Genomic DNA, 284,133 nt, shown 5'->3' with positions numbered 1-284,133 from the left:
TGAGCTCTTTCATTTGTGTCTTACAGCTGAGCTGCAAAACCAGCGCTGATTTATTTTACTGCATTTTCCCCTTTTGCTTTCCATTTGAGCAGCTTTTTCTAGCCAAAGGTGCATTTCAAGAATATGTGCCATTCACAGAGGAGAACTAAGTGGACATGGCAGAACTTCTCTTCATATATACATCACACACATATCCCTCAGAGTAATGCAGACAGACGGCGTGGATCAACAAAATACTGCGGTTACACCAAAAGATGGATTAGAAAGTGCATTACCTAATTTAACTTCCCAATCCCACTTACTCCATCCAAACACGGGCTCTAATGAATCAGACGCCATTACCCATCTACATTACACTGCTACTATGACGGGCTGGCAACTTGTGGAAGTTGTACCCCACCTCTCGCCCGCTGTCAGCTGGGATAGGCTCCAGCACCCTCGCAACCCTGAACCAAATAAGTGGTTTAAAAAAATGATGGAAGCATGCAGTGGATTACACTGCAATTTAAGCTCCCAAACCAGGAGAATCAAAATGATCCCTTCAGCTGCGGGCACGCCAGTGAGAAAGGATAACATCATCGGATGTGTCATAAGAGATGAGCTGTAAACTTTTAAAAAATGTTTCAGTGACAGACTGTGATGACTGTGATACTTTTACACCCACACAAAAACATACACAACTTGCTAAGCTGAGATTCCTGTCTGGACAAACTTAGAGCCGTAATTAAAGCAGGCTGCCATTTATACATTCAGCGCTGTGATATGTGAGAAAGACAATCTGGAAAACTTTTACTAACAGCAGCAATTAATCTTCCAGTCTTGCATACAGAATGCAAGAGTGCGTCTATAAAAAAGCTATTTGCTAAATGAATGAATTGCCATGAAGTACTGCTGATGTTTATTTAAGTGGAACGCAATGTAGGCAATACAATTAAAAACAGCAGTCATTATTAATTATTTGAATTGATATTTTTTTTAAAATAAACCTGCAGTGACAGACAATAATAAGCATTTATACACCTGCACACATACATATACACATAAGCTGTGAAGATCTTCATTAGCAGCTGAGAATTGTGGGTAATGACATTTCGTGAGGTGTGTTAACAGCGAGGAATTATATAAGTGGCAATATTAAAGTAAATGTAGATTATTTGTTTAGTGTTGGTTTACGAGATGTAAATGTTAATTCAGGGGATATTGAAATGCATCAGTATGTGTGACCTGCATTATTTTTTTCTGAGGAAATTATTTATTCTATGCTGTGAAAATATTCACATTTTCACTTGTAGGACTGCTGACAGTATGTGTGGTTATGGTTCACAGCCTGCATCAGAACTCTAACTTTAAGAAAAATCCTGTAAATTTTACAGCAAAATACTGGCAGCAGGGTTGGCAGCACTTTATTGTAAAATTTAAAGTGACCATACTGTAATTCTTTTTACATTTTTACTGCATTTCTGAAATACAGCCTGCTTACTCTAAAATTGTGTATTTCTTTTTTACAGCAATCCATTGCAGTGCAGCTCTCTCCTCTAAGTCTCTTCCTTGCTAACATACACATTTTGTAGAAACAAGAGGAGGAAAGTGGAGGGAGGAGGAATAAGAGCAGAGAGATCTCTCAGAGTGGGAGGCCAGTTGTGACATCTTTGTTACAATAAGTGCTTTAAAAGAGGCTTCCAGATCGCACCGACTATTCAGCACATGGGTTATTCCTAATAGCTTAACCCTTTCAGACAGAGAGTCACCTAAGCCAGCAGTCCTGGGAGCCCCTTGCACCCTGAGCCTGTCCTGGGCAAGTCGCGGCACCAGATATAACAGAAAGACTAAATGCCCCTGAGCACAACAGGCACTTAAACAGCAAATGCATGTCAAGATGTGAATGTGCCCATTGTGCCTGACCCACCAGTGGGCTCGCAGCAGCCACCAGGGAACGCTGCCAAGCTACAAGCCCCATTTACCGCCTGTCATGGAAAGGCACTTGCATGTAATTGCATGAAAAATATTTTTTATGAAATCATTTTGCAGACCCACATTGAGTAATTTAGTCATCAAACAGGGAGAAGAGGGTGAGAGCAGCCACATGAAGGAGTGGTACAGATTCCTGTCATTCGTGTATATGACAAAATAGATGAATTTAATGATTTATGCCAATAATTTTCTTGCATTACTCAGTTTTGTTATCATATTTATGTCCCTCAAGGCCTAGCGTGGGGAGTGTGCTCCTGCATCTGATATGTTGAACCGCTTATTATAGAGTGTACTGCATTGTGCTTGGGTTACCATGCAGGGCCAAGCAGTTAGGCTTTGTGGTTTGTGGTGTGTGTGTGTGTCTGTGTGCGTGCGCGCAGATTTATATGTACTAGTGTGTGACCTATCAGATTTATTTATATGGAAAGTGTGTATGTTTAACTCGATGGGTATGTGTGTGTGTGTGCGCGCATAAGTGGTCCAAAAACTACTAGTCTAAAATTAAAATCTGGGTTTTTTAAATGTCTCTAATTAGAGAGGGGAGGACTGGAGCCTATTTTGAGAGATGTGGCCATGCACGCCCTTCCCATATGTGTGCGCACAGGCTAACACACACACACACACACACACAATACACGATTTGGAGAGGAAGGTCTCCACTTCAAGTTGGTCTTATTAGACAATTCATCGAGTTCTGCTATCAGGAACTGTCTACCAAAAGCGCTTCAATATACAATTTATTAAAGCTGAGAAACCAGTGAACTCCAAAGACATAAACAAGTAGCTGCCACAAATATTAACAATCAGGGAACACAAGCTGAAATAAAACCGCCTTACTGTGAGGCTGCAATAAATTAGTGCAATATTTATAGTCAAAGACTCGTCAAGACAAACCAAACTGGAAAGTTTATGGCTGGAGTGCAGGAACACAATAGTCCGTTTAATCACTGTCTAAAGTGTTTTTACACTTTTAATGAGGCAATTTAGTGAATTTAGCCATTTGAGACAGTGAGTGGAATGTGGTGTATGCCTGTTAACATTGTCTCATTGTTCTGTTTCATAACCAGCCTCTGTTTTCTGATTCCCAGCAAAGACTGCTGGGAAATCAGGCCGCGTTTACAAAGGCTTGGCTAAAATCTTTTTGCCCCAGATACTGAGTGCCTTTAGAGGAATCTGTGAGAAGGTTGTTTTTTCTTTTTTCATTTCTGTGCAGCAGTAATGCTTTCTCGAATGACAGTCAGGGCTCAATTCAGATTTACCAACGTTTCAACACCAGAGGCTACCACAGTGTATTAAATAATCAAAAGGCATCTGTAATAAAAACTGGTAGACCACCATTCTTTCCGAAGGAACACACATTCATACTGTATCTTTAAACAGCGGTTAAGCCATCAAGAAGATTTTAATCAAGGGTTATTGCTTTATGTCACAACTTGTTCAGTCACTTTAAATGCAGCTCTAAACCAGCTCTTATTCATAGACAGTGTAAAGGATAAAACAATCCAAGCAACAGATGTTTAGTTTGTTGTGGCTCCATGCACTCAATAATACAATGGTTTTGAGTAACGATGAAGATGAGCTGCTGGTTAGTTTTATATACTTGAGTACCGTTGATAAAGATACAAAAACACACTATCAGTATCTCTTTTTTATTTAACAATTTGTTTCTTAGGAAAAAACAATGTGGTCACATGACGTTACCTCGGGGACGAAGCTGGGGTTGTTATTTGTAATACTACTTGCAGTATTTATCTTTCCATCTAAAGCCCCTTCCACATATAAAGCAATTTATTTGTTTTCCATCCCTGTGCTGCTGATAGGGGAGTGCAAGTGAACAATATAAGCTCTGGTTGTATGGGTGATCATAGTTTGTGCGTGCAACACCCTCAACTGGGTAATCCACTTCTACCACATGGCGATTGCACAGGTCGCCAAGGCAAGCTGTCTCCCAACAATCGCCATACAACTCAGATCGACTGCAATCACTCTAGGACAGATTGGCAAAGGTTTACACCTATACTTGCCATGCAATTTATAAATTTACAATCTGTTATCTATCATCATGCAGTCTGGTGAACTCCAACATCTGTCGACAGCAGTCTTTACTCTGCTATGGAGATCTGCTGCAAGCTAATGAGAGCCTCCAACCTGATGAACTTTGAAATTCAGTTTAATTCAATTTCATTGTATTTATATAGCACCAAATCACAACAACAGGCGCTTATAAAAGCATATACAATAATCCAGAGGAAGGATTACCATATGCAGTTCATTCATAGTAAGAGAGCGGTGGATAAGCTGCTGATTGAACTGCTTATTTGTTTGTGACAATGTGGCATTTAAAAACATTTTCAGAGGAGCAACCTATCTGCATGTGTTTTCATTCAAGCACACTGACATGACTGACAAAAGGAAACCCAAAAGCTTTCCTTGACTTTAAATTCTGCCATATGTTCATTTAGTGTTAGTACACAGACTAATGCAGACTTTTAGCTCTTAATTGTTGTGCTTAAATCCAAATTGGTGATAAAATGGCACTAGCCATGTCCAAAGCCATGAAGCACTAAGTTCAGCCTCTTTGCTCGGCACGTTACTGTTCTTGCACGTTCGATACCTTCTGTAGTTGCTGTAAAATTGTCCAGGTCAACCCACCCTCTAAAACTGAAAGTGTAAGCACATTATTCATGCTGATGGATACAGTTACTTAGTATACTCTAAGTAATATAAAAGTATCAAAAATTCAGAAGATGATTGCACTGCATTGCCATAGATTAGTTCAAAGACACACACACGCAAGCCACAGGCATTCCCACTACAGACACCCATTATCTCCGTCCCATGTGTTGTCGACCCGGAGCAGGAACTTTGGGGGCCGCTGTGGTCAGACACAGGGAGCGGGAAGTTAGCGCTGGCAAAGAAAAGCCAAAGTCAGGCATTTTTGGAGTAAGATAAGAAGAGAGCAGCGAGAAAGGAAAAACTAAAATAACAAAAAGCCACTTGGGGGTATGAGATTACTATGACAACACACCGCTGTTTTTGCCAAGTTTTGGAACACCGCGGCCATTTAATCAACAAACACAACAAGGTGATAAGTGAAATGCACATTCATCAAGCAAACGGGCGGGCAGCTGCAGTACACACAGTATGACGGCAAAGACTCCCTCTCTGCTTATGTTACCTTGAACTGCAAGGACTTAATAAAATACAAGGCTTGTGTGGCACTGGCAGGTGCTGCAGCTGCAGTAGAAAACTCGGAGTATCCAGTGTCAGGCCGTTGTTTGCTTTTTTGATTTATTGCTGACCACGGCCACACCTAACATGTGTGGAGGGGAGTCTGCTCCCCCTCGTCTCAACACCTTTCCCCACATAAATAAACTCTTCAGGAATGCCCAGCCAGCACGCTCTCTCTTTCCCTCTCTCTCTCTCTCTGTGAACTTTCCCTGATGATAAGATGTCATTCGGGATGTCTCGTAGTCACGCTCCTATCTGACAAACACTGACTCACAGACCAATCATAAACCACTGACACATCTGCTGGCCCTTGGGTATCCAGCCTCCCATTTGCCACAAGTGAGAGGCTGATGATGTGACTCAGAAGATAGCACAGCGATTAAAGGCACATAGATTAATACTGTAGGCAGCCAATTATACTACTGAGGTGAGCTGGCTTTGAAAAAATAGACACTCAGAGGGCGTAGCAGATGTAGCAAATGATATCGGGCTTCGTGATGGGCAGATAAACAGAGCCAAAAATGAAAAGACTCAAACCAGATGAATGTGGGGTTAACAAAAAGGCTTTTCCATCACTCCTTTTTAGAGGCAGACTGCTTAGATGCTGGTGTAGCATATTCTTGTAGGTGTAGATTTTGCAGGATTAGTTCAGCCACTGCTAACACTAGTAATATTATAGAAAAGTTTTTAATATATAAATCCTGTAAAATTCTAATAATTATGCTGGTTCAAATGGCTATGGAGAAGGAGCAACCACAACAGTGTAACAGGGCGTGTGCCGTACATTTTGCTAGCAGCTGTGAACAAACTAAGAGACTGCTCATGAGGACATTTGATAGAGAAACTATACGTAAGTTAGTTAAATAAACATGGTGAAAAGAACACACAGACAGCAGTGGTGTGTTTGCTGGCAGTGCCACTCAAGCACATCATCTACATGAGATGAAGATGAAGACAAAATGTGGTTGTAGGAATAGCTCAAAAATCAAGCTTTTATCTGCTTTCTTGCTAAGAGTTGAACTGATAAAAGTTGGAAGGGATAGCCAGCTGTTTTATGCCGATGTGTTGTCTGTTAGCTGTGCAACAATGACCTAACGTAAGTTTGTGCAGGACACTGGACAAAAAAAAAAGTCAAAGTGACCTAGGTCACACAAAAAAATGTGACACTAAAGAGCAAAAACTAGTTTATCTCTGTATATGTAAACATAAAGTTTGCATCTCAAGTGATGCTGGTTTTAATGCAGAAATCATGCAAAAACATACTGTCTGAAGGAAGTAAATGGGCAGACATTCACTTCCATGATCCTCACTGATAAAAATATTGTTGCTGAAATACTTTCATCTGAAACCCTTGACTGCCATTTAGCCACACTGACATACTGGGCTCAAGTTCAAGCATGCAGAGAGAGCAACTGCAGCTGTCTTGGATGGGGAGGGAGGAGGGGGGCGATCACGCCAAGGATGGGCATGCTGCTGACCCTCACTCTGAGCATCTGAGCCCACTCGCTCAGGCTGGCATCCACTGAGCCACAGCCATCAGTCACTGACAATGATGACAAGAAAGTACGCCAAACGAGGAGCACAGCTTTGACTTGGGTACAAACCACAAGTTATGAAGCACCAGCACATTTGCACATGAGCTGCCACTGTACGTTCTCTTCATTTATCTGTTATTCATTAAAGCGCTAAAACAAACACAGCTGCCCCCACGCTGCACTCGTTTTTCTTTGGGTGTTTCAGGACTATAGCATGAATCTGCAGGATACGTATACCAGTTAGCTAATGATACATATATATTGCTTGCTTCAACACAGATACTCCAAACTGGCATATTTGCATATGTCTGCCAGCTGATTGTCTGTGAAACATCCTTTTTCAGATGAAAGATTGAATGAACTCTTCCTTCTGCTAAGCTGTGCCCCACAGCCTCCCACATTTTCATTATTATTAAATCCATTTTGTCCTGTTCCCTAATGCAGTAGTAGAACCTACAGTATGAAATCTTCTGAAACAGCCTTCACTTCATACAACAAGAATTCTGTGATCAGTTTACGAAGAAAGTCTGAAGATGCTGAAAACACTGAAATAGCCGATACCGAAAGATTACAGCTTCTTTAGTCAGCAGAGCTAAACTTTCAATAACAATTTCAACATAATAAACAACATTTGGCTTTGGGACACAGGGGTTGATGAAATTATGCGTATGTGGATATTCCATTAAAATTATAATAACTTGTTAGTAATGAGCCCATCAATCATTGTGATTAATGGGCTCATTTTGCAACAGTTGGCATCCACACTTTTCAGGTCAAATTACATTATTATTGGAATACCAACCTGGATGTTTTGTTTTTTTGGGGGGTGGGGGGGGTTAACAAAAATGCCCGATTTGTCATTCCAATCGCATACATAAACAGTTAGCTAACTGGAATTTCGAACTCTACAGCTGGACCAATTTATCAACGGGCCAAAATTTTAGGCCAATATTAAATATTTTCTGATCTATTGATATTGCCATTTATAACAGCAAATGACTGAAAATGAAACAAGTAAAGAAGAGTCAACGGAAACACCCTTCAGCCAGGAAGTTGCATAGTTTGCCCACCAGGGGGCACTCTGCAACATCCCTTTTGCCAACAAGTGTTTGGAACTACAAACAAAACAGAGTCAGGCAGAATCACTAAATACCTACACATAACAAATGATTTTTTATTTTTTTTTGCGTTTCAGGTGTCTGAAAGAAAAAAAAAATCTGACAATATTATTGGATTTTTAAATCATCAAATATCGACATCAGTCTTTAAAAACATACTATAGCTGTCAGGCTGAAGTCTGACAGAAACAGTTCTGTGAAGTCTCTGGTATTGACAGGTATGTAAGAAAAGTGTATTTACACTCCAAACCAGTTGAGAGAATGGAAACTATGAACTTTTGCTATAGAGGCATAAGAGACAGCTTCTGTTAGAGATGTAAGCTGTTTAGAGGAGTTACAGATGTTCCTCCCTCTGTCAATAGCCTCAGTGTAGTCTTCTTAGCTTTACTGGGAGCATCCTGTAGTCACTGAGCCTTTCTCCTGCCAATTCGCTCATTTTCTTTTAGGCTATTTGGGATGCATAAAACTGGGGAAAACAGCTTTTCTGACTTTTACCAGTACTAGTAAGGCCTGTACCATTCTGACTGGCCAGGTGTTAAGCATAACTAAATAACCTAAGCTTGGGGCATGGAGAAGCTGGTGCCTTCAGTGTCTAAGCTGTAGAGATCTGCAGTCTTTTTTGACACAGATGAGTTCTCTCAGTTCATCCAGCTGAATTATTATGACAGAAACATCCAATCTGCTCTTGATAAAAAAACAATATGCCAGTTGCATTAGAAAATGTCTCAGATTTGAACCTCCCTTGGCATTATCACAGAGGAGAATTATTTCTTTTAAGTAACCAAAAGTTATTCGATTTTGCAGCAAATGAAGAAAGACTGTTTGCACTTCGTCAAAACAAAGTCCCGCGTCCATGTATGTCCTTGAACGCGTTGCCAAGATATGAGCTAACTTCCTTTTCAACAGCTTCATTGCCATGATGAATAAAAGCTTTTGAAAATTAGAAATCCATATAATATCTTGGTATGAAGACGATCTGGTCCAGTTCTGATGAAGATTGGAAACAACGGAGCCTGTGAAATTTTAGCAAACTTAAAACACAAACCAAAAAATTGATATCATATGGATTTATCATAGATCTTATGAATATTGGGCATATTGCTTAAAAATTAACTCCAGCTCCAACCAGCTGCTTCAGCGGCAGTGGTGTTACCCAAAATTGTAGTTTTGCATAATTCTGCTAACAGGCAAAGACAAATGTAACGTCCAAAATATTAGAGACACGAAGTAATGTATTAAAAGTGAAGCTATGCTGATGCATTTAGGAGCCCTGCCTCCTCCTCTTGTGTCTCAACTCGGAGCTAAAGATCTGTTAGTCAGGGGATGGGGAGTTTTCAGTCTCCAGGGGCACATCCCTCTGAACTGCCTGCCAAACTTCTCCTCTCTCCATCATTTTTCTTGCTCAGCTTTCTTTCTTTCTTTCCCCTTTGATTCCCTCGTCCCACTTCTTCTACTCCTCGTATTCGACCTTCTTCCCTCGCTCCGGCCTCTTTTTAACCTACACCGTCTTTTCCCACTTTCTCCTCAACAGAACTTTTCACTTTCACACCCTTATCAGTTTTACCCTCTCTTCCCTTTCCACTCCTCTTCCTCTCTCAGCGATCCACCTCCTCTGCAGCCGTGCATAATTAGGCCTAAACACAAGCCTGCTCAAGCTCACATCTGGAAGGAGTTTGGACATGGCAGTTTCCTACCAAGACGACTAAATATTTAGGTTGAGAGTTACTGCATGTGGATGAACTCATGATAGAGAGCGGGGGGAGGGGGGATGTAGATAAAGAGAGAAACGAATGAAAGTGGGACAAACGACTGGAGCTCGAGGGAGAAGGCTGAGAATAAATTTATACACCATTAAACTACTGATAAGCATAAGTTTAAAGAAATGGCGATGTGTAAACGTGACACACACAGCAGTGTAAACAAACTCCAAACAGAGACACTGACGAGCGATAGGAGGAGGTGATAATATTGGGGGGGTCAGGCGGGTGGACTGTTTGCTGCTCCTTTATGGATGGCAGGAGCAACAAACAGCCAGCTAATAGTTTTAATAAACAAATCGCCGTCGGGTTTTCCCATGAGGCTCAGGGGCCTCAGCTGGAATGTTCACAGGGGCCAGCTGTTGTGAATTACACGTAGCAGCCAGCCCCGGAAGCCCAAGGCCTGGTGTCCTCCAGCCTTTGCCTGCTCAGCATGGAGGAGAGCATTCCTCCAGGCTGCCCCAGAGAGAGGGCAGCAGGGCCTGGCTCTCAAGCCCTCCGATTCTGGAGAGGAGGAAAAGTGATGTAGGGCATGGAAAAAGCTCCTATGCCGCACCTGGGATACTGTCTGCAGTTTCAGAGCGTCTGTGGAATGTCAGGAATAACACGAATACCCACACAACTTCTCGCATTCCACATCTGGAGCTAATGTCACGAGCAACAGTGGGAACGCAGGCGCTTGAAAAGACTCACCGAATCCTCAGGAAAACAAACTTTCTAGACACCGTCGTTCCCGGGATATAGAGAAAATGGTGGATTGCAAGCGGAATTGTTTTCGCCTGGCAGAGAGCTTAATCAAAAAAGTGTCACAGAATGCAAAGCGCATGCACAAAACATCTTAACCAAAGTTAAGTGTGGGTACAGGAGATTATCTTAAGTCACCTCAACCACTGCCACCCGAGCCATTTCGCCTCCTCAGGCTTTTCAGCAATGTGTTCCCCAGATGTTTATCCTGCCTTTAATAAGCAAGAAACATAAAGCCCTATAAATGGACTGCTGGCTGGCTTTAGCTCTCCTGGGCATAAATCCCCTCACTTTACCTCATATGCTTTCTCCACTGGGGCAGTTGAACATGTTTTTCCCCCTGTGACGATGTGCACTTAGCATTTCTCCCGCTGGGTCAGAGTACAGAGACACTAACACACTGTGGGAATGAGCAATGTCTTCAAAAGACTGAGCAGCTGTGAAGAAAGTGGTGTGTTACTGTCCAAAGAAATGTGTCACTAATAGATCCGTAGGCCATCAGTCATGGGCAATAGTGTACTTTGGCAAGTGATGGTAGTGCTTTCAAGTTTGGTCCAAAACAGACCACACAAATAACTGCTTTATAATTACAAATATGCAACTATTCTGGGTCAGGATTAGTGCTGTCCAGCTCTCGCCAGATGTTTTTTTTCCCCTCCCTTTTCAACAGAAGGAGATAGTGAGACAGGGTGTTGCGGCATTTAAGGAGACGCCCACCAGTAAAGCAAAGACTCAGACATAAAATACTTATAATGTGTTTCTGTTTATTCTAGTTCTGCGAGGCCAAGTCAGCTGGGCCATGTGCATGAGCGGCGGCGGTGGTGGAAGAAGAAGGAGCGAGCTGAAGACAGGGCGTCTGGCTGAGTCTAATTTAAAGCGACAGAGTTGTGTCAGAGAGGCAGGGCCAGATGATGGCTACAGTCAGCCCTATGCCCTCTCAACGCTCGTTTTAATGGTTTGCAGCATGGCAGCGTTCAGCCCGGCAGTTAAAGTAAATCAAGATGTAAGCGCCTAACCTGACAAGTCTTATTAACACAGAAAGCCATTAATGTAGGTAAAACTAAGGTCAAGGGGTCATCGGTGTGTGGCTCCCAGAATACTTAAGCCTTAGATGATAATCACATTGGGAGTACTTTTTAAGAATGAACAACTATAGGTGACTTCTCTAATCCTATGACATGGACATCCTGTGACTTCTACTTAATTTAACTATGGAAACAAGTTGTTTAAAAAGATTGGATAATATTTCCCCTCCAAAATGTTTAGGGGACATTCAGAAAGACTATTATGAAAGCTGAGTGACACCAGAGGACAGAAATGAGGCTAATTGTACCAGTGACACCAGTATGTCAGGCCCAGCCTTCAAAAATCCAGCCTTATGATAATAATACACTGTTAATTTGTCAGTTTGAATGTTACAGTGATGCTCAAAGTGTTCCAACTCACAGAGTGACGGTTCTGTTGGGCAGCAAGCCGGGATCCGGAAGTTCAGTCAGCTCCCCCTTGCTGCAGCTGACCCTGATCCCCACAGCCTGGACGCTGTGTAGTTTGGGGCGCTCTTCCGCGCAGCTGCAGCCACTGGTGGAGGCGAGCAGCCCCGGGCAAGCCTGGTAGAGCCTCGGCAACAGGAGCAGCATCAGTACCAGACGCCCCGGCAGCAGAGGGATGCCAACGCCGGGCGCAAACATTGTCCTTCGGCTGGATCTCACCTCAGCTGCACCCCAGCCTCCAGTCATCCCATATCTGCACCATGGAGCTTTCAGTGGGTGTAATGTGGGCGAGAAGAAAGTTATAATAACAACAATAATAATAAAATCAGCTTTCAGGCCTTGAATGAATGGCAAGGTTAAAGGATCCGCTCAACAATGGACACTCGCCATCCGGTCATTCCAGAAATATTCAGCGCCGTTGATTTTTTTCCCAAGTGTCCCGTTATGTCATGGCAGCCCGGGCGCACAACTCCCTCTGGTCCAAACGCTTTTAATAAATCCAAGAGATGTGTCACCATCCAAACGTCCACTACAGTTAGAAAAAAAGCGATCAAATATGTCTCTAAAAAGTTGATGGCTGTGTTAATTACCTTTAGAGAAGTGGGAGTGTCCAGATTACCGTTATCTCGCTCTCTGCCAACTTAATCCAGGGGTTGGTGAGATTGACGGCTGAGCAGTCACATCCACAGCCACGCTGTCGTTTATATGAACAAAAATTTATTCTCTTTTTCACTTGCTCGCATCTCTTGAAAGTTTTCCTCAGTGTTTTTCTCCAATCCCCAAGCTCTCCGTTGCTTACTCTCACGCGCAACTTGAATTCAGTTTGAACTTGTTGGAAAAAAGAAACAAACAAAAAACAGCAACTTTTAGTTCGTTTAGAAGTGAGCTCGGAGCTGCGGTGTAATTCCCAGAATCTAGCGGTTTTGCTTGCTTGCCTCTGTCACACTCAAAAATCACTTGGTTACTACCCCAAGTGCGCCCATTCCGTCTTCGTCTGCGCCCTGGTCCCCGCGGTCCTAGCGCATCCGGATCAGCACAGAGCGAGACAGAGAGGAGGTTCCACATGTGACCGGGGAGGGGGTCAGGGCAACGACGACTCACGTTACACGCCTTCACAAAAAAAGAAAAAGAAAAAAAAAATACGGCCCATTAGGTTTAATATTATGGATATGAATTTGCCTAAAACCCACAAATATTTCACCTATAAGCAAAACTGAAATAATTATCGAAATAATTAGGCCTAGTTATTAACTCAACTTTTGGCTTTTATCCCATTACAACAATAATACGTTCAATGATAAATTCATCACAAAGGGAAACGGCTTTTGAAAATGTTGATTGGCCTGGGTGTAGAAGTCTGAAAGGTCTTGATTTCAGTGCCTGCCTGCACCGGGAGCCTAAAACTAAAATTATGAATGAATGTGGAAAGTCTTCATTGTATTGTGCCTTTGGAGCAGATCAAAGAGTTTTCATTCAATCGACGGGAAGCAGAGGAAGCAAAGACTTTTACAGATACGCTACGGCAAATGTGATATTGTTGCTGCAGAAAGAGTTATGATTAGAGTTATTGATCTTTAAAATGTAGACGCAGAGAATGGGGTGTCATATTGTAGATGATAACTTCTAGATTAATGGCATGTTTTCTTTTGTTTCCGAGTGGCTTCTCATAAATGCTGAAACTGGAGTGGCTGGCACAAAGAAGCTGTCAGGGCTCCAATACAGATAAGCTTTTTTCAGTCCTATTCCATCAAATGTTCACTGAATGTTCTTCCTCAATTATTCTGAGATAATAAAAAACATTAAATATTTTGTTGAAAGATATATATATATATATATATATATATTACAGAAACATTACATTTCTCCCCTGAAAGTAAAAGAATCCGTCCTCTGGCTCTCCTGCTCTTTTTTTCTCCCTGCGTGTATGGAAACTTCCCAAAATACAATATTTCAGTTTTAAAAATACCTTTTGATATACGAGAGGCTCAGGAGGATGGAAACCGTGGCGATTCAAATCTGGAGAGCATTTCAAAATATGAGAAGGTGAAGCAGGAAAGCTTTTGAAACGGGATTTTATGCAATTGGGCTTGACAACTATTCACTGACATATCCAAACTGCAGGCACCTCAGTCATGCAAGCAGCCTGGCAGTATAAAAGCGCACTGTGCTCTGAACCACACAGTGGACCCCTGGTTTGTTATTCCTGTATATGATACTTTACGTCGGGAATAGGCTGAAAAAGCCGGTGCAATTATTGAAAGAAAGCACAAGGAGTAGATGGGCGCCTGTTCACAAATGAAACAGAGGGCTGTTTATCCAAGCCGTTAAATAAGGCTTCAAGTACAACACCCCCGTCCAGCTCCACAAGGCCCAGATCTCTCTCATCTGGAGAGCACAGTTTCCATTTTAAAATGTCACGTCCCAAACTGCACATTACATCAAATTGTACTTAATGGCATCCAGACAAACTTTAATGTCGGTCCAACATTTTCTCTCTATGTACTCCACACTCTCTCCCCCCCTGCTCCTTATAGCTTAGCAAGCAAGTCTCTCCTTCTTCCCTGTTCCACATCTGGACTCCATTCCAGGTGGAGTTATTGAGAAAGGGGGAGAACATCACGAAGGTGGAAAACAGAGAAGGTTGGAGGCTAAAAAAGCCCAAAAACTTATAGGGTTGAGATTGTGCCTCAGTGTCGATTTTGGCTGATGTTATACAAGCTTTTTGGGGATGTGTGACGAAGGCTGAGAGATGGTTTTGTATGTCGGTCGTCTTCTACAAATCCCACACTGGTAGATAAACATGTAAAACAATGGGGTTTTCAGCACAATTAGAGAAACCAGACCCACTGACTGCTGAGTTTCAGGCAAAAAGTCCGGATTTCTGCCAATGGATAAACAAAAGAAAACTTCCAGCCGGGAAACAGACGTCAGGCGACCTGCTGCCGAGTGTTTGTCGAGGAGCTCGTGACATCTAGTGGTGAGATCCGCAGCGCACTGAGTCACTCCTCCACTTCTGCACATTTCCTGGGCGAATGGTTTTATTTAACACTTTATGAGAACATTAAGCTCTTTGCTTCTACATTTTTGAGGGGTTATCAAACGATGTGGTGCTGTACTGTCAACACTCGTTTATCAGAAGTCTTTCAAGTAATTTAGCATTTAATCCAATATAATGCTGCAGAAATGAAGGTTTATATTTGTAGTCATTGTATAATGATCTAATAACTTCTGATCCATAAATAATGCAGAAATCAATTCTATAATTGCCTAGTAAGCAAAATCATAGTACACTCGCCTATGCTCCCCCCGCTTGTTTATATAAACATACAATCAGATTTCTCCACGAAATGAATCAGCTCGTGTCCATATTTTGTTTCTAATCCTGCGCATAACGGAGTTTAAAATCTTAATCCATGTGTAATTTGAGTTTTAGGGCTTTCATTAGCTCATAAAGAGCAAATCTGAAACTGCAGTAATACTGCCGTCTTTTGGTCAGGAACGTGAATTACATAGTTGTTACACACCCTCAAAGGCAACGCACGTCATAACTTTCCCTCCTCATGTGCTGCATATTTATATCAGACATCTCTTGTCATAGACGTGGGTCTCCCAACAACTTTGTAATGCTCATTCAATTACAAGACCTGGATGGCAGATACGCTTCTGGGAAAATAAAAGCATCCAAACTACCGTTCTAGTTTCCTTTTTGCCTGGTCTGCTATTCACAAAGCATGTTGGCAGATTTTTAATCTGGATGCCCCTTCTGACACAAACCACCCCAAGGGATTTGTGTCTCCTCCTGGGATGAACTGCAGAGCTTTTACTGGCACTGCACTATGGAGCCACTAGTAAAACAATTAAAAATAATGACAAACATAATCCCTAGATTGTGTGCGATATAATATGTGGAATAATAAATATGCAAAAATGCATTTAAATAAACTATCTACCTATCTGTACAACTTCTACTACAAAGAGATGTGTGCAGTTTGTGTATGTCACAGACCTTGTTCTACATTTAAAAATGTGCGGTAAAGAACCAGCTTACAGCAGCACTTAAACTCTTTTCTGTGCTACTTTTGGTGAAACTCTTTCTGGTGTTAATATGGGAAGAATAAATGTTTGAAGTTGGCAGACATAGTTACATTAAAGAAACAATAACACATCAGGAAAACATTGCATACACACACATACACATTTTGGTACACACAACTGCAAAACAGTTATCGCCGAGGAAGCTTCAGGTTGTGCGAATTTATTAAGTGCCACATGAAATGTGAACATTATAGTGCATCTCTGAGTACTGCTGTAAGTGTAGCATCATCGATTCTTTTCACACTATATGTCCTGTGCATACATTATGCATTTTAAGTGATCTACATTATAGAATACATTTCAATCACAAACATCAAAAATATTTGCATATTAAATGAAACTCTAGTCCCTCAAAAGGTAACAAAAACAGCCACAAAAAAATCCCCTCATTATTTATAAATTCAGATTACAAAAGAAATACAGAAAAACTCAGGGGCTTTTGGCCTGATACTAAATTTGCAACTCCTGTGTTTGTAACAGTGTGAACACCCTTTCCCTTCTTCCTTTCTGCCTCTCACTCTCACATGTGCACACACACACACCCACACACACCCACAGATGAAGAGGGAAGGCCTGAAGAAGCCGCCACACCCCTGCATGAGAAAGTATGCACACATACACACCCACACAGCACTATCTGTGTACATTACATTTTTTAAAAAGGCATGCAGTGTAGGTTTGCTTTTGATCCCACTGTGTCAGCAGAAGATTTAAATGAAGATCCTGATCCTCAGAGTCAGCCCTGTTGAGTTTGTCCAAAGCAGTGGTGATTTGTAAATCTGGCCTTAGCATAATGTCATGTGGCTTGAGTCCATGGCAGCTGTGAATCATTAGGCCTAAGAATAACCTAAAGACGGCACGGAGGCTGGTTAATTAAAAAAAAAAAGAAAAGAAAGAAAAGAAAAACAAAGCCCCATTTCTCATACATTTACAAAGAAGGCAACAAAGTGTATCATATTACTGCAAAGTATGGTTAAATGTGATCAGAAAAGAGCATCCTCGACCATATTGTTGATTCATCTCCACCTCCGTGTATCTTCCCAAGATCTAAAACTCAGTCAGATGAGGTGGATATTTAAGCCAAACAGGCGGCCCTCTGTGTCCACAGTGAGGCAGGGGTGGAGTAGCAGACTCAGTGGTGAGGGGACACGGTGGCTGGGGGGGAGCTGCCCGGGCCCTGGTACCTTTCTTTGGCGTGCTTCTCACAGTACATCACATCTCCAATCCAAAAGTGACCTCGCATACTCAGGTTAAGACCGCAATCTGTGCACGTGTAGCACTCGGGGTGGCGGAATCGATCGTCGTTGATGCGCACGGCCTGTGAGCTGCGGAGAGATGAGCGCAATCAGACACCAAGAAAACAGACTAGATGATCGAACGGTGAAATGATGAGTTTCAACGATCAGCACAAATAATCACCATGCTAAAACAAAACAGTTAATAGACCCGCTTAAACTGTCTACAATTGATGTTTCAGACTCCATTTGAAATTTTGTCTATTATTTTCTCCCCACAAATCTTTACACAGCAGACCACAATGGCAGTGTTGTGCACCAGGTAAACCAGAAGCATTCATTCACATATTTCAGTTTCACCAGTTTATTCTGGTCATGTTAAGAGGCTCATGGCCTTCAGAGTATGAATCAAATTGGAGGTCAGATAATTTAAAATCAGTGTTTTGATTTCACGGCAACTCATATCCTGATCTCATATACATCTTTATGATAATCTGATAATGATTAAGTAGTATAATTCTATAAACACGTGAAGCCACAAATAAATAAAACAATAAAAATAAATAAAAATTCCCCCCAGAAAAGTCTTCCAGCTCCAGATATATATTACCACAACATGATGCTGCCATCTGCATGTTTGACTGTATGGATGTATTCAGTACTGCGTTCCTTTACACACAGACACAAACACACACTTTGGATTTGCGGCCAAATACTTAAATCTTTGTTCATTGAGACCCGAGTATTTTGCTTTTGAACTATAAGCACAGTGTCTTCTGTCTTTTGTTGAGGAACCCGTTCTCTTCGGTCACTCTACCATAAAGGGCTGAGTGGTGCGCATGAGAGGGGAGCGGAAGTCTGACTCTCGTCACCAAGGCAAACACCCTTTGTCCATAATAGCTCAATGTGGTTGGGCTGGCAGGTCTAGAAGTCTCATGTACCACAGCTCAAGTATGAAGGTTTTGTAATTGTGTAGCATCATTTGCAGATTTATAAGTAAAACAAACCAGCATCAAATCTTCTGAGTCTGAGACACAAATATATTCTTATATCAACAGCTATGTTATCCAATTAAGCATGTAACTGCAGGCGACCACAGACTTACACAATTTTGGTACCACACCTCTCGCAGGTGTGGTATTTGCTGGTTCCTCCCACTGATGTGGTTGCTTTGGGGGTATTTGGTGAAAGATTTCCTGGAAACCTCAGAGCTGCCTCTGGAGAAAAACACACACAAACAGAGTTGCTCATGATGAAGTTTTGACACGCTGCGTCTCACTGCTCAACACATCAGCACTCTGTTTGTCTTCACTGTCCTCTGTCAGTGCAGCTTGTTTATGTTTCCGGTAACTGTCATCACAAGGTCGTCGCCTATGGGACACGCTATATGAAATTTTCAAATACTGGCCATTATCACGTCATGAAAGAATGTTATCACTATGTGGATTTATTTTCACTGCCAAAGATCAAAGCCAAAGGGGAATCAGACAGATGTATTCCATGATAACATTTTTATGACCCACACACTGCAGAGTTGCGCTCCTCATGACAAACATATGGAAGTGCATATGGTTCTGAATGATGCACATTTGTCAAGGATGGTTTCAAGATGGAGATGTAGGCAGCAAACAGAAACAGGAGAGGAAGTGAATTATAAAGTACTTGATATAGCTGACAGATGCAGAAAATAAGTCTCAAGGCAGCCAGTCCACCAGGATAAAATCTCTGCAGTCACAAAGCCCTTTTGTGCTCAACTAATACCTACTGCCACTTTCTTATGTGTTCTAACATACACACACACTTTTATATTTATGAAGCAATGTGCACTTTTGTCTATAAAGGATGCTATTTGGATGAATGAGCGTCTCACCTTTTTCGTCAGCCTCCAGGACCTCTTGCAGCATTTTAAAGGTGTTGGACTGACGAGGTGGATTGCGGGACTCCCTGTTCTCCTGGATCATCTTGTACACCTCTGAGTCTGTGTCAAACCTCTGCATGGCAAAGTCAGAACTGGGACTGCTGTAAAACAAACCAATAATAATCAGTATAGGATCTATTCATTTATATATGATTAAAAAATATATAAATGTGTATGATACGGTGATATTAAAGCATTAAAGTTTGTATTATGACTGAATAGATGGACATAAAACCAAGTCACCAATAATAACTTAAAGCAGGCCTCTCTAGCTCTCTTTTGTACATTTGATTTTTGCTGCACTTTGGCATGTTGCGATTTGCACAAGTTTGTGTTGAGTGTTTTGGCTGCAGTTTTGCAGGCAGAAGGCAAACTTTATCGGATATCAGTTGGTTCCTCTATGTAGATGTAAAAGTATGTTTTTATAGTAACTGAAACTGAGTGCTGCTCATTATGAATGTTTGCTGTATTACACTCTGATGGAGTGCAGGCTGAGCCTGTGAGTATAAGCTCAGGGCAAATCAAAGCTTTCAGTTAAGGGTAACTCTCTCCACACACATATTTGCAACTCATCACATGCATTTGCAGATTCACCAGAAGTGTGTTTGTAAAGAGCCAACTAAGAGGCCCATCTAAGTTTGAACTTCTTTAGCTGTTGCTCAGAACAGCGCTTTTATCTAATCTAAAATGGTAAAACAACTTATCTGATTTATGAGATTTCTGCCATATTTGTTCCTAAATAAATCTATATTGGCAGGTACTTCCAACGACTGCTTCAACAGCTCCAACATTGTACAATAGCAGAGACAACACCCAGACTAAACCAGAGAAGTCTCCCCTCTTATCAAAATTTAAAATATGATATTACAGTGGGAACTGTTGAATTTATTGATCAGGGGATTACTGTTATTTCAGGAAAGTTCTTGGTAAATTACTAGTTGATGCCAAGAAAAGCCATACAAGTATAATCTGGTATGATTTCAATATAAAAAGGCACGTTTATTTCTACATTAATAGCAACTTCAAACAATATCAAACAAATGCTCAACCTGCTCCACCAGTAACACCATACTTTGCTGTCTTGCTGTTAACTCAGCAAACAGCTACAAGGAAGAAACAAGGAGGGCAAAAGGCTAACTGAGAGAGCCACATCTCAAATCTAAAATCCTTAAAGAAAAAATAAAATAAAATAAAGAGCTTAACGAAAAGCGGCTTTGTTTTTTTTTTTTTTTTTTTTTTTAGAAAACTTCTGATTGGTTAAAACCAGTTAACAAAGTAGTAATAAGAGGCTTGTGCATTACATAATCTATGGCACAAAATAACAGCACCAAGTACAAAGTTGATTCAAAAGCCTCTCCAACAGCCAGGGATCATGAGATCCCGCAGTTGCGTGTCTCTTTTTGTGAAGGTGTGACCTTTGGCCATTTCAAAATGAAATGTCATCACATCATTTTATCCCATTAGAAACTTGTGAAATAAGCCCATGAATTCTTGAGTTGTGGTGAAAAACGTGTTTCGACAAGCTGCACTGGCCCTGAGGTCAACTTCAAATCTGTGCCAAATTTTTATAACATCCCTCGAGGTGACCCTGACACATCATGTTCATGAGAACGGGCTGCACGTACATGCAGACTGACAACTCAAACACATGATGCCTCCAGCCACTGTTGTCGCTGGTACACAGGCATAGAAAATTACTTCAAACTCTGCATTTTTGCAATTTCAGCCTCAGGTTAAGGGCAGGAGGGGAGAAGAAGCTTCCATCAAAGGGGATTAGACACTGTGAGCTGAATGATTATTACTTAACAGATAAAAGCTCCGTCTTCCAAGCAACCCGAGCTGAGGAAACCCATGTGCTAAAATGTAGATTGGCAGAACCATTGGTAAGACACAAAATTTTGTTCCTGTATGTGTGTTTGTCTGGAGGGAGTGTTTTCAGTCATGTGGAACCAGTCGGCCAGGTACACACTGTTCAGACTAGGTGTGATTTGATTACTTCAAATAGGAGCCGTTTTGTCAGCTAGAATAACCCAACCTGACTGACTGTCCCACCTGTTGTCACCTACTGCCAAGATATTTATGCTTTAACTGACACCTGTGGTGTGAAGACAAAGCCCTCAACTTGATTCAACACTGTTGTGATTTAACATACAGATGTGAACCTATAAAGCTTTTTTATTTTATTTTTTTGTACAACAACATTACAGTTAGCGTGTTGCTGGGTTTTGGCAGATTTGTAACATTTTTTTTTCTCCTTTTAACTTCATGTAGCCTGGCTCTATACATTCAATTATTATGAGTTTAAAGCTGGTTCAAGATGAGAAATCTGTGACTGTGTTGCTTTTAAAAAACAAATCAGTTTGCGTGACTGATAATTCAAATTATGAGACTAGACAACTTTGCAAACTGGAATTGGGCTGAGGCAAAGAGACAGACATGGCCACTGAAAAAGGAAACAGTCGTGGTTTCTTGGGTTTTAGGTTCAGGTTCACTGTCCAGCTGCAAAGATGAGTTTGGTTTTAAATGAACATGTTCAGAGAATTTTCATAAGATATATTTCTGTGTATGCAAAGCCCATTTCCCACTTAGCGAACATGGCTGCAACAAACAAGGGCAAACAGACATAGCAACAAGTATGTGAATGAAACAAATGCTCAGACCCTTTCTTCTGCATCAGTGAACATGGTTCAAATTGAAAACAGACCTCTCAGACCTCTCCAAGTTTTCCACATGCTCAGCTCCACCCTAAGCAAGCCATTTCCCCTTTTCCTTTCCCTCACCATCCCTCATGACATGCTATCTCAAAACAAATGGAAATTCTAGGTAAAAGAATACAAATAACAGGACTTATGGTCAGAGAAAATAACATGCATCTGAACAAGCAGTCAAGCACACAAATTATTAATGCAAGCACATTAAAACAACTATCACTTTTAAATCTAATTCCACAAAACTCTTGGGAATTGCGCTTTCCAATGTTCTCACATGTATATATCAGTGGCCAAGACAAATGTGCTGCTGGTTTCTGTATCCAGACTTGGCTCACGCGAGCAACAATGAGACCCAAGGCATAGTTGCATGTAGTCGAAACATCTAAGATCACAAAGCTAAATTCCAGCCATATTTCTGAACTGGTTTCCTTGAAGTACAACATCTAAACCAAAGTCAAAACATATGGAGAGAAGGAATTAAAAACAGCAAAACATAAGATGATGAGACTCACCTCAAAAAGAAAAAAAGAGAGTGAAAAAAGTGGGGAAGAACAACTCCAGCTAAAGTCCTTATCCTTTTAACAGCGCTAGAGCAACTCAGCAAACATACCAACATACAAAAGAACAAACAATATTGACACACAAGCAGATGAAGAGCACACACCTCTATCTAAACCAGACGGCACAGAAAATGCAAGAGTGACTGAAAGGTGTGCCTTTAGCTGAAACTCATTGGCCATGCATCATGAAGGGGTGGGAAAATGGGTGTTACAGAGTCTGTGATTGGCTGGAAAGAACAGGGAGAGACTTTCTGTGCAAGCTCTAGACTGGGGGCCAATTAGGGGGAGAAGCAAAAAAATCAATCTTTTTCGGGAAGGGTCTGACTACAGCTGCTGACACGTCACTAGCTATGGTTAGCCCAGCTGGACTTGGGTCTAAAGTCCAAAGTCAACTATCGTGCACTGAGGAGGGGAAAGAAAAAACAGCCACCGGGTTCTCCAGCGGAGCGTGCTGACAGAAAGGATTGTGTGAGAGACTGAAGTGAAAACACCAATTTCTTCTGGGACAACAAATATTCCAAACAATGCTTAGGAGGGCAGCACCTGCACAGTGGGAACAGAATCAAATTACAGCTACATCACCTAATCAGAGAGGGTGAGACAGGAAACAAGAAACTAAAGTGTTGCTGAGGGAGGTGATGAGGTGTTTCCCAAAGGTTCATTCGACTCCAAATGTTTCTGCAAAAAGCAGTAAACACCAAGAACCACCTGAACAATATCAGTAGATTTACAAGCTGACTGTTTTTCTCTAAATGAAGGAACTGGTTTGGCAGATTTCTCAGCTAATCTGCATTTTGAAAGAGATTTTAAAAATGAGGAAACATCTGGGAAACTGAAAGAATTTTTCTAGATGAGATCACTGATGCAACCAGATAAAACTATTTTCACTTCTGTAGAGGTAATAATAAGTGTCTTACTACTAACACAGTGTAATGCAAATAGCCTTAATTGTTATTATAATTCGGATGTAATTATTTATTTGATAAAGTACAAAATTTGAGAAGGATCACAAATGTAAATACAAATCTCTATAAAAATCGAATAATAAAGAAGTTCGATGATTACCACCCGTTTTAGTAGTTTTCCAAAATTTCAAAATACAGTACCCACTTGTCTGTAAGTACCCACTTTCATGCCATGTTTGCAGCTTTACAGTTATAAATGAGACACCAGGTGATGGTGGAATGTGCAGGTGCAGCCTCTACAGGCCTATAGGTGGCACTAAATTACTGCATTGAAACTGTGTATACTCCAATTAGACAGGAAACAAACTTGCGCTGTAATACATGTTAAAGCTTTAGGTTCTGTTGTGCATTGTCCTCTAAGGGGGCCCTCGAGTAGTTGGATATCAAGCTATCATGTGAAAGAAATACGAGAGAATCAAATCAAAGGAAAAGCCATCGTCAACCAACTGCTGTTTTAAAATGTTTTGCCTCCATGTTCCTCCAGAACATCTTGATTATGGATGTGGTGGAAGCACTGGTTACACAAAACCAGGAGATTGCCAACTGCATTAAAAGTTGGGAAGTTGTGAAGGCCATAACACATGATTAACATAATTTTCATACTTAAAGACAGAATGTTCCCACAAAGTTGACCAAGTCAACTCCCAACTATAGCCACAAAATGCCAACCACGGCTTAACACGGCCACTGTAAACCAAGTCAGGTTTTTCCTTTGAGCGTGCACCTAAAATTCAAAAGTAGCTTTTAATTATGTTGGAGTAAAAGTGTAACATTTACCTGCGATGAGGCGACACTGGTACGTCACGCTCGGTGGGACTTTGGGGTGAGAAGCGTCCTTGTGGAGTTGTGTTGGACACAGAGTTGTTTCTGTAGTCTGAAGGCGAGAAGTCCTGTGGAGAAGGAGAGAGCAAAAATGTATGAAATGATGCAATTTAAGCATAAGAGACACACCAAGTGTTTTGCTCCATTCAGAGACAGGAATTCAGTGGGTGAGATTCTGAAGAGCTTCTCCACTGAGGAGTGTTTTGGTATTGAAGGCAGTTCGTCCATATTTCCAGAAACTCTAAATATTAAAACCTGAAATAAAATTATATCTGACTGTTATGAAAGACACATTTAGTCAAGATCAAACGAGGCAAGATCTGATTGAAACCTTCATCGGATTTTAGTAAAATGTTTCAATTTCAAGTACCAAATAAGCTACATGCTTGCATTGTTTAATGTGATTCACTGTGCTGTCAAGGTTTTGACAGCTTGAGTCACACCAACATTCCTTTTACTGGTTGTTCCTGCTGATCAATTTCAATCTCAGCAAGCTAAATTAACATTGTTTCATCTTGATAATCATGCACAGTCTTACGTGTGCTCCACTCCCACAGCTGATAGATGACTGATGGTGTAGCAACAGGTGTTTGGTACTAACTGGAAAATTGGTTTGAAGAGAAACTCAGAGCCAGCTTGTACTTTAATAGGTTCCAGATGCTGTACAAACCTGATGGTTATTCATCTGTAGTTGCTGTAGTTAAACAGCAGCATCACACAAATCAGTCAAAATGAACACTTACGGTACAAATACTAAAATTGAGAAGTCTTAGTCAAGTGAAAATATTTGACTTTTGACAGAAGAGGGCGCTAAGTACCTACAGGTGATCCAGCAGTTCCACCATTAAGTTAAAGGTTGATTTTTCCATCTTTACTCTAACAGTATGGGTTAAAAAAAACTCCTGAAATTCATTCCTCAGCATGTTAGTTTAGCTCAGGAAAAACTATATGCAGTTAAGAAAGAATCATCAAAATGCCATATTATATTTCCCAATCCTGAACTTGGAAGCTGAAAGCTTGATTATGATTTAGAGCAGTACATGTGTTACATGTGGTCCGACTATTTCCTGGTGAATATCATTCAACAAAGATAATGGACTAGCCAACCTGTGGCAAAAAGAAACCTGGCAGTTATTTCACTGCTGTCTTTTCAAAAGTGGTATTTTAAGCTTTAAGTCCTCATGACTACTTGGCACAGCTCAGATTAATTGGCAGTGGGGGTGGAGTCATACTTGTTGATCATATGCTGCAATATTCCTACTGAAGTTTACTTGTGAAACAAAGCTGTTCATTTCATGCCTGTGCACAGTGCAGGAGATCTTGTGCAAAGCCCACAGACAACCCCAAAGAGTACAGCTTTTGCAATAAAGCTCACCGATTCTTTTTTTTCCTCCCTCAAATGTCACCAGCTGGCACAAGTGTTACATGGGCTTCACAGCAAAGTGGCTCCACCCAACCTTTTGAACCAGCACACATCTGAAAGTCAAGCTGGAGCTGATGCAAGAGCTCAGTACTGAACAAATAGCATGGATGGAGTCGAAGATTTGTGTGCCCAATGCCAGCACCCGCTTCCAATTCAGAAACTCTTTGAACAATGTCTCTGTTCTCAATTGAGTCCAATTTTCCTGCTCTTTTTCCTTAGCGAGTGGGTAGATTAGTGGCGGATGCCAGGAAGCCTTTACCAGAAATGATCACTGGGATGACTCCCCATGATTCCTCCCAGGATAAACCCACCACAAAAGGCAGAGGCTCAGAACATCATATATTTCATACTATCACTATGCACGAATAAAGACATCCATGCTCTCTTTATTTGAGCAAATCTCTAGGGAATGTACTGGAGGGATATGTATAGATTCTTTCTTAAAGACCTAGTGAAGCCAAGCAGAATGTACTGATGAATCTATTCTAATACAAACCAAATATATGTTACATAAGTGTCCAGCTACTGAATGTGGATCTTCATGCATTCCAACATCATAAGAATTTAGGGATAAAAATCACAGCTCGGCTCGGAGACTCAAGAGGAATGCAATGAAGTAAAGAAAAACAAAAGGGATAAAGAAAAAACACATGCGCTCCACTGTGACAGGGAGTATGCAGCTGTGACTGAGCTTGACCTTAGAAAGTTCAAAAAAACTTTGTCTGCACAACCAGAGCAGTTCTCCCATCACCACAATCCATTCTGCGAAATCCAGTGCCAGAATTTTATAGCGGTAACTGCTGCATGACTAGCAAAGCCTTAACCAATGCTTCCTGCATATGCTTTGTTCCAGATCATCACTGTTGCATTTTAAGCCTTTGAACCATTACACACAGTGATCTCAGTTCTACAGTGCATTTGGGGAACTGCATCATGACAGTGCCAACAATGCCCCCATGTTTCATGTACTAGAAAACTCAAGAAGAGACACGGGCGAGCTGAGGAAAGCCTATTTTCTTTCTTGGATGAGAGAATGGTCACAGATGGAAGAGACCAGCGGAGAATATCATCAGCCAATTTTTTGTGGTTCCTGTGGCTGGCAAGAAGAGGAAGCTCTGATTAAAGCTGCGCTGAACTGTAATCAGGAGTTCATAGTCAACAATCCCAAGATCATTAGGGCAAGTTGCTGGAATGCTGTACTGCATTTAAAATAACATATCAAGCTATTGAGCACTATATATCCTCTTTAGGTATACTGTTTAGCTTATTATGGTGTGTTTGTACATAGAAATGCACAGAGACAAAATCTGCCTGGAGAACAGATTGGATATCCACTTCCCATTGGTCCAACACAAACAATGTTTTTTGCCAAAGTAACATGCAAGGTTTCAGAATTTGGGTTTTTCTATGTGCTTTTTCCATTTCAGTGTTAACCATTTTTCATGCTTGAAGTTCTATGATATTTAATATAATGCCCAAACAGCCAATACTAACACAAAACAAAATAAACTCCAGCATTTAAAATGTCTTAATTTTAAAATCTCTAACTTTATGTATGATGAGGCCCTTTGCAACAGTAAGACAGAGGGCCACGTTTGTCTTACTGTGGAAAACATGGCAGCTTAAGGTTGTGCTGAAACCTGCTGTTTATTTTCATCGTTCATCCATTTTATACACTCACATCTTCCATGGCAGGGGAGAGGGGGCTGGAGCCTATCCCAGCATGCTTGGGGAAAGAAACAGAGAAGACCCTTGTGCGTCAGCAAAAACTGACCCGACATTTATGGGATTCAGCTTGATTTTAACATGTGAAAATACAAACACTGGTGCCCCAGAAACTCACATATTACAAAGTATACATTGTATTAAAACCTATATTCTTTAGTCTTGGCATTCATGTAGATGCTACCTTGGCAAGTACCATTCACCTTAATGTTCTTTCACATAAAGCATAACCACACACTATTAAGTGACACAAGTGGTCTCAACCAGAACATGCACAACACAAAAAAGTTCTCCAGCCTTGGTCAGATGGAGATCTGTTGGTCCCCTTCTGACAGGTGCACCTGATCCAACCCAGTCTATGAAGGGCCAAACTGGCAACCTACAAGACCCAAAAGATCTGCTGCCAGCATCCACAACTGTGTTTTTTCAAGACACTTCTGGGTGCATTGGTAAATGTTTATTAGTAATGATCAGCATACATTTATATCTGTGGATTGTACTCATCCAAAGTTAAACCAGCTTAATAGCACTAGCTAAGAGCTTAGGCCTCAGTCACACAGGCTTGATGACCATCATGTCACTACATGGGTTGCTGGCTGTCACCAGGTAAAATAAATGTTGTGGCCGCCTGTAGTTTTTTGCTGTAGTGAAACTACAAGAAGTTTGGTGCAAACCAGAAATGGACACTGTTCTTTCCCTCTTCCCAACCAACACACTTCAAAAGTCGCAACTTTAACTGATCAGTTTTACTGATCAGCAAATAATTTGTGGGTGTTTGTAACATTTGCTAGCAACCTCCCACAATGACTTGCCAACCGGTCAAAGAATACAAAATTCTCTCTAGCTGCTGACTGATAGCCGCTGACTCTAGGCCTTTACAAATCCATTTCACAGTAACTACCAATAATCTACAGCAACCCACCAGTTAGAAAATAAATATTTTTCTCTGGCAAGATGGTATGTTGGCCTTGGCCTGGCCCTGTGTGGTGGTAATGTCTGTCTCCAAAAAAGAACAGAAAAAACACAGCAGCAGCCAAAACACTAATTGAAGATTCAGAATGCAGAATCCAAAAACGCCTGAGACACTGCAGTGGCTACATACACCTTTGAAAGACTTTTATACACTCCTAATATGTGATCAGCGTTGCTTTGGCACATAACAGTAATCAACCCACTAGAAGGCAGGTGATTTTACTGTTGTGGCTGATCTCTGCAAAACAAAACTGTGGGCATACCAATATTAGAGATAAAGCCTTAGTACATTATAAAAACTGTTACAAAAGAAAAAAATCATTCTAAACACAATCAAGAGTTTATCCATTTTAGACACAACAAGCATAAAATGCCAAAATAAAGTGAAGGCAGCTGTTTCAGATAAAGACCCATGGGAAACACTGGGGACAGTGCCAGCAGAGGAGTCTTCAGTCTGGCTCCAACCAAGCCACTGCGCATCATCATTACCACCCTGCAGCTTCAATTACAGGGCACTGGCCAGCAGCACATAGGAGTGATGCCTAGAGGAGCTCATATTTTGGGAAGACAGTTGCTGCTGTAAGAAAGTGCTGTAACTGCTCATTCACTGTCTCCACCTCAGACATGAGTGCTGCACTACAATGAGGCGGGGGACATCAGACATTCTGGGCTTGGTAATAATCAAAGCTGTGTAGGTTTTTTCCTATCCAGCAGTGGGCACTGGTGGAGGTCCTGAGCAAAGGCCTGAGGCGAAGAGTAACCTACTCGTTATCCACTGTTACTGATAGATCCCTGCCTTGTAATTATGTCTGAGCAATGGTGCATCACAGTGTACACATTCTGTTACAAATAAAACACAATACATGGTTAAACACAGGACATCTTTTTGGATCAAAAAAAAAAAAAAAAAAATCATGTAATTAACATTCTTTACCTTTTTTATTGGCTCATGTCCGACTGCCCCTGCGTTATGAAAGGTCTTACATCTCCGATTACAGTCCTGGTTCCAATAATGATATGACTAAACCAATGTGCTGAGGCTATACCTGTGCATATAATCTAAGACAATTAAGACTTAAAGGTAATTTTCTTTTTAATCTAAATGCATGCTAACTTCGTGTTCTGTTTTGTTTTTCCAAAATACTGATGCAAAAGTCTTACGGGACTGCAGTCTATGCTGCAGCATGCAATTCTTTACAAGTCAAGCTCATTTTTCTCAGGGTTTATACATAGACATTTGTAGAATAGGCTTATATAGACCAGTGACACTGAACAAAGGAATAGATTTTTGTGACTTTGGTCCTAATAGCTCCCCTACTCTCTACTCATTTACCTTCACCACACACAATCAAACTGTACACGATTAAATGAAGAACATAGAAAACAAGATAAGAGGATGATTCTAAACATACAGTACTGCCAAGAAACATTGGATATCGAATGAGCAGCATTCTGATACACCTCTGAATGGATGAGCATACTGGGTGCTGCAAAACATGCTTGACAGAAACAGATCATGAAACAGTTTTTAAGTGCTGCAGTTTTAGTTTAATAAAAATGATTTCTGAAGCTAAAAGTAATGAAGTAAGATCTCTAGTGTAGGTGGCCTGAGTGAGAGACTCCCTGCTACCAAAACTGAATAGGTCAATAATATGTCTGCATAGTGTTTTATACACAAAGGGTGCTATGAGCAACACATTTTTATCCCTATAAAATTCCCCACAAGGCTCTGACTGAATCAGCATATCAAGCTCATTAGACATCTGGAGTTCATTATGGTTGGACTAAAAATCACTGGACTTCCAATTCATGGTTGGCGAGATGACTCTCTTCACATGTGCCAAAAAAGAAAAAAATGTGTGGTGGGGTTACAGTAAGAGTCAAGACAAGCTGAATGTAAACAAGACTGCCGATCAAATTTTTATAAATACATTTTTGCAGTTTTTTTCTTTTACAGTTCCTCCCACAAAGATAACAGAGCTCTAACTGTAAGTAGTCTCACAGCATCACAACAATATGTTCCACTCTCACATTTCACACAGATTTAAACCAATTGTACTGAATACTGGAGTACTCTGTATAGCGATGGAAAACTGCCACATATATTTCAACAGGAATGTCCACAAATGACTATATAGACCATAAATCTAACATGTCAGCATTTATGGTATGTCAGTGCAGAAGAGTTACTCTCCACATGTCATTTCTGCAGCTTAACAGTTATGATTCATGATCACCCAATCCACCCCTGGTAATCACTACACTAAAATGTGGGTGTTGTACTGTGTAAAACTACAAAAATATATGCTAACGTGTCTATTTTTGTTGGCACGAACATATCAAGGGGCAGTTATTCATGTCATTCCCTTGACAACAACTTTAGGAATGTTGACATTATGCTCGACCACCTTCGTAAACACCAACAACTTGTAAAAAGGTCCATCTCTCTCAGCCAACAGTTCTCCATAAAACTTTCAGGGCCATCTATCCCCATGAGTGCACCCGGAGGCCTGCAAAGCTCAGGGAATCAAAAGTGTCCCAGTTTGCTTTTCCATTCCAGGGGAAAGAAAAACAGCTGTGCTGATCAATCAGAGGGGATGACGAGAGGCATGCTGCCCACAGAGAGGCCACAATGGACCCCGAGCTTAACGGCTACGAGTCCACGTGAAAGGGCCTCACACTGCCCAGTCACAGAGCTCACTGTGCAGAGAAGAAAACATCCCTCCACCATGACCATGCAGCCAGCCCTGCTCCCCAGACACTGGCTTGGCTTAGCACAGCACCAGCATGCCAAACCAAACAAGAGGCCCACTCACATCAGATCTGAGAAAGTGCATCATTCCAAGCCATCATCATCATCATCATCTATATAATATGTATATTTCTATTTAGTACAAAGGAGTGGCCATTTCTGTTGAGCTGAATTTTCCTTAAGTTCCCAGCCTCTTTGATACTTTAATTACTTCAATTTTCATCCAACTGTGTCTATAAAGGTTTATATTTTGACACCATTAAACATAAACTCCATTCTTGAATGCCAAGTCGTTCTTCCTGCTCCAATTTGATGAGCACAGTTTTGGCCTCAATTTAGAATAACGAAGCACAAGGCCGCCTTCCTTCTGTGACAGCTATCCTCCTGTGAGGAGAACAATGGACAGTAATGCATGAAATAGAGGATGTGGGGATTGACAGCTACGTCTTTAGATAAAGAGCTCCGTGACACGTCATACAGCCAAGGCCACTGCACCAAATTTAGAATCGAGAGGAAAAGTTTGGCCAGCGCTGGCACAAAATGTTGTGTCGCCCGGCTGTAGCTGGAGATCTTACACTACTGAGGATATTTGTAAAGCAACCTCACTGTCCCAGCACAGGATCGGACAGCCCACTAAGGCAACCCTCAGGAACCTCAAAGTGCAGAAACTGCAAACCCAGACACGGAGCCTAGTCTTAATGGTCGAGCGACGGGTCATGTCTCATGAAGAGCAGTTTGGTTTTGGCTCTGCTCAGTGCAACAGAGATCCCATTGTGGTCACTTCATGATGATATAAACAGATGCTCTGAATCATGACAGTGGCCGAGCAGTTCAGAAACAAGCTTATGTCCAGATTCCAGTAATCTAGGATGCACCATGCATTTAGCTCTTTTGTCACGACTGTGACTTCAAAAGCAGTTTGTAATATAGCCAATGATTTGAGAGTTCAATTCCCAGTCCCTCCACGTCCTGACGTATTCTTGATTGATAAATATAAGCCACTGATAAATATGAAGTAAGGCAAGCTGGTATAAAAGTAGAGGTAGAAACAGCACTATAGTAAATATAAATATACTAAAATGTCTGTTTTTAACCTTATAAAGACTGAAGCATGAATTAATTTGCAGATAATTCTAGTGTATCAGGAAAAAAAATATCCCCACTTGTGTAGAGGTCTCAAATACTTCTGTATGATATGTGGTAGAATTGGTATTATTGGGTTAAACATCCATTTAAATCTTTCGATTCTGTCATACATGTGGTCGGTCTGTTATCGCAGGTGGTCTAAACTCCAACCAAAAGACATGGCTGTGTGTTGAAAAGTTTCTCCTTAGAGTGACATGGCTTAAGTACAGTCTGCGAGTGTCAGCAGGCTCTCTGGTGTCCACTGAACTCCACCCCATACCCCAGCCCCCATCCATTTGAGTTTCATCACACAACAGCATGCCTTGTGACACAAGGGAAAAAGCAACACCAGGCCATCACAGCCACTATTGTATACAGGCTTTTCTCAGGATATCCAACACCCTGGAAAATGGCGGATCCTGTTGCGCACCCCACTCTCTCTGCACTCAGGGAGCCAAATCAGGGGTGGAAAAGCCTTTTAGGAGCTTTTCAGTGAAGCTGATCACCTGATACAGAAGCACTCTGCACCTCTCAGTCAGGACAGAGGCCCTTGGCACAGAGGCTCCACATCTCAGCGTTCAATGGGATGCTGAGTTCCTGCCAGCGCAAGCAACATAATGCACAATGTACCCATGGCAGAACTCTTCTAAGCGATCTCCTCATCGAGCACTCTGAAAGAACTCCACTCACTAATCTCAGCGCTGCAGTGGGAGGCTCATCACTACTTTAAAACCGGGATAGAAATCTTTTGGGGTCAGCCAAAACCCAAAACTCTCTTTCCTGAGACTGATTTCATTCAAAGATACTCAACAAATGGTTAAAAATAACCAAGAAAAGGCTCCAAGAGGAAGTCAGACCATACAGAGTCCAAATGAAGAAAAATAAGAGGAATTATGATTTTTAAAAATGTTAAGGAGAATGGAAGAACAGGCGACTCCATGAATACCACAAACATGTGAGGCTGTCCCAACAGGCGTGTGTTCATTCCTAAGAGCTTGCCAATGGAGCTTTGAGCCACAATACAGCTCCTAATGTGTTTTGGGCTAGCCAACTTCCAGTTTACTGCACCATGGTTTTCAGGTCACCACAGTGGAACTCCACAGTCAGTTTCAGAACATGGTTGTAAATGCCCCCCGGCCCCAAAAAAATAATAAAGTGAACTGATATGTCAAAGTGGCCTACAGTGTTTTTAGGAATTAATAAAGCTTTAACCTCGTATAAGTTTACTGTAGCAAACTGTGGAATTCAGTTGTCAAAATTAGTTACACTAAATTGATATTAGCTAAATATTAGCTAGAGTGGTTCTCCTGGTGTCTAAACAACCAAGAGTACCCCAACATGAACTTCAAGGAAGTGACGAAGAATCTCAAACTTGAAGGAAAACCTTTAAACTGGACTGCCTCACGCAGCTGCCTCTCAGGAGGAATGCTCCAATGTTTTGAAGTTCAAACCTCTGCATATTTATCTAACGTTATGTAATGTCCAGAGTTATAAAAATGGATGGAATTCCTTGTGGCACTACAAAAGGTCTTGAATGTTTTTTCCTGTTCTGTCATTTCACATGTTTCGTCTTCAGTGGGACCCATGCATGTAACTAAGTATGGAGGCATAGCTGAAATAGCTTATGATGAACTTTCCCACAACATTTTCTCTCTTTACTTCACGGAAGTCTTTCCAGACGCTCTAGTCCCCCGGTTTTGGTTCTGTTGCTGGAATGGGGAATGGACACAGCATACTTACAGATAAGTCTGTGTTTTACATCTCTCCATATCTTACAGCCTATTGAGATTAATAAGTCTCCATTTTTGACAACTAAAGGTTATGGCCATTGTTCTGAAGGAAAGCAATAGCTTTTTTTTCTTGGCCCAGGCTTTGAATGAAGCAGCTCCAGACGGTTGTTCATCTTAATGCCAGATATTTTGAACGCTGACCTTTGTAGTTTGTACACACCCTGCTATAAAAATGCCAAACCTTATCAGTTTCCTGCCTTTACTGTTAAGTGCACAGTCAGTACACTGTCCGCAAACCTATTCAAGGGCACCTTCTGTGGCATCAGAAACAAACAATTCAAATGGGAAGGCTGAGGCTTCAGATAAGTCATTCTAGTGGACTGGACTAGCCCAGTCAAAATAAATACTCTCCACACAGTAATACACAGTGGACAAAAATCTTCAGCTGTACTGTCTGTGTGAACTGCAGCCTAAAACTGCAGCTACAGATGAACGACAGTCCAGGAAAATCTATGGCTTTCAAGCCTGGACACGCAAATAATGATTCTGACTCACAAATACCGTAAAACAAAAAAGGACACCCACAAACTGTGTTTTGAAGACAGTAATTTTAAGTTACTTAGCAACCACCGTCTCCATCTAATTAAGTGCTCTTTATTACAGAAATTGTGCTTCATTATTTGCAAGGTAGAAAAAAGAATGACTGAACAAAAGTCAATAACTCCTACGTGTAAGGCAGACTGCTGAAAACCTTCAACAAAAACACTTCAACCAACCTGTGACACGAGTCCTGACAGTCTCGTATTTCTCTCCTCTGGTGACCTTGAGCGCAGCTGAAAACTGTAACATATGGACAAGAAAAGAAAAAAAGATATCAGTCATAAGCACTTATGTTTTTAGGTTGGCCACAATTCACACAGAGACACGCGTCAGTCGTCAGAGATTCTTCTGTACTGCATATATTTTACTGTAGCACGTGGCACCTTTATTATCTCAGTATGTATTACGCTATTGTGATATTATTGTGGCTTCATAGTTCCCGCTGCCTCAAAAAGGCTAATAATATCATAATAATAACACAAACTCTATGACCATCTCACCCTGGTTATATTGGTTTTTTTATGACTGTGAATGATCTATGCACTTTATTTCCTTATACACATTACAAGTTACTGTGGCAAAGAGTTTATTCTATTTAATAAATCAATAGGACTACATTACAAAATACAGATTTAATAGCTTATGAGGCAACCCCCCCCCCCCCAAAAAAACAAACAAACAAACAAACAAACAAAAACAAAAAATTATATTAATACTTAAATCAAGTCCTGGGCAGGAAACTTTACCAGTGCATGCAAGGGAGGAAATCGAGTTTGAAATATGGCTTATTAAAGGTTGTTCAACAAACGTCCGAGTGCAGACAAAACCGCGGTGAATGTTCCACATTCTGCCTTTTGTTAACGTGAATGCAAACGGAGGAATGTGATATCCTGTGCATATCCTTTGTTACTACAGCACAATCCCATGGCTCCACTTTCTGTCTGTTATTCCCATACCTATTGGCTTGCCTGTTGTTGGGTCAAGAGACCACTTGCTGCAGACTTTTTGTCCAGATACAAGCCTATTTAGGAAGTGAACGGTTGGATTTTTGGAAAGAAAAAAGAAAAAGAAACAACAACAAAAAAAAAAAACATACACCTGAAATGTGGAGCTCTAAAAATCTCCTTTTTTAGACCGCTAACGCTTAGGGAAATGCTTTTTTGTGTCTCTATTGTAACTCATGTTTCTCTGCAGAGAATTCTTTAAACTACACAACTTTGCATGTCAAAAAGTATGAAAAGTGGACTTGCTTAAACATAAAGTATCACAGTGATTTGAAAAGCATGAGTGCACTACCTCTTGTTGATGGTTGGTGTCACCATCTCCATCCTTGTATCGGGGCTGGCAGGACGATCTGTTGAGTACGGTCCTGGAGATCGTGACACAGGGCTGGAGATGGTGTACTCTCTATAGTTTTGATTCTCATCTTGATTCAGTTTTACTGTTTCCTAAAAAAATACATCACATCAGAGAAATGTTACTACATTAGACTCAGCTGAACAGGACTTGATCTTTAATCCTGTGTTTTGGCCATGCAAGCTGTAAAAGGATCAACAGAGGTACTTGTGAGAAATGTCACCACAAAAACATGTCATCTTTACTATCACTACATATTGTTTGATGAGCTCTTACACCCAGTGTGACCTCAGTAAAATACAAGTACTAAAAATGATATAAGGCTTTACGGCTATTTGTGGACAAAAAAACAGACTTGTAAACAGATGTGTGATGCATGTATACTGTCAAGATTCGTTTACATTTTTACAAATAAACCAACATGACTTGAATATACAGAAAAAAAGAAAACATGACAATTATGGATATTATTCTGTCCAGATTTGATTATTTGCTTTGATTGCGGGACATCAAATATGTTGAAGTTCTCCGTAGCTTCAGCACTGACCTTGAAACGTCCAATGAGCTGTTCAGGAGTGCCGTTGGTTTGTCCAACGCCGGGAGTTTCAGGTCTTGAAAGAGAGAGAACAGCAGATCAAATGACTTTATAGGTGTATCTGATCAACTTTTGCATTCCTGCATCATAATAATAACACTGGTTTACTGCAAGTGACCAATAACACTGCTGTGATGCCTTAACTTTGTAAAGTGGGGAAAAAAGAAAAGATGTCTTTGTTTACATAAAACTCCCTTACAAATTGTAAACGTTTCCAGTGTTTTCTTGATTAATTTATCCAGTATAATAACTATTTTATGATTACTCATGTTTGTAGCATTAGCCAAGAATTACCTGTTAACCGAATGCATTGACATCCATGGTGTGTTGCAATGCTGACCCGGACTAATTTTATTATAATGATACAGGAACAGCATCAACACGGGATATCGTGCAACTTTATATAGGACTGCCGACTTTCATTCTCCAACAAACATGGAGAAAAGAAAAAATCTATTTCGATCGAGAAAGAGCCAAAGCAATGAGAAATAATCAGTTATTAAAAAAAAAAAAAAAAAAAAAAGTGTCAGTGCCCTGCCAAGTGTCCACCATTATGTTGTCATGAATCTTTAAGATTACTGCAGAGCCTTCTTTACAAAATATTCTCTTGAGCTCTCTGCAGCTTTTCAACTGTTGTTTTTCTTTCTTGAACAGAAGATACATTATGAGCAAGTCTATCACTGAAGCTGGAGGGGAAAATGTGGGTAGTGGAAGCGCCAATGCAAACACACAATGCCCCCCTGGCTGCAGGGCCAGAAGCTGCCTGCCTCTTGCTTGAGCTTGAGGTAATGAGGCACACAGGAAGGCCTGGATGCCTGTGGTAAATCACCCAGAAACACACCTCTAGTGGCTCTGGCTCCACATACTGTGTGGAGAAGAGATGGCAAGAAGACAAAAACTGATCCAGTCCCTGTAAGACATTTCTTCCCATAGGAAGGATATTAATATTGTAGGCCTGAAAAACTCATTACTTCCACTTTGTAGCATGTATATCAAACATCAGAGGAAGCTGTGGCCTACGGACGGTAAGAAGTCAGATGAGTATTTAGGCTGTAACCAATGCGCTTGGTTAACAGGTCTCATTTACAGAAGAATTATTAGTGGTAACAATGTGTGATTCTGAACCACAGAGATGTAAAACTGACCCAAAATCAGCATCCGAAACCCTGTACTGATAAAAGCCTTCACATCTGGAAATTCAAAATGTGAATTTTTGGAATACCACTCTGAGAAAATGAACCAAAAACACTTCATCTACAACTTGATTTGAAAAGGATTGAAACCGGCAATAAACAAGAGCTGATTTTTGTGTGTTGATATCACATTACCCTTTTCCCTATAAAATAAATAAATATATAAATCCGGCATACAACCTGGATTTATATATTTATTATTTTTACTTTAAAAAGGCTGGAAATGAGAAGAAAACTACTGCACAATAAAGCAAAAGGTGCTCTGAAAGCTAGCTCCATGAAGAAAAGGGTCAACATCATCCAGCAGGAAAAAAAAAAGAAAAGAAAGAAATGTATAACGTTTTAAGGATCAAATTTGAAATGGGGTAGCTACTCCTTCAGTTGAAAACATATTCAGTTAGCTATGTCTGGGATTAATCTGATGTTGAACTGACCAACAATAAACCACTATCTCAGTTTAAAACATCAGGCACAGCTAAAAACAAAACTTCTGAGTACAGACTGATGCCAGCTTCCTTCAGTGGGCACCCACATCACTGCTGGAAGGAGAGTGCTCTCAGCTAAGAAAAGAACTCATTAAACATTAAAGACTTGTGCCACTCAATTACCATCCTCAAGAGAGCTCATCGGAACATAAGTCAAAGATCAGAAGTGCTAAATGAGTAAAATTAAAAACAGAAGCTTCGGTGTAACCACTGACAGCTAACAGACAGAGTGGCACTGTCTTGGGCAGCGAAGGAGAATTACTGTTGTTTCTGGCTTGGCAGGAGACGTGAGGTCAGACAGGAAAAATTCACTCACATGGACGTAGGACATCCAGAAAGGAAGTATGTGGTGCAAGAGTGAGTGTGTGTGTGTGTGTGTGTGTGTGTGTGTGTGTGTGTGTGTGTGTGTGTGTGTGTGTGTAATAACAGAGATTTTAAAAAAAATGATTGGAAGGCAACTGTGACAACAAATAATACTTCAGGGAGGACCTTTAATCAAGCCAAGGGCAATTCCGACTGAAGGGAAAGATTTTTCTTAGTTCCCAACTCCCGTCATCCAAACAAGGAAAATCTCAAAGTAAAGTTTATTAAGAAGGACCAGGGAAGGGAGTAGGGTGGCTCTCATACATGCTGGCATTTCCCCTGATTATAATCACTTGTTTTGTTTGTACAGTCCTTAAAAACGGTGTAAAGAAAGATGGAAGCTAGGGAGACTGTGGTCTTGGCACAAACAGAGAAAATTAGAGACGTAAAAGATACTCTATGTGGGACTATGCAGCCTGCATGTTGTTGCATTGCATGGCACAGTATTTGTTTATTTTATGTCTATAAAACATATTCACAAAAAAAATGACATTGTAGCTCAAATGTTAGTCCTACTTCAGATCTGCATGTCAGCATACCTCTCCACCATCAGCTGCAGAGAGGTCTTGGAGTTCTTGATCTTGGTCTGGGCCTCTGCATTCAGCATATCAGCCGTGTTTTCTCCATTGATCTCCAAAATAATGTCACCGGCTTGCAGGGCTGCCTGCTCTGCCTTGCCGCCCTCATTGACCTGTTGAACAAAGGCATAAGCTCCAGGTTAGTCCTAGCCCCAGGTCTTAAAAACAACACTTTTTAGGAAGCTATCTAACAAGCATAGACATCTCTGACTTATCCCATGAGTGTGTGTATACCCTGACATCGACTGACCTCCAGCACAACAAATGAATAAATGAGAAAAGACACTGGAGAGTTGTTTCATACTTTGTTGCATAATTAACCCAAATGTCTACCCCTAAAAGTCAGCCCTCGGTAAATGCCGACAAACACCACAGGATTTCCCAATAGTGGTCACAAGCAGATGAATTCATGACACCCTTGGGGAGAAGTCATTAGTGTGACTGTACTCGATGGGTTGACTGCTCTGACCTTTGCAACCAGCCTCTCCACGTGTCAGAGTCAGTACCATGCCCCCACATCAGAGGGAATTCCACACTAATGGGCCAAAATATAAGGTCCAAACGATCTCGCTCAGCTTGGTCCCTGTGACCCAGCACACAGGCATACTAAATCTGAAGCTTAAACTTTAGTAGAAAGTATGTCATTTGCCACAAACTGTGTTGCCTCACAATTAAAAACAGAGAGAGGCAATAAAACAAAGAATGCAAAGCAAAATGAATAAAGAGCCTATCACTCTCTGCTGCCTCTTTAGAGGCAAATGTATGTGGAGTAAATGCCAGTCACAGGCCATTTGCCCACTTAGCCAGGCAGAGGTACCATGTCTGTGGGCCAACTTGAGAGGCAATTAAGGGTTGCTGTGGTGACCCACAGTTTTGCATGCCTTCTCTGATCAGGACATGCCTGGTTTCACATAAACTAAGATCAACTGGGGGATCTTTTCCCAAATCTGTGCTTAATAAAAACAAGGGCACGTTATCTTTCAGGCCAACAGAAATAAAAAGAGTGCATCCGTGGTATTTCTGTGCCAAGCACAAACCACTACAGAGGCTTAAACCTACATCTCTGTTTGGGGATTTGGGACCGACTGTTTCACACACACTTTACAAACCAATTTCAGTAATTAAGTTGTTGTTTGAGAAGGAATTCTTGTCACTTCACAGGATACGTTTGATATTTGAGACAAGTAAACATTCTGGTGTTGTTTACTGGATAGCACTAACAAAATCAGACCCATTATTCATGAGAAGACTAGTTTGTCTAGCATAAGCTGTTGAGTGGAGCCAAACAAAGTGCTTTTGAAGTTTAAGGAGCTTAAACCTCCAGCTGTTTGAAGCATGGATGCCTCTTCATGGCACTGCCATAACTTATCCTTTATGGACTGCGGGGAGGCTCAGTGAACAGGGCCAAAATTTTTTTAAAAAAAAGCATGCTGAGATGGTGATGTAGCACCAGGATGTGCGGGTGAACAGGGTGTCTCTGGCATGTAGTTAGTCTGAGCAAGTTTCCTGGATGTGTTTACTGCAGAATGTCTGCTTACAGTAGTAATGTTTCCACTTCTTCTACTTCATCCAACTGGGAAAATATTGTCAGTAAAAATAAAACACACATGCTAAAGTGCACAGATTCACAGGGCAATCCATATTCTCACACATTTACACGTCGCTGTAACTCAGGAACCTCTCACCTCCCACCTCAGCTTCCATTTCTACTGTAATCAGCGATTTCCTTCTAATGCAATCTACTTCCATTCTATTCTAATGGGTTCAGTTGTCAAGGAAATAGGTATGCTGTTGCAGCGGACATAAACAAAGACAAGAAAAGAGGCGTAGCAAGTAGGAAGTTGACTGCATGACATGGCATTCCAGTCTGTGTTTTGAAAAAAACATGGGTATGGTATTATAAGGTGTGACAGGGTTCAGCGTCAGGACTGCTGTCAACGAATACCTTTGATACAGTTATGGCCTTCTTGAAATCTCGTCCTCCATATATTCTGAAGCCCCATGGTGAAGGGCCAATCAGGTTCACTGTTAGTGCCATGGCGAGATTGGATCTTTCTTTTTCACCCTTGTCCAAACTCTGGGAGAAAAAAAAACAAATAAAAGAAACAACATGAGGTATAAGAAATGTCAGACCTAAACATGTGCATGCCTGATCTCAAAAAGTCACATGCCTGAGACAGGTTCAAAATACAATCAACAGGAGAGGACAGCGATCATTTGCACAAGATGGCCTTTATCTCCAGCACAGCTTCTTTCACTGGCCTAAGTCCTCTCTGACATAGATTATCCAACCACATCAAATAAGAATGGAAAGAATCTGAGACCAAATTCACATGACCAACATTTCTAAAGCGTTTGTTAAGTTAAACAGTTTCATTAAATCCAAGTGCTCTTTGAAGACTAAGGAAACACAGTGTACAGTGCAATGTGCTTAGAGTTCATAGTTAACTGTTACTGACTACTTTCTAGAGTACAGTATGATTTCATATTTAGTATGGGTGCCGTAACGGACTCTAATGCAGAAGTAATTTTGGTTTTGTGATATTATGTATTCAAACAAAAGAAACCCGTTAGCATGATTAAATAGTGTCTGCTGAAACTAAGAACATCTTAAAAATGCTTTTACTGCTTTACTTTTCCAATAAACACATTATCAAAAATACTTCTCATTGTATCTCTGTGTACTTTGACACAAAGAGACAAGACGATAACAGCAAAGTATTAAAGGGTAACTAATAGCAACTATTGGTTATTGCAGGTAAAACCAACAGTTTTTATATGTGAATAGGTATCTCAGTAAACACTGGGGTAGATTCCACTAGTGTAATTAAAACCTAGCACTAACTAATCATCAGTTACACAACTTCTGAAATATTCATGAGCATAAACCCAGAATACCTTTTAAAGCATTAAAATACTTGTGCTGATGTTACTGGTAAGACGTGATTCACCTGCAGGTTTTCTGAGGCTCTGCTAATGGACTGAAGCCTGTCTGTATAATGACTTCACCTGGAGACAAAGAGCTCTGCAGTGTGATAATGTGATGAAAAGATAAGCCCTTACAGTCATATACGCATCAACACCCGTACTGCTAAAACACACACACAGCTGCAGCTTCTCACTGAAACTCATCTCACAGAGAAAAAGTGGTGAAGACATTAGCGCAACAAGTAATATATAGTTCTACACGCAGCTCATGAAATAAGCTATTTTAAGTATAGACCGCTGCTATCGAGCAGAAAAAATAAACACCAAGTACCATCTCTTTTTTTATTCTCTGCTACTCAACTCATAACACAAGGCTCAGCCTAAGAGAAAGCTTCTGGAAATAAACACAGAAATTACACTTTATTGTTGACTGTCATTTTTCTATAATAACATTATGGATGTTTTTATGACAACTCTTTAACAACAGTAATTCTTTTCAGTGACAGAGTGTGATGTATGCTGACCTGCACAGTCTTTAGCACCTCTGATTGCACACTGTAACTGTATCAGCAAATCTTCTGATAAGGTCTAAAAAAAAGACACAGATATGAGCCAACTATAGTACGTTATACACTGTACACCCTGTGACGTACATTTTCCAACTACATCAATTTTCATCTTAAGCGATGTTACTCAAGGTCCCCATAAAAAAAAGTAAACAAATACTGCTAGTGATTGCATAATGCACTTATCACAGATCGTGAAAATATGACAAACAGGCAGGACAATGAGAAATCACAGACCAAGTAAAGTGGATCTAGGACAGCAGCCATGCTACTCCCCTGAATCCCTCCAAACACTGGCCCACTTCATGGTCCGCACATTCCACAAGAGTTTGGAACAAGCAATGCAGACCCAGTTACAGTCTGGGCCAATTAGCGGGCTCTCCATCATTAGTATCTCTTAATTGCTGTGGCCAGAAATAAGTGCAGTAGTGATAATGACAGAGAGCTGCTGTCCAAAACTTTCCCAGCCTTCGGGGGTGTCAATTAGTTCCATAAGTCTCTACAGCTACTCCTATAGAGAGGCCATTATCGTCCGAGAAACCTGCTAATTCTCTGTGTAAACATTCACTGTTTGCATCATAAAAATGCTTGTGGTGGAAAGGGAAAGTATGGTGAAAGTCTGGGGGCAGTGGAGATGGATGACACCACATTGTCGTGGTGAAGAAAAGTGGCACGCTCGTCATGTGCTGCGTTTAATTGGTCACTGATGAGCTTTAAAGAGGCTGTGTTGCTGAACACAATTTAATGAAATGTCTCTAGTCCATTAAATTACTGCTGGGAAGGTGCCAGCACACATAAAGGTAAGTTCTCTTCTGGTGACATCTCACTGCTATTGCTGCCAGGCCAGTTTTTGCAGCACAATTCAATACGCCCAACACAATGAAAAGAATTCTAGTTATGAAGCTATTTCTATAGCTTGTAGTTCAGCACCGGCCACAAAGAGCTGGAAGTGTGCATGAGAATAGAAAGCGATCCCTCTCACCTCCAATTAATACAATAGACGGGTTTACAACTTAACTGCGTACGGCCTGTTGCTACATAATTTTCTGACCAAACTCAAACTGCATAGCATACACCCAGCAAGAATTGTTGTATTCCAGTACAACACTACTGTATCAAATGTCACAGTCAATGAGACATGTTGGTAAAAATTATGTTTTAAGAAGGGCCACTTCAAAGTCTGCAACAATACAACTAATTTTCATTCTAACAACTGATTAGTTTCATGAAATTACTGGCCATTTATACCAATTTGCCAATTAGCATTATAGGCTCCATATGGAGCACACCAGCATCATCGAGTGGACAAGGGGTATTCAGAGTAGTTTAAAATGTTCATCACAGCTTTTTTGTTAAACAGGTGTTTGACAAATTGATGCCTTTTACTGGTGGGATTCTGTCCCGCTCGTAGATAACAAGCATAGTCATCAACATAAACTACAACCCGAAGTTTTATTAATCACTTTCTGTCACTGCAAACAGGTAGCAACACAAAGTAATGTCCATATCCTACTGAATGCTTCACATTCCTTTTCTTTTTCCCTCAAATTAACAAACCACATGGTGTGGTCACATAATTCTTTCTGCCTGCCTCACATTCCTAAATGCAGCCGTCATCGTTTCTGCTACTTTTTTTAGCACTTAAATGTTTATTAACTTAAGTTTTGATTAAGATTATTACATGAAAAGAAAAAGAATTTGAAAGTGTGTGTAAGATCAGTTCATACCCCCCAAGAAGTAAATTAAAGTTTGTCTAACAACTGCTACTAAACATTGCTGCACTATCCAGCAATAAACCAGACATCTTGAGGTTTTACATTGTTGTTTAAGACAAAACAAGAAAACTGGCTATCATCAGGTAGCACTTTAGGAAACTGATGTTATGATTTATATGTTAAAGGCTTCTGGGTACTTGCAATCTCTATGAGAGGTGCTCTCTACAGGCAAAAACGGTTACAAGCAGTACAAAGGGGCAGAATAGGCCTTTCATAATGTCAGAGTCAAAATTCATTGGCTGTACCTGTACAATGCCTTCAGGGTTTAATGTAAAGTAGTTTTAAAATGTATCATTTGTATAAAACATTTCTGATATTACCAATAGATACTGCTGCTTTTTACATTATAAAATAAAATATTAGTTACTGTATGACATACATCATGAAACTAATCTGTTACACATAGCTTATGTTTGCCACACTGAGCTTATGTTCTGAGAGCAAAGTCTTGCAGGACTGTAGCTGTCTTTATCAGTGTCTGATGATAAATCATCTGATGATAAATCAGACACATGCAGGTTTCAGTGTAAAGACATTAACACCAACTGATATGCAGTCTATTTAGTAACCAACAAGTCGCTATGGGCAGTGAGGCCGAATGAAACTTGCTGACACAGGCCTGAAATCATAGTGTGGTATTACAATGACTCATCAAGGGTAAGTCATTAACTTTGATCACCATTTTGACAATGGCATGGGAACCAGTAGTCATATTTACAGATGCATTCCTATTCATTAAATCAAAGCAGACAGAGCAAACTGTGAACACCAAAACAGGAAACAATTACCATAATTTTGCATAAAAAAGCTGAGAACTAACACCTCATTTATTTCAAGGAATGAATATTTTAGAAAAACAAGTTGTTACCATATGTACAGCACTGGAAATTGGATATTCGTGTAAACTATATGCCATTAGGTGATCCAACTTAAAAGCCCTGTACAGTAAAATGTCTGACAGCCAAAACTGAGCACCTACTTTGGCTCTATAACTTTCTTTTATCACGAGAGTGCTTAAGTGAGACAGTTTTTCTTCTGTCAAAGCTGTGCCAAAATCCACTGGAGCGAAATGAACAATAGCAGACACACACATTCAACTGAAAGCTCTTTAATGTGAAGGAACGCTTTCTCTTAAAAGAACTTCTGTGGCTTCAGGGAAATATTCCTGGTATGAATCACACACTTGTCAAAACTCTCACAGGTCACCGTGCACCAATGTGAACTTTCCACAATCTCATGTCAGCGATGCAGTCTGCAACCTGTGTCACAAAGTACACTGACAGGTTGGCACCTACCTGGACACACACACCCACTGAATAAAAAGGAAAAGAATGCAGTGTCAAGCCTCTCCCTCCAATAAGTCGAAAGCAGTAGCATTCAGCACATTCTGCACATCACACCCATCTGGTCAGATATATAGCAGCAATCACTAAGGAGATGAAGAGAATATCAAACAATAACATGTGATGTCAAATGGGGTGTTGGTTGGTGAATTTCTGCATTGTTGCATATGGCTACGATGTGTCACCAAAATAGTTGTGGACTGAAACACACCTGAAAAATGTCTTACTCCCTTTTCAATAAGAAAACTTTTAAGGGTGGATGCTGCTAGTGGATTAGATCTCACATTATTATGGTCTTAAAAGTGTTGCTTAATGCAATGTAGCATCTAATAAAATGCATTCATTACTTTGTGGCAGCACTGATACAGCTAACAGAACTGAAACGAATACTGTGGCACTGGCTGTACTTGTCCCTTTTCATTATTGCTCTTTGCATTTTTACATTTTCACTTGCAGATTTTCAGCAATCAAACGGGTTCACCACATCCTTTGCTTTCACCTTCTGGCTCCTCACACCAACAACTGTGGTGCTCTTTGCATGCCAAAGGTACCGAGGCAACTGAGAACCTTTGAGAAAGCTGAACATCCTGCGGCTCATAAATCTTGGTGTAAAGTGAAATAAATAACAGTCTAAACCACCACTCTGGCTCCGGCTCAGTTAAAACTGTAAAACAAACTTCTGCAACAAAAAAACAACCCACACTTATCTTTCAGACCAAAGATAAAAACGACTTCCTGCATGCATGTTCATCTGAGTTGAACAAAAATCAAAGTTACAGCAAGGCAGGAGGATTAAAACTCAGAAAGTAGGCGAAAAAAGAAGAAGAAAACGTTACTTCGGCTCAGTTAAAACCTCAGTGCGATCGTAAAAAAACAAACAACATATCTTTCCGAGTTAGAAGTAATGACCTGGCCCTTTCTGTGTGTTTTCTTAAAAAGCTGCTGCTTTGGTACAAAATTACAGTGGACCGTTTCTGGGTTTCTGGATGGCTTTATCCTGTCAGAGAGTTCTCTCAAATAAAGCAAAACCATCCAAACAAACCGAACAGTGAGAGGAAAAGTATAAAGAGCAGGCACATGAAAGGCAGGCAGACACAATCAGAAAGGTTAAAGTATACAGACAGCAGGCAATGGAGATTTGAAAACACGATTGTTTCACTGTGACTGTTCTGGATTGCACTCCTCAGCAGTTTCACCCTCTCATCCGCTCACACAGCCAGGTCATTTTAAAACCACTTTAAGTGAAGTGAGAGGGAAGATAATAGCACCAGCAGCCGGCTAATGTGACATAAATACTGACTTAGAGCTTCCTGAGGTTGCACCTGGTTCAGCCTCTCCACAAATCAGCATGACTGCTGAAAAAAAAAAGAAAAGAAAAAAAATCTGCTTCTCTGAACTCAAGAGGGATGGAAAATCTACAGTAGGTGCTGGAAACATGCACATTGTGGCTTTAGGCTCATCTATTGTGTTACACTGATTTCCCCTTTCCACTCGGATCATGAATCATTACTTACAACAGCTCACACATTGGTACCGTGCACTTTTAACTTTAATATACTTTTGCATATAAACCCTGTGTGTTACTCTACCTCATATTATCTAAGATTTCCATACAACAGATACCTAATGACAAATTTAAACTTATAATGAGTCACGTTTTATAAATCAAACACTGCAACAGAAGGGGAAAACCGCACCACCACCCCGAAAAATAGGAGTATTGAGAGTCACAATTAAGCTGCGTGAATGAAATTAATTAGTTACAAGGCTTTAGAGCCGTTTAAATTGTTCAGGTCGCTGTAGCCACTTACCAAACTGAATGTAGTGGGCTTTAAGGTTCTTTTCCCACCTGTTTGGAAAAAAAAAATTGGAAAAAAAATACAAGACAGGTCACAGCTCACTCCAGTCACCAAATCGCAAACATGAAACAGAAAAGCTCCACTGCTACTCCCGCTGAGTCTGTGTCTCTGGAGTGTTGAGTCAGATGAGAGGATGGCACGCGTGAACACCACTTGTGACGACGCGCGTAGTTGTAACAGTGATGGTATGAGCTCGAGAAGCCATGTGCCGTTCCCAAAATAAAAACGATGACATGGTTACCGGCCCAGGGCGTGTCGCATCAAGGAGGAGCGGGCGAGAGGAGTGCAGAGGAGTGTACCGCAATGATAATTGAATCATTTGTTAAAAAAAAAAAACGAAACAAGACACGGTGGTTGCGCTGTGTGTGTTCACGCGCCACCTGCTGACGGAGCAGAGCACAACGGCACGCGCCCCCACTCGAAGCAGCTAGTTGAGCGTCATGGCTTTCACCTGAGACTGAACAGGTCGCTGGTTCACGTTAGCGGTGAGTCTGTCGCTTCGGTTAAACTTAGAATCACAAGCAGCTTCTTTGGACTGCTTTAATGTTGAGGGACACGCTGTGCAAAAGTCGCGAGCCATCCTTTTCCCCCCTAATACATTGTTTCTAAGCAGCCAGACTTTGACTAGTTCTCCAGGCTTTCTGAGAGTTTTTCCATTTTTTCCATTGGACATTGGGTGTTTTTTTTTTTTTAAACGTTTTTAAGTCCATACCTTGTATCTGACCACTTTAAAAAAAATGTTGTTGTTTTTAATTTACTTATCTAAGGCACTTAAATCGGACCAATGATTTACCCAAGGATTAATAAAAAGTCCCACCTACCTTAAGGGATGAGTGTTGCGTTTTTCACATAACAGACAAGTTAGCAAAGAACAGGTTTAAACTGGATGTTTTACTTTACTGGCAACTTGTTGCAATAACACATTGTTCCCATTTCTTTAGCCGAATCTTTGAAAACTGCCAAACATAACACAGTTTGACAGGCATAAAGTTGTACTTTTGCACTAATAGGTCAATTCTGAAAGGGCTAATAGCCAAAAACCTAGCAAATCTGAGCATGGTGTGCAATGTCCTTAATAAAATCTGAGGAAACTGGACAGGTGGCAGCCTAAAAAAACACTACAGCAGATGAACAGTATCTGAAAGTCATGTCTTTAGAAATAAGGAAAAAATCAAGTGAAGATCTGACACGGTGAGATGTATTTGGCACTTCAGTTGATCCATCTGCTGTGCACTGAAGACTCATCAGAAATAGTCTCAGTGGATAAGTGGCTGTCAAGAAGCTATTCTTAATGGAAACGGGGGGGGGGGGGAATGGAGGACTGATTACACAAGAACTGGACTGAAAATCATTTGCAACAGGTGTTGTGGAGTTATGAATCCAAATTGGAAGTTTCTGGTTCTACGGCCATCTGTAAAACATAGTGAAGGCTCTGTCATAGTTCGTGACTGCATTCCAGCCAGTTGTGTTGGAAATCTTGTTAAAATTAATACAATGATGTATTTGGAAATATGCAGACAGATTTTGATCCACCATGCACTAGCATATGGAAAGCGTCTGATTGGCAACAGCTTCATGTTTTAGCATGACATTGATGCCAAACACAGCTCATTGCAGTGAACCTATTTCTGATTTTCTTAGCAAAATATAAAGAAATGAGGGCTGGATAAAGACTTTTGCACAACACTTTATGGTACCAACAAAGAACTACTGTACGCAGTCTACAACTCAGACATCGTTAAAAAGGATATAATATTTTTTGACAAACACAATTCAAACATACCTGCAGAAATATAGCAGGTGAAACACAAGAGAAACAACACAACTTCCAATCGATTTGTCAGTAGGATATCATTCCATTAATTTAGCTTATTTTAATACATTTAATATGTTTAATATCTGTTCATATCACGTGGGCTTGTTCACTTCCTGCTGCACATATGGAGAAAGATAACCATGTATGTGTTTGTGTTATTGTGAAATTTTCTCTCATTGGTGCATTAAAACCTGCATAAACATTTAAAAACACAGTCCCGGTCACCTTATATGTAATTTAGTTTAGCTATTCTAATAATATCTAATAATATTACTGTTCCACAAAATTAACACATGAACAAAAGCTTCTTTCATTATCACTCTGTAATGTTTAATAGATTTATTTTAAAAATTGCGTACCATACATATGCAATATATTTTTTAAAAACAAATATATATTATGCTTTCCATTTGATAACAGGTTACAGTCTGTACAATCATCTTTTGTGTGTGCTAAATATACATTTTTTTACAGTGAAATCATGAATGTATCTTATAAAATTGCAAAATAACTTTAGAATAAAGATGCTTTAGTTAGGATTACAAACTCTCAGAGGTTGCATGGGCACAAATATATATGATTTTCTGAATACTGTTATCAAAATGTGAATTTTTACCCCATAAGCTGGGAAAACACTGTAGAAGCAGTAGTAGAACAATGTAGCAAGAATAAAGTGAGCTGGGAATGTGCAGGTTAACACAGGCGTGTGAATAAAGGTTAGCTTTGGCACATTCAGAATAAATTCAGATACCTTAAAAGATCGTTCAGCCAATCGCTGTGAAGCCATCGTCTAGTCTTGACTTACAGACACAGCTCGTCTTGTACATTCAATTTCAAAGCAAATACTTCTCTTACAGCATCAAACACATTCCATCTCTTTACTTTCAAATTTTCCGTTTAACTTTGTTTCTTATAAATGAGAAATACCATCCATTATACAATCAATAACTTGCTTAGGCGACCAATACATGCATTTTATACTTTTCAGCATTCATAGGTTGATATGTCTGAGCCCTCACTGCACCTTACTTTGAGCACCATTTACAGATTATCGTGTTGTTTCCTCAAAACTGCACCGGGTCTGTTCAGAGATCTGAAAGAAAATCTGGGGAAAATATTTGAAGGAAATATTAATATTCCATGAAAGCTAGAAAAGGTTCTGGTCTTCACTGAAACTTCAGTGGTTTGTGACGGCACTGTGGTGATGAAAAGCTGAATGCAGTATCGTACTGTGAGGACCTCTGGAGAAACAGTGCTGTTCAGTGGAGAGAAATGCAAATTTCCTGCAGCTGCAAAGAGTCGCGGAACAATAGAATCCATTCTTTCAATCTGAAACAGTGTCATCTGCATTCATTCAATCTTCTGAAGTGATGTGCTTGAAAATATACTAGTTGAATCTCTGTGCAACACACATGGAAACATGCAGGGAGGTGAGGTGAGAAATCACATCATTTCCCTTTCACATCATGAACATGCAGGCTGTACTAATCAACACTTGGGGAGTGTGGTGGATATTGGCATAATTAGTTGGCCTCTAATGACCCCTGATGGATGTGGGCAAGCAGTAAGTGAGGAAGTCAAACCGGTGCCACGTAATTCCCAGGAAAAGTCCCAAAAGCACGAGTCCGTTCTGACGTACCTAGAAAGGGGGCAGAACATATGTTGTGGTCATGAAACAGAAACTGTGAATCTGTGGGATCCTCTGCTGTTTAACTGTGCCTGTTACATATGCAATACATCATTTTGTCCACTAGATGGGGCACTGCTAACAAAAAAGGATTGTCGTGTCTGCTTATGTAAATTATCTGTAAATTATCTGTAGTGATTCCCAGACAATCTAAATAAGGGTGACACGTCAAATGGCAAACTTGAATTAAAAGAATGTGTTTTTGTTTCCTGGTGACAAAAACTATTGTAGACGCTTGACTAGTTTGACAAGTATTACATTGTGAATACATGAATAAAGATATGCATTCAAGTTGTCGCCCAAAGCCAAAACATTCCTTTTCTTCCTTTTTTTTATTCCATCCATTTTTATATAAAGCCTTGCTTCAGTGTCTTGTTTCTACAATACACAGTATGATACACTTAAAATAGCACTTATATATAAAGATATAAATCACATACCTACAAACCAGCCATCATCACATTTCTCCACCACTTGTACAATGTCTCCTTCTCTGAGCTCCAACTCATCTGAATTCTGTGGTTTGTAGTTGTAAACAGCTTTATACCTAAAATTGAGAGCAAGCAGCCTTAACCACAAAGTCACCAAAGCTGCAACACTTGTTCTGTACTGTAACAATGTGAACAAACAAAAACATCTGATGACGTACGGTTGGTGTTGCACCATCAGTGAACCGGGGCTGTTTGGTGCTTGCGTTTGCGGCAGGGAGTTGGCATGTGGTGCAGCCTGATTAGGTATTGCACCCTAGGAAAAAACAAAAAACCTCATGTCATCATTATGAAATGGCAAATAATGAACAACATTCCTGTCAGCACAAACAATAACACTGTGGGTGTGTACAATGTGTCACTTTATCAGAAAGGCAGTGAGAGCAGACCTGCGAGTGGTCAGAGTATCGGGGAGTGTTCGCTGTGGGAGCTCCCGTTCTGTGTGCTGACGTTGATGAATGAGTGGAGGGTGAAATGGTTTTAACGGTGGCACTCTGGTTAGCTGAGGGTGTCCCAGCCCAGTGATTGTTGTGGTTGGTGGGTGAAACCGGTTTGGAAGTGATGAAGTGCGAGCGATTAGCCATTTCTTTGGGCACGGGTGTCTGAGTGGGAGAGCGTGACTGTGAAGCTGGGCTGACGAGCAGTGAAGGTGAAGACGGTTTCACGGGGGAGTGGTCAGGTTTGGGGCTCAGGGAAGTGTAGGTGAAAGGGGACAGCGGTGACCGTGGGGAAGGTGAGTGCAGTGGACGTCCTGGACTCTGGGGTCCAGGAGAGACGGGTGACATGGGTCCCGGTGAGTAGTCATCCATGGAGTATTTGGTGCGGGGCATCTTGTTGACCTGAACGTAATTGGCTGGGAAGATGCCGCTGCGACTTGTTCCTGGAATCCTGCCCTCCAACCACTGATCATCAACTCGCCTGGTTATGCTGATCACCTCACCCTAAAATAGAGAATCGAGGTTAAAAAAGTTTTAAATGGTGACATAAACAGTGAGAACTGATTCGGAAAACCTAAATGTAAATATGTTTTTGCTCTGTTTCTGCTCTAACCTTTAGTTCAAACAAGTGATGCATTATGAACCACTTACTTTACGGAAAGAAAGTTCAACAGGTAGGTCCGCATTGAAGTTAAATAGAGCCACAGCTTCCCCATACTCCAGCACCTGCAGAGTGGGAGACTTTATAGGTGTCGGTTTTTCTGTAGGAGGCAAAACCTGTGAAAGACATTGGAGTTTTTAGCCAAATTCATGCCATTATACATAATATCAACACATCACAGAAGAAGAAGAAGTTTACCTCCACATATGTTGTGGGGAAAATACCAGCTCTTCCATGATGCTCTCCTTCAAACCAGTTGGCATCTACCTTCCTGTGGATGTAAACAATGTCGCCTTTCTGCAGTGGGAGCTCTCTGAAGGAAGAAAAAAAGATAGTGAGAAACGTCTCAGTTTCTGATACACCTATAACTTTACATTCAAAGAAGAAATTACAACTTTATTGTATCAGTTCCTTCTGTAACTTACTTGGGTGACTGAGCCTGGAAATCAAACTTGGCTCGTGCTGCTTTCATCTGGAGAAACAAATAAAGTGTTTTAGGAAAAATGCAGTTGTCACATGCAAACCATCCAGCCTTCAAAATAAAATCAAAATGCAAATGTATTTATTACGGTCTTCTTTTGTAAGTAGCAATAAAGTGGTAGAAACATACCTTTTTCTCCTCTTTTTTAGGTGGGACCTCCATGGTTTCATTTGCAGGCGAAAGACGTTCTACTGTGGAGCAAAGTAGGGAAAGCAAGTGAAGTCTGATACATGCACTCCTTTGTTCCCTTGTTGTTTTTGAATGTGTTGCTGTGTAAAAGCAATTATAATCATAACAGCTACATGGGGTTAAAAGGGATTTTGACTTTCCAGGAAAAACAATTGGATTGCGCTAATCTTTAATCAGGTCTTCCGGGTTTCACTTCCTACTTTTAAGGGCTTCCTCCCCACCCATCCACAGCTGTTTCTTTATGAGGAAAAAAAAACTACAAAGACTTTCCGTGGTAACTTGTTAGCTTCAGCTAACAAGTAAAATAGCAGGAGACAACGTTAGCAATGAAAGACAGCCATGAGACTAACAGCAAATATTAGATTACTCAAGGCTTTCATCAACTACATGCGGATTGATTAAATGAGCGGCCTGTTCTCTAAAAGCACATGTGTCTTTGAGTGAGAGTGGATTAACGAATGAGGAAAAGCTGATTGTTATCAACTTAAGGAGAGTTTTGTAATAAATCACTATCAACGACATTGCAGAGATGCCGGGAAGGCCTTAGTGTGCATGTGTGTTGCTCCATGTTTACCATATGTGGGCACAGAGGGTGATGATGGGCCAACAAAGTGATGGACAGGCTGCTTTGATGCTGATGAATTGCTGAAAAAGTGGAGAACATAGTGACCATGATTTAAATCTGAAAAGTTTATGTCTCTTTTCAGTTCTAATATCAAACATTTAGAAAAGGCACAAAGTTAAAGCTGGGAGTGTGTGTGTGTGTATGAGTGTGAGAGAGTGTGTGAGTTTCCTGCACATTTCCTGTATATAACTGAAAGGCTGGAAGGGCTTGCAGACTCCTTGACTTGAAAATCTGCTTCCAGTGAAGTATGAGGCTTTAGTTGTCTTTACAGCCCCGATACACCATTCATTAATCACAATCCTGAGTGTTTGCATTTGAGTTTGCGTTTGGGTTGGGAATGAATCCGAAACCCGAAAGATTCCAGCTTGGATTCCTCATGAGCTGATTTGCATATGCAGACAGCACAGTTCTTGTATCTTAGTGGTTGCAGCTGGACTCGCACAGCTAAACAAAGTGTCCAGATAACAGGAAGCAGTGAGGAGCTGACAGAGTTTCCCTGCTGTGTGTTTTAAATTTCCTATGTCCTAAGCCAAATCCCCTGAGACTGAAAAAGTTCACAACTAATGAACTCAACTTAGCAAACAACAGAGAGAATCCTCCAAGAATGCATTACACACACGGGAAGAAATGTGGAATGTCGTCAGCTGTTTAAGCTAAATACTGTACTTGGACTTGTTCAATTAACAGAAAGTCACCTGAAAAACCAGCAGGTTCCATGCAAAGTATTAATGGTTTTTCTGTCAAATCACAGTGCTGGTTTTCTTAATACAGCAGGAAGAAAGGAGCTGTTACTACTAAGAGATGACGCAATATTAAAGTGGATTAAGAGGCAGGGAGTTGCTCTCAGAGGAGGTCTGTTATGTAGGGACCCTGGATTTTCTATTAACCTGTCCTGCATATGCCACTATGATACAATGTGCACAGGAGATGAAAATCACTTTGAAAACGTTTAAACATTGCCACAAAATAAGAATTCCTCAAACAACCTGAAATGCATACAGACAGAGGTAGAAATGATCTAAGTTACTTAAAAACTACGGATAATAATGCGTAGTTATGCCAGTTAATATGGGTACATATAAAGTAAGGAAAAATAGAATCGCTCGTAAGAAAGCAAAAAAGATATAATTTAAATCCAGCTGCATATCATACAGAGTAATCATTATTACATCCCTTATTTTGTCTACATATTATAAGTGTAACAATGTCAGTGACTGACCTGTAACTAGTAGCGCCACTCTTTGGAGCAGTTACTGGATCCCTCCCTCTAGCCTCCTGCAAGCAGAGTGAACAGTAAACACAGTTATTTTCCCCTGAAGCCTTCTGTATCTCACAGCTCAGAGGAAATCTCACAACAACTCAGACAAAGTCGAGGTGCTGACCACTCCCAAAGGAGCAAGAAATCCCCTGGGTCCTATCCTCCTCAGGCTACAAGCAGCACCTCTCATGATCTGTCTGAGCCGCCTGTGATTTCAGTTAAATTGCAGACTATGAGGCTGATTCAATCACACAGGAATCAGGAAAAAGCATGACAATTTTTGACTGTGATACAGCAAGGAGAGTTCAGAAGAAAATAATCAAAGAGCACTGAAGAATTTGATTTTGTAATTCTTTTTCAGCAGGCAGGTCTACATTCGCTGTGGAGGAACTTGCAAGCAGGCGATTTACAAAGCAGACTTATCCGAATGCAAAGGCAGACAGGCAGACTATATCATCCAGGTCGCATAGGAAAACATGTCAGATAAGGAAGCAGAGGGATCTCGCTGGCGCACAGCCTTCATTGGAAGTGTAGGGAAGTGGGAATTCTACTAAATTGGTGGTGTCGGGGGGTGGGATGCTTCAGCAGAGAGAGTCAGGAGGGGGGCTCAGTACCTCACCCCAGCCTCGATGCTGCTTCTTCTGGGAAAGTCTCCGCTCCAGGCCTTGAATATCCGAGTCCAGCTCAGCCTCAAATCGACTCAGCTCAGACACCAGACTGGCCTGAGTCCGAACAGTTGTGGAGGTGGAATAGCAGGATTAAAACACTAATACAGTGTCTGAAGTTTGGAGTTTATGATGTCCCCTGTTACGCATTTTAAACAGATGACATCTTAGAACAGAGAAATTAATACTGTAAAAGAAGCTCACCTCTATTGAAGGAGACTTGGGTTTCTCTTGTAGCTTCTGTGCATATAGATGTGTCTATGGACAAAGAAACAAAAAAGAAAACAATTGAAATGAAATGATATTAATGAATAGAGCCTTACTGATACTGGAATACCAATATTGATATTTGGTGATTTAAAAATCCAATATCAGTTATTTTTTTCTGTCACACACCCCAAGCATAAACAGATTTCCCTATAATATGTATTTATTTATTTAGTCGTTCTGCTCTGCCAGGATCAGCTTGTCGGTGTTTGTGCCGTTAGAACAAGTAGGAGCGCCCTCCAGTGGACAAACTATGCAACATCAACACTTATAACGTGGCTGACGGGCGTTTCACCCAGCATTTCTTTACTTTTTAAATGTTCATTTACAGGCTGTTATAAATGCCAACACCAATAAACTGACAAACCACTAATATCAGCTGATAATATCGGCCCTAGATAAATCGATTGGGCTCTAGCTATATAGGCAACCCATGTAATTCCCAGAGATGCCTCAGTTCTGTGGTTGCTTATTTGTAAAATATTTCACTAATTTATAATGTTCTTTATTGGATTTTGAGGCCCAGGTTGTGTACACTCTAACATTTGTGGCTTCTTCAGAAATAGGCTGGCTGCCAAGAGATATAAATCTGCATTTTTGGTTTAACTAGCACAGAAATTCCTCTTTTAATGCCTCTTTGCCTTCATCCCTGATTCTATGAAACATTACTTTAAAAGGCTGGTATGAAACACAAACTAATGCTCTATTTTTTGTAGCACCTTGGCTTAATATGTCCTTCTGAATGCCAAGTCCTTCCCTCCTTTTGGGGGGGGGGGGGGGGGGGGGGGGGGGTCATCCTCACTACAGTCACAAACTGTAATGTCACTGTGAAGCAGCACAACACCTGATATGGTCTGTGAGCTGGTTTTGTAAATACTATCCAGGGGATTCAACATTGGCCAGTGTCATAAAGAGGAAATGAAATAAGTCTCCATGCTGTGAGCCATTATACACCACAAGAGGTTAGGACCATAATACGCATCACAAGACCCCACAGCTCCGGTGGGGGAGTGGAAACAAAGATTTCTTTTCTTCACAAGTGTAGACACAAGGCACAATATGCACCAGATCTGGGACACTGTTGCAAGACGCATTCAAAATAGAAACTCTAAAGAGACACCGGTCTAGTACACACTGCACACTCAGTTACAATGGCTCTTAGTTCAGAGTGTCAGCCTGTAAATCACTGACTTAAGGTGTAAAACCCCTCAAGGCTCAACATAAATACATAGGTAGTGTCTTTTTTTGACTGAAAAGATAAATGAATGAATGCTGGGAGCCTACTGGATCCTCTGAATAAAAGGAGTGAGTACATCTGGTGGTAAGTGGTAGGTACCGTACACTGACCACACTCTCGAGTTATTAAACACCTCGCGTGAGAAGATGGAATACAAAGACTTAGACTGTAATCCTTACAGAAAAGGTAACCAACCTCTTCTTGAGCTCCGCACTGGGAAAACAGTGCAAGACTGTAGAAAGAATGCAATGCACAAGAACAAACAACAACCTGGAGCTTAGAGAATCGTGAAGGAACATTTTTTAATGCAGGAATCAGAGCCTGCTTTTAAACTATGAGAGCATGTGAGTTTGTACCTGACTGTGGCTTTCTGAGGTGGTGCTCTTTCCAGGCTCAAAGTCGAATATGCTCTTTGGTTGAGCGTGCTGCTTTCCTGGGTCTGACAGTCTATCTACATCCTCGCTCCTGAAATATAACACCCACACCCCCACACACACAGACACACACCATGGGCAGCAGTTTAATGTTGACTTCATTGTAAGTGCCTGTAACAACAAATCCAAACTTGTCCATCCCGCACATTTTTTCCCATACGCTCTTGGCTTTGTAGTTTTTGATGGTACAGCTATTCACATAAGACATCAGCAGCAGTCTGTATCTCATGTGAAAATTGCTGTAAATGAGTATTTATTAATTAAGATATAAACAAACACTAATTTATAAATAAGTATATGGAACTTAGATGTGCTTCATGCAATAAAAATATGTTAAAACTGATCTGATCTAAAACTTTAACCTGTTATAGATCTGGATGTGGTACAGAAGCACAGTAACATTAATCTCAATCATAAGTTCAAAATGAGAATTTGACTTTTTTTTTTTTATACACATTTTTTCAATTTCCTGTCAGCATAATGTGAAGCCCGTCTATGGAAGCTCCTTTCTGCCACTTAAAAACTTTTTTTCTTTTTTTGCTATTCATAAGTCTCAAAAATTTGAAAGGTTTTTCATCTCTATAGCTAATTTCTTTCCAACTTCATAGGTAGGAATGAGCACTTTTAGTGGATTGCCTGCTTTCAGAAAAAGGTGGATGGCAATAAGCCATCTACTGCTCATCATTACTCGGACGGTTTGAGTCAGTTTACTTGACCTCTTGACCTGTTTGCAGTGTTTGTGCCTTTTTAGAACATTTTAAGTGAACACATCTGGCATAATGTGACTTTCTGTGTGGCTAATTGTGGCAATGTTGAGTTCTGGAAATGAGTGCATTTCTAGTATTATTGTATTTAATTGTTAACACTAATCAGCAAGCACCTGTGTTGGATATCCTGCTTTCGACCCTCTTCTGTCTAAGTTCATACTCTTAGGTCAAAAACATCCATCTTACACTGAATATAAAAGCTTGATTAAATTTCTCAAAGTTGCAAACGTTTCTTATTCTCAGTGCTCCTGTCTTTTTTCACGTTGGGATATGAAAAGTCATCCCGTGACCACAAATGAGTTATCTCAAATCTCACCAGTCTGGTAGAGCTCCATGAGGTGTTAGTCTGAAGAGGTTGTCTGCTTCATTACTTTCTTCTGTGTTGGCAGACAACTGCATCCCTGCAGATCAGTGCACATCGGCCTTAAGTAAAAACTGATTACATAACCGAACAAGTCAACAATGTGGAATTTGGGGAATTTCCTTACTTTCAGCTGACCACTTCTCTGAAGGCTCCAGCTCAGGTTCTGGTGAACAAGGAAATTATTTCTTAGACTAAGTGATTAGGAATGTCACACCAACATATTTCTTTTATGTGCTTGTTTAAGAATTACTTGCAGCTCACTTGCAGTGTTTTGTTGTTCTTTGCTAATTTAAGACTTATAAGTAAATGTATCACACATAAAAAGTAGATCTCATTTAAATTAAAGCAACTAAACATTGTACTAGTGTACTAAAGAGTCCATTATGTGCTATATATGTTCTGTACATAAAGCTTTAATCTACACAAGCAGCTGTCCAATTATAGAAGTGGAGGGCTTTAATAGAAAAGGATCAGTAAGCATAAAGTAAAGGATGCAGATGTTCCAGTGTTTTCATTCTTAAACTATATCTCAGGCGTTGAGATAAGGATGAAATACTGATAGCTGGGACTCAGTGGTTTCATTTCTAATACTGTTAGATAAAGCAAAACACCTGCTTGTCTAAACCAAAATACTTGCAAGGATCCACTCGAGTGCTGTGAGGGAACTTTTTACTGTGCGCACAGGGAATGTTTTTCTATTATGAAACCTCTAATAGACTGCAAATAACCAGCCTGATCTAGGAGGGGCTGAGATAAGAAGCTGGATTATTGTCAAAGCTAATAAACAGAACAGACATAAGACCTTAGGGCTCTTTCATCATGCCTTTTTCTGCCCCCGCAGTAATCTGTTTGCTGGATCACCTCAGCAGTACCTGACACGGACACCGAGAGGAATTCACACTGGAGCTGGGTATGTGAGGGAGAGGGGGGGAGTGTCCTTACCTTCTGGCTTCTTGTGAATCTGCCTGAACATGCTCTTGTACCAGTCTTTGGGTTTGTTCACACTCTGGTATTGAAAGAAAGAGGAGGCGCAGAAAGTCAAAGGATTTGGCTCAAAACAACAACACTTCTTATGTAACTAGCATTGTAGAATTAAAGCAGTGCTAGCTCTGGCTTACTGATCTTGAAGCAATGGGCATCCCAGTCTCATCCACTGGGCCAATTCCTGAGAACTTGATGAGCCTTTCCTCCCTGGTGGGGCCCGTGCTGCGTGGTAACGTGGCAGAGCCCCGAAGGCCGTTGGACAGTCCGCCTAAGTTGTCACAGTAACAACATTTCCTTTATTGTGCTGTTTCACTTAATTACACAGGAATTTGTCTGTTTATAAATCCTCCTACATCATATGAAACCCATAGATCAAGTTAAGGGTATTACACACCGGCTGATTTTTCAACCAAATTTAACATTTTATTCTTCACCTGCTTTCATTTATTACCCTATAAATCACAGTGACTTGATTCATCTTTGTTTTCAGCACATGTGGTAACTCTTCTTCTTGTTATTCACATTTTAAATCCTTCCAGTTTATAAATTCTTCCCTTTTCAAACTACAACTTCTTTACTTTAATTTTGTAATCTTACTATTTGACTGCGAGGGTCCATAGTATGATCCAAAGCTGAGAGTTGCTGGGCTCCCCCCATTCAGTTCTGACACCTTGAAAAGGACAGAGATGTAGAAATCAGCCCTGTGCCAAACATCAGAGTGTTATGTAGCTCAAACCTGCAGCATATATAGCGTGTGATGCTTTGTTTTTCCACAAGGAGGAGCACTTGCATCCTGAATACCGCTCGCTCAGCCTCAGCATTGTTAGATACCTTCATTTCTCCAGACGGCAGCCTTGCAGAATGGAACGGGCTCAGGGGAGGAGTGGGTAGTCCAGGAGAGATGATCACTTTGAGGGTCAGATCCGGAGAAGTTATTAGTTGCTGATCTGAAGAAACTCCAGGTTTCCCGGAATAGATTATCCGGGTGCCATCTGGATCAGCAACCACTTCCACGCTTTGCTAAAACAGAGAGGAAATGAAAAATATGGATGAACGAAAACAGTGTGTGAGCTTTGCTCCTGTCATGTTCTCCTTTTGACGCTGAGTAAACAGCACTCTCTTATATAAGGTCATGTGAACTTGTTGGCGGTCAAGCTATTCTCTAGAGAATAACTGGCCTGAGCAGAAGAGCTTCTGATGAAAAGACCCCAAATTTATTTAAAGCACCAGCAGCGGAAAAGTCGTATTGCACCCACTTTGTCGTCTCTCTTGCTCCAGCTGCAGAAAGGCAGCACTGAAACAGGAGAGGGTCATTATGAGCCCATTAACTCCCCATTCACCAGGTCTCCCTGTTCTTGAGCCGGGGGTGGAGTCAGGGCAGAGAGGTTGGGAAGGGGTCAAGGATGTCAACCAAAACTCCAGCAGTGGTAGCAATTGTCTTACGGTCTCCATAGTGATACCCCAGACCATGCTGGATCCTCTGTTCCAACCCTGTTTATCAGGTGCTTTGGTCCTTCATCCTAGGGGTCATGGGAAATCCCCTTTGCCTCATGGTTGAACTCTTATCTGCACCAATGGCATGGCGACCGTGACACTACACTGGACTGATCTGCGTCACACTAATGAGTGTTTCTCCTGCCTGTTCATGTTTGCTTATTCAAGACAGCTGCATTTGCTAAACAGTTGAAAATGTCAATATTTAGCATAGCTGCAATTGACTTTACCTGCGACTGCATTAGATCTGTTGTGGTTCTTGTGTGACAGATATCAAGTTCTTGTGCACGGCATCAAAAGCATCTGCAGAGACACAAATTCATTAAAAAAATCAATAAGAAAGTAAAGCTTTAAAATTCTATGGAGTACAAAGTATAGTAATTGTATCCGGATTAAAATGGAATAAAAGGAGAAAATAGCATAACACAGGAATACTTAAAGTACAAGTACATTAAACCTGTACTTTAGTAAAGTATTTCATAAATTGTGTTCCTACTTATCCTATCCATGCTCTCAACTCATCCTTGTGTTGTAAGAGTAACAGTATTCTTGTCCAATGACAAATGCCCCCTCCTGACACGCCCCTGACAGCACCTATCCAGCTGCCTTCTTTTATTCAAATGTGACTTTTAATGTTTCTGTGTAAGGTAAAGTGTTAAATAAGAAGTAACGTTAAATTCTGATTCATCTTCACAGAAATGGCTCATGCCAAAAATTGTGATTTCTTTCTTTTAAAAACTAACTTTGAAATAGATTTGGTTTTCATATCCTTCATGGATCATATTTCTGTTTTTGCTAGAAGTGTCCCATCAGTGTATCTGTGAGAATCCATAGATCAAAGGATATTATCGTTTACTTTTTTATTTCAGATGATGTCCCCCAATTATCTCCTTGTTGGTCATGTCTTGTGTGGCGTAGCACAGAGCTCCCCAGTCATAGGTTCATATTTTACATCTAGGCAGACTGTGCAGCTGTTCCATTATCCCATCCCACTAGCTTTCCAAAAAGGGAAAATGAACGTCACCCAATTTTCCCACTACTAAGGAAAAACCCACCCAAACACAATGAGTGTGACTCACACGTCTGCCTCACTCTTCCCAGTGTCGTAATAAGCTGGACTTGAAGCAGTTAGATGATGGGAAAGAGCCAGCTACTGAGAGCAGACACCAGTTTCAAATCAGCTGCACCTCAGACTAACAGATTGTGCCCGCTGTTTCAACATCAGAGGCAGGCTGAGAATAAGAGGAAGGCTATTTCTGCTCCTGAATGACACAGACTCCTATAGAGATTAAATGGCCCGCATCATGTACGTATGCATACCACACCTTCTCTTCAGCACTAAATTCCTGAAACCCAAACTATTAAAAAGGCAGTTTGAAAACAGCCCCCTACACCCATGAAAACACAGAAAATAGTAGTAACTTTTGAAGGAAACAATAAGGCTAATTTTAGGATAGTTTGCAGTCCAAAGCTATGTCTTTGAAGCATGCCAAGAAAGTCATGACCAAGCACAAACCAGGCTACTACAGGCTGAAAGCTGCCCAGCACAATTTGCACTAATGAGTTTTCCATGTGGCGTTTGCAGCTGAACATTAGTCTATAATCATTGTGGTAAAGACCAAGAAATATAAGCACTCTGCGTCTCTGTGCACAAGGGAAAGAGACAGCACAGAGTCCGTGCTCTGATATAGCAAATGTTCCAGTTTCCAGACAACAATGTCACTCATCTGAGTCATCATCCCCCAATTACCCCAGTTACATAACACAAAATAGATGGGAACCGGAGGATTGTGCCTTCAACAATACCATTAATACTCAAGCATGACCGATGACCTATCATTGCCCAAAGCAATCACAACAAAATTATTATCCATCCTACGGCAGGAAACACTGCAAACAAGCTCCGTGCATGAAGACTCATTTACAGCGTGTTTGACACGCTGCTCTGTGTTTTCATCTGGTCTCCCTGGCTCTATAAAGCCTCTCACTGTAAGGGGCTGTGCCACTGATGAATAATAGATGAGTAATTTTCAGCAGAACTTGGGAAGAGGTTTTCCTGTCACTGCTGCCATTTCAGTTTCCGCATAAAGTAGTCAGTGACAGCTGCATTTTGTCATATGTCTTTGTAGTCTCCTTAAGACAGCTCAGCATTATCTCTTATTTCTAGCCTCAAAATATCTGCAAACATCAAAGAATTCCCCAAAGACGTTACACTCTTACAGTTGTAACTCATTTTAAAGAGTACTTGTTGTTGCCAAATTCTCAAATAATTGGGCCAGTGTAGCTACTTTTGGCTTCTTCCTTATTACACTTAAATGGCCAGTATAACACAAATATGGAATATTCTGAACTGAATCAAGCAGTGCTATACTAGTAGAGACCTACTAGAATAGTAGGGGCATAATAAGGTCTCCCTCTGTTCAGAAGCCTAAGAGCTAAAATATCCTACTTCAGCGAAGTAGCTTCCTGATGAGTAAGCTCATGTCATAATAGTGACTCTCATTCCTCTGGAGAGCAAAATCCAACCCAGAAATTCTCCAGCACTGCATGCATTCCCTGTTTGACGGCACCAAACACAATCCTACCTAATAAGGAAAACTCTGAGTTGATATGTAGCAAGAAAACCGCTGTTCAGATGTCTGGCTGTTCTTACATTTAATCTGAACGCCCAGTTCATTCTTATGTAATTACTGAGACACAACATAGGAGGCTGCTACAAGCTTTCAAAGACAGACCTGTGATGCTGTCATGGTGAAATTGCATCAGTGCCATAGCAGACGTATTGACAAGTAAAGCCCCCTGCTAGGTGAGAGGTCCTTTATCACCCCTAGATCAGGTGGGGGGTGGAAGAAAAACAGAGCCATAAAAGGCCCATGTGCACTTGAGATGAAAGGAGGATGCCCCGCTCTAGACATGATTTCACAACACCAGAATTTTATGCTTCCAGCTTGCTGAAAATACTTCTTATTTTCTCTTGCTTTCCATTCAGTAAAGAAGAGGATAACTGAGGACAGGCTGAATTAGAATCGGGGGATTTTCATATGAAATTCTCTGAATCGATCCCAAGGACACTCATCCGGTGTCTCAAAGAATTGAGCCAAATATTCGATTGAAAAAACTGACGTCGACTTAGTTATCAGCGCTATCAAATTAAACATTTGTGTCACAATTAACTTTAAAAAGTGACTTTAGTGAAGCTGTAAGATTACTTCTCCTTTTAGTCCAAAGGGAGTTGATGACAAACCAAGCTATTATCAGAAGTTGTTGAGGCAGAGCAGAACCAGTCAGCAGCTACGAGGTCACTGAACTTCACCACACCCCTGTGATTCCTCTGAGTCACAAAAGGAGGTTTCCACAGCTGTTAATAACATTTCTAATATAGTAGCAGTTTTGCAGACTACAAAAAAATGTCAAATGTTTGTAAAGATAAACCCATTTCACAGATCACACAGCTCTCACTCATGACACCAGCTGATGGCAAGAAGTCAACCTTTTCCTAAATCTCTCTATCTTCCATAGAGAGCTGCAGCCAGGTCTTTTTGCGAACACCCTGACCTATGATGACCTCCATCTCCACTGCACAAAGAGAGAGCACGTCCTATATTGTTCTCAGTGGGAGCAAGTCTGTCAAGGTGGCCGCACATACTCTGATGAAAAACTGCAGCAGTGCTGACCCGTGAACTTGTGCGATTGCTACTGGGAAAGTCGTGATTTGATGGTTGTTTTGTTTTTTTGCAAATTAGGAAAGATGGTCTTAAAAAAAAAGCAAAACAGTCCCATGTGAATTGATCACCATTTATGAGCCCCCAAGTCTTTTGTGCAGCACGGTAAGCAGAAGCAAAAGAGTTAATCATTTACTCCTTAAGAGTGAACTGCTGCAAAGAGTCTGATTAAAAGTTCTAAAAGCTGTGTAAGAAAGCCGGCTACAACGTGTTGACTTAAACACTCTTAGAATGCCATAAAATCCTTTAAATGTGCAAAAAGATTCTAATCATGTATAGGAGTGTGGATATTGTTTTAACATGCTCTGAAGGGTAAAGTCTTATCACCTCATCTGCACGTACACAGTGTTACTGCTGCCCAGTAAGTTACATAAGAGCGCCGTAAAAACCAACAGAATCCTGCCTTAAAAAGTGGTGAGATGGTAATTACAAGCACATTTGTCGAGTAAATAAAACAGGCTTTTATTTCCAAACACATAAAGTGAGTCACTCTGCAGCTATGCGAGAGGTCAGCTCTGCGAGGTCGAAGGCACAACATTGCTTCCCGTGTGCAGCATCGCAGATGTGCCGACGCAGCCCATACAAGGTCCTGCGGCCGCAAGTTTATGATATGCAGTTATTGAGGGGATACACAGATTTATCAGGAGGGAAGTATTTCACCTCCTTGTATGGTGCTCCTCCAGTCTGAGCAGCAGGAGGAGTCTCTGTACTTCTTGTCAATGGAGAGGCGATGCGTTCCCAGGAGAAGCCCAAAGGCAGTAAATCACAGCCAGAGTAGGTTCCGTTTTATCAGATTTGCTCTTACAAAAAAAAAAAGCATGCTTCACATCATTTAAAGTGATTCCTTATTTGAGCTTGTGTTCGATACACCAGACAAAGCATGAGAAAATACAAAGCTCAGAGCAGAGTAACTGCAGAAAAATGTCACAAATCCTCATGCCTGTCATCTTGCATCTTCAAAGCTGAGTGCAGCCAGTGGTTATGAGTGCTGGCAGCTAGACCCTCAGTAATATTACAAAGGGAGTCAAAGGCAACTGTGGAAATTACCCCGACAGTGATGCCTGGACGGTCCTGGAGCCATTAGGCCTGATATCTGCTGCAAGATGGGAAAGTAATCCTGACAGAACTAATTATTTCCTCTCAGCTCACCTGACAGTTGCCAGTGTACACTTACTCACTGGGCAAAGCAACAAGGGATGACATGTTGGGAAACACTATCCCCAATGCCAGGTCTCTCTCTCTGCTATACTCACAGCCAGAGCTCTCTCTTACTCTCACTCTCTCCCTCAGTGCTCCAGCTGTGACTCCAGCTGCTCTCATCTCCACTTGCCCAGATGCAAGTGGAGCCCACTCCTGTTGTCCGTATCAACACTAACTACATGAGTTAACATGCTTTAAGACACTGTAAACCTCAGCATTAATCCTGTAGAGCAGCACGTAATCCCTGAGCAGTCAGACAGGTTACTCAACCTTAAACAAAACACGGTTTTAAAACTTACACGTTTCCAGACAGTCACAATGCTTAAGGTCAATCCCTGCATTTGGTTTTCATATATTTGTGCTCCCATTTGGTGTACTTACCCACTCACACCTCTTTCTGTCTGCATGAGCTGTGCATGAAAACCACACTTGCAGACCTTCCCTCCACTTTCTCTGACTCATGAAACTAGCCAGGACACACAATCTCTCTCTCTCTCTCGACCTCTCTTTTCCAGTCCTCTCTCTCCCTGCCTCCACGGAAGACTTCTCCGGTTGACAGGCATTGCCATAGCAACCCATTTTGACCCCCCCATATTCAAAAAGTGCCCCCCTCGTACTTGACTTGTCAGTTTGGGGCACCTCCTTCAGTGAAGCAGCTCTATTGTTGTCATATGGTGATATTTCACAGCACAGGGTTAACCAAAGGAGAACCAAAATAGTTCATCACCTCCACCTCCCAGACACTACCCAGTGACTCCATCATGTCCCCTCCTAACTTTATCTATCCCATGGCTTCCTCTCCTTTTGTGTCTCTGTGTGTGTGTGTCTTACATGAATGTGTGTGTGTACACAGTCCAGGTCTTTGGCTAGCCAAAGGCATGAAGGGAGAATAAGAGCTCTTTCTGTTCCTGTAGCTCTGGAAGTGTTTCAGAGTCATTACTCTACGCCACATAGGCAACCACTGACAGCACAAGTCCTGCTGACTTTTCTCCCATGATCGCACACAATAGCGATACTTTATTGGATGTGAAGATAAAAATGAAACGACAAGAGACTGAAATATGTTTTGCCCTTTTAAAGGCAAATTAGAAGGTGATCAGTCAAACAGGAACAAACACATTCTTAAATCCCGCTGTCTTTCACACCCACACACACACATAAACACACAGTTCTTGCCCAAATGAAACCAGGATTTCCAGTTTGCTCACAGTTCTTGCCAAAAAAAGACAAACGGTGTAAAACCTGAAATCCAATGTGCTGACAGGCTTGCTTTGGCACATATTATGCAGCAGGAAGACTGATTTACAATGTCCGTGTTGCAGGTGAGTGATCCGATCACCTGCTGACAGATGCAATCCCTCCTTTTACATCCATGTTTTATTCCAGCAATAAACTGAAAACCAGCAGGACAAAGAAGGAAATTTATCAGGGCCTACCCAACGGTCTGTCCATTTGTTTAAAAGTGTATGTTTTTGTGCATGTGCTCGCCAGTTTCAACTTGAAATCGAAGCACTCAGCTCTTTCAATAATTCAGCGGTCTGGCTTGGTACACCAAAGCTCGGTGCAGATATCCACTTACTGAGCTTGTACGCTTCACAGGGTTGTTTTCGCCAACCAGTTGAGCTGCTGAACCTAAACGGACAGTGCAGGGCGATCTAGAGGAGCCTTCCTTCATAATCTGTGTCCTGCTGGCACAGACTTTAACCCTGCTGTGACCAAATCTGGTACTTTGTCACTCTGCCCCTAAATGAGGTAATCACGCAAGAGGCAATAGCAGGTTTGGCGCGGTGGTGCTCAGCACGTCTCTGAGTTAAAATCCTTGCTCAGTTTGTCTTACTCTCTTATTGCCAAGCAAACATGAAGGTTTACTCATTGTCAGCTCCATGTTTTTGTTTTTGTTTTTTGTTTTATTTTATTTTTATTAACCAGATAATCACCATAGGAAGGAACACAGATGATCTTGTACTTCAGCCCTTCGTTGTTACAGATGGATTCAAGCAGACCTTTACCACACTAGCTAATTAAAACAATGACAGCTAAAGATCTCAGGAGGTTAATCATCTAAAAACTTTAAAATACTTGGTGGCTGCGGCCCAAGCCTTTTTTTTTAAGCATCAACTTCTCTGTCCTCTGAGGAGACAGCAGATACTGTTGTAATCAAATGAAAGATGTTTAGAAAAACATTGCCACCATGATAGACAACTGATAAGGGACGACGGCCATACAACAGGTTATGTGCTGAGGTAGCCCATGTGGAATGTCACTGAGAACAAACAAAAATGCAGTTTATTTTAGCAGTAAACAACATTTTTTTCTGAGCTGTACATGTCCCAGGACTCTGGATCACACTCTAAACATGTCTTGTATAGAAATAAATCCTTGCAGGTTTTAATGCCTGTTTCCAAAAGAGTGATAGAGTGCACTTCAAGCATAGGAGTCGGTGTGTGGATAAAGGTCAGATGATAACCATCTTTTGAACCACAGACAGCTGCTTAAGGTCACTTAAACACATTGTGAAAATAAACCCACAGCAGTAACAGACCAGTGAAAAAAATAATGCCTTATGTTGTTTGTCAGTGCCAGTGATGAACTGAGTAGTGACGAGAAGAAGCAAATATCACATCTGTGCTAGAGTCTCAAATGAAAATTGAAGTCAAAACTGACAGAGGCTAAAAAAAAACTTAAGTCTTCTTTCTGAGCGCTTAAATCCTTGTAGCTCTAACCTTTGCGCTCGTCACTGTGAGACGCCAAGGCACAAGTTGTACAGTACTTACAGGCTGTAGAGTGCAGGCTGAGCGGTGAAGTCTCTGCAGCACACAAGGAGAGAGAGGAAGTGAATGAAAAAGAAGGAGGGCACTACTGCTGCTGCTCTTTCTCTCAAACTCTCCCTCCCTCTTTCTCTTTGTAAAGCCAACAGGGTGTCTTTTATCTTCTGTGAATGATTCAGCCCGAGTCTGAATGTTTGACTGGGTGTCCATAGGCGTGCGCATGTAATATGTGTGTGTGTGCATGTTTCTTGTGTTTGTGTGAGCATGCTCTTTAACGCTCATCAGGGGAAAAGGGGCTTGGTAATAGTTTCCATCCACAGCTGGAAATAATAGAAATTCCCATACAGGCGCAGCAGAACCACCTTCCGGTGTTTGACAGCACATGCCAAGAAAGAGGATTTCTATAGCAATTTCAATAATAGGCCTTAGTGTTATAATGGCGTTGGTCTATTCACTGTCTTAAGCCTTTAGTGTGTGTCACATTCATATCAATCTAAAAAAGGGAAAAAGGACAGGCTTTAGCACTTTCTATGACATCCAGATAGCAGATAGGATCCAGGAAAGTGTATTTCTTTTTTTCTTTCACATGAACTCATACCCGCTAACAACCCCAAATATGCAAACACTTGCCCCAGACTAGGACACAAAGACTAATCCCAAAATAAGTGTCAGTTTTTCCATCCTCGGTATCAGGCTCTATGCAGCCACCCAGTATGAGAAAACCTTTGTATTCAAGCTGTATTCTTGTAAAATCCACAGTGTAATCATGAAGACTGGCTGCATTTCTGGACAAATGTTAAGCTTCTGTTAAGTTATTGAGGGTTTTATCTGTTAGATTCTTTCACCCTGAGTCCAGAAGCAGCCCTGCCGTCCAAGATAAATATTTAACAGTCTGGCTGTGAGACCAGGAATCAAAGGTCGCATCTCTGTGAGTCTGCCCTTGTGTTAGAGAAAAAAGACAAGCATGTTACCAAATAGCTGCACAGGGACCATTAATTATTCTTCTTGAACCAAGTTTTCAGGTTATTATTCAAAGAGGAAAAACTCATTTTTGATTAATAAAGTTCATCTCTGGAGCAGCAGACACACAAAGTACAAGTTTGCAAGCTATTTTTTCCATCAGTGGTCAAATGATGTATGCCCTCTTCTCTGTTGGATCCTCTTTGCAGTCCAAAAAGCAACACCCCGAAATTTCACTCTGACAGACTTTGCATTGGAAAGCACCTTAACATGAAAGATAGTACCACACTGTCCCTCTGTGGCTCTGAGGGGAACTGTTGGGTCTATTACAGGATTCGTCGTATGACATCAGGTTGCAGACAGATGTCGCCAGAGACAAGGAGCTGTAGTAATTTAGGCAGTCCTATGTATTCCCTCCAATTTAAACACCTGCAAACTTCCACTTCAAATAGGCAGGTTAAATATTTAATAATAAAAATGTTGTTTCATCATAACATGTATTTTCCTCCAGTTATAAAAGATGCTGTGACATATAAATTTACTTGCAAATCTTATATATTGATATGTATTTGTTTCATTGACTAGTTAGACACCTTTAATATGTCGAATATTGTGATCCATGATGCATTGTTATTTCCCAGCTAGAGTTTGTTTAATGTTTTTTACTTACTCAGTTTTTAGCATTTACACAGATGAAGTGTATAACATTTAAGTCTTTTCACAGTGCATTCGTTTTTTTTGGTGGGGTTTTTTTTTCGTATGTCACGTTTGGTTCTTTTGCCATCAGATCCATCAGGAGGATCCCAGGCTTGATTTTCGGCTAAGCAGGGAGTCTATGCAGTGTTGCTAAATCTCCTGGATGCCACAATTGAGACCCTGATGTTTCTTTTCTGGTTGGCAAGAGGAGCATCCTACAGGTGGTCTCAAGAGTGTTTGGGATGCCTCATTCTACTGTTCACTACATTGATAGACTCACAGAGGGGGTGGTGGCCATTCGCCACTAGATCATGTTGCTCCCAAAGACCCTCAAGGACCTGGAGGTATTGTCCTGTGGGTTTGCATGGCTGGCACGCCATAGAGACTTTCTGAGAACCGTGGGTGCAATCGACAGCTGCCTCATCTGCATCAAGTCTCCAAGCAGCCCTGATGGTCAGTGCTACAGAAACAGGAAACTGATCCCATCAGTCATCTTTCAGGCAGTTTGTGACCATCGGGGCCGCTTTGTCAACACGTACGTGGGCTGGCCTGTGTCGGCAATACAGTCTGTTCTTACCTGAAGTCCTGCTTTGATTTTTCACTTAATGTCTCTATAATCAGTAAATACCTGATTGTAGAGACATCTTTAATCAAACGTGGTCTCGACAGGTTCCCTTTCATCACAGTCCATTTAATATCAATCTTATTTACAGTAAGTTTCATAAAAACACATACAGTTAAATAACAGAAAAGCGCTTATTATGACATATTAAAGATTATTTATACTGGCACAGTTAAATTTTGTATTTTTAAAAAATCCAACATTTTTAACTTTGTCTCCAAACTGCTCAATCTGAGCTGTCCTCTAAGTGTACTCATTTCTAGTCCTGTTCTGTATGGTCACTAACAGAGACATTCTTAGCATCTTCAACACTGCCAACACTCCTGTCTGTTTGTCTGTGCCACCATCTCCACATCATACATCCCAGCAGACCTTCACTACCATCTTGTAAACGTTCCTTTTCACTCTTGCTGCTATTCTTCTGTCACAATTCCAGGCTGTTGTCTCAGAGATCAGCAGACCTCTATAAACCACCTCTCCCCCACTGATGGAGCGCTGATCGTGTGTCGACACAGCGGGCAGGTGCCAAACTGCTCACAGACTCTGAAGTTGCAGTCTTTACATAAACACCGGTGGCCACAAGGCAGTGTGATTCTGGCCTCTTTTACCATGCACACCACACAGACGTTATCTGTTGTAAAAAGAGAGAGATCCCAATTACAAATGTGACATCAGGAAATGAGACCACACTATTACAGCTGATTTCACTTTTATCTTCTCTGGTCAGAAATGTGCAACTGAAATTAGCCAAAAATGTTTGAAATGACTCTTTACCTTCTGGCATTTTTGTGTCAAGACAGGAGATGCAGTCCTCACGTCTGAAGCCTGAAACATCAGGAACTGAACGAAAGTGACTGTCAGGATCAGGTGAGGCGAGCGGTTCAGGTGCAGGACAGGATCTTCTACGGTAAAGCAGCTTTTTGTTTTTCTTGGAGTCTTCAGCAAAGAGAAAGGAGTATTTGAATAGTCTGTTAGTCTATGAATCATTTATAACTCTCAGAGCATGTGAATTGCTCTGCATTCACAGAACAGGAAAAACATTCTGTAGGTCAAATATAACCGTGGTTCTTGTGAACTTACCCAGGAGCAAAATGGAGCGCGTCTGTCCGTAGATGTCTATCATGGCCCACAGCGGCTGTTTAGTGTCCACTCCTGGTAGTCGCTCGTACACCTCGTTGTTGACACCTATGTATATGCTGCCATGAGAAGAAACCCAAAACTCCAGCTCTGAACCTGCTTGGCAGACAGATTCATGCAATGGAACAACCCAGTGTCCGGGCTTGTCAGTGAGGTTGGGCATGGACATGCAGGGCAGAGGCAGAGATCTGGTTGAGGGTGGCACAGTGGTAAAGCCCACACGCAGAGCCCCGTAACAGATGGATGAATCCTTCTCTATTCTCAGACAAATCTTCTCCTGGATCTTCACTGGACGGTTGCTGAACACCAGCCCATTCATGAAGGTGTTATCAGTCTTCTCTGCGAGTCGACCTCCATGACTCAGACGTATGTTTTCTCCCACAGCCTGACTGTCGAAGGTCAGAGGACTGACACAGCGTGAGCTGCATCTGTGTGACACCTCTGACTTGCCAACTACACAGAATTAAATAAAACTTATTAGTGCTGATATAAAAAAATTTCTTTGCATGTGATCAGATACTTAAATATCATGCATACATTTAATGGTTTTAATGAAAATTAGTAGTCTGACTTACTATTAATAAAAGATAACTGAAAATAATGTGACAAGGTTTTCTGTCATGAGCTTATTTTACACCTTTAAGATGTTTCTGAAAAAGATTTTAGTGCAATAATAAAAGCTAATAAACTTGTAAACAAGTCGTAATAAAATTTGCAAACTCCTGTGCTTTCTCTTTTGAGAATGATGTGACGCTTTGGAGTTCATCCTGATCATTAAACAAAGTAAACTAAGTTGCATTCAATGTCCACTAGGTGGCCTGTGATTATTTATTGTTTATGTCTCACACAGTTATTGTGTTTGCACTTTATCTTTGGCAATAAGCATTTCCTCTAAAATATAAACTTTATCTTTAAAGATTTTTAAATTTAATTCACAGCTTATAATTAAGTTTTTTTTTTTGCAGTCGTTTGCTAATCCTTACAGTACTTTGCCATTTTTCATATATTCTTTTTTGTTTTCACTCAGTTTTCATGGATTTATTTCAATAGATAACAGCAGATTTTACATTCTTCAAAGTTACAAGTGAAAAACATCTGTTTCTCATATTTATGCACTATAATTTCCAAAGTCAATTATGTTGCTTGTTTTCATATAATATAAATAACTGTTTAGTCTAGTAACAATATAGAAACAGCTGATATTTGTTGATTTTGGTATAATAATTATTGATTTACCAAACTGATATATAAAGCAGCTCTGTAACTTACATTTAAAAATCCTCATAGAGCGTGACCATGGCATTTTGAAGTTGTAAATAATACTTGTCAGCTGAGTCCTGATGGATGATAGTGTGTCTGCTCCTTTATAGTTTCCACATGTGGGTTGAAAACACAAACACTCCCAGAATAACCAGGAAAGGAAAAGAGGAGGGCCTGGGGAAGTGACTGTACTTTCTGATGATGTCATCAACCTCCATTCACAGTTTGAATTTCAATTTCAGTCTGAGCTGAGTGAGGACATCAGGACACTCACAGTAACAGTCTTATTGAGCTTTAATCTTCTGTGCACAGATTCTATACTATGTACTATTGTTAGGCTTTGTTTATACATGTGAAATATCAGCCCAAAATACTTTTTTTTTTTTTTTTTTTTTTTGCACTTGTCAGGAATTAAATCCAAACCAACCTGCATGCTTCAAAAAAGCCAGACAGTCTTCCAGGAACATAATAAAGACTTTCTGTTTGAATAACAAAACAAAGAAAAAACAAAAGAACTGGATGATGATGGTGTCAATTAAAAATATTTGCTATTTTTTGGTTTGCTTTGGAGCATCTTTGTCAGTCCTCTACTTTGATTTTAGTTTTTATTTTGATGGATATTTTACGGCTATAAAACCGAAACACATTGAACTGTAGAAGAGTGACGCACTTTTCATGCACAATCTAAAATATATATTAGAACATTAACAGTAGTGTAATAGTTAATGATGCTGAAGGTTTAGGAGATGGCTTCTTTGTTGTTTTGCTGTCAGTTTAATCTTTGTTGATTGATTGATTGATTGGTAATTTACTTCAACATGTGAACAATTTACAAGTAGTACAAGTAGTTAACCTGACCTTTCCTGGGAATGACTTTTATCGGTTGTAAATCTCTGCATCTCTCTGCATTTCTGAGAACTTTGTTTACACTCGTTCATGAATTAGGAAATCCTTTACACATTAACAAAGGATAAACAGCGCAGCTTTTTTTATACTATAAAGTGACTCAGATAAAGCCTGTACACAAGTCATAATGAAAGTACCAAACTCTTTTGCTTTTACTTTTGCAGACCAGGTTAAAGTTTGGCCTTAGTCAGATGAGTTGCCGACAGAAACAGTTCACTAGATGAGCTTTGATTTAAAATTCAGGGTTAGTTTTCTTTCTTTTGTCATTGCTGCAGTGGGTGGGATGAAAAAAATTAGATTTCTGTTGATGTAATTTCATTTTGGGCACGGCTAGTTCAATGTGCTGCAGTAAACATCAGCTGAGTGAATGGCAAAAATCATAAACATAATCATAAACTTAAGGAGAAGAAGTGAATTTGGAAAGAGTTTATGACTGTAAGGCAGGATTGTCCAACTCCAGGCCTCGAGGGCCGGTGTCCTGCAGGTCTTAGACGTGTCCTTGATCCACAACACAGCTGATTGAAATGGCTAAATGACCTCCTCAACAGTTAATGAACTCATCATTTGATTTAGGTGTGTAGACATAGGGTGATATCTAAAACCTGCAGGACAACGGCCCCCGAGGCCTGGAAGGTTGGACACTCTGGCTGTAAGGCTTTTGTCATATATAATCCAAAATGAGAAGAACAACACAAGAAACAAAAAACCTTTAGGATCTGAAAAATATCCAATAAATGAATCACACCTCTTTATGAATACAAATAGTTACTCACAGAACAAGGCTAAGTTTAAAACCTGCTGATTTGTTGTTGCATGTTGTTTGTTCACTGAACTCTAAGTTAAAGAATAAGGTTTTTTTTTTATACAAATATGGGGTAACATTGCATACTAAAGAAAAGGTGCTACACCTGTCAGGAAGATCAAACCAGGAGAGCCGAATACAAAAGTTAGCCTTGATGTTCATTAATTTTCATGTCACAGCCAATCAGTCTTCCAGCTCTTTAATAAACTATTTGAAATAACGAACAAACAAACAATAGGAAAGCTCCGTGGGGCTGAGGATGGAAAATTGGACCTTCAAAATCAAACTACAAACTATTTTTGTTTTATTTTGACCACCAGTGTTATTAATTTGTCACAGTCTGACAATAGAGAATAAGGTTTTTAATTTCACTGAGATTTTACTGTCATGGTTCTGGGTCCTTTTAGCCTAGCATTTTGTGTTTTCTTGTATTCCTGTGGTAGTTTGTATTATTGGATTATGTTCTGGTTCATTAGTGGTCTTTAGTTTTCTATTGTGAGCTATACGGGCGATCATGGCTCAAGAGTTGGGAGTTCGCCTTATAATTGGAAGGTTGCCGGTTCGAGCCCCAGCTTGGACAGTCTTGGTCATTGTGTCCTTGGGCAAGACACTTCACCCGTTGCCTACTGGTGGCGGTCAGAGGGCCCGGTGGCGCCAGTGTCTGGCAGACTCGCCTACCCTCCTCCTGCTTTACAGGTGAAAATAAAGCAACAGGACCGCTAGTCTTTGACTTTATTTATTTTCTGCTGTATTTTACTTGCATCTATTTGAAAGACTGAGTGTAAACACAAATATATATATATATATTATGTGCTGGAATGTGCAGAAAATAGGTTTAAATATTAAACAAATTTCTTCCAGTCAGTGAATGTTGCATATAACATAAAACAAGTTTTGAAAATAAACTTTTCCATTTGATTACATTTTATATGATGGATTATGCAGAAAAAGTAGAATTGGGCTGAAAGATCTATCGCTTTATCACCTATTCAGGTTGTAAACCGTGTTTTTAAAAAGTAACTTAGTAACTAAGTAATTAATTACTTTTGGAAATAAGTAATCAGTAAAGTAATGGGATTACTGTTTGGGGAGTGTGATTGTGTGTACATGTCCATTTACGTTTATTCCTACATTGGGTGAGTGCTGAGTGTTTGTATATGTGTGCATGAGGGTGGGAATGCATGTCTGCGTCTGTGTGTGCATGTTTGTCTGTGTCTATATGTCAGGTCGGGTCTTAGACTCCACCTCTCTGGGAACTCCCAGGCCCTCCAAAGTGTGGAGGCCTATCTCCCCTCACCACACTCCCTGCCGGTGACTGATGCCCTCAGAGGTCGGTGCATTGGTGGTTCTTGGTGTCCGGGGCTGGGCGCTCAGGTATGTACCAGCTCACTCCCGGTGGCTACTTGGCGGGGCCTGGCGCCTGTTGCTCGGTCAGGCCTCTTCCGGGGTGCAGAGGGCCCTCGGGCCTCTGTGCCTGCGGCTCGGTTCACTCTGGCACAGCTGGCTGCCGGCGGAGCCGACGGGCACGCCGGTGCAGCCCCCTCTAGCTTCTGCCCGGTGGCTACTGGGTGACCCCTTGTCTGGGGATCCTCAGCCCTTCCCATGAAGGTGGCACGGATGCCCCTTCGGTGGTCCTCCTTGGGCTCTTGCACTCTGGGGCCTCTGGATGTCTGGGGCCTGGATCTCCTCCATGCCTGCTTCATGCCCTGGGGGACAGGGCTATGGCTCTCTACATCCTCTTGCAGACCATTACATGGGGAAACCATTTGAATACAAGCGTGCCGATCCACACAGGTGTGCACACGGGTGTTCACTGCACTGCACATTGTGCGCTGTCTGTCCTGCGTGCTGCACAACAACATTCAATATTTAGTATTTACTGCTGTTTACACTTAGCTAGATTAATGCGATGGTGCTGTGTTTAGTATGTTGCTTTGTTTTTTTTTTTTCCTTATTTTCTATTCTTTTTCTCTCAACAGGTGATCCCGGAGATATTTCCCCCCCCCCCCCCCCCCCTTTCTCACTGTCCCTCTCCCCTTCTGTTTTTCTTTTCCTTCCTCTTTCTTTCTCCTTTTCCTATCCCTCACTCATGTCTGTCCCGTCTGTAACAACTGAAAATAAAATAAAATAAATAATAAAAACAAAGGTCGATCAAATGGACCAATACGGCAATGCCATGATGATCCATTTGGCAAAATAAATCCATTGGGTATCCTTGTTGGTCTTCAGACAACAATTCTGACGGCTAAAGAACCAAATGGGACAGGCAAAAAAAAAAAAAAAAAGTAATGGGATTACCTTTTTTGGGGAAGTAATCAGTAATTAGTTACTGATTACTTTTTCAAGTAACTTGACCAACACTGGTGGAAGGGCTGGATACAGAATGAATGAAGACGAGCAGAGAGTCCCAGGTGCACGTTTAGCAGTGCCAAGTTGAAATAACTCTATGTTTGGACTTGTCACCATTGGCCATAACACAATCAATCCTAATTATTACATTTTCAAACAGCATTGATCAACATGTGTTCATACAAGAAGTGGCACAAACTTCATTAATATAACTATAGATAATATTTGACCTAAATATGTGGGTCTTGCTATTTGAACATGTATGTTAGATGAATATCATAATGATTCCATTATATTAAACACTCCAGTGTAGGTATATATAGTATATATGCGAGTATATTGCATATATCGCATTATCGTGGCGGTCATTCGCTAATCCTTAAAGTACTTTCTCTGTTTTATTTATTTTATTTTATTTATCATCAGTGATGTTTTACTTAATAACAACAGATCACTCTGAAATTCTTAAGCCCTGTAGGAGTGTCCCCCCAAGAGGGACATGGACACCCTAATCATCTTCTACCTAATCACACGAGCCAAGGTGTGAAAACAGGTGTATGTCAAAATCAGCCAAGGTTTCGGGTGAGCTCATTGTGAAACCTATCCCTACCTTGTATGCAAGTACAGGGTTCTTCCACCTTGTTGCCTGCAAATTGCATGCCAATACAGGGTACTTACAGAGTACTTGTTTAATTATTTCTTGCAAAAAGTGACTTGTTTTATGCAAATTGTATGTAAGTAAAGGGTACTTGCGTCTTGTTGCCCTCAAATTGCATGCAAGTACAGGGCACTTATAGTGTACTTGTTTAATTATTTATTGCAAAAACCTGAATTGTTTCTTGCAAATTATATGTAAGTACACGTTGCTTCGACCTTGTTGCCTGCAATTTGTATGCAAGTAAAGGGTACTTGCGTCTTGTTGCCTGTAAATTGCATGCAAGTGCAGGGTACTTAAAGTGTACTTGTTTCATTGTTTCTGGCAAAAACCTGACTTGTTGGCTGCAAAACACACGTAAGTACAGTGTACTTGTGCCTTACTTGCGTCGTGTTATAAGGTGCTACAGAAATGCCATTGATTTATATAGTTGAAGAAATGTGGCTTTATAGTTGACTGGGAGATTAAAGTGATAGAATCCCTCTGTCCACTATTGAAAAGTCACTGATTTATAGCTGACTGGGAGATGATATCTAAAAATCATGGATGTATGGTTTCTCTTGCACTTGTTTATACATTACAAGTTACTTTATCCATCCATCCATCTTCATCCGCTTTATCCGGGGCCGGGTCGCGGGGGCAGCAGCCTAAGCAAAGAGGCCCAGACCTCCCTCTCCCCAGCCACCTCCTCCAGCTCATCCGGGGGAACACCAAGGCGTTCCCAGGCCAGCCGAGAGATATAATCTCTCCAGCATGTCCTGGGTCTGCCCCGGGGCCTCCTCCCGGTGGGACATGCCTGGAACACCTCACCCAGGAGGCGCCCAGGGGGCATCCTTACCAGATGCCCAAACCACCTCAGCTGGCTCCTTTCGATGTGGAGCAGCAGCGGCTCTACTCTGAGCCCCTCCCGGATGGCCGAACTTCTCACCCTATCTCTAAGGGAGATGCCAGCCACCCTTCGGAGGAAGCTCATTTCCGCCGCTTGTATCCGCGATCTCGTCCTTTCGGTCACTACCCACAGCTCGTGGCCATAGGTGAGGGTAGGGACGTAGATCGACCGGTAAATTGAGAGCTTCGCTTTTACACTCAGCTCCCTCTTCACCACGACGGACCGGTGCAGCGTCTGCATTACTGCAGCTGCAGCCCCAATCCGTCTGTCGATCTCCGGCTCCCTTCTCCCATCACTCGCGAACAAGACCCCGAGATACTTGAACTCCTCCACTTGGGGCAGGACCTCATCCCCGACCCGGAGTGGGCACTCCACCCTTTTCCGGCTGAGAACCATGGCCTCAGATTTGGAGGTGCTGATCCTCATTCCCGCTGCGTCACACTCGGCTGCGAACCGCTCCAGTGCGAGCTGGAGGCCCTCACCCGATGAAGCCAACAGAACCACATCATCCGCAAAGATCAGAGATGAGATCCTGAGGCCACCAAAGCGAAAGCCCTCCGCCACTTGGCTGCGCCTAGAAATCCTGTCCATAAAAATTATGAACAGAACCGGTGACAAAGGGCAGCCCTGGCGGAGCCCATCACCCACCGGGAACGAGTCCGACTTATTGCCGGCAATGCGAACCAAGCTCTTGCAACGGTTGTATAGGGATCGAATGGCCCGTAGCAATGGGCCAGACACCCCATACTCCCGCAACACCTCCCACAGGACACCCCGAGGGACACGGTCGAATGCCTTCTCCAAGTCCACAAAACACATGTAGACTGGTTGGGCAAACTCCCATGCACCCTCAAGTATCCTCGAGAGGATGAAGAGCTGGTCCAGTGTTCCGCGACCAGGACGAAAACCGCATTGTTCCTCCTGCATCAGAGGTTCGACTAACGGACGAACTCTCCTTTCCAGCACCCTGGCATAGACTTTCCCGGGGAGGCTGAGGAGTGTGATCCCCCTGTAGTTGGAACACACCCTCCGGTCCCCCTTCTTAAAGATGGGGACCACCACCCCGGTCTGCCAATCCACGGGTACTGCCCCTGATCTCCACGCAACATTGCACAGGCGTGTCAGCCAGGACAGCCCTACAACGTCCAGAGCCTTCAGGAACTCGGGGCGGACCTCATCAACACCAGGGGCTCTGCCACCAAGGAGTTGTTTAACTGCCTCAGTGACCTCGCCCCCAGAAATTGGCGGGTCATTCCCCTCATCCCCAGACTCTGCTTCCTCCTTGGAAGACGCGTCAGTGGGATTAAGGAGGTCCTCGAAGTATTCCTTCCACCGCCTGACAATTTTCTCAGTCGACGTCAGCAGCGCTCCGCCAGCACTATACACAGTGCAGGTAGAGCACCGCTTTCCCCTCCTGAGACGCCTGACGGTTTGCCAGAACCTCTTCGAGGCAGTCCGAAAGTCTTTTTCCATGGCCTCTCCGAACTCCTCCCACACCCGAGTTTTTGCTTCAGCCACTGCCCGAGCCGCATTCCGCTTGGCCTGTCGATACCTGTCGGCTGCCTCCGGAGTCCCACAGGCTAACCAAGCCCGATAGGACTCCTTCTTCAGCCTGGTGGCTCCCTTCACCTCTGGTGTCCACCATTTGGTTCGGGGATTACCACCACGGCAGGCACCAACCACCTTGCGGCCGCAGCTCAATGCAGCAGCTTCGGCAATGGAGGCGCTGAACATGGTCCATTCGGACTCGATGTCCCCCGCCTCCCTCGGAATGCTGTTGAAGCTCTGCCGGAGGTGTGCGTTGAAGATCTCGCGGACTGGGGCCTCTGCTAGTCGTTCCCAGCACACCCTCACTACACGTTTAGGTGCACCAGGTCTGTCCAGCGTCCTCCCCCGCCACCTGATCCAACTCACCACCAGGTGGTGATCAGTTGACAGCTCAGCCCCTCTCTTTACCCGAGTGTCCAGAACATATGGTCGCAGGTCTGGTGATACGATTACAAAATCGATCATCGACCTACGGCCTAGAGCGTCCTGGTGCCACGTGCACTTATGGACACTCTTATGTTCGAACAAGGTGTTCGTTATGGCCAAACTGTGATTAGCACAGAAGTCCAATAACAAAGCACCGCTCGGGTTCAGATCAGGGAGGCCGTTCCTCCCAATCACGCCCCTCCAGGTCTCGCTGTCGTTACCCACGTGAGCATTGAAGTCTCCCAGCAGGACAACAGAGTCTCCAGGTGGAGCACCTTCCAGCACCCCCCCCAGGGACTCTAAGAAGGCTGGGTACTCCGAACTGCCACTCGGCGCATAAGCGCAGATGACAGTCAGGACCCGTTCCCCGACCCTAAGGCGCAGGGAACAAACCCTCTCGTCCACCGGGAAAAACCCCAACGTACCGGCAGCAAGCCGAGGGGATATTAAAATACCCACCCCAGCCCGCCGCCTCTCACCAGGGGCAACTCCAGACTGAGACAGAGTCCAGCCCCTCTCCAGGAGACTGGTTCCAGAGCCCAAGCCGTGCGTAGAGGTGAGCCCGACTATATCTAGCCGGTACCTCTCAACCTCACGCACTAACTCAGGCTCCTTCCCCACCAGAGAGGTGACATTCCATGTCCCTATTGCCAGTCTTGGCAGCCGGGGGTCAGTCCGCCAGGGCCTCCGCTCCTGGCCGCCACCCGGCACACAATGCACCCGACCCCTATGGCGCCTCCTGCGGGTGGTGGGCCTGCGGGAGGATGGGCCCATGTCTCCTCTTCGGGCTGTGCCCGGCCGGGCCCCATGGACTAAGGCCCGGCCACCAGACGCTCGCCCTCGGGCACCCTCCCCGGGCCTGGCTCCAGGGCGGGGCCCCGGTAACCCTATCCCGGGCAGGGTAAACTGCCCGGGATAGGGCAGTTTACCCTATCCCGGGCAAGTTACTTTAGTTACACATTAACAATGGAAAAAATTTTTTTTTAAATATAAATGATAAAATCTTTCAGATAAATATTTCAATATAAAAATGTAGATAAAGTTGTAAACAAGTCATATTGAAACCAACAAACTCTGCTTTCACTTTTGAGAACCACGTGAAGGTTTGACCTTCATCTACGATTAATATTTAACTCATACACATTACAACAGAGTGAATCTTTTATTTTTAAATAGTCAGCAGTTTTTATTTGGTGATGATTCCTGGCTGATCTCTTGGAGCTTAGATGATCCCTGAAATAGTTATATATTAGTGATCCTGATACATGCTTAATCATCCAGGTAAGAAAATCCCAAAAGGTTGATTCTGTTCATATAGACGTAACGTTTTCAGTGGGAGAAACGTTTCGTCACTATGTCCAGATGAAGAGAATCAACCTTTTGGGATATTAGTGAATACATACACATTTGATAAAACAATGTAATTAAATGCAGTTCTAACTCTAAAACATTTTTTGGACATTGCATAAACTTAAATTGTCACAATATATTCAAATTTCTCTTCATGTTAACAATATAAAATCAGATAACAAAATTCAGAAACGTGACAAAGTTTTCTGATTGGAGATCACTTGTGCTTTTTTCGCACCATAAAGCTGTTGAAGTTTGATTAACCACTTATGTACTATTTCTTTACCTGTAGTAACAAAGACACCAGTAAACCCTCATAAACTTGTAAACAAGTCTTAATATAATCAGCAAACTTACATGCTTCCACCTTTGAGAAACATGTGAAGCTTTGCACTTCATCCTTATCAGTTGAAGCAAACGCTCTAGATCAATGTCCACTAGGTGGCTTGTGATGACTCATTGTTTAGGTGTGACTCTCACACAATTACTACGTGTGCACTTTATCTTATAGGAAGCTGAGCATTTCCTCTAAAACATAAACGTTATCGTGGCGGTCATTCGCTAATCCTTAAAGTACTTTCTCTGTTTTATTTATTTTATTTTATTTATCATCAGTGATGTTTTACTTAATAACAACAGATCACTCTGAAATTCTTAAGCCCTGTAGGAGTGTCCCCCCAAGAGGGACATGGACACCCTATTGATCCTCTACCTAATCACATGAGCCAAGGTGTGAAAACAGGTGTATGTCAAAATCAGCCAAGGTTTCGGGTGAGCTCATTGTGAAACCTAGCCCTACCTTGTATGCAAGTACAGGGTACTTCCACCTTGTTGCCTGCAAATTGCATGCCAATACAGGGTACTTACAGAGTACTTGTTTAATTATTTATTGCAAAAAGTGACTTGTTTCCTGCAAATTATATGTAAGTACACGTTACTTCCACCTTGTTGCCTGCAATTTGTATGCAAGTATAGGGTACTTGCGTCTTGTTGCCCCCAAATTGCATGCAAGTACAGGGTATTTCAACCTTGTTGCCTGCGATTTGCATGCAAGTAAAGGTTACTTGCGTCTTGTTGCCCTCAAATTGCATACAAGTAGAGGGTACTTATAGTGTACTTGTTTAATTATTTCTTGCAAAAACCTGAATTGTTTCTTGCAAATTATATGTAAGTACACGTTGCTTCGACCTTGTTGCCTGCAATTTGTATGCAAGTAAAGGGTACTTGCGTCTTGTTGCCTGTAAATTGCACGCAAGTGCAGAGTACCTAAAGTGTACTTGTTTCATTGTTTCTGGCAAAAACCTGACTTGTTGGCTGCAAAACACACGTAAGTACAGTGTACTTGTGCCTTACTTGTGTCGTGTTATAAGGTGCTACAGAAATGCCATTGATTTATATAGTTGAAGAAATGTGGCTTTATAGTTGACTGGGAGATTAAAGTGGTAGAGTCCCTCTGTCCACTATTGAAAAGTCACTGATTTATAGCTGACTGGGAGATGATGTCTAAAAATCATGCATGTATGGTTGACTGGGAGTCAATCCTGTATTAGTCAACATTAAATGTTGTCCTTTGAGATTTAAACATAAGACTGGGAACAATATTAAACTAAAGATTTAAACCTTTAGTTCCAATTTGTTCTTTTCATTTAACAACACCATCCAGAGTCAAAATTATCATCAACAGACACATTCATCCTGGGGAAAAATGAGTGAGGGAGACCATCAGAGTTAAGCTGGGTTTGCTGGCTGCTGAGGTTTGGAGAGACTCTCTCCCTCGATTACTTTAGTTACACATTAACAATGGAAAAACAGCATAGGGTTGTTTTTTTTAAATATAAATGATAACGTCTTTCAGATAAATATTTCAATATAACTATAAATGTAGATAAAGTTGTAAACAATTCATATTGAAACCAGCAAATTCTTCTTTCACTTTTGAGAAAACGTGAAGGTTTACCCTTCATCTACGATTAATATTTAACTCATACACATTACAACAGAGTGAATCTTTTATTTTTTAAATAGTCAGCAGTTTTGATTTGGTGATGATTCCTGGCTGATCTCTTGGAGCTTAGATGATCCCTGAAATAGTTATATATTAGTGATCCTGATACATGCTCAATCATCCAGGTAAGAAAATCCCAAAAGGTTGATTCTGTTCATATAGACGTAACGTTTTCAGTGGGAGAAACGTTTCGTCACTATGTCCAGATGAAGAGAATCAACCTTTTGGGATATTAGTGAATACGTACACATTTGATAAAACAATGTAATTAAATGCAGTTCTAACTCTAAAACATTTTTTGGACATTGCATAAACTTAAATTGTCACAATATATTCAAAGTTCTCTTTGTGTTAACAATATAAAATCAGATAACAAAATTCAGAAACGTGACAAAGTTTTCTGATTGGAGATCACTTGTGCTTTTTTCGCACCATAAGCTGTTGAAGTTTGATTAAGCACTTATATACTATTTCTTTACCTGCAGTAACAAAGACACCAGTAAACCCTGATAAACTTGTAAACAAGTCCTAATATAATCAGCAAACTTACATGCTTCCACCTTTGAGAAACATGTGAAGCTTTGCACTTCATCCTTATCAGTTGAAGCAAACTCTCTAGATCAATGTGAACTAGGTGGCTTGTGATGACTCATTGTTTAGGTGTGACTCTCACACAATTACTACATGTGCACTTTATCTTATAGGAAGCTGAGCATTTCCTCTAAAACATAAAACGTGGCAGTCATTTGCTAATCCTTAAAGTACTTTCTCTGTTTTATTTATTTTATTTTATTTATCATCAGTGATGTTTTACTTAATAACAACAGATCACTCTGAAATTCTTAAGCCCTGTAGGAGTGTCCCCCCAAGAGGGACATGGACACCCTAATGATCCTCTACCTAATCACATGAGCCAAGGTGTGAAAACAGGTGTATGTCAAAATCAGCCAAGGTTTCGGGTGAGCTCATTGTGAAACCTAGCCCTACCTTGTATGCAAGTACAGGGTACTTCCACCTTGTTGCCTGCAAATTGCATGCCAATACAGGGTACTTACAGAGTAGTTGTTTAATTAATTCTTGCAAAAAGTGACTTGTTTCCTGCAAATTGTATGTAAGTACACGTTACTTCCACCTTGTTGCCCCCAGATTGCATGCAAGTACAGGGTATTTCAACCTTGTTGCCTGCGATTTGCATGCAAGTAAAGGGTACTTGCGTCTTGTTGCCCTCAAAATGCATACAAGTACAGGGTACTTATAGTGTACTTGTTTAATTATTTCTTGCAAAAACCTGAATTGTTTCTTGCAAATTATATGTAAGTACACGTTGCTTCGACCTTGTTGCCTGCAATTTGTATGCAAGCAAAGGATACTTGCGTCTTGTTGCCTGTAAATTGCACGCAAGTGCAGAGTACTTAAAGTGTACTTGTTTCATTGTTTCTGGCAAAAACCTGACTTGTTGGCTGCAAAACACACGTAAGTACAGTGTACTTGTCCCTTACTTGCATCGTGTTATAAGGTGCTACAGAAATGCCATTGATTTATATAGTTGAAGAAATGTGGCTTTATAGTTGACTGGGAGATTAAAGTGATAGAGCCCCTCTGTCCACTATTGAAAAGTCACTGATTTATAGCTGACTGGAAGATGATATCTAAAAATCATGGATGTATGGTTGACTGGGAGACAATCCTGTATTAGTCAACATTAAATGTTGTCCTTTGAGATTTAAACATAAGACTGGGAATAGTATTAAACTAAAGATCTAAACCTTTAGTTCCAATTTGTTCTTTTCATTTAACAACACCACCCAGAGTCAAAATTATCATCAACAGACACATTCATCCTGGGGAAAAATGAGTGGGGGAGACCATCAGAGTTAAGCTGGGTTTGCTGGCTGCAGAGGTTTGGAGAGACTCTCTCCCTCGATTACTTTAGTTACACATTAACAATGCATAGGGTTGGTTTTTTTTTTTATATAAATGATAACGTATTTCAGATAAATATTTCAATATAACTATAAATGTAGATAAAGTTGTAAACAATTCATATTGAAACCAGCAAATTCTTCTTTCACTTTTGAGGACCACGTGAAGGTTTGCCCTTCATCTACAATTAATATTTAACTCATACACATTACAACAGTGTGAATCTTTTTTTATGAAACAAAAAAAGGTTGAGTATATTTTAATAATATAGAAATGCAGTTCAGTAAATTTACATCAACTTTTCATCTCAAAGACTCTGCAGATTTACAAGTTTAACAAAAAGAAAATAATTCATATACAAAATTTTACATGAGGTGCTATTCATTGTGTTTGTCTGTTATTTTTTTTAATATAAATGACAAAGTATTTCAGATAAAGCGTTCAATATATCTATAAATGTAGATAAAGTTGTAAACAAGTCATATTGAATCCAGCAAACTCTGCTTTCACTTTTGAGAATCACGTGAAGGTTTGACCGTCATCTACGATTAATATTTAACTGCTGCACATTTGCAGCTGCTGCAGGTTTTATCATTTTATCATATCATAGTTGCAGTGTAGTCTACCTTTTTCAATTTACCAGTGACAGGACTAATGCTTGCTAGGGAGTTGTCTAGATAATCATAAAAAAGTGTACAGTTAGCAGGAAGGGGGAAAAAAACAGCTACAATCTGGGTTTGGAGTTTTGTTGCTGTTCCTTTTTTTCTTTGTCTTAGAAAACAGAAGCAAGTGTCTGTTTTCAGCTACACAATCTTTTTATATTTGAAGGTCACGTATTTCTTTTCTTTACCATTATCGATTTAATAATAGTGCTATTTGCAGTAAGTTTCATAATATTAAGAGCAACAAAATACATTTTATTAATGTTGCCATAGTTTAACCATCAAACACTTTGAACATGGTCAGACATAATGATTTCACAGAAAACTGCTTTAAACAGCACATTTTGCACTCAGTGTTTTAAGTCATACACATTACAATAGAGTGAATCTTTTATTTTTATCAAATCAGTAAATTTACATCAACCTTTGATGTCAAAGACTCTGCACATGTACATGTTTAACAAAAAGAAAATAGTTCATATACAAATGGTAAATGGCCTGTATTTGTATAGCGCTTTTCTAGTCCCTAAGGACTCCAAAGCGCTTTACACAACCAGTCATCCACCCATTCACACACGGGTGATGGCAAGCTACATTGTAGCCACAGCCACCCTGGGGCACACTGACAGAGGCGAGGCTGCCGGACACTGGCGCCACCGGGCCCTCTGACCACCACCAGTAGGCAACGGGTGAAGTGTCTTGCCCAAGGACACAACGACCAAGACTGTCCAAGCCTGTCCAAGCCAGGGCTCGAACCGGCAACCTTCCGATTACAAGGCGAACTCCCAACTCTTGAGCCATGATCGCCCCTATATAATGTATAATGAACCTGATGTAATACAAAGTTTTACATCAGGTTCTATTCACTGTTTTTGTCTGTTAGTCAGCCAGCAGTTTTTATTTGGTGATAATTCCTGATGTCTTGGAGCTTAGATGATCCCTGAAATAGTTATATATGAGTATTTATCCTGATACATGCTTAACCATCCGGGTAAGAAAATCCCAAAAGGTTGATTCTGTTCATCTGGACGTAACGTTTTCAGTTTCGTCTTGTCCATGTTGTCAAGTTTGCGTTGTCATGTCTGCGTTCCATGCTGTTTCCCGTTTTATTGTGAAAGTCCTGTCCTATGTGCAGTGCGTCTAGTTTTGTTTGCCCTTGTCTCGTTAGGTCTGATTTGTCTCATCTGTGTTCCCACCTGTTCCCCATTTATGGCGTTATTTTTGTGTCACTATTCTGAGTGCGATCCCAAAAAAAATTTGAGCGCATGTAAAAAAAATTTTGAGAAGAAATTTATTTTGAGCAAAGAAAAGCTGGTGATGGTGAGAATTGGTAAGCACACCTCCTCATCACTCATCCTAAACACAGGAACGCCACAGGGTTGTGCACTTAGCCCCCTCCTTTATTCCCTGTTTACACACGACTGCGTTGCTAAACATAAGTCCAACACCATTATCAAGTTTCCAGATGACACAACCATCATAGGCCTCATCACAGACAACGATGAGAGGGCCTATAGAGAAGAGGTGATGGCACTGTACGAGTGGTGCCTGGAAAATAACCTGACTCTCAACATCAGCAAAACTAGAGAAATGATAGTGGACTACCAGAAATGACCAGTCAGTGAACACCAGCCCATCCACATCTTCTTTCTTCTTCAAAGTTTGTTTCTTAGTTATTATTCTGATACATAATCATTTCTAGTATGACTGGACAAACATGGTGCCTTCATTTCTGAAGGCTGTTTGAGTCTGAATGTTGGACTTTGGGTATCTTGTGTTCTCTGGGCTTTGCTGATCTCAGTGTTTTTGCAGGAACAGAAGTCAAGTCAAGTTGCTTTATTGTCATTTCAATCAGTGCAGTGGTACAGTACACTGTGAAGTGAGACAACGTTCTTCCAAGACCATGGTGCTACATAAAACAGACAATCAACACAGGTCTACATAAAGTGCAAGTGTGCAGAAGGTCCAAAAGCAAAGACAGGACAGTTCTGGCACACCTTCTTACAACTTGATTTATGAAGGTGTGCATGTGTTCAGGAGTCTGACACACATGCACATGCATGTGTGTCAGACTCCTGAACACTCAGTGACTGGACTGACGGCTTGGTGGAAGAAAGTATTTCGCAGTCTGGCAATGAGGGTCCTAATCCTCCAGTACCTCTTGTCAAAACACAGCAGGGTGAAGAGAGTGTGTGTGGGACGGGTGCGTGGGATTATCCCTAACGCTGGTTGCTTTGCAGATGCAGCAGGTGCAATACAAAACCAGGTTTAGTGTAAATCTTTCTTCTTTCTTTGGAGTTTGGAAGAGGCTGATACCTCTTCCAAACTCTTCCTGGCAAAAGGCTTTGGTTTTGTGAGGGAGCAACGCTGAGGAAGTGTGACTGAGTCGTTATATGTGTACTGTTGAGAAGGATGTACAGGGATACCTGCAGCCAAAACCAAGCCTCCTCAGGTTAGTCATAGTTGCAGAATTCTACAGAGGGACTGAGACAGCTCAGGCATAAAATATTTGATTAAATGGATGAAAAAGAAGTTTCTTCCCTGTAAGTATCACTTACAAATCTTTAAGTCTGCCAGCATGCTGAAGTTACAAAAAGAAGCTTGACTTCAGTGTTTGGACCTTTCTGTCATCATGAATTCCCCTGAAGTTTGTCACTATTAGCCAGGCAGTAATAGAATAGAGAATAGAATACCTTTTGTTGTCACTATACACATGTACAATGAGATACAGAGAATCTCCTACTCAGTGCAAACATGTGGGAAAAGAAAGGAGGTGAGGTGCACAGTTTCTACAGCACTTTATACACATGAAGAGTATTCAGAAAAAATATAAAATGTACAAATATACAAATCCAGAAAAAATAGTTTATATATTATTAATAGTTTTATATATTTACAGTGTGGGGTATTTATGTTAAGGGAAAAGAAATGTAGTTTTGATAAATTACTTTGACACCTGAATTGAAAGTGATACCTTACTGTATTCATTCAGAATTAATGCCAAGCTGTCCACTAATCTCCTGTCTGTTCAATGGATTGTTAAAATTAAGAGCTAGTGTGACATATTTAGAGCTAAACTATCCAAACTTGAGCTCTAATAGTAGTAATGGTTTTCACTTCTGTGCTGGCAGAGCAGCAGTTTGTGCTCACAGATGGTGAAGGTGTGGCAAGATGGCAGTGTGTCCTCAGAAGAACTACCAGAGTCACAAAGGGCACGAGCCCATCTCACCACCTTGACTGATGCTCTTCTGCACTGCACAGAGGAAATGGGGTGGCTGTAGCTCAGGTGGTAGAGCAGGTCACCTACTAACTGGAAGGTTGGTGGTTTGATCCTAGTCTGCTTCAGTCTGCATGCCAAATCCCATGTTGCTCTCCGGTGCATTCAGGAGAGTATGAATGTATGTGAATGTTAGATAGAAAGCACTTAGAAAAAGCATAGAAAAAGGTGCTAAAGCAAATAAGTGAACGTATAAGTTGTGTAAAGCACTTTGAGTGCTCAGAGTGCTTCATGACATTCATACCAACAAACAGACGCAAGCACATCTTCTATCTAGACGCATATGAGAAGTATTACTTATTTCTTCAACATGGTGAAGCAGAGCAACAACAAGAATTCTGGTAAGTCCTTATAGAGAATTTGACGCATAAAAAGCAACAAGAAAATGTTGTTTTGTTTTGTTTTATTGAAGTTGATTTTACTAAATGAAATGGCTATACAAATTAAATTTCCCATTTTAGAAGAATTTGGGGGTTTTTTTTCTCTTTGTGTGTGTTGGGGGAAAGATTTTCTAAACGGTTCATTAAGAAATATTTTATGGCTGTGGCACCACTGGAGATAAGAGAGGGAGAACAGAAAGTTTATGTTTCACAGCAAATGAGCTGCTGGTTACTGATGAAGAGCATACACAATAACTGTGTGAGTCACACCTGCAAGATACGTTTTTGAAGCTGCTTAGCAAACAAAGCTGACTGCAACTCTCTGACAAATAGATGAGGCAACTTGGAGAGTTCACTTTAAGCTTAAGTTTATTAAGCATGGATCAAACTTCATGTACTTCTCAAAAGTGAGTTTTAGCTTTTTATTCCTTCATTTCACCAACTATTTTAGTTACATTAACATTGTTTATAGTATATTTATTAATACACAGATTAAATATCAAGAAAATAATTTTTAATAAGATTATTTTGTTAAATGTTTATTTTCTGCTAGTTTAAATCTCGGTTTGGTTCAGATTGACATTTAAGTTTAAGGAAAGCTAAGGCCAATATTACAAACACAACATCCCTAAAAAGAAATTAAAAGTTAACTTGCTTAATTCCAAATAAAACAAAATATACACCCTACAAAAATAACCTACCGAATCACCACATAAACAGGAGAAAATTAGGGATAACAAATTAAAGGCAGCTCTACCCTACAAAGACAGTCTAAACAAAGTCACGTGAGGCTAAAAATACAACTCAAAGGCATTTAAGCCTCCAAAACCCAATGAGTGAGTATGAGCAGTCAAAATGGCCAGAAGTACAGCTTCCCAGGCATACAGGGCTTTGCTGATTGACTTGATTTAGGCAGCAGCACCCAATCAGGACGGAGGCAGCGAAGCCTAGACAAGACACAAGGCATTACTTCACAAACAAACAACGGTTACATAAACAACATGTTTATGAACACACCTTGCAAGAGCTAAAATGTAGCCTAAAAATACTAGCAGTAGGCTAAACCTGTGTCAAAAACACAAAAGAAGATAGTTGTAGCCTCTTCAAGCACTCCCATTGTGAAGAAGGACAATCATGAAAAGGCAGTTCTTCCTTAAAAAAATAAATTGAAATGGCAGCAAAACAAAATCATGGCCATAAAAATGGCCGTAAAAATGCCCCGCACAATGAATGTGTCTCCGGCCAGCCATCCATGTGGTAATTAATAAAAAGCAGGCCAGCATTAAACCTAATGTGTAGCCACAGTGACAGTGAGGAAGATTCAATAGACATAGATCAGCAAAGGTGCAGATCGCCTGCACTCCAACTACGATGCACTCCAAAGAATCGCTTATGTCCGCACGCATTAGTCTTAGTTCATATCCCGACTCCACTGGGCCAGTAGGGTTATGGCTCTCCAGGGACCAGAGAAAGATTACTGTGCTCACTCTCTCGCACTGAATCCATTCACTGGAATTACCACATCGACTCAGCTGCACTTGCACATGCAGTACAGAATACGAACACACACACACACACACACACACACACACACACACACACACACACTTAGTGAAATTTCTTACCATTTAGAAGTATCAGATGTGGTCATTTGTCTTCAGTGAGAAGGACAAGAACACAGGCTACAGAAGAAAAACAAAACACATCAGAGTCAGTCCACATGGCTGATGTGCACAACACACTGCTTATGTAATCTGTTACCTTATGATCTCCCATACAGACATTAGGACCCATTGTGTTGTAAACGACACTCTTCTCACCATCGTCTCTCTGAAAAGAAGAATGAACTTGAAGATCATTTATATGTAAACATAACCAACAGATTCTTCTTAAATCATGTTAAGTTAAATGTTGAGTATCGCATTTGTCTGGGCTGGATTATGTTCATAGTGGATTTACATCACATTACATATTAAAGGTTATACAGTATGTGTGCACGAATGTAAAACTGTGCTCAAGTGTTAAATACTTTTTTTAAATTGGCAGTGTGTGAGCAAAGTGTCATGTAGCAGGGCTCTAGACTAACTTTTTGCCACGGTTGCACTGGTCCACCTAAGACACTTAAGGTGCACCAGCACAAAATTTAGGTGCACCCAAAGCACAAAAAAGTGCTTGTGCTTAAAGTGCTTCACTGAGCTGAAATTTAAATTTAAAACATCTAAAGATAAATTCAATAAAAGAAAATCTAAATTAAAAGTGCCTCATGAAAAAAATAATTAATACATCATGTGCTAGGACTGACAAAATTATCAATGAAACATGCTCTGTTTGGAAGCACCCTGCCCCCTCCCCTTTCGAAGAGTTGTGTGTGAGACTTCAGCACAGCAGCAAGCAGATGCACCGAGGGCTCTCACACTCACTTTTCACCTATATGTGCATGATAGAATTTAGAAAAAACATCAGTGCAATAAGTCTATATCATGATGTCTGGTGCTATTGTCTTTGTTGGTTTGTTTTTATTTTGTTTTATTTTCTAAGCTGGTTATTAGATGCTGCTCCAGCCAGCCAGAGAATCCCCCGCTGCTCCGCCCCTCTCCTCCCTGTGTGGCAAGCAGCAGGTGCACCTCGCAAAAAGAGGGCGCCCTTACTCCCAGCAAATGGGCAATAGAAAACTGACTGGTGCCTATGCAATCACAAAAATGTGCTGGCATGATGTTGGGGCAGCATGGGTGCAAGAAACTTTTTCTGGCCAATGCCCACCATGCTGCTCTGGGCGATGGCCCATATCGCCCGTATCAAAAACTGCCACTGCACCACAGTAAATAGTGCATGCAGCTTGACTGTATCTTAGCCAGGGAAACTGTTTAAGCCACTCTCTTCAAACTGTATACACCTTCCCTCTTTTACTTTCAGCGGGCTCTGGCTTGGAGTCTATCATATGTGGCTCATTATCTTATGCTGTCTCCGAACCAGTGTTAAACATAAACTGAGAGGTTGATGGTATGTCAGAGCACTGGCTATGAATTTCAGACGGATCAAGCCTTAACTTAACGAAAAAGTTATCAATCATTCTTTTCATCTTTTCTCATTACCCACAGCTACATCCACTTCTATAGGGCCTAGGCTTCACACCCTTCTCTATTCGCCTGCACTTTCAAAAGTACTAACACGTAGGCCTATAGGAATATCTGGACCACGGCCAATCAGAGAGGTCCTGCCCTTGACTATCTCTGATTGGTTTAGACCAGGATATGGGCGTAATGTGTGTCTGTTATTGACATGGAGAGTTTTTCAAAGTTGCAGAGATTTTTTTTTTTTTACTCGAACAGCTGGTCGCACTGGTTCGACCTACAATTTTTTTTAATCACACCATTGAGAAATTAGGTTGCATGTGCAAGCAAATTAGTGGCACTCTAGAGCACTGTGTAGTATGAACAAAATTATATCCTCCCTGACTTCCTCTGTGTCCTCTAACACCCTGTGTGCAGATTTCTTTGTAAAAGTCTTAAGACTACCCAACATTTTTTTTAGAAACGAGCCCACTAACTTCAACTAATGACCATCTCCCAACACAACACAGATTCACAAACAAGACAAGGAAAAAAAAGTATGTGAAGCTCGTTCATTGTCTAATGACTTGTGATTGACAATTTGTTAGCCAATGAGCATGCAGTTTTAAACTACAAATAATTCTCAAATTCAAAACGGTATGACCGTTACATGGGGAAACCTTTTGAATACAAGCGCGCTGATCCACACAGGTGTGCACACGGGTGTTCACTGTTCATAGACATAAACTACACCTTTATTGGCTGCTATTTCCAAGCACATTGTGAGCTGTCGGTCCTGCTTGCTACACAACAATATTCAATATTTAGTATTTACTGCTGTTTACACTTAACCAGATTAACGTGATGGTGTTGTGTTTAGTATGTTGCTCTGGTTTTTTGTGTGCTTGTTTTCTCTTCTTTTTCTCTCAACAGGTGATCCAGGAGATTTTTTTCTCTTCTTTCTCTTTTTAAGTGCCCTTTCTCACTGTCCCTCTTCCCTTCTGTTTTTCTTTTCCTTCATCTTTCTTTCTCCCTTTCCTATCCCTCAGTCACGTCTGTCCCGTCTGTAACAACTGAAAATAAAATAAAATAAATAATAACAACAAAGGTTGATCAAATGGACCAATACGGCAAAGCCGTGATGATCCATTTGGCAAAGTAAATCCATTGGGTATCCTTGTTGGTCTTCAGGGAACAATTCTGACGGCTAAAGAACCAAATGGGAAGTCTTTTTGCAACCACAGCTATCACCATCTGGTGGCTATCAGGTAGAATGCAGGTTTAAGGCACTTCCACACTTGACTCGTGTTAGCAACACTGGTTAATGTTCACTAACATTAGCTTTCCTGCAAACATAGGCAGCAAGCCCCATATTTCAGCAAAACACTATTCCAAATAGATTGTTTTAGCTAATTTATTTAAACCCCTAGAGCTGCTCTGGCTGATAAATTAACCCATCACTATCAGCAAAGGTTTACAAACTAACCAGAGTCAGAGTCATGCAGCATAGTTGGTTAACCTTAAAATATTGCTAACTAATGCTACTGCTAAAACACATTGACTGGAAATGTTGGCTAGCTTGTCAAAGTGCTTCCTTAACACGTCATGCTAACTCACATATTATATCAAATTGTGTTCATGTTTGTCATCAAGAAATGATGTGATTGTGCAAAGACTCACCCTGTGGATTAAATCTTGGGCTGTATGTGACATAAGGATGCGATCACACCAGGCAGGACAGCGAGTGTTCATGTACTGGGTTGGTTTAGCATGCTCTTCACTGTATGGGTAGCTGAGCACAAGACAAGAGGGGAACAAATTCTTAAAGCATGAAAAGTAAATGGCAGAAATTTGCAGCAAGTGGCAGAGTTACAGACCTTGGTGGAAACTTGATGTCCTCTTCCCTAATAACATCATGGAAGGCTGCAACTTCTTTGTCATACTTCAAAAGCTGAGGGACAGAAGCCATTACGGTTACAAATGACTACAAACGTCAGCACATGAAAAACAAGCATGATGTGAGCGAGTGCAGATTTAACATGGGGGATAATTTGGGTTACTGCTACTAATGTTTCTCCCTTTTTGTGTTTACTGCGCTGTCATTTCTATGAAGTATTCCTGCTCAGACTTCTTCAGTCTGAGAACTGAGACTGAAGAAGTCACTTGGATGAGTGACGAAATGTTTCTCCCACAAAACGCTACGTCCAGATGAACAGAATCAACTTTTGGAGATTTACTCTCCTGGATGATTGAGAATGCATCAAGACATTCCTGCTGATGGAATCTAATGTAAAATCTGTGAAGAGAGGTCAAACTAAGGCTATGTCCACACTAATGCGTTTTCGTTTAAAAATGCATTGTTTTCTCTCCGTTTTGGCCTCCCGTCCACACTGAGATGGCGTTTTCCCCAAGGAAAAACGCAGTGTTTTGAAAACCCTCTCGAAAACGCATACATTTTAAAACGTAGCTGTCCCGTTGCAGTGTGGACACTCGAAAACACAGACTTTCTAAAACGATGATGCATTTTAGTCATGTGATGCAGTCAGTGACCAATTAAACAAAGATAGCGGAGGGCATTATACAGCAGTTGTTTGATTGCACTCAATTTTGACAGCCCTAAAAAAGATTAATATCAGTTTGTACATGCTCCAGATAGCTTTTCTTCAAATTCTTTAATTCTCACTCGCTTTTGCCCATGTGCAGGACTGGAACATAAGCATTTTCGGCCATTTCAATGTGGACGCACAGCTCTGTGAACTCTGTGAAATCGACTGAAGAGTGTGGAGGGTTTTCAGACGAAAACACTGTTTTCAAATCTATCCGGGCTAGTGTGGATGTAGCCTAAGTTTCCCCTGAGTTTCTCAGTAGTGCAACTGATGATATCTTTATGGGTGAAAGGTGAGATTGTGTTCTTACTGCTCTGCCATTGTCCTCTCTGAAAACCGCCTGGTGCAGGTAGGCGAAAAGCTTCTCCTCAATTCGAAGCAGAACCTAGAGGTGAAAAGGAGGCAGAGAAAGTAACTTTTGAAGCAGATAATTCTGGCTTTTCTTTCTTTTTTGAAACGAGATTCTCTCGTTTCAATCACCTGGTGGTCGTTATCCTTTTCTTCATATATGATTCTCTGCACTTCGTTACTGCTGTCCTTCTTCACCGTCTGCACATCGGCAGCAGTGGACAAATCCTGGTCAAAAAACACAAACGAGAGGGTTTATGTCAAAATTACAGACTGGTACACGATTGCAACACTTGAACTTTGGGAAAAATGAATGCTGTTGAATACCTGGACCAGGCTAAATGTATCCAGACGGAAGTTCAAATCTCCAAACACAAAGAAAGGCAGCACGGTTTGCCGATTGTCTGATGCTCTGGAAAAAAAAAAAAATACCTTAAGCCATAACACAGGGTTTTAATTCTTAATCCCAATGTACTTTGTATGTGTGGAAATTCTCATACATGTTTCTGTTGATTCTGTTAAAATGCTAATTCACTGGATAAGAGGAGCTACATGATAGCAGATTTTGAATATTATGTTTTCATACAGTAGTGTGCAGCTGCTAGTCTCACCTGCTGATGACATATCTGAGAGCGTTATTGCGGTTGGCTGAGTAAATGGAAGGACTGGAGTTGCAGGCAATGAGGTTAGAGGCATCATGGAACAGGTGGACATTTACCAGGTCTAGACCTCTGTGAAAACAACCCCGACACACACAGGCAAAAGGTGAGTTGTGGCAGATGGAGGGGAAAAAAACGGGAAACAATCTGATAACTCCAACCTTGACAACAGGCACCATTCACTGGAAACACAGACTGATGCAGCAGCACTGTGAGATTTATCAAAGTTCATTGTAGGAATATCTAATTTACAATTTAGGGTTTTGAAAACATCTTTGCTAATGAAATTAAAACCCTGCCCACCATCCTATAACATGCTGAGTCTAAGCTCACAACAGAGCACCACATTACATTATTTATATACTGTGAGTTTAACCAGTGAAGTAAAGAGGAGAATTGTATTTTCCAAAAACGTCACCAAACAGCCACACATGAAAGTGTGTTCAACCCTGCTGGTGCATCACGGTGAAGGTTTGTTACGTACTGGTTGTGTATAATCCAGCGGGCCCTCATGAAGCCCTTTCTGGACCACTTTCTGGAGTGAGTCACTAAACAGCAGTGAGCTGTGTCTTTAAAGGGCTAAATTGATAATTATTGATTCTTGCACATAATTTGTCTCATCACCCTGTCAGAGCAGGCAGACGGCCCCCCGAAAGCCCCAGTAGACTCATTTGTCCCAACATCTCCTTTGGCCCATGTTTGCCCCTCCCGACAGGCATACCCAGATGCACAGTCATGCATACATACTCACATCAGGACAGAAACTCTTTGGGAGTTTTTGTTTCTCCACGGTGGTGACCCTGTCCAGAGAGCCCATATACCTGTTCTTCCCCAACACTGGTATAAAATCCTCAACTGTGAGAGGCAGAGCCAAGTAGGTGACATGTAAAAGAGTGAGAAAACATGCAAACAGCAATCAATAAACTGGTGTTAACCTCATGAGAGGGGCATGATGAGCAAATCTATAAGCGGGCCATTAGACTGTGTTCGGCGTGCAACAATTGTTTCAAGCTGCTTCGTGACCGAGCTTCGTGGTGTCTTCGGGATGGTTTTGGTCCTTCCATAAGCTTTTCTGAGGAGCTTTTTAGTGCCTAACGTGACTGGACTATGCAACAACAAAACAGCAGCTCCACTTTAAATTTGAGTTCTTTGTAAATAGGAGTAGTAGCCTTGTAACTGTCAGCACAGTTTGCCAGAGAAATGTCTAACGATTAAGCACTGACAAGGATTTTGCAACAGCCAGTGTTGGGGAGGAATACATGTACCGGCATAACATATTTAAAATACAAAATATGAGTAACTGTATTCCATTACAGTTACCATTTAAAAAGGTGATATTCAGAATACAGTTACTTTGTTGAAATAAATGGATTACATTTTCCTGTTTCTCTATTTTTGGTAATTCCATGATGATGGAAACCCAAACAAAACAGGCATTAAGAGGCTCTAATGCCTGTGTCTCAATCTCGCGGCCCATGTCACCTCTACTTGCGGCCCGCATAATGAGGAAGATTTTTTAAAAAAATATTATTATTTAAAAAAATTATTATTCAAAACATTATTTAACAGGAAGGCAATAGGCAGAGTGTTACAGGCATAGCCCTAAAGAATGTAGCCCTACTGTTACTAATTTTATATCAAGATCTAAAAGTCTAGTTGGTATTGGTATGGCGAGTAACCTTCAGTAATAGAAATAAATCACACAGCAATAGTGAATTGATGTAGTTGTAAAAAGCATGATAATATATTAAGTAATCCAAAGTATTCAGAATATACGTTACTCAATGAGAATAACGTTATTCTCATTGAGTAACGGAAGTGGAATACATTTTAAAAGTAACCTTCCCAACACTGGCAACAGCAGAACCGACTGCACCAAAGGCGGGTTGATTTTTATCAAAGCATTGCATGGAGTAATAACCATTGGTGCAGTGGTGGGTTTTCTGTTTGGAAAAGAAGCACAACATGATGAATGATGAAATAAAAAATGTATGTGAGCGTTGTGGTGTTTTACCATGAAAGTCATACTGTTGTATATTGTTCAGTGTCTTGTGGATGAAGTACATGTTCCCCAAAGCCTGTGGATAGAAAAGATATAGCAGTTACACTCAGTTTCAGGTAAACCACTTAAAAAAAATCATAGTAAAACTGGACTTGTAATCGTTCTGCAGAGGCTTTTGGTTTCATTGATCCTCTTCAAAGAAAGCAAGAACATTTGGTATGCTTTTAGTTTGAATGCGTGACACAGTGCATTGTTACTCTCCGAAAACACAAACTTTAAATAATAGTCTTTCCTGGGGCCGGTGCCCCAGGAGGGGCGGGAGGGGCTGTGCTGACACCTACTGCTTTCTGGCAGGAAGCACCATGCCACTTCTGTGTTTTAAATGCACTTTAGAACATTACACATCAACATGACATATGAGCGGGCTGAGTAAGGTGTGGGGTCTTCACACCCCCATTCTCTGTACACGATCGGGGCAGGGGGTTGGGAGGAGTTGGCAGTCTGGTCGGGGTCTGGGACGCTGGGCCATCCCTGTGGCTGCCAGGCCGAGGGCAGTCCGTCCCTCCACCCCAGGGAAAAGGGTAACATCTCCTGGCTCTGGGGGCTCATTGCCCCCCTGGGGGCGGTGGTACCTGTACCTCGGAGTGTAGAGTATGTTTGGGAAGTGTGAAAGGGTGTATAGTGTTCATTTCTGTTTGTCTCCACGTTGCACGAGTGCTGAGTATTTGTATTTATGTGCATGAGGGTGGGAATGTATGCTTGTGTCTGTGTGTGCCGGTTTGTCTATGTCAAACTGATGCCCTCAGCTCTCAGAACCTTTGGTGGTTCTCAGTGTCCGGGGCTGGGCGCTCAGGTATGTACCCCGCATACTCCCGCTGGCTGCTTGGTGAGGCCTGGTGCCCCTGGCCCGGTCGGACCCTATCTGGGGGGTGGGGTTCCCTAGGACTGGGGCTCGATCTGCTCTGGCATGACTGTCTGCCGGCATGGCCTGCGGGCTCATCGCCGCAGCCACCTGTGGCATCTGCACCGTGGCTGCAGGTGACCCCACATCTGGTGCTCTCCTCAGCTCTTTCTGGGAATGTGGTGCACTTGCCTCTCCAGTGGTCCTCTTTGGGCTTTCGCACTCTGGAGGGCCTCTGGATGTCTGGGGCCTGGGTCTTCTCCATGGCTGCTTCATGCTCTGGGGGGCAGGGCTATGGCTTCCCACACCCTCTAGCACAGCGGTCCCCAACCTTTTTTGCGCCACGGACCGGTTTATGCCCGACAATATTTTCACGGACCGGCCTTTAAGGTGTCGCAGATAAATACAACAAAATAAAACTAGTATCGGTACCGAAAAAAAGAAGATTTATTCATAACACACGTGAAAAGACCCAGGAAAACCGAGTTAACGATAAAAACGATAACAAAATAATGCTGAAAACCAATAAAAACCCTGAAAACTATACATTTCACACCTGAGCCTCAACTCTCACGGCCAGTACCAAACGACTCACGGACCGGTACCGGTCCGAGGCCCGGGGTTTGGGGACCGCTGCTCTAGCAGATTGTTACATGGAGAAACCTTTTGAACTCAAGCGCACTCATGCACACAGGTGTACACACGGGTGCTCACACACACAAACTATATCTTCCTTGTATGCTATCTTAAAGCATATTTTGCGCTGTTGGCCTTGCGTGCTGCTCAATAACATTCAATATTTAGTATTTACTGTTACTTATACATATCTAGTTGTTGCTTTGATCTCTATATTGTGTTGTTCTCTTGTTTGTTTTCTTTTTTCTTGTTTTAACAGGTGATCCAACGGATTCTCTCAGTGTCTTCTCTTACTGTCCCCCCGTTCCCCTGTTTTTCTTGGCTGGCCTTAAGACAACAATTCTGATTGCTAAAGTGACAAATGGCACAGGCAAATAACAACAACAACAACAATAATAATACTAAAATATTTCCAAAAGGACCCTGAAGTGTGCGTTTCTGTTTCTCAGACACGCACACTTCAGTACCCAATCATCCCTGACGTGGGGCTGACAATTTTAAATGTACTAACTCCCTGCTCCTCTTATCTGATTAATCGTGCAATGTAAAATCAATGAAGACAGAAAATTAAAACCATTTAAAAGGTATGAACAGCTTGTGCCCCAGCACACCTGGTACCGGGGGCAAAGGAGGAAGAGTTTCATTGGCTGCAACACAAGGTTGTTGTGCAAGGATGTGTTGTGCCAAGGCAGGTATCCCCGACAGAGTTTGCTTCCCTTGCTGTTACGGCCCTGGGACTTGGAGGGAGTGAGACTGCCTTTTTGTGTTCATGCAAATCCATGTGTGCCATGACTTGTGTGTGATTGGTTACTGGGAGACCCGTGCCAACCCTCTCTTATGCAGAATGAAGTGTGCCAGACCACACGGACGATTGGCTGCCCGGGGATCCCGTGATGCTCCAAGAGGCAATCAGTGGCTGATCGTGCCCACCTGTGGCTACAAAAGGCTGGAGGTCCTTCACTCAGTGGCTGCTGCTTAGGACTGAACATGCAGTTTGCCCTTCGTGCCTCCCTCTTCAATCTTTGTTGAACTTGTTCATATTGCTGAACTTTGTCAAACCTTGGTGCATGCTTGAACTTAGCCTGATTAGAGTTTTAAGCTGCTAGCTGGCTGTGAGTAGAACTTTGTGATGCTGGCTTGCCTTAGTTAACCCTTAGCTTTTACTCTTGACTGTTCTTTCTTTATGTAATAATTGTTTGCCCAGTGATCTGTTGAACAGCCCTGTCGGTTTTCTGTTTAAAGTTTGTAATTAAAACCTTTTTCTTTACTCAGTTTTGTGTTGGGGGTTTGTGTATATTACTCCTCCCCTGATGCCTAGCAGAGGGGGTCGTAACACTTGCATGGGGAGTACGTGCTGGGCAGGGAGAGTGGATCCATTTGACTCCACCTCCATTACAACCAACTAGACGTGGAAGTGGTGATGTTTTACTTTTGTGAAAGTGAAAGATGGATGTCGTTACATTACCGTTCAGTTTATGGGTTACAATAGAAGGTGAACACACTAATCCACTATCTCTGAAACGTGATTCTGTACTGTTCCCTGGTAATAAGGTCCGGTCAGAGACGGGGAATTATGTCACAGTGCTGAAGAACTTTATTTAAAACTGGCCCACATCGAACACACACTCTAGCTGGTAAGGATGTGGTTCTTAAATTAGTACAATAACATAAACATCTCTTTCACTGGTTCAGCATCTCTCACATTAAGTACTACAGAGAACACCATTTAAGCGTGGACAGAAACAGACACCATGAAAAGATTATCATAAAGACATGACAAGATGGCTCATAGCCAATTTAGATTAAATCAACACCACCCTCTAGTGGACACAATTGCTCAATCAAATGCCGCTATGTTTACACAGGGGTTATTAGCACGAACAGGTTCGTATGTTAGCACAGTAACTGCATCAGGTAAAACCTTTTCTGAACAATTACTCTCCACAACAACAGAAAACAACTTAGAAATACCTTGTGAAGCCAGGCTACTATCTACTTTACTTCTACAGCATAGCTGTCACACAGGCAGTAGTAATGGGTGTCTACATGGGTAAATTAACTGCAACAGAAATAAAAATAGTGACTTACTGGTTTTATGAACGCACACTTATTAACATCAGCCCAAAGTATTGTTTATTTCTGTGCCTCTTTTCTGATCGCACGTTAAAAGAAATGCATGCGCAAATGTTGCATTTTGAGAAGAAAGTTATTTTGCGCGAAGAAAAGTTTAATTTGAGTGGACAAAATTTATTTCTGCGTGCAAGAAATGTATTTCAGTGTTTGCTATTATTTGCTATTACCGCACACACAATAACAGCCCCTCTCGCTCAGTTGTTGGCATTTGCTCTTGCACAGACCTCTGCTGTGTGCTGACAGATACCTGCGGACCTGCCCTAGGTCTTCGTGCTCACATCTCTGCTTCGTGCGCGCTCAACTCTCTATAAAGTGGTCCCTCGTTTATCGCGGGAGTTATGTTCCAAAAAACCCCGCGATAGATGAAATCCTCGAAGTAGCCAACTTTATTTTTTACAGTTATTATAGATGTTTTAAGGCTGTAAAAACCCGGACTACACACTTTATGCATTTTTCTCAGACAGGCATGAACAGTTTCACACTTTTCTCTCTTGTTTAAACACTCTCAAAGTTCAAACCTTCGTAGAAAAATAAGACCAGTATCACAGAATGAAACCAAACGTACCCGCAGGTGCCTTTGACGACGGTGCAAAACGTTTCGTCGACATTGTGGTGTTTGTTGGGGAGAAAACGTACAAACATATAGTACAGCATTTCAGAGTCACACCGGTAACGATCGAATATTTATATAAATTGGACAACTGAATGCATTCTCATTCTGTACTATAAAGGAGACAGAAGGCACGAGATTGATTGACAATGGTCTACAGCCAATCAGGACCGCGATGCCGCGAAAGGTGAACCGCGAGGGACCACTGTACACCGTTATAAGTGTGCCACAAAACCTGCCAATCACAGACTTCGATGCAAAAATTCTGATTGGCTGTTACGGTCTCCAATCAGCTCGCTACCTACTGCATTCGGAAACGCGGTCCAGAATGTAGCTAAATCCATTTTCGGTGACTAGATTCTGTCTTCTGCCTTTTTTAATCTAGACTTAAATGTATTGACTTTGTCCTGTCTCTACTCTCACCTGGCCACTGAGTATCCCCTTTTTTGACTTCACACAGCTTCAATCTGCAGATGCAGCCATTGACCCCTACTGTCAAATGTTCAGTGTGAGGGTATCACCTGGGAGGAGTGTGGGTTAATACTTAAAAAAACAAAAACAAAAAACACTACTGTGCAAAAGTCTTGAGTTGCTTTTCCTTTCTTTCTCTTTTGCTAGATAAGTGGGAAAGTCATTCCAAAAACATTAATGTAAAAATAATGTAATGTAATACCTGAGTCACTAAGCACATTTTTTGTTTCACTGTGTCACGTCACTCTCAGAAACATCTGATTTTCCCCAGCAGAATGCATTGACTGCATCCAGTTAACACACAGCAACTGCTCTGTATGAGACGTTTTTGTGTTTCTTACCGTGAAGCTATCTCCTCTGAACTGGTTGTCCACATAAATGCAAGACCTGTCAAAGTCTTTCATTTCTTCGCTGGACTCGAGGGTCCTGGTAACAGCAGAGCAAAAAAGTATGATCACTGCAATGGAGGTTTCTTTCTATACAGATCTAACAATCTAAGAGTCTTCTGACTGTAACTAAACAGCCATCAATTAATGTTATGTTTTTAAATAAAGATGTAATGACTTGACTGGTTTTCGCTTCTCAAATGACATATAACTGTAGATGGTTTTCATTTTTTTGACACATTATAACAAACTGTTTCATTGACAACAACGAATCAATGGAAATGGCAAAATGCATTATAATCAGCATATTAATCCTACCAGAAGAAGTCTTCTGCATGGCCCATGTTTGTCTTGTAGTCCTTTCCTCCCACCTCCTGGAAGTGCAGGGCAATGAAGTGTGGCTTGTAGCTCTGGATAGTCTGTTATAAAGCAAAGCAAAAAGTCTCAGTGCAACGTACATGCTTACACTAAAGAGCACTGAGCGGTGTAGAAGGTCAATAATGATGATCGTCTCCAGGGAAGCCTTTTAATTTGTAATGTCAGATACAAGAAATTTTGCGTTTGCAATGCAGCCCAAGTTAAATAGAGCAGGAGCAGCTCAAACGTACTAAAATACCCCAAATTATACTTAAAAAAGAGAGGTTCAGTTATCTTAAGCAGTTAAGGTATAAAAAAGGTAATCACATATCATTCCTGTTAATAAATAAAAACAGCAACATTGTAGTTAGCTTTGCTTACTGGTTATTTGATAAAATAAAGGCAATCATCCTGCCTTTTTATCCTCACTAGTAAAGAACACCATTTATACAAAAAGAGGCCACTTTCTCTCAATTTTAAAGTGGAATGTTTTCTTGTATGTTGAAGTATGTCCACATCTTAAATATTTGACCTTTCAGCTTGTCTCGATTGGTCTTTTTAAAAAGCATATGCTTTAATGGTGTTTGAATGCAGATATGCTATCAGTAATTACAACTGTATAATAGAACAGTGGCCTGAACCAACACAGGTTTCGCTTCCTAGAAGTGGCCATACTCTCCACAAAACAAAACAAAACAAAACAGAAATATCACATTCTGAAAACTGTAATATTATTATTGCAACATGCAGAGGCTCAAGCTTACCTTGTACAGGTGTTTTAACCATTCACTTTGAATTTCACCGACCTATGAAATGCAAAAATAAACAAACATATATAATTTGGGCTCAGATCAACACATTTTTTCAGTACATCTGGAAATTAGATTTTTTTTTCATAGATTATTTATTTGTAGGTGTCAAAAATGGACAATATTTACTTTCCCGTTTTAATCTATGATAACGTGATGTCCCAATTTAAATTTCACAGATCGTGAGGCTAAAGGCAGCAGAGGTTCACCAATTTGCAGTGAAGAAAAAGAAACTCATAACACTGACAACACAATAGATATTTAATTCATGTTTTTTCCTTTTAAATGCTATTTTCTCCCTCACTTGCACAGATATAATCATATATCACTGCTATTGCAATGTCTCAATTATCACAGAGTCACAGTGCCATGATAGCAGTATTATTGTGGACAATGTATTTTGATATCACAATTTATTTACATTGCTCCATGATTTCCATGCCCACTTATTAATACATTTTAAAGTTATAAAATCTTGCTTTATATCATAACTACACCAAATTAAAAGGTTAGCCAATCTTCAACTATTTAAAATGTTCAAAGCTAAAGGACTAAAAATATTGCAGTCATGGTAAAATAAATAATACCCTCTCTCAGTTTTAAGCTTTTACTTACTAGGACATAATAAAAATAGTTTATTTTGCCCCTAGCAGGTTCAAAAATTATTAAATACCGTCCCACATAAACAACTGCACATTACATATTACACTGTGGAATTATTTATTTAACAAAAACTAAAGCAAAATGCAGATCTAGTGTGTGGTAAACTAATCTGATGTCTTGTAGGAGTATGTTTAGCAGGAGTAACTTAGGAGTAATCATTATCTATATGACTTTATCACTCTCTCAAATCAATGTGGAGCTGCTTTGCTTGGGGTCATTGCCCTGCAGCACGACACAATCTGGGCTGTCAGACAGATGGCCTTATATTTGAGTGTATAATACTTTTGCATACAGTAGAGTTCATGGCTCAATCACTGCAAGGTCCCCACGACCTCTGGCTGCTGTGCTGTGCTTGACGGCTTGTATGAGGTCTTTGCTGATACGCTGTGTTTGGTTATTGTCAAATGTGATACTGTGGATTATGGTGAAACATCTTCATCTTGGTCTGGTCTTTCTTAAGGACATTGGTTGAGAAATCTTGTGATTTGATGAGATGTAAATTTGCAAACCAAAGCTGTGCTGCCAAGTTAAATTAAATAAAATTAAATACAGATAAGAGGCTTGTTATATACTTATGTGGTATGTGTATTTTGAATTTTTTGCCATGGTGCCAGGTCTCTCTTGAAAATGAGATTTTTAATCTCAATGAGATTTTTTACCTGGATAAATAAAGGACTAATAATAATAATAAAAAAAAACCCTGGTTATAGTGTGAATCGGTTGATAAAATAGTGCAAGTTACAGCGCTGATGTAAACATCTATGATTGTTGGGAGCAGTTCTGATTGTACAGTCTGACAGCTGCAGGGAGGAAGGACCTACGGAAACGCTCCTTCATGCATCGAGGATGCAGCAGTCTGTCACTGAAGGAGCTCTGCAGTTCAGCAACATTTACATGCATGGGGTGGGAGACTCTGTCTATCAGAGGTGTTATTTTGGCCAAAATACTGTCATGAGTTGTAACATTTAACATTCTAACTGAGACTTGTAGAATCTGATGTGTAATTTCATTGCATTTCATTTCAAGATCATGGCTGGTGTCTTTCTGTCTTTGTTAACATATGCTAGAAAAACTTCTTTTTCATAAAGGTGCTCACACTTGCTGATGATCAGTTAATCACGCCCACTTAATTAGCAGCACCTGGCAGCTACTTACCTGGTATGGAAGCAATATGGGTGTACTTAATTTTAGATACACTGTTTTTACATTTTCCCATATAATAATAACATGTTGTTTTACATGTTATAACTGAGTACATTAAACCTTAGAACTGAAAGAGAATGCATTTTCTTTTTCACAAGACTATATCTGTGTGTGTGGGTTCGGTTAGAAGGAATTAATTTATTTTATAAAATAATTATAAATTCTAAAATTATAATTATGAATATATATATATATAATATTAATATGTGTTTCTGTGTTTTCATGCTTGTATGTAAAGGCAGGTGTGTGTGTGTGTGTGTGTGTGTGTGTGTGTGTGTGTGTGTGTGTGTGTGTGTGTGTGTGTGTGCAGCTGTATCTGATAGGTCGGGTGACAGGCACCTTCGGGCCTGACAGGTGTGGCCCTGTCACGTGGCTGGCCACACCTGAAGATATTGCCACGCACCTGCAGCTGATCAGCCTTGTCAGGGGAGCTATTTAAGAGTGTGATTGAGCTCTCACCGACGCTGGATCGTTGCGTGAGACTCCAAGTCAATTTTCCTAGTGAGCCACAGTTAGTGAGTGTATGCTTTCTGTAGTTGAGTGTCCTGACAGCTGCCTCTGTTACTTCCCCCAGAAGGAGCGTGGGAAAACAAGAAGACAGCGAGCACGGGGTGTGAGGACACACGGGAGCAGAGAACACGGAGCACCACACCCTCATGACCATCACTTGAACAGTACTGCACTGCAGAATGTAGTGTGTGGAAGAGAGACAGACCATCATAACATTCTAAACCTACAGAAAAATTACAAAGAAAGTCAAGGTGTCAGTGAGTAAAGTTTCCTTCACCGTCAAAAGGCACTCAGAAACAAACTCTAACAGGAAGAGGTCTGGCAGATCAAAAGCCACAGCTTAATCAGAGGATGTTTCTGAGAGTTACCAGCTTGCATGATAGGCGGTTCACAGGACAACAGCTTCAAGCGCAGCCTAATAGCGGTCGTAGTAAGAAAGTCTTAGTTTCAACTGTGAATAGAAGACTTCGAGTTGAAGGTTTGACTGGAAGAGTTGCAGCAAGAAAGGCATTGCTAAGATTTCAGAATAAGACAATGAGAAGACTTTTTCAGGATTCTAAACTTTTTCCTCAGAATTCTGGAAAAACAAACAAAAAGACGTCCAGTGGCCTTAATCCTCTTCCGTGCAATGGAGCCCATTTAATGTTAAAAAACCCCAGCATTCCTCATACCCTATACCCTGCCTTATTTATGCATGAGCCTATTAGAGTTTTTACATAATCCTGTGACTATACCATCATTATAGTGTGACTTTAATTGTGATGCCATTTTACTTACATTATTAAAGAGTGAGCCGACGTTTGCAGTGACAAGAAGCACATTCGTGACTGTTTCCATGTTAACAACGCAAGCAGTTTCAAGGAAACTTCGTAGTAGCAGCAGCAGCGTCACCACTGACGTTCATGCAGGCCTGCGATACGAAACTCTGCAGGAGCTTATCAAGGTGTGTGTCTGAGAAAGAGAGAGCTTTATAAGCAGCCAGGACTGGGCATCTGCTGCTGACAAACCCTGGGAAAACCTTCTGCAAGTGGGCGGTGTTCTAATGGGCTGACCACATGGTCTTCTATCCATTTGGTCAAATCGCAGCTTTTTTCTTTCTATTTCCATAGAATATGTTTATCAGTGATAAACCAACCATCACTAAATAATAAGATAATTTGGAGATAATCTCAAAACATTTGAGTGTCCCAGGAACTTTTATATTTGCCTTAATGTACATGTCAAAACAGCTATCTTTTACTAACTGCAACCCCTCCATAACCACACTGAACATTATATTTTTACAACAATGATTTGGGAGGTGTTAGAAGCAGCATGTAATTTATGCACCACAAAAAGTTGCTTTTTGTTTTGCTTTTGTTTTATTTTGTTTTTTAAAAACCTGAAAGGATCTTGAACTCGCAAATCACAAAGACACAAAAGAGGAACTTAATCATCTTCTCCCTGTATAGCACTTCTTTTCACTTGGGGCAGGTTGCTTTTCTTCAGGGTGTATTAAAATTATATAACAGGTATATCTTGCCTTAATCTCACTTCCCCTTAGCTGTATGATCAGTGATTATACCCTGCTGCTATCACCATTAACTACACTGTAATGTGCAGTCCTGTGCCAACAGATGCATGACTTCCACTTTAGTCATTTTTCTTTAGAAATGCCCGCCTTCTCCAGTATCTTTTCATCACCACAGCAGCATAACAACATTTCCCTATCCTTAGTATCCAGTGGAGCCAGAAGCTAAAAGACTTGAAGTCTTGAAGTCGTGAAGTGAAAACACACGTAGTGACTCCTTCCAAACAGTAATCCCAAGTGGCGGTCCAGCTCCCGTGATCTCTCTCCATTTCCCTCCTAGTGGCAAACACACAAACACACGCAGAGTAATTAAACAATCCTCAGCTCAACGTAAACTGCCACAAAAACCGTCCACAATGATCTAGCGCTGACTGAAGCTCGATCGCCCTGTTAAGAAGGCAGCCCGGGAGATGGCGGATAATTGGCTACAGCTGGTCGGCTCTCACCATAGCGTCATTGAGAATAGCGGATCGCGGCATCCAGCAACGCTCTTCCGGACCATACCCCTCCCAGTCCACCAAGTATTAGAAGCCCCTACCGCGGCGCCTAGCATCCGTAATCCACATTACGGAATATGCAGGTGCGCCATCGATAATCCGGGCAGGTGGTGGGGACCCAGCAGGTGGGCACAACGGGCTGGTCTGGACTGGTTTCACCTGAGAAACATGAAATACATCATGAATCCGCCTATTGCGGGGCAAAGACAACCTCAACGTCACCGGATTGAGGACCGACTGAACAGGGAAAGGCCTGATGAAGCGGGGACACAGCTTTTTGGACTCAGTCCGAAGGGGAATGTACCTGGTCGAGAGTCATACCCTCTGGCCAACCTGGTAAGCGGGCGCCGGGGTGCGGCGGCGGTCCGCCAAATGCTTGTTCCGCCAAACGCTTGTTCCGCCAAACGCTTGTTCTGCCAAATGCTTGTTCCGTTCCGCCGTCCTAAGCAAGGCTACCCTAGTTGCCTTCCAGGCGCGCCGACATCGACGAATATGATGTTGGACAGATTGCACGTCAAGCTCACCCTCCATGATAGACAGAAGCGGAGGTAGATGACCCAGGGAGGCTTCAAAAGGTGACACTCCTGTTGTGGTTGACGTACTGGCGGTGTGGGCATATTCAATCCAGGCCAACTGCTCGCTCCAAGTGGACTGGTTAGATGAGACGACACAGCGGAGCATGGCCTCCAGTTCCTGATTTGCCCTCTCAGCTTGACTATTTGTCTGCGGGTGAAAGCCAGAAGCAAATTGACCTGGGCCCCCAGTTCCGCAGAAAACTCCTTCCACACCTGGGAAGTAAACTAGGGCCCTCGGTCCGACACAATGTCATGGGGAATGCCATGTAAACGGAAAACATGCTGGATGAGGAGTTTAGCCAGGGCCACAAAATGGGCTGCCTTGGAAAAGCGGTCAACAGTGGTAAGTATGACAGTATTATCAGAAGATGGTGGCAAGCCGGTGACAAAGTCCACCACTATGTGAGACCATGGACGGCTGGCGACAGCAAGTGGCCGTAACTGACCCGAGGGTGGAGAGCTAGGAACTTTATTCTGAGCACAGATGGTACAAGCAGCGACATACTCCTGGACGTCCTTTGCCAGAGCAGGCCGGGATGATAGTCCTCTCCTCCTCCTCCTCCCCCTCCCCACTGGGAGCAAACTCGCGCGAGAGGGCATCTGGCTTGGTGTTACGAGACCCTGGCCTGTAAGTGATGACAAGATCAAAACGAGTAAAAAACAAGGCCCACCTGGCTTGCGGATTGAGGCATTTGGCTGTCTGCAGGTACGACAGATTCTTATGGTCCGTCCAGACCAGCACCGGATGCACACTCCCCTCCAGCCAGTGGCGCCATTCTTCCAAGGCCAACTTGATCGCTAGGAGATCCCGATCCCCGACATCATAATTATGCTCCGCCTGGGAAAGACGATGGGAGAAGAAGGCGCAGGGATGGAGTTTACCTTCCACTCGTTGGGAAAGGACTGCTCCCACACCAGAATCCGACACATCCACTTCCACAATGAAGGGTCGAGATAAATCTGCTTGAACGAGAATGGGGGCAGACAAGAACAACAGCTTCAGTTGCACAAAAGCCTGTTGGGCCTGGGGTGACCACACAAACTGCTGTTTAGGAGAAGTGAGAGTAGTCAACGGCAACACCACAGTGCTAAAGTTACGAATGAACTTACGGTAGAAGTTCGCAAAGCCGAAGAATTTTTGGAGTGCCTTCCGGGTCTTAGGTTCCGGCCACTCCACCACTGCCTTGACCCTAGCAGGATCTGCTCTCAACTGCCCCCGATCAATCACAAATCCCAGAAAAGACACTGTCGGGACGAGAAATTCACATTTCTCACCTTTGACGAACAGGCGATTCTCCAACAGCCGTTGAAGCACCAGTCTGACGTGTTCAACATGCTCCTCACGAGTCTTGGAAAAAATGAGAATATCATCCAAGTACACAAAAGCAAAGTGGTTAATGAAATCCCGAAGCACGTCATTCACCATAGCCTGTTCTTGGTGGTTATTTTGTTGAGACCACAGAAGTCAATGCAGGAGCGAAGGGATTTGTCCTTCTTTTCGACAAAAAATAATCCTGCCCCAAGCGGAGAAGTGGATGGTCGATTGATGCCAGCGGAGAGTGAGTCGGTAATATAGCGCCCCATGGACTTGCGCTCAGGCTTGGACAGGCTGTACAGGCGGCTGGTGGGCAGTGTAGCTCCTGGAAGCAAATCAATGCCACAGTCGTAAGGTGAGGCCGAAGCGATGAGGCCAAACTCTTGCTGAACACTTTAGCTAGATCATGATATTCATCCGGAACAACAGAGAGATCAGGAGCACAGACAGCATCCTTCGCCACAGTCGGCGTCAGATTGGGAACAGCTGACCGTAAGCACTGCTTGTGACACCACTCACTTCATCCCCCCACACTGCCCTGGGCCCAATCTATCTGAGGGTTATGACGTTGAAGCCACGGGTAACCTAAGACCAATGGAGTATCAGGCGCCTTAAACAGAAACAAACTTATATTTTCAACATGATTACCAGAAAAAACGTGAACGTGAAAGAACGAAATCATGATTTCATGCGTGCGATGCATGACTTTGGCCAGCACTTCCCCATTGAGGGCAGACACATGTAAAGGAACATGCAGGGAAACAAGCGGGACCCCCAATCTCCTGGCTAAAGACTCGTCCATAAAGCTTTGTTCTGCGCCTGAATCCACTAGTGCGTTACAGGAATGAGTTATGGACTGAAAGATATGCTTAGCGGGGCAGCTGAGGTGGGGTAACACATCTCCTGTCGCACCCATCAGTAACCCCACCGCTACTGACAGGCTGAATCTTTTAGCCGGGACGGGCAAGAGTCTGCCTAGTGCCCCTTCTTTCCGCATGCAAAGCACTCACCCATCTGGCGTCTCTTCCTCCACCCCGGCTTGCTGAATCTAGCTCGCCCTAGCTGCATCGGCTCCTCCTCCGTCTCCTCAAGCTCACGCTCCTCTTGTCCTCCCCCATCGGAAGAAGTGCTCAGCCAACCACCTGGGCTTCCTGTTGCCCAGCGGGCTTCCTCAGACCGCCCTCCGTATTCTCGCATGTGGTCATCAAGGCTGATACACATATTAATCAAAGCATCCAACGATTTAGGTAATTCTTTGGTGGCCAACTCATGTCTAATTCCTTCATTCAGGCTATTGAGAAATGCCCCCGAAGTGCTTTTTCCTCCCAGCCAGTTCCCTCAGCCAAGATCCAAAAATCCACAGAGAAATCCACCACACTCTTTTTGCCCTGTTTTAAAGAAAACAAATGGTGAGCAGCTGCATCTGGATTAGAACCTTTATCAAAAACACTGCGGAATTTGGTCAGAAAGTCAGTATAAGAAACATTGGGGTTGGAACGCAGCACTGCCTGAGACCACTTCAGTGCTCTCCCCGTCATGAGTTGCACCATGAGAGCAATTTTGGCACCGTCGGTAGCGTAGGCTTGAATCTGTTGGTGAAAACTCAAGTCGCACTGGGTTAAGAAGCCTCTACACTTATCTAAATCCCCTGAAAATTTTTCAGGCACAGGTAAGGTGTGCTCATGCATGGGTGGAGGTGGAGAGGGAGGAAGAGGGCAGGCGGCTGCAACACTTAAGGGGGGTAACTGAGGTGAAACATTAGCTGCTGCTGGGCGAGAGGATTGCCACATACCTTTGAGTTCCGTTACTACCTGAAGCAGGGCGCCCTGTTCCTTAGAAATATGCTGAAGCATCTTGTTGTGTTGTTCCAATAGGTCTGCCTGAAGAGATATCTCACGTTGTACAATCTAATTAAAACAATTAAAACCTCAAGGATTCGTAGTTTAGATTTAAAAGCACTTAATGAAATGAATTCAGTCATTTTCCATTCGTTCTGCAGTTTGTTCCAAGCCAAGGGTGCTAAATGGACAAAAGCTCTTTTACCAAATTCAGTTTGGGCAAATGGAACAGAAAGCAACAATTTAAATGTATGTGAATGATAGATCATTCTGATTGGCACATTGGCTTCAGGCTTATTTTTAATTGGTGGAGTTGTTTTTTTTTATACTGTCAGGAAGATTAGCTTAATCAAAATAAGTCATCAGACAAGCAATTTTGATGGACACTAATTAAAGTAGATTCACACACTTGACTGGTTGATTTACTGGTATTTTAATCTTTGCTAACACCACATGACCTTATTTAAAGTTTGACTTCCCCTACCAAAGCAGAATTTTTTGGCAGTTTAATCTAATGTATCGTGTCTGGGGAAAAAAAGAAAAACAACAACCCAAGAGTTAAATCTTTAAAGGCATCAGTTGCTATGTAACCATTGTTACATGTTAAAACAGTTCAATTAGAAAAAGAATGAAGAGGTATGGCTGATTTGACAGGGCTGACAGGGAAATGTGTATTAAACATGGCAGCATGTATGACTGCAGAGAGCTTTCTTTTTCACATGACTGATGTTTTAACAAAAAGGAAGGTAACAACATTACAAGTTTTCGTGTTTGGATGTAAGATGCTGGTAAGTCAGATAGTCATATACTTTTTTATATTTCTTTTATACTTCTGAAAATGATTTTAGTGTGATTATAAAAATAGAAGAATTCATGAACAAACAATAATGAAACTAGGAAGAGCCTGTGTTTGTACTTTAAAGAGGCACAGGAAGGTCTGGACTTTATCTGAAGGACAGCACTTAAAGAGATAACTGGAAACTGCTTGAGGATGAGCCGCAGTCTAAAAGAGTCCACTAGATGGCCCTGAATTTCTAGTTTAGGAACTTGGATTTCACATGTGTCTGATGTCCTGGGTCTTTTTCCTTTTGAATGTTAAGATTGACCTGTTGAGAACCACAATTTTGCACAGAGATTTTGGAGAGCAGTTGCTTGAGCCAGCAAAGGGCACGTAGCTTTTTACAAGATAAATAAGCTGAGCTCATTAGCAGTCCCTTTACATTCTTATGAATTTATTTATTTTAACACTGATACACTGATGCACATGTCTATCACATCAAAATTCAAAACCAGCAGACTCCTACAGAATTATAAGTTCGCACGAGACAATGGTATTTGTACTCATTATTTCTACATAGAGTTTTCAGGTGATAATAAATCTCCCTTACCCTCCTTACTGTTATATGGCCTAATGCACAACAGAAGAGAGCTGTTACCCTCTGCTGCCTGCTGTAGTTGCCCTTTTTTTCTAGTTTCTTTTACTGCATTTTTTGGGGGGGAAATGTCTGCAAATTAAAGGTGGGACCAGTTATAAAAAATAGTTATTGGGCATTACTTTTTAAAATTATGAATTGATACAATGGGTCAAATTTAAAATGAAAAATATGAAATCATAAAATAGAAGTAATTGTTTTTAAAATTCTTGGACAAAGAGAATTCATCAAAGAAGAGGCCTCGACCACCACCTGTATGGAGCCAAAGGAGTCACACACATCAAATAACTAAGTGTACAATAAAATATTGCTTGTTTTTCAAATATGAACACATATTTTCATTATGGTTGAAAATCACCTTCATGCCTACAAATATAATTCACTAATGTTTTCTGGGCTTCATCAATTTTACTGAGCATCTGTGCATGGAGAGACTTATCTCAGAGAAAACACAGGAATGATCAGTGAGAGTATTATCAGACATCTGCGCCAGAGCAAATTAATAATAGATATTATGCCGCTAGTGGCAGGGGTTGTAATGTTTCTACAGTTCCCTTTGCCAGCACCTTTTAACAAAAAGGAAGGTAAAAGCGTAACGTTTTCATGTTTGGATGTCACAGTGAGATGCTGGTTAGTCATATAGTCATATAGTTTTTTATACTTCTTTTATACTTCTGAAATGATTTTAGTGTGATTATAAAAAAGATTAAATCATAAACAAGTAATAAAGAAACCAGGAAGTTACCATGTTTTACTATAAAGAGGCAGATGAAGGTCTGGACTGAAACAAAAGCTGGAAGCTGCTGCATTTGATTGTCAGAGGGTGAGCTGCATTCTAAAACAGTCCACTAGATGGCCCTGAATTTCTGGTTCAGGAACTTGAACTTCACACGTGTCTGATGTTCTGGGTCCTTTTCTTTTGTTAAGAGCTGTTGAAAATCAATCTGCCATTGTTCTGTGTCCAGTCTGTGTCTTCATGTCTGCCCTGGTCCCACGTCTCTGTGTTCCCAATGTTGCATTGTCTGTGTCTGCTTCTGAGTCTGTGTCTATAAGTTCAGTCGGTGTTCCCTGTTTTACTCTGAAGGTCTGTGTCTTATGTTAATGTGTTTGCTTCCCTTGTCACGTTAGGCCTGATCTGTCCCAGCCGTGTTTCCCTGCTGCCCCTCATTCCCCGATTGCTCCTCTGTTGCTGTGTCCCAATTCGGGGTATGCACGCTTGAAGTACGCACACTACGCGTACTACGTACGGCGCGTACTATAAGTACGAGAAGTGCGGAAGTGAGAGGCTTGTGAAATGGGACGGTATATGCTTCGTCGCGCTGTTCAGGTTGCCTAGCAACCATGATACTAACCGCGAGACACGCTACATACAGCTTTGTTTGACAGAAATGAAGGAGAAAATTGTTTTGTTGGTCAATCATTTTTGTCATGACATCACTTTGATTAGTTGAGTATCTGAGGCTGAGACCACAGGACTGTAAAACATGATTCAAGGGCTTCATTTCTGTACTGAACAGTCATTTAAGATTAGCTAGTAAATAATAATTAGTTAATGTTGCACATGAGACTAAAGTCATCTCACTATGGTAATGTAAATATAATATGGCCAATATTATAGTATTGTCAGATTATTATGATATATATATATATATATATATATATATATATATATATATATATATATACATATATATATATATATATATATATATATATATATATATATATATATATATATATATATATATATATATATATCACTGACTGTCAGCTTGTTGTGTTTGTGGATATATGACTGACTTTAATTATCCATAAAATCATCAGATTCTCTGTAAGATTAAGGTCGACTATATGTCACATAACTTTGCCGACATGTGGCCAACAGCAATGTTTTAATGTTCTTCATTATTAAACATTCGCACATAAATAAGTGACGTCATATTCAGTACTTACTTTTGACAGTTCACTTTTCGGCCGCTCCCTTCGGCCGTATTTTGCGGCAAAATTATCCACACCCACCGCCGCGCTATGAATTGTGGGATATATGGGACCACGAAGCGTGCACCGGACCACGCTTGATATTTGGGGAAATCGACGGCGCATTTGGAGTATGCATTTCAAGTACACTTCGAATTGGGACAGCCGTCGTCGCGTGGCGGTGACGTAACCGCACTTAAAATGCGTACTTCAAGCGCGCATACCCCGAATTGGGACACAGCATGTGTGTTTAAGCCCTTTGTCTGTGCTGTGGTCTCCATCTTACTATACTGTGTTCTGCTGGTTAGCCTGTTTTTCTTTTGTTAATATTTGAAGTTTAGTTAGTTTTCTGTTCTTTTGCTGTGTAGCATTAAAGCTGAGTTTTGAGTTCATATTTGTCTCTGTGAGTCTGCACATTGGGTCCTCTATTCCTGCCTGCACACAGCCTTCATTTGACATAAATCCCTTTTATATATGAAATATTTATGAATAGTAGTTTATTTAGGAATATTTATTTATAATTCTTTGTATTGTTCATTAATTTATTCATGAAAATAAAAAATTATTGTTTTGAATTAATGAATTTCTTATTGCATGCTTTATTGTACAATTAATTATTCAAACACAAAATGCGAGATTGTTTGTAATCTTTGCTAACCACAACATGACCTGATCGCTGGATTGAAAGTTTTGTTTTTTGCTTTAGCATCATTATTGCTGCGATGTGTTGACACAACTAAGTGTTTGAAAATGCTCTTGTGTTTCAAGCAAGTTTTTGTTTTCAAGCTACTCTGTCTCTTCTTATGTGATGTCCTCCATTTATTTATAGTTCAGTTCAGTCATGACTGCAATTTGGCTCTCTTGTTAATCTTTAAAGTATGTTTAACCGCTGTTCACACGTGTGGTGTGGACAAGTATTTCTTTATCCCCCAACATGTTCTATTTAATATGCACTGCTATTGATTTATTTCTTATAGCAACATCCTTAAAAACACATTAGAGAAGAAAATATGATGATTGAAACAATGGTTATTTATTTTTTCTTTCCATTGTCTAAGCATCAACACTATAACAATTTTAAGACAAAACGAGTTTATAAAAATCAAACATCGCTTTAAGATTTACACCAAACTATAAAATATACTGTGCAGAAATTTTTTGTTATAATACTATTTTACATATTCACATACATACATATTTTGCACTCTATTTACATAAAAATAGTCCAGCTTGACATCTTTACATGAATTTGAAGACATTTCATCACTCTGAAATTTTTACATGTTTAACAAAACAAAAAAGCCAAACATGACAAAGCATCATAATAAGTGCCATTCACTGTGTGTTGGTAGTTTATATTTGGTGATTCTTGGCTGGTGTGTCAGAGCTTAGACGTCTATAAACCGCCCCTCCTTCACTGATGGAGCTCTGATCTTGTGTCGACACAGCGGGCAGGTGCCAAACTCTTGACAGACTCTGGAGTCACAGTGCTTACATAAACACCGGTGGCCACAAGGCAGTGTGATTCTGGCCTCCTTCACCATGCACACCACACAGACGTTATCTATAACCAGAAGAGAGAGACTCTAATTACAAATGCGACATCAGGTATATGTGAGACCACACTATTACAACTGATTTCACTGATCACACTCTGTGGTCAGAAATGTGCAACGGAAATCAGACATTAATGTTTGGAGGGACTGTTTTTACCTGCTGGGATTTCCATGTCAAGACAGGACATGCAGTCATCAGGTCTGAAGTCTGAAACATCAGGAACTGAACCAAAGTGACTGTAAGCATCAGGTGAGATGAGCGGTTCGGGTGCAGGACAGGATCTTCTAGTGCAAAGGAGCTTTGTTTTTTTGGAGCCTGCAGCAAAGACAAAAGCATATTTCAACAGTTATTCATTGTTTATCGCTGTCAGAGCATATGAAATGCTCTGCCTTCACAGAACAGGAAAAACCTGCTGTAAGGCAAATATAACTGTGGTTGAACTTGCCTAGGAGTAAAATGGAGCGCGTCTTCCCGTAAATGTCTATCATGGCCCACAGAGGCTGGCTGAGGTCCACTCCTGTCAGCAACTTGTGCTGCCTGTTGTTGACAACTACGTATATGCTGCCACCATGAGAAACCCAAAACTCCAGCACTGAACCTGCTTGGCAGTAGGATTCATTTACAGGCACAGCCCAGTGTCCAGGTTTGTTAGTGAGGTTGGGGATGGCCAGGCAGGGCAGGGGCAGAGATCTGGCTGAGGGTGGCATAGTGGTAAAGCCCACACGCAGAGCTCCGTGCCAATTGGTCGAATCCCTCTCCACTCTCAGACGAATCCTCTCCTGGACTCTCACTGGACGGCTGCTGAACACCAGCCCATTCTTGAAGGTGTTCTCAGTCTTCTCTGCGAGTCGACCTCCATGACTCAAGCGGACCTTTTCTCCCACAGCCTGACGGTGGAAGTTCAGACGACCAAGACAAAGCAGACTGCATCTGTGTGACACCTCTGACCGAAGAACTACAAAGAATAAAAACACAGTTATGAATGTTGATGTGAAATCATGTTTATTTCCAGAGAATTACTTAATAGCAACAATCACAATAACAATAAGTGTCCCTTACATTTGTGATGTGTAGGAACCTCAAAACCTTTTTTTTTTTAACTGAAATGAGGTTTAAAATTTAGAAAGGTTCAACAAAGATTTTTTCAGTTTAAAGGTCAATTGGTCATGTCGCAAATTTTTATAATTCTCATTCTTATAAAATAATAATAATGATAATAATAATAATAAAAATAAAAATAATGCAAGCTGTGTTAATAGGTGAATTGCCATATTAATTGGATTAAAGAAGCTACATATGTCAAGCTGTTTTTAATACTTCATATTAAAGTTAAATTGTGCAAACTGTAGCCAAAATTTCATTTTCATTTTAACAGTACAAAAGCAGACATATAAATAAGTCAGAATAAAACTAGTAAACTCCCGCACTCTCGTTTTTGCAAAGCACGTGGAAATCTGGACGTCTTCCAAGCTGACGAGCTAAAGTCGTTGCACAAAGTTGCATATGTTTGGTACAAGTTGTCTGAGTGGTAAACTTAGTTCATTATTTGGCACTTTGCTTTGTATTGTGTTGTCTTAACAGGGATACTACTTCTTAAATGACAAAACCAGTGCTGCACTGGAGCACATGCTAGATTTGGGGAAATTTGCAAAATCTTTTGAGTGCCAGTTAAAAGACGAGCTGCAGCATTCTGCACCCTCTTACTGTGTATTACAGTAAAAGTACATAAACAGCTGTTATCTGTTAATTTATGCAACTAAGTATCAGCTCGATAATGATTTGTTTATCAAACTGAGAAATATAGTTCTCTGTAAAGACTTACCAGAGTTCTTGTTTTTATTTTCTCTTGCCATCTTGGAGATAGAAAAAACTTGTCATACAAGTCTTGATGCATGATGAGGTCGAGTGTCCTCAAGTCAGGTGTGTTGACTACCTTTTAATCATGGAGTACGTGAGGTTTGAAAACAGAAACACACCCAGACAAAGGGGAGGGACAGAGGGAGGCGTCAAAGTTTGGAAATTTACCTGAAGTGTACAATAACAGAACTTGGTGATCTGGGCTTTTATTGTGGATTCCCAGTTTCCTTTCCACCCCTGTTAATTTAATATCTTCTCTTTGTGCATTTCCCTCCAGTAGTTTGTTTTTTTAATCAGCTGATTGCCATTCAGTGTGTACATGTAACATCTCTATGGCTCTTCCAGTTTGAATTGTCACATGAGTCTAATCTTGCAATCACTCATGACAATAGCAAATGCAATAGAAAAAAATCTAAAACACCAAAATTGAAACATTTCTTCTATTTTTTTATAGTTACATTTCATGTTTTATTATAATAATACAAGTTTGTTTTTGAGTTGGTGATATACTTCATATATCTTTAGCTGGATAAAACAAACTACATATTCAAAATCTTTTCTTTATATTTATTTAATAAATGTAAATTGTGGAAAATATATCCAAAGTTACCTCTTAGCAGTGTAGAAATAGTTAAACATGTAATAAGTCATAATGAAACTAGCAAACTCTTGTGCTTTCACTTTAGAGAAGAATGTGAAGATCTGGACTTCACCCAAGATGAGAAATTAAAGTCAATGCTGGAAACTCCAGCGTTTCTTTGGTAAAGTCTGAGTTGCAGTCTTAGTCACTAGATGGCCTGTCTTGATTTGTTTTGCAGATGTGACACACCCACACGCAGGTACCTTGTCAGTGTTTTATCGTCAGTGACAAGATTTTCATTTCTACAGAAACATAAAGTTTGTAGTTTCTTTTTTTTATTGCCATCATTTAACTCTTCAGTGTTCAGCTCATTATTAGCATTCTTTCTTTGAACTCTAATTGCTTTACGGCACTTTGCAGCTTTTTAATGCTTATGTTTGCATTGTCTTGTTTTTGTGTCACTTAATCAGAGTTTTAACAGTCATCTATTTCTTTCCTTTTTTTACCATACCAAGAACAATATATCACATGAAAGGGTATGGAGTGAGCTGTTCAACACACTTTTGGGGTTTTTTTAACAACGCCCCTACGACTACAGCCCTGGCCTTTCAAGAGGAGTTGCTTGTTGCACTAAGTTCTCATGTTTTGCTATTCTCTCACCTGTACCACCTCAGTGGTTTCCCCCATTTGCCATGTTGTTCTTTCCATAGCATATTGCTGCTGTCGTTCTAATTTGCATGTTTTTTCTTTTGATTTCAAGTTTGAGTATGTTTGTTTTTTCCCTCACGTTCATGCTTTCCTTCTCTAGTCTCATTTCTTTCCTCAACCTTTTTTTTCCCACTCTCTCCGTGTTTTAGATTTTTTGCCTGTTTTTTGGTTTTCAGGCTTCATCTGCTCCTCCTGAATGGTTTGATTCCACAAAATGACTAAATGGACCATCGCCTGGATTTAAAGTTTTTGAATTTTTTTGAGTTTGGAGTCCAAGTGGGCATACCAACATTTCTAATGACTTCAATCCAAATCCAAACATTCACATTTAAATAATTATATAGTTCAAGTTCGAGTTCAAGTTTATGTATATAGCACTTTTAAAACAACAGGTGTTGACCAAAGTACTGTACAATAAAATGGACAAGGCAATAAACATTAAAAAAACTGAATAGTGTTTTAGAAGAGAATAAAATCCTTAAAAAGAGAATAAAATCATAAAAAAATAATAATAGTAACAAACTCGTGATGAACCAAAAGCCAGAGAATTAAAATGGGTCTTTAGACGACTTTTTAAAGTATCCAGTGTTGGGGAGGATCTGATATGCAAAGGCAATGTATTCCAAAGTTTGGGGGCAGTCACAACAAATGCCCGGTGTCCTCTATGTTTTAATCTGGACCTAGCGATAACAAAAAGCATTTGGTCTGCAGACTTCAAGGATCTTGGGGGAGAATACCAGGTTAGGAGATCAGCAAGATGTGTAGGGCCTAGTCCATGCAACGACTTAAAAACAAGTGTTAAGATCTTAAAGTCAGTTCGAAAGCTGACTGGCAGCCAGTGTAGTGATGGAAGTATAGGAGATATATGATCTCATTGCGTGTGCCAGTTAGGAGCCGTGCTGCAGCGTTTTGAGCTAGCTGCAGTCGACCAATTGATGAAGAGGTGACACCAGAGTAGAGACTATTACAGAAGTCGAGGCAAGATGAGATGAAGGCATGGATCGCTTTCTCAAAATCTGTGAAACAGAGAAAGGGCTTAACTTTTGTAATTAGGCGAAGATGAAAGAGACTGGTTTTGACTACATTATTTATCTGTTTATCAAATGTTAAATTGCTGTCAAAAATCACCCCTAAATTTCTTGCAAATGATTTTTTTATAATTTTCTAAGGGGCCAAGGTCATAATGGTCAGAAGGACCAAAGACAATGACCTCAGTTTTCTGTTCATTTAGATTTAGAAAATTTAGAGCCATCCATGCCTTGACATCTTCTAGACAATCAAACAGTCCCTTGAGAGGATTGACAGATTTTCATTTAGTGGAAGGTAAATCTGAGAATCATCTGCATGACAGTGAAAAGAAATTCCATATTTTTTAAAAATAGATTCCAACGGGAGAAAAAAGGATTGGACCAAGGATAGAGCCCTGGGGGACCCCACAAAAAAGGGTCGTCTTTGGAGACAATGTGTCTCTGAATCTAACAGAGAAAGTACGATTAGATAAGTAGGATTTAAACCATTCCAAAGCAAGCCCTTTAATTCCGGCACATTGTTCCAGTCGAGAGATAAGAATCCTGTGATCTACTGTGTCGAAAGCAGCACTGAGGTCTAATAATATTAAAATAGCAGAATCTCCAGAGTCGGTAAAAGTTAAAAGGTCATTAGAAACTTTTAAAAGAGTGGTTTCAGTGCTGTGGTGCGTTTTAAAACCAGATTGGAATAGTTCACCAATGTCATGTTATTCTAAGAAGGTCTGGAGCTGCAGAAGGACAATTTTCTCCAGCACTTTTGACAAAAAGGACAATTTAGAGATTGGGCGGTAATTTGATAGAACTGTTGAGTCCAGATTCTGCTTTTTAAGGATGAGTTCCACCACAGCATGTTTAAAATCAGAGGGAACAGACCCAGACTGAAGACTGCTATTGACAATAGAAAGCAGACATGTACCAACAGTGTCAAAAACAGCTTTCAGTAACCTAGGTGGAATGATATCCAGGGTACATTTTGAAGGTCTCAAGTTTCTGACTACTTCATTAAGTAATGAAAGGGATACTGGCTCAAAGTGATCAAAAACAGCCAATGTTGGAGTATAAACACCTGGGTCAGAAATGGGAGGAATAATGTGGGATCTAATATCTACAATTTTATTAATGAAGAATTTCATTAGATTCCAACTTGTTGTGTTCACTGCTATATGAGGATCAGCAGTGGGAGGATTAAGAGGAGTTTATAATACCAAATTAAATCTGAGGTTTATAACAGTTGTTGGACACAATCTTGGAAAAGTATTTTATTTTAGCTGCTCTTACAACTTTCCGGTAACTTGACAGGGATTCTCTAAGTGCCTCAAACGACATTTGGAGATGGCATTTTTTCCATTTTCTTTCCGCTTTTCTACATGCCCGTCTGCATTCCCTGGTGTCATTATTTAACCACGGTTGGGTTTTAGGTTTTAGATACCTAGTGGTACCGAGAGTGTCCGAGCCGGGGCTCGAACCGGCAACTTTCGGATCACAAGGCGAACTGCCAAGGCTTGAGCCATGATCGCCCTAAATAACAATAATAATAATTATTATTTGATGTAAAAGAAGTTTATAAGAATCATTTTATATATTTTTCCATCACATTACATTTAAATTTAACAGTTCAATCTTTCAAATAACGGACAAACATTTGTGAAATTATGATATGATATTTGTGAAATTATTGTGAATATATTTTAATAATCTAAATATGCATATGTACAGACAAATACATTTAAAAAACAAGAAAATTCCGTTTTATTACATTTACAGTGATTTTACGTTAATTTACATTTTAAATTAAAGTGTAAAATCACAGTCTATTTATGTAAATTGAATGATATTCTAGAAGAACAGTACAAATATGTAAAATACACAGTAAAATACTTTTATATTACAATTTTTTTTACAGTGTATGTTTGTGGATTAAAGGGTAAAAATGTTAAAGGATAAAGGGTAATGTTTGGTGACCACAACATGACCTGATTGGTGATTTGAGAGTGTCATTTTTTATGCATATTTGCATCATTATTCTTCCTACGTGCAAACACAAATGCATGTTTGGAAATGAACACGTTGTAGCACGTTTCTGTTCTTACAATCAGCCACACAATCTGCTCTTATCAGAAAACCAACATTTATTTTTACTTCCGCTCATTCCTGACTGTAGAGATATGAGCTGTGGACAGATGCTTCTTTTCCTAAACACGCTTCATTGAAACAATTGTTTCTGAGGGTTTTTTTTTACAGCATGTACCCTTAAAACATAGTAGAGTTTATGTTTTTTACCATCAACACATTACAATTTTCACACATACAAAAATACAACACTTCTTTAAGATTTGCATCGAGGTAGAAAAGTATACAGTACAGACAAAGTTATTATTATAAATAATATATAAATAGCAGCAGATTTTGCATTTAGTGCAGTATTTTCACTGTAACAGTCACTCTGTAGCTTCTCTTTGGTGATTTCTGGCTTCTGTCTTGGAGCTCAGACCAGACTTGAAACACACCACTACTCACAAGATCAGAGCTGATGAAGCTCTGATCTTGTGTCGACACAGCGGGCAGGTGCCAAACTCCTGAAAAACTCTGGAGTTGCAGTGTTTACATAAACACCGGTGGCCACACGGCAGTGTGATTCTGGCCTCTTTCACCATGCACACCGCACAGGTTATATCTGTGAGCAGAAGAGAGAGATCCTGAATTAGATAAATGTGACATCAGGAAATGAGACCACACTCTGTGTGAAATGTGCAACTGAAATCAGATAGCGACTTTTGAAGGGACTGTTTTCACCTTCTGGCATTTTCATGTCAAGACAGGAGGAGTCATCACAACTGAAGTCTGAAACTGAACCAAAGTGACTGTAAGCATCAGGTGAGGTGAGGGGTTCAGGTGCAGGACAGGATCTTTTGGTACAAAATAGATCTTTTTTCTCTGAGCCTGCAGCACAGAGAAAATAATATTTTAAAAGTCATTCAGACAACATTTATCGCTGTCAGAGCATGTGAAATGCTCTGGCTTCACAGAACAGGAAAAACCTGCTGTAAGGCAAATATAACTGTGGTTGAACTTGCCTAGGAGTAAAATGGAGCGCGTCTGCCCGTAGACGTCTATCATGGCCCACAGAGGCTGGCTGAGGTCCACTCCTGTCAGCAACTTGTGCTGCCTGTTGCTGACAACTACGTATATGCTGCCACCATCAGAAACCCAAAACTCCAGCTCTGAACCTGCTTGGCAGTAGGATTCATTTACAGGCACAGCCCAGTGTCCAGGCTTGCCAGTGAGGTTGGGGATGGCCATGCAGGGCAGAGGTAGAGATCTGGCTGAGGGTGGCATAGTGGTAAAGCCCACACGCAGAGCTCCCTGCCAGTTGGTCGAATCCCTCTGCACTCTCAGATGAATCTTTTCCTGGACCTTCACTGGACGGCTGCTGAACACCAGCCCATTCTTGAAGGTGTTTTCAGTCTTCTCTGCAAGTCGACCTCCATGACTCAAGCAGACCTTTTCTCCCACAGCCTGATTGTGGAAGGTCAGAGGACCGAGACAGCGTGAGCTGCATCTGTGTGACACCTCTGACTGAAGAACTACAAAGATAGAAAATGGAAACATATGAAACCATGTCTGTGTCTTAAGATTTATTTAAGATTTTTCAACTGCACATTTAGGTAGGTGACATATCGCATTTACTTAATTAAAAGAAGCTAAATATCAAAGTTATTGATTCATATTAAATAATACATTTAAAGCCAAAGTTTCCTCTTAACAGTCGAGAAATAGATAAACATGTAAACAGAAAACTGCTGTGGTTTCACAAAGAAGCTTGTTTGGTCTGGACTTCATCCAAGCTGAGAAATTCAGTGCTGGAGATTGCAGCGTTTGTTTGGTGAAGTCTGTGTTGCCGTCTCAGTCCACTAGATGGCCTGTGTTGATTTGTTTTCTGTGTTTTATCATCAGTGGAAAGATTTTAATTTCCAAAGAAACAAAGCTTCTAGTTTCTTTTTACAAGAAACTTCAGTGTGCAGCTCATTATTAGCACTCTGTCTTTGAACTCATTTTCTAATCACTTGCTTTATGGCACTTTGCTGTTTTTCAATGTTTACTTTTGCATTGTCTTGTTTCTGTATTAAGTTTCTGTAAAAGAATAAAATGAGCTGCTGTAAGTTGATTTTTGCAACCAAACATCAGCTTGATAATGATTCCTTTATCAAACTGAGATATAAAATTCTCTGTAAAGACTTACCAGAGTTCTTGTTCTTACTTTCTCTTGCCATCTTGAAGGTGCAAATAAATCTTGTCATGTGAGTCCTGATGGATGATGAGGTTGAGAGTCATTAAGTCATGAGTGTTGACTACCTTTGAATGATGAAGTACGTGAAGTATAAACACACGCCCAGCATCACCAGTAAAGGGAATGGGGAGGGACAGAGGGAGGCACCAAAGTTTGGAAAATTACCTGATGTGAACAATAACACAATTTGGTGATTTGATTATTAGTCATTTCCTCTTTTATTTTATTTTTTTATTCCAATGTTCTTTGCACCCTTGTTAGTTTCATCAGTTTCTCCACCTTGGTTTGAGAAAATTATTTTAATTATTTAATCATCTGTACCACCTCTGTGGCTTCTCCTATTACCTGTGTTGTTCTTTCAGTAGTGACATATTGCTGCTGTCGTTCTAATTTGCTTTTTTTCCCTTTTGAATTCAAGTTTGAACTTTTCTTCTATTTTATACATGTTGTAGATTTTTTGCCTGTTTTTTTTATTTCAGGTATCCTCTGCTCCTCCTGAATGGTTTGAATCCACAAAATGATTGAAACGACCATCGTCTGGATTTAAAGTTTTTGAATTTGCAATTTTTCCAAGAGTTCGGAATCCTGAATTTGGGGCTTTTTTGAGCTCTTTGTTACAGTGGACATACCAACATTTATGGTCATCTAAATTAACTTGTGTTCACAGTTGGGTGTGTTGGAGCGCCAATATCAGCTAAATTAAGACATCAGGAAACCTAAAGACCAGTGTTAGTCAAGTTACTTGAAAATAGTAATTAGTTACTAATTAGTGACTACTGCTCCAAGAAAGTAATCCTGTTACTTTACTGGTTACTTATTTTCAAGAGTAATTATTTACTTTATTACTTAGTTACTTTTTAAAAACATGATACACAACCTGAATATCTAATAAAGCAATAGACATTTTATCCCAATTCTATTTATTCTGCATAATCCATCATATAAAATTGAATCAAGTGAAAAAGTCTCTTTTAAAAATTGTTTTATAAGTTTTAATCTTTTAACTTTATGCATATTGCATTAAGCAAAAATTATACATGCAAGTCTTTGACTTGGAGACATTTTTTTAACCTACTTTCTGCATATTCCAGCATATAAAATAAAATTATTTTTTTGTGTTTATATTCATTCTTTTAAATAGATGCAAGCAAAACACAGCAAAAAATAAATAAAATCAAAGATTCAGTGGCACTAAGTCCTGTCGCTCTTGAGTCTATTTTCACCTGTTTAGCAGGAGTGGAGCAGGCGGAAGTTTGCCTGGTGCCGCAGCGGTCATGTCGGTGGGGGGATGCTGGGGTTTCTCTGTGAATTTCACATTCCTGTTCCCACGCAGTGTGTACAGCGGAAGCTAATGTTTTTGTCACTTTCTACGAGAATCAAACTCAAAGTAAGGTCAGTACGTCCACGCTTTAAATGCTGCATGGCCGTGTCTCCCACACTCCATATTATCCATTGCTGATCAACACGCATCTGTTGTTGCCACGGGCGTTGCACGCTCGTACGTCATTGTCACGAGACACTCCCGCGAACAAAATCACGGTTTAGTAACGCAGTGTGCTTACAGGAAAGTAACAGTAATCGAATTACTTTTTTTGCAATAGAAATCCCTTGCTTTACTCATTACTTGAAAGCACGTTACCTTAAATGTGTTACTGCCCATTTCAGCTCACACCAAAGGTCTTACTGTTGTTACGTTTTCTGTTCACAGATTGATTTAATATTGTTAGTTTTTACTCATAAACACCAACTTTAAGTACTGAACACAAACTCAAAGGCAGCACAAACATGTCTGATTGTGTTCATTTTGGCCTTGAAGGACAAAGTGCAAACAAATCTTTGCTGTTTCAGTTTATTTTGACCACTTTTATGTAATAATTCACTCGGATTATTTATTTTTAGTTTGATGAAACATTTTATAAATATTGAAATATGTAAAAATCAAGTAATGATGGAACTAGGTTAATTTACTTTCACATTTAAAGAATTATATAAACATATGTTTGTAAATTAAAAGGTAAAAAAATGTGTTTGTGTTAAATTAAGATTGCTATGGTTATGTTTGGTGACCACAACATGACCTGATCAGTGATTTGGGAGTGTAGTTTTTCTATTATCAGCCACACAGTCTGCTCTTGCTCGTGTAATTTTTTTATGCATATTTCCATCATTATTCTTCCTACGTGCAAACACAAATGCATGTTTGGAAATGAACACGTTGTAGCACGTTTCTGTTCTTACAATCAGCCACACAATCTGCTCTTATCTGAAAACCAACATTTATTTTCACGTCTGCTCATTCCTGACTGGAGAGATATAGGTGTAGACAGATGCTTCTTTTCCAAAACACGCTTCATTGAAAAATATTGTTTTTGAGGGTTTTTTTTAACCCTTAAAACATAATAGAGTTTATCTTTTTTACCATCAACACATTACAATTTTCAGACATACAAAAATACAACACTGCTTTAAGATTTGCATCGAGGTAGAAAGGTACACTGTACAGACAAAGTTAGCATTATAAATAATATATAAATAGCAGCAGATTTTGCATTTAGTGCAGTATTTTCACTGTAACAGTCACTCTGTAGCTTCTCTTTGGTGATTTCTGGCTTCTGTCTTGGAGCTCAGACCAGCTCCTCTGCCGATGGAGCTGTGATCTTGTGTCGACACAGCGGGCAGGTGCCAAACTCCTGAAAAACTCTGGAGTTGCAGTGTTTACATAAACACCGGTGGCCACACGGCAGTGTGATTCTGGCCTCTTTCACCATGCACACCGCACAGGTTATATCTGTGACCAGAAGAGAGAGATCCCAAATTAGAAAAATGTGACATCAGGAAATGAGACCACACTCTGTGGTCAGAAATGTGCAACTGAAATCAGCAATGTTTAAAAGGACTCTTTTTACCTGTTGGGACTTCTGCGTCAAGACAGGAGATGCAGTCATCATCAGTGAAGTCTGAAACATCAGAAACTGAACCAGCAAGTGAAGTGAGGGATTCAGGTGGAGGACACGATCTTCTGGTGCAAAACAGCTTACGTTTCTCTGAACCTGCAGCAAAGAGAAAAAAATGTTTTAATAGGCATTCAGACAACATTTATCACTGTCAGAGCATGCTGTGCCTTTGGACACCAAGAAAAGCTGCTGTAACTGTGGTTCTAGTGAACTTGCCTAGGAGCAAAATGGAGCACGTCTGCCCGTAGATGTCTATCATGGCCCACAGAGGCTGGCTGAGGTTCACTCCTGTTAGCTTCTTACACGGCCTGTTGTTGACAGCTACGTATATGCTGCCACCATCAGAAACCCAAAACTCCAGCTCTGAACCTGCTCCACAAGCAGATTCATCCAGTGGAACAGCCCAGTGTCCAGGCTTGTCAGTGAGGTTGGGAATGGCCATGCAGGGCAGAGGTAGAGATCTGGCTGAGGGTGGCACGTTGGTAAAGCCCACACGCAGAGCCCCATCCCAGATTAATGAATCCCTCTGCACTTTCAGTCGAATCCTCTCCTGGACTCTCACTGGACGGCTGCTGAACACCAGCCCATTCTTGAACGTGGCCTCGGTCTTCTCTGCGAGTCGATCTCCATGACTCAGGCAGATCTTTTCCCCCACAGCCTGACGGTGGAAGTTCAGAGGACCGAGACAGAGCAGACTGCATCTGTGTGACACCTCTGACTGGAGAACTACAAAGAATAAAAACACAAACACAGCAGATTATTTTACAGGCAGAACATGGTTTAGTAAATGAAAATCACTGATCATTGTAACAATATACTTGCATTTAATGGTTAATTAACAGGTTCTATGATCTATCATCAGTCAGATTCAAACTGTGTGAGTGTGATCATTTACTTTAACAAAACATTCTTGTGAAATTTTATTTGTTAATATTTGATCTATGTATTAGTAATTATACTATAAATCATGTTAACGTAACTAATATAGTAGTTCAAGAGTGTTCACTTTTGACAAGTACATGAAGTTTCATCCACGCTTAGTAACCTTAAGCTTAAAGTGAACTCTACAAGTTGCCTCATCTATCTGTCAAAGGTGAGTTGCAGTCAGCTTCGTCTGCAAGGCAGTTTCAAAGATTTATCTTGCAGGTGTGACTCACACAGTTATTGCGTATACCTTCATTAGTAACAAGCAGACCATTTCCTGTAAAATATAAACTTTCTGTTCTCCCTCTCTTATGTGCAGTGGTGCCGCAGCCATAAAACATTTCTTAATGAACAGTTTAGAAAATGTTTTTTACACACAAAAAGAAAAAAATGCTACTAACATGTGAAATTGAATTTGTATTGCTCTTTCATTTAGTAAAATCAATTACAACTTTTTCTTGTTGCTTTTTATGCATCAAATTCTCTATAAGGACTTACCGGAGTTCGTGTTGTTGCTCTTCTTCACCATCTTGAAGAGATAATATTTCTCATATGCGTCTGAATAGAAGATGTGTCTGTGTGTTGGTCTGGAGCACATGTGGTTTGGAAATAGAAACAATTCCAGCATGACAAGTTAAAGAAGTGGGACGGACGGGAGGGAGGAGCCATACTTTGGAAATTCACCTAAAATCCCCCCCGAAAAAAAAAGACCAGGGTAGTTTGGGGGTTTTTTTCCCATAGAGGACTGTTTGTCTCGTGATTTCTTTTTAGGTACTGACCTTTGGAGTAAAAGTTCAAACAAAAAAAGCACACAGACATATTATGATTTGTGTGAATTCTGCTCACATGCAACTAGTTTCATTTTCATTATCTGTAATTATTTTGTGGCTTAGGACAAAAGACAACGTTCATGGCGAATAAGAATGCGTTTGGTCCTGTATCACTGTCTCAAAAAGATTTTTCAGTATCGTTTTCTTCACTTAACATGCTGCACTCACTGCTGTTTCTATCAGAAATGCAGTGCAGCCTCCTTCCCATTAAACACATTAAATACCAATTACATTATCTTGTTTTAAGATTTGCATCATGGAAATTTTTTACCATATCCAACATTATTTTCCGGAATGACTGTGAGTGTGAACTTAAAGGAGAATCTAGACATGCCTGCAATAGAAGCAGGTGACGCTTCATTACACATCTCTGGCTGGTTGTGATTAATCTCTAAAGCGGATGTGTTGCCCTCTACAGGCGCTATGATTGGCTGCTCAGGTCCCGTGACAGGACGAAATTATAGCTTGTAACAGCTGTGAGATCATGACGTTCGGAAATTTACCAGCTCTCCCCCTTTTCCCGAGAAAATCCCAACATTTCGTCACTGATATACTGTACGTAAGAGCAGCGATGTGTTCCAACGTGTAAAACTGATTGAAAAATGAGAAAAGCGTGTTGTGTACACTATTCATGTCATTCAACTTGTATTTTGCGCCTTTTGGGTTAAGAATGCAATACTTTCCATATGTCATGCACTTAAAGCATTTGAGTACTTTATTTAAAAAACAAAAAAAATACAAATAATAAAAGTCATACCTGATATCTGTAAGTTTACATAAAGGTTTATTATTAAACTGTAATCAAATAGTTAAAGAAATTCCAAGAAACACGAAAAAGAAAAGTCCACATATTAGGCCGGAAATAGTCCTCCCACAGGACATGTTTAACCTACATGATAATGGATGAGGAAATTGTGCTAAAGCCTTTGCAACACAGAAACAAAGGTCTGCCTGAGTCATTAACTCTTTTCAAAGCAGCCACTGTGCTGCTGCTGTTTCCCAGAAACAAGTCCACAGAATAACTCTAATATAAATCACAACAATTCATTTGCATGATTATAAAATCTGATGGGTTTTTTTTTATGCCACATAGTTAAATGACACAGTTGCCAGTCCTCCTGAATAGTTGGTTAATGTGCAAAAACAGAGTGGATTACATGGCACATTATTACACTGATAAATAAAATAAGAAATGAGATTTTGCCAGTGAATATTGTGACCAAATTGCATTTAATTTAACCAATGTCCTTTGCCTCACAACTCTGTGTAAGACACATTTTGTTTAAAGAGATTAAAGATATAGATGTGCGACAAATTAAAGTAAAACTCTCTAAGATGCTGGGCCACAGGAGCAACTTTATTGCATTTTTTTCCTCCCTTAATTCTCAGTGTCCTAATTCAACAAGGTGCTAAAAATGTTCTTCAGAGATTTTGGCCCACACTGTCAAATCTGCAGCAACATAGTTTCTGTGCATCCTTGATGCAAAGCTCCTGTTCCACCACATGTCAAAGGTGTTCTATTAAAATGAGATCTCACGGGGGCCAAGTGAGTACAGTGAAGTCATTTTCATGTTCAAGAAACCAGTTTGAGATTATTTGAGCTCTGTGACACCCACCAGAACATGTGTGTACTGTGGTTATAAAGGAACAAATGTTGTGAATAACAACACTCAGGTAGGCTGTGGAGTTTATGTCACTTGGCACTAAGGGGTTCAAAACCAAGAAAATATCCTACCAACAACAAGAAGCCAGGATGGATCCATGGTTGTTTTCATGCCAAATTCTGACCCTACCCTCCAAATGTCTAAGCAGAATTTTATAATGGCAATTCAGTTCAATCCCGTTTCATTTCTATGGCACCAAATCACAAAAACAGTTGCCTCTAGGTGCTTTATAAAGACCTCACGATAATACAGAGAAAACCCCAACAATAAAACAACCTACTTATGAGCAAGCACTTGGTGACTGTGGGAAGGAAAATGGCATTTTAACAGGAAGAGACTCCCTCAGAACCAGCCTCAAAAGCCTTAAAACTCATGTAAATCATCTTTCTTCTCCATTTCGATACTTGCTTTGAACAGGTTGTCTTAATCGCATCTACATGCTTCAGTTCACTGAGTTGCTGCCTTGTAACTGGCTGTTAGATATTTGTATTAACCAGCAGTTGTAGAGGTGTACTTAATGAAGTGGCCAGTGAGTATATATTTGACTAAGGGTGGTGCTTAGGTTGATCACCTTTCTGATAATGCCTCGGTGGAGGTAAATAGATTTATAAATAGGAATAGGAAAGAGGAAAATAAATAATGATAGACCAAATCCTCACACATCACAGATTTAAGAATGTCTATCTGTAAACCAAGTCTTTATGTTTTGTTTTTCATTTTATAATTATATAATATACAACAAACATTTAACATTTTCTTTATACAAAACTGGACTGTTCTGCTATCAAACTAGGAAACAGGGGAACCCTTCCTCCACTCCTCCTCTTCACTCCAGCTGCACTCACACATGGCAGGCCATCAAAAAATCAACTTGTTCCCACTCCACCTGTTCAAAACACTATTAATCTGCTGCCTTCCAATAAAAGGCTTGGCTTTCACCGAGGAGCCAATAGAATGGCATTAATGCTGCGAGACCCAGGCCAATCCCAAGCTGCATTCTAATGTGGCCTATCTTTATCAAGGTGCCACTCCATTTCCAGATACTGCTTATTTATGATTTCTGAGGAGGGAGCCAGCGGGAGGCATATGTCTTTCGGAGAACACTAAAATACGTGTCCAGAGGACTCGCAGGAGACTTCAGATATGGAGCTATCACATGCCAAGCTGTGGATAAGAAGAAATCAAATGTGCGAGTGAAGTTTATTTTTCGGATGTGGTGGCAACTTTGACAAAGATCAGAGACTTTGCTGCTCGTGCTCCTAATTGTTTGACTATCTGGAGACGGAGGGTGTGGTACCAAACTCCGACCTCATCTGCTGGTGAGAGAGCTCCTTCTTTGGCCACCAAATATCTTTTTCTACTTGGATCTCATTGGATGTGTTGATAAGACCTAGAGGAAGAGTTACCAGACTTCCCATGGATCCAAACATCCAGGGGTCTTTCCTGTTTAACAACAGCCTCAACCAGTTCCCCTCAGACATCAAGGCACCAGTGTGCCAGTACTCAATGCCCAACTCCTTCTACAAGCTCAGCCCGGGCCTGAACAGCCAGCTGCAGCCAGGGACGCCTCATGGCATCAGTGACATCCTGAGCCGCTCCATGGTCGGGGTGGGCTCCTCGGGCACCACCACCCTGCTGCCCGGATACTCCAGCATGGGGGGGTTCAGCCCCTCTGTCACCAGCACTTCCATGTACTACAATCGAGACTACAATTCCTCACTGGGCGGCTTCTCCAAACCCGGCGCCGAGTGCCCGATGAAGAGTCGCAGTGTAAACTGCTGGGCAGAAAGCAGCTGTGAGTGGAGAGGAGGGAGGCAGCAGTGCACCAACAGTGAGTCTAAATACTGCAGAGCGGGCTCAGCAGCAGCAGCTCCTCAGCACTGTCATCGCACTCTGATCTTCCACTTTAAAAATGGAAACATTATCCAGTAAATACACAAATTTCAGAATCAGATCTGTTATAAAGTTGTTATCTATTGAGTTCAGACTCGACGTTAGATTTTTGATATGACTAAAACTTTTTCTCTCTTTTTGTATTAAAACGTTGAAAATCCATTTATTAAAATGTAACAATCTGTTGTTTATTAGAAGTTGTGCAGACTAAAGGAAAATACAAACAGATCTTTTAAACCAATTTATTTAATAAACATGTCAAATATTCATTCAAAAGATTTCATTTAATTATGTAGATGATTGAAAAATTGTTTCATTTAATTCACAAATGGAGACATTTTACTTCAGTTCAGTGTATAAACAACAAATACATGCAGTCTATTAGGGAAATATATATGTGGTCATTTTTTTTCCTGAGCAATGAGCCAAAATGCTGTGGTATTTCAGGCAGAAACATTCAGTCCTGTGTCATACATCAGTTTCATGTAATTTCATGTGTGGGTTTTTTTTTCAGGCAGTGGTCCTCTTGGGGAGATGTCCAGCAGGAAAAAACACACCAGACCGACATTTAGTGGACATCAGATATTTGCTCTGGAGAAAACTTTTGAGCAGACAAAGTATTTGGCAGGGCCAGAGAGAGCGAGACTGGCTTATTCTCTGGGAATGACTGAATCACAAGTCAAGGTAACGTCGCCAGAATCTGCTTACATTTGAGATGAGTGTAAATAAGATTTTTATTTTTGTGTGTGTTCGACAGTCACTGATATATATTTCTTGTGGTATATTTATTTTTTATACCAAGTAGTGTTGTCTTGTTTTGAAAGCTGCCACATAAAAAAGCATACATGTCGTGTGTAAATTCAAGTGCAGCGATAGAAATCTGCAGATCATATACCAGCACATACTCACCCTCAAGCAGAAATGGGGACACAGATTATTTTTCCATACCTTTTCATGTAACACAATGCTTAAAAGAATACTCGATAAGCTGCAGGGCTCCGGTCTACGGGAGTTATATGACAACTCCCCTGTTGTGTTTTCAGGTTTGGTTTCAGAACCGGCGCACCAAGTGGAGGAAGAAGAGCGCCTCTGAGCCCAGCTCCACACAGACCAACCACTCGGGGCCGGCCGGAGAGGCCTCGGAGAATGAGGTGGAGGACGAGGAGTACAACAAGCCTCTAGACCCCGACTCTGACGACGATAAGATCCGATTGCTGCTGCGCAAACACCGCAGGGCTTTCTCTGTCCTTCGCCTCGGGCCGCACCACATCTGATGCACTTCCTGCAGGCTATAGGCTACACAGGCACACACAGAGACACACGTACAGGCATAAAACTCTCTCAGCACATATGCATGCTGTAATAAATTTCAAACAATACGTTTAACTGCCGAGCTGTTTCGCATGATCGGAAAAGGCCCGACAAAAAAAGGTGAACTGACGCAGAGTCTTTAAAAAGTTAGTGTAAAAAAATCTATATCTCTGGCTTGTTACACAGTTACTTATGTCACAGAAAGTAACCTTAAGTTATTCCTGCACTCCAATTTTGAACAGCTGGGTCGTTTTCAGTTATGCGTATTTCAAAATAAAGCTCTTCTAAATCCTTGTGTGACTTGCATAATGCTGTCTAAATGCTTTAGTAAACTCTATATACCATAAAACACTAAGATCACAGAGCCTTTATCCCTAAAGTAGACGCTAAAATTAAAAGGCAGTTTGAATTTTCTGAATTTACTTTTGAGTATAATTTCCCAGAACAAGGAGATTTTCCGTGATGGTTTCAAAAAGGCCAGAGAAGAGAATGCGGATCATATCACACGCATTCTAACGTATACGGTTTCATGCGGGCCAACAAACTAGAAATGTAGACTTTTTAGAAGTGGGGGTGGGGGTGTGGCCGGAACAATAAAAGGTAAGCAGACAGTGCTGACATGCTGTGAAGTGTTTTAATAGTCTACAGTTTGTTTGCTTTAATTACATTTTAGCTTGAAGTTGGCTCAAATCCAAGTCTTTGACTTTGCTTTGTACTCATACTTGCTTTTTAAACATGCTGTAAAAATATCAAGGTGTATGATATAAAAAAAAATTACCGTGCACATTAAATTATTATTAATTATTTATCAGACATGTCTTTTTTGTCTTTTGTAATGTGAAAAATCAAACTTAAATGTAGACAATTTGGGTCTTGAGTTATGCTGATGTGGTAGCTGGTTAAAGGGGCCAAAGCAAAGGCACAAAAGCTAAAGAAGGTCAAAGGTCAATTCTAGTGTGATTTACTAGTTTGGTGGGGCTTAATTGAAGACAATGACCTCTGCAACCCATTTCAACTTCAAATCAATACCAGCAGAGATGCTTGGTCACCTTCTAGGCTCAGTGACTTGAAGCTGGCTGTGGTTTATCCAGCTGACAGGATATAAGGTCTGATGACTGTGTCAGAACAAAAGCAGGGGAACGCCGCTAAGACAATCACATTTTGCTTCAAAGAAAAGTCTGAAAAAAAGGTAGTTGTTCTTGCAAGTGTTAAGAAAGATGTGTTTTGGTCTGGCACACAAGTTCAGACTTCATGTGTGGGTGAGACAATTCCTTCTTTAAATTTCATTTTTCAATTGGAGCTTGTTCGCTGCATTGCTAACCAGTCCGACCAGCTCCTCTCACACCTCAGTGTGCCAGTACAAAATACCTAACTCCTACATGCTCAGCCTCACATCAGTCACGTGCATGAACAGTCAAAAATGTGATTGTTCTTATCTGAGTGTCAAAGTGACGGGGGTGGGTCCAAGTCTTTTATTCTGAAAAACATATTTTGGTCTCCTCTGTTACTGATATTATCTGTTTTTTTTGTTTTGTTTTTTGTTTTGTTGTTTAATCTGGACTTAAATCTGGATCTGAGTCCAACTGCTGCATCAACACAACGTGACAAAAGAAAGAATCATGACTGCGATTCTCAGTCTGAAGCGCAGGTTTAATATTTCCTCTGTTTTAGCTGTCATTTTGCTCTTCTGACTCAAAGTAACCACAATTTTATTACAGTAACTAAATGCAATAACACACACAGACACTAATGTAAAGCTTGTGTTACTTGGACAGGCTAAATTTGACATGATCTGACATTTATTTTAATGTGATCAACACAAAAATATATATATACAAATATAAGTGAGAATATAGTTTATTTATAATATTTTTAGTCATTAAAGTCATAAAAAAAGTAACTTGGTACACAGATCATTACCTACCCTGTCAGGGTTAACTGCTCTCGGGAAATGAGGTCATTTACATAGTTTACAACCTTTGCTTTCCCATAAGAGGCGTGACTTGATTGTAAACCCCCAAAAACAAAAAACAAAAGTGCAACAAAGGGTGATACTTTATTTACAAAAGTGAAATATCACAAATGTAGTGTTTACAACCAGCTCCACTCCTGTGACAAAGCATTTATCACAAACAGACATTTGCGTTGCTCTTTCTCGTTGCGATGAGGCTACAGTCACACTTTACAAACATCGTGCCAAAGTTCTGAATCTGGGCATCAAAAAAGCATTTTTGTGATGAACATAGGAAAATGCTCTCCCATAAAACACCCAAAAAGCAACAAACACACTTTAAACAGAATCAATTAGTCAAAATTGCCAAAGCCTTGTTAACTCACACATGATATTACTACACTGGTGCTGCAGTAAGAGACAAGGATCAAAGATAAATGCAATAATTCAAAAGCAAACAGCGCCCCCTCTGTTGAGTGTGGGTACACAGATGTGATTATGCACAGGATTTGTTTTTTTTAATGTAATTTATTTGATGCCAGGTAATCAAAACAGACGCACACACTACAGCATAACTACAGCGTGATTCTTTTTGGCAATGAAATACAGCTGACGCCGACCGCAGCAGGGTGAAGTCTGACCAGACATCCTGCATAGTAAACTGGAGGAGGACAGCTCAAATTAATCGGAGAAGAAATGCAAAGTCAAGGTAATAAAGCACTTGGTATAATGTGTATAATACAGCTCGGGAAATAAGAGAGATACACAAGTTCATTTTGGATGCTGGCGGTAATCCATTCAGCTCTCACCACTGCTGCTAAAATGTTACTGGCCTTTTTTTCTTTTGCCTGTCTACTTTCATTTCATCATAACACCACTATTAAAAATCCAATCTGTCATGACTGGAGCTGATGTGTATGAAGTAGCAACCTGTATGAAAAAAGTAGGAAATCTGTCACAAATCCTGTTTTATCAGCGGAGATCATTCACACATGACACCTGGAAGCAAAGACAGCTGTGCTTCCCTCGTCATTTAAAAAATGCTATGGTGATGGCAAAGCAAAGATGCATGTACTAAATAGAGCATAAAAAAACAAACTAAAAGCGTGCACACATGACCACGAGGGTTTGATATTTCCCTTTTCAAGACACCACTACTACACAAACTGTGGCTCATATTATACCCAGTCCTCTCCCGAATCTTTTGTTAATTGTTGCTTAAGTTGGGTGTTTTAGAATAAAATGCCTTTAGTTAGGGCCAGTAAGAAATGAGTAAATTGACATTCATACAAAGTTTGGTAATTTTCGACACTGCCTGTAAAATGGACGGCATTGAAAAAACATGAAATACAATCAATTGAGCTAAAAATAATTTTAAAAATTCTTGATGTGTCTCATGAATGTGCAGCTGCAGGTAGGATTTGCAGCATTATCCCTGGTGACTCTGAGGTTTCGGGTAGAGGGGACTTTTAAAAAATCCCAGAGGAAGCGGTGAACAGGAACAACTCTCAAAAACTCTTGACACGTCTTGATAAATCTGGGTTACATGATACGAGATCTGTGGTCAGCAGTGTGTGGCAGGGAGCTTAGCTGAGGCTGAGTGAAACGCTGGCTTATTTTTGGTGGCTGATGGGACGGTTGTAGTGGAGAACAATCACACTGATCAGCCTCTGAGGATGCTGTGGTTACAGACCTGCAGCAGACAGAAACACACTTTGTAAATGAGCACTGAAAACCCTTTCTAATTGTTGTTCACACACACATTGTTGTGCACACACACATTCACACAGCTAACACACTCTGGTGGCTACATTGGGGCAACTCGGGGTTTAGCATCTCGGCCAAGGGTACTTCAGCATGTGGACTGGAGGAGTCGGGGATCAATCTACTGACCAGTAGACGACCTGCTCCACCACCAGATCTTCAGCCACAGAACTGTTTAACCAGTGTGGATTACAGTGCAAATACAGGACACAGTGGGTTCAGACATCTAAATGCTATTGTAAGCAAATCAAGTCTAAATTAGCGTACATAAGACTGACTCTCCTGCAAAAGCCATTTCTCAGGTCAATGAGGTAAAATTAACTCTATGATTTTTAGTATCATTTGAAATGTAAATGGTTGCATAAAAAGCACACCTTGCAAGAGCTAAAATGTAGCCTCAAAGTACTAGCGGTAGGCTAAACCTTTCATATGCTTTGAAATGTCAAAAACAAAAAAGGTGATGGTTGTAGCCTCTTCAAGCACTCCCATTGTGTGGATCTCATCATTTTGCAGCTTTCTGAAGAAGGACAATCATGAAAAGGCAGTACTTCCTTAAAAAAATAAATTGAAATGGCAGCAAAACAAAATCATGGCCATAAAAATGCCAATATGCTGCCCCGCACAATGAATGTGTCTCCGGCCAGCCATCCATGTGGTAATTAATGAAAAGCAGGCCAGCATTACACCTAATATGTAGCCACAGTGACAGCGAAGAGGATTCAATAGACATAGATCAGCGAGAGTGCAGATCGCCTGCACTCCAACTACGATGTGCACAAAGGATCTCTTATGTCCCGCACGCATTACTCTTAGTTCATATCCTGACTCCACTGGGCCAGTAGGGTTATGGCTCTCCAGGGACCAGAGAAAGATTACTGTGCTCACTCTCTCACACTGAATCCATTCACTGGAATTACCACATCGACTCAGCTGCACTTGCACATGCAGTACAGAACACACACACTTAGTGAAACTTCTTACCATTTAGAAGTATCAGATGTGGTCATTTGTCTTCAGTGAGAAGGACAAGAACACAGGCTACAGAAGAAAAACAAAACACATCAGAGTCAGTCCACATGGCTGATGTTCACAACACACTGCTTATGTAATCTGTTACCTTATGATCTCCCATACAGACATTAGGACCCATTGTGTTGTAAACGACACTCTTCTCACCATCGTCTCTCTGAAAAGAAGAATGAACTTGAAGATCATTTATATGTAAACATAACAAACAGATTCTTCTTAAATTATATTAAGTTAAATTTTGAGTATCACATTTGTGTGGGCTGGATTATGTTCATAGTGGACATCACCTTACCTATTAAAGGTTATACAGTATGTGTGCACGAATGTAAAACCGTGTCCAGGTAAATACTTTTTTAAATTGGCAGTGTGAGTGAAGTGTCATGTAGTATTAAAAAAATTGATCCTCCCTGACTTTCTGTGTGTCCTCTAACATCCTGTGTGCTGATTTATTTGTAAAAGTCTTAATTTTCTAGTAAAATCAGAAGAAAGTGACGTCCATGCTCTGCTTGCATGCTGTGCCAACGGTGTGTAAGACCAGCCAACATTATTTTAGAACCAGAGCCCACTAACTTCAGCTAACGACTATCTCCCACACAACACAGACGCCATCACAAACAAGACAAGAAAGAAAAGTATGCGAAGCCCGTTGTCTAATGACTTGTGATTGACAACTTCTTATGCAATGAAGATGTAGTTTTACACCAAAGTTAATCCTCAATTTCAAAATATGATCCAGAACAATCCCAAAAACTCAGGAGGACTTTTACAGACTTTGGCTCACAGACTTCTACAGGAAAAGAAGTCTTTTTGCAAACACAGGCATCACCATCTGTTAGCTAACATTAGCCTTCCTGCAAAAACAGACAAACTGCAAGCTACATATTGTAGCGAAACACTATCTTAAATAGATCGTCTTAGCTAATTTATTTAAAACCCTAGAGCTGCTCCGGCTGATAAATTAACCCGTCACTATCAGCAAAGGTTTACGAACTAACCAGAGTCAGAGTCATGCAGCATAATTGGTTAACCTTAAAATGCTGTGAACTAATGTTATTGCTAGAAACACATTTGTTGTGGATATGTTGGTTGGCTAGCTTGCTAAAGAGCTTCCTTAACATGTCATGCTAACTCACATATTACATCGTCTTGATGCATTCTCAATCATCCAGGAAAATAAATCTCCAAAAGTTGATTCTGTTCATCTGGACGTAGCGTTTTCTGGGAGAAATGTTTCGTCACTCATCCAAGTGACTTCTTCAGTCTCTTCACATATTACATCAAATTGTGTTTGTCATCAAAAAATAATGTGATTCTACAAATCAAAGCTGTATAACTAACATGGCAAAAGTAGCATGGATCTGCTACTGGGTGCTTTCTGATCTTATCTGAAAACAAATATACTTTTGGTAAATATGACCCTTTAATAATCTCTGTGTATAGTATTATCAATTAGCAGAGATTATATCTGAGATTGTGTGGATGTAAAATGACAAACAACAAGCGTGACAAAGACTCACCCTGTGGATTAAATCTTGGGCTGTATGTGACATAAGGATGCGATCACACCAGGCAGGACAGCGAGTGTTCATGTACTGGGTTGGTTTAGCATGCTCTTCACTGTATGGGTAGCTGAGCACAAGACGAGAGGGGAACAAATTCTTAAAGCATGAAAAGTAAATGGCAGAAATTTGCAGCAAGTAGCAGAGTTACAGGTCGTACCTTGGTGGAAACATGATGTCCTCTTCCCTGATGACATCATGGAAGGCTGCAACTTCTTTGTCATACTTCAAAAGCTGAGGGACAGAAGCCATTATGGTTACAAATGACTACAAACGTCAACACATGAAAAACAAGCATGATGTGAGCGAGTGCAGATTTAACATGGGGGATAATTTGGGTTACTGCTACTAATGTTTCTCCCTTTTTGTGTTTACTGTGCTGTCATTTCTATGAAGTATTCCTGCTGATGGAATCTAAAATCAAATCTAATCTAAAATCTCTGAAGACAGGTCAAACTAAGTTTCCCTTGAATTTCTCAGTAGTGCAACTGATGATATCTTTATGGGTGAAAGGTGAGATTGTGTTCTTACTGCTCTGCCATTGTCCTCTCTGAAAACCGCCTGGTGCAGGTAGGCGAAAAGCTTCTCCTCAATTCGAAGCAGAACCTAGAGGTGAAAAGGAGGCAGAGAAAGTGACTTTTGAAGCAGATAATTCTGGCTTTTCTTTTTTTAAACAAGATTCTCTCGTTTCAATCACCTGGTGGTCGTTATCCTTTTCTTCATATATGATTCTCTGCACTTCGTTACTGCTGTCCTTCTTCACTGTCTGCACATCAGCAGCAGTGGACAAATCCTGGTCAAAAAACACAAACGAGAGGGTTTATGTCAAAATTACAGACTGGTACACGATTGCAACACTTGAACTTTGGGAAAAATGAATGCTGTTGAATACCTGGACCAGACTAAGTGTATCCAGACGGAAGTTGAAATCTCCAAACACAAAGAAAGGCAGCACGGTTTGCCGACTGTCTGATATCCTGGAAAAATAAAATTACTACCTTAAGTCATAACACAGGGTTTTAATTCTTGATCCCAATGTACTTTGTATGTGTGGAAATTCATGTTTCTCTTGATTCTGTTAAAATCCTAATTCACTGGATAAGAGGAGCTACATGATAGCAGATTTTGAATATTATGTTTTCATACAGTAGCGTGCAGCTGCTAGTCTCACCTGCTGATGACATATCTGAGAGCGTTATTGCGGTTGGCTGAGTAAATGGAAGGACTGGAGTTGCAGGCAATGAGGTTAGAGGCATCATGGAACAGGTGGACATTTACCAGGTCTAGACCTCTGTGAAAACAACCCCGACACACACAGGCAAAAGAAGGTGAGTTGTGGCAGATGGAGGGGAAAATAACAGGAAACAATCCGATAACTCCAAAGCCTGACATCAGATAGGTGTGTATGTGAGTCTGTGTGTGAAATAACAGGTGTCATTTACAGGAGCTTTCTTATCAGTGAGCACACTTGGGTTAATGTTCAGTCTACAAACAAGTGCAGTTCACTGGCTCCTTTTCTTAGGCTGTCACCAGAAAGCAATTAATGAGCATCTCACAAATGAGCTGTGTTGACTCACAGTATGATGCTGTGGTACATTAGATTTTGAGCTCCTGTTGTTCCAGTCCCAAGGTAACAACACAGCAGAGCAAATACTGACTACTACTATTAAATTAAAACCCTGCTCACCCTCCTATAACATGCCGAGTCTAAGCTCCCAACAGAGCACCGCATTAAATTAATTATTTATATTCTGTGAGTGTAACCAGTGAACTAAAGAGGACATTTTTGTCAAAACAAAACCCAGAAGACATTAATAACTGGATGATAAGAAACCACAAGGTCATCGGAGCAGCTGAATGTGAGCCTTACTGTTTGTTTTATATCAGCTTTGATAGATCAAAGTTGGTTTTAAATGTCCTCTTAGATGTTTACTGAGTAAAATTTTATTTGCTTGTCTTCAAGGAACTACAATATTTGACCTTCAGTTTACTGAGGGATGCCGAAGCATGCTTTAAAAACAAGTATGACATAGTGGCTAACAGTTGCTTTAACTCCAGCAGTTATGGTTCCATATTGTAGGAGCTTAAACATACTGATACCAAATACTGTAAAAGATGGACAAAGCCAATGTGGACATACCAAATATGATTTAATAACATTTTTTTAAATTATTATCAAAGATTAGGTCCTATCAGTGAAATGTATACCCAGCCTTCTGATGTGATGTCTTATCTGAACATTGACCCACGGGACATTTTTTTATTTATTTAACTTTGACAGTCAGTCAAGGACTTTGGGCTCATAACAATCTTCTACGCTGCTTTTCCAATCTTTTAAAAACAGGCTACATATTTCTTCCCAAGGGTGTTGTTTTTATTGTAAATGTATTTTTCCAAAAACGTCACCAAACAGCCACACATGAAAGTGTGTTCAACCCTGCTGGTGCATCACGGTGAAGGTTTGTTACGTACTGGTTGTGTATAATCCAGCGGGTCCTCATGAAGCCCTTTCTGGACCACTTGAACTGCAACAGAGGAAAAACTGGAGTGAGTCACTAAACAGCAGTGAGCTGTGTCTTTAAAGGGCTAAATTGATAATTATTGATTCTTGCACATAATTTGTCTCATCACCCTGTCAGAGCAGGCAGACGGCCCCCCGAAAGCCCCAGTAGACTCATTTGTCCCAACATCTCCTTTGGCCTATGTTTGCCCCTCCCGACAGGCATACCCAGATGCACAGTCATGCATACATACTCACATCAGGCCAGAAATTCTTTGGGAATTTTTCTTTCTCCACGGTGGTGACCCTGTCCAGAGAGCCCATATACCTGTTCTTCTCCAGCACTGCTTTAAAATTCTTAACTGTGAGAGGCAGAGCCAAGGAGGTGACATGTAAAAGAGTGAGAAAACATGCAAACAGCAATCAATAAACTGGTGTTAACCTCATCAGAGGGGCATACATGATGAGCAAATCTATAAGCGGGCCATTAGACTGTGTTCGGTGAACAACAATCGTTTCGGGCCACGCAGCGAGTGGCAGCTTCGGGATGTTTATGGTCCTTCCATAAGCTTTTCTGAGGAGCTTTTTCACGTCTAACGTGACTGGACTATGCAACAGCAAAATAGCAGCTCCACTTTAAATTCGAGTTCTTTGCAAATAGGAGACGTAGCCTTCAAACTGCCAGCACAGTTTGCCAGAGAAATGTCCAACAATTAAACACCGACAAGGGTTTTGCAACAGCACAACCGACTGCACCAAAGGAGGGAGGATTCTATCAAAACAATGCATTGAGTAATAACCATTGGTGCGTTTCAAGACGTTGTTTGGAAAAGAAACTAAATTTAGCACAACATGATGAATGATGAAATAGGAAATCCATGTAAACGTTGTGTTTTTTTACCATGAAAGTCATACTGTTGTATATTTTTCAGTGTCTTGTGGATGAAGTACATGCTCCCCAAAGCCTGTGGATAGAAAAGATATAGCAGTTACAATCAGTTTTAGGTAAACCACTTCAAAAAAATCATAGTGAAACTGGACTTTTAATCGTTCTGCAGAGGCTTTTGGTTTCATTGATCCTCTTCAAAGAAAGCAAGAACACATGGTATGCTTTGTGCATTGGGAATGTATGACACAGTGCATTGTTACTCTCCAAAAAGATGGCAAACTTTAAGTAATAAAGTATTTCCAAGAGGATGTATAACTGCACAGCACATCCACGCGCTGCTTCTGAGACACGCACACTTCAGTACCCAATCATCCCTGACGTGGGGCTGACAATTTTTAATGTACTAACTGCCTGCTCCACTGATCTGATTAATCGCGGCCCGTGAAATCAATAAAGACAGAAAATTAAAACCATTTAAAAGGTATTAAGCAGTGAGCCCGCTGTCTGCCAACACCGCTGCTGCAAACTGGGAGCTGAAGAAAAATCAGCCGGCACTCAAGAGGGCTCAGGGCGTGACAGACTGCGGTGACAGACACCCCCCAAACACACACACACACACACACACACACACACACACACACACACACACACACACACACACACAAATCCAGCCGCTACATGAGAAATTTCTCCCTGAAGAATTCATTTATCTTCAGTGCCAAAGTTGTCCACAATAAATAAAATTAGATATGTCTCTGTGTTTGACTCCAGCGAACTGCAGTTGGTGACCAACTTGTCTGAATGAAGATTTAAGCAATGAGTTATTTAACTGAGTCTGACATTGTCCTTAACTTGTATAGCAGCTTGTAGACTCAGGAAGGAAGTCAGATCCCACTGAAGTTATGTTGGCACTTTTTTTTTCACAAAATTGGGACATTAGAAATGTACTCTAACAATTCATAAAACATGAGATGGCCAACCCTTTTCGCTTTGTTTATGCTAGATTAGTAACAATGTTATATACTGGAAAGCATGTGCACACACGTCGGCGCACACAGAGGCACATTTCCCTCCTCGTTTTCCTCCACATACTCTGCCAAACACCTATCTTCATCAATCAGGTTTGTGCACAGTTTAATAAAAAAATATTGACTTACAAGTGATTTTTTATCAAAACACCATTTGTACTGGGAATTCATGCAAGTCTGTCCCCTCTGCTTCTGCAACCCCTCTGAAAAGAGAACCCACCACCCCTCCCCAAATTCTCTCATGGCCGTATAACTGATGATCGCAGCCAAGGGGAAACAAATTGAAAATCAATGCAGGTGGCACCGACGAAATGAGAATGAGGCATTAGGTGGGGTGGGGTGGCTGCAACCCTCCCAGGGCAAACAGCGGGGGGTGCAAACACTCAAGTGCAGAGGAAACTTAGTCCCAGCTGTCTTCAGCCCCCCAACACACTTTATTTATTGTGTACAAATAGGCTGGGATCAATAGTTTTAATCTAGAGTTAAATGTATTGACTTTGGCCTGTCTCTACTCTCACCTGGCCATTGAGTTTCCCCTTTTTTACTTCACGCACCTTCAGTCTACAGATGCAGCCATTGACCCCTACTGTCAAACGTTCAGCGTGAGGGTATCACCTGGGAGGAGTGCGGGTTAATACTTTAAAAAACACTCTACTGTGCAAAAGTCTTGAGCTGACTGTCCTTTCTTTCCATTTTGCTAAGAAAGTGGGAAAAAGGCACTGCAATTTATTGAAAAATGTGCAAACATGCATGGAAAAAACAGGTTGAACAATTCAAACAGCTTGAAAGTGAATATTTGGTGTGAGCGCCTCTATTCTTCAGTACAGCCTGAACTCTCTTAGACAAGCTTTCTTGTGGGTTTTTTTTAGGTAGTTTTCAGGAATAGTTTTTCAGGCTTCTTGAAGGATATTCAAAGCTCTTCTTTGGATGTTGGCTGCCTTTTGTTTTGCTCTCTGTCAAGATGATCTCACACTGCTTCAGTAATGCAGAAGCCCAAAATCTGTCCAACACCACTGGCCAAAATGCAGTTCCAGCCTCCCCCTGGTTTACAGATGCAGTAGACACTCACTGTTGTTCTTCTCTTCTGACCTCTGTACATACTGACATATCCATTTGAAGCAAGGTAAGGTCTTTACCTTACAATATATGGGCTTTGAGGCAACTCTTGTTGTGATTTAGAGCTATATAAATAACATTAAATGATTTGACTTTCAGATGCTGTTGATCTGCTGTATATAGATTTTTTGCCTGACTCTTCTACTTGTTCAGTTTCCTCTCTACAAAGTATGCCGAGCTTTTTCGGAATCAACTTGTTGATACAAAAATAGAAACAAATAGTATGATTGCAACAGGCTGCTAGTAACAAAGTGCCTAAAGTTACAATTTAAAAACGGTTCTTTGCTAAGCTGTCTGTTATGTGTTGACATAACACGGGCTTATCCCTTGAATTTCATGGCTTTTTAAAATCTTGAATGATTCATAGGCCAGTGTTAAGAAGCTTAACAAAAGAACAAAACAAAAACATTGCCCTGACTGGCCTGAAAATAAGCAAAAAAGCAGCCAGTGGTTAAAGAAAAACTTTAAAAGCTCGTCAGAAAACCTGGAGAACTATTGCTCAAACAACTTTTAAAAAATTACAAGAAAGTCTGGTTCCTCGAAAGTGAAATAAAAAAAATGAGGGGTGAGTCACAACTTTTGCACTTCCAGCTAGGGGCAAAGTTTCTAGGAAACTAATACTGTTGAACCAGTTAAGAGCCACTATGAACTTTAAGAAATCATTTTCATTACTTTCTAAGAAAGATATTAAAAGCTTGTTTGTAATAGGACAATAAAAAAGAAGGTGCATACAGAAAACGTCTTTCATGAAAGGTGTGGACGATGAGGCTTAATCTGTGACTGAACAGCATTCCAACAAAAGACCAAGGATTCAGCTCATGACATTAAGAAATGCCGGGAGCAGCATGAGATTTAACAGACCCGTCTTTAAGAGCACCTCCTCTCCCTGTGCTCATATTGTGCAACAACTTTAGCTCTGTTTTGTGCTTCATCTTTGAGATCAATGTCACTTACACAAGGCTGTTGTTTTGCACATCTAACATTCTGCAGTGAACTGAAAACTGACTCCAGCTAGGAAGTACTACTATAGTATGTTCAGATTTCAGCAGATTTTATTTGCAATGTCCTGATCTTTAACATGATGATCAGAATAACAGTTAGACTCACAGAAAAGTTTGTTTGGGCAGTCTGTGGCAACCAGTGTTGGTCAAGTTACTTGAAAATAGTAATTAGTTAATAATGACTAATTACTTGTCCAAGAAAGTAATCCTGTTACTTTACTGGTTACTTATTTTCAAAAGTAATTAGTAACTTTATTACTTAGTTACTTTTAAAAAACATGACACACAACCTGAATATGTAATAACGCAATAGACCTTTTCAGCCCAATTCGATTTTTTCTGCATAATCCATCATGTAAAATTGAATCAAATGAAAAAGTCTCTTTTAAAGATTGTTTTAATCCTTTAATTTCATGCACATTGCATCAAGCAAAAATGCAATTATATGCAACTGTCTTTAACATTTAAACCTATTTTCTGCATATTGCAGCATAGACACTAAAATAATGTTTTTTTGTTTACACTCACGCTTTTAAATAGATGCCAGTAAAACACAGCAAAAAATAAATAAAATCAAAGATTGCAATGCAATCTGGAGTCAGTAAGCACGTTTTTTGTTTCACTGTGTCGCGTCACTCTCAGAAACTTCTGATTTTCCCCAGCAGAGTGCATTGAATGCATCCAGTTATCATTGTGCATTAACATGTAAGAGAACTCCATCTAGTGGAAACACACAGCAACTACTCTGTATGAGACGTTTTTGTGTTTCTTACCGTGAAGCTATCTTCTACTTTGAACTGGTTGTCCACATAAATGCAAGACCTGTCAAAGTCTTTCATTTCTTCACTGGACTCGAGGGTCCTGGTAACAGCAGAGCAAAAAAGTATGATCACTGCAATGGAGGTTTCTTTGTATACAGATCTAACGATCTAAGAGTCTTCTGACTATAACTATACAACCATCAATTAATGTTATGTTTTTAAATAAAGATGTAATGACTTGACTGGTTCTCGCTTCTCGAATGACATCAAACCGTAGATAATTTTCATTTTTTTGACACATTATAAGGAACTGTTTCATTGACAACAATGAATCAATGGAAATGGCGAAATGCATTATAATCAGCATATTAATCCTACCAGAAGAAGTTTTCTGCATGGCCCATGTTTAACATGTAGTCCTTTCCTCCAACCTCCTGGAAGTGCAGGGCAATGAACTGTGGCTTGTAGCTCTGGATAGTCTGTTATAAAGCAAAGCAAACAGTCTCAGTGCAACGTACATGCTTACACTAAAGAGCACTGAGGGGTGTAGAAGGTCAATAATGATTGTTACAGGATGAAGGCAACTGTCCTTTAGAGAAGGGCTGGTAATGCTATCAGTTTAAGTACTGGATTGCACCGATGACGCACATGCATGCACACGGCTGAGTTGTAGTTCCTTCCGTAAATCTATGTAACCACATCAGACTGACTTCATGAAACCATATGTCTCTCACATCTCTTACTGCCTATCCCTCTTCATCTGCTATACATCATCCTCCTCACATGTCGCTGCTTGAAGGATGTAATTTCTTAACATAAAACCTCAACATTAACGTTTTCCACAGAATGTTCCTGCAAATGTTTCATAATATAATCCAGTTTAAAAAATTAAAGATTTCTCTCCAGGGAAGACTCTTAATTTGCAAGATACACATAGTATGTCCAATGCGTGGACAATGCAAATCAATCAGCACATCTTAAATATTTGACCATTCAGTTTGTCTCGATAGGTCTTTTGAATTTTGAGTTTTGAATTTCAACACTACATCTATGAATGGAGGCCAGGCGAAGGTTTACTATTACTGACTATCGGTGTTAGTCCTTCTGCAGATATGTTATCAGTATTTACAACTGTATAATAGAGCAGTGGACAGAACCAACACAGGTTTCGCTTCCTAGAAGTGGCCATACTCTCCACAAAAAACAAAAACAAAACAGAAATATCACATTCTGAAAACTGTAATATTATTATCGCAACATGCAGAAGCTCAAGCTTACCTTGTACAGTTGTTTTAACCATTCACTTTGAATTTCACCGACCTATGAAATGTAAAAACAAACAAACATATATATATAATCTGGGCACAGATCAACAGATTTTTTTCAGTACATCTGGAAATCAGAACCATCAGGACAATATTTACTTTCCCGTTTTCATCATCTATGAAAACATGATGTCCCTATTTAAATTTCAGAGATCGTGAGGCTAAAGGCAGCAGAGGTTAACCAATTTGCAGTGAAGAAGAAGAAACTCATAACACTGACAACACAATAGATATTTAATTCATGTTTTTTCCTTTTAAATGTTATTTTCTCCCTCACTTGCACAGATATAATCATATATCACTGCTATTGCAATGTCTCAATTATCACAGTGCCATGATAACAGTATTATTGTGGACAATTATGTGTGTATGATATTATGATATTATTATGTAAGTATGATATCATCAATTTTTGAATTGCTCCATGATTACCATGCCCACTAATTAATATGGTAAAAAAATGGTAAATGGCCTGTATTTATATAGTGCTTTACTAGTCCCTAAGGACCCCAAAGCGCTTTACATATCCAGTCATCCACCCATTCACACACACATTCACACACTATGTTTTACAGATATTAAATGTTGCTTTATATCATTAGTAGACCAAATTAAAGAAACAGGGTTAGTCTAATCTTCAACTATTTAACATGTTCATGCTAAAGGACTAAAAATATTGCAGTCATAATAAAATATAATAACAAAATAAATAAAATAACACTCTCTCTCAGTTTTGACATTTATTGGGACATAATAAAAATAGATCATCTGGCCCTTAGCAGGTTCAAAAATTATTTAAATACCATCCCTCTTAAACAACTGCACATTACATATTACACTGTGGAATTATTTAGTTAAAAACGAAAGCAAAATGCAGAACGAGTGTGTGAGAAACTAAGTAGATATCTTGTAGGAGCACGTTTAGCAGGAGTAAATTAAAGTAATCATTATCTTTATGACTTTATCAGTCTCTCACATCATTGTGGAGATTTGCTGCTTTGCTAAGGCTCATTCTACGGTGGCCCTGAGAGGCCAAATGGACTGCAACTTCAGAAAACACTTGCAAAAAGAAAAATGCTGCAAAAAGAAAAACACTTGCAAAAAGAAAAATGCTGCAAAAAGAAAAACACTTGCAAAAAGAAAAATGCTGCAAAAAGAAAAACACTTGCAAAAAGAAAAATGCTGCAAAAAGAAAAACACTTGCAAAAAGAAAAATGCTGCAAAAAGAAAAATGCTGCAAAAAGAAAAACACTTGCAAAAAGAAAAACGCTGCAAAAAGAAAAATGCTGCAAAAAGAAAAATGCTGCAAAAAGAAAAACACTTGCAAAAAGAAAAATGCTGCAAAAAGAAAAACACTTGCAAAAAGAAAAATGCTGCAAAAAGAAAAATGCTGCAAAAAGAAAAACACTTGCAAAAAGAAAAATGCTGCAAAAAGAAAAACACTTGCAAAAAGAAAAATGCTGCAAAAAGAAAAATGCTGCAAAAAGAAAAACACTTGCAAAAAGAAAAACACTTGCAAAAAGAAAAATGCTGCAAAAAGAAAAATGCTGCAAAACGAAAAACACTTGCAAAAAGAAAAACACTTGCAAAAAGAAAAATGCTGCAAAAAGAAAAACACTTGCAAAAAGAAAAATGCTGCAAAAAGAAAAACACTTGCAAAAAGAAAAATGCTGCAAAAAGAAAAACACTTGCAAAAATTGAATCCTGCAGCTTATCACACATTTGATTTCCATGTGTGACAACTGCAAGTGTCCAGAGTGAGGACAGACTGAGGGATCCACTGCTGCACATCATCTGTGACGCTTTGCACCCCTGATGATCCACAAGGACAAACTCAGCAGTGTGTGAGGAAGAGGAGGAGGAAGAGCCAGCAGCAGCTGACAGATGGAGAGAATAGACAGACTGTTCCCTGTTTGTGAAGGACTGCTAGAAAAGTTTAACATAACTAATTGTCTGTCCTGAATCAGTCTTATTAGGTAATGTTCAAATAATTTTATCATTCCAGTGTTTTCAGTGTGGGAGAAAGTACTGAGGGCCTTCAAGTTACACACTATGAAAGGCAGAAACAAGTTTAATATTCAGAAACCTAAAGTATGTATCAGCAGCAGAATGGAGCTGAAAATTAATGTTTGTTTCAGTTCTATGAAGCTTTGAGTATTTTGGATTAGTAGTACTGCTGTGTTTGTTGCATCATATTGCTGTAATTGTTTATATGCTTTATATATTCTGAGGTAAGTTGATCTATAGTGTTACATCATATTCTATACAGATGTTATGTGTTTGTATACTTTCTGCCCAGTTTGACCCATTTAGCAGAAGTCAGCCTGTTTAAGGCTCTGATATCTATTCTGTATGACTTAAAGCAGTTATGACATGGTATGATTTTCTCACCCAATAAAGGAATATTTAATATATCAGTCTACTCAGAAACAGTTATCACAGCTTTTTACACATATATGTAAGCACTGAGCCAAATTTAGTAATGCCAACATATTAAAAGAATGTTGGCATTACTAAATTGTCTCTTATATATAATACATCTAGAGATACACTGTCAAAGATACTTGTCTTTGAGTGAAGATTTAAGGTGATAGGAAATATAAATAAATGCAACTTGAATCTTTACTGAAGCTCAGTATTTGACACGGAGTTCAAACTCACTGCTGTAATAACTAATAATGATTAATATAATAACTATAATATTGGCCATATTATATTTACATTACCAAAGTGAGATGACTTTAGTCTCATGAACAACATTAGCTAATTGTTATTTACTAGCTAATCTTAAATGACTGTTCAGTACAGAAATGAAGCCCAACAATCATGTTTTACAGTCCTGTGGTCTCAGCCTCAGATACTTATCAAACCACACAAAGCTCATGTAGAAACAAATGTACAAAATATGTTCTCCTTCATTTCTGTCAAACAAAGCTGTATGAAACGTTTCCAGCTGTTAGTATCATGGTTGCTAGGCAACCTGGGCAGCGCAACGGAGGCTAGACAGTCCCATTTCACAAGCCTACAAGCCTCGCATTTCCGGCCTCAGCGGTCTTTGAGTACGCTGCCCTTGGGGACCGTTAAGGCTGCGTACTTTAAGGCTGCAGACCGTGATTTGGGATACAGCCATACATACATGTTTTGGTTCGTGCAACTGGTCCGTCGAGTTATTGTCTCCCCAGAAACATTTCCATTGTGTTTTGTGTGTTTTTCAGCGTTTTTCTTTTTGCAGGTGTTTTTCTTTTTGCATGTGTTTTTCTTTTTGCATGTGTTTTTATTTTTGCAGAGTTTTTCTTTTCGCAGCGTTTTTCTTTGGCAGGTGTTTTTCTTTTTGCAGCATTTTTCTTTTTGCAGCATTTTTCTTTTTGCAAGTGTTTTCTGAAGTTGCAGTCCGTTTGGCCTCTCAGGGCCACCATATCATTCCCCTGCGGTATGACCCAATCTGGGCTGTCAGACAGATGGCCTCACATTTGACTGTAGAATACTTTTGCATACAGTAGAGTTCATGGCTCAATCACTGCAAGTCCCCCAACGACTTCTGGCTGCAAAAGAATTCCAAATCATCATCCCTCCACCGCCGTGCATGACAACTTGTATGAGGTCTTTGCTGATACACTGTGTTTGGTTTTTGTCAAATACGGAGCTGTGGATGGCGAAACATCTTCATTTTGGTCTGGTCTTTCTTAAGGACATTGGTTGAGAAATCTTGTGGTTTGATGAGATGCAAATTTGCAAACCAACGCTGTGCTGCCATGTTTTTGTCAGAGAGGTTTTCTCCTGGCAACACAAACAAACCATACTTGTTCAGTCTTTTTTTAATTGTACTGTCATGAATTTTAACATTTAACATTCTAACTGAGGCTTGTAGAATCTGAAACCTAAGAATCTTAGGTTTTTATTTGCAATTTCATTGCATTTCATTTCAAAATCATGGCTGGTGTCTTTCTGTCTTTGTTAACATATGCCAGAACGTCTTCTTTTATAAAGGTGCTCACACTTGCTGATGATCAGTTAATCAAGTGCATTTAGTTAGCAGCACCTGGCAGCTACTTCCCTACTTAATTGCTATGGAAGCAGTAAGGGTACACTTAATTTTAAATATACTGCTTTACATTTTGCAGTCAAGAAAATGTCACAGACCTCTGTTAGAATAAACTAATTATTTATTTTATATAATTATTTATTCTTTATTTTACTGCTATGTATGACTCTAACAGGGCACTTGGTTCACAATAGTTTATATTTCATGTGCCAGATTAGTCGTACAGTCCATAGCCTGATCTATCTGGCATTGAAGGGCATCACATTCTACCACTCAGCTTTAAATATAAATGCTTTAAAACATTGTGTTTTTTTAAAACCCATTGACTTAATGTTGCAAATGCTCATTTCATCGTCCTATGAAAAAACAATTATGCCTGAAAGATTGCGATTATTGATCAAATATGATACTGAGTGAAAGAAAGAAAGATATATGGACAATCTCTCTAGGGGTAAGTAAATGTGACAGAAATGGTCAATTTCTTTTTAATGCTTAAGAGTTACATAACTTGCAGCTTCAAATATTCCACCAAATTCTTACATGGAGTCCACAAATGATGATCAAATGATGATGTATTTTTGCTCATTTATGCTGCCCAACAGAAGGGACATAAGGACAGAAGTAGAAACCTTAGATTAATGCAAAACAAAGAAAAGCTTCTATATTTAAAATTGCACTGCCATATCAGCTAATGGAAGTCAGGAAGTCATCTCAAACTCTGAGCAGGTTAACATAAACATTAGGGATTTCCTGGAAACATTATCCTGTGCCATGTACAAGTACAGCTGCACCTGTTGCAGTCCAGCCAACATCAACTTGTCATCTATGAAGGTCTGTGTCTTTTTTCATAGATAGTTGATATTCAGGTTTAATAGTAAAATGTTACTCAAAAAAGTCAGCAGATAAGCCTTTTACACAGCTAAAGAAGCCAAACAGGTTCAGTGCTTCCAGGTTTAGAAAAGCAGGCAGATATTTTAGATGCTACATGTGAGGTGCTGTACCCTGACAATACTGATCCACCCATCTCATCAAATAAAATTCTGTTTTCACCCCATGATTTTGTTGTTGTTGTTTAAGGCCATGTTTTGTTAACTTGTATAGCTAGTAGCTGGTATTACCAGATAAAACAGTTGTTTCTTTTGCCAGAATCTTTACTCTTGTAGTTCACCAATTGATACCAACTTTGATCATGTGCTTTCTTACAGTGACACTACTGGATTTACAGCCCAGAGTAGGCGCAGAGTAATATGCAGTCTCCTGCAAGGCCAGGTTTTTTCCTAGCACCTGAGAAATGACTTTGCATAGTGCATTTGCATGCCAGGGATAACAGCGACTCAGCCATTATGACCAATAGGACTCCTCTCACGTCAGCCTTGCTCCAAACACTCTGTCCACCAGCTGTAATACATTTGCATTTAGTTGACATACTTTTAATTTATACTTTCTATAGGCGTGACAACGTTAAAAACTGGATGAGGCAAACTTACAACAACCAGTTGGACACTTTATTTTTTCTTTCTGACCAGAACAATAAGCAAACTGTCAGACAACAGGCATAGTAGAAATTAAACTCTTTTCTTTGTCTATTGTTGTAATCTGCACTGCAGCACTTGTGTGAAGCTGTGGTCTTTTTAAATATGCTATAGAAATAAATTTTGATTGATTGATTGGTTGATTGGTTGATTGATTGAATTAAACAGGCTGATTAAGTTGATTGGTCTTGTCACAGAGTGGTGACCACATCCCGTCCTATGTCAGCTGGGAATGACTGAAAATGAAGGCATTTGTTTTTATACAAGGGAAAATATATAAATATGTATATATTTAGTCATTACACAAGCTCAGTAATAAACATGGTAGCCAAGATGGCACTAAATATCGGTGAGAGTTTAATGTCTCATATGCTGAGCTGCTCTAACAGGACACTCAGCCAGCCCAGAACTGCAAAGGAAAAGGATTTACTCTGTCTTGTGCTGCAGGTCCTGCTCTCACCCAAAAGTTGGGTGAATAATTTAGGAATGTTTGTTTATAGAAATGAGAGGGCTTAACTTAAGTAAGTGGAAAAGTTCAAGTCCACCGTGGAAGATATTAATCTGTTTACATATCTCCCACAATGGGACCTGACATGTTTTCATTGGAGCAAGGTCTGGCAACCGGAAACGGGTCCTGAGCCAAATTTCCATGAGTCTAAGAGCTCTCCTCCCTGAAAGTTAAGCAAAGCCGAGGTAAAACAGAGAGAGAGCTGGAACCCGTTGGAACAGTTAAATTACAGTTTAAATTATTTAATCTTGTGTTTAAAAAGGTAGTTTTACTGTATGTTTTTGGACACATGCAAAAAAGTGAGACTGGGCAGTTACAGACTCATAGAGCTACCATGGCGCTCTAAATCTCTGCAGTTTTATAAGGCTGCTATAAACTGAATACTGAATACAAAACAAACACACTTTCCCAGTAGTGACATCATAAGCACTGATTTTACACCTGGGATTGATGAGAAATAGTATGGTTGTAATCTGAGAGGCAGCAACTTCATTACCCTCATAGAGGATCTGGAGGACTCCTGCAAAGGCACAGCTACCTTTGCAGACTGACAGGATGCCAAGGATGTTAACTCAAATGAGTTAACATCCTTGGCAATAAATCAACTTCTGCACTAAATCTGTTATAAACTTTATGTAACCTGCAATCCTCTATTAAACCTTTGCTGACCTTAGTTTACTTTGGAATGAGTTATGCCCAACACTCAATGCAACTTGATGTTTTGTTCTGTGAATTGTGCACTGCATTGTGTAGGCATCTGTGTGTATGGAGATCATTAGGTTTGTACATGTGTGTGCAGTGTTGGGGAGTGACGGAATACATGTACCGCCGTTACGTATTTAAAATACAAAATATGAGTAACTGTATTCCGTTACAGTTACTGTTTAAAAAGGTGGTATTTAGAATACAGTTACTTTGTTGAAATAAATGGATTACACGGCGGTACTTTCCTGTTTCATATTGTGGCGGGTCAGGACTGTTTGGGTTTTGTTTGACAGCTGTGTTCTGTTGTTCCAGGCGGCAGCGTTACGGTTGCCATGGTTACAGGATGACGCTCTCTCTCTCTGCGTGTTTCCTGGGTGAGAGAGCGCCTTTTTGTTGTTGTTGTTGTTGTTGTTGTTGTTGTGCTAAGCTAATAGGCAGAATGCTACAGGCATAGCTCTAAAGAATGTAGCATCATAGGCAGTGTAGTCCGTGCTGCAGGGAGAATGGACTGCTTATGTTATGTGTCTGTGAGCGCAAGGAGGGAGAAAAAGGCGAGTGGAAAAGTACCAGTTGTCATCGAGCAAAAACGGGAGCTGGAAGCATGTAAATATAAATATAACCACTGCAGCCAAGAAGAGTGCCTGAAGAGCCTAGTTGTAAGTATGCTATTAAGACTCGACTGAACACTGTGTTCATGTTTTCCTCCAAAACAATAAGTTCCGTTGGAGCAGCCTTTCAACGCCTCTCTCTGTCTCTCGCAAGCAAAGTTGACCCACACAACAAATAAAGCTATTTTTCGGCTAAGGGCAATTTGTTACTTCATGTCAACATGGCGAGGGTTAAAGAGGTCTATTCACTATTTATTATCAGTATGAATATGTAATTTAATTGCAAGCATAACTGTAAACGGAAAAAAAACACTTCTGAATGACAACATGTATTTGACCTGTGTGTTGTTATTGTTCATGTCTGGGTGTTGCAGACAGGTTCAGAAGGATTTGGTAAACGGTAAAAGGACTGGTTCTTATAGGACTGGTAGATATAACTACTTTATCTGAGCACTCAAAGTAGCTTCCCTCATTAAGAAAAGCATGCTCTTTCTATCTAAAATTCACACCCCGATGGATGTATCGGAGAGCGAATTGAGGTTAGCATCTTGCCAAGGATACTTGGCATGCAGACTGGAATTGAACCACCACCTTTCACGATTTGTAGGTGACCTGCTCTACCACCTGAGCTGCAGCCACTCGTTCCAGTGTGGCACGTGACGCGTCCAACAGGTAGCTTGTCTAATTATGAGTCAACTTTGACTGTTTCCTTTTAATTAACAGTTTCTGCTGCTGACAGCTGATAAGGAAACATTGCTTGGTAACTTGAAAGCGTCGCATTACGAGGCAAATGTACGTCAATTACCGAAAAGCCCCAACAACAAACAAAAAAACATAAAGTACCAAAAGAGCTCAGCTCACTGCTTACATCCTTATACCTATGATATAAGCTAGCAATGTAGCCGATTCAATATTTAAAAAAAAAAAAAAACAAACAAAAAAAAACTTGCCTCCTACCCTACACCCTCCTACCGGCTTACTTAAGCCTATTAGCGTTTATATAATCCTCTGACTGTACCTTAAGTATGGTGTGACTTTAATTGTGATGCCGTTCTACTTACATTGTCAAAGAGTGAGCCGACGTTTGCGGTGACAAGCAGCACATCGGTGAACGTTTCCATGTTAACGACGCGAGCAGTCCCGAGGAAACTCCGTAGTAGCAGCAGCAACGTCGCCAGTGATGCTCATGCAGGCCTGCGATCAACTCTGCAGGAGCTTACCGAGGCTTAATGTGTGTGAGTGTCTGAGAGAGAATCTGAGTCGCGACCAGCAGCTATCCCTCACGGACGCTTTCCCGCTTCTGGTCCAAATCGTTTGCTGATAGCGGGCTTCGGTGTCGCACGGTTAACGTACGCCTGCAGAGAGGCGCTCGTCTTCATCTTCGTCGTGGAGTCAGGTAGCAGGTAACAAGTTTGTGTAACTGCCCGCTCAGACGTGTGGATTTCCGCCTCCTCGGGATTAATTGGAGTGGTAGGTTCTTAAGAGGGCTTCTTAAGCAGCCTGGACTGGGCATCTGTTGCTGACAAACCCTCAGAGAGCCTTCTGCAAGCGGGCGGTGTTGCGTTATGAACTCCTGGCGCTCCGCCCATTTGCTCCGATCGCTGCTGGTTTGCTGTATTCAATATAATACAATACAAGTTTATCAGTGATAAGCCAACCAGCACTCAATAATAAAATCACCTGGAGGTAATCTCACAGCATTTGAATGTCACAGAAACCTTTACATACATACATGACTTGCTGTACAAAACAGCTAGCTTTTACCGCAACCACTCCTGAACCACACTAAGCATTACAGTATTACAACAATGATTTGTGAGGTGTTATAACCTAACATGTAATTTATAGACCACATAAAGTTTTTGTTGTTGAAAAAAAAGACCTGAAAGGAATTTAAACTCGCAAATCAGCGTACCACAGTCTCGTTGTCTGAAGACACAAAACAGGAAGTTAGTGATCTTCTCCCTGTGTAGCGCTTCTTTTCACTTGGGGCAGGTTGCTTTTCTTCAGCGCACAATCGAATTATATAACAGGTACATCTTGCCTTAATCTCACTTCCCCTTAGCTGTATGATCAGTGATTATACCCCGCTGCTATCACCATTAACTACACTGTAATGTTCAGTCCTGTGCCAACAGACGCCTGACTTCCACTTTAGTCATTTTTCTTTAGAAAAGCCCGCCTTCTCCAGTATCTTTTCATTACCACAGCAGCATAACAACATTTCCCCATCCTTAGTTTCCAGTGGAGCCAGAAGCTATAAAAGACTTATTTGGAGTTGATGGATGTGTGCCATGTGGCAGGGTTGGACTCTGGCACTCCGTAATGTTGTTAGTGAGCTGCTCAACCAAGGCATGGGTTACACAATCGAAAGCCGCTGTCTGCTTCCTCTTTCTCCTCCTCCTCCAAGCACTGTGTGCTTTATTTACCTGCATCAACGAATCCACTTGAAGCTATTGCAATCAAATGGTTTGGAAGGACGCCTCACTGAAAGGAGGAAGAAGTGGTTTATTGCAGCCATGGATTCTTGGATGAGGCAGTGCAGTATGAAAGTTTTCAGACCTTGTGGTTGTTGTTCATCTCTGTCTCACTTCCACAGTGCGTCTTTGTCCTGTCTTCCTCCCCTCATGGTAGATGGCTGTCCTTCCCTAAGCCTGGTCCTGCTAGAGGTTTCTTCCTGTTAAAAGGGGGATTTTCATTCCCACTGACACCAAGTTCTTCTTTATAAGGGGGCACAATGTAAAGTGCTTTGAGGCGACTGTTGTGGTGATTTATAAATAAAACTGAACTGTCAAGTTTTCCACATTTTGTCAAGTTCCAATAATCTCAAATTCGATTCTGTCCTCCTGGTGCCAACCAGCATTTTACTGCACAGCTTCTGCTGCTCTTCTTCACAGGTATCTTTAACCTTTGCCCTTTTAAGTTCTCCAAGAGCTTGAATTCGTAAACAATGTAGCCACACATGTTCTAATGATTAGTTTCTACCCAAGCGATTAAAATGTAAACTTTATCATAAATAGCAATACTGCAATGAATTCTTATTCTGTAAAAAAGGGCAACCAAATGGTGCGAGGAAGCAAATAGTCAACTATGAAAAATGAAGTGAATATAATGTCTCCATGTAGTTGGTAAGAATAACTGAATAATTAAATTATAGGTTGATTGGCCTTGTAGAGCCAATCATCTTCATAAGTCTGGACACCAAAATAGCTGATGTTTATTGTCTTTCCATCAATCGACACCCATGAGATCAAGATGTTTTGATTTTTTTATGCATTCAAAATTCTTATTCAATCTACTTTAAAACAGGTCTGTCTTTTGTTTTATCCCCTATATCAGCACTTTTAAGAATAAATGCTTTAGTCATTCGGATGCATATCATGAGCAGGTATCAGACTAAAAGTGAGCTTATGACATCTGACTCTACTGTGTGCTGAAACTCAGCAAATATTTCCCCCCTTCCTGGTTTATTCTTTGCATAATTGTCACAGTTACATGTGTCAGACTGTCAAAAAAATATTTAATGTGGGACAATTATAATGACAAAACACACAATGCAGTTTTAAAATCGTGACTTAATAAATTAAGGGATAAAATCTACCCAAACCTATCTGGCTCTGTGTGACAGTGATAGTGTAAACCTAATAATTTGTTTTGCCACTTTTGGCAGCACGGACTGCAATCAAGTGTGTGTGATTACTGGCAATGTCTTTCAAATCACTGTGAAGGAACTTTGGCCGACTTGCCTTTGCAGAGTTTTTTTTTTCTTTTTTCTTAAATCAACCACACTGGAGGGTTTTCAAGAATGAAAGGCTTGTTTAAGGTCAGCATAAGCATCTCAGGTATTCACATGTTTAAATCTCTTCAAAGGTGCTGTACATTCACGCACTGATCCTTAGCACTAAACCCTGATAGGGAATAAATGCAAGAATACAGTGCTAGAAAAATAAAGATCCCAATCTTGATGCCAGACTGGAGGCATCACAACGAAAAACTATCCAGAAAAACAGAAAACAACAGCAAGTCAAGGCAATACTTATAAACATTAGATATAGTGAAAAAAAACAAAGTCAAAAGTAGTGAACATTCTTGAACATTTATTATTTTTATGAAATGATTTGACATAATCTAAACGACTATCCCTGATAACAGCAGACCAGTGAGACAAAGGTCCCAGGGAGAAACCAATGAGGCCGTCCTCCAAGTTTCTTGAGTTCAAAGTAAAGCTGCAGTCTGTTTATGAAACCTCCTTGAGGCTGCTAAGTTAGGAAAAAGGTCATTGGTGAGGCGGGGCAGATAAACACAATAGCTTTTAGAGTTTACTTAAAATAAACTAGCCACTGTTCACTGCAATGGCAGGAAGTCAATGAAAAGATGTCTTTTTAAAAGGTGTATGAGTATGTTTTGGTTATTTGCCATTATATCTATGTGTTTAGTGAAGAGACCCACTGTTATGATTTTACATTGCTACCTGCGTGACACAAGCCTTACAGGAACAATGCTGACGAAATTCCTAATAATCCCTTTTTCCAGTTATACATTATTAGCTGGAAGAGGAATAGGTGTCTAAATCTACAGACTTCCATCAGAGTAACTGTGGGTGCACATTTTCCACGTCATAATGTGAGCATTTGCACATTCAGTGGAGAGAGGAGAAAAAAAAGAAAAGAAACGAAGTCACAGACAGCATATCAGGAACACGTCTCAAGCGCAGCTCCTACAGTGGCCATGTGTTGATACAAGTCTTAATGTAAAACTCAATGCTTAAAATACAAGTTTGTTTTTCATCTTGGAAAAAAGCCCATAAAAATATCTGAAATGTAACAAAATCTGGCACTGTGCCCTGAATCAAGGGTACAAGCCGGTCATGAAAAACCCCAAGTCAGTCACAGGTTTCAGCTTTAGAACAATTTAGTTTTTATCTACAATAACTCCTTTATACACCCAGGTATAATCAAGTCTGAAACGGAAACATAACATAAAAACATGACTGTAAAATCTTAAAAACAAAATATAAAACGATTAAGTGAAAAAGAAAAAAACAAACAAACAAAAATAAACACTTTTTCTTAAAAGACTGCCACCAAGGAAGACTCTCCTTTGCTCCGTTTCTAATGCAAGCGAGGCTTCGGTCAAGCTATTCCAACACAGGGCAGCAGACTCAGAATGACCTGTAACAGCGAAGCCAACTTAACATGCCAGGCTGAGGCAGTGACCGAGGAAGCCAAATGGAGTACTTTTGACATCAGGGACAGAATTTTCCAGTCCAGGGGCTCCGACAGAAAAGGGCCGCTGCTGATCGCCTAATCAGTAAGAGGTGCCCAGCTTTGAGCCAGTCCATCTCCATAAAGGTCCTTCAGGAGCGGCTGCGGTCCTCCTGGGTGCCAACCAGCATTTTACTGTACAGCTTCTGCTGCTCTTCTTTAAAGGTATCTTTAACCTTTGCCCTTTTCAGTCCTCCATCCCTATAAAAGAGCCTGAATTAGTAAATAATGTAGCCACACATGTTCTACTGATTAGTTTCTATCCAAGCAATTAAAATGTAAAAAACTTAATCATAAATGGCAATACTGTAAAAATTCTGTAAAAAAATGGCAACCAAATGGTACAAGGAAGCAAATATTCAACTATGAAAACTGAATTAAATATAATAATGTCTTCATGTAATTGGTAAGAATAATTGAATAATTAAATTATAGGTTGATTGGCCTTGTAGATCCAATCAGCTTCATAAGTCTGGACCCAGAAAAAGCTAATGATGTCAAACTCTTCTTCATTTCTCAGAAATCAAACAAACACTGTGGCATCACTGAGAGTAACAACAGTCCAAATTCTTGCAGCGCCAATAAAATGGTGAGTGTGGGAGTTCATCCTGGTGTTACAAAAAAAGTTTAGCATCCATGAAAAAGGGGATATATGTTGTTTAACAGGGTAAGAAGTTAGCCAACTATACTCATAAATCATGTTCTGAAAGTTAAAAAAGAAAGAAAGAAAGTGACAGATCTGTTGTCACTCTGGACAAAACAAAACAGTAGCAATGCTCAATCATCCAAGAAAAGAAATCCCCCAAAGTTGATTTTATTTGGATTCTGACTGACGAAATGTTTCTCCCAATGAAAACACCATGTCCAGATGAACAGAATCAACTTTTTGGGAGTAGCAATGTTTGTAGTGTTACTGAAGTTTGGCTAGCTGGCAATGGTGTTCTACCTGGTCGCTACCTACAGAGCTATGGTTAGATTAATACAAATATAATAAACGTTAATGCGAGTGTCTCTGATGGCAGGAAGAAGACGTGGAAAACCGACCGAACTTTAGTTAAGAGAACATTTCAGATAATCCATCTAATGGAAGAATTTCTGATCCTAGGCTTCAGGTCCCCACTGAAATCCTAGTCAGCCTGAGAGTGATTCTTTTCTGATGCGTTAAAATATTTGGTGTCTGGCAAGCCGTGAGCCCATGGACTGTCGATACAGTAGATATAAACTGAGCTTAAAGGCGTGCTGCACATAACCAGTGCTAATAAAAAGCCAGACAAACTGACAACGACCATGGATTATTCTTAGGGGCTTGTTTATGTTAACTAAAAAAAAAGTATCCCAGTACATTAAAAAGACAAGAGTCTAAACAAACGCCACAGGAGGACAGGGAATGATCTGTGTGGGAATATAGTACATGTAACATAATTATGGATGAATTTGGTTAACATCTCCAACAAGCTCCAACAAGCACACACAACATGATTGTGTATGTGAACGACAGAAGAAACTTTGTAAGGTTTTGCTATTGCTTTTGGTTACACTTGTGCTTTTCTATGATCCAGTGTCTGGTATGAATAGTCACACGGTTTTTCTGTCTTGTCCTTCATTGAGTGTGTATGTGAAAATGAAAGAGTGTTATCTTACCATAAGAGATCGACAAGTCCTCCTTGCCTGGCTATGGCTGCTTTAACACGATTTGCAAACTGTACTGCATCCTCTCCCTCCTGTTGGGAGGACCAACATAAATACAGTTCTGGTAAGTAAGCGGTCATAAACAATCAACAGCTTTTCTGCTAAAATCTTGTCATTTTGTCATACTGAAGGAGATCTGGGTGGCAGCATCTGTAGTAATGCCATGCAATATGCACTAATTCACCACATACCATGGAGGATGCTGGTTTTTGAGTTGTGTGCTGATGGTTGCTCTTTTTAGCTCTTTAAGACTATGTATATGATGAATGAATGAATAGATTTTGATTGGTCAGGTCACCAGACAGATTTATGTTTCATTTCAGTCGATCTTAAATAAGAGAGTTAGCAACATTTCTGAATCTTGCTTTATTTCTCAAAGACTTTGCTTCTTTGAGATGTTCTTTGCATAATCAATAATGTTAATGACCTGTTGCCAGTTAACATAATTATTGCTGAGATGTTTCACTAGGTGCTTTATTCCCCTCATGTGTTTCGTTGCCCTTGTCTAAAAATCTTTAAAAGTATAAAACCTTGAAAATGTATACCATCAAAAAAAAATCTCATTGTAGGAATTTATAAACAGGGCGACAAGACAATACAGAGGGTCTACAGCTGAAACACATATTCTGTTATTGTGACTGCAGGTCCTGCTGGTCAAATTTTGAGGATGGCTGGTCAAAATAAAATGTAATCAAGATAAAAAAAAAAAAACATTACAAGTATATGGATTTTAAACAACGTGCTCTCAATATATAAAAACAAAACAAAAAAAAGAAAGCTTCTCTTTGTTGAGATGCCTCGAGTTGAGTCTCACCTCTCTAGACATGGGAGGAAGGTACCACACGCTGCAGACGATGGCCCAGCTGCTCATCATACGCAAAAGGTAGTTGACCATCCCGAACTTGCTGCTATTCCAGAAAGCATCTCCAAAGCGGGGATCATACTACGAGGTTCAGGCACACACCAAAATGATTAATCAGTACATGTGTTACTGTGGACAAGACTGTAGTTAAAAACTAGAACAAAAACTGTTACCTTAATAGCCACAGGGTAGACTGTGGCACCAATTTCAAAACTGCCCTTCTTAAACATCATAACCGATGTGTTGTTAATGCAGGTACCTTGAAATAAGAATTTATAAAACACAAGGTTTATGTAAGATAAAGTGAAACTTGTAGTTAGATAACTATATGATTTTCTATATGAGCTCACCTTCTGGGAAAATGAGGATAGGCAGTTTAGATTTATCTTCTACATGGTCGCTCAATCTGTAGTGAAAGAAGTATGCAGGTTAATGCAAAAGATTTCTAAAGAGATCATTTTTAAAGACCATTAAAACAAAAATTGAAGTAGAATTTGAAGTTCTACTTTGAATGATCCAAAAACAACCCACGGAATAATTTCTAAAAAGGTGAAACGTCATAAAAACGTACAAAACAATATCATTAAACACAGACTGTAATTCTACCTTTTGGCCACAAGATGTCTGTCTTTTACTTCTGAGCGTTCAAACCAAATGTGTGGACAAGCTTTGACCATGGATCTCTGAATGACCCCCATCAAGCCACCATGGATTTGTCCAACCTAACAACACAAACACAAAGATAGCAACAGATCTATTTCTGGGAGAGATGCCACTCCAACAAATACCTGCAGTAGAAGAAGTGGCCAACGTAAATGTTTTGTTCTTTTCTACATTTTGTGCCAGGAAACAGTATAGTTACCATAGCATAACAGCCATCGCTTGCCAGGATGATGACATCAATTGGTGAAGTGTGGTTAGCGACACAGATGCCTCCATTTTTGGGTTTATTCTCACTAGAAAAGGGGAAAACAACAATTAAATTATGATGGGACTTAATAAAGATTATGCGGTGTGGGGGGTAAGCAACTGTTAAAATCAAATGCAAAACCCTGCTTAATAGAAATTTTGGTATGATTTGGTGCAATGCCTCCCACCCTCTTCTCTGGTGAAAACAAAGCAACCCATGCTGTCCATGTTGAAATGTGCGACCCCCTGAGTATGGAGGATCTGACAGCTAAGACCACGTTCCACAGATAGAGTTTCCATCTTAAATAGGGAGAGAACATTGCTTACTGTATCACTTGAGTATTTTTAGAACCAGACTGGGGAGGAATACATGTTACAACAGGCTAGGCCCAACAGACTCAAAGCTACAGCTCTGGCTCACCTACAAGTGCACCTAATGTGCATCAGTCCAATCAACAAATGTCAAACAAGTACTGACTCGACTTCTACTCGTATCTCTCAACAGAATCTGAATTTATATTCTCATTTCAACAACAAACCACCATTGTTCTGCAGGTGAAAGCATATCGGGTCACATTTCCTTTCAGAAACGTAACAAATATCACTAAAAATGTCAGCTGATTATTTCAAATTCCTTCAAGCCTCCAATACACTTGGCACTGCCAAGAAAACACCAGCTGCTAGAGAGTGCACAATGTGAGTATTAACTTCCTCGTCCACATCCGGTTGCATGTGCAACCCTTTTCCTCAAAGTCCTCTCTCACGTTTTATGTTCCTCCAATGTTCTTGCGAAATAAAAAAATTTTTTTAAATTATTTCTTGCATCACTTAATAAATCTCTCAAACCCAAATCTAATTGAATCAGTAATGGTTCATGAAACACATTCCTTGGCTCCAAGCATGTTTTATGTAAAATCTTGGAAAGTTTGGTTGAGCTCACAATGGTTGTGTGAGCATCTGTTGCTGACTTCTGTACTTCATCTTGCATCAGAATAACTGCTGCGGTGAAAATTAATTCAGAAAGTCTTGAGTCTGGCTACAGACACCCTTCCTTTCATGCTCACACACTATATGCACAGATTTCCATTGTTAACACCATGGCTTCTGCTCTCTGAACATAAGTCATCTGTCATCATGTAATCTGACACCTTTCCCCTCAGGACAAGATGTCTGCTGAACCTTATGTTTCTGAAAGGCAAAATGATGGGACCATGTGAACAAGCGGTGCAGCCGCTGCATGGTTGGGATTATTGTATCCTTCTCGGTTTATAACTTCAAACCAAAGCTTAAATCTTGACATCCTCATTGTCCAAAGTGTCGAAGGCTACGTTCACACTGCAGGTCTTAATGCTCAATTCCGATTTTTTGATCAAATCCAATTTTTCTGTCTGGTTGTTCACACTACAAATAAAATGTGACTGCAAACCGCTCTAGTGTGAACGGTTCACGGCCCTCAGAGCGGCCCGCACACGCAAAAGAAGACGTCACACACAACGCACTTCATTTACGGTAGTAAAAATGGCAACTATGGAGCTAGCAGGTGTTGTTGCAGCAGTCTATTAATTTCTGCACAGTTGTAACCGACAGAAATTTGACAAATTAATTAGAGGAAGAAGGACACTGAGAAAAAAGATAGCCGTGCTTCAACAATGACCTTGTTTGGAGCAGTGGCTGCTACCTCCGTGCAGATGTATATATGGACACGGAGTCGTTTAGCTTGAATAGAATCAACTCCAAAACCTCAGTTTTTTTCCATTGACTCGCTCCGTCTTCAGTTTCTGCTGCCATGCTTTCTCGTTTGTCTTCTCTGGCACTGATAATTGGCTTCTGTCTTGTGTCAGTGACATAAAAGACTGATTTAATGCAACATGACCATTCAAACAGCAGTCGCTTTCTAAAACATTCGATATGTATCGGATTCATGACCACATACGAAAGTGACCCAGATCGGATTTGAAAATATTGGATTTGTGCTGTTCAAACCGTCATACCATAATTGGATATGGGTCGCATAGGGTCAAAAAAGTCGTATTTGATGCGCTTTCGCCTACAGTGTGAACGTAGTCTAAAATAACCCCAAAACGCATTAAATCTACAGTAGCATTTTTGAAACTGACTGCTGACATTATGCAATTTTTGGGGGCATCTCTTTTTGTTAAACGTAGTTTTCCCCTTGACAATGAAAAAGTAAATCGCTCTGAGCGCTATCTAATTGTAATTTGATTTTTTTTTTTAGCAAAGTCAATAATCACCAGCAGCACTGTTACACTTTTCAGACAGACTTTTGCACTGTTATAACTCTGGCTTCATGCAATTTCTTATTGAGTGCAAACGGACACATCAATCAATATTTTTTAATGAAAACTTATCAGGGTGTATGCCATTAAAGAGCAAGAGTGAAAAAAAATTGGGAAATTAACCACAATGTTGAGAAAGCACAGAGAAACACTGGGGCAGTTGTGTGAAGCAATCAACCAGCAGATGCACCACCCATCATCCTGTCCTTTATGACCGGACACTGATCCAAAAAAAGTGGAAAATTATGCAATTAAATGAGCAATGTCAAGTAAACACTTCCCGTGGTTGACCAATGGAATAAAACAGTCACATGACTTGGTGGTTATATGGGAAAACGGTGTAGGTCCTTACCTGTCATGGTAGGTTATAATGGCAGTCAAAGCTCTGACGCATATTCTGTAGCACATCAAATGGACTTTCTCACTCAGAAAATTTTTCATCCTGGAAAGAGTACACAGCAGGATTAACACATCTGCAGGGCTGATCTGATACTTTTGATAGAGTTAAAGTCGTAATGATCAGTTGTACCTTCCATTTGGCAGCAGCCCAACAATAGAGGTGAGGAACACAAGCAGACCTACACCAGTGAAGGCAAGAGTGACCCTGATAGAGGGAGACAGGACAATTCAGAGAAGCATATATAAGGAAGCATTACAACAGAACACTGTAGTTGTTTTGGTTTAATTAATTAGTCCGGGTATGGACATTAACATGCAGATATATTACTTAAAAAGTTTCTTCTGAACCACAAGCTTTCACTTAGAAGATCTCATGTAAAAAGCATGATTAATACCCAATAGTGTAAGATTCTTGACAAACTCAAAGTATCATGCCCTCCTCTACACTCCACTGTCTCAGAGAAGACTGCAGAACCTGCAGAAGGACATATTAGGTGACAGTTAAGCTGGCAGACACGTCGACTTAATCTGGATGAACCAATCATCCAGGGCTGGAAAAGGTGCTGATTATATTGTGTGGGGATTAAGAAAAATATAAGAGAGCTGAAGGTTTCACAGTGTCATGAGCAAAGCCAATATTCAATTGGACAAAGGCTGAAAGAGAGAATCTATTGGGCTTGACAGGAGACTAGAAGGGAGGGTGTCTGTGCAGCGGTGGCCTGATTTGTCTCCCCACTGGCGACTGGAAATGAGCCAGCCACACTTAGCACTGAGTCACCATCCCTGTGCCTTTCTAAGATGAGGCTGGTAGAGGATCTCTGTATGTGGCGTCTTTAGTTATGTAACAGCAAGTTCGCATGTCAAGTAACCACACAAAACTGAGTAACCCGTTAGACTTGCATGTGGTTAAAACATAAATGTGAAACTTTAGTAACATTCTCTGGGACAGTTTGTTAAAACTGAAGAACTTAATATAAGAAAAAAGTGTTCTATCATTGCTCAGTTGGGCAGGACTGCTGCATCACACAGTCAAACCACACACCCACGGGCTGGAATCTAGACGTCCTATAGATGTGAACACTTAATCTACATGTGCGTTAATGCTGTGACGGCCTAAAGACCTATCGAGGGTGTACCCAACCTTTCTGAAATATCCCTACTGGAAGCATCGATTGTGAGGCTGGTTTGGCCTACAGGTGGTACATTTGCAACTTTTTATTGGACTATGTAGATAGAGTTACATGACAAAAGATACAAACATACATGCTAGGGAGGGAGATTATTAGTATGTTACATACGTAACATATTTCTCATATCGTTGAGCGTTTGTGACGAACTAAAATATGGAAAACTATTCAAACTAAATTCCTCAGATTTTTATGCTAGCATTAGCATTTGTGTCAAGGTTATACCAGTGCCTAGTTGTACAGGAGGGGCTAATGTATTGTGTGTATTCATGTTTTTGGTATTTCAAAAGCAGCAACTGTGCTTTTGCCTGTGACTCTTCAAAGTACAGCTAATACCTGAGAGGCAGCAGGAAACCATAGCGGATCAGCAGGCCCAGCCCCCATAGGACAGTCAGCCTCAGGCTGATATAGTGGAAGTTGTAGTTGCTCCGGGTCAGCAGATTCCAGGACTCCAGCTCCTCAGCAGTAAACCGCTTGGTCACTTCATCATCCATGATGCTTTCCACTCCTCGCCGGGCAAAATAGAAAATGTCAGATAACTCAAACTCAGTGGCTGAGTCCAGGTCTTTATTGCTGCCGCTCCGCCGGATCTCCTTGATCTCCTCCTCCAAGGAGGTTGGCTCCTTGGCAATGATAGCTGGAATAGTTCAGACAGACAGAAAGTCAAAAATACTCACCTCTAAAACAAATACATCTTTTGAACAAATATTTCCAAGAAAACACAATGATCTTACCATTTGAATAGGGTTTGTACAGGAGGTGATTCTTTTCTTTTGCTCCTCTCTCTATCCTAAGTGTGGCCCACTAGAAAGAAACAAAGAAAGAAATGGATCTACAATTAGAAAGAGACGCAAAAATGTTTGAGAAATAAAAAAAAAACCCAGTTCATTCTAGAGAGGTGCACAAATATTCCCCACACCCTGCCCTAAAGGCATCTAAAATGAAAACATGTGCGCACTGGTTATCAGCAGAGTTGTTATTTTAAAGACAGGTTTCAGCCTTGCATTCAATCATCATTGCAACATTACATTACATGAAAGAAAGGTCAAACATCTGGCAGCAGAAGGAATCTTATATGGACAAATGGTCACATTTTTAAGCAAGCCAATATCCGATACTCGTTTCTGCTCGAGAGGCAATATGAATGAACTTTTCCCACAAAAAGAAATATTACATCTATTGTTTTTCCTTTTTGCACAAATGATTAAAAATGGCCAAATTCCCCAGTGTTGATCAAGTATATCATGCTTATCTTCAGACACCCAATGTTTGCTTATTCAAAAAAAAAGAAAAAAGGATTTCCGTGTGTAGTACTTCTCCAATTTTTCTGACTTATCTGTGCTAGCAGAAACACTAAAATGCAGACTACTCCCTGTTTAACATGTATTATACTGCAATAAATGTCAAAAATATTTCCTATGACGCAAACATCTAGTCATTTACGTATGCTGTGCTAGCTGAGATAAAAACTAAATGAAGTGCATCAAAGAACGCAGTGTTCTCCCAAGCTGGAAAACAACATGTTTGTTTGTGTGCGTGTGTTTGGGGGGGATATCAGGAAATGAGTGACCGGGTTGTGCTCGATCAGTTTCACCTGTGCCTACAGCCTGCAGAATTTTGGCAGCTTTGAGGGTTTTCTGCATCAATCATAAGAAAATCAACTGACACTGGAACAAAACTGCATGTTTGTAAGTACTCAAACACAGTAAGGCATGAAAGTCTGCTAAAACTCAAATTAGTCAAAAGTACTGGTACAAACAAGAACGCTTGGTGGCTGGACATCTCACACACTTTCAAACTTTTGGCTCTAAATCACAGAAAGCCTAAACACCTTTATTTAGGCTGGATAACTAAGATGTTTTATTAAATTTCCTAAAAATAACTTTATTTTACAGCAACAATTAACATTAACTCTAGTAATGAAGGCTCTACACAAGCCATCATTAGTCAAATCTGACACAAGCAACACTAGTCAACCAAGGTTTTTCACTTTTTTATTTTGTTCTTTTACAGCTACCTTTAAACTGTGTCGTGACAAGTTGTCTTACCGAGTCGTCATATGAAAATGCAGCTGCAGTTGTCAGTGGAGACTGCAAGAGTAAACAGAGAGCGGCTCCTTCTAGTAAAAAGATGAGGACCAAAATAAAGCAGCTGCTTTGCAGCATGTAGCTCCCGAGCTGCATGCGAGCGAAAAGGTCCTAACTGCTACATGTACATATCTCATGAAGTATTGCCATTTATACACTCATTGGTTAACAGTAAAGCAAATTCTTCAGACAAGTAACTGCAAAAACAAAGTATCATTTTAGGTTTTCTGTTAAAACTGTCTATACACAAACATGGCAGGTTTCATGTTTTTATTTCCATCAAACCTAGTGAACCAAATCCATGTGCTACATCTTCATTCTCTGGCCTTGCACGCTCTCGGTCGTATCTGTTCTTTTCTGGAAATCTCACTGCTGCTCCTTGAATCATGAGCTAAGAACATCTGATTATCTTCCAGTGGTTCATTTATTTCTGGCACAAGTTCTGCTCTCAGAGGAGAGTAATGACTGCTTTACTAGTGACACAACTGGGCAGAGCAGCTGATGCACTGTGCCATTATTAGGAGTTCAAATGTATTTCTTTAAAGTTACGACAGCAATTCAGTAAGCAGAGACAACACTTACTGACAAGCACTGTTTTCTAAACTTGCATAACAAGGGAAGTGGCTGTGGTGTTGATCTCTATCAGTCAGACAATGCCTACTGGTCAGTTGTTAAAGGCACAAATAAAACTGTAGACGTGCCAGTGAACAATCGCTGTTTTCTACAACTTATTTCCTTTTTACAACTAAGATAAAATTTTAATGACATATTTGAGGAACAATGCTAGCAACTTTTATGTCCTTGCCATTGTGCTTGGCAGCAGAGGCAATCATTTTAACGGTCAACTGTACAAAAGCACAAACACACCTTTATCCACAACATTTATGATTGCCACAGCACATCAGACTGCAATAAACTTTGAGTCACGAGGAAGCAAGCTCTTACCTCAAAGACCTTTAAGAGTGTTTTCATGTAAAGACGCCGGATACCAAAGGACACCCCAAAGATGGCAGGCACAATAATGAAGACCAGCAGCAGGGTGAACCACACGGTGAAGGAGATGCCCAGCAGGATACACACCAAGTTATCAAAAGGATTGAAGAAAAGTTCCATCTTTGAAGTTGGATGAGTTCAGTTCAAAAACAGTGTAAAATCCCAGGATTGAGCAGATGTGAGAAGAGGTGCAGGTCTTCACCTCCCGGCCTCAAGTGGCCTTTACCTTTTTGTCAGAAAAAGGTCTTCATCAAGACAACTAGGGGATGGAGCTTCTCCTTGCACTGAACTGCGAATCATTACAAAAACAGGAGACCACCTTGTTGTTGCCCTCTTGGGCAGTGTTAAGTATTTCAGTAGATTCACCTCGAACTGGGCTGAGAAGAGTTCCGGGAGAAGAGTTCCGGGAAAGGGAGGGGGGGGGGGGTGTTACAATTAAGGGAGGTGTGCTAACAAACTGTCTGTCCCTTGTTGCAGATGTTTTCTGCGGTTTGAGAAATGCCTCCCGCTGGCGGAAAAAATGTAAACACTGGGACAAAAACAGCTGGGTACAGCAGGTGGTTTTTCTTGTGTGGTGAAGATCCGGGAGCTCGGCAGGAGTCACAAAGGCCTGGAAAGATGTAAACACATGGTCAGGACCAGCTGTGTCTCAGTACTAAAACCTCTTTGGTCGGATTGCTGTCTGTGTAATTTAATAACGCAAGACAGACAACGTGTCCTTGTGTCAGCGCCTGCTCAGTACATATTACCGGTGTACAAACTTAATACTAACGTGAACATAAATAAACACCACTGGTCTTTATAAGGTTAGCGCCCACCTATTTTCTGCTAAGGAGCAGATAACTTTAAATGTTACGGTTATGGGCTGGGGTGCAACGATAACGTTAGCTTAGAGGCCCTTCTCGTACCAGCTGCTGATGCTGCAGTCGGGCGGCTAACGACAGGCTCCGTCCTCAATTTAAAAAAACAAAACACTTTGGATTAGCACGGCTCATGCATTATTTAACGGCTATTGACGCTTTCTAGGACAATTTGGCCGCCTCTCAACCCCGAGGAGGCTATTAAAGCGATATAAGCAAGAGCTCGGTTGCGAAACTCAAAGACTCCTGAACGCACAATGATGTCAAGAAGCCAAGGATAAAGTTAGCTTGTCGCCTCTGAGCTAACAGTGAGGCTCAAATTTGCCTCCTTATGCGAATCGCCTCGTTTTGCTAACGTTAGCCCGCTTGCGCTCAGCTCAGTCCTCCACGATGCTGTCCGGTAGTTCATGCTCCGCTAAGACAGCTTTTCAGTTACCAGCTTGAATTCGGTACGAGGACTTGGTGTGTTTCCAGTAATTATCCTAACAACAAAACTACACGAGGCTTAAAAGGCTTCACAGTTAACCAACCTTCAGTCACGTTAAGTCCGGCTCCGGTACAGCAGCGCTCCGTCCCCCATCACTTTGTCTTTGTCTTGTGGACTGCAGCCAAACTCCACCCGTCGGACAGCACAAGCGTACAGCTGGCGGCTCGAGGATCACTGAAACGACCAACTCCTGCCGAAACCCCCCCCCCACCCCACCATCACCACCGAGCGGTGCTGACCTCTGGTGGTACATGTACGCTATTACAGTTGAATACTTTATTGGGATTTTATTCTTTATAACCACTAGTGGCGCTATAGAGCAACTTTGCCACGCGCGTGGTCAGAGGTTTACATCCACTAACCATGGGGAGGAATATCATGATAATTTGGGACTTTAAAGATTTCTTTAAAGCGTTCTTTTTCTCAGGATGGAAGGAGTTATTTCGGATTTTTTTCCAGTCCAAGCAGGCTCAAAAGTATACATCCACTTTCTTAAATCTTTTAATAAATGGTGTTCAAGGTTCTACAATGTCTTTTAACTTGACAAGTTCAAGACCTATTAACTTTAACTGCTAGTTTCTTTTTGCTAGCATATGGATGTTTGACATCACTCATTGGACCACCACTCAGAACAACAAGAAAACAAAGGAACTCAAGGAACTCAGTGAAGACCAAAAAAGGAGAATTGTAGATTTACACAAGTTGTCAAGACCTCCCTGAGCCATTTCTAAACACTGCAAATTCTAAGATCATCAGTTTAACCAGCTGTCCTTAAATAAAAGTTATTCAGATGTCTCACTACTTTTTTAAGGTCTAAAAAGAGGTCATAAACTATCACCCTTAGATGAGAGTAAATTGTTAGAACAACCCAGGAATCACCAAAGCTCAAGCCTGCCATGAACGGGAAACTGCTGGATGCCAACCAAGAACAAGACAATGACCCAAAACACATCAAACCTGGTTTTGGATTAGATAAACAGGCTAACATTAAGTTTCTTGAATGGCCTTCCCAAAGCCCCAAGCTCAGTCCTGTTGAGAATTTCTGCACTATATTTAAAACTGTCTTACTGTATTTAACATTTTTTGACCACAACTAAACAAAATAGGAAATATTAGTACAAACCTGCTATTTGTACTGGATCAGAATGATAGAATTAATACACCTTTTCTAATATTACTCTTCACGTAATAGCAAATTCTCCCGAAACAAAAAAATAAAGCCTTTGTTGTTGATGTTTTTTAAAAAAAAATTTTTTTTTTGTAATTTCCACAAACCAACCTTTAAACAATTGAAAATACTTTGATAACAAAAAAAACCCACCCTTTTTATTCACACATTTACATTCATGTAAAGTCTTTTCAAGTAATTTCAGATACAGAGAAGGAAAAATGGTACTGATACTTGGCACGTCATTCAAGCTTACAACCATGAATTAATAAACTCTATGAATGAGAGAAAATAAAACTTTTGTTTCCTAATTATAGATAGTGTTTTATAACCACTCTGTAAACACAAAATCTCAGTCAGCTACCTCTGTACTTGTAAGCCTTACGGGTGCAGCAGCCTTGTAGTATCTAGCCTTTTGTCAACTTCTCCGCAGGTGTCCATCGGACTTGAGGAGGATCAGTCGCCTGCTCCTCTGATGAGCATCAAGAACTGCTCTCCAGCAGAGCTTCAAAGTCCGGTGAGCAAACCATTTTGTGTTTGACGTTCCCTAATACAGTCAAGTTACCCGTTTTCCCCTCTGTATTGATAGAGACAAGTTCCTGTGAATAGAAGGGATGGAAAGAAAAGCACGTCAGAAATGTTTTTAATACAAATACAACAGATCGGAGGAGGATGTTGGAAGATGGAAATAAATACATTACTCAGAAAAATACATAAAAAATCCTCAAAGAAATAAATTTGTGTTGTACCTGCAGGAAAGAGCAGGATGTTCCTAGAGACACATCGAGCGTCACCTGCCCCAGTATGAGCTGCACTCGGCCAGACTTGCGTACCAGCATCTTTCCCACAACACCCTCCCGCAGATCCTTCAGATTGCAGCTGTTGTCCTCAGCTTTCTCCTCCTGTTTGGTATAAAAACACCACCTACTCAGAAAACCACGACAACATCATGGACTTAAACTTGGACCCCAGCTGTATGCTTACCTCTGATTCTGTTTTCAGGAGCACAGACTGCCCATCCTCTGACTGCACCTCTGTTTTCACCGGCTTGTGCTCTTTTGTGGGAGGCTGCCCGGGCAGCGAGTCTGGTAGCTGAATGAAGAAAAGCTCCTCCGCTTTGCTCAGACTCCATCTGTGCAGCAGGTCAGGGAGTACTTCGGGCTCGGGGAGAGGAGGAGGCCTGAAAGTTGCCTCGGGCTTCTTTATTTCAATTTCCTCTGGCTCTTGTTTCACTGAAGACAAAGTTACGATTCATTTCATGATGCTGCAAATGAAATTAAATAAGTTCTGAGTCAAACGCAGGTACAAACATTTACCTTCAGCTGCAGGCTCCATCGGTTCACAATCCTCCTCTTTCTTCTCATTTCTAATCGGAGCGTCACTAAATTCATCCTTGAATCCCCATCCTGACACAGCAAGGGGGAGCTGGACAGGGCAGCTCCTCTTCTCACTCCGCAGGAAGGGATCATCCACAAACTAAAAGAACACAATAAGCATTGGGAAAAAGATATAATCCTTTACTTGTCTAAGCAAAAACTCCATGGAACATCTGCAGGTTGTTCAAAAATACATTTAAACCTTTGTTGATCCAGCTGCACCGGCTCCCCACTGAACTCAGAGCCCATTTCAAGATTGTCGTTCTGACGTTTAGAGCTTGGACTAGAACCAGGTTACATCAGTGAATGTTTTACTCCAGCAAGTCCCTTAGGTCTTATTCTAAAGGTGCTATATAAATGAAATTGTACGTACTTAGTTACGCAAACAAAGACGAGTGAAAACCAAGAGACTCACATTGTCTCGTTCCAGCTTGCGCAGGATCTCTTTGGTCTCCTCCTCGGTTTCTCGCTTTTCCTTTTTGATATTAATGATGGGCGAGGGTCCCATGCTTGGAGCGTCTCTCTCGCTTTCATAGCCGCCTGTGTGTGTGGGTGACACAGAATTATGCTGGTGCGATAGAGACTCTGTAAGACACACACGTAAACGACGCGTAAGGAGCACCGGGTCTCCCACCTCTCTTTTTCATCATCATGTCTCCGGGCCCCTGTTCAAAAATGGAGTGCGACTGGATGAGCTCTTGATAGCCTCGGCCCCTGCCTCTCATTCTGGGACCCCGACCTCGATCAGTTTCCTTCCTCTCTCTCCTCTGCCCATCTTCAACTTTTGTTCTAGTGTGAGAAAATAACAGTCAAAGAAACAGCTGGCTTTGGATGTCTGTATTTTATTTATTTAGTGTTTCGGGAACTTACTCTTCTTTAACTTTTCGGCCAATAATGTTGGGTGTAAACGTTTTCTAAAGAGTAAAAAGAAGAACGTTAAATTCAAGAGATGAGACAACAAATGTATTCATTTAAAGTATCCATTTGCGCTTTTTGTTGTTGTTGTTGTTGTTGTTGTTAAATGAAGTGAGAAAGTTAGTGAAACAGAAGCATGTCAGACCTTCTTCACTCCTCCTAATGTGAGGTCTCTGGATCGCATCGTGGGGAGGCGGCCAGGAGAGATGCCAGCTGACGGGCGACGGCTCATCAGGAGTCCTTTGTTACCGCTCCCTCCAGGAGTCGGCACACGACCACCGGGGTCGCCTGAACCTGCGTCTGACATCCTGAATTGGGGCAAAAGCAGGGGATCGACCATGGGATGGATATTACAAATATTAACATTGTTTCTTATAACATTCTCATATTTATATATAACACACATTTCAACAGTCAGCATGCCGATTGCCAAGGGTTACAGTCCTGTATCAGATTACCAATCACAGTATGTAGACATGGCCAAATTGGCCTTGCAAGGCTACTTACTGCTACTGCCTATTGATTACTCTTAACTGTTTAGCTATATTTACTTTATGTATGAACATTTTTACATTGATACTTATGCCTTTTAGCACATTTTAAACTCTACTTCCACAAAGACTGGAACTGGTAAGTAGAATAGGTCTTGAAAATGAGACATATAGATATATTTAACTAAATTATTCTCTCTGTTATGATTACAGGACAGACCATCTGAGAATCTCCACAGTTTTGCTGTATTTGAATTAAACTAGCTACTGATTTATTTATTTATTTGTTTTTAAATGGTACAGCTTGTCCCATTGGTCCAATGCAGCATGAAAGCAGAAATAGAATTTTCTTAATTTTTTTTTATTAAAATCTTAATGTTAAAAGGGATTAAATGTTTATATTATATAGTATTATATGTTTAAATATGACTTCAGATTTTAAAGGGTGAATATAGATACACATCCTGCTCTATAAGACCGCAGAACATACTGTTGACATAATTGATTCATGTAGTATGTACTTATTAATTTCGTTGTAATATACATTATCTTTTTTTTTTCTGAACACAGACAACAATGTAAATCTGAGCTTCTACTTTTTGTGTTTTTACTAAAGTAGCGCTTATAACACTGTGACATAAATTACTGACACGTTATTGTATAAACAGAGATCCTTCAGATATATTTTTATTCTTAGAAATAATTTTAGACAACCTCAGCAACACGTGGCCACATTCCAGTGAAATACAACGACACAGGACACTTTGTTTTAACTTTCAGGATGAACTTTTCACATGCTGTGCTTACTCGCCTACTTACGTTAGTGTCCCTCTGACGTCCTTATGAAATATTAATCCAAAACCCCAAAGTCATTACAGACTGTTTCTACCAGTGCTGTGTGGGACACTGCATGACAGTGTTGATGATTCTGCAGCACGGCGCCATGACACTTCCGCATTTGTCACCGTCCACTCAGTTCAGGTGGATCAAACCTGCGCAGAAACATACGCATGTTCACCATGGAACTCGATAGACCGGCGTACATTAATACATTTAGATCGACTTATGTATATATATGAAAAATGTTATTTTACTGACATATAAATATGCTTTGTTATAAAACACAGCAAATGCGATGATCTGCAGTAGCTACTCACTGATGCTCATAATCATAAGTAAACGGAAGAGGCCGTTGTTCGCTCCAATGCGCAGATGTGAGTAGGTCAAACACTGCTGAATCACTATATTACACTTTGAAATTTATTAGGATCCCTTAATAATCTCATAATATAATACTGTTCTAGATTATATAATTGAACTTCATTTTAGGCAGCAGGGTGTGAAAAGGTTCTCCTGACCTGTAATTGTGTAAATACATAATATAGAATGTATAATATAGAAGATGCAGAGAAGGATGAGAGAAAGACAGAGCAGGAAAGGACAAACTAATAATACCAAATTGTAAATTTGGTATTTGGTCCATGCAAAAGTCTTGACTCACCCCTTTCTGCTAATTTTTAAGTAGTCTAGAGCAAGAGTTCCCTGGGCTTTCTGAAGGTGATTCAAAGCTCTCTCTTTTTTTGGAGATCTGCTGCTTTCTGGTTCATTTTCAGTTCGGTCTGTCTGTTATTTGTAGCCAAAACACTTGAACCACTATTGTGTTTACACATAACAGACCAGTTAGCAAAGAATCGTGTTTCATTTGGCATTAAATTTTAAATTGTGTCTTTAGGCACTTTGTTACTAGTTTCTGTTTCTTTTGTTGAATCTACAAAATATGCCAAATATAACACAGTTTGACAAACATAAAATACTATTATTGGGAGTCAGCAATATGGTTCCCAAAGAAGTATAAGGTGACAACCTGGCATATCTTAACATAGTGTGGAGTGTGTCCTTAAGAAATTTGAGGAAACTGGACAAGTGAAGGGCTGAAGAAGTAAGATAAGATAAGATAAGATAAGATAAGATAAAGTAAGGTAAGATAAGATAAGATAAGATAACCTTTATTAGTCCCACATGTCAGAAATTTGTTGTGTCACAGCAGAAAGTGGACAGTGCAAAGTTACAGTACCAAAAAATAAGAAAAACCCTGGAATAGGATAAGATAATAAGAATATGATACTATATACAACAGAATAAAATACTGCTAAGTCTTTGTTGTGGAGTCGACAGCAGTGGGAAGGAAAGAGGGGTGCCGCAGCCTGCCACTGGGTGGCTGTAGCTCAGTTGGCAGAGCAGGTCAGTCACTAATCAGAAGGTCGGTGGTTCGATCCCAGGCTGCCTCCTGGCTGCATGCCAAATTGGGTTGCCTTGGGCAAGATACTAACCCCATATTTGCTTACTGGTGGTGGTCAGAGGGCCGGTGGCGCCTCTGTCAGTGCGCCCCAGGGCAGCTGTGGCTAAAATGTAGCTTGCCATCTCCCCCCCCCCCCCCAGTGTGTGAATGCGTGTGTGAATGGGTGAATGACTGAATGTAGTGTAAAGCGAGTGTAAACTAGAAAAGCCATTTACCACTGAAGGTGTTCAGAAGGAGCTGTTCAGTGCTGTTAGAGTCTCCTGCATGGGTGGGAGATGTTGTCCAACAGGGAGCTTAGCCACCATTAGCCACCATTCTCCTGTCACTCAACACCACCACTGGGTCTAGAGGGCATCCTAGAACAGAGCTGGCCCTCCGGGTCATGTCTTGAAGAAACAAGACGTTACTGAAGAAGTGTGGAATCATCTTGCCAGAGATGAAGCGAAGCGAAGAGAAAAAGCAGCCACCATCCAAAGAACAGCTTTGGATGTCCTTCAGGAATCCTGGAGAGCTATTCCTGAAGACTACTTAAATAAATTACAATGAAACTACCTAACAGACTGCGCTGAAGAATAAAAATGTTCATTCCAAATATTGACTTTCAAGGTTGATAGAAATTATACAGCTTCTGTTTTTGCATTATACTGAATTTGGGTTCCCAAATTTAGTTTAAGATTTTGAACATCACACTATTTATATCAGTATAGCTCCCATGTGGCCACATGAGGATTAACAGTCTTTACATATAACACGTGATGTGTAATTCGACTTTTGCAAATGTGCTGAGAATATTCCATCTATTCAGAGAAAATACCAAGTTGCTAATAAAACGTTTTATTGAGTTTGTTCATAATTTGGTGGACACAGATTCTCCCAGTATGTGGACTGAACATCTGTGTAACACATTATTCTGGGAGCATCCGCTTATGTAAATGTAGTAATAGTATATTCCTCCTAGAGGTGCCACAGATTTTTGGTACCCCGGGTCAAACAGTGCCTGGTCCCTTTGATAAGGGAAGGACCTCTCGGCAAATACTTGAATGAGTCTAGAATAAATTTACAATATTTGTTTTAAAAACACAACTCAAATATGCCAATTTGTAAGCATAATTGAAATATAAGAGATATTCTGAACACCATAACATGGGGCCAGATTCTGCTTTCTCTACACGCACACCTACTGCTCTCCTAAAAAACTGGTTATTCCCATTTCTGAAGCAGGGAAGGTTATTTGGACAGAGGCTGTCATGGCATGACTAATGATAGATGATTGCAGTTTAATTATACTCTAGGGGTATCACTTATCTGTGGCTGTCTGGAAATAAATGAAGCTTTTCAATATGCCACACAGTGTGTGGAATTAAGGCACTATATCTTTGTCATTTTTTTCGAAATAAAACACAGTGAAAGGACTTCACTAGCACTATAAATTCATCCCTTTGTTATCTCTCTTTAGCCTACACTCATGTCTATTGTTTTAGTAGCAGATTATATGCGTTAATCTGGGGAGGGTCTCTTTAATCTCTGATGCAATCCTAAATTAAGTTGTCCAGTGAGGTCGAACAAGCACACACACACACACACACAAAAAACATCCCACAGAAAATGAATGCAAGTGGAAATCTGATTACTCAGGACTTAGATAGTGGCATCCCCCACCTCCGGATAGGCTAGAGGGAGATGCCCTGTGGTGTTGGTCCATATGGCATGACAGTTGGCACATGTATGTTTTTTGAGGTCTTGACCGGACTCTGTGTAATTTTATGGGCCACCACTCACAGTGTAATTTGTTTAGAATAATGTGTGGCAAGCTGAGTGCTCAAAAAGCAGTTATTCTTTCTACCTTCAGACTCCCAGAGCCCAGACTTTCTCCATATCTGAGAGGTGACATTTATGTCGGCAGTTCAGTGTTCAGATTAGAGTATATTTGGATTTTGTGCTTCGGGGCAGATTTACAAGCGAGTGATGTGATGTGCTGTGCACGGTTGGCTGGCGAAAGCTCAGATGCTGCCGAGGTACACTGAGTGTCTCGCTGCGGTCACACTGCAACTGGAAAAATCTTCTCTTTTTTTTTATCCCCCCTTTCCTTCTTTCCGCTTTTAATTCATCCTTTATGGGTGCAGAGGAGTCAAGTTATCATCGTGCAGCGCTCAGAGCGAAAAATGAGATTGGGAGGGGGGGGAGAGAGGGAGGCAGGGAGTGGGAGGTGGGGGGGTTAGAGTGTTTGTGTGACACAGAGAGAGAGAGAGAAACAGACGGAGAAAGAGGAAGAGAGGAGGCTGTGTGTTCGTTTTACCTCCTAATCAGTTTTCCTGGAGGATCTATCATCGGCTGCACGATAGCAGGCAAGTAGAAAGCGAAATAAGACGACCTTCTACCATCTCAAATTTGAGCCTCATACAAGTAAGGAATTTTTTTTTACATTATTCTTCACATTACATTATTCTGAGTCCCAGAAAATGAATCAATTTATTAAATGAGTCTATTTACAAATTGTTGACATCAAATGATCTTATCCTCGGTGTGAGTGTGTGTGTGTGTGTGTGTGTTTTCTCCAAATATATTTGACATGAAGTCAGATGGATGCAGCAGATGATGGAGTTTTATTTACAGATTGTTATTCTCTTGGTGTCAACATGCATTTTCCCCCTTGCCAACTTTGGGTATTTATTAAATCCCACCAATGACATTTTGCGTGCGACTGCGAGGACATTTCACATGGCAGCCCTGACTGATTCGTGTAAAGAGATTGGGCGTCATTCTGGTAAATGTCAGTGCCAACTGTGCATCGCTTCAAACTACTTTAACGAAGAGATAATATTTCCATTTTCATACCCGGCGACTGCCTTTTCAGCATCCCAGTTTAAGAACTAAAGCGAGAAGATTGCGCCGTTTTCCTCCCCTCTCGCCTAGCTATGTAAATGTCTTTTAAAGTATTCTCCTCAAAGAAGAAGAAGAAGAAACGTGGCTTTGAACCAGAGAGCTGCTTTCTATGCCCTGCTCCATATGCATGATTACAGCACAACATCTGTGTGTGTGTTATGTACTTCAGCCAGAGATGTGAACTGTAGCCTAATTATGCACTTCTAGATGAATTATGAGTTATGATGTGTACTCATAATAATTATTAGTTAGACCAAATTGCCTTATGTGGAGCAGCTGTCTGTTAAAGCTGGTAATGTGGTGGAGATAATTGGCTCACACTGGTGGGATTTTTTCTAAGTGAGAGAAATGTAATTGTGTGAATGGTATAACAACCTGAATTTGAACTGTGTTCACATCTCTGCCATCCAAAAGTGGAGCATATGCAGACGCACGGGGAGCTTTGATGACTTGTCCTGAGAGAATCTTCTGTTGCCCCAGTTTCTATCTCTGAAAAAAAACGGCACACTATGGCAAGAAAAGAGAACAGCAGCTGGAAAACAGACGCGTGGAACTGCACGTGCACGGTGCGGCTCCCTGCCCCGGTTGCCCGTGTGAACGAGCCATCGCACAAATTTCACAGTTCACAGGTTTTAATGAGCTACCGCAGCCTGTCCATCACACTGACGGGTGGGGCGCACCTTAGCAGGCCCGGCAATCAGACAATGACTCTAAACCAGGCAATTTGTAGGATCACAGGGACCACAACGGGGGGAGTTATTTTTGAACACATATTTGCCACGTGCTCACTGTGCTAATAAGAGAAATATGCAAAATGCTGCTTTTGGTGGTTAAAAAAACTGCAAGAGATCAGTAAATATACTGTAGCTGTGGCGGAGACTATTGCAGTAACACTAGACTGATGAAAACTGCAAGCAAGCTGGGATAAACAGGAGCACTGTGGACACACTGAAGAGAGTTACCATCATTTAAGAGGAGGGTAGGTGACAGTTAATGGGACAAACACAGGCTGGCCAACAGATTGCTCCCAGCCTGACGCTCAAGGCTATGTGCAGCAGCCTAGATCGAACTGCTGATGGGCAGCTCAGGAAATATGATCATACATCACCTGCTACAGATGCTTAAACCTCCCTGCTTTCCTTGAGCTGAAAGGAGTCGCGTCGCTTGCAGTTTCGAAAAGGAGCAGATATCAGCAAGGAGACAGAAATGTTTAGAAAGTTTTCCCTTTTACGTTTGAATGCCTGCTGACGGGTGCGGAAAGGTTTTTGTTTGTGACCCCTTCCTTGCGAATTACAGGAGAAGATTGAGGGAGGCAGTGAGACGTGTGGTTGCTGAGAGACTGCTGTAGGTGGATTATGAAATGCAGGAGGGGGGGAACAGGGGCCAGTCACTCAGCTGGGAGAGTATCGAGTTGTGCAATGATGGGAAATGTCAGTTAAGGGTGGGGGTGGGGGTGGGGGGGGGGGGGGGGGCAGTGAAGAAAGAGCTTGGACACAGATCTCTAAATGAAAGGTTAATTTGATTCAGCTGAGGTGTTTTGTTTTGAACTGTTGTACAGTGGCACGGTTTAATCTCTTAGCAGATATCCCCCACCCCCACCCGTATCTGCAGCACCAGTATTACATCCCCTTATTACAATCTAACTCAGTGCTTTTATCTCTAATTCTAATGGCAGATTACAGACATGGATGCTCCCCTTTCGACCCCCTGTAATATCCAGATTTGTGAGGTGACCTGTGACTCCTTCCGGATCATGTGGGATATGACCCCCGAGGACACGGCCAGAGCCACACACTTCTTCATCGACTTAAGCCGCAAGGCCAACAGGGACCCCAACCGCTTCAAACACAGGGTCTGATCATTCTGTAACTCCAGCATGACCTCACATACCTTTCCCCCACCTTCTCCCCGAAGGCAGCCCGCTCCGTATTGGTGTCATCTAGACTCATGCTCCAGATTCACACACAGTGCTCGTTTTCATCATTCGTTTACTGTGCGTCATTTCCTAATTAACAGCGGGCAGCACGAACGAGGCAGGAAATCATTCGATTTTCATCGAAGTCTGCTGAGCAGATGACTGCCTTACACGTTGTTACTCGGAACACAGAAAACTGTGGTTGTGCCCTTTCAGTCACTTCCAATACAAGCGAAAAGGAAAATGTGTGCAGTCAACAGCTTCGGGCCAGTGACTCACTTGCACATTGTTTCTTTTATTATATATTTTTTTGAAAGTGGACAAAACCTGACAAATTTAGCTGCAGCATGGAGACGTTTTCATGTTAATTCCTTCCCGTGTGCATGGTTAAATTCATTAATTTAGAAGATTTCATGAAACGCAGATATAATGTGACAACAAATCTTTTTTTAGTTTTATCTTTAATGTTGGTCAGAGTCTATTAATCTTGAGCATAGGGAAGAGATGTGTAGCTACCAGCTACTTTCCATCTGCTCTCTCTGGGTCATATTAGATATATAAGATATATAAGCGATGATAGCGGCTCAGACCAACAGAACGGCTGGAACTCCTGTTGAACTTAGTTCCACTTTAAGTTAATCTAAACATTATTCCAGCTATGCAGCATTTTCAGTGTGAGCAAGATAAATTGCTGACTTGGATGAATTTTAGAAATACACTCATGCAGTGTGCAGTTCCACAGAAGCTGGTGAACTCCTTTGTGGTTACCAGAACCTCTATGTTACTCATACAGCCCGGTCTGATTTTCATTCAGCACTGACGTCCCAATTAAAGACAAACATAACATGACTCAACACAACAGCAGTTCATATCTGTACCTGAAGTGCCGAGTCACCTCTTACAGTGCAAGGCGGAAAAAGTTGTGAACTCTTCACTTCATGAACTTGTTTTATCTCCTTTACCAGCAAAAACTTCATCGCTCATTTCCTGTAGCTGCTTGTGAGGCCTTTGTGGACTCTGAGATTTCATGATTGTGCATCTTCTATTCAGGTCACAGTCACATCTCAAGTGGGCTAAAGTCATGATTTGGCCATTCTGAAACCTGCAGCTTTCCTGTGGTTCATTAACGTGCTGTTGATCATCATGTTGTTAAGTCCGCTCTCATATTGACTTCTGTCCTGAAATTCAAATGAAAATTTTCTTGGTCCGCTTTCAAATGAATATTTTTTCCCTCAGTCTCTGCAAGCTGACAGGCACTGTGGTAACAAAGCAGCCCCAAATGATGATGAACTTCCAGCACGTTTGACCCCAGATGGCTTTTAGAGAAGTCATTAGCACATAGGGTCACTTCTGTGCCCCCGCCAGCACTATGGCTATTACTCAGACATTAAAAATAAACTGTGTGATAATTAAACTTAAACTTAATGATGAAACCCTACTAACTCCAAAGACTTCAACAGCTATGGATTCCCTCTTCCCTGCTCCACACATCCAAAGCCACCACAAGCCTTATTCTCAATACATTTCAAAACGTATTTTTTCCTTCCAATCATTTTTAAAATTTTCTTCCCTTTTTTTCTCGTGTTCTTTTTAATAGTTATACTGATGGCATGCCTGTAGCCTGAAATAATGATAATGAAAAGAAACAGTTGCTATCTCCGCAGACGCAAAATGCCGACTGTAATTATGGCATATTATTGCAGCACGCATTCACAAACTGAAAAGTGCTTTTGTGAAGTCAAGGCAGGGGTAGTGCTCAGCGAGCTCTTCTTAGATGGAGGATATGATTTCTCTCTGATACACGAAGAGGCACAAACAAACTTGCATCAGAGATGTTGCTATGGATATATGGACCTCTGAGCCTGTAGTAATTAGCTGTGCTGCTTAGAGGCCTTGGTCAAAACGAAGCTGCTGTTTTGATTACATGTATCCTAGTTACAGCAGCTGGGGCTTAAAAATGGAATCTCACACTAATAAAGGCAAAGTTTATGGAAGGAAATGCTTGACTAACAATTGCATCTGCATCAGCTTTGAAATGTAAATGATGCATGCGGCAGACCGTTAAAGGCTTGCATCCTGCACCCTGGTGTCACCTGTTTCCTGCTTCATCCTGCAGGACGTGCCGACCAAGCTGGTGGCCAAAGCCGTGCCTCTCCCCATGGCAGTGAGGGGACACTGGTTCCTCAGCCCGCGGACAGAATACTGTGTTGCTGTTCAAACTGCTGTCCGACAGCCAGATGGTGATTACTTGGTCTCAGAGTGGAGCCAGGTGGTGGAGTTTTGCACCGGGGGTAAGACATGCACTCGTGTGTTGTGACTAAAATAACAGTGATTATGCATGCAGTCAAACATCAGAGATCTGACCAAAGTGATACAAGAGAGGAACAAAAAGTGCAGCGCACAAAAATGGCAAGACAACAACCCACAATTCTGTCTCAGCACCAGATAGTCATTAACATTTGAAAGTAGTGCAGACTTCAAGTAGTTTCACAGCTTCAAAACTTAAACTTTGCAGACTACGCCATGGAGCACCTACAGCAGCTTCTCGACAAGGCCAAGGGCTCAGCGGGCAGGCTGCTGAAATTCTCTGTCTTTTATCGCAACCAGCACCCAGACTACTTTGATTATGTCAGGTAGGCACTTCACTTTTTCTCTTTATTATACATTCCCATATGCACGAAGTGCAATAACTCATTTTCCTTTTCATGTATGGAATTAGAAAGGAGTGTGGAGGTCTGATGCGTCCAGCACTCAAAGACACCAGTGGGAGTCACGGCTCACCCATCAGCGGCAAACTGCATGGAGTCTTCTTCAGCTGTAACACAGAGTTTGACACAGGGCTCCCTCCCAAAGACTCCCCGTACGGACCCCTGCGGTTTCAGATCCCGGCTGGACACTTGCTGAACCCCAACATCTGCCTGTATTTTGCAGACTTCTACTGCATGTACACGGCCTACCACTATGTGGTGCTGGTGCTTGCCCCTGTTGGCTCAGAGGGAGATGCCTTCTGCCGCACCCGCCTCCCTATGCTGGACTTGGCTTCCAACCCCTTTTTGACTTACACTGCCTCTCAGAGACCCGGGGAGGAGCCCTTGTACTGCCACGCCAGCGACGTCATCCTCGAGGTGCTGTTCACCGAGCCGGTTCACTTGGATCAGGGCGGCGTGGAGCAGATCAGCGGGCACCAGCTTATGAGTCTGACCACCGCCAATGCCAAGAAAGACCCGAGCTGCAAAGTGTGCAACATCAGCGTGGGACGCTGAGGGAAGCGCTGGCGCAGAACTTGAAGTGTGCAAGTCTGCAGCCAAGACAGACGCTGTGATGCAAAAAGATGGTTGAGCCCATCATGTGTAGGTCAGAACACTGTGGAAAGAGTCACCTCTCAGGGTGCACTCGTGCTGCTTTCCCTCCTCCCTCCTGCCTGGACCAGATAGTGTATTTAAACTAGAAGACTTATAAAAGTGTGTATAGCATTACTCCATCCTAATCACAGCTGGAAATACAATGAACATCCATCCATGACAAAAAAATGCAGTGAAAACACAACAGGCTTAAGAAGACTGTTTTTTCTGGCATCATCATGGTGATGTCTTTTTTTTTGTTTTTGCCCATTTTCCCTTTGATGTGTTTTTTTCACAACTGACATTTTGACTTGTTGCAATATGGAAAATCAGGCAAAGTAATAGTCAAGGTGAGGTTTTTCTAATATGGACACTTGCTCACTTTCATAGCTTACTCAGCCATCATCAGTCCTCCTGCTCTTTCTCTGCTGTGACAAGTCAAAGCTGGTGTGACGGCATGTAAACTGTTTTTTTTTCCTGTGGAGATTATTTCAGCTTATTGTGATCACCTCTCAAACAACATACACTGCCATGTGTCTCCTACAAAATGAAGTCTAATCACTTATACTACACTGAAACATGAACGTTAGTTTCCAGCATCCTCACTGAATACTTTCCTGCTTCACTTTAAATGTAAGGTTATGACTAAGAAATTGTCATACTGCAGAACAGTAGGATACTTTGTAACAGTAAAAGCCATTAGGAGGAGGTTCAGTGTTTGAACATAAGAGAAAGGTAATGAGGAAGCTCTCAAAGCCCCCTGCAGTCGCTCTTTGGCAGCTGTGCTAAGATTAGCGGTTACTGCTATTGGCCTCCTGTTTGTCCCTGCCCAGTAATCTCTGACCTAAATGGGAATCCCAGAAATGCCTAAAGTGAAAGGGATCCCCTCCCTGTCGCACAACAATAATTCATCCTGCGGTGACGGGCCAAAATGCAGGACGCGCCAGCAGAGCGTGGACAGTGTGTGTTGCTTAACGTGAAAGGAACTGACACCAAAACTGATCTGTTTTAAAGACATTTTTAAAATATAGAACTGTTACTAAGCAGTATAAACATGATCAAAAATAAAAGAAGTAACATTTCACAGAAAAACACAAAAATGTACACTAAACCTTCACCCAGGACTGATACAGTATAGACGAAGATGGGGAAAAAACAGGATCACTTCTAGGTTTAGTGAGTCATGACCTTTCACTTAGATTCTTCCCATGGCACAGATGTGAGTTCACACTCACTGTAATGCTGTAATTCTGTCCATTGTTATTGTCCCAAAAAGGCTCGCTGTGCCCTCCTGGCAAATAACTTAAACAGAACTCAATCTTCCTTTTGGCATCTAGCACTTTAGGAATGGTAATGTCAAATTCAAAGATGTCCGTCTGAGGTCCTCCGAAGCGTTTCTGCAGGTACGTGCAGGGCACGTCTCTGTAGCTCTGCCACGAGTCAAAGGTGATGCGCACACGCACATCCTTCTGGTAGCTGACATTCCCAACTCTCACGGTACCCCGGAGGGTCTTCTCGCTGATACTGCAGTTCTCCAAGATGACCATGCTCTCTGCCAGCTTGGCACGAAAGGCCTGGAAATTTGCAGATGGCTGCAGGAAGCCCAGTTTGAGCCGTGTTCCTGGGCAGCAGGTGCTGACTGTGCAGCTGTAGCCATCCTCTGTCATGCTGCCTAAAGACTGCAGCGATGGCAGCAGGTCGAGGTCAGACTGCTCTTCTTTGTCGGAAAACACTCGCACGGCTGTTAGAGACAATCCCCGCGAGTCGGCAAAAACAACACGTTTGCTCTTGATTGGGAACAACACATCATCATCGCCGTCGTCCAAGTCATTGAGGAAAGGTGAGGAAGGATGGGGCGGGAAGACTTGGCTCAAGATGTCAGAGGATAAGTGCTCTGAAGCTGGAGGACGGATGCAGGATCGCTGGGGTTTCAGGATGGGAACCCAGACATGAGGACACAGTTGTTTACGCTGGTTCAAGCACAGCCTGACAGCAATCTCCAGCAGTCCGGCTGACCGAGCCATCGACCCAAAGCCAACCACTGGCAGGACACTAACAAGAAACACATGGGGACCTCAGTACTGACTGGAAATGTGAATATATCTTTGTATATATCGCAGTTGTGTCATTACATGTTTATGCAGGGCTTTTAAGGAAGGCATCACAACGTGAAAGTGATCTGATAAAAAATATTATGGTAATTTTAATTTAACCCCTAAAGACGTTGTGCAAGCTAATCTACACAGTTTGTGTGTGTGTTGTGTCTGCTTACGATGTACTGGACATCTCCATGCTGGTATTCCTATGCTGAGTGATGGGAATATTGTCCTCAATGTTTGGAGTTCTGGAAAACAGAAAAAAATCTGTCACGATTACAACAAAATCTGTATTTAAAAAAGAAAAAACGTTGCACACAAAGATTGGTGTGTGACAACATGCAACAATCTTTGTGTAATGTACTTACAATCTCCCATGAGTAGCGTGTTGCAGTTGTGTTGTCAGTTGTTCCCCACAGGAGAATCTGGCACAACACATTTATATCACCTCAGTTTAGATGTCATATTGTAAACTCCGCCCTCTTCGCTGTCCTGACCAATCAGCTTGTGACTTTGTTTCTCTTTATGTCTCCCTGTGGTACTGCATTTCAGTAGGTTTTATGTTTTCATAGGTTGCCATTACTTTGCATAAATAAATAATTAAATTATGGGAAAGAAACATATAAACACACCTAAATGTTAACCATGAATATTTATGTGAAGTTAAATATTTGTATCGTCACCTTGCACATTCATTGTCCAGTGTTGACGATCTGTGTTACGTACATAAAAGTCTTCTTTGTGTAATTCCACTCTGCATTATGGAAACTATCCAGGTTTTCCTGCCCTTTATTCCCACACCTGTTAGTGGACACAGATCCCACAGAGGCCTGGGCATGGCTCCAAACCTTTGCTATCTAGCGCCTGCTCTAAAGGAATCACTGCCCCACGGTCCATCAGCACGAGCAAACCTGAGGAGGGCCGGATTACAAACAACTCTCAGCAGGCTGGTCACTTAGCCGAAGAAGCTATTCAGGAATCAGTCCATGTGCGTATGCGAGTATATCAAGTTCCACACATATCCACACATGGAAGACCTATCTTTACTGAGACTGTTGCCACCAAACTACAGGATATTTTTATGACTTTACAATTAGTGTGAAATGATATAAACTGTTACAAATGTCAAGATTTTACAAAGCCTAAAAAAATGGTGTAGTATTTAATAAATGCAATTCTTTCACAATCATTTTATTTTTTTCTCCAACTCACATTTCAAACTATCTTCGATGCCTGAGGGAATATTTACTTTATTTTCCAACATTTTAATAGGAATAATAACAGGCCCGTTCCCCACACTGTATGCTATCAGACATTAAATCAACTTGATTTGTTCCTGGTTTTACCAGGTCAAGGCACACACGATATGACAGCAGTGTGATAATCAGAACATCAAGTAACATTTCTTCTCCAGGTCTTCTATGAATGCAGTTTAAGAGTTAGCAACACAGAGTAATCAAGACGATTGTCTAAGCCCACTCTTTCAATCCCTTATTAGTTCTAATTACTGGTGAATTTATGTGAAGGCAAACAATAAGCACTGATTGCTCCCGCTGAAACACTTACATAACAATGCTATCATAACATCTTTTAGGTTAAAGTTTAAAGCAAAGTCAAAAAGGAAACTTTCAACATGTGAAAAAGAGTAATGTCACGATGTACAACAGATACGTGAGCATGTCCTTAAATCACAGCAAACAAACCCTGATCTATAAAGAGGCATGCACATGTAGCATGAGCACAGGATGGAAGGCATTATGATGCCAAGTGAACTGATGAAATTTCACTGTCGGGTCATCTGATGCATCCGGTTATGGAGCAGCTGAGAAATCATCCAATAACATGAATCATTTGGATGAAGCAACATGAAGAGTAATGAATAAACAGATTAGATAGAGCTGTCTTTATCAGTCACACGCACAACAACGTACTACACAAAGCATATGTCATGACGTGATTAAAAAGATCCAAAAATACAAACTCAGCGCTGCAAAAACCTAGTTTAGTAAACAGGGTTCATCCACAGCTTTTAGTTTCCGCTGGCAGTGACCTCGATTGTGTCCCCCCCGCCCCCACAGAATTAAATTCTGGTCCCATGGTGCTACAAACGTCTCTATATTTACACCCCAAAAGTCAGTCCTTATTCTGGATGAAAGATGAGGATGAAAGGCGTGCTTCCTGATGTGATCTCTGTGCAGTCTTTATTTCAGGAATGTCTCCTGGATCCAAAGTAACAAGCAACCTGCAACATATAAAAGACCACTATTAATTGCCCTTGACTGTTAACAGTAGTTTAGTTTAGAGATGGCAACTAAAATTTGTTGTAAACACATCATGGTGCTTTAAAATTTCAATGCTGTTTTTTTTTTTATTATCTGTTGCCAAGAGACAATGAACACTCAAGAAGGGAAAAAAGGGAAAGAGAAAAAAGTAAGCGCTAAAAATAAATCCAGATGTCACAGCAAAGCCATGGCTTATGTAAGAGCTGCAGAAATGAATTATTAGATGCGTGTAGAAGAGGGTGTGAGGGCAGTATTGAGTTAATGACAAAGATGGCTCAGTCAAGGCTCACTGGTACTGACCTTTGCATTCATATCAACTGCACAGCTCCACTTGACACAAGTGGAGCTATAGTTCGATAACGCATTAGGTGCTGAGAGCCCTCTTCGAGATCCACGACATACTCTCTGATAGAAGAGACACAGTGGAGATTTTATCAGTTTAGTATCTATACAGAAAAGGGTTAGAGAATGCAAGAAGGCAACACTGCCACCTACTGGATGCCTAAATAATAGCACATCCAGAGAAATATTGACAAACAAACCTCTGATCCTCCGTTTCAGGCTCTACCAGGATGTTTTCCTGTCTCTCTTTCACTCGCAGAAACACAAAGGAGTCCAGGCAGGGCTCAGGCACTAACATTAGGATACACAGTGGTGAAACCAGTGCAATGGTCAGTGAAAATGTCACAGCAAATGTCACCATCTGTCTGCATGGGCTAACAGTATCACCATTTTAGACACAGAATGACACCTTACCTGCTTTGAGCATATCCATAGTCTGTACATTGGCTGGCATGCGCTTCAGTGCTACAGCCTTCAGGTAGCTTTCTGTGTTGGCATAATACCTGCAAGCCAGATGTGTTGGCATGTGATTTAAAAAAAAAATTCCCAAGTGTTGCAAGAACCGCAGCGATTTAAACGACTTTATTCCAGTACACTCACTCTTTGGCAAAAGCAAACTCCTCAGGCGACAGCAGAGATGGCTCGCCCTCACCCCGAGACTTCTCTCTCTCCAAGACATGTGGGAAATACTTTTCAATCTAGACATGAACAGCACAAAAGGTCAGGCAGATGTCACCAACTGCCACAGAGTGAGAGAAAACTCAGTTTTGTGGCGCCGACCCAACCGACCTTCTGCAGACGAGAGCGCAGGTAGCTGCTGAGAACGTAGCGGATCCTGTCTATTTCCATGCGATGGATGCTGGCCTTTGCATCGCCTTTCTTCACCCGCTGCAAGTTGGACTCCTGTTGGTGACAAAACTGTCAGAAATTAAAGGGTCCTTTTATTCAGGGCTACTCAGAATGACCAGCCCTGGGATATGTTTGAATATCACAGTTTTAATACCATCCTAATCATCTGAACTGAATGAATCTCCACAGCTGGATGTATAGTAATGTAATCAAGGTTCTACTGACAGGCAGCAGCTTTAGATAGTAGTTTGTCACAGAGAAAACCATGTTACCCTGAATTGTTTGAGATTTTATTTTGAAACCACCACATTACACATTTGACATTACCATCAAATTCTTGATATCAATTGCAGGGCTTCCTATAGATCAATTTATCCATACTAATAAAACTAAATAGTAAGAAAACCAGCAATGAAGTGCTGATCTGTCAGGTGACAGAAGAAATTAAAACATTTTTGTAATAATTCAAGTAAACGAACAAAAAGAAGAAATCTCAGATATTCCTGAATTCAACTTCTATATTTTGAACATTTTATGATGTTTTTTGACCCACTGAAAAGGAAATTACTTTCTTTAAACTCCAACTGAAAAATAAATTAATTTGTGTGTATAAAGTGGCATTTTGAGCTCTAGTGAATTGTAATGGGTATTTTTCTACACTCTTTTGCTTTTTATGGGTTAAAAAAGCATAAATTACAGTTTAGAAGAGGTGGAATGCACCTATTTTTGTTTGTTAAGCCGCTTAACATTGACCTATGAATCATCCGAGCACGAAAAGGCACCGAATTCGAAGGAAAAGCCAGTAACGCGTCTGCAAAAACAACAGACAACTTAGCAAAGAAGCTATTTTAATGTGCTACTTTAGGCACTTTGCTATTGGGAGCCTGTAGCAAAAAACACATTCTTTCTTTTCACTCCTTTAGTTGAATCTATTAAAAATGCCAAAGGAAAAAAAAAAAACATTTTACACGTATGAAATTATATTTCTACACCAACAAGATGATTCTCACTGAGAATCAGCTTGTTATATCTCAGCATGTGTGCCATTAAATAAAATTGTGCAAACTAGACAAGTTTTTTTTCCAAACAAGTCATTTTTCAGCATGGCAATGATCCCTAACACACTGCCAATGCAGTAAAAGCATACCTGGATGGGAAAAAAAAAAAAAAAAAAAAACCCCAAACATTTAAAAATAAAAATAAAAAAACCCACACAGCGGAACACTATCAGTCATGGATTGGCCTCGACATCACTGAAGCAGTGTGGGATCATCTTGATAGAGAACAGAACAAAAGGCAGCCGACATCAAAGAGCTTTTAATGTATTTTAAGAAGTCTGGAGAACAATTCCTGAAGATTACTTAAAGAAATTACAAGAAAGCTTGCCCGAGAGAGTTCGGGCTGTGTATAACATAAAGGTGGTCATACGGAATATGGACTTTCAAGCTCATTAGAATTGTACCAACTTTGCTTTTGCCTTACATTCTGCATGTCAATTTCACTACATCATAGCAAAACATAAAAAAGTGAGAGGTGGCTCGAGACTTTTGCACAGTACTGAATATAGTTTCCCCTCTGCTGCATTTGAATCAGTCATGCACATTGTCATAGGTTGCAGTCCTTCGCGTTTCAGTTGCTGTTTTGCAATTCAGAAACTCAACTATAACCATGCATGCCACTGAACATTAGAAACAACCCACAGCAGGAGGTATTCCCCGGGTAGTTTACCATATGAGTCAGCTGCTCCATCACACACTCCACCACCTCTGATTTGTTCTCCAGCAGCTCCGGTGAGAACTTCTCATTTAGCCAAGCCTGTGGGCGACACACACGGACACAACAGTGAAGACGGTGCTGAATATCTAATAGAGGTGAAGAGTCTGCACGTCAGGGGAATAATCTGGCCTACTTCTTCCAGTTTAGCGATCAGCTCGGCCGGGGTCATAACATCCTCCTGGGTGTCATCCTGGTTGAAGTCGCTGCCGTCGTCAGACAAAGCGTCCGACATGGTTTTCAGTAAAAATACAAAGTTTCACCAAAACGCAGAATATCTGTTGAATTAAAAATAAATTTATAATAAAAATAGAGCAATTAAAACTGAATAATATGAGAGAAAATGTACTAATGCGACTACTACTGTCACAGCAGCCACAAGTTAGCGGAAAAACTCGTTGTTTATTCGCGCCACTGGGATTCTTCTCGCGAGATTTACAATGTGCTCGTTTCCCCGAGTTTAGCTTGTCAGGCAAGCCTTCTCGTAGGCTTAGTATAGTTTTATTAATAATTGGACGGAGCATTCAATAAAAGACAGTAAATTCGTTTCTAGACATTCAGGAAGAATATTGATCGGGGATGTTGAGGATTTTCTGCTACAGGAGCGCAAACTTTAAAAGTTCAATGAGCCCGGTTTTTCCTGAAATGCAACACTGAGGGAATCTTCTCTCCATAACACGTGCTGTGAATACAAACAATACACTCAAAATATTGTATGTTGCTGAAGATTGTCGTAAGTAATGCTAGAGTGGTATAAAGTGGTGGGAGAAGCATTTCTATGGTGTTTTCACGGATCATAATTAGTAGTTATGTTATTGTGTTTATATTGCGAGAGATACCTTTATATATATATATGTATTATATATTTTATATATTTAAAGATAATTACTGCTAATACTATCAAATATATTACACAAGCATTAATTATTATCTAGAAAAACCTCATAGAAATGCGTCCCATGCCACTAATAGACATAATATAATAGACACTATATAAAAGACAGTGACAGCACAGGGTACTGCATATTCACTCAAGAAATACCAAAAGATTGTGATTATTACAAACACACAAAGACATAACTGATGCCGTAGATGTCAATTTGATTTCCTAAATCAGCATGTCATTAAATTATATCAAATTCAATGACATGCAAAACATGCAACATGCAAAACAACAGTTGCCAGTAAACAGTAAAGGTGCTTTGTGTTGTAAAGCAAAGACTCTAAAACCAATAAAAAGAAACTCCAACAATCAGATTAACCATTTTGAGCAAGCGGCTCCCTTTTAATGGGAAGAAACCCCTGGCAGAACCAGGCTCAGGGAGGCTGTGCCATGAGTGGTCGTGGGGAGGGAGGAAGCAAAAACAACACTCTGCGGAAAAAAAAAACAGAGATTAAAAATAACTAATGATTAAATATAAAGCAGCATATAAACACACAGAGTGTGAATAGAGTTGAATTAAGAAGAAATGCTCATTGCATCATGGGAAGTCCCCCAGCAGCTTGGGCCTATTGAAGTTTAACTAAGGGAGGGTTCAGTGTCACCTGATCCAGCCCTAACTATATACTTTATCAAAGGTTTTAAACCTAATCTTAAAAGTAGAGATGGTTTCTGTCTCCCAAATCCAATCTGGGAGCTAGATCTACACGTTATCTGGGCTCTTAGTCTGCAGTTTCATTAGTGTGAATTCAGAGATCATCTGCTTCACTCGTTGCAGCTCTTTCAGACAGCCTTACTGCAGTATCTCATTTGTCCTATTTGCTCCTTCTCGTCACTCCTCATTGCACTTGCTTCATAGTTCTTTCATATTTTTTGCCTGCACTGCAGCCACCATAGTGATGTTCAGTGTTGCACGCTATCAGCATCCTCTGAACTTATCTGGACTACATCAGACCTGCAAGGTTGCAGCTCTCACCACATGCCTCAGACAGCTGCAGTTTCCTTAATGCACATCAGCACACAAATAACAGAAAGACTATATTGAGAAGAATTTGTCACTGCTCACTGTCAAAAATACTTATGAGGCTCTGAATCGAGACACAGGTAGTGGTTACAGGAAAAGGGTCATAGAATGTGTCAAGCACTTAGATTAAGACAGTGCTGCTGACCAGACCTCATACCACAGGTTACACCCAGGGGAAACTACACCAAGTCTGTATGGTTTACCGAAGATACAAAAACAGGGTGTACCTTTAAGACCAATTGTCTGCATGATCAACTCAGAGTTTCTGGCTTTGATCCTCAACCCGTTGGTAGGCAGCTTTAAACGCTATACATCCAGAACACTTTGAATTTTGTTGATGAAACAATGGTCTCATATGATGTTACGTTTCTCTTCACTTGTGTTCCAGTCACTGAAGCAGTCACTTTGAAATATTAAACTTTTTATGCCATTTTTCGGCCCATTAAAATGAATGGACCACACTACAATTTTTCTGCCAATTTATTACATATCTGCAATGTTTTTATGATTTCAGCAAATTTTCTAATATCCATTTCAGCTTTTTCATGTCTTTTCAGCAAAAAGTTCAGCTTTTTCACCTGTTTTGAGCACAAATTTTCAGCTTATTCACCTCTTTTCAGCAGAATTTTCTGTTTCTTCATCTATTTTCAGCAGAAAGTTCAAAAAGTTCACCTCCTTTCAGCAGAATTTTCAGCTTTTCACCTCTTATCAGCACAAATCTCAGCCTCTTCTGCTCAGTGAGATGAGCAGCTGCTTTGAGAGCAGTTGGCACAGGTTCAAATCTGACCTGTGGCAATTTTTGCTTTTTTACTTCTTTTCAGCTGAAACTTCTGCTTTTTCAGCTGTTTTCAGCAGATTCCACTACACGGCATTCACACTGCATTTTCTCAGGAAATGCAACTTTTTCTAATTAAGGTTTGACTGTCATCACCCACTGGAGCACAAACTGTGTGTCATCAGGACGCTACGAAAAAGAGCGAACAGCATCGCCGAAGATACAGCAGCCAGGAAAGCAGAAGAACATCATATCAAGAAGGCGGAGGAGAGAGCCTAGTGCTAAATCTTTCATCTTTCACAATCTTACAGTGCTGTGATTGAACCGAACAAAAAGAACAAAGATGTTTTCATGTTTTCTCTTTATTTGTTGGCTGGTTTAGTCTTTTGTTTAAATACACTTGAATAACATGAAAACAATATAGATATATTTTTTATATCAAACACTGACCAACATTCATTCAAAATAATAATAATCTTCAGACATAACTACAGTACATCAGGGAACATTAGACAGATTTTGTTTCCAAAAACAAAATACTGAAACTGTGCAATTGACGATAACCTTAATATCGCATTAATTTTGACCTGAATTGAATATAAAATTCATTTTAATAATCATAGCAACATATCATTAAAATTTACTAGATAAAATCTAAAGAAATTAAAACTGAAAATAACTGACCTTAATCTGTTTTTCCAAAATTTATATTAGATAGATTACATTATTTGATCCTAGTGTAGCAGCTAAAGAAATATTGCATATTGTAATTTTTTTAAGTAGTGCACCTTTCAGGTACACTTGGACAGCAAGTCTTCAACATGATTCACTGGCTCCTATAAATATTTGCAGCTATCACTGCTCGGTGTTAATCCCCAGGATCCATACAGTCACTCAGCAGGAATAACTTGAAAATATTTAATGTTTAAAACACAAGTCAGGAGGCCTCAACAATACTCAACTGGGCAACAACCCACTGTCTTGTCTTGTTTTGTGATTATCATTGTGATTTTCTCACAACTTTTGTGGGTAAATGGGATTGATGGCAGGAATGGCATATGCAGTTTGGGGATTTAACAGAGGAATGGGGTAGGGGTAGGAGTAAAAAGCAGACCCGATGAGAGCAGAGGGAGGTGGACCCATTGGTACATTGCGATACATTAGCTGAGAGGGAGGTAGTCTCATTCTGCTGGGGATAAATGAAGGGGGTAGGGGAGGTTGGAGCCTGGAGTCTCTGGCTGTTTTCTCGTAGCCTGACAGGACACACGGCAATGGCATGGTGGCGGCGGAATAGGACAGGCTCTGCTGAGCGGGAGAAACTTTCTGTTGCATTGTCCTGGATTTCTCTCTCTTCTCTGTCTGACAGGGCCACGGAGACATCCTCTTTGCACAAGTCAGAGAGTCGTCCTGCTGAAGCAACCTGCTCGTTTGGCCTTTGGTACTTGGCCGAACTGGAGTGGGTCGTAGAACATTGCCAGATTTTGGAATAACTCTGGTGAAGCTAGAGGTAGATGTTGGAGAAAAGCCAGGTTTCACAGAGTATGTGGTGGGTAGCTGGAAAGGATAAAGGTAATGTTTGGTTGCTCCTTTGTAGGACTTCCAGTCTTTAACTTGGTTTTTAATCGAGTCAGAGACGATTTGAGAAACATCCTTATTCTGTCCTTTAGGTTCTTTGTGTGTCTTACTAACAGTCTTGCTATCCTCACTGCGGCCCGATGGATTTTTGACAGAAGCGTTTTGGGACATTTCTGAGCTTGATGCAGCTTTATCTTCACCTCCTGCTGGACCTTCCTCTGATGAAACAGAGTAAGGGGAGGGGCTGCGGGAAGAGGAGGAGGATAAAGGGAGTGGGGAGCCATCAGAGGAGTTGCAGTTTCTGCTGGAAGAAGCCCTGGCTGGAGACTGGGAACAGTGGATGACGGAGGGCCTTTCTTTATCCTCGCTCTGAGAACTGGGCGGCAAATTGAGGCTAGCCTGAGCCATTCGCTTTTTTTTCTCCAGAGGAGAGATGACCTCTCCGGCTGCAGTCGATAACTGAGCAATCCACGAGTTGGATGCGGGGAGAAGGTAAACAGAAGGGCAGACATTATTGGTGGCTCTGTTTGGCTCAGTGTGGTGTCTGTCAGCCCAGAGAGCAGAGTGAGGATGAATTACTGCTTCACTTTGACAGGAAGATTCTGGACTTCTCTGGGTGAGTAACTGAAATACATAGAGGAGGAGGGATTTTAGAACACAATATAAACAAACACTTCTCTTTTAGGTGTTTTGTCAGAGTTATAATTTGTTACCTCTGAATCAATGTCTCTATCTGAATGAGTTCTTTTCCTCTTCCCTTCTGCCTTAGTCATCTTGCCATCCAAATTTCTCTTGTATGGCTTTCGCGGTTTGCTTGGAGGCAGGGGTTTGTCTTCCTCTCCTTTTATATGCCTCTCAAAGGGAAGCACCAGCCTGTCACATAAGCAGCACAGTTTAAATTGAGTCTCAGCCGATCTTATAGTGTTTGAACCAAAAAAGGTTCTTGAGAAACAGAGTCATCCTCACCTCTCATAATGTCTGCGAGTGCAAGTAGCTGCACTGGTGCTACCGGGGCTTCCTCCCAGCTCATCGTAGACTTTCTTCCAAAGGCGTCGTGCTGTCACCTGTTGACAAAAATGAACATGTATAACAGTTCAAAATCATTACACTATTTAAACAGTTCCCACTAGGATGGCAGTATCTGGTATCCTAATTTTATGCTGTTTCTATCATGAAACCAAAGACTGTATATAAAAGATGGATGTAACCACCTACTGGTCCATTCAAACCACAAATCCTCAATTTTGTATTTATTTATTTTTGGAGACAAAATTAAAATCAGAATTGGGCAAGAGGATTGACAGTTAACAACATGCTTGCAGGTATGGGTGCACTGCCACTTGTTAGTGCACGGGCAATTCATTTATCCAAGGGGGTACATTAGAAACTGAGAAACAAGGAAATTCACCAATAAGGTGGAGTCAGTTCTGCTCGATATTAATTCTTTGAAAGGGCAGGCTAAAAATAGGACCCCGGTGAGGGTGTGGCCTTCCACGGAAGTCCCAGTTTATCATGGAGCCCCTTGGAAAAGTTAATTGTCCACCCCTATATTAGAGTTGTGTAACATACCAAGGCAGCAACAGTGTGATTAAAAGGTCCAAATCAGAGACTTGACCTGGACTAACACCTAGCAGACTGCGCTTGTGTGAATTAATTTATTCATTTTTGTACCTCAGGCGCTTGGACCCTAATATATTTACTTATAGACCTATTTGTAAAAATGTTTTTGAGGAAGGGCAGTGGTTGCTTACCCTTTACATGCCATGTCTGCTGGTTTTCGGTTTTGAAATTACACTTTCAATTTTAAACCTGTGCTAACGTAGGTGGCTCATATTGGTGTATTTACAACCTGGGACAAAGCAACGGTGGTCAACACGAGCCTCGATCTAGTTCCATTTCATTATGAGTTTCACTCTCACAACTTATGCCACAGTGTCAACATCAAAGAAAACAGAGCATGGGGAGCGATGTGTTGACAGCGTCGCTGTCTGCATCTCTAGCACCTAAACCTACAGCTCATTTCCACTTAAAAGCCCGCCAGCAGTGAAGCCTTTTTTTGCATCTGTTACATAAGCTAAATAAAGTACTTACTGAATCGTAGCCTCCAAGTTTATCAACAGCTTTGTAGATCTTCCAGAGATTAACTGAGAGTGGGGGGGAAACACACACGCACACACACATGAATAATCTACTTCTTTTTCTAATTCCATTTTACTAATGTGTTTATATAAAAGCAATAATAGAGTAAACTCACTTTGTTTAAAGCCCAGGTGAGGAATCCTTTCAATGGGTGTACCTTTCTCCTTCATAAAAGAGTGCAAACTTGAGACAAATGCCTTCTCCTCCATCTGCACCACACTGGCCCTTCCTTCATCTTCACATTCAGTTGTAGAGTCGTGAATCTCAATAACAGCAGGAGAAGCCTACAGTAAGAGGAAACAGATGCATGAAAGGACTACATTAGTATGCTTTGTAAATGTGTCACAGTCCACTGTTTTACAGCTGAAGGTACTGTAAGAGAAATGGGAAAAACGACATGCAGAGTTGTCTCATGAGACACAAATGTTGAAATGAAACGTCAAAATCAGAGAGTAGGGTTTTACCGCTACTTTCAATAGATAACCGCTATACATCCTGTCTGGAGAGAACGCAGCAGACTTGTGGGGTTTTTGGTCTGGAGCTGTCAGTCACTGGTACAAATGTCACTCAGTAAAATGAGCTTGAGCCGAGAAGAGAAAAGTCGTTGCAAGCGCTGTGTGTGAGAGTCAGTAGGTGAATAAATATGTTGTTTTGCAAGAGCTCCAAAAATCGCATACGTTTCTGCAAAAGTAGTTTCAGTGGCACTAACGAGGAATTTCAGATACCAAGAAATTTGGCGTCAAGTTCACATTACGCAGAAGTCCAGCAGAGGAAATTCACAATGTCACTATTTGTGGTTTGCAAGAAAACAGAAATGAAACAGAAAAGGCATGCAGAATTAAAATCGTCGCTTCAAAAGATTTCAAAAAGCTGAGACTCAAGAAGAGAAACTGTTGCTTAATTTTAGCTCAGATGATATTTCTATTGTTGAAGTAAAAAAAAGAAGAAGAAGAAGAACAAAAAAAAAGGGCAGCTAAAAACGAACCCTTGGGTGTGATAGTCTTCCGTTGTTCACAGCCACCGTGTCGCTCACGCTGTGTAAACACTGGTTCATACATCACAAACGCTGATATAGTCACTTCTCGTAGTGAAAACAAAGAGTTTGGAATTTACAGCATCTATTTAAATGTGAGATCTCACATCACAGCTGCATTTGATCAATTTCGGTAGATTGGATGTCAAGGGATACCGCAGTGGACGCTGTCAATATTTTACTTTGAATCACCACATATAGAAGTTGCTATTTCTGTGGCACTCATTGTACAACAAAACAGCTAGAGGCGGTTTCATATTGAATCAAGTTCCTCTATGTGGTTCCTGGTTCCGAGAAGTAAACCCCTAGAGTGAGTAATAGTGAAGGTGCAGGCCTCTAACCAAGATAGCCCAACTGAGTCACAGTTCAGTGGCTTTACACTCCTGTTCCCAGCCAGCAGCAAACAGCTCTGACTTTCCACTGTTTTCTAAAGGTTTTCTCATAGGCAATATTTTCTGCACCGCCTAGAAGAGCACCCCGGGCGACCTGCTTTTCTCGCCACATTTGTACAAATCAGGGGATTTTGATTGAATATGCGGCAGAATGCGCGCGCGCAATGATATTCGTCTAAAAATGTGAGAAAGTGGTGATTGGAATCTTGCACAGAATTCAGCTCGTCCGTTTTCAGTCATTGTATTTTAGATCTGATTCACAAAACTTTCAGGTTTACGCATCAATGATCGCCTACAGGAAATGTCTTCACTGTAAGCCACACAATGAAGCCCCTGCGCTGAAGATCGCACTCAAGACCAGAGAACAAATATCATCGTGAAACTTTCGGTTGATTTTCACAGATGAATTTTCTTTTCTTTCTCTTTTTTCTGTCTTTTTTTTTTTTTTTTTTTTTTTTTTTTTGGAAAACTGTGTGGGTGATGTTGATGTCAATGTGTTGATACACAATTCTCACAATGATTGTCAGCGGCGTTTTGGATCGATGCTATCGTCAGGCCAGAAGTCACCACATTAACCACCATGCTTTCAACTAACATCAGCTTTGGAAATTTCATGAGCTAATTTGTGTTTCTCATATTGTTCCTCTCATTTCACTTACCAGAACAGCGGCTGTGAGTGGCAGTGCTCCCGCAGTTTCTTTATGTGCAACAAAATATTGTGGCGCGTGTGTGTGTGCGTGCCTTTTTGAGGCCTCTCAGAAAACAAAGCAGAATCACTTATTCCTCCTTACTCATTTCATAATCGACCATAGAGATGAAACGACTGTACGCACATAATCAGCACTTCAAAAAATCGCCACTCAAATCCACTGAAAAGGGGAAATGAAAACACAACACATAACTCATTCTGAGTAGTCATGTCTGTAGTCACTGATTAACTGTAACTGATGGAAATTGCCCAGACGGCTGCCAGGAGACCAACTGTCATTTTTTTTTTTTTTTTTTTGTCATTTTATCAGCAGTGACAGAGTTTAGTACCTGCTTTGCGGTCCCCTTCTCTTCGTCACTGGCTGCCGTTTGTTGTGACGTTTCATTCTGGTCCTCTTGAGCTTCAAAGAGACAGAGACGGTAAACTCAACAAAAATCGAGTCATTTGGGTATGTGAATTTACCCAAGCCACCTAGGATTTTTTTTTTTTAAATGTAGGACATATCTTGGGTAGAAGTGCGCAATCTGATCAAAATTTAAAAGCACCCCTCATAAATAATATTAAAGGTGATTTTCATCACTGTTCTTGTAATTTGGTCAACAGTTATAATGTTTGATAAGTTCAGGGGGAAAAAAAGAAAAACAGTAATCTGTAGAACATATTGTCAACTGGGTGTGATATAAAACCACAGGTTGCAAAACCACTTCCTGCTCATGAACACAACCACTTGTACGCTGTACTGTATGATATTGTGACACAAGAGCTACAGTATTTAGGCAAGATAATCTCAAGCAAGATGAGAATCCACTGAGGCACTTTCATTCATTTGCCTGCCCTGCATTAACGTGAACGTTAGTGATTTGTGACATTTCGCCTGGCAACAGTTTGACTTTTACTTTAGTGCTTCCACGTTCAGGACTGCAAAATATAGGAATTTATGAATGTAGCTGGAAATAATATGAATGTTAAAAAAGCCAAACAAACAAGAAGAAAATACCAAGGCTGGGAATGAAATGCAATTCTGAGAATGACATACTGTCAGCTCAATACCATGAAGCCCTCCACCCACAGTGATATCATTTGTGTGCAAAACCAATATGCTTCTCTTTTGAGATCATTTATTTCCTGTGCTGTGGCTTGAACCTTTAATTCTGCTTTCAGTAGCCCTGAACTTCTCCATTTTGAGTGTTGGAGAAATATTTTTGACATATTGTTTTTAAAAAAAACGTTCCATTGCCTCTCAGAGGTTATTTAGCTTCACATGAAACACGCGCTTGTGTTGGTGTTCGAAGCAGAGTCGGAGTCGCATTATTGTGACAGATTAACTGCGGCACTTTAAAAGCCGGCGAGAACTCCTGTGACACTTTGTGACGTTTTGGGTCTAACAGTCGCTTCTGTCACAGATGAATGTCATGAACATGAATTTACTTTTGCAAAAATCTTCAAAGTGTCGTTATTAAACAACTTCAGAAGAACTAAAATCATCCCTAAAATTATGTGTTTAACTCGTTTCTATACGTTTGTAAAGCAACACATGTAAACAGCATCTACTTTTGAGTACAAAATCAAGATCGTTCTTACCCATTTCCAGATGCCTTCTAGTCTCCGGCTTGACTGTGACAGTAATTCATGCAGCGCTCACATCAACTTGACACCACAAAATAGGAAGGTGTCTCCACAGGACAGTTTCATTGGTTGACTGATGTAACACCGCAAATGAGTCTGGGAAACTGAGTCCTTTTTTTTCTTCCATCAGCTGTGTTTGAATAGTCAGCTTCAAACTTTATTAAAATCTGCATTTGGGTATCTTACAGTCTGACAGCTGCAGCTCACAGTGTGCTGTTTCTCATCTGTTTTTCTCCTGAGGACATGCTATTGTCTATACTCGTGGTGTCATCAGCACATGAAACACATATTTCTGATTTTGTAGAGATTACAACAAGTGATTCTATTGAAGATTTCTTATACAGCTTTCATGTTAAACAAACATACCGACTCACAAATACCTCCAGTCACATGTAAGTTCAAATATAGTTTAAATGGGGGCGTAACATTTCCTGAACATGTACACTAATGACTATTCTCAGGTAAACATAGGAAGCTATCACTTATTAACATCAGTGCTTAAGTAGGTAAAAAATATTTCTTTAAAGCAGACGGTGTCAAACATAGGGCCCGGGGACCAAATTCGGCCTGCCGAACACTCCAATCTGGCCCAATGGAAAATGTGAGGGAGGGCATAGATTTTGAAGTAGCTGTAAGTTCCAGCTGATAAGGGCCTCCCCCATGACCACTCATAGTGCACTAAAATAACTAGATAAACATTTAAATGACTAACAAGTTCCTGTTTTTTCATTCCATACTATAGAAATATCTATTTTTTTTAGAACAAAGATACAAAAATATATTTTCTGTGAATAAAAAACCTCACAAACTTTCTTTTATAATTACTGATCAGTCTGGACAATGTGCTACCAGAACCTTTCCCGTAATTTTACACTTTTATTTCTTACTATTTAAGCCCAAAGAGTCATGCTAAAAGGTTTCCTGTATTTCCTGCAGCAGCATTTCATTGCACTTCTTATTTCATTCAGTGTGTAGCTAAATTTCTTTAGACTGTTAGAAAAGCCAGTTTCAATGGTCTGGCCTGCTTAAGATTAAAGTGGGCTGTATGTGGCCAACAATGTAAACTGAGTCACAGAGGGATGCTTGTTTACTTCATGAGCAATGGAAGATATGGGGACTATTTTTCACATAGAGGTCTTATACTCTGACCACATGATGTGCGTTCTGACTTGTAAGATTTGAAGGTTTCTGTAATAAAGCTAATAGGATCTTTATGCATACATATACATATATCTATAAAGACATTTATATGTAAGCTATTGCATCTTTCGCTCATTGCGTACTATCCCTCAAAAAAGGTCACACCTGGCACATTTACTTCAATCAAGCTGTTGAACCACAGACTGTGTATCTTTGTGTGTAATCAATGCTTTGACCTATATATAACGGTGAGGCTAGGCTAACTGTGCAGTCAAGTTTCTTATTATTTTAAAAGGTCAGCTTTATCTGCTTGTTGCATGTACTGAATACAGGTTTTCAAATTTGCCAGCCTTACAGCAGATGTAAGGTGAATCATCGTTAAACTCGTAAGGCTGTCCAGCGTTCAAAAATCCCTGTCACGCATCAAGTGACAGCACACTTATTCACACGCGTGATGGAGGAAACATAGGGCCAAACAAAGTATAGGTAACATAAAACACAGCAAAGATAGGAGTCATCCAAAAGCCAGCAGGCTACAAGAGTGTTATTATGCAAGTGGGAGTGTCTGTTTTATTGACATCATTCGAGTATATTCAGAATGTTCATTTTTCAGTGCATCATGTTTAAAAGGTTCAACTTTCCACTGTTACTAGAGTTGGATGTATGCAAACCTGAAATGGCATTTTAAAATTGCACCATTTGGGCGAAGGTGTTTTAGACTGGATTCACTCATGTATGTGCCTTTGACTCATAGCAACTTATAGAAATTAAAGACATACTCTAAGTGGTAACATGTAGGTAAATGAAAGCTTTGAAATTTCCTGGCAGCTGCAGGGATTTAAGCCCGTAGGTCGTATTTTAAGGAAGTGTGAATGTTCTACTTCTTTAAAACGGTTTCTACTGACCATCGCAGAAAGATATCACGTTTAAAAATAAAATGCCAGGATATGGCAGAAACAGAATTTTCCACTAGAGATGAGTACCCCCCCCGCCCCCCCCCAAAAAAAAAAAGAAAAATTGCGTGAAAGTAAAACGGTCATCTGTCACCTTATTACCAGTTATGAGTCAGAGTCTTGAGATTTCCTGCAACTCGGGATGCACTGGAGTGACTTTTCAACAAAGTTGTTTTTCTTATTTGAGTAATATATATATTTTGTTGCTCTTCATTTTTTTTCACCTGAATCTCATTTTAAAAGTGTATTTTCCCCTTAATTTTCCTTTTGCTATGTCACACACAGCAAACCTATATAGATCTCGTGATAAAGCACCCGAGTCAAGAGATGCTGCACTTGACGCGATCCACATTTCCTCCGCATGTTTTTGATCTGTTTGAAAGGGGGATGCCCTATTCCTCCATCTGTTGCGGATAGAGTGTGACATTTCAAAATGATTAACACTTCAAATGTCAAAATAACCAAATATCTACAAACTGCCCAAATTTCAAAGGGCTTTTTTTTTCACGACTGATAGACATGTTCTTGTTTTGGTTTTTTGAGAACATGAGCAAAGCTGCTCAAAAAGCAGTGAAAGACGTGATCGCAGCCGTTAAGACAAGCTGAGAAAAAATTAACTTAGAAATATCAGGTGTGAGAAAATGTTTGCGCCCTCCCCTTGAGGATTTATAGGAAATGTATCTTAATTCCAAGTAACTGTGACAATAAATTTTGCAGAAATCTTGTGAGCTTTTGTATCTCCTGCCGCTGAAAACAAACGCACAGACCTGATGTGCAGATGAGCAAAAACATCATTCGTAAGAATGAGAAAATCCCCAGCTTTTCATTTGTGACTTTCACTGACATAAACACTGTGAGGTTGAGAGGAGGGCAGCTCAATGTAAATGAGATGGAGAGAATATTGTGATTTCAAAACACTGATTTCCTGTCTGAAGTGACTCACTATCCTGGGAACAATCTGCAGTGTGTAACTGGCACATAACGATTCCAGTCACGGTGACAAATGGTTATTAAGCAGGCTGCAAAAAAATTCTGCGTTTGCTTTTTTGTTTTTGTAGATTAGGGATTTAAAAAAGATCTGCACCTCTCCCCGGTTGTTTTAGGGATCGGCACCGATCTTCAGAAGTGAACTCGCAATAATTTAAAGCAGAGGTTTAAAATTTAGTTTCTAGATTGTGTAGGCGTATGTGGAACTTGTCCTGAAACTAAACTGGCTGATTAATTTCTTGACAAGCCAATATTAATTTACATTAGAAAAAGAGTTTCAGTTCAAATTTTGAATTTAAACAAGCTCAGACAAAATATTCATGTATTTAAAGCGAAGCAGGAGGAAGAAGCGCGCTCTTCAGACCGTTATTAAAGTGCCATCTCATTGTGGGAAGTTCTTTAACTGCATTTAAACTCAAGATATGAATGATAAAGGCTCATCAAAGGCGAGAAGATATAAGGCACTTATGTGACACATGCAACGACGAGGCCTTGTGACAATGTGACGCTGATAAAACAACAACAGAACTGCTCTTAACTTCTCTGGAAATCAAGTTTGCAATATTATAAAGCAGGTAATTTCTTCACTTGAACACAAGATTTAACTGAAGGATGTGGGAGAAGCAAAATCTGATTTTCGTGTGAAAATGAAACCTATGCATTAGAGGTGAATTCCCCAGCTGTTGTCTCATTCCAGGAAACTGACGTTAAAGCTTGTGTATACATCTGAGTTCCTGTTACACCTCTGAAAATCCCTGAAGGTTTTCTATGTTATTTCAACGTGTTTCTAATGTACATCTACGTCTGTTTTTAAAAAAGAAAAAGAAAACATGACAACACAGATTACCTATTTATTTTTTATTATGAAGGACGTTTGTGCATTACAATAGACTCTGGAAAAAAAACCTCAAACATGAAACATTGGAATGGATAAACAATGCCCTTTGCTATTTGCGATCAACTCATTTCTTTCCTTTTGTTAACTGACCTCAAAGTTCAAAAGAGCAAAACATTTTGTTCCATGATAAAAAATAGTGGTCTTGCATAAAATGTGCCGACAAGCTGCTTAAACGTGTCAATAAAATGTTATCACTGCATTAACGCCCCCGTCATAATGGCACCATAATATCGTCACTTATCGTCAGACATCTATTATACACTCAGTCAACCTCAGTCCAGCGAGATCCAAATATAACAGAACAGAAATAATGCTGATTACGCCTTCTCCTTTTTTTTAACTTCTCCCTGAAAAGTTCAATATGTTCAAATGGTGAAATGATGCGGCCCATATGAGGAAGGAATTGAAATGAAATGAAAGCAAAAACGTTTGCTCACAGTTAAAAAGGAACCACTTTATGCATTTCCTACTACAGAGCCTACCACTCAGAGCACAGCAAACAAGTTGTTTTTTTTAAATATGTAATTAACCACAGTCGTATCAGTAAAGGTTTCAAATTCACACAGGATGTAAATTCAGTCACATAACAATAATAATAATAAAAAATTATTCAGTCTGCCGGTACAGAAAGGCAAAAATCAAGGCAAAAGTTTATTATGTAGCTGGTACCACCACCTTTGATTTTTTCTTCTTTCCTGAAATGGAGAGGAGCAATTGCTACAAAGTAACGACGAAATTATACCTGAAATCAAACTGAAGCCACTTTGGAAGAAACGTGAAATAGAAATGCTCACAACAGAATTAAAGAGGCTGACACTGCATCACATTTACAGGACTTAATTTTGGAATGACAAAGGGAGGTTTTTGGTTGGCCTGTAGGTCTTCACAAATCCCTACGCTATGCCATCACTTGCTTATAACATCAACGATTTAATGGAAATACTTTCTTGAAATCAAAAGCTTCAGGCCCGCGATGACCATTCATGATATTTTTATCCAGGAAGTGGAGGCTCATTTGCTTCACTTCGGCCTGATATCTAGTGTGTGAGGACTGACGTTGCTGTGTGTCGTGTTTACTGCAGAGGTCCTACGGGCCTGCCGCTCCGATCGATGATCGGCGGGGAAAGCGGCGCGCCGGGCTTACATGACCTCCACGTAATTGGCCGGGAACATTCCAAAATGGCCATCTGGGCCGTAGCCTCGCCACCAGCCTTCGTCTATCATCTCAATCCCGGTAATGATGTCGTCGGGGTCGAAAGAGATCTCTGTGTCATCAGCTAAAAGAAAAGAAGTTTGGGTTTATTTTAAGAAATTTCTCAACACAGTCAAACTTCCTAAACACTAAAACCACCAAAGGTGTCACTAAAACTGCTCTGGCACCAAAATAAAACCCCATGATCTCAGATTTCATGACTTTTCCTAAAATTGGTTTATTAATCATACAGTGAATTCTAGGGTGTGTGGGTAAAAAGAAAAAAACACACCTCTACTTAGAAGCACCAAAAGAGTCATTGTGACCCTGATAGGCATCAGTATGAAATACACACATTTTAACATAAAGGCTGAATTAAAATGAGTCAGAGCCAGTGAGGTGTGCTTGACTTAGATAAAAGATGAATAGCTGAAGGGCTGAATAGGTTGGATATTTGAGATGTTGAGCCAGGGCAGCGTGGATGCTGCAACTTCTATTTTCATTCTCCCTAATCTTTGTTCACGTCCCCTTTTCTGTCACTCTTTACTGTCTTTTACCCGTTTATTTTTTTTACAAAACATACTGCTACTTTTAGGGTGACTTTTCAGCGTCATTTTCAACTTCACTGAGATACTGAAGCTAACTGGAAACAACAAGCACAGCGAGATAAAGCAATTCTGAACTCTGCATTACTTAGTAGCTACTGTGTCAGAGCTGCTGATAACTGTCATGTGTAGCAGGGATAATTAGGTTTTCCACAAAAAAAATTAATATACAGCCATATTCCTTCTATCAAGAATGTGTCCCATAGATAAATAGCCATATGTTGGAATTTGGTCAAATATTTGAGAACTTTAACCCGAGACTGACCAGCTTGGTAGTCATATAAAGCTCTCGCACAGATGCCTCTGTCTGATGTCTCCTCCGCAGTCACTTCATAGGTGTTAGTCTCCTCTGCCTAGGAGAGAACAGAGAAATTAGTTTTAATTGTGGCTGCTTATGTCTATCACTGTCCAGCCAAAGGTAAGTAAACACTCACTTGAGGAGGGTCTTCATAAACTGGCTCTGTAACGCACGAGTTAGCAGTCGGTGCTTCTTCTGGAATAGAGAGAGAACTGTAAGAATGAGTGTGTGGGGGGCCTGGGCTGTCAGCCTTACCAGCAGGTTTCAGGAACAGCCTTTTATCAAGATGCAAGTTTAGTTATTTTATCACAGCAAACAGCAAATCACGACAACGTGTTTATACTGAAGCAGATGGAAGGGTTGGGAAAATGATATAAAGGATTAACACTGCCCGTGAAATGAACCCCACCTTGCTGCTCCTGAGGGGCTGCGTCCTGCTCATCATACTCACACCGGGACGGCCCATCATCATCATCACCACCATCAGGCTCTTATCACCCAACACACCAGCACAGACATGCATGTGGAAGACATTCACAAGAGCACACAAGCTTAAATTCCACCACCAGGCTCAGACATAAGGGCGTTCTTGGTCTACTTAACTTAAGGAGCATCAAAACAAGTCTTAAGAAAACAGAATGGAAGCATGACTCATGATGAAATGGCAGATTACAAGAAATGTGAAAGATGAGACACCAGAACAACGAGACACGAAGCGATTCGCTGTTGTTAAGTGTCAGTCTGACACCCAACTTGTTGTTTGTGTGTGTGTGTGCACACGTGTGTGTTTAAAGCTCACACCTGTGGCATGGACAGGAGAGGCGGAGCCTGCAGGTACAGGAGAAGCTTGGCGCTGAGGTGAGCTGGCTCGCTCAGATTCATACACTTGCTTAGACAGAAAGGGGCTTTGAAGACGCCCTGAGCAGAGATGCACATTGAGCCCCCAGAACCCCCCAAAAAACAAAACAAAAATTGAAGAGACAGAAAACAAAGACCAAACAGGTTGAGCAGAGGAAGAGACAGCATTATGGCGACAGAGTAAAGTATGAACTATGAGACAACTAGACAGTCTGATGGAACATTTCAACTATGGAAAAGGACAGTGATGGGGAAATAATCACTTACAGAATTTATACCTACCACTACCTGAAAAAGATGCTGACATTCAATGATTTACATGACCAAGTCGTTGTTTACAGTGCGAAAATACCTGGCTGAGGGCTTGCAGGAGCAGCAGGAGGCACATCTGAGTCACTGGGAGTTATTCCTCTCTCTCTCTGCTTGAACATTTCTCTGGGGTTCACAGCACGCTGAGAGATGAGAGAAGCAGCCTCCTGAGAGGAAGAAAACCAATAATATGTACAAAAAGCATTAGACTGAGGTCGTTGGTAATGTGGTGGAAAGCGTTTGTCAAACGACACAAAAATAACAAATCAATCTAACAACATATGCAGTGAAGGAAGATGTCATGTGAGACAGAAGCTGGAAGAGAGGTGCGTTCCCCTGAGCATCAAAGGGCTTACACTGGATTAGAGATTTTGATTTAGGCAAAAGAAAAGAGAGTAAATTAGCCAGAAGAAGAGCACTTGGGTGAAGGGGAACTCACATTGGCCTTCTCCACAGATTCACCTCTCTTGACTGCTCTCGTCTGGGCTGCCTGGTTCTCCTCCTGCTCCTCCTGATAATGTTAATATCAATATTGGCACTGCTGACTTTGCTACCTTCCTGAATTGCGTTTAGAAGATGTATGCACCACCAAAAAGTACTCAAAAATGAACACGGTTAATTAAATGTAGTCGTGTCAGTGGCCCAGTGAGGCACTCACCCAACGGGGTTTTTCCTGCTCTCTACTCTCAGCTTCCTGCTGCTGCTGGTACTTCCTAATTAATAATGAGAAAACAGAGAAAATGTCATTAGAACCTTTGTTTAAAAAAGAAAAGATAAAAAGAAACAATTGCAAACTGGTCTCATTATTAGGTAAGCCTACTTTTGCTGGTCAATTTGAGAGGACCTCTCTTTGTCCCTTTTTTCCCTCATCGCTGCTTCCTTGGCCTCTCTGTCTTTCCTCTCCCTTTCCAGGTGCTTGCGCTCCTCCTCTGCCTTGCGCCGCTCCTCCAGTCGACGCTTCTCCTCTTCTTTCTAAAAGCCAATCACAGCAACAAGGTCAAACGTCACAGTCATTGAAAAGCTTGATTTTACAATGATTAATAAAAGAAAACTGCAGGGAAATTAGCGCCACCAAAAAGTTGCAACTAAGCGGTTACTCATCACAGTTACACTTGTGATGGAAAAGGCTATGTGCAATGTATTTTTTATAGAGTGAAAAATACATGGCACAAAGGAGCTTAACAGAAAAGGCAGGATGTGTAATATGTTAAAATATTTGAGGCATTTCTTGCATTTTCACAGAGATAAGAGACAAGTACATATTGTTTAATGAGTGTACCTCTGCCTGGGCCCAGAAGTTGTCTTTGTTGGTCTTTCTGATTTCTGACATGGCGTTGGTTTTCTGGTAGACTGAGCCCTGCATGACAAGAAAACAAACATCGATATGCCGTCCAGTGTTGGCAGAATTGCCAGAGTAAATTAAAATACAAAAAAAGTATTTTATTTCACAGGTTACTTGTGGATAAACTTCATAAACACATCCATATCAGATCACTTTTTTGTGTCAGTGATATGACACAAAATCTAAAAATCTGCTCAGCTTTTAATCAGTGCTGTGTCATCACTTTGTCATCATTCCCAACACAGAGCGCAGTGGAAAGGGCGAGACTGTATGCTGCTGACACCGGCGGTCAGTAGCACACAGCAGCTGAAATGCAGAATGAGGCCAGGATGTGACAGGATGCATGAAGTCCTGACTTGCCTTTCCTCAATATGAAGCAGCTTTCACATCACATTAACAAGGCTAACTGATAAACAAACAAACAAAAAAAAATCTGATACATCAAAGAGCGCTGAAGAAAATCAGAACAGAGGATGACTCATTTTTCAATATGTGCACAAGTGACCAAGAACAATGTTGCCTTTGTTTATTTTCTGTGTGAACGTGACTGTATTTCCACACCAGGGTGGCTTGAATACACTCTTCCTTCTGCATTCTCACCTGGCACACCCACTGTGCAAAAACAGTGAGAGATCTCACACAATCACTGCATGGCACATTTTCAATATAATGCAGATTGAGTTCACCGTGAAAACGCTCATGCAGCAGTACGAGTGCCAATATTTGGATGTCTGGATCGGCAGCTTCATTTCTGTGACTGTTTATGACTGAATGCAGATGTTTGGGCAGGGAAATGATGCTGAAACACGTGTGCAGAGGTAGACTGTGATTTGTAAAAGGAATAATGACTATTTTTAATATGGATCCAATTAGCTCTTATAAATCAGATTGCAGATGACCATTAAACAACAACAAAAAACCATTTAAGGCGTGTGCATGATCTGAGATAAAGGAGTCTAGTTAAGATCTAGTTCACTGCTTATCTTGTTCTATTGTTGACAGGCAAGTGGAAGTGCATACCACGGGACCCTGAGGACCGCTGTCCTGGAAGCGGCTGGAAGCTTCTTTGTGGAAGCTGTAGTTGGCTCCTGAGGCTTTAGCCACCTTTTGCATAATCGACTCGGGCTCCACATCCTCCTCTGCTCTAGCGTTTATTGTCACATGGGCCCCCTGAAACAGCAAAGAAGAACAGTTCCTTTTAAAACACAAAGGAGGAAACCCTTCTAGTTTCATCTTGGTTCCGACACACAAACCAGCCACAGCAATGAACTCCTTGCAAGTGTGGCATTATGTGTATCCATTATGTTTACTGAATGTCATGTGGTAAAGTCAGCGTTAAGGTGCATGCAGTTAGGCCTCCTCTGCAAACACAAGCAGACAGCAGTACAAATTCCAATGTGTATTTGAACTAGACTCAAAGGTTTCACACTACCTTCAGAAAATTGGACATGGCACTGACATGATTTGCACATATTCCCTTCCTGGCATCCTTTACTCCCTCTCCAGTCTGAAACGCAACAACATTTAGAGGGTTAGTGACCACAACAGAGACGGCAAACACATGTTTAAAAGCTGAGTGTCGCTCTGACCCAGTTGATGAGGACATATTTGGGCAGGCCGGAATTTGGATCCTGGACCCGGCAGAAAGCATACATCACTTTTCCACTGTTGAGTTCTTCAACCAGCTCTTCCAGTCCTCCATCTGATGCATGAACATCGTGGAAAAGTCAAATGGTTATTGTGGTTCATTGTGTAACTGTTGGCATTTTTTCCCCATTGCAAATCATGTGGTGAGAAAGCAGAGGCAAGCAGTCCTTTTGTGCTGATATTCCAGTACCGCTATGCTGACGGTGGCATTCCTGCACACATTTGCTAATATCGTGTCGAGATCATAAAAACTTGATTAAAATATCCACATGGTTACTCACCCCCTTTTTCTGCCAGTCGGATGTCATCACTGTTTCCCTCATAGGTGAACAAGGCCCTGTATAAAGCACCAGATTACACCTAATTACACCACTGGCTGAAAACAGATCCCACAGACAGAAAAGTGGATACGCATCATTTCACAGTAAACAAGAGTTGTTTTGCAAACCTATTCAAAGTATCACTTAAGCCCCATTTACACACGATACAGGGGAAACAGGTGTAGTGTAAACACTGCTGCAGTTTCTAATCCTCATTTCTAGCAGCCTTTTGAGTAATCTTTACAGGCCGCAGGCCCAAGAAGAAAATTTCCACTGAGATTTCTTTGCTGTGAAAATCCTAGTAAAAATAAAGACTAGCAGACCTAAACAAACAAGCTTTAGTTAATACATAGCTCCATTTTCTGTGTGTAAATACATTAATAATGGAGGCATTTGAAGAAGCCTTTCATAGAGTCGGGTTTTTTGTGGGTTATTTTTATGCAACAAAATATTTATTTAGGTGATTAATAGCAGGGGAGTTCCACATGAAGTTAATAATGTAAAGATTTGGCTGATATGAACTCATAATTGTGTCAGTTTTTAGTAAGTTGTAGGTAGGTGTATGGTGTAATTCAGGGATGTGTTGTGACATTCTTATTTCACTTGGCTTGGAGATCTCCTTCCAGAGACAACCCAGGATGCATTTATGATTTACTACACAGATGAACTGATCTGCGCCTCCACAGAATTCATAAGAAGCAGCCACATGTTATAATGCTAATTATAGCTCAACACAGGCTCCTGATTTAAGCCCAACAATAAGGCTTACAAAGTGAAAATCCAGTGTGCTGTGGATTTTAAAGGGCATTTGCTTGTTATCAGGACACAGCACGTAGCAGTTCATATCAGAGGAACTTGCTCACTCCGAAAGATCACTTCTTTATTCTACATTTACTTAATCCTGTTAGCAGCACCATTTTAAAAAAGCAACAGCGGTGGCTGTCGACTGCTTAAAATGAGGGAAGAAAGGCAAACATTGATTTGATGAGAGACATTTTCAGAGTCCACACAGAGCCACCAGTCCTCTCTCTGAACACGTCCTCCTGGGGATTATCTAATTCGGGTCATCATTAAACACGGCGGCTGAACTTCAACAGGTTTAAATTTCAAACCACAAACACTTTCTGCAACGTTAGGTAAAACAAAGAGGAAGTTCTAGTATCACTTACTGGTTATAAATTACTTCTGATATGTTACCAGGAAGTGGGCAAGGACGCTAGCGACTTACCTCACGCCCTTTCATGATTTCATTTAATTTGAGCTAAAAATACAGTCAAAGCATGGTAGTTGGCTCAGTATAGCCGTCAGACTGACAACACTGTAACTAGCTATCTCGTTAGCACATCTTTAAGGTTATTAATCAACAGATCACCAATAAATGTCAGAAACTAAACTCCCACATTATACAAAGATGACTCTTAATAAACGTTATCGGTTATATAAAAACTACAAACTCTAATGTGGTTCCCAAATTACCATTATTTCCAGGTAACTGGCTAAGTTTATTTTACGATAGGTTAAGTTACTTGTCGACTCGCTCAAAGCTAGCCAACAATGTAGCTAACAACCTCCCTCGTACAAACAGCTAATACTGCTATGAAAATGTTTCTCCTTACCAGTTGGTATTGGATTTTTCATCTACCACTTCTTTATATGCAGCTGTTAATGCAGGGCCATTTTTGCTGAGGTTAACTGCCATCGTTATTCTGAGTACAGCTAGCCAGCTAGCTACCGGGATGCGCCCTTCCTATTGGGAGGAGTGGCAATGATGCTGCTGACTTTCAGCTTGGGGGGGGCGCTAGTTTAGCCTCCTAGAGGCTAGATGTCAGCCATGGTGCACCCTACAATAATAATGATAACAGTGTGGCGTGACGCTGCCGATTTGGGGGTGTTGTGTGCGTTGTTTCTAATAATTTACCAGGTCGACTATAATTAGTTGCAGCGATGTTTCCGAAAAATCATGATGCAAATATCAAAGGTTTAGTGAGATCAGACGAAACTGACCTTTACGCAATCACTGCTGTCTGCACCGCAAAAATCTCCCATAATGTTACTTATCAAACGTCCACAGGACCAGTAAAGGCCTCACCTTTTACTGGGAACTCATTGAAATAAATTAGAAATTCAAAATTCTAACCCTACAGTTATTAGAGCATATTACATGATATTTTTTTTTAAACTTGTGTAACTTTAAAACAAACAAACCAAAAAAAAAAATGGTGCAAAATATATGGTTCCTCTCCCGTTTAAGATATACATTTCCCCCAAAAGTGTCTATATAGGAAGTATAGGAAACAACTATAGGGATCAAATGTAAAGGAAAATTATGAACATTTGTCTTGATTCACACTGGGAATTTTCATAAATATATCACACAGGCAACTGCTTCTCAATACCTGGCAAAGCTGCTGTAATATGGTGATAATGTGCTTAAAGTTAATTCACTGAACTGTGCATGTGCCTACACCCCAATACAGGTTGTGATACTCTATGGCAGGGTTATTTGATGTTCTGGCATCCACAAAAGAGCCAAGTAGACAGCTCCAAAAGAAAAGTAAGACACATTTTAGTCAATATCCAACCACAGTTGAAGGAATAGTAACAGTGAATAAATTTTAGCAGTAATAGGACTCACGGTAAAAATAAACACCAGTGTATGTAATTTGGGTATAATAAAACCCGCTTTAAGGCCATAAAACAAACCAAATCACATATTTCTCTATTTCTACCCTGAAAATGTCTTGATAGCAACATTTAAAGGACTGAGACATGAATCACTGCTGTAACTATAGTACATATTTCTCTCTCTCCAGAGATGAACCTAAACTTTTATTATAAAATAAAGGAACCATTAACCATTTGTCTTTAAGAAGTATGTAAGAAAATGTCTGCAAAATGTTAATTGAATGTTTTTTGGTTATGTCAAGTCAATGCCAACTCAAAAACATCATAAATACCCAATTTAAAAACCCCCGTGATGACAACAAATGCAAACAGGTGCTGCAGTGGTTGCCAAAAGCATTGTAAATGAGTCAGAGAGCACTCTGCTGGACAAGCTGTGAGGTGACACCATTTCTAAATGACCCCAAACATATTTTTTCTGATTATGTTGGGTACAGAAACATTGTGTGATATGCTGAGAAATCAGTCAGGCTCTGCATGAAATGACTGCAAACAACAAGAAATCAAGATGAACTTTATTCATGTTATAACAAGGTCATAATTATCTTGTGTAGGTTACGCGAAGACGTGACTGTTCATGATGGCAGTTCAAGCACACATATTCCAGATTTTAAGATGCGTGAAGGCTGGTCCTGCATTCAGTAAAAGCTAAGCTGATTTTTTTTCTTTAAACAAAACATTGTGAACTCTTTATGCAGGCTTCCAGTTTTACTGATGTAATGAATCACCCATTTTGGGAATACAGCCCTGATAGCAAATTTACAGTTTATATGACACATTCTCTCTCTCTCTCTCTCTCCATATATATATATATGTATACACAAAAATGAGGGTTAAGGAGGGTTAAGGCTAAACTTTTAGTCAGAGGTGTTAGGCAGATGAAATTCAACGAAATCCCTGATATTCTGCAAAATGGCTGAGAAGGATCACCAGAGTGCAAAGCATGCCAAGCTGCCTATATGAAACCGTACTGAACACGTGGGTTAAAGGAAGTCGATGTAGCATTACTCATATTATGAACTGAGGCTCTTGTTGAATAGTTGGAAGATACCCAGCTTTCTAATAAATAAATAGCTAGATGAATAAACACCAATGCACACAAAGACTGGACTTGTAGTATTACAGCGGAGGTGTCGGAGCATTCGGTGGGTACATTTTCAAAACATTTTAGTATATACGGTATACTTTCAGGACAACTTGTTTTGACACGTTTTTATTTTTACAGTAGAATATTAAAAATCTATAGTCAGCATCTAAACAATGGTGTTAATTCTACAATCAAAGCTTCTTAAATAATCATGCTTAGCTATTTACCTTTCTGTATGAATCTATTAAATAATAGCTCAATAGCAGAAATTTCTTGCTCCTTCTAATATCCAATAATTCCCTTTATACTGGCAGCATCGACGCACTGAATTGTGATTTTTGACAACTTTTCCAACTACTTTGTCCAACAGTTACAATGGATTATCTTACTATTACATTATGACACATCAAAATCGTGCTCAATATTCATGACACAAATGAGAAAAACAAAACAAAACAAAAAAAACAAAACACACTTTCAAAGATACAATTTAAAAAGAAAAAAAAGCCAAACATTATACCCTAAAAAAAAAAAGGAAAAAAAGTTTGCTGTCAGTGTTGCTTATTAGTGAAAAAAAAGCAGAACAATGATGAAAATGAACATAAATCCTGATATTTAAAGCATACCAAACTGTAATGTTATGATTTTAAGTGACACAGAGCTGCAAAACATCAAGTCTGTTCAAAAACAGCATCATTTGCAAGCTGTTCACAACCACACAACCAATCGCTTTAAAAACACTGAAATAAGTGGAGAGAAATAATGAGAGTAACAGTATGTTTTGGAAAGCATATATTTCTGTGCAGCACAGACCCATTGTGGTATGTCTTTGATCACGCTGCAGTAAGTTGCAGTCAGTGATGGGTCGTTATTTGAACAGAACCGCAAAATTAGGCAAGTGCTATTTTTAGAAGTCGGACTGTGTTAACCCTGATCATTTTTCTCACCATGGGTCACCGCATGTAAAAGGCTGATGATCTTCTTAAAGATACCTGAGTAACTGTACTGAGGAAGTGGCGCACAGCTGTGACTGCACGACAAAGAGTAGCCACATTCATAGCTACACAGCATAACATGTTAAACAGCAGTAGTTTTTGAGCACTATGGACACCAGCCGTCATTTATTATTCAAGACACAAGAACGATGGCATGTGTGAGAAAGATGGAGGTGGACGTTAACCTACCCGCTAACTTATAAACAGCAGCTCCCCAGTGTTTTCAAAACAACTCAATACTGTTACAACTCCAATTGCAGCGGATGATGGAGACAAATCCTTCTTAACACCTTTCACATTGTTTCAGGGCAGAGACAGTTACGTGCCAACAGATCAGCTGCTGGTAATGGCACTGCACACTTTTGTGTTCAACAGGAAACATTCTGTCTAAATTGCACATCAACATAACACAGAAAGGCCACCAGAAAACATGAAATACAGTAACAAGACATCCAGTGGGGTGCAGACAGTACCTCTGAAATGAAGGGAGAAATAATCTCCTAAATCAAACATTTTGTTTCTGAGTAGCACGACGATATGACTCAATGATGGTAAAAATGATGCTTATAAAAAGCAACAATTATAATGATCATCACAATAGCAAGAGTAACAGTTTAAAGTCTGAGTACGGTGGTAGGGATTGTAAAGAGTTTTCTGGTATTCCGTGTGGGAGTGCTTTAAGGAGTCCATTAGGTCCTGCTCAGCAGATCCATACAAGTCATGAAGCAGAGCACACTGTATCAGCTCAACACACACAAAGCCAAGTGGCACTGTACCTCATAGTACCGCTTCCTTCTCCAAAAAGTGGGCTGTTGTTTAGTTTACCCCCCTCCCCCAAAGTCCCCCAACTACTTTGATGCTCATTTACTTCAAGTTACAAATCATCTGTGTTTCTTTTGTTCTCGTAGTTCTGATCTCGTTCTGATCTCCTTGGTGTTCTCACATTGCATACTTCTGTGTCCATTCTCTTGCTAGTTTGTTGTACCTGTAAAACACATGCAATGTGAAAAGTTGAACTTAACCTCAAACTCAGAAGTTAATCTTGCAGCATGAGTGTACCTGGCTGTGAGCTCAACTGTGGCAAAAGCAGTCATGTTTTACACTTACTTTTCCCTGTCAGCCTTGTACGTATGGGCGATCTCTGGTACCAGCGGGTCATCTGGGTTTGGATCGCACAGAAGAGAGCAGATGGACAATAATACTGTGGAAGAAAGAATCAAAGTTAAAAATCTTTGAGAGGGGATTTATTATAGACATAACTGTGTTCTACTCCTACCATCAGCACAGCAAGATGTCCTTTCAACTTCTTAAATAATCAAAATCACATCTAGAAGCACTCCAATCATTTCATATGTGCCATTACAAATAAGTTCAATAATAATTTGTTAATCAATCACTACATGGATGCACGAGCCCAGAATTAGCAGATAAATCGGACCCATCTACAGTACAATCCAAAGAAACGGAAGGTATAATTTTACCTAAAGTGTAATTTTATGTTATGGCTTTGGCATCATTTCAATTCTCTCAACAAGCAGGCAACAATCTGTTTATCATAAATCTGTTGGCTAAATCTTTTTTCCCCAAACACTTTTTGGCTCATGTATTGGGTATATGTACACCCACACCACACATTTTAATTAATTAATTTTTTTACCTTTTGAAACTGTAAGTGCAGGTGACCACTGTGACCTCAGAATGTCCAGACAAATACTTCCATTGCTGTTAATATTTGGGTGGTAAATTTTTGTTGTGAATGCAACCTGTTCCAAAACATAGAAAAAAAATGATGTAAGGCCAATTATATGACAGAATAAATTTAAAAAATAAGAAGCATTGTGCCTCACTGTTTTACTCACTTTTGGTGGTTTAAAGGGGTAATCCGTTGGGAAGTGAATGGTGAGGAAGAACACTCCACTCTGATATGGACTGTCACTCTGTTTAAATAGCAAGAGAAATAAAGTAAGGGGTCATGATTTTCATTTATAAGCGCACTTTAACTGTATTGGGTGTGATAAGTGTTTCACTTACTGGACCCATTATTGTTGCCTGCCAATGAAACACTGAGAGGAGGAAAAACAAAATTATGTAAATCACACATAAATCTTCAAAGATTACTCAACAACTGTTAAACTACTTACAATCCTCTCCAACTGGTCCAGCAGAGCACTGGGCAGGAGGATCCCTCTGCAGGTCCGACAGTTCCTAAAAGTCAGAGCAATTACAAAGTGAATCAGAACGTTTGAAGTTCAAAGAAAACACAAATTAACTCTTGATGTGATGCTATCACAATCCATGTGCCAGCATACTGGCACCATCAACAGTTTTTGATAGACTACACAACAGTCTAGAAAACACTGCAGTCTCTGTGTACATAAATAAGAGATGAATTCATTCGCTAAGCATAACCTGGAGGTCTTATGAGCCACTAACGCTGGTAAGTGAAACTGGTGTGGGAATGCTTTTAGAGTGCCTGCACTCTAAAAGGAACAATATTATAACACAAGACGCTGCACTGCAATATAATGTCATAAATATTTTGTCCCACCCATATGTTCCATCTGACAGGCTGTTTTATATAGAAATAACACATCTGTAGCAGGAGAAACTAGGCCAAAACTGAAGCCTCATCAGTAGTTTGATGAACTACATACTCACGGATTAAAAACATTTATTTTAAATTAAAATCTAATTCTCCTCCCCCCAAGAGACATGCTGTGATATGTAATTAACTCAAATCAAAGCTTGGTTGAACACAGAAAGAAAAACAGCAGATATTCAAACAGAAATAAGGCCCGTTATTAAACATCTCTTGAATGAAAGCCTATCTATTCTGTTATATAAATATACACAGTGCCCTGCTCCAGTGCCCCATTTGCCATTCCATATATGGCAACACTGACACTAGGGTTCAATTTTGGCAACCAACAAGCAGCTGTCATTCAGCAACATCATCAGCGACAGTTACTGATACAAGGATAAAGACAACTGTCCGCCCACTGATTTATCAACAGGTCATCTACATACCCAACAATAATAAAAACAAAGAGCACACACTCAATAATGTCAAAGCCGAGCTTTACGTTGCACTGTGAAACACAACTAGAAACACTAACAAGAGTGCTTAGTAACCTTTCAGGAGAAAAAGGCATAATTTCACACAAAGAAACATTTAAAATAAACAGCGTGTTTGTTGACTGCGACCGTTACTGTAGCAGTGCACCAATGGGGCCACCGGTGGGTTAGCTTGTCTTTGTCTATAAATTATTTTAAACAGGAGCTGAAAAATCAAGCTAGCACTGCTAATTCGACCCAAAGAAAAGGTTAGACACAGGCAACATCGTTACAGAGGGGGCTCAAGCTTAAAAATATATATATATTGAAGATATGGCTGGCACTTGTAAGCAAATATACACTCACCTTCTGAATTCTTTTCAACGCCATTGCTTCAATGGCTATGCTAGGTAGCCTGTCAGCTAACAGTTAGCACTTCACACATAAAATTTGGCTTCTGAGGCCGCGTACTTTCAAATCTCAGTGTACGTATAAACGACAAATGCCGTCTGAGTCTGAACGTTTGGTTTCTAGTATAAGCAATGTGACCAACAGTGAGTTATATGTTGATCTTTCTTAGGAACAACTGAGCTATTTTGCTGCTGTCTCCTTCTCATTACTGCTCTTCTTTGGGTGCCTGGCAGCCAGTTTAAATATCGCGAGACTTTACTTAAAAGTCACGAATTGACCGACCTACAACTTCCATTGTTGTAGTTCAAACTGTAATTTAACCAGTTTCGAGTTACGATAAAAGTAAAAAAAAAAAAATCTGTATGAATAAAAAATAAAACCAGAGAAAGAAATATGATTTCGATTTGTTTAAAAACAAAAACTATTAAATTAACGTATTTACTTTTTGTTTTAAAAATGTATTCATATTTTAATGATTTCATGATTTTTTGCCTGCTTGTTTGTTTTAAAAGTGCTCAGACAAAACGAAGCGTGATCCCTCAATGCGCATCCTTCAAGTTTAAATAGACAGACAGTGGCAAGCGACATGGCTTCAAGCATTATTACACACAAAGGCTTCAACAATAATTGAGCAGAGGTGTCCACAAGATGTCACTGTTTGAAAACAGCTAATGCACAAGGAAACCACATGGTCAGAATAGATTATGCTGTTCAACTTTTACTTTAAATATTTTTTCGGGGTTTGAAGCACAATTTTTCTAACCAAATACTGCACTTCCCAGAATCAAAGGATTGTATTTTACAATGTTGTTTCAAATGATTTATTTCAAGTGCATGACAATCGATGAGTAAAGTACAATGAGGTCAAACACGTCTATTATTTACATGCACATAAAGAATAGAGAAAAAGACTATAGAATTGTTCATTCAACACCCAATCACTGTAAAGGCATATTCATTTGAGTCAGCTGCATGCTCCAGTTTCTGCATGGCCTTGTCTTGCAAAGCCTCATGAGCTTCTCTTTATATGTCTTAAACAAGAGTGAAAAAAGAGCTCTCATTATTTTAGTGAGTATGCATGAATGGCTCGCAGTGTTCATTCTTCTTAAATGGCTGATTCAGTGTCAGGTTGAGGATCCTATCGTCAATGTGACACTGAGAGGGACCATTTTCCTTTGGAAAACTGAAGATTCCTTCAGATAATATCTTATTGTTTGCTCATCTCTGTGCTCTCAATGACCTGCCTGTCCTCGGGGCTTGCCTGTAATCAGATTCAGCAAGCAGCAGAGGTAGCTGAAGTTTTGAGTCTTGTGCAGCAGGGGCCTGAGTTTGTCTTCTTGGAGAGGCTGTTTATCAGCATGAGGTTTTCAGACAAAGCCAAGCCTACACTGTTGGCTTAAGGCCTCAGTTCACAGAGCTCGCCCTGCTGTACAGTTTCCTGTGAAATCTCAAATCACAATGATTTGTTTGCTACTGTGTCCTTCAAATCTATAGGGATTTTGTAGTTGACATAGGGATAAGTGCAATTAAAGGGGGTGGAGGGGATGCTTAGGGGATGAAGGCAATAAGTAAAATGTCTCTGTTTCAATAAGGTAACAGATCATTGACCTGTATGGGGAATTTCCCACCTATACCCAGAGGTTGAGTTTTTAGTTACATGACCGGTGCCCCAAGTTCCAGTGATGTATGACTCAAAGTGTGAATGTGTCAGAACTGGGATGATATGGGTGGGGGTAGGAGCTTAGCTGACCTGTCTCATGTGGGATATAGCCTATAGTGCTGTTATTTGAAACCACGGGCTCAGCAGACTCCAGTGATCTGTCTTTTTGGTCACATGAATCATCATTAGTCGAAGTTCAATTATATAACAGAAAGCATTCCACTTATTTTAGCAATCATGCAAAAGCTGCGTCTGTGCCCATTCTCCTTTCGATGGCCCTTTTCCCATGGCTGCTGTGACAAAGCACATATATTCCATGTCATTTTCAAAATTAACTTAAATGGGTCTTACTAATGTCTAAATTATCCAATAAAAGTGCAACCAATTAATGCTGAGCACAAGCTTTGCTCACAATCCCCAGAGGTGTTCTACCTTCAGGTCAGCCTGTTAGCTTTCTGAGGGCTCTCTTATGGAACAAAGATCTATTGTTCATGCATACTAAGAGATATTTGTTCGCCCCTTGTATCAATGGTCTAGATTTGATTATAAACTCAGGCAATATGTGCAAGTAGTACTCATGTTTGCAGTGAAGTCAGCACTCTGCACAATCAAATAATTCTTGAGCTAAGCAACTGGAAAAAGGGTCATTATGTATGAAGCAATCGCTGTTTCATGGTTCATTTCCTCAGCTGTGATTTGATTTTGCTTGTCAGTGTTAAGTTGGCCTTTGACCTAGAAAAATCTCCAAATTGCTCCTCAAATCTTCCTTTTTTTTTTGCTTCTGTGGGTATCTGTGAATTTTACATCTCGCATCAATAAGTAAACAGACATGATAAGAGCTTTCCCTTTTGTGCTCCCTTGGACATAAAAACAAGCTGGTACATGACTGTGTGCTCCTTTGGCTCGCAGAGTTTACATGATGCAATGATATAAACTTTTATAGCTTCGAGGATGTTATCATTAAATGGCATTAAATGCTATAATTGCGGACATAGAGAGCTCTGCAGGTTTCATTTGTGGAATTTCACTTTTACAAGCAGCAGGGGGCCTAGAAGAAAAAAGTTACAACATTTTAGTGTTTTTGAGAGGCCGTGCAGTGTTTACAGTCACAGGGCAACTAATGACCTGTTTTCTGAATCACAGTCTTTTGTACAATTTGTTCTATATATTATTTCCAGCAAATCTAAAAAAAAAAAAAAAGCCCTCCCGAATAACAATTGAAGAGTAGAAACACTGTTGTTTAAGAAGCAAACACCGTATTAGATTTAAGGCTTTAACACACGTTTTGCAAGTATGGGAGGTTCAGTAATATTGATATTAAAACAATGTTGCTATTAAAACAGCCATATTTGCCTTTTAAGAGGCTCTGCACAATCCTTATTTATGGATTCATATTCTTAATGGCTTTATTTCAATTCATCTCTGATTATCATGATTTAATGCCTTTCCGGAGACAGCAGATCCAGGCCTCCTGTGCCTATCCCGTCTGATCCACCCTTATCAGATGTGCATCATGTGGAGCACAGACCCAAACCACACATGTAGTCATAAAGAACCAGTAATCCATCGGGGTTTAGCACTTACAGAAGAATCCCCAGAGGCCTCTGTGACTCTGCGTTGCGCCACACTTGTGGAAAGGTGATTGACAGCTCTGGAAACCGTTTTACTGTGCTGCTCTTGAAATGACTAGTCTCCTGAGTCTCGGTAATAACTAATCTTTAGTGTTGACTATTGCATTCAGTGGTGACTCTCCCTAATCAAATGCGTTCCAGCTGTTTGAGTTCTGATGACAAATTCAGGTTTTCCCAGTTTGTTGAGCTTCCTTGAGAGACAAAGGAGGGATTTCCTCTGAAACAGACAGGCAGTGGCAGCACCAACAAATGGCCTGGTACTGTTATCAAATAAAAAGTCTCACTAAATATAAACTTATCATCTGCAGTCCAAACCAGTACAGAATAAAAAAAAAAAAAGCAGCTGAAACACGTTTTTTGTAGGCTGCACACAGGGACACAGATTACAGATTTGTGTAACAACTGAATGATAAAAGAAGAAAAGAGTATATATGGAGTTGCAACACATGGTAATATTTTGTGACTTAGGTGAAAGGGACGTGTTCTTATCTCTGCGCTTTCGTCACTGCCAAGCACACACACACACACACACACACACACACACACACACACACACACACACACACACACATGCACACCCCTTTCCTCGGAAGATACGGGACGTTTGAGCATTGCTGCTGGTGCGTACATCGGCCTTTAAAACAGCCACCTGTTGTTTGACAGGATTTTACTGTGCAGAGGTGCGTAGTGAGTGCCGCTGATTGTGTGTGAAAGTAAGTGACTGGGACATGGGGGGCTGTCCATCCTGCTGCACAATAAACAGTTTGTTTCCCAGGAGCACCCCTCATGTTCCTGTTGTTGGCTCCATCGGCGCTCACTGGGAAACGTCCCGGCCTCTATTGTCTGCAAGGTCAGAGGTCACAGGATGCTCCTAAAGGCCCCAAAAGGGAGGTAAGAGGTTGGATAGTGAGGCGCCAGCACAAACACACACACACACACACACACACACACACACACACACACACACACACACACACGCACACACACTTCTTAAAACAAAAAAAATGTCAAAATCGCCTCTCTTTTGCCTCCCTCCCCTCTCTTGTCAATTCTGAGTCCTTATCAAGAGTTTCAGGAAATGAAATCAGGACAATGCTCCAACTCACTATTTCATATTGAACATCCTGATTAGTTTGAGCGCAGCGCTCTCTGTTTTCTGTTTCTCATGTGCATTCTTCGCATATCTTCAATGGATAGTCAACACGCCTTCTCGTGCAAAACTTGGAAATCGAATCTTAGCAGCGAACGCAGGATAGTCGTATCAAGGAAGAAAAAGAGTCCAGAAAGGGATTGTTGTACTGTTTTCATTCCTTTACATACGTTAACCTCAGATGGATCTTAAACAATGGCCGTGACATGGAGCAGATGCGTGCCCCCTGATTGCATTAACCTTTTAAGCAGAACTTCATGTCAGATGCAGGTTTTTTTGCTGCTCAATTACACACGTCAGCTCAGAAAAGGAGACAGTTCTTGACAATACGATGCCCGTGAGGAAACATCTTATACGTCTCTTGACACTCGGTACTGAGCGATAGCGGAGGCTGAGGTTTGTGTCCGTTTGAGTTCCTCCGTTTATGCAGCAGCGTTGCTGTAATGTCATCTGTGAAGTTTAGTTTGAAAATGTTTTGAGCAGTAGTCTTTTATTGCACATTAACCAAAGAATTTCTGGGGCCTGCTGCCTGTCCTGTGCCTCAGTGCACTGGTGGAGTCGATTGATTAGACATGCTATTCTCTGGACATTTATCTTCTTTATGAAGCTGAGCAAACCAGAATTTTGAGCTTTATTCCAGATGATTGTTGCAAAGCTTTTTTTTCTTTTAAATTTGTTGTACTGTATTTATTACTTTTTCCTGTTTGTGTTATTTCAGTCTCTGACATACTGACACCGTGACGGGCTGTAATGTTTGGATGGTAGGGCCAGAATTTTGCACAAAGAAAACGAAAGCATGGATCCATCCTGCCTTGTATCAATGGTTCAGACTGCTGCTGGTGTAATTGTGCAAGGATTATTTTCTTGGCATGCTTCAGTTACCCAGATATGGGCACATTAATATTAACTGAGCAATGTTCAAATGCCACCACAGCTCAGCTTAGTACTGACGCTGACCATGTCTTTGGTGTACCCATCTCCTGATGGCTGCTTCCAGTAGGGTGCACAGTGTCACAAAGCTCAGATCATCTCAAACTGGTTTCCTGAACATGAAAATGAGTTCACTGAACTCAAATGGCCTCTACAGTCATCAGATCACAATCTGATAGTGGAGCAGGAGGTTCACATTGTGGCTTTATTTAAGCTTTTGTAAAGCATCGTTGGTTTCCTTGAAAGGTGCTATTCAAATCTCAGTTATTATTATTTATTATCAGGGATGTGCAGCCGACAAATCTGCAGCAACTGTATGATGTCATCATGTCAATATGAACCAAAATCTCTCAAGAACGTTCCAGCAACTTGTTGAGTCTAATAAAGAGGCCTGTGAGAGAATGTAGCAATATTACTTTACTGTTACATCCTAACCCATGCATTGTAGAAGTAGGTCTTTATAGTTACATGGTTAAATTACAGGCGATTATATACTGTGTAGCAGTTTAGTATTGAAAACAGGAGTCATGGTGTAAGTTTCCGTTGCCCCTAAAATGTTCATGTGTGTCAGTGTAGCATACTTAAAAGGAGCTAGCTCTGGTGTATTATCATATAATATTACATATTTGTTCTATACGTTCTTCCTTGCCGTGTTATTGTTTGTGGGAAGGCTGTGTGATGTAAGATGAGAAGGTGCTAAAGGTAACATGAGAGACAACAGGCATCTTCATTTTTCAACCACGGGCAATTATGAATATAATGCTCATAGTTTGAGTTACATGTTTTGAATCTTCGTCCAAGCCCGAAGCCTGACCCTTACCTCGCCTTGCCCTGTCATATCAAGTTAGGCCTTATACTGGAGCTGGGACGTGACAGCTGGAAATGGTTTGAGGCTCTCCGGATAGTTTGTTTTCAGAGCACACTGCGGGACTGGATGAGAGACACGTGTAGGTTAGCCTTTCCTTGTAGTTCTTTTGTATCTCAGAGATAGTGTCGCTGCAAAAAACCCGCATTGTAGCATATTTGGTTGCTAGGGGGCATATGATAAACTGATTTGCGCTGTCCCAGCATCCCAGTAACATGTCACTATAGTTAAATAGCCTCTTCTGTGTTTTTTGAGCTCTTTGACCTGTTGGGGATTCATTTCCTGGTCTGTTGTGCTTCTCAGTCTGCAACTGGGGTTCTGGCATAATTTGCGTTCTCACCTCCCAATCCTTCTCAGATGGTGGGGTGCTTTTCCTTTCTTTATGACCAAATAAATCAGACTGGTGCCAAAGAGAAAAAAAAGGGATTAAAATTCCCCTTTTGCTGTCTTGAGAAGCCCAGCTGCACTGCACTGTTTGTTTTCCACAGCTCACAGTGCAGCTGCAGAGTTAAGCATTACAGAGAGGTGGGCCAAAGCAAAACAGAAATGACTTATTTTTATTGCCACGTACCTTTCCATTCACTGAGTGATAATTGTATGGTGGAATTAGAAAGAAACAAGAGCAGCGGTCTGGTTGAGATAATTTTAATATGGTTAAAGTTGCTCTCTGTTTACAGGTAATAACTTCAAGTTGGTTTTCTTCACTCTGAGGACTATTTTTTTTTACAGTAGGCTTTTGCTGTGCTGCTAAACCCTCTTTTCTGACCACAGTCTATTTCAGAAGACACACTGCACCAGCCACACTTAACTGTATTATGTAAAAAGCGCAAGAAGCAAAGAACACAAATAGTCATTGTCTCCAGATACAAAGACTGACAATAACCTTGACTTTATGTAAATATGATATTAACTCTTACAGTGGTCTATTCTGGAAGGACTCGGCGAACGTACAGCAGCTATTTTAACAGCTGCAGATGAGCGCCTCACCATTCATAATGCAGAAAGATAGCGGCGCAGATGCATCAGGAGATAACTCAGGAAGAAATGTGGTGTAGCAGGTAAGACGTGTCTGTAAGTAATATATCTGGGCTGTTCGTGTGATTCTTTGTAAATGCTGCCTGAATCTGCCAAGCATGACTGTCCAGCAGGTTTTATAGAAGCTTGCTCTCTCAGGTGTACGTGATCGCTCAATACCCGCCTTGACCTCAGAGCAAGTTTTGCCCAAAAAGATATGGGGTGGTGCTCTTTACTTACCCAGCCCACTTTGTTCAATTTCTCCTTCTCAAGCTTTTTTTTTTTTTTTTAAATAGTCCTATCTCAGAGTTCGGATGCATCTAATAAACATGACTCATTTCCCCTTAAACAGTACACTGCTAGAGCATCTGCTGCATTTACTAATAGCAAAACATAGCACCTATTTACCCTCTGTGTTCATAACAGCATTAAAGTACCTGGAAATTATATCTGTACTTTCCACAGATAGCATCTATCCTCCCGCAGCTCACAAACAAGAACATTTTATCCCAAATAACACAATTTCACTCTTTTTATGTCGAATTTGTGGCATAACTTGTTGTTGGACACAGCATTTCTCTAGCTTGTGAATGCGACTTTATTAATTAATGAAAAATGCAAAAATTCCCATCTGCAAGATCCAGCAGAGGGTTGTGCAGGAATACTGTGGAAGAGAGATTCAGATGATGGTTTCCAGATCCTGTGCATTATTCTGACTGATCATGTCCTGGATACGGTCATCCTATAAGTAGTTGAAAAAAAGGAGCCATAGAGACTACACTAATAATGAGCAATCCATGTGAAAAACAGAACTTCATGAGGACTGGGAATAACTTATCTTCTCCTCTGGATACTTGCAGACAAAAACCAGCAAGGACGCTAAAAATATGCAAAAGACTTGTGGTGCAGTTTCCCAAGGCCAGAGAAAGGAAATAGACTGACAGTTTCTCCCTGACCCCTTTACTACCCCCCTGTAACCTCCTAACAACCCCCACGGGGGATCCTGTCTCTATGTGTAAAACAGACAGTCAAAAAAGCATCCTGGAAATTCTAGAGCCACAAAAACAAGGGGACATGAGGAAGTCCAATAAGCTTGTATGTTGAGGGCTCAGTCGGGAGATAATCTCGAGGCCACACAGAGCAGGCGCCAAGTCTATAGAGCCTAAAAGCTCCACTGCGCAGCACAGCAGCGTGGTCATTGTTGTCTTTGGAAAGTAAGCAGCTCTAGTAAAGGCCGGTGGTGTGAAAGCCACCTCTCTTCTTGAGTGTCTCCTTCAGACCCTGTTGTTGACATACAGGGCAGGTGCAGCTACTCTCTACAACTGCATCGACTAGAAGCCCCCACCACACACACACAGCGCACACAAACACTCATGCACTCACATACACATAGGGGACTTGGTATCACAAGACAGGGTTATACGGACAAAGACAAATCTACCATTTTCTTTAATATCTCTGCAACAATCAGCAAGGGGCTGCTGAGTTAACACAGGGCCCACAGAGATGAAAACAATGGCTGGATTCTTCTGGCTTGAAGATGGCTATGGGAAATGGCAGGGATGCCAAGGCTGATAAGTGACCGAGGGGCTCAAGTTACTTCCAGCTGTCTGCTGCCATGCATGCCTGTGTGGAACGTATGGTTCACACATAATGCAGACCATTTCATTTGCGTAATGCTCATAAAAATCTGGCGGATGTATTAAATAAAGTCAACAGGCTTTTACTCAGGCAGGGCTTACATCACGGGAACTATTCCCCATTCCCCCCCGAGGAGCCGCGCAGTGTGTCCCAAGCTAAGAAAACAGCGGCCTTGCATGCAGCAATGTTAACTGAATCAATAAAAGGAGGGAATATCAAGCAACCTGAATGCAGCATCTGGAAAGAATCTGACTCAGATTATAGTAGCTAGATTGTAGGACTGTACACGTAAACAGTGTATCTGTAGGTATTGTTGGATATGTGTTTGTGTAGACTAAGCAAAAAATACATAAATGTGTATCTGTCTTCAAGCTGTTAAAATGTGTATATAATCAGTCGTGTAAAACAATATTATTATTTTAAATATGGGGCTATATTTTTGTGTTACACTTAAAAAAAAGCAAAGAAGAAAAAAAAACTAGAGCCACACTGCATTAGCATCACCTCAATACCAGTGAGGGCCTCTTCCTGTCCATTTGGAAAATATAAGTACATTTTCAAGCTGCTGCACACTCCAAAAGGAGAGTGCTTTTGGCAGGCTTTGAAGTTCTCAGAAATAATGCTCCTTAAAAGCATCCTCCACAATACAGAAAAACATGAACAGGGATTTTCAGACAAGAGGTGCGAGCGAGCACTTCTTAGCGACCATGTAAATCTCGGCTGGAGGACTTGGACATGTTTGATGTTTTTTAAAGTCTGATCGTCTTTTATACTTCTTGAGAATGTCTCATTATAAAGCTAATTTAGTCGCACGTTTATTATCTTTGCTAGAAAAATATGTTAATTTGGCCTGCGCCTCATTGCCGTCGTGTTTTATAGCTCGGTCATATAGAAATGAACAGAGTCAGCAGTTGTTTCATTAGGGTAGGATTGATTGCTTTTTCTTTTTTCTTTTTTTTGGCAGGAAACTCTGTCTCATCTTGAAAACAGGACTCTGCTTGAAAAGGATACTAAAAATGCAACAAAGCGCCAGAGAGAAGGAGAAGGGCAGGAATAAAACTTTGCAACACAGTCTTTTATTTTCCCCTCTCTGCACAGTTTAGTGTTTCAGTTACACCCTTTAGGCAGTAAAAACTGTCATCTAATCATATCCTCACACAGTCTTAAATGCCATATACGCCCATACCAGCCTGGAAAGGGGACCTTTCTCTGGATTAAAACGGATATGAGGTTATTTTTGTGAGATCCATGATTGCACGAGGCACTCCCATCTAGACTTAGCGTGATGACTGAGGAGGTGAGCTAATATAGCATAGTGGTGATGCAAAAGAGTTGTGCAAGTTCATCTGCTTTTGGATCCTGCCCTTTGAAAAAAAGGAGAAAAAAATCCTGAAGTGTTTAGTGTTTTTTTTTTTTTTTGTAAGTCTGTTGATCCTTCTGCAATGTGCAACTGTTGGTGCATGCTTAATTTTTGCACACTGCGGTTCGAGTGAGTGACACTCGCTGAATGATTTGTAAGCTTTCTCTACGTGGGTGAAAATGCTCGGCAGCAGATGGGCAGCGGCATGTTTTTACGCAGTGTAAACAAAGCATCTTTTTTGGATTTCGGAATCACAAATATTAAGATACAACATCACATCTATTATAACTGTTCCAGATTCCTGTTGGACAGTTTTCTGTGCTCCAGTTTCAATCTGTAAGAGACACACACACAGACACGAATGGAGACATTGGGGAGGGTTGAACTGATTAATGGAAGAACATGACTTGGGTACGCTTCAGAGACAATCAAATGAGCCCTAAATCTCCTGAAGTGAGATAGATAGAAGCACTGGTAGCACATTGTGTGATCTGACATGTCCTCCACACACTTTAACTGGTATTATTAAAGAACTTGACAGCGCGGGTTTGGCCTGGCAGGGCATGTTGGACACACTGCAGCAGATCAGATAGAAGACAGGGGAAATGCTTTAGCACCTCTGAAACAGTGAGGCGGGTGCGGTGGTGGTGAAAAAAAAAAAACGTGATAAGGAGATGGGAATTACTGCTGAATTAAGCACCACTTTGATTGGGAACTGATTGACCGATGGTTGGCAAAACATGAAAGGATGACCTTGAATTCTCCAGCGCGAGTATGGATTGGCACACAGCATCTCTCCATCTCTCTCCCGCCTCCCCTGCTTTCCTCTCTCCACTCTCATGTCTGTCAAATACACACGCACACACGCGCGCACACGAACTACCACAAGTATAAGCCTACTCTGATAGAAGCGCATACATGTGTACACTACTGCTCCCTCTCGGCTCTTTCACACTCTCTTTAGTGAGAGTGGGGAGGGGGGGGGGGGTTTAAAAAAAAATGAACACACAGTCACGTACGACATGCCAGAGTTGAGAGAGCAACTTCAAAGTAAGGCAGATGCAGGGACAGCACCCTCTGAATAAATTTTCTGGCCACCAGTTGATCTGCCCCCGGGCTAAGATTGTGGCTGTTCGCATCTCTCCTGACCCCTCATCAGCTCTCAGTTAAAACCGATCCCGCTCCAACGAGGCAGTCGTACGGAGAAACGGGGATCCGTAGGTTAAAGTCAGAGAGATTAAATCTGCTTTCAGGTGCTGAGGGTGTGAAGAAATTAATTTTTATCAAAGCTGGATTGTTAGAATTTCGCAAAAAAAAAGAACAAAAAGAGAGATAGTGGTGAACAAATCAGCATGAAGGCCTTGGCACTATCATAAAACATATTAAAGATAGCTGACGTTTATCATCTTGCAAATATACTCGATGCTGTCCACAGACTGACCGAGTTTGCTTTATTATCATGCTTGCTTCAACTATTGTGTGTGTGTGTGTGTGTGTGTGTGTGTGTAAGGTTGTCATTATTTAAGAGATACTCCTGTTGGGCAACTGCTTATGCATGTCATTATTATTTTTCTGTGTTGACTTGTTTTAATATTTGATTTCTTTATTAATCATTCATAAGGCTATGGGGCACAAGTGTTGAATTATTGTAATTACACCTGCTGGGACATGCATAGTCTATTGCATCTTTGACAAGTAATATCTTTAAGGGGGAGAAATCTGTATTTTTCCTCCACTTTAGGTTTTTTTTTTTTTTTTTTTGAGAAGGGGTATAGAAATATGCACACCAGAAACAAAGGGTGTGACTAAAAGGCTGCGAAACAGACTTCGGATAAACAAAATCATCAACTAACCGAAGCACAATTTGGAAAATTCACTCATACTTTTTTTCTGCATACTGTAGCCTCCTACATTTTCCACCCCTTTTAAAAAAAGCAAGGATCTGTAGCCCTGAGGGCAAATACTCACCTGTGTGTGTGTGTGCAAGTGCACTAGGTGCAGTATGCAACTACAGTATATGTTGCTTTTAACCGAATACAAATACACACACACACACACGCACGACACACACACACACACTGACAAGCACATACACAAACACTCAGTAGGAATCTGGGGATCTAATGAGGCCCGTGGAGACAACACTGCTGAATTGTCAGTCAGCCTTCAGCTTGCTGACACACAGTCAACAACATCAGTGACTGCTTTTCACAAGCAAGCGAAGAATGTCGAATTGCATCAGAAGTCAGGAAAAGTCTGAGGTCCGCTGGACTTGGAATAAGAAATGCCAAGATAACGTGAGGCATAAAGAAAGAAAAAGCTTCTGAAGAATGAAACCACTTTCCTAAGCGTGTTGCACCTCTGGATAACTTTAGCAACTCTCCATACTTTGCGAGAAAAACAAAACAAACTCAGCTCATTTCATTTGTCTTGGATTTAAAATTCATCCCCGTGTTTGAGATTTATGAGGAGGTTACTTCATCTCTTTAAAAAAAAATGTAACCACTTCCCTTGTTCTTCCAAAGCTTGCAAAACCAGGCTCCAGTCCTGTTCCTCAAATCAACAATGGGGCAATGTGCTTGAGAGAGAGAGAGAGAGAGAGAGAGAGAGAGAGAGAAGTGAGCCAGGCATGTCACAGGAGGCCTGGATGTTCAGAGCCTTGTTGCCTCACTGTCATGCCTGGTAGCTGTGCCGTAATAGGCCGTGCTTTATCCCGGGTGTTATTGCGCTTTATTGTTTCAGGGCAGCGCAGACGTGCAATTTAAATAGAAGCGTGTAATTACGAGTTTGTCACTAAAAGCTGGCCTGTTATTTCCTCCCTCCCCGATGGAGGCGGCGTGGTCTCTGCTGCTTACCTGAACAATACTGGGAATATCATCTGGTCACGTCACACGATAGACTGCTGCTGTTGTTTACTTAAACTATTAAAAGGCGATTAGGGTGACGCGCTGTTTGTGCTTTATTCGCATGTTTAAAACAAAGCGAGTCCACATCGCAATTTGTCTACAACAATAATAATAATAATAATAATATATTGGGGTGGTGGTGTATTTGTGGTCACGCAGCCCTCCAGTTAAAATATCCCCCCCCTCATCACTTCATGGTCTGTATGGAGACTGCGCATTGGTGGCTTTAGGGTTAAGAATAGCTGATGTAGCCTACACGGCGGTGAATGAAGTGTCGGTTTTCAGCGCAAACTCCTCCTCTACGGACGGGCTTGCGCTTTTCTTCCACTTGAACAACCAAGTAGTTTTCAGAGCGCATTCCCCGGCAGCAATGTGGAGGGAAAGGGCGAGCACGTCCAGCTGAACCTTTTATTTTTTTATACTTTTGCACGTCTTTTGTTATTTCTCTTTTTCTAGTTATGAACTTTGTTTACGTTGGGGGCCCACATAACAAATTGTCGGTTCTCGGGGAAAGCAAGCGAGTCCGAAGTGGAGAAAACTGCAGCCCGTGTCGTTGTTGTTTTTTTCCCTTTTTCTTTCCTCATTTTTTTCTTCTTTTTTTAAAAAAACTTGAGCAGTTGTTCTCTTACGCATGGATATTAGGAGATGAAATCGGACGTGTTGCTCGTTCTTGAATAACCTCGCTGTCGCGCGTGCTGTAGTTTATGTGGTCTCCGGACTCTTGTAGGAGGAAAGAAAGTCCCATTCCTCAGCGGCACAAAAAGTAGAGACACACAGGGACCGTAAGTTGTCCACAACCTGCGAAGGAGACGAAACTTTGCCAAGTTTGCGGCGCATCCGGCCATCGACGCCAAGCTTTCATCGATTTTTTTCTGTCGCCGCTGCAAACTTTTAATTGTGGATTATTAACTCAAGGCTCGACATGGAGCACGGGATCAAGTTCAGAGGATGAAAAAGGAGTTTTAAAATATGAACATTTTCTTGTAGTTTACTGCTCCAGTGGTTCGCTTGGACTACGCTGATCAGATAAAGAAAGAAAAAAAAGAAGAAAAGGTCAATTGTTGCGTTTGTTTTTCGTCCTCCTTGATACTCTCCACTCGTCTGCGAAAATGCCACAGTTAAACGGAGGTGGTGGGGACGATTTGGGGGCCAACGATGAAATGATATCGTTTAAAGACGAAGGGGAGCAGGAGGAAAAGATCTCCGAAAACGTGTCAGCGGAAAGGGATTTGGATGATGTGAAATCCTCCTTAGTGAACGAGTCGGAAAACAACAGCAGCTCATCAGACTCGGAGGTAAGTGCAGAGCACATTTTAAGTGCTCTCCGCGGGGCTCAGCATTAATAGAAATGGGATTTAATAGCGCTGAAAGTTTCACTAGTTTCCCCCTCCTCCTCCGTCTGTGTCTAATGTCCGTTGTAGCAAGCAGAGAGGCGCCCCCAAACCAGACCCGACTCAGAAAGTTATGAGAAAACAAGAGACTACTTCAGCGAAGGTAATGATAACAGTAATAATAATAATGATGATAATAATAAAAAGGAACTCTGGGTCTTTTGCATAGTGCAACTGGTAATTGTTGTGTCTTGCTTAACCATTTTCTTTATCCCTGCAGCACTGAGAAGACAGCAAGATGGTGGCTTTTTTAAGAGTCCACACTATCCTGGCTACCCGTTTCTCATGATCCCAGACCTCACCAATCCATACCTTTCTAATGGTTCGCTGTCTCCCAGTGCAAGAACAGTAAGTGTCTCTGCGGATGTGTTTCCCTCCCCTTGCTCTCTTTTCTTTGTTCCCTCTTACTCTGCAAAAAACTTTGGCCGTGCGTAAAAGTTCCTTGTGCACAACTCAGACCGCCATATTCCCTCCGAGTGGCCTCTCAAGGAGTACTAACTACTTCTTTGTTCTTTTTGGGGATATAAAATTCTCCCTGCCACCCACCCCTCGCAAAGGCTCGCATATGAGAACTTCTTATTCAGATGGAAACCTCAGACACGTTGCTCAGTCTTTTTGAAAATAAGGAGCAACTTTGACAGCCCCTTACAAAAACTGTGCTGCAGCTTCACACTGGGTCTTCATTATATACTTAATAGTGGCCTCGCCTTACTAAAGCTGATGTTATCTAAAGTGCTGTTATTCCAGGGACTTGTATTTTGTAGTGCAGAGGCTGCTGTTCCTTCTAAAATGCCATTTTAGAATCGCAAGATATTCTCACGTTGCTTTTGCTTGCACCACGTTTCTTTCTAATGTTTTTAGCTTCAGTGGCATTTCTTTTGATAGGCAGGCTAACTTCTTCTGTTGGCCTGCATATTAAAAGCTACTCTGCAAAAGGGGGGGAAAAGGCTGTTGGTCAGGTCATATCCTACAGTAACAACAATGTAATACCTCACTCTGACACACACGGGAGGCATTTCACTGCACTGTGTCCCCCGACAGACGCTGTCCAGAGACTTTAAATGTCCAGATAAGGTTGACAGTCTTAAGCAAGTGTTGCTGATGCAGAGTTTGGAGTGTGTCATTTAACTTGTTGCATTGAGGCATTCCCAGCTTGTGAAGTTGTAAACACTTTATAGTGTTTAATACTGATTATTGGTTTGGTTGCTGCTTTTTTGTTGTTGTTGCAACTTTTCTTTTTTGCAGTGCTTGGCATCAAACATGACATTTTCACACAGCAGTGGGTAGCCAGTTAGTAATGCTGTGGACTCTTAAGGTCAAACAGACACACATTTTAGGTAGTTTAATATTTGGAATCGGGAGACTGTTAAATGCAATGTAATTGGTGCTGCACAAACTTCCTTGAAATAATCTCTGCTTGTGAGCTCTGTTTTTCTTGAGATTGTCCATCCCCCAAGCCATGTCACCCCCCCCCCCCCACCCCCCAAAAAAGGAAAAAAAACAAAACAAGTACTTTCGTTAAGGCCTGGCAGGCATCTGACTGAAAAGACCCAGCCCCTCTCCCCTCCCCCTTTATCCTTTTCACTGTTCCTTGCCCACTCCCCTTGCCTCCCTGTACCTTCCATTCAATTAGAAAGGCGTTAGTTGACCATTGTTATTCTGAGCAGTCTTGATGGCTTCATTGGAGGTCTCCATTGGGGCTCATTAACTAAATGGCTACTCCATGTGATGCACGCTACCTTGTAGTTTGTCTATGTTGTTGGTTTTGGCCACCAGACTTTCCGAGGAGTGACGTCACAACCCAAGAGATAAACGCGCTCGAATAGAAGTGCATTAGAATACGTTTATTCCCCCCAAAAGAAACTGTGGTAGATGTATTTGGTGTAATTAAGAAACAAACCTAACGGCTTCAACTCTGTTATCTCGTCCCTTGCTTTGTTTTGTCATGCGTGTCTGGTATGAATGCCTCTCTCTTCCTGGTATTTTCTCTAGGAAAACAAGAGCTGAAAATTAATACAGCTTATTGCTTGTGGCAAAGTAACAAATAATTACAGGGGATTTTAAATTCTGAGGTATAATCCCCTATATTTGAAGAAAAAAAAAAGAATGGGGTCAATAGGACAAAGTGGGCTGACTGTGTCAATCATCACTGTGGCAGAAAACAAGCAGGCAGACAATAGCTGGCATACTTAGCGGTCGTCTTAAGGTCTCCATATTGTACTGGGCTTTGGACTGGCTTCGTGGCTTAAATGTCGTGAATGTGATTGGGGAAAGGCTCAACATTTTTCTTTTTTTTTCACCTCTGCGAGAGTCCGGTTTATTTACACCTGTGGATCAAGTTTCGTGCAGATAGGCTTACAGAATAATATTTATCAGTAGCCTGCATACACACATACACACACATGATGAGCTCTGCAGTAAAGTTTATCACGAATCATCATTCTGTGGAATATGCAGATAGGCTTGTGAGATTAAATTTCTTCCTACTGGGTAAATGAATTTGTTTTGTCACCTCTCCCGTCTTGACATAAAAACCATCCTGGTGCCCGCAAATACTTTTATGATGTTGTGCAGCTTGGAACGCCCTGCTGCTGGAACTGCCACATTTGTTTTATAAGCGCGCAGCAGTATGCGGTTGTACTTGTGCTGCATGAGACGCATTAAAGTTGCGTCTCTCACACAGATCGTGTCATTAGTGCCAGGCAACAAAATCCACCGTTTCCATTTCCTGGTGCAGACTAGGCAGCTTGATACCTTTGAGCGTAATGTAAATTTTTTTTTTTTTTAGTTTTGTATGTATGCAAGACATTCATTTTCACATTTGCATGAAACTATTTATAACTCTTACTTGTGCTCTCCCAACCAGCTGCTTTTGTGTAGTAATGCTGCATGTGCATTCAGTGCATATAATAGATGTGAGGTGTTGCTCAAGAGTTGTCATGCAGTAATTTTACTCTGCAGTCTTGAAGGTTTTGAGCCCCTAACTTAAAGAAAAAAAAAAATTGGGATGTGGCAACCCTATCATGAGCAATGAGAGACAGGCCTACATGGGATCAGCACAGAGTTCCCCTGAGGGCCAAGCATAACTGATTTAAAGCCTGCTCTGAGCTGACATTCCGCTGTAATCCACTGAGAGCTGAGGAGGAGGTTTTATGTTTGCAGAGATGTTCCACCAGACCTCTGCCTGCTGTGGGGCGCAGGACCGGAGCATTTTTTTTTAAATGTTTGTTTTGTTTTTTTCCCCCTCTTTGTCAAAGTTAGCAGCACAAATGCAGCTAAATGTTTGCCAATTCACTGATTTGCATTGTGATCGAAGACTGTCAGATTTAACTTGGCGAAACACGCACTCCGCTCCACGCCACCGCCCCTTGTTGCCTTCATCAGCACTTTTAGATAACTCGGCCACTACATCACCATCATCCTCGCCGACGAGCGAAATGCCTCTTGTGTGTGAGAGGTGGCGAGAGAGTGTGAGCGAGGTTAGCCGCTCAAACATATCTTCATCAAATACACGGTGGGACACTCGAACTCCCGAGCACGATTGTTGAATAGAAAATGGTTTGAGATCGAGATATGAATGGAGAGCTTGTATAAGTCTGGACATGTCAGCGGCTACGATTGCACGCCGCATTGGCTCTCACCACCACCGCCACTCCCCCCCTCAATTCTTTCTGGTGCTTTTGGTGCTTAAAATGTGCAGACAAAGAAAAGTCAACACAGACATTGTCCCGCTGAATAAAAGGGCCTCTCCCTGCATAAGCAAAGCCTGTTTGTGTGGAGATGTCTTTTCATCAGGTGGCTCACTTGGCATTTCACTCACCTTGCTGCATGTGTGTGTGTGTGTGTGTGAATGAGCAAACATGCAACCATGCGTGCTGCACGTTTGTCTGTGCAGAGCCTGTGAGCGTCAGGAGGGTTGGGGGAGTGGGGGCGTTCAGGTGAGGCTGTGTAGATATTTTGCAACAGAGGGAACAGTGTACGGGGCGCTCACATTCTCACAACGCTCAGTGTTGTATTCCTGAATGTCGGCGTGCAAATATTTTTATACCCAAGCGCTGTGTCAACACAGCTAACATTTTTGACTAGGTTTATAGTTTTTAAAGGATTTTTTTTCCCTTCAAAGGCAAACACATCTACATCAATTTGGTGGCACTATCCAATTAGAAGGAGATCTCGATCGCCCGCAGAAATGCCATCACTGGCTGGGAGCTCTCGCCTGGAGTCATTTTGATAATGAACCCTCTGCTCGGACTTAAAGGAATTGAAAAACAATCATGATTTAGTTGCAGAAGAAGGGGAGAGATGTTTACATTCTCAGTTTCCACATAATGTGTGAATTGGAACATATTTCACGGCTGCATATCTCAGCAGTTAGCTTTTATATTGCACAGGGGTAATCAAGGTCAGTTCTAATTAGTGCAACACAAACCAGTGCAGCTAATAATATGTTGCAAATGTTCCAATTTACACAGCAACTAACCAACAAATCAGTAGATGTTATAACTTTATATCATCTCCAGCAGCGTCACATGCAAATCTTGGGGGGGGGGGGAATGCATGCATCTGGCATTTGATTTTCAGCCCACGGATGCTTTCTTCCTACCATCCCTCACACACAACTGTGTGAAATGGTGTCAGTCCTGGTCTCTATCCTTCTCTCTCTAATCTCTGTGGAAAGCATGAGCTGGCGTCAATTCCTCCCGCTACCCCATAGCCTGCTGGTTCACTACCTAACCCACCCACTCGCCCGCCTGACATTAGAAATTCTGTTTATAGCGTTCTCTGGCTTCTCGAGCGCGGGGCCCATCAGGAGCATCTCAGCACCCTTTGAGGAAAGGATAACCAACATCTCCCCTCTCCAGCCGCAGACTCCCCATGTTCAGTGACATCAATGAATCCCTTTGATGTGCCAAGATGAATATGTGTGCGAGTGTTTTTTTTTTTTTTTTTTAAATCAATTTATGTGTTTTTCTCGTTTGCTGCGTTTGGCCAGAACTGCTGCTCAGTTTGGTACACTGCTTTTTCTCCTTTAAAAAAAACCAAACAAAAAATGGGAGAACTTGTGTTTAAGTCGAGATACATTTGGCCAAACAGGTGAACACGTCTAGCGCTTCGGAGCGCACGCCGATGTCTCCGCTGTTCTAGTCTCGGAACACAAAACTCTTGTTGAAGAGTTAAATATAGGCGATAGGCGTTCCTGTGAACAAATAGAGAGTCATGTCTACACATGTCCTTACTCTGCGCTCAAACAATTGCAATGCTTAGCGGATAATCTCTGCATCATGAATCTATTGTGAGACTCAAATATAGTTTAGTTAGAAGCAATGGAAAACCAAAGCTTGCTTTCTTTGTCACTCATTTTTTTGGTTAAACTGTTACATATTAAAAAAAAGCTGTTCTTAGTGCAAATTAAAGCTCGCATGAATCGTGTGCGTGTCTCTGTCCTCATAGAAACGGAGAAGGAGTTTTATTCTTAATAGAGTTTGTCAGAGTTGGAGTTGGAGCAACTCTGTCGGATACCATTTTTAAATGACTAAATTACATGTGCTAGACAAATGTTGGATGATATATCGGTCGGGCCTTAATTATGCCTGCATCTAACCATAATTATGTTTATGATCCAGCCAGTTGAATGAAGGTGGATTAACTGTGTAATCGCTTGTGTAATACGACAAAGAAAGATGAACTTGTGATTTTTATGTCTGGATGGGTTAAATTAGTCTTATCAGTTAACTAGTCTTTTCACCTCCAGTACACTGCTTCTCAGTGAAAACTGCAGATAAAATCATAATGATAGTGATCCCTACCACAGCAGTCTAACTGGTAGATAAGGGTAGAGTGACTGTTTCCTTATATAAGTGTTTGTATGCCCATGCATACCCATAACCACTACTGTTTAGGTCGCATAAAGAAATGTTTTCCCTCTATAATTGTACCTTAAACTTCTCGCTAGTAAAATGTGATTGTACAGCAGGAAGACAAAAAAAAAAAGCTCTAAACAGGGTTTCATCAGTCTGGTATTCCAAGCAGCTGTTTTCAGTTTAAGCACTGCAGGCAGCAGCAGAGGGAGAGGGAGCAGGCATGAGGAGAGATTGTTGATGAGATGTGGTGGTAGAAGCATAAACTGGGGCAGATACGGGTGCTGCTATTCCTTTGCCTGTTATCCTGTGGTGGGCTGCCTTCCAGACCTTGAGGCACTCACTTATCTGAGGGATTCTGTCTCCCACAGAGCACAGCTTCTTCTTCGTAGACCACAATGCCTTACCATTACCTTAAAGTCACAACCCAGTCAACAACAGCAGGAGGATATCAGATCATGTGCATGTAGCATCAGTACTACTGAGATTTACACCAGGCCTCGCTTCGGTTCATATGCAGGACACGGAAGTGCTCTGTGCGGCCCAATAAAGGCATGTGTATGCGTTGTACCAGTGAGGCTGTAGTGTCATACTAAATTAAGAAGTGGATGGACATCCTTCCAGAATGAGGTTAGTTGACTGCAAGCAGAGCAGCTGTTCTTCTGGTTGAGGTTATAAATCAGCAATGCCGCTTCCCACCGAGTTAAATGGTGGAGCAGGTTTGGGAGTGCTGTTGGAGCTCGTAGCCCACTGACAGATACATGTCACACATCCGCACGTTGCACCCGTACACAACCCGTGACCTGTTCCGCACTGACATTTTAAGAGTTGGTTTAACCCGTGCAGATTTTCACTTTACCCATAAAGCAAATGCATCTCTCACTTTGTCACGCATTTTAAGTTGCCGCGTGATGATTTCTTGCACGTTGTTGTATTGAAATAGACCAAAACTTGCACGCGCTTGACTATAGAGCCATCGCTGTAACCGATAAGACTGACGCGCCATCTGCAAACTGAATTTAGCTCTGGTAGCTCGTAAGTAATGGATCGTATATGTAACTGTATAAATAAAGACGGAGGGCTAGTGTCACATGTTTAATACATTTATTTAGACACACGCATATTAGCCTGGGGTAAATGTATGTCACAGAAGCATTATTTCACTCTGTTGTTTAAGCCGCCATTGGAACGTATCCGTGTAATCTTTAGTGGTTTGCATTTTATCATTAAAAACTGTCTGCAACAGTATTTGTAAAAGAATTTATGCATTGCAACAGTGTTTTTTAAGTGAAGTTTACAAAATGTTCATGAGGGCACGCCGATCTTAGATATCTAAAAAAGCAACAACCAGGAAACCCCATAAAGAAATGCATTTAATGTGAATTTGTTTGTTAAATATCACACATTGACACTTTTCCCATGAGATCAGGCTGCCTGTCCTGATATTGGTATTAACTTAACCTTTGGGTGCCCTTCTCTTTCCCCGTTACCCTCATAAACCAATTGTACTTGTTAAGAAGTCACAATGTTCTGCGGAGCAGCAAATTAGATTAAAGCCGGGCAAAGGCACAAGTCATCGAAAATGTGTAGCTTCCTTATCTCGGTCCAGACTTGTGGATCCTGTTAGAATAAACAGCAGGAGCAGCAGAAGCGTCTGATGGCCTGAGCTGTTCGCATCGCCCTCAGCCACAGGATATCCCTCTTCCCTGACCTTATCTGCTCAATTTAAAATTATGAGGTAATGTTCTTGATTAGTTATGAGTAAGGGATGTGATTGAGGGCCTTGTGCTCAGCAGACATAAGACACTCTTTACAGATAGTGGGATTCCCCTAACGCCTGCCCTCAGATAATCAGCATGATTAGGTTGCTTTGTGTTGAGAGTTTATCATTTGATATACTCAGCTTGGGTGCTTCTTTAAAGAAGTGAGTGTTGGCATGAGGTTGATCTTGTATCAGATGATAATCATGGATGTGGGGTAGGGTCAGGATCTCCATCGGAACAATTCCCTACATATTTGACTGACTTATTTGCTTCAAATGTAGAGTAGCTACATTAGAAAAAAAAAAGATCTAATCAAGCCTATATGACATGGAATAGGCCAAGGAGCCCTTTTGTTTGATTTGTACATGGGTTAGAGGAGCTGGCTATTGGAAATCCCTGAAGCAGGCTTTAGGGGCAGGTCTGATTCTCGTGTGAAATGGGAAGGCTCTATAGCTCTCGGCTGACTTGACTGGGGCTGTATGGGTGTGTTGGCAGGGGGAGCGCCGGTCATGAATAGGGTCTTTGACTACCTCAGACTTGCCCTGAAAGGCAGGACAAAGACCCTAGGGCAACGGCTTAGAGCCTCACAGCTGAGCTACAGAATGCTTGGCCCAGTCTTCCTCCCTCCTTGCCTGATTTAAATACTACAGTGGCTTTCAGCATTCTGGCGACGGAGCGCTCGCATTCACCGCAGCACATTTACCATCAACTTTTCCCTCTGTTTTTGTTTACAGTAAACCAATGCCAGAGTTGTTTACGTAATCCATTGTACAGAAATCCATCAGAGGTGCGGGTGAATATGCATCAGTGACTCTCTTTAAAACTGCCTGAAGACGGACTCATGCTGTTCATATTAAGCAGAATTTATTTTGCTGCAGACTAACTGTTGGCATATGTGTGTACCACTGCTAATCACAGCTCCACTCAGAGTTGTTAATTATGGCGCATTTTTGCCTATCCTCGTGCAAGATGGAGATATTGGCAAGTAAACGGGATAAAACTCGCTGCGCACCTCTTAATCGCTCGATTATTTTTGACAGATCTGTGTGACTCTTCAGCTTTCGAAATTTGCAGGGGGAGAATAAATAGCCATAAATCTTTTCTGCAGAGTTAATGGGGTTATTTGAGTCCTGTCCAGACACTCTCTCCCCACAGAGTGTCTAGTTTCAGATGTCACTCAGAGCTTTGTTTGCCCCCCTGGGTGAAGGGTTAGAGGTCAAGGTTCAGGGCCAGTTGGCTGAGTGGCCGCGAAAGCTCAGGCTTCCCCTCGGCATATCCGATCCCCTCCTCTACATCAGCCCAGCAGCCACAATGAAGGGATCAGTTTGCAGCATTTGTCTTTCCTTTTCATTACCCGAATGATTTTCGACTCATGTCAGAAGTGTAATTAAAAGAGTGCCATTCACGGTTTTTGCAGGGGGAGAATACAAAGTTACTGTGCTTGTTTTGAAGTTTCGCTGCTTTTCCTGTTTTGTCCATTATTACCCCCCAAACCTCCCACCAATCTTTAACTGGGATTATTTGCATAATTTGAACATTTCTGTTAAGACCTTCTTAGCCTTTCTCAATTAAGAATCACACCTCAGCACAATCTCACTCGGCCTCAAATAATAATAATAATAATAATTAAAAAAACCTTCTCAGTTTCTTTGTTCAAAACACCTCAAAACTTTCAGCCCCCACCCACAATCTCAACTTTTCTCCCTGCCCCACCACCGCCACCACCCAAACATGTCCTCCAGCCAGGTTTATTATGCCGTTTCACGCAGACCAAAATTGCAGCTGCATGGAGAACAATCTGGAGCACATTAGCTCAGGCGCTGTGATTTATAAATTGTTTCTCAGGCCATAAATCCCTGCTGTAATTGTGCACAAGCACCCCCCCCCCCCTCCCTCTCTCCCTCTCTCTCTCTCTCTCTCCAGTCACCCCCTCCTATTCTCTCCCTCTCTCTCTCTCTCTCTGAGCAGCTTACAGTCCTTGGGTTAACATTTAATTGTTTGCAGAAGTGTGCAGCTTGGATTGAGTGGAAGCTTGTTGCATTGTGGCACAGTATCGCAGAAACAGTTCTCCATGAAAGATAAACTTTCCTACTTTTTTAAAGGCTGTTTGTAAAAACCCCCTTTGTTTTCCTGTCGCGTGGTGTGAGCTAAACGTTCAGAATGGGATGTGAGCGTTTTTGTCTTCAGCTCCCTGTTACCGTGGTTCATGCTCTGCATTCCTGAATACTATGTAATTGTAAGGGGGCCTCCCCTCAACCCTGTCCCAGGGAATCTGATATTTACAGCAGCCCCTGATCATAATCACCTTGCCCCTCTCATTAGATTGCATTGAAAGTGAAAGATAGCAGCAGCTGTATTGTTTTAAGTAGCATGTCCAGCCTCGAGGTCTCAGTGGTCTGGTTAATGTCATGAAGATTTTTTTCTATACAAAGTTGTGACAGCCTGTATGAATTAATATTAGTTGCTCCAAACTGGACATGTTTTCCCAAAATATGTAAAAAGTGATTTAGTCAATATTAAAATAAACAGATATTCTCAGGCAATTGATGGTGCACTGCTTATGTTCCTGCTTCATTGTTTTGCTTTCAAGAGACCTGCTGAACCTTGAAGAGGTAAAGGACCTAATGACCCATCCTCATCCCGCCTTGTGATTACTCTATAGGCTTTTCTTCACACCGTGAACGTGTAGGTTTTGTCTGACGGGTTTCAGACTTTTCAGAGTTTCAGAGATGTAAGAAGAGCCCTGCACGGGGACGAAGTTATAGACAAGCCTATTGCTAAATCGTGATTTAGCACTCAATATCAGCACGATGAAAACGAAGCCTGCAGACTGTAAGGAAATGACTTTTACAAATGTTTCAGGTATTAAAAAAAACAAAAAAAAAAAACCCCGCTGGCACTCTTCCAGACCTCCCTGCAGTCTGCTGACAGTACGCATAACTAATCCCGGGGAATGTCATGGCAATTTTGTGCTGTGTCACACATTGTGGAGGTTTGAGATTGCTTTTACTGTTCGATTCAAAAGCTACATTGTAGCACATGTAGCAAATTTCTTTCTTTTGTGCCACATGATTTTTGAATATAGTTTGCATGACTGTTAGAGCTTAAAAACAGCGACATATAGATGGAAATGAATTGATTCCACGTCAAAGCGACTGATTCCACAGCTTTGCCACCTTATATTATATGGCCTCAGTCCCTCTCTGGGTCCCCTGTGTTTGAGGACTGACTGTGGCTGAAACATACCTGTGGCATTTGAACGTGTGTGTGTGTGTGTGAGTAGCAGAGAGCCGGAGGAGAGTGGAGGGAGTGGAGTTTGCAGTGGGGTGATAGGGATGTCAGGTAGTAAAAACTGAGATGAGGCAGGGCCCAGAAGTCTGCGGGGCCTGGAGATTTGCGCTTTAGCACTCAAGAGAGCAAACACAGGAGGCATCTGCAGGCAGCTGTGTGTGTGTGTGTGTGTGTGTGTGTTGGGGGGCGGGGGGGGGGGGGGGGGGTGTTAGGGGCTGCTGCTGCTCAGGACAGGGGGTTGGGGGAGTGGAGCTGGGTGGTGGTGAAGAGACAGAGGGGAGGGGGGTAGGACTTGCAGAGTGAACACAATCAGCCCTCTGTTTTCATAAGACTTGTGGTATGTGAGAGCAGAAACAAATGTGTTTAATTTAGGCTCTTTTTTTCCTCCTTCTCTCTCTCTCTCTCTCTCTCTCGCTTGCCTTCTCCACTACACCCACTTATGCCCACCTCAGTTTTTCAAAACTGACTCCCCCCCCTTCACGACGCTTTGCTGCCTCTCCTCTAGCCCTGTCAGCTACTCTTGGGAAGTTAAAAAAAAAAGAGAGAGAAAAACAATTGTGCTCTGTCAGTGAGAAAAAAAAGGTGCACTTTTAGACGTACTTGTGTTTACTCTCGGAGGTTGGGGGTAAATATTTATTTGCAATTTCTGGAAAAAGAAGAGAGAGGGGTTATTTTTATGTCTTCCCTGTGTATTTGGGAGTGATTACCACCCTGTGGTATTTGCCCCGTTCAGCGCGAGCGGGTGGGGGTGCACGCACAACTTATTATTGCCTCCTAAACGCCTTGGCAAGAAAACGCAGCATTATATTGGTAACCCACGCTGTCTCCGGTCAATTTGTGTTTGGTCATAAATGAAAAATTCAGGTCTCACTTGTGTGTCATTGGCGTAGTGTCTACACACACACACACACATAGATTTGATTTCTAAGTCGAGCTTTACTGTAAACAACCAGCCGACTGCTGGTAACCACGTCGTGTTCTGGAGTTAATTATACAGACGTTTACAGCTGTGAATTTCAATGAAACGAGGCTACTCCCCAAACAATAAAAACGTTGCGTTCCTGCGCGACTGGACAAACAATGCCGCGGGTCGTTGAGCAGAAAGGATATCTTGGACATTAGAGGGCTAGCCTGTCTTGACATCGGATCATTGTGACATTAGCAGGGAGCCGTTTGTGACAATCGAAAGCAGATCTCCGAAGGTGCAGAAAACCACATAACTGACTTCACATAATTAACTTTGAATAGCTTTGCACCCTACTCTCTGTCTTTATGAGATGGCCTTGCTCTTACCAGATGTATAATTATTTTCTCCTGCGTCTAATTACACAGTGAGTTTTTATGTGACCTGCTGTTGTGCTCTGTAACAAAATTACTCACTTATTCCTGACTGTACCCTCACTTTAGCTTTAAACGGCTGATTAAAATTACCTGAAATCCAAGGAGGAGAACAATGGCGGCTTCATTCTAACACACACATTGCAGTTAACGTTGGTTACACTCTAGATGCAGGAAGTAATAACTCAGGACCATGTCATGCTCAAGGAAGACAAAAAAAAAGAAAGAGTAGCCTCATGAAACAAATAATTGCTTGAGTTGCAGAAATGCAAACGCCTGCTGAAGTTGCAGCTCACTCACTGAGACAGAATGTTAAAGAAGCTTTTTATGGGGGTTTGTCTTGGCCTTGTATTCTGTTAATGCTGTTTTATTACTGAAACAGCAATAAATTCACTCCAAGGACTTTTCAAATAAACCCGGTTTGCTGGTGAGTTAGGCCTTGTGCAGAATACACATGAGGTAGTCATATGACGGCATCGCTCATTGAGTAATTTAAAGCTGAGACCTTTTGAGAAAAGCGCAAACCCACGTATCTTGCCTGTTTTCGGAAGAGCACGTCATTGCTGCGTACGTCCGACATACAGTGCGTATCCTGCACGAACCGTCTTGGATATGTCAGAAGAAGCTTGACGCTGCGCTGTCAGGACCTCCCCGGCGCTGCCTCCCCTCATCGCTCTCCTCGCTCCCCTTTTTTTTGCACTAATAGTTCTTTTGTGTACAAGAGCATGTTAAGAGGCCAATGAGCCTGGCCTTAATAGGCCACGTCGCCATAGAAACCACAGCACTCTGGATGTCTGACCTTTGACCCAGTTTTTCTACTGGCTGTGAATAAGAGTGCAGGACGACCAACCGGGTCACAATAGAAGCCTGGCAAACCGAGGGAGTGCCCCTGTCATAGTCACTTAACTTCATTCCTCTGTGGGCTAATGGACACTTCAAATGTGGTAGCCATTAGCAGCATGCTATTTCCAGTGCAGCAACACGGGCTTCTCACGGTTAATGTAGTATAAACCAAGAGGACAGGCTTCAACCCCAAAAGTTTTTTATGGGTGCCTAATGTAACTGTATTTATACTCCATGTACTCTGCAATAGAAATATCATCATAACTTACACTCTCACCAAACTAGGTTTTTTTAATCTTCCTCTAATTAACAACCTCCCTACCACCGCTACTAATGCATACTTACCTCATAGTGGACCAGTTGAAAAGTCCACATTCAGTGCAGGCAGTAGCCTCATTCGCAGACGGTATTGCGGGTATTACCAGCTGAACTGCTTGTCATTTCCCCATCAATTACACGCTAATTAGCACAATGACTTCCAAGGTTTGCTTAACAATTGTCTGCGTAATTGTCCTTAATGTCGACAAACAATGGCGCTTAATGCAAACTCTGAGACAAAGGCGGGTGCTACCTATCGCACTTTCCTTTGTGCCTTAAAGTCTTTAATTGTGTTTCATGCATAGATCAGGTTTAGGTGTCAATAGCCCCGCGTGGAGCAGGTGATATCAGCAGAAAAAACCTGGGAGGAACTGTTCCTGCCGGGAGCCTGACAGGGTTATTGTCTGAAGTTGCTGTTCATATGGGCCGGGGGGACGGTAATTAACACCTCAGCCAAACAGCAAGCTGTGTGGCCCATTTGTTTTCTGTTGGGGAGGAGGGTTAAAAGAAAACAATGGGGAGGAGTTCTCCACACAGTAGGTGATTGACATTATCTGCCGGGGTGATCCATGGAGGCATTCCTGCTGCTCGCCTATTCACCGCAAGTTGGGCGAAGCTGCTTTTACAAGCACCAGGCTGCGTCTGAGCTGCCACTTTATGCATATTCGCTCCTTTATTTGTTGCCTGTCTGACTGTTTTTCTGTTGATTTGAGTGAGTTAATCCAATTGAGCATATCATGCTAAATGGTAAATGGAATTGTGCTCATATAATTCTTTTCTACTCCAGCTGACCACTCAAAGCGCTTTTTGCCACAAGCCACATTTGCCCATTCGCGCACATTCAAACAGCGCTTCATTTTATGCCCTTTATAACTAAGTAACATTTGGTGTGGGTGGGGGTCCATGTATTGAACCACTTCCTGATCCACCGCCACCAATCCTGTAATCGGTTTGAGATAATATAGCAAAATTAACATTACCTAGATTTACGCTTAACACGACTCCTCAGTGCGACCTTTAAGTTGACAGATAGTTGTTAGCAAAAGTTTGGATTTTTTTTCTGTCCCTTTGGCAGACTGTCTGACTTAGTTTGACAGCAAATGTCCAGACATCTGTCTCTTCTCCGTGCTCCGCTGTTGGCCTGGAGTATGGCAGCACACACTTCAGAGATGACAAAGACTCTTGGCTGTGTTTTCCTCTGCTCTGTGAGAGCAATGTAACAATTAGAACCCAGCTCTGGCAGGCCACATGCCCCCGAGCATATGTTGTATTCTCTGTGTTCAAAAACCCAAACGCCTCCAGTGCAGCTTTTTTGGAAAATTTCAGTGGCATCACTGCCACCTTTGTTGCATCTGGGTCCTGTAAAAGTAGCACATTCTACTGATGTCTATTCTGAGTGTTGGAGGCAGCAGGGAAGGCTGGAAGACAATTAGAGAGTTACGAAAATGGATCAGCTAAACTTCACTTTAGTTACACACTTCTTTCAGTACTCTGTCCGAGTGTGTTTACCAGAGCTTCCAGCTCCCATGCTGAAACAGGCATTGCTATGAGACCTCAACCATATGGCTGCGTTTGTTTCTAATAAAATAAGGGCACGTGTAAAGCATTTCCAAACGTCTTGCAGTTTAATTTATATTAGGTTATCTCCTGTTTCACTCTTCTACAAACATCTAGTACCGCTTAAGCCACGGCATTTGAATCAGCCACTTAAAAAAAAGGCTGGCTCCTATTCTGCAGTGCAAACTTTCTTCTGACACTTTACCTGTTTTTTTTTTTTTCTCTTTCCTTCTGCACTGCAACACAGAGAAAGTTTTTGCTAAGCAGCATGGCCCCCAATTCCTCACCTTTTGTTTCCAGAAGCAACTCACAGACTCGAACACCCTCCCTCTCTCCCTCTCATGTATGAGTGAGCGGTGTGTAGCTCAAAGTGTGGAGCTGGAGCTAATGTGACAGTGTGCGGCTGGCATTACCTGGCTGGATGTTTCGGGGAGTGTGTGAACAGTCGCTACACAGGGCACACTGGCAATTAAAAGAAAAGTAGGTGCTCAGAAAAAAGTGCCCGGGGGCATGTTCCTCAGTCCTGGCAGAAGCTGTCAAATAAGGGATGGATTGGGTGGGAGAGCTGGGGTGGGCACGGCCGGGCCAGACCAAACGCTCACAATAGCGCTCGTTTCATTTGTGGAAGGACTCATGATTGACATAGATTAGACAGAGAAAACTGCATTGTTTTGGATTTTCTCTCCGGAGAGTAGCATTCATTAGGCACTATGCACACAGCAGAGTAAAGTTTCAATAGGGAGCTAGCAGCCTTTAAAAGCAACTGCCTCCTGACAGTTGTATGGACTTGGGCCCATTAGTTGGAACCTACGATTCAGCCTTGAGCAGTATAGTGAAAATGAAGAGGGCTGATGTCAACTCCAAGAATTTCCCCCCTTTTCGAAGGGGAAAAAAAAGGTCCCCTCCCCCTACCTTAGTGCTCTGTTGGACCCCAGCTGTCAGGAAACAATACCCTCTGCCTGCTCCGACAAACTAATTCCTGAAAATGTTTTTTTTTCTTCCCTCCTCTCCCTTTTCCCTCTCCTGCCATAATGTCTTTTCCATTTTTAACCCACAGCCATCCAAGCTTCCTTCCTCCTTACAAACCCAGAGTGATGAATGGAGTTTTAAAAATCAAAACCTGAATGCATGACTCCTCTAGTTTGCCTCTTTGTCATCATTTATCCTGCACCGACTTTCAGAAAATGGACAAAGCTTTGCATATATTCTTTAGCTGATTTTTTCCAGCTTTAAAATTTTTTTTTTTTAAATGTATTTAAGTGACGGGTACTATTAATGACCTTCTTTATTAGCAAGATGTTTCCAGTGGACGGACTTTTTTTGCACTGGAAGTCATACGTGGAGTCTTATTTATAAAACAATGCTAGTTCACTGCAGACTGATAACAGTGGATGCATGGGGGAAATTGCGCAACAACATGTGACAGAATTTATAACGCTACCGAAACAATGACTTGCGAAGGCTTTATGTGTCAACTCGACATGGGCACGAATGAAAAACAAACAACACTACCTATAAAATAAAACTCTTGATTATTTTTAAATTGTACCACGGAGAAAATCCACATGCATGACAAGCTGCTGTATCCGGTATTTAAGCTGATTCATAAACCAGATGGTTGGAGCTCTTGGGCTTCATGCTATCTTCATTGCTGTGGGACAAAAAAAAAAATGCTCAGTTTGTTGCATCAAGCAGTAAAACCTCTTCTTGAGCGCATTTCTCACAAAAGGAGAGAAGAACAGCAATAATCTGACGAGCAGTTGCAGATTTCTGTCTAGCAAATGCCAGAAAAAAAAGAGTGTGATTACTTTCATATTTGAGAAAAGTGTGGAGAAGAAAGACACGAGCAGGGGCTGCGATCAGGTCAAAAGATTGAGGTGGGTAGTCAGGAGTCTTTTGCTGATCTTTAGATGGTTCTTCCTCTTCCTTCCAGCTGTCTCTTCCCACCCGCTCAGCGATGGGCGCCCACAGCTGGCCTCTTGTTTTTCCCTGACAAACGGCAATTTCACAGTCCTCCACCAGTCCGCTGTGTTCACATCGCTCTTCCTACTCTCCGTTGTGCCAGAACTCATTGTCAGACTCCAGCAGCACTGCGGGTCTCGTACAGGTGTCTGCTGGAGATCTCTGTGGGTTTGACACCATTTTATGCCACTTTTGCACTGTGCTGAAAAAAAGATTGGTCTGCCTACACTCACATTAGAGAGTGACTTTTGCACATGAGACTCTATTTTTGAATGCGTTTTGTTAAATCCATATATTTTATTTTCAGTTTTTTGGTTGTTTTTTGTAACCCCCCTTTCCCTGTAGTGTGTACTTGCTGTGGTTCAACGCTGCTTCTTTTTCTTTTCTCACTTGCAGTACTTGCAGATGAAATGGCCACTTCTAGATGTCCCCGGATCTGCAGGACTAAAGGATTCTCGCTCTCCGACACCTGGCCATTTAGTAAGTAAATCTCAAAACAGAACAAAATTCAAGCCAGACAACGATAAGATGTGCAAGCGGGGTTCGACTCCGAATTCTTGGCATTACCGATCACTGACAAACACTTTCGATTGCTGCACGTGCACGCTGCAAGTGTCGGACGTCTTCCGCAGGTTTGCTTCAGCACGTGCGTCAGAAAGATTGTGGAATAAGTTAAGTGCTTGCTTGACAAGCAGCAGAACAGCTTGCATGAGGGAAGAAATAAACACGGAGTAGAATTTCACACACTGCACAACTCAGCTCAGCGAATCCATTAATGTGCACACCAGCAGAGTCCCACTATTTACCCTCCCTTATTTTTGTGGCGCTAATAAGATGCTTCCTCCCGGCTGCATCCTACAAGACATTAACCCAATTATCAGACAAATCATATAAATGTATTGAGGGAATCAATTTACTGCGAGCCGTATAAAATGCTTTAATCAGACCATGAGCGTAATGCGATTATTCACGATAATGAAGTTATCGTGTGCATGCAAATCTGCCGGTTCCCACCCATCCATGTGCAGCTTCCCACCACAGCCTGCAACACCCGCAGTCCAGCTGCTCAGCAGCCTGTCTGTCTTTACCACAATAACTCAGTCTGCAGCATAAATCTCTCAAGTTTGATCCTCCCTGCCATTCCTCAGCTTTCCCACACAGGTGTGAGCTAATCATGATGGTGTCTCACTCGGGTTAGACAATGCGGGGTCTCAGCAGACCTGTTTGGTTTGTGGCTTCGCTGAGGGATGTGTGTGTTTTTTCAGATGGAAAACACAAGATAACGTGGAGCCTGAAGTTGACTATCTAGCATCTCACCTGCATGATTGTATCGGGGCGTTTTCTGGTTCAGGAAGCCAATTTTTAAACAGTGCAGAGAGTAGGAAGCCATTGTCACTGCTCTGTAGTCGAAAACAGTCGCCGTGACTCAGCCCCCTTGACCTTAAATCCTGACTAGACATGCTTGCTGTGTTTGCGGTTGATCCTCTGAATCCTATAATTGCACTGATGCATTTGACAAAGTCCTCATTGAGAGCAGTTAATGGGAAATTGTGAAGAAAACAGAGTTTGCTCATGGGACTGCAGTCCTGACTTTATGTCTCAATTAAAGATATTCTATTAGAAAAAATGTTGACCTATCAGTGACCCTTTTTGGTTTTCTTTTAGACTCGAAGCAGCTGCTTGGTGAAGTTTTGCTGTTTAGCCAGTACTGAACACTATAAAATTGTCTGAATCCCCATTGTAGCGAGCAATAATTCACAGAAATGAATGCGATGACGGCAGTTGGATTAAAGGAAATTAAAGAACGTTGACTGAGGTTTAGTTCTGCGGTTGGATTGTTTCTGTTCTGTCCTTCAGTAGCTGTTGCTACTTTTTATGTGACTCTATTGTGTCTTGTGGCCTTCATGTCTTTGAATGTCATTAAACCAGAAAAGCTAGTACAGAAAGAAACAATGTAGAAGTCTGAGAATGCGAGGGATCGTTTTCTGGCAAAAACGGTCTGAATACAAAGTATCGTTTGTTTTTGTGTATTTCTCTTTGGAAGTTTGGAACATGTGTTCTCTTTTCTTATGCACTTAAATGTTTAAAAAAATGTTTTTGTATATGCACAGCAGAACTTGGAAATTGCCTTTAAATTCAACATCTGTACAAGCTCTGTACTGGTGTTGGCGTTGTTAATGCTAATACTGTTAAGACGGCTGTAATGCACGGGTGGCACGCTGTCAAATGTCACGTATGAAACACTTGCGGAAAAAACAATTATGCTTTTTTTTGCGCTAAATCAGTGTCAGTGATGGGGAAGTTCACTGAAAGTGTAACTGCTTTCATTTTGTCATCTAGATGAGCAAGTCGCTACGCTCTGTCTTGTGACCTGTGACCGCAGGGTTATTTGATGTGGGGTGGGTAGATCGAACGCTGGGTACGGCGCACTGTGGGCACTGAGGATAAAAAGTGAAACACCCCGCTGTGCCCTTACCACCCCCACCCGCACCCCCCACACCCCCCTTCTGGGCCAGGTGCCCACATACTCCTCTGGTGTGCTGCTGCTGACAGGGAGCCAGGCTGATTATGTGCTCATTACTCCAGCCGAGGAGAGAGAAGGAGAGTGGGAGGGGAGCAGCAGGCTGGCTCCCCAGGCCTGCAGGCTCCCTAGGCCCCAACACTGCACTAATGAGAGCAGGGGGAGCGGATGGGCACACACGGGGGGCCAGGGATTACTGCCCAGGGCCAAGAGGAGCCAGAGAGAGAGACCCAAGGAGACGGTGAGGAGACCCCAGCAGGGACTCCTGAAGCGGACCTGTTCCCTGCGTGTGTTAGATTTGACATTGTTGCTTTTTTTTTTTTTATGTGAAGATGGACCGCCACAGTTTGGATTATCTGTTGGGGCCTGCTTATAGGGATATGCGTATTCATGCATTTTAAAAGCATGTCGACAACTGGGTTCACTGATAAGGTTTTTGCAGTCTGTCGTGGAGAGGCCTGCTCAGTCAGGCTCTTCTGCACATTAATAACTTTTAGCGAGTTGCCACATGTTGATATGTGGACCTTTTTTTTTTTTTTGGGGGGGGGGGGGGGGGGAAATGCGCTCTCAAATTTCTACCTTTGCCTACAGAGACCAATCGGTGTTGCCAGAGCATTCTGTTGGCGTGAAACAAGAAAAGATGTTGGTGAATAGAAATTGTGTTCGGTGGGTACGTGAAGTCCGGGGAAAGACCATCTTGCCACAGATTGGGTCCATAAGGCCTGTATGCTAATCGGAGCCTGCTCTTGCCCGAGATCCTCAATTATTCAACAGACAGGTTTGTTTAGCATTCAGTTGGTATTGCTTTTGGTAGTAATGATCATGGTGGGGTTGGAGGACTGGGAAGAAGGGAACAAGCTTTTTTTTCATGAACATACCACAGCGTGTCTTTCGCGCACACACACACACACACGCACACTCGAGTGAACCCCAAAAACCCCCATTTCAGCTCCTGTGTTCAGAGGCTTGCCTCATGAATAACGCATCAAAGGCGCTGCAGGGCCAGGTGATGCAGTATGGAGAACTTGTCAGCCCATCAGTAGTGACCCAGCTGGAGGAGAGGAGAGGAATCTTCTATAATATATCGATTCCCACTTTGCTAATAGTGATCACAAGCCTCGCCGTACTTGCTTGCAGTAATTCATCCATTAGACCTGTTGTCTGTCTCATTACTGAATAGTTTTGTTAATCTGTTTTACAGAGAAGCTGTGACTCGTTAATCAGACAGAACTGGCTGTCTGTCCCTCAGATGCTTACTGGATTACAGCACACTCAGTCGTCAAATATGGGCCGATCTGCGCTTGACAGAATCGCCCTCTTTGTTTCAATATGGTATGGAGTAATCACGGCACCAAGGGGCCTGGTCCTGTCAGCGTATCACAAGCTACTTAGTCACCGAATTGTTTAAATGAATCAAAGTGGCAAGGTAGAGAGCAAGATTCCAGAGATGCCTTTTTGTCGATGCCTTTTTGTCTTCCCACATGCGTCTGGTGTAATTTCTACATCTTAAGACATTTTAAAGAAGAAATATCAAATAAAAACGATACATTTTTTTCCCTCCCCAAAGCGATACACATATTTGCCTTCGACCTATATTCCTTTAACAGACCTTTCACTGGGAGTCCGGTGAGATTTTCTCATTTTGCATTAGGCAGCGAACAACCGAGATCCATGAAATCAAAGGCTTTGGGAGGACTGTACTGAATACTGATCTAAGGTCTGCAGTCCTGCTGGGCCACTGCAGAGACAGGATCCTCTTCAGAAATGTGATGAGGAACCAGTGCTTTGATTCCAGTCGAACTCTTTAGAGGAGCGTACTCAGATCGAGTGCTGCAGACTGAATTCTTGAGTGAAAAGATACTGTTTATTAGTGGCCGATTCACCAGAACGTAATGTTACTGTCTGATAATTTACAAATATTTATCGCTGGTTAGGCTCCAGAGAGATCTGTCCGTGTTTACAGCCATATTTATGGTGCTGACTTTGCTAGCTCTCTTCATTTATTTAATGGCCTCTGAGGATGTTCACTCCAGTAATCTGATGCCGTATTATTCTAACCTAGAATTATAATGCCGTTGACCTTGTCAGAGGCGATGACCAGTCGCAAAAGCGCACATTGCCTGTGATGAATGGCATACTTTTTGGAGTGGCTGATTTTAAAGACACACAACCGTACGACACGGTCAGTCCCCTTTCACGTCCGCTTCCTGTTGGCGTTGACAAACAAGGCTCGGATTTCTCAGCATGCCAGGCATTCTTTTCACGCCGTCTTTCCTCGAGTTTTGAAAGGCCTCTGAGCCTCCCACCCAGAATCGCCGAGCATAAAGACACACAAAGCTGTGGGGTTATTCAGTTTGTTCTAAGCTCTCTTCCCCATCGGCTGTTTGCCTAGTAATTCAATTCAGATGTGCAGGATCCAAAAACATGTTTGCTTGAATGAAATCCACTCCTCCACCCACACTGACCAAGGACTGTGCTTTTCTTAGCACCGTTCCAAGTTGGACAGCCAGGCTAGGTGCTGCCACCTCGGCCTTTTTAGCTTTAAGCCCTCTTCAGAGACAGACATCTTTTCTCTGCACCGGCTCCGAAACTTTCTGCTCTGGCTTTTTTGTTTTTTGTTTCCCCCCCATCTCTCTCTCTCTTAAACCTTCCTGTTACTATTTCAGATGAGCAGCTCTGAGTGTTTTTACTTGGATAGATGAGCGTTATGCACCATTGCAGGCATGTTTGGAACAAGCACGTCTATGTAAAGATTTGTATCTTTCTGGCGCAGACAGCGTCTGTACGTGTTGTTTGTATTTAAAACGTGGCTCACGACTCCTGCGGTTTTCCTCTTACACTTGGCTCGTGGATAATAATACTACGCCTATGATGGTTTTCACGGGCTTGAGGAATATTACCCCGGACATAAAGCGAGCCAAAAAAGGCACCGATAAACAAGTTGTTTGCTTTTGAGTTATGATGTCTGAGTTCTGGGGAATTTAATTAATTTAAACTAGCTTACAATTATGCTGATTTCTATTCATTTAATTAAAAATATATGTAGAAATAAAAAAGGAATTTGCTAGCTCAAGTATCCATTTTCATCTCTAACAGAGAAGCTCTAACAGGTAGCATGTAGGTCAGAATAGTTTTGCGTCCATGGAAGCTGCACACGGCGTTTCTCTCTGCATTTTGTCAGGTTGCCGAACGGAAAAAGCAGCCCGGATTTGAAACTAGTGCCTTCAAACTTAGAAATATGTTTGGAGCGCACGATTCATGTATTCCAAGATATGAATTATTAATGGGCATCATTTCAAATTCTCACTGAACTGCTTCCCAAAATGTGTTGGCACCCAGGTCTAGAGGTCTCAAACAGCTCTCACAATATAGGGAAATTCATAAGTCGGCATATTGTACATGAAGTGGAACAACAAAGCACAACTCAAATATACATGACATGTGGGACCGAGGATTTTAACCTACTAAGTCAACACCATCTCTACCACGATCTAAAGCCCTCCGTTCTCCGTATGCATTTACCTCGCGTCCTCCAAGTCTGGAGACATTTTAAAAAAAGAGAACTCTTGTGGAAAGTGATCTTAATATAGCCATGTTTAACACCAGTAAATATTTTCCCCACTCCATCTGGCATTACCTGAATCAAAGCCTGCTTTAAACAGGAGAAACCACTTTGCTAAAGACTTTTTTTTTAAAAAGAGGAAAAGGTTGGACCTTCCTTTTACTTTAAAAAAAAAAAAGCTGCAGAGAAAAAGCTAACATTTGGAACAATTCTTAGCAGCGTGAAGCAAGAGAGCATACAGGACTCTCAATGCAAACCTTGTTCCCTGGCAGACCACGTTAGAGAGAGAGACAGAGGTTGGGAAGGGGGTGGGGAGGGATATTGAAGAAAGGTTAGCCTGGAGGAACAAGACTTCTTTCTCCCCTCCCACCCCTTGACCCTCCCTTGTGACAAGTTGAGCCAACAAGTGCTCTATTCAGCCCTGCAGCCAGGGGAAATGACTGCTAGGCTGAGTGCTGCCTAATGAAAGTAGAGACGCTGGTTATTATTATTGTCTTCATCATCCCTTTCTTAATGCTGGTCAGATCTCACAGAGGATGTGTGCTTTCTTGTTTTTTCACAGTGTGTGAAGTATTGTGGAAATAAGGGAAAGACATACTCTGCGTGTTGCTGGCCTTTCTGCTCGTCACCACTTATCTGAAGTTATACAGAATTTTAAGTGGTTTTCCAACATTAGCAGCATTTGTAATCCGCCCGTGGTGGTTGCTGTCAGACGGAGTGGGAGATGATGGCTCCACATGTTTATGGTCGTTTCGTTTACCTTAGCCCCATTGTGTTTATTTGCGGCTTGCTGGTGCGACTTTTGGACTCGGTGGCACCGTTGTTTTTTTCTTCTTGGACTGAACAAACAGTTCTCTCCTCAGCTAAATGGCCGTAATGATCTTGGCATGTGTCCGCGAGGCCTTTTTACTGCTTCTTGGTGCCGGTCCAGATTGCATCACAGGGCCAGTCACACGCATAAACTGTGATGTTTACCATGGAGGGCATTCACAAATTATGGCCTATTTATGGCGTGCATTTCTGTTGTACAATAGCCAGCGTGAATCATGCACAGCATACACTTATGGGAGACAAAATGTTTGCTTCAGATGCAAATATAAACAATTCTTTGATGTGTAAATAAAACACTAGTACAGAAAAACACATTAGTGTCACTCTCTTCAAACATGATGTCAGGCACTTGTTGCTCACCTTCAGCTCTCTGTGTCTCCTTCAGTCCAATAAAGTCCCAGTGGTACAGCATGCTCACCATGTCCACCCGCTGACGCCCCTCATCACCTACAGCAATGAACACTTCTCCCCTGGCACGCCGCCATCGCACCTCTCCCCAGAGATCCTCGACCCAAAGACAGGTAAAGCATCTGATGGATGCACTAACCTTCACATGGAATCTTTTTGCAAGGAAAAGTGGCGATAAAACTACAGTTGTTGTGTTATAATAATATGAAATTAAGCACTGGAATGTGCACGGATAAGTGCACATCTTATTGGCTTGAAAGTTTTGCGTCTTAAAAACAATTTTTGTGACACAAAAATTTGGCATATATTGTGCAAGTTTGATATACTTTTTTCTTTCTATTAAACGGATCTTTCTGTGGCCTCCGCAGGTATTCCTCGGACACCTCACCCATCAGAACTGTCTCCATACTACCCCCTGTCTCCTGGTGCAGTCGGTTCCATTGCACACCCTCTCAGCTGGCTCATGCCACAGTAAGTTCCTTTCATTGTGATCTGTTCGCATAGCCAGATGTATTACTTAGTTATTTATACATATCATATCTCTTTTAACTGGCTGCAGTTACATGTGCTCGTCTAAAAAAATAGATTTTTTCTTGCGTCACTTTCTTGGAATGAGTTCGCTTTGTGGGCGCGTCCACCTGCTGTGATGATGCATATTAACAGACCACCAGAGATGTTAGCTAATTAGCTGTGCTGGCTTAGTGGCCAACTTTAGACCGCTTCTCCCTGATCTAAAATTTAAAAAAGCGCAATAAATGATTCATAAAATCCAAGTCAAGCAAGAAAAAAAATATTATTTCTTGTCCAGAAATTTTTTGATTGCTACACCCAGGTTTTAATGCAGCATAGAACTATATCATGACAGTATCATGACAAGAGGAATTTATGAGCATTTATTGGTTTTGCCATGGGTCCTGTAATCAATTGCAGCGGTGGGGTTCCACAAGCGGGGGATTTGAGTTGATGAGGGGAGGATTAGTGCTGATGGGTTAGCTGTCAGCTGTATTTGATCCACCTCACTTTGCAGCCTTCGCTCACTCCGTGTACCTCTGTCTCCCAGGCAGGGCCAGCACATGTACTCCATCCCTCCGGGGGGATTCCGTCACCCCTATCCAGCGCTAGCAATGAATCCATCCATGTCCAGGTGAGTGGATCACGTTCAGTAACACCCCAGCCCTCCCGAAGGGAGACATCTAATATCTGTTGCCTCTGTGGCATGCTCTGTTCACATTTTTCCTGCAGTATTAACTTCAGTGGTTAATACTGTAAATGTTATTTGGAGTGGATGTTGCTTTATTTGTAGGAATGTAAAGAAAAAATGCAGCATATCCGCTTGGAGAAAACACTGTCAGACGGTGGACAGGCAGCGGTGTCAGGACTACAAAGGGATGTAAGGTCTAAGTCTATTGGAGACAGGTTCAGCTTCTTAAATAGAGCAAATGCATTATTGGCATTCAGGGCTTCTCTCCTGTCTTTTCTTTGAGAGCTAAACTTCTGTGGTCAGGCCAGTGTTCTGAGCCACTCCACATGTGTGCGCACACAAACCCGCGCACGCGCGCACACACACACACCAAAGAGATGAAAGGGCTGAGAATCGATTAGGACAAATCAAAGCTCATCTGAGCCAACACGTCCCTTCAGACTAAACTCTCTGACCCTCTGTCAAAATTGGAAAGATTTGTAGCGAGCCTTCCGGTGTTAGTATGAGATGAAATATTCAGAGGGTTCTCTGTGATCAATAGCATGTGTAACTCCATCCTGAAATGAACTCGCAACAATCAAAGCACGCCTCACACAAGGTTATTTAATGCACCAGACGCACTGTGTGCCAAATATTGTGGCAAAATTTCTGCTTTCGTGGGAGATTTGAAATAAACTCGCGGTGAGGCTCTCTGACCCAGGAAGAAACCCGCTGAAACGAAGACGTTACACGAAACACTTTCGACAGTATCAGTAAGATATACGTTTAAAGCGTAAGTGTAAAGCGTGAATAAAAATTTATGGCAACAATGATGAACACTAATGGAAGCAATATCTTCAAAATACGGAGCTTGACTGCATGCCATCACTCGGAGCAGCTTGAGTTATTCACTGGGGAATAAGTAGGATGTTTACAAGGATAGCTGGTAAAGGTTTATTACCATGGGAGTCATAAGGGTCCTGTTTGTTTATGCAGTATAAATTATTAAGAATATCAAAGACGAGGGGGAAAAAAAAAAAGGAAAATAAAACATGAACTGAGAATTAGCTCCTGTTTACTGAGTTGTTTTTAGGCTTTTTATAAGACAAGAAGTTTGGTTTGAACACATGTTGCTGAGTGTGACGGTTAGAAATCATCACATATGTAGGTTAATAAGGCACATATATAATACATATGTGTGCTGTCACTAACGACAGCCTGTGTAACATGCTAAAACACTTAAAAGAGGTGAATGTTCCAGTCTTAACATTAACTAGAGTGACTGATCCTGGCCTGTGGAGCTTAATTCCCCCTCTTGTCTGTTACAATGCTCCTTTGTATTAACTACTGGAAATTGAGAGAGACACTTTGTAAAGGTGTTCTGTGTGGACGGCTGTCAGAGCGCTCTCCGCGGTCTGGGACGTGGTAAGGAAAGAGGTTTCAGGTGTCACAGCCCTGCCGTTGCCATGGTAACAACACACTCCACTTTTCTTCAGCCTTTGGTGAATAAAAGGCCTTTTGAAAACGTCTTTATTTGAACAAAAAAGAAAGCATGTTACTCATTGTGTGTATGAATTTAGTCTAGACGGAGGCAGTAGGCACAGTGAATTTCACCCCGAGGGTGAGGCAGGGCGGTTATGTGCCAGCTTAGCTGAACTTTTTTTTTTTTTTATGCCTTGTCAAGCTGACAGAGGTGCGCTGTTACATCCCGCTGTTAAAACGTTGCCCCCTTTTTGCCCTCCCAGCTTGGTGTCCAGCCGTTTCTCCCCTCACATGGTCACCCCACCTCCGCACAGCCTCCACCAGACCGGCATTCCTCATCCGGCCATAGTTTCCCCGGCCATCAAGCAGGAGCCCAGCGGTGACATCAGCCCCTCGATGCACGCGTAAGACGATTCAGCAAAAACCTGCTTTCGTTGCTGCCCCTCGTTATGCTAAAATCTACTCGTGCTTACTCGGTCATTCACATGGCTACTTTCATTCTTGTTTTGGATTAGCAGAAAGTCCCCCGTTCCTGCCAAGAAAGAAGAGGACAAGAAGCCTCATATCAAGAAGCCTCTGAATGCTTTTATGCTGTATATGAAGGAGATGAGAGCCAAAGTGGTGGCAGAGTGCACTCTGAAAGAGAGCGCGGCCATCAACCAGATCCTTGGAAGACGGGTAAGCAGTGCAGACAAAGGCATTGGAGTTTATACATACATATATGTGTGTGTGAGAGTGTTTAAAGGTCCTTTGATATACTCTGTCCACAGTGGCATTCCCTGTCAAGAGAGGAGCAAGCCAAATACTATGAGCTGGCCAGGAAAGAGAGGCAACTTCACTCCCAGCTCTATCCGGGATGGTCAGCACGAGATAACTATGTGAGTGGCACATTTCTGTTCTCATGTCGTGACTGGATGATGTTTAAATTCATTTCCCTTCAAAGTTCAGTCCAGCTATGACTATAGAAACTGCCCTTTTAATCTTTGAAGTGAAGTCGGTGAATTTTGTTTGCTTTCACTATGAAAAAAATTGTTTTTAACAGCATTGTTTCATGTGTGCAGGGAAAGCGGAAAAAGAGGAAGAGAGAGAATAAACCAGACTCAAAACCAGAGGGTAAGGGGCCATTTTCTTCCTGACTGGCTTTATTTCGTTTTCCCCCCCCTCACATTAGAGAAGAAAGAAAAATTGTAGGAACTAACAGCGAGGGCTTTATTTTTCTTGCAGAGCTCAAGCCCAACCTGACACTGCACATTTCTTCTGTTATTTTCTTTCCCCCTTTTTTTTTGTTTCTGCGTGAATTTTGTCCTTCGCTGGCTCTAACTAACTCCTTTCCCTGCTTTTATACTTTGACAAGCAGCTTATGAGGTTCATTGCTAATAGTGGTAGGTATGTCTGTTAATCAAGTTACCACGGCAAATTGGCCAAAAAAAGGGAGCTTTTCACTCTTTAGTGCACATTTTGTGTACATTTTGTGTTGTTCCTCTTTTGACCCATACACACATACCATTCGTATTATGCTGTGAACATCCTGTTTCAGTCTTCTTGTTGTCAGTTTAAAAAAAGGTCTTGTTTCTAACTTTAACATCGTGCTTCATTGCTTAAATAATCACTCATTCACTTCTGTCGGACGTGGCATAAAGGGACTTGCACCAGATTTGAAGTCAGCGGCGGATCCATAATTCAGTTTGCTCACTTTTCCTCGTTTCCCCGCAGACTTCTCGATAAGAAGCAAGAAGCAGTGCGTGCAGTACCTGACCTCGGAGAAGATGTGCGACAGCCCCGCGTCGTCTCACGGAAGCATGCTGGACTCACCGGCGACTCCCTCCGCAGCCTTGGCCTCCCCCGCCGCCCCCGCTGCCACTCACTCCGAACAGGCCCAGCCGCTATCGCTCACCACCAAACCGGAGGGGCGCATGCAACACCACTTCTCAATACCCGGGAAAGCTTCCGGGTCCACATCCTCCTCTTCCTCATCCTCCTCTTCCTCCACCCCTTCCTCTTCCTCCTCCCAACCCACCATCTCCATCCCCGTTGGTACTTCAGGTAGCCAGTCAAACACACCCATCCTCACCCGGCCAATCCCCTTCACCTCTCTGCACCCCTCCATGCTGTCTCCCCCTTCGCCCTTCCACCAGGCCCTTCATTCCCATCATGCCCTGTTCCAGTCGCAGCCCCTCTCCTTGGTTACCAAACCAACTGAATGAATTCACAAAGGCAATTTTTCTTTCCTCCCCATTTATTGTGCTGTATATTGATTGCTTTTCTTTTAAAAAAAAATAGTTATTAGAACAACTTTTTTTTTCTAAATAATGAAAAGGATGAAATATTATTGGTCAATATTTGACCGTCTCCTTTTCTACATCTCTCAATGAAAACAAAAATGTATTTTTTGTAAAGTTTACTGCAGAACTGGTTTCTTTTTTTTGTTGTTTTGGTTTGTTTTTTTGTTTTTGTTTTTGATGCATTTATCCAATGAACCTCTTGTATAAATGAACCAATGTACATAGTTTCTTTTATAAAAGCAAAAAAGAAACAAAAAACACACTTTTACTTTAGCCAAAACCTGATTAATGTTAGTATGAAGTTTAAGTCTTAGTACTGGCCAATAATTGCAACCCCCTTCTCCCCCCCAACCCCTCTTTTTTTTTTTAAATTCACGAGTGTGTGCCCCTTCTTTGACATGTTAAATAAACATTTGAAATTGTTTCTTAAAAGAAATATCTCAAGTCTGTCTTTTCAATGCTGTTTCTGGTCGTTTAACAAGGAGAAATTGCTTTAACAAGGTGATGTGGTTTGGATTAGCGTTCCTATAAAAAGTGACCACAGGGCATGACACTGTAGATGTAGAAAAATCACATTTAAAGACAAGTATGATTTTATCAGGGCTGCATTTAAACTGGAGGGGGTAGCCAAACAAAAAACAAACACAGCTGTCAGTTTTTTTTTATGCCTGCATTATCCTTCAGTGCTAACGTGAGAACGTCTTCAGCAAAACCCTCCTGACGGTGGCAAAGACTTTAATGTTTAATAAAGCAGAATTAGGCTAACCACACTGGAAAATGAGTGCCTGAGCCAGGGTAATGGAAATTTCAAGCCCGGTATAGACGCAAATAAAAAAATAATAGACATCTGCTCATTCTTGGAATGTGGCATCCCTCAACAATGACAAAAAAAAAAAAAAAAGCAGGTCAACCCTCCATCCCAGTGCACCGTACCCTACTCGGGCTCCCCTTTTTTCCTTTTGCACTTTTGCTGCATCTTTATTCACCGTTTGGCACACTGCTTAGGCTTTAATTAACTCAGAGGTAATGGGATGGAGCCCTTGGGACCTCATTAGGCATTTCAATTAGTGAAAAAATACACAAGGTAGGTTACAGTTTTTGGTGGCTTTGGAGATGAGTAGTAGTGCCAGGGATAGACCAATTATGTGGGAGCAGAGGGGGGGAGGCCGGCCAGGACGACATCACTTACAACCCCTCTATCTACCAATTTAACTTAAGCAAGATGTTACCTGCTGGGAGAGACGCAGGGAGCTGGGAAATGTTACTTTTTCACATGCATTTACATATAAAGACTTAACGATGACACAGAGAACGATCTGTCTGTCTTAGCTGATTTTCTGCATTCAGATGAAACATAAATAATCAATGACATTGTCAGAGAGGCATCATCCTTTTGCCGCCAGCAAAAAAAAAAGGTGGTCTGTGTCATATATATTTTTAAAATTCACTTTAAACATTGTTCTAAAACTGCAGAGCGGCGGGACTGAGGATGCGTTTCTGTTTGGGGCCTTATATAGTAGAGGCACCAAACTGTCAAGTGTGCCCTGCTCTGTTTTAAGCAATCATTAGGCACAATAAGCATTTGCTTGTTTGCCATTCTATCTTACATCATTCCAGACACAAACCGCTCGTGCTCTGATGCCACGGCTGCCTGCTCTGAGCCACCTCACCAATCCATCAGTGAAATTACAGGTAATGAGTTGTCAAAACAGTCAGCAAATCTGTCTCCTCGAGGCCATGCATCCAGCCCGGCGTTCAATTCTCCAAAGACAGTACCCCTATTATGAAGCCCAGTCTCTAAGTGAATAAGTTCATATGTGCAGGTAAATACATTTCCATACCCGTGCCTGCTTATTATTATTATTTTTTAAATGCTAAATTGGTCTTGCTATATTGAAAGAAATATTTTTTATTTAATCACACCATCCACTTGAAACCAAACAGAGGCTATCTTGCAGTCGGCATGTAACACACGGCTGTTTATCTCGAGTAACGTGTCTGGATGCTGCTCTGCTCAACATCTGCCATGTAAAGCACGAGGTCAGATTTAATACATGTTAATTTTTGCTCATTAAATTCCTCCAATCTCTTGCCAAGGTTCCTTTTTTGGGCCTTCCTTTGATCTTAAATTTATTCCAGGTTAACCGTTTGATACCTTACTTGCGTAATGCTGCCTCCAGATCTCTTATCTGAGAAGTCACTTAAACTGTGAGCTGCAGCACATTTAAGGCAAGGCCAGTGTTTATGCATGAGCATAATCAGGAAAAAAAAAGAAGCTGAACCTATATCTGCCATTGACTCTGTGACCTTATATTCCTACTAATTACAGGATGCTTCACATGCGGTTTCCCAAAGTGATATTAATTGATTGTTTCTGTAGCATTCACTGAGCTGAGCAAGCCTCAGCTGGCTCGTTTGTGAAGACAGGTATGGCTGGCTGTGAGCTTAAGAACCTCCGTAATGTATTATTCATACCCATTTGACCTTAAAGATGGAAATGCAAATGGGTGTCAAGAATGAGAGGGATCATCGGACTTTTCAAATGTCAAATAGCCTGCCACAATTAAGACAAATTCATTACAAGAGCCTGAAGGTCTCCTGCACCCAACTGAGATGTAAAACACCTCTAATTAACATTTAGATCATTATCTCCGAAACTGCTGAACATGTTCAGCTCCAAGGCCAGCGATATTGGTATTGTCATGGCTTTTTTTGTGGTGTTTTATTTTGGCCATTGCTTACTAGAAGAAATGCCTTTCCATACCCTTTACGTTTGGTTTAATGTAACAAAGCAAAGTTAACCTACATAGATAATGGCACAAGTGAAGTGTTTTTTTAATTGCACTACATGCCAATACTGCCATCTGCTGATAAGGTGAAATGACAAGCGTGAAGGAAAAATATCAACAATGCCTACACTTAACCCGTGTGTGGCAGTATAACACAAATGAGACCCCCACCTCTTCTTCTATGGTGGATAAAAGACATTGAGAATAATAAACACAACTTTTTTTCATGAGGTCAAATAGGCGTGCCCTAAATTTGTGTAATGTGTGTAATTTTAGTGGTTTCCACATAGCTTTTAAATTAAACTAAGTCGAGTAAAGGCAGAGCTGCCTCGAACATCCCTGTCTTTACTCATATATGGAATTAAATACAGTAATATCTGCAGGCACATTTGGAGGAAATGTTGGAGGAAACATTGTTACAACAATGGTGATACACTATGACTGGGAGCAGGACATGAAAAACTGTCCCTTAACCTATAGTGACACGTCTTTATCATAATTTAAGCACCAAAGATATTATAATTGATTATAAGTAAGCTGAAAAAAAGCTAAAAGTAAATAAAAATAATAAATATAAAATAACTGTATCTTGTATGGTCACCACTGTTAGCCACAGGTCCTGTGGAGCCTTTCTTTACAGAGTTTGCACGTTATCTACTTCCCGGTACTCTGGCTTCCCCTAACAGTCTAAAGACATGCATGGGATTAGGTTAATTAGTCATTTAAAATTGCCCATAGGCAATGTGAATGCTTTTCTGTGCCTGTGTGTAAGCCATACAAAAGATTGGCCCCGCCCACCCTGCGACCCTAAACTCCATAAGTGGAAGAAAATAGACGGATTGACTTGAAAATAGAGAGAACTACAGATTAGTGTTAGTGTCTGTTAATATGGCTTTCCAACAAAAGAAGCAAGGCGAGGTATTAGTGCACATGTTTGATGACACTGAAAGGTTTTCTGTAACACCTCATTTGAACGTGTCAAATCTCGCCCCACAACTACCCCACCCCCGCAAAAACAAACAAACAAACAAACAAAACAACAAACAAACAAACCCAACTTAAACAAGCAGATCCACTTTGGTAGTGAACTGAGACGAAATAAAAATAAATCATAATATTGAATCAATAAAATACAAAAGTATAATGATTTCGTGCCGTATACTACCATAGATGGGCTCTAGAGATTCAGCAGTGTCACAGGCTGAGCTGGGCAGCTGAAATGATAAAACTGCACAATAAGAAGGACGTGAAAGTAATGAAACCACAATCGCCACGCTTTCTCCGTCAGCACGTTCTTGTTATAAAAGCATGTAGCCTCTAGGTGGCACTAAACTTCACTCACGTGTTTACAATCGCAGAAGAAGAGAAATGCCAGCTCGTACACGGAAGCAGGACCTGTCAAACCTCTTGAACCTGTCGGCCTGCGTTTGTCAGCTCGGATTGCGTCGTGAGCTCTGAGGAGACGCAGCTGAAATTAGACGGATTCGGGTCGCGTTTCTTTGGCGCGTGGACACAGCTGACACGATGAGGACGGCTTTGCTGCTGCTCACAATATCTGCAATATTCCTGTGTTTCAGCTCCATCGGAGGTGAGTCGAGTTTTGTTTTTGCGTTTTTATTTGGCTTTAGGCCTGCGTTGGTTGAGCAATTATGGGATTCCCCACAATCCCTGATAAAGACGATAGGCGATATATGTCAAAACAGTCCTTTTTTTTTAAACGGAGAAAGGAGAATAGACTGATTTACACCACTGCGGAAATAAATAAATAAAAAGAATAATAAAACAATAACAGCTAAATAAATTTTAATGTTTTATTTGATGAAGCTATTTTTTAATTTTGTTTTTGATTAGGGGTGGATGGTGGCGATTGCATAATAGGTGCTATTTATTCTGTTTAGTTTTTCATTTGAGCTTTTTCTGTTATTTTAATAATCTTGACTTTTTCCTCATCCTCCTTGAGCAGTCGACCCAGTTTAACAGGTTGGCTCACAGGTGCTACGTGAATAGGATATCCTTCTGCTTCTTAAGAGCTTGGGAGGGATTGCGTTCATCCAGTCTCCTTTTCCTTCACCGCTTCACTTTTGCGATATAATTAACTTATTGTGATCTCTTGCAGGGGAATGTGTACTTGTGCTGTACTCTACTATACACACCTGTGCATAATCATAATATTCCCTGTCTTTACAGTGAATATAGCAAAATATGGATTCACACGAGGTTTTCACCGTAATCTGGCATAATTCCTCCCAACTGGAGGCCAACTGACACAGGCGATATATCCATACCAATATTTAATTATGATTAAAAACCCAGGCAATATTCGGATATATTGGCCAATATATATAGTTTATTTTTCAGACACATGAAACTTAAAGAGATTTCCCTGACATTTGTTATGCACTTACTTGTTTACTCGCCTAAGCTCTGCCTGGCGTTGCTTGTTGATTTTGTGGTACCTGTTGCCAACAGGGAAGTTGTAGACTGCCCTTTAGTTCGCAAACAATGCAACATTAAGACTCATAACACGATTAAAGGGTGTTTCTACCTTTTTTTCTTTACTTTCTTTAATCAACCTTTATAACAGGATAGGTGGAGCGCCAGTATCGGCTGATAATATCGACCCACCAATAAATCAGTTGGTCTCTACTACATACATTTTCAAACCTGCTGGATAAAACTGTGGACACTGTTGGATCATTTTTTCCATAGCATAATGTTAAGAAAATTACTCATGAGTTATAACTTATTGTACAGATCTACATTCTTTTAGCAAAAAAAAAAAAAATCTCAGCATTATTTATGTATTAATTATGGTCTGCACCACTGATCCACACAAGTCATGTGACCAAATACTAATGGCATATACTGTTCACTCTGCTGATTATTGGCCCAGTTGAAAATCAGGATGATAAAAAATACTGGATTCCTAGTGCGTGTTGCTTATTTTTTTGTGTTTTTGTATGATTTATGTGTGAAACTATTAACTGCAAAGAAATTACTACAACTGTTTTAAGGAATATGCACATAGCCCTAGTTGATTTTGTAGTCAACCTAACAAATTAATGAGGTCAGCTGACATATTGTAGCCCACTGACCTTTTGCTTTGCATGGTGGGTAATCCAGCCTTGATAACTGGTGTATTAGTCCTATAGTAGTAGGTCTACGCAGTATGTCACATATGTAAGCAAATGCACTTAAAGTGTCAGTGGTCACTGTCACAGTCTAGTATTATCCACGTCTGCTATATTGTCCTTTGATTTCTGGAATGTTTTGCTGCCAATCTTTTTCATGGCAGACATGATTCGATTATGTAATTGAGTAATCCCATTTAATGTAATCACTTGGAGGAAGCTGACAAGAAAAATAAATAATGTTACAAAGATATCGGGAGAGAAGAGAAAAATAGATTAAATAATATTTCAGAGGAAGAAATAAGTAGTGAGGATAAACAAGCAGATGTGCATGTAATAAATAGTTAATTCAAAATCCCAGTTAACACATTTTACATTCGATTGCTCTTGTTTTTGTATTCAGCACAGGATGAAGTCTCCCCAGATGCAAAAAGCCCACCAGTAAATGATACAAATGGAACAGATCAATCTCAGTCAAGCGTGTCTGGTAACCACACCGGAAAGGCGGTTAACGCATCAAAACATGAAGAGTCACCCAGCTCAACTAAGAAGGGTGTGACTACATCAGCTGAACAGTCCAAGGCAGTCGAGAAAAATCCGGAAAGCGCTGTAATTGAAACAGATACACAGAGTCAAACTGAAAAGCAACAGGAGGATGGAAATGATAAGCACGATGGAAAACAGGATTCTGGTCAGCAAACCCAAGGGAAAAACAATCTGCCCAATAAGACAGATGTGCAATCCAACCAAGCGGAGCCTGAAACCAAAGACAAAGAAAAAGCAAGTCCACAAGACAAAGCTCCTACAGAAAACAATGCTAAAAAAAAGCCAATCGAAAGCACATCCACAGAGAAACCTAAAGATGAATTGAACACCATGGGGAAAATCCAAGCAGAAGATGTAGATGAGGATGATGATGAAGGGCTTGGTGACGATCCGATAGATGACAATGAGAAAACACCAGACCTCGCTAATGGCGAAGAGCAAGGAAAGGATGGTGTGGAGCCGACTAAAAGAAAAGAGGCGAAAGCTCCATACGTCCCATCCAAAATGATGGAAAACGGGGAAAGCAGCCATTTCTTTGCCTACCTCGTTTCCGCAGCTGTGCTGGTGGCAGTGCTCTACATCACTTACCACAACAAGCGCAAGGTACTTTTGCTGTTAGACCGGCTTGATGTCCCAAGTCTTGTACCCAAATACACACATAGAAATTTTTTTTTTTTAAATTTAACTTTAAAGTTTGACTCTGGTGTATAACATAAACTGCACTTTGAGCCTAAAATATATTTGGCACCTGTGGTTGCCTTTTGAGGCGCAGGTCATTTCCTGTGTAGAACACACACAACAATTCAGTTGAGAGTTGTGTAAATATCTCCACTGAGCTTAAGGAAAGAAACACATTTCTCAGCTGTTCTGGTTTAATGCTGAAAAGCACTTTTACATTAGCTAAAGCTTTTTTTTTTTTTTTTTTTTTTTTTTATTTATTTATTTTTTTTAACCTAGTTGTCCATTTATGTTCTAAATTCACTCAGTTCTAACATTGTCTAGCTTAGCTATCCTTATTTTGAAAATCAGACTTCTTACAGCAGTCCAAACCAGTCTTGCCTAATCATTTTTTTCCCCTGCCAGATAATCGCCTTTGTTTTGGAAGGAAAGCAGTCCAGAGCTGCACGTCGACCTAAGTCCACAGAATACCAAAAATTGCAACAGCAGGTGAGTGGCTTGTATAAAGAAATACTTTTCTCTGCGGCTCTTTTTCAAGAAATGTTGTAACTTTTCAATTCTTTCTTTCTTTTCTTTCAGATTTGATCTCAAGCCAGCTGTTGGCTGTTTGAAATGAAGGAGCGCAGATACCGGTGTTCGATATATTACTGAAGTACTCTGGGTTACACCTCGGGTTAAATGAACATTCTTCTATTTTGGACCTTTTTAGATGTTTATTGCATGACTATGCAGGTGACACGATTTGCCTTATTGAGGGAATGGGGGAAGTGCAATGAAGGTAAAATAGGCATGCCGTTTTTGCACTTGTGTCATTATTTCACTTGTAGTTTGGCCTGACAAAGGTCCTTGCTCAGGATGTTGAAGTAGCAAATTCCAGCCTTACTCCTAAATAAGCCATTGGAATCTTTGTAAAATACTGTAATGTGCTTTTTATTTGCGGTTGTTAAAAATGTCTTTTAGATTTAAAAAAAAAAAATACATCAAGATTTCATTAAAATGTAAAAGTGTCATATTGGAGGTCAGACTCTGCAGTGTAGGCCGTGTGAATGTAGTAACAACCGTAATCCAGAAGGAGGTAATGGCTTAAATATACCCATGGAAGAAGGAAAAGTCACTGCTCTCATATCTGCATGCTAAATACAGCCACAGCCTGGCACAAATATTGGAAAGCACATCTTTGCTTTCCAATATTTGTGAATGTAGAATTGATGAGGACTACAAAGTTAGTGTGTGGGGATTGTGTAAACAGTGTTTTATAGCAGTTTCCCAAATATAACTTCATTACCAGACTTGTGATTAGAGGTTGCTCCTTATTAATAACTATTCTACCTACACTAAATCACCCTACGTGGGCAGCAGCTCATTGATGCACCTGTACAATATTACAATGTTTACAATAAACTGATTGCAGAACAGAATCTGACATTTGAACGTTAAAAAAGACACTTTGATGGTTAATTAAAAAAAAATAAAAACCATCTTTTGTTTCGTTTTTGTTTGTAAGACTTTCTAAGCGGGCGTTCGCGTGAACTTTTTCCATTTGTTCAAGACTACATAAGTGCACTATTAGCGATGCGCTGCTTAAGACTGGAATCTATTTATTAACACTAAGCTGGCTGTAGGTTTGTGTTGGATGCAGATATGAACGTACTGTCAGTGCTGTGATGCAAGCTCGTGGCATAAAGGGAGCAACCGTATGATGGCCGACTACTCCTTTTTAAAAATTGAGACTTGTCTTAGGTTTACTGGGTGCGCATGTTAATCTCTTATTTCAGACAGTATGTCGAGACGACCAGTCTTTTTCAAAGTGGCGTTTAAAGATCTGAAATCTATCCATCATGTCTGTGGTTTAGAAGACTACTTTTACGTTGTACCACTAGATGTGTGTCTCGGGGATGACCACTTAAATATAAAGATTTCACATTTCCTCTGTAACAGATGTGTGTTTATGTTTAAAAGAAACGACAGACTTGTGCCAAGTTGTGAATGAGTTTTACTGTGATCCGTGGCGTCGCTCTGATATTGTACCCGTTTTCCTCAGTTTCCTCGCTGTTTGTTGCAGGTGGCGGGCATGTAAAGCTAATTGTGTAAGAAATAGAGCTGTTTTCTTTTGGCTTAAGGAATCCCATATTATGGTATGAAAATGTATATTTTTATCAAAGAATTAAGTGAAATTATCTTTTTTTTTTTGTTTTAATGAAGCACCGTAATTGGCTAGAAAACATCATGGCCATGTAGACTTTATTTCTCTGTTGTAAGGAGTGACTGTCCATTTAAAAAAATAAAAACAAAAAAAAAAAACAAGAAAAAAAAAGAAGCTTTCTTGCTCATTTGAGTGAGAGGTGAGCCAGCTCAGTTGTATGCTTATTGGAAAATAAATGCTTTTTCTACTGTCTTGTCTCAGTTGAGTCGGACTTGTTAACAGCCTTCACACACACAGCTCACAGCTCTTATTTTGACTTTGAGAGTAAAAAGTATCAAAGCATTAATGTTAAAAAATAGTTCAGTTAGCAACGCTGTGAATGCAGGACTTTAACTTTTATCTAAATGTACAATTGATTCACATAAAAAGTATACAAAGAGTTTATTGGAGTTTCTGGACATTTTTAAAAGCAAAGTGAGTGTTGAATCAGAGCTTCCCACCTGAGCCCTCAGAGTCAGCTGATTTTGTTTTTCATGCATAAACTTTCTATATTATTATTATTATTGTTATTATTATTATTATGAACATTCAGAGTTACAGGGTCTCAAAGTACATAATCTGATATCTGACACGAGTTTCCCAGCACTTTTGATCCCTCATAACCATACATAAGATGGCCACATTAAACTTTCAGGGTTGAAAGACCTAAGACCTGAACTCTTCCACGGCATGCATTTTTAATTTCTCTTTGATATTTGGGCATATTGGGACCCAATGAATGTAAAAACAAAGAATTACCAGATTATTATTATTTTTTTTTTTACCAGATTTTTGTTTCTAAGAAAAATGAGAGCCACATATGAGGATATTTGTTTAAAATTTCGATAGAACAGTGGCAGTATAATGTCCTCGTAAGTGGATATCAGGCCCCTGTAGAGCAAAATTGAGTATTTTGGTCTAAATAACCCAAAATGTGATGTCCACATATGTGGACGCCAGGTCCTAGGAGGTTAAGGTCAGATCCAAGACCACAACCAAACTATTTTCAAATCAGTGTTGCACTCTAAAGCCAAAATATTTTTATTATTACAGTGACGCAGGATAACAGAAATAAGAACCGATAACCTGGATGTTTTTCTGATAACTCATCACCCCCCCCCCCCCCCCCCCCCCAAAAAAAAAAAAAAAAAAATTACAATGTGTAAACTTTACATTTTAATAATAATAATGGGTTGCATTTATATAGCGCTTTTCGGGGCCCTCGAAGCGCTGTACAATTCCACTATTCATTCACTCTCACATTCACACACTGGTGGAGGCAAGCTACAGTTGTAGCCACAGCTGCCCTGGGGTAGACTGACAGAAGCGAGGCTGCCATATCTGGCCATCACCAGTAGGCGGTAGGTGAAGTGTCTTGCCCAAGGACACAACGACCGAGACTGTCCGAGCCGGGCTCGAACCGGCAACCTTCCGGTTACAAGACGAACTGCCAACTCTTTGAGCCACGATTTTGATACTAGGATCATCTTCCAGCAATGATTCCTTATGACTCAAGAGAATTTCGTGGCTGCCATTTTTCTTCGATCAGTGTTAATAGTGCAGATGATACTATTTGCCTTATTGAGGGATTTGGTTAATTTTATGTAGAATAACAATCACTCATTCTTTTGTATTTTATAAGCTTTCAATCCTTTAATATGACATCCTGTAATTTTTCAGATAAATGTTGTGGTATAAAAAGTACACATTGATCTGAAAGATAGTGGAGCAGCATTTAGTCACATTGAGTAGAAGTCTACTACAAGCCTTTCTTTAGAGCTCCCATTCATGACAAACGTGTTGTGCTAAATCTCACTTCTCCTGGATGTTTGAGCATTTTGCAGAATGATGGAGGGTTCGTATCTGCCAGCGGTTCCTGAGCTCACCAAAAATCTCACATAATCAAGCAAGAGGTGGCCAAATGCACCATGGGAAAACCACGGCAGGCATAAATTATACAGTAGCTCACTGTTACTCTGCACAACTGCCCATTATTATGAGGGCCTGGAGGGAACCCATTCACTGTTTATGCTTTCTTTCAAGGCTGCACAGGATTTTACAGTTAAGGCCAGCACACTGCAGATCATTGTGAAATTATGTCCCACTTTCCCACCACACACAAAGAAGCGTGCTTCCCTCACAGTGGCATCATATTCCTGGCCTCCTCTTCATAAATGTCAGGTATCTCTCCCATGGATGAGGACACCATGCGGACAGAGTTGCAACCACGAAGCTCCCCCTCATACTGGATGAGCTGTTTCCAGAACCCGTTATTGGGTCTCACGACAGGGCGACAGGTCCTGACCCAGCCGTGGGCCTCTAGGAGGCTCACGCCGCGGTGCTTCATTAGGTAAGCCATGCACAGGGCAGCTGAGCGGCTCACCCCGGCGTTGCAGTGCACCAGCGTGCGGCCGCTGCTCTCTGCCGTAACCTGAATTTTATCCGCCACCTCGTCAAAGTGATCGCTGAGTCGAGAGAACGGGGTATCAGAGACCGGGATGTGGAAGTACTCCACCCCTGGAGGGGGCGAGACGCTGCCCTTTTTCTCAGTGACGTTGATGATGCAGGTTATCCCGCAGCCAGTCACCTGGCGGGGATCACCGGCAGCTCGGGCATTACTCAGGTAAAGACAGTCGGTGACTCGGCACAGACCCGAGAGAGCCGACGGAGCTGGCTGATGCATGGATAACGTCACATTCAGCGATGCTTCACAGTTTGTTCCTTTCCATGATACAAATCGCGCCAGCGCGCGCACAGCTGGGCCAGCGAGGTACATGCAGTGGTACGGCAACTCAGGAAGGCCAAACATCTGTGAGCGCGCAAGCTGGCGCCTCCAGCTGGATGGGGGTTTTATCATGTGGATAGAATGGTCGTATTAATGAAATGTAAATACCCTTTCTTAGTGACGTACACTTTATACTGACAGGTATGCAGTGGGTTTAAAGTGGGATCACAATTCAAATAACCTACACTGTGAAAACAAGCAAACAAACATTAAACATCCCAGTTTTAATGAATCATCAACGTTATGATTATCATGTTAATGACTTTTTTAAAAAAAAATCAAGATTTGCTGTGTGGCCTCAGTAATTGAACCCAAAGTGCAGGACTGGGAACAAAAGACATAAAACTGAAAAAACAGCTTTATTGCTACACTCCAACAAAAGCACAAAGATAAGCAGGCACCCAGGACACAGCTCAGAGAGAGGACTGAGACGACATATACTCACAAAGGATAACAAGGGTACAAGCAACAGGTATGAGGACAGCTGAAACTAATAACAGATAATAAGTGTGTGGGAGTAGAATCAAAGCGAAAGCACACGACGAGAGACTATCAAAATAAGACAGGAAATAACCAGCACTGAGACCAGGACTGAGACATGAATTTGACAAAGAGGTAGAAGATAAACGCAGAGACAAGAATGGGATTGCAAAATGGAGATTAATAAACCTTTCACCAACTAAAGCAATCAGGGAACTAAAGGAACAGAAAACAACTGGACTTTAAGTTTCATAAAGATGTTTCCTCTCATCCAAGAGCTTCTTCAGGTAAATGATGCAAAGTCCCGGGTATTTAGAAGAAGCCTCTCGGATGAGAGATGAAACATTTTCACGAAACGTAAAGCAGTCCAGTGAGTTTTTTCCCCCCCAAGCTCCTTAGCCTACCATGACCTGGAAAACTGAGACATACAGAACAGAAAACAGGATCATCACATCATTACCTTTATTTAAATGTTTAAGTTTTTAAGTGACTGCTGTGGTTTTGAAAGCAACTCATTCTTGCTTCTTGTCAGGTCTCTCAGACTAATCTTCCTCCTCAGTAAGTGGAATGCAGCCCAGTTGAACTGAGATCAGCTGATTAACTCAGCCAGTCAAGAATGTTCCAGGTCCATAATCAGAAAAGCAGCATTTTATTTAGTTGGCAGTAAAATC

General features: G+C 41.0%; 21 protein-coding genes across 31 annotated transcripts in view; 4 read left to right on the top strand and 17 right to left on the bottom strand.

Annotated features, from left to right (window-relative positions):
- The window catches only part of adgra2 (adhesion G protein-coupled receptor A2), a 39,613-nt gene extending 26,770 nt beyond the window's left edge, over window positions 1-12,843 (bottom strand). The window contains exon 1 of the mRNA XM_006784010.3: window positions 11,803-12,843. Coding sequence (XP_006784073.2) covers window positions 11,803-12,092 — 290 coding nt within the window. The 5' untranslated portion in view covers window positions 12,093-12,843. The remainder of the gene's footprint in view (window positions 1-11,802) is intronic.
- Window positions 12,844-16,085: 3,242 nt separating this feature from the next.
- Window positions 16,086-47,796, bottom strand: pdlim2 (PDZ and LIM domain 2 (mystique)). The gene is made up of 11 exons (XM_087849035.1): window positions 47,473-47,796; window positions 42,502-42,565; window positions 40,995-41,126; window positions 39,011-39,162; window positions 36,383-36,446; window positions 35,776-35,927; window positions 34,656-34,719; window positions 24,108-24,220; window positions 19,047-19,195; window positions 18,282-18,393; window positions 16,086-17,266 (listed from the first exon to the last, which is right to left on the bottom strand). Exons 3-11 carry the CDS (start codon window positions 41,085-41,087, stop codon window positions 17,074-17,076), a joined length of 1,092 nt encoding a protein of 363 aa, XP_087705161.1. The 5' UTR covers window positions 41,088-41,126; window positions 42,502-42,565; window positions 47,473-47,796; the 3' UTR covers window positions 16,086-17,073.
- A 1,845-nt stretch (window positions 47,797-49,641) lies between these two features.
- sorbs3 (sorbin and SH3 domain containing 3) lies at window positions 49,642-69,149 on the bottom strand. 5 transcript variants are annotated; one of them, XM_087849029.1, is made up of 21 exons: window positions 69,071-69,149; window positions 61,605-61,677; window positions 60,712-60,900; window positions 60,478-60,550; window positions 60,015-60,148; window positions 59,839-59,902; window positions 59,021-59,059; window positions 58,849-58,933; window positions 57,688-57,796; window positions 56,032-56,085; window positions 55,777-55,884; window positions 55,124-55,179; window positions 53,854-53,924; window positions 53,220-53,281; window positions 53,035-53,081; window positions 52,808-52,922; window positions 52,600-52,725; window positions 51,901-52,452; window positions 51,673-51,767; window positions 51,464-51,570; window positions 49,642-50,975 (listed from the first exon to the last, which is right to left on the bottom strand). In XM_087849029.1, the coding sequence occupies exons 2-21, from the start codon at window positions 61,614-61,616 to the stop codon at window positions 50,914-50,916; spliced, it is 2,160 nt and encodes a 719-aa protein (XP_087705155.1). In that variant the 5' UTR covers window positions 61,617-61,677; window positions 69,071-69,149; the 3' UTR covers window positions 49,642-50,913. The 5 variants fall into 5 exon arrangements, with proteins under 5 accessions (XP_087705155.1, XP_087705157.1, XP_087705159.1 ...); XM_087849031.1 differs by having other exon boundaries at window positions 49,642-50,441; XM_087849033.1 differs by having other exon boundaries at window positions 52,351-52,452.
- A 2,645-nt stretch (window positions 69,150-71,794) lies between these two features.
- LOC148100195 (E3 ubiquitin-protein ligase NEURL3-like) lies at window positions 71,795-72,921 on the bottom strand. Its single transcript, XM_087849034.1, has 3 exons — window positions 72,423-72,921; window positions 72,117-72,278; window positions 71,795-71,973 (listed from the first exon to the last, which is right to left on the bottom strand). The coding sequence occupies exons 1-3, from the start codon at window positions 72,796-72,798 to the stop codon at window positions 71,795-71,797; spliced, it is 717 nt and encodes a 238-aa protein (XP_087705160.1). The 5' UTR covers window positions 72,799-72,921.
- An 18,442-nt stretch (window positions 72,922-91,363) lies between these two features.
- On the bottom strand, window positions 91,364-109,092 carry inpp5l (inositol polyphosphate-5-phosphatase L). The gene is made up of 16 exons (XM_087849028.1): window positions 109,033-109,092; window positions 105,835-105,876; window positions 105,032-105,132; window positions 104,669-104,753; window positions 99,589-99,652; window positions 98,318-98,429; window positions 98,059-98,109; window positions 97,527-97,646; window positions 97,243-97,327; window positions 97,048-97,143; window positions 96,878-96,952; window positions 95,839-95,912; window positions 95,642-95,753; window positions 92,673-92,741; window positions 92,537-92,593; window positions 91,364-91,858 (listed from the first exon to the last, which is right to left on the bottom strand). The coding sequence occupies exons 1-15, from the start codon at window positions 109,090-109,092 to the stop codon at window positions 92,549-92,551; spliced, it is 1,191 nt and encodes a 396-aa protein (XP_087705154.1). The 3' UTR covers window positions 91,364-91,858; window positions 92,537-92,548.
- Window positions 109,093-118,794: 9,702 nt separating this feature from the next.
- Window positions 118,795-120,953, bottom strand: LOC148100194 (E3 ubiquitin-protein ligase NEURL3-like). Its single transcript, XM_087848690.1, has 4 exons — window positions 120,840-120,953; window positions 119,463-119,972; window positions 119,174-119,332; window positions 118,795-119,024 (listed from the first exon to the last, which is right to left on the bottom strand). Exons 1-4 carry the CDS (start codon window positions 120,868-120,870, stop codon window positions 118,849-118,851), a joined length of 876 nt encoding a protein of 291 aa, XP_087704816.1. The 5' UTR covers window positions 120,871-120,953; the 3' UTR covers window positions 118,795-118,848.
- A 4,750-nt stretch (window positions 120,954-125,703) lies between these two features.
- On the bottom strand, window positions 125,704-127,488 carry LOC102788203 (E3 ubiquitin-protein ligase NEURL3-like). Its single transcript, XM_087848689.1, has 4 exons — window positions 127,431-127,488; window positions 126,265-126,774; window positions 125,984-126,130; window positions 125,704-125,864 (listed from the first exon to the last, which is right to left on the bottom strand). Exons 1-4 carry the CDS (start codon window positions 127,486-127,488, stop codon window positions 125,704-125,706), a joined length of 876 nt encoding a protein of 291 aa, XP_087704815.1.
- Window positions 127,489-130,089: 2,601 nt separating this feature from the next.
- LOC102787917 (E3 ubiquitin-protein ligase NEURL3-like) lies at window positions 130,090-131,946 on the bottom strand. The gene is made up of 4 exons (XM_006805937.3): window positions 131,855-131,946; window positions 130,649-131,158; window positions 130,385-130,528; window positions 130,090-130,266 (listed from the first exon to the last, which is right to left on the bottom strand). Exons 1-4 carry the CDS (start codon window positions 131,883-131,885, stop codon window positions 130,103-130,105), a joined length of 849 nt encoding a protein of 282 aa, XP_006806000.2. The 5' UTR covers window positions 131,886-131,946; the 3' UTR covers window positions 130,090-130,102.
- Window positions 131,947-134,927: 2,981 nt separating this feature from the next.
- nkx6-3 (NK6 homeobox 3) lies at window positions 134,928-137,128 on the top strand. Its single transcript, XM_006805935.3, has 3 exons — window positions 134,928-135,681; window positions 136,258-136,427; window positions 136,787-137,128. Exons 1-3 carry the CDS (start codon window positions 135,267-135,269, stop codon window positions 137,015-137,017), a joined length of 816 nt encoding a protein of 271 aa, XP_006805998.1. The 5' UTR covers window positions 134,928-135,266; the 3' UTR covers window positions 137,018-137,128.
- Window positions 137,129-139,091: 1,963 nt separating this feature from the next.
- LOC102787612 (inositol polyphosphate-5-phosphatase A-like) lies at window positions 139,092-161,444 on the bottom strand. The gene is made up of 17 exons (XM_006805936.3): window positions 161,288-161,444; window positions 160,434-160,984; window positions 151,931-151,972; window positions 151,031-151,131; window positions 150,665-150,752; window positions 146,759-146,822; window positions 146,116-146,219; window positions 145,830-145,882; window positions 144,529-144,648; window positions 144,250-144,334; window positions 144,055-144,150; window positions 143,889-143,963; window positions 143,518-143,591; window positions 143,316-143,427; window positions 141,887-141,955; window positions 141,751-141,807; window positions 139,092-140,698 (listed from the first exon to the last, which is right to left on the bottom strand). Exons 2-16 carry the CDS (start codon window positions 160,491-160,493, stop codon window positions 141,763-141,765), a joined length of 1,188 nt encoding a protein of 395 aa, XP_006805999.2. The 5' UTR covers window positions 160,494-160,984; window positions 161,288-161,444; the 3' UTR covers window positions 139,092-140,698; window positions 141,751-141,762.
- A 2,010-nt stretch (window positions 161,445-163,454) lies between these two features.
- LOC102786815 (glycerol-3-phosphate acyltransferase 4) lies at window positions 163,455-176,600 on the bottom strand. Its single transcript, XM_006805934.3, has 13 exons — window positions 176,450-176,600; window positions 175,012-175,669; window positions 172,714-172,783; window positions 172,316-172,616; window positions 170,923-170,997; window positions 170,746-170,835; window positions 168,050-168,143; window positions 167,794-167,909; window positions 167,538-167,593; window positions 167,361-167,446; window positions 167,140-167,268; window positions 166,278-166,357; window positions 163,455-164,837 (listed from the first exon to the last, which is right to left on the bottom strand). Exons 2-13 carry the CDS (start codon window positions 175,177-175,179, stop codon window positions 164,729-164,731), a joined length of 1,374 nt encoding a protein of 457 aa, XP_006805997.1. The 5' UTR covers window positions 175,180-175,669; window positions 176,450-176,600; the 3' UTR covers window positions 163,455-164,728.
- A 116-nt stretch (window positions 176,601-176,716) lies between these two features.
- On the bottom strand, window positions 176,717-181,320 carry polr3d (polymerase (RNA) III (DNA directed) polypeptide D). The gene is made up of 9 exons (XM_006805932.3): window positions 181,176-181,320; window positions 180,011-180,173; window positions 179,821-179,864; window positions 179,585-179,739; window positions 179,366-179,490; window positions 178,891-179,050; window positions 178,559-178,806; window positions 178,324-178,476; window positions 176,717-178,173 (listed from the first exon to the last, which is right to left on the bottom strand). The coding sequence occupies exons 2-9, from the start codon at window positions 180,170-180,172 to the stop codon at window positions 178,057-178,059; spliced, it is 1,164 nt and encodes a 387-aa protein (XP_006805995.1). The 5' UTR covers window position 180,173; window positions 181,176-181,320; the 3' UTR covers window positions 176,717-178,056.
- Window positions 181,321-184,907: 3,587 nt separating this feature from the next.
- Window positions 184,908-194,070, top strand: phyhip (phytanoyl-CoA 2-hydroxylase interacting protein). 2 transcript variants are annotated; one of them, XM_006805929.3, is made up of 5 exons: window positions 184,908-185,058; window positions 187,214-187,390; window positions 189,570-189,744; window positions 189,969-190,086; window positions 190,173-194,070. In XM_006805929.3, exons 2-5 carry the CDS (start codon window positions 187,223-187,225, stop codon window positions 190,714-190,716), a joined length of 1,005 nt encoding a protein of 334 aa, XP_006805992.1. In that variant the 5' UTR covers window positions 184,908-185,058; window positions 187,214-187,222; the 3' UTR covers window positions 190,717-194,070. The 2 variants fall into 2 exon arrangements, with proteins under 2 accessions (XP_006805992.1, XP_006805991.1); XM_006805928.3 differs by having other exon boundaries at window positions 184,914-185,000.
- Window positions 191,803-193,375, bottom strand: ppp1r3c2b (protein phosphatase 1 regulatory subunit 3C2, duplicate b). Its single transcript, XM_006805930.3, has 3 exons — window positions 193,259-193,375; window positions 193,067-193,138; window positions 191,803-192,846 (listed from the first exon to the last, which is right to left on the bottom strand). Exons 1-3 carry the CDS (start codon window positions 193,327-193,329, stop codon window positions 191,976-191,978), a joined length of 1,014 nt encoding a protein of 337 aa, XP_006805993.2. The 5' UTR covers window positions 193,330-193,375; the 3' UTR covers window positions 191,803-191,975.
- On the bottom strand, window positions 193,922-198,530 carry gins4 (GINS complex subunit 4 (Sld5 homolog)). Its single transcript, XM_006805927.3, has 8 exons — window positions 198,273-198,530; window positions 198,092-198,178; window positions 196,304-196,417; window positions 196,115-196,212; window positions 195,929-196,017; window positions 195,715-195,805; window positions 195,473-195,577; window positions 193,922-195,132 (listed from the first exon to the last, which is right to left on the bottom strand). Exons 1-7 carry the CDS (start codon window positions 198,369-198,371, stop codon window positions 195,481-195,483), a joined length of 675 nt encoding a protein of 224 aa, XP_006805990.1. The 5' UTR covers window positions 198,372-198,530; the 3' UTR covers window positions 193,922-195,132; window positions 195,473-195,480.
- Window positions 198,531-201,403: 2,873 nt separating this feature from the next.
- arid5a (AT-rich interaction domain 5A) lies at window positions 201,404-208,327 on the bottom strand. The gene is made up of 7 exons (XM_006805926.2): window positions 208,305-208,327; window positions 207,053-207,123; window positions 204,705-204,873; window positions 204,542-204,594; window positions 203,417-203,514; window positions 203,164-203,323; window positions 201,404-203,074 (listed from the first exon to the last, which is right to left on the bottom strand). Exons 1-7 carry the CDS (start codon window positions 208,306-208,308, stop codon window positions 201,890-201,892), a joined length of 1,740 nt encoding a protein of 579 aa, XP_006805989.1. The 5' UTR covers window positions 208,309-208,327; the 3' UTR covers window positions 201,404-201,889.
- A 3,945-nt stretch (window positions 208,328-212,272) lies between these two features.
- dbnlb (drebrin-like b) lies at window positions 212,273-220,652 on the bottom strand. 5 transcript variants are annotated; one of them, XM_006805921.2, is made up of 15 exons: window positions 220,515-220,652; window positions 218,860-218,915; window positions 218,521-218,633; window positions 218,364-218,438; window positions 217,952-218,101; window positions 216,869-216,946; window positions 216,410-216,561; window positions 216,248-216,302; window positions 216,029-216,100; window positions 215,633-215,756; window positions 215,224-215,340; window positions 214,832-214,912; window positions 214,559-214,617; window positions 214,390-214,477; window positions 212,273-213,604 (listed from the first exon to the last, which is right to left on the bottom strand). In XM_006805921.2, exons 1-15 carry the CDS (start codon window positions 220,595-220,597, stop codon window positions 213,468-213,470), a joined length of 1,440 nt encoding a protein of 479 aa, XP_006805984.2. In that variant the 5' UTR covers window positions 220,598-220,652; the 3' UTR covers window positions 212,273-213,467. The 5 variants fall into 5 exon arrangements, with proteins under 5 accessions (XP_006805984.2, XP_006805986.2, XP_006805987.2 ...); XM_006805923.2 differs by lacking the exon at window positions 214,832-214,912; XM_006805924.2 differs by lacking the exon at window positions 215,224-215,340.
- A 1,426-nt stretch (window positions 220,653-222,078) lies between these two features.
- On the bottom strand, window positions 222,079-227,370 carry ube2d4 (ubiquitin conjugating enzyme E2 D4). Its single transcript, XM_006805920.3, has 7 exons — window positions 227,083-227,370; window positions 225,804-225,867; window positions 225,694-225,725; window positions 225,522-225,599; window positions 225,320-225,425; window positions 224,770-224,863; window positions 222,079-224,647 (listed from the first exon to the last, which is right to left on the bottom strand). The coding sequence occupies exons 1-7, from the start codon at window positions 227,104-227,106 to the stop codon at window positions 224,602-224,604; spliced, it is 444 nt and encodes a 147-aa protein (XP_006805983.1). The 5' UTR covers window positions 227,107-227,370; the 3' UTR covers window positions 222,079-224,601.
- A 13,204-nt stretch (window positions 227,371-240,574) lies between these two features.
- tcf7l1b (transcription factor 7 like 1b) lies at window positions 240,575-271,267 on the top strand. 2 transcript variants are annotated; one of them, XM_006805919.3, is made up of 12 exons: window positions 240,575-241,579; window positions 241,706-241,778; window positions 241,896-242,023; window positions 259,002-259,085; window positions 265,905-266,040; window positions 266,296-266,398; window positions 266,988-267,071; window positions 268,853-268,993; window positions 269,108-269,267; window positions 269,360-269,467; window positions 269,651-269,702; window positions 270,303-271,267. In XM_006805919.3, exons 1-12 carry the CDS (start codon window positions 241,394-241,396, stop codon window positions 270,791-270,793), a joined length of 1,746 nt encoding a protein of 581 aa, XP_006805982.1. In that variant the 5' UTR covers window positions 240,575-241,393; the 3' UTR covers window positions 270,794-271,267. The 2 variants fall into 2 exon arrangements, with proteins under 2 accessions (XP_006805982.1, XP_006805981.1); XM_006805918.3 differs by having other exon boundaries at window positions 269,105-269,267.
- Window positions 271,268-275,019: 3,752 nt separating this feature from the next.
- On the top strand, window positions 275,020-280,408 carry tgoln2 (trans-golgi network protein 2). Its single transcript, XM_006805917.3, has 4 exons — window positions 275,020-275,248; window positions 277,195-277,940; window positions 278,421-278,504; window positions 278,595-280,408. Exons 1-4 carry the CDS (start codon window positions 275,185-275,187, stop codon window positions 278,598-278,600), a joined length of 900 nt encoding a protein of 299 aa, XP_006805980.2. The 5' UTR covers window positions 275,020-275,184; the 3' UTR covers window positions 278,601-280,408.
- A 999-nt stretch (window positions 280,409-281,407) lies between these two features.
- Window positions 281,408-283,006, bottom strand: zgc:153044 (dual specificity protein phosphatase 18). Its single transcript, XM_006805916.3, has one exon. It carries the CDS (start codon window positions 283,004-283,006, stop codon window positions 282,335-282,337), a length of 672 nt encoding a protein of 223 aa, XP_006805979.2. The 3' UTR covers window positions 281,408-282,334.
- Between the last annotated feature and the right edge of the window lie 1,127 nt (window positions 283,007-284,133).

Source organism: Neolamprologus brichardi, chromosome 12 (assembly GCF_056152115.1).
Source record: "Neolamprologus brichardi isolate AB-2024 chromosome 12, ASM5615211v1, whole genome shotgun sequence".
In the NCBI taxonomy this organism is placed as follows: domain Eukaryota; kingdom Metazoa; phylum Chordata; class Actinopteri; order Cichliformes; family Cichlidae; genus Neolamprologus; species Neolamprologus brichardi.
Note: the sequence above shows the minus strand (reverse complement) of the source record. Positions and strands in the feature narration are given on the sequence as shown.

Bases quoted from the DNA above. Each gene is read 5' to 3' on its own strand.
- dbnlb (XM_006805921.2), bottom strand. From the start codon at position 220,597: ATGGCAGTTAACCTCAGCAAAAATGGCCCTGCATTAACAGCTGCATAT. The intron at 216,947-217,951 runs GTATGCACTTCC...CTTGTCATGCAG, and splicing joins GCGGTCCTCAGGGTCCCGTG to GGCTCAGTCTACCAGAAAAC. The intron at 214,478-214,558 runs GTGAGTGTTTAC...GTTCTCTCCTAG, and splicing joins TTTATGAAGACCCTCCTCAA to GCAGAGGAGACTAACACCTA.
- LOC102787917 (XM_006805937.3), bottom strand. From the start codon at position 131,885: ATGGTGAAGAAGAGCAACAACACGAACTCCG. The intron at 131,159-131,854 runs GTAAGTCCTTAT...TATTCTTTGTAG, and splicing joins GAGCAACAACACGAACTCCG to TTCTCCAGTCAGAGGTGTCA. The intron at 130,529-130,648 runs GCAAGTTCACTA...TCTTTGCTGCAG, and splicing joins GTGCTCCATTTTGCTCCTAG to GTTCAGAGAAACGTAAGCTG.
- pdlim2 (XM_087849035.1), bottom strand. From the start codon at position 41,087: ATGGCACTAACAGTGAACCTGATTGGCCCTTCACCATGGGGCTTCAGA. The intron at 18,394-19,046 runs GTGAGACGCTCA...GTTTTTCTCCAG, and splicing joins CCTGGAGGCTGACGAAAAAG to AGGCAGCTCTGAGGTTTCCA. The intron at 17,267-18,281 runs GTAAGTCTGTGG...ATCTCTCCGCAG, and splicing joins AGGTGTGGTACCAAAATTGT to CTCACAGGCCGTGCGCATCA.
- polr3d (XM_006805932.3), bottom strand. From the start codon at position 180,172: ATGTCAGACGCAGGTTCAGGCGACCCCGGTGGTCGTGTGCCGACTCCT. The intron at 179,865-180,010 runs GTCTGACATGCT...TTTACTCTTTAG, and splicing joins CATTAGGAGGAGTGAAGAAG to AAAACGTTTACACCCAACAT. The intron at 179,051-179,365 runs GTGAGTCTCTTG...GTGTTCTTTTAG, and splicing joins GCAAGCTGGAACGAGACAAT to TTTGTGGATGATCCCTTCCT.
- nkx6-3 (XM_006805935.3), top strand. From the start codon at position 135,267: ATGGATCCAAACATCCAGGGGTCTTTCCTGTTTAACAACAGCCTCAAC. The intron at 135,682-136,257 runs GTGAGTCTAAAT...TTTTTTTTTCAG, and splicing joins GAGGCAGCAGTGCACCAACA to GCAGTGGTCCTCTTGGGGAG. The intron at 136,428-136,786 runs GTAACGTCGCCA...TTGTGTTTTCAG, and splicing joins TGACTGAATCACAAGTCAAG to GTTTGGTTTCAGAACCGGCG.
- tgoln2 (XM_006805917.3), top strand. From the start codon at position 275,185: ATGAGGACGGCTTTGCTGCTGCTCACAATATCTGCAATATTCCTGTGT. The intron at 275,249-277,194 runs GTGAGTCGAGTT...TTTTGTATTCAG, and splicing joins GTGTTTCAGCTCCATCGGAG to CACAGGATGAAGTCTCCCCA. The intron at 277,941-278,420 runs GTACTTTTGCTG...TTCCCCTGCCAG, and splicing joins CTTACCACAACAAGCGCAAG to ATAATCGCCTTTGTTTTGGA.
- LOC102786815 (XM_006805934.3), bottom strand. From the start codon at position 175,179: ATGGAACTTTTCTTCAATCCTTTTGATAACTTGGTGTGTATCCTGCTG. The intron at 172,617-172,713 runs GTAAGATCATTG...GAACTATTCCAG, and splicing joins GTACAAACCCTATTCAAATG to CTATCATTGCCAAGGAGCCA. The intron at 168,144-170,745 runs GTAAGGACCTAC...CCCCTTTTCTAG, and splicing joins ATTATAACCTACCATGACAG to TGAGAATAAACCCAAAAATG.
- LOC148100195 (XM_087849034.1), bottom strand. From the start codon at position 72,798: ATGAATGGGCTGGTGTTCAGCAACCGTCCAGTGAAGATCCAGGAGAAG. The intron at 72,279-72,422 runs GTAAGTTCACAA...TCTTTGCTGAAG, and splicing joins GCGCTCCATTTTGCTCCTGG to ACTCCAAGAAAAACAAAAAG. The intron at 71,974-72,116 runs GTAAAGAGTCAT...TTTTTACAACAG, and splicing joins TGACACAAAAATGCCAGAAG to ATAACGTCTGTGTGGTGTGC.
- LOC102788203 (XM_087848689.1), bottom strand. From the start codon at position 127,488: ATGACAAGATTTATTTGCACCTTCAAGATGGCAAGAGAAAGTAAGAAC. The intron at 126,131-126,264 runs GCAAGTTCAACC...TCTGTGCTGCAG, and splicing joins GCGCTCCATTTTACTCCTAG to GCTCAGAGAAAAAAGATCTA. The intron at 125,865-125,983 runs GTGAAAACAGTC...TTCTGCTCACAG, and splicing joins TGACATGAAAATGCCAGAAG to ATATAACCTGTGCGGTGTGC.
- ppp1r3c2b (XM_006805930.3), bottom strand. From the start codon at position 193,329: ATGTGTTGTGCCAGATTCTCCTGTGGGGAACAACTGACAACACAACTG. The intron at 193,139-193,258 runs GTAAGTACATTA...TCTGTTTTCCAG, and splicing joins CACGCTACTCATGGGAGATT to AACTCCAAACATTGAGGACA. The intron at 192,847-193,066 runs GTAAGCAGACAC...GTTTCTTGTTAG, and splicing joins ATGGAGATGTCCAGTACATC to TGTCCTGCCAGTGGTTGGCT.
- sorbs3 (XM_087849029.1), bottom strand. The intron at 60,149-60,477 runs GTAAGATTACAA...GTGACAACTTAG, and splicing joins TGGACCCTCGCAGTCAAATA to GCGGACTGTCCAACGGCCTT. The intron at 59,903-60,014 runs GTAAGCCAGAGC...TTTCAATACCAG, and splicing joins TGCCCATTGCTTCAAGATCA to AGTGTGAACAAACCCAAAGA.
- tcf7l1b (XM_006805918.3), top strand. From the start codon at position 241,394: ATGCCACAGTTAAACGGAGGTGGTGGGGACGATTTGGGGGCCAACGAT. The intron at 242,024-259,001 runs GTAAGTGTCTCT...TCTCACTTGCAG, and splicing joins TGTCTCCCAGTGCAAGAACA to TACTTGCAGATGAAATGGCC. The intron at 266,041-266,295 runs GTAAAGCATCTG...TGGCCTCCGCAG, and splicing joins GATCCTCGACCCAAAGACAG to GTATTCCTCGGACACCTCAC.
- ube2d4 (XM_006805920.3), bottom strand. From the start codon at position 227,106: ATGGCGTTGAAAAGAATTCAGAAG. The intron at 225,426-225,521 runs GTGAGTAAAACA...GTTTTGGAACAG, and splicing joins ACCCCTTTAAACCACCAAAA to GTTGCATTCACAACAAAAAT. The intron at 224,864-225,319 runs GTAAAAAAATTA...TTTCTTCCACAG, and splicing joins TGCACTTACAGTTTCAAAAG to TATTATTGTCCATCTGCTCT.
- LOC148100194 (XM_087848690.1), bottom strand. From the start codon at position 120,870: ATGGCAAGAGAAAATAAAAACAAGAACTCTG. The intron at 119,973-120,839 runs GTAAGTCTTTAC...TATTCTTTGTAG, and splicing joins AAATAAAAACAAGAACTCTG to TTCTTCGGTCAGAGGTGTCA. The intron at 119,333-119,462 runs GCAAGTTCAACC...TCTTTGCTGCAG, and splicing joins GCGCTCCATTTTACTCCTAG to GCTCCAAAAAAACAAAGCTC.
- gins4 (XM_006805927.3), bottom strand. From the start codon at position 198,371: ATGTCGGACGCTTTGTCTGACGACGGCAGCGACTTCAACCAGGATGAC. The intron at 198,179-198,272 runs GTAGGCCAGATT...TGTCGCCCACAG, and splicing joins TGATCGCTAAACTGGAAGAA to GCTTGGCTAAATGAGAAGTT. The intron at 195,806-195,928 runs GTAAGGTGTCAT...TCCTAATGTTAG, and splicing joins TATGGATATGCTCAAAGCAG to TGCCTGAGCCCTGCCTGGAC.
- LOC102787612 (XM_006805936.3), bottom strand. From the start codon at position 160,493: ATGGAAACGTTCACCGATGTGCTGCTTGTCACCGCAAACGTCGGCTCA. The intron at 146,220-146,758 runs GTAAAAAAACAC...TGCCTCTCACAG, and splicing joins ACAACAGTATGACTTTCATG to TTAAGAATTTTAAAGCAGTG. The intron at 145,883-146,115 runs GTGAGTATGTAT...CCTCTGTTGCAG, and splicing joins CAAAGAATTTCTGGCCTGAT to TTCAAGTGGTCCAGAAAGGG.
- zgc:153044 (XM_006805916.3), bottom strand. From the start codon at position 283,006: ATGTTTGGCCTTCCTGAGTTGCCGTACCACTGCATGTACCTCGCTGGC.
- phyhip (XM_006805929.3), top strand. From the start codon at position 187,223: ATGGATGCTCCCCTTTCGACCCCCTGTAATATCCAGATTTGTGAGGTG. The intron at 189,745-189,968 runs GTAAGACATGCA...TAAACTTTGCAG, and splicing joins GGTGGAGTTTTGCACCGGGG to ACTACGCCATGGAGCACCTA. The intron at 190,087-190,172 runs GTAGGCACTTCA...GTATGGAATTAG, and splicing joins GACTACTTTGATTATGTCAG to AAAGGAGTGTGGAGGTCTGA.
- arid5a (XM_006805926.2), bottom strand. The intron at 204,595-204,704 runs GTGAGTTTACTC...CCCCACTCTCAG, and splicing joins TCACCTGGGCTTTAAACAAA to TTAATCTCTGGAAGATCTAC. The intron at 203,075-203,163 runs GTAACAAATTAT...TATGTATTTCAG, and splicing joins ATAGAGACATTGATTCAGAG to TTACTCACCCAGAGAAGTCC.
- inpp5l (XM_087849028.1), bottom strand. From the start codon at position 109,092: ATGGAAACAGTCACGAATGTGCTTCTTGTCACTGCAAACGTCGGCTCA. The intron at 105,133-105,834 runs GTAAGCTTGAGC...GCTTTATAACAG, and splicing joins GGTTAAAACACCTGTACAAG to ACTATCCAGAGCTACAAGCC. The intron at 98,110-98,317 runs GTATGCATGACT...GACTCACTCCAG, and splicing joins TTCTGTCCTGATGTGAGTAT to AAAGTGGTCCAGAAAGGGCT.